The 280,701-nt window shown below is 42.8% G+C and overlaps 4 protein-coding genes across 4 annotated transcripts; 2 read left to right on the top strand and 2 right to left on the bottom strand.

Moving 5' to 3' along the window:
- The first annotated feature begins 3,084 nt into the window (after positions 1–3,084).
- CROT (carnitine O-octanoyltransferase) lies at positions 3,085–30,135 on the top strand. Its single transcript, XM_040964809.1, has 17 exons — positions 3,085–3,194; positions 4,918–5,053; positions 8,262–8,386; positions 9,615–9,796; positions 9,954–10,078; positions 13,201–13,309; positions 17,836–17,929; positions 18,043–18,168; positions 20,181–20,282; positions 21,166–21,249; positions 21,328–21,435; positions 21,604–21,734; positions 25,826–25,949; positions 26,809–26,887; positions 26,968–27,061; positions 27,162–27,281; positions 29,610–30,135. The coding sequence occupies exons 2-17, from the start codon at positions 4,939–4,941 to the stop codon at positions 29,728–29,730; spliced, it is 1,839 nt and encodes a 612-aa protein (XP_040820743.1). The 5' UTR covers positions 3,085–3,194; positions 4,918–4,938; the 3' UTR covers positions 29,731–30,135.
- A 1,738-nt stretch (positions 30,136–31,873) lies between these two features.
- ABCB4 (ATP binding cassette subfamily B member 4) lies at positions 31,874–79,074 on the bottom strand. The gene is made up of 28 exons (XM_040964823.1): positions 79,008–79,074; positions 78,754–78,839; positions 76,423–76,477; positions 74,152–74,302; positions 69,224–69,281; positions 67,985–68,176; positions 66,456–66,627; positions 65,277–65,401; positions 62,606–62,777; positions 60,804–60,917; positions 59,652–59,762; positions 59,341–59,466; positions 56,914–57,117; positions 56,457–56,627; positions 53,680–53,841; positions 50,340–50,510; positions 49,293–49,439; positions 48,372–48,476; positions 46,550–46,627; positions 45,439–45,522; positions 44,903–45,106; positions 41,573–41,673; positions 39,400–39,540; positions 37,555–37,711; positions 36,323–36,520; positions 34,796–35,038; positions 32,567–32,713; positions 31,874–32,126 (listed from the first exon to the last, which is right to left on the bottom strand). Exons 2-28 carry the CDS (start codon positions 78,831–78,833, stop codon positions 31,923–31,925), a joined length of 3,873 nt encoding a protein of 1,290 aa, XP_040820757.1. The 5' UTR covers positions 78,834–78,839; positions 79,008–79,074; the 3' UTR covers positions 31,874–31,922.
- Positions 79,075–88,683: 9,609 nt separating this feature from the next.
- On the bottom strand, positions 88,684–158,186 carry ABCB1 (ATP binding cassette subfamily B member 1). The gene is made up of 28 exons (XM_040964862.1): positions 158,100–158,186; positions 157,582–157,655; positions 153,992–154,040; positions 147,420–147,579; positions 140,313–140,364; positions 137,652–137,843; positions 137,003–137,174; positions 131,285–131,409; positions 125,189–125,360; positions 122,459–122,572; positions 122,208–122,318; positions 121,917–122,042; positions 121,619–121,822; positions 121,195–121,365; positions 118,483–118,644; positions 117,676–117,855; positions 117,009–117,155; positions 114,945–115,052; positions 111,413–111,490; positions 108,509–108,592; positions 106,666–106,869; positions 103,033–103,133; positions 101,604–101,744; positions 99,769–99,925; positions 99,160–99,357; positions 92,195–92,401; positions 90,284–90,430; positions 88,684–89,274 (listed from the first exon to the last, which is right to left on the bottom strand). The coding sequence occupies exons 2-28, from the start codon at positions 157,647–157,649 to the stop codon at positions 89,068–89,070; spliced, it is 3,837 nt and encodes a 1,278-aa protein (XP_040820796.1). The 5' UTR covers positions 157,650–157,655; positions 158,100–158,186; the 3' UTR covers positions 88,684–89,067.
- A 32,748-nt stretch (positions 158,187–190,934) lies between these two features.
- Positions 190,935–279,122, top strand: RUNDC3B (RUN domain containing 3B). The gene is made up of 12 exons (XM_040964987.1): positions 190,935–191,044; positions 203,727–203,842; positions 222,630–222,763; positions 230,544–230,629; positions 238,732–238,821; positions 240,610–240,690; positions 249,723–249,891; positions 255,445–255,602; positions 262,394–262,540; positions 270,227–270,345; positions 276,790–276,944; positions 278,809–279,122. The coding sequence occupies exons 1-11, from the start codon at positions 190,935–190,937 to the stop codon at positions 276,933–276,935; spliced, it is 1,356 nt and encodes a 451-aa protein (XP_040820921.1). The 3' UTR covers positions 276,936–276,944; positions 278,809–279,122.
- Positions 279,123–280,701: the final 1,579 nt, after the last annotated feature.

The raw sequence follows: 280,701 nt of genomic DNA on the forward strand, positions 1-280,701 counted from the left end.
AGGCCAGCATCAGTCTTCACACCTGCTTTCACTTGACGTAACCAATACCTGACAACAGAGTCTGGCTTGTGCCTTGCTGATAGATTTTGAATATTCATTGAGATATTAAATGTCCTTCAAAGACATTCTTCTGAAAGGGCTGGTTAAGGTTTTGGGAGGAAGGCTTTAGATACACAACTGCTGCTGGTCTTAATGTGTCCTGGGGCGAGATGGTGCGGAACCCCTTCCACCTATTCCCATCTGAATACAAACTGGACCCTGGGCACTTAGCTCTTCCCTGTGATGCCCACCTAGCCTGTCAGGTGACTACTCTCGCTACCTTGCTTGCCACTCTCCATCATGTCTGAATGCTTTCCTGCTCAAGGACAAGAATCTCCAATTAGCTGATTCCTTTAACAGAAACACCAACATATCTTTAATAATCTTAATGATTCAAGACTAGTTTTTATTGATCTGAAAGTCACTTGACACTTTGTTATAAAAACTTCATAAAGACGCAATGCTTAGGTTACCACTTGGGATGCCGGCATCCATATGGAGTGCTTGATTTGAGGGCCAGCTGCTCAGCTTCCGAGCCAGCCTACCACTCAATCAGGCAGCAAGGGCCAAACCAAGTACGTGGGTCCCGGTCATGCAAGTGGAAGACCCAAATTGAATTCTAGGCTCCTAGCTTCATTGCTTAGGAACAGCTAAGAGAATAAAGAGAACTGGGGAAACAAGCCTGGCTCTGTAACTTAGCACTTTTAATCAGGGATTAAGTATAGGGTTTAGTTTCCCTGGCCTGAAAGTCATGAGCATCGAACCCCCCCCCCCAAGCCTGGTGTATTAGTCAGCGCGCCATTACTACAGCCAAACACCTGAGAGAGCTAACATTATAAAGAGCAAATTTGTTTAGCATCGGCTTTGTAGGAGAGGGAGGGTCCAAGCCCCAGGTTGAGTAGTCCCACTGGTGAGGCATCTGGAAGGGGTGGTGGATGGCAACGGCCATGCAGAAGCTCGTGCAGAGTGACCATGGTGACCCGGGAAGCAGAGAGCGAGCAGCTGGGTTCACCCAGCCTTTTATAAGCAGCACCCTCAATGACCTAGCAACTTCCCAGCAGGCCTCTACTCAGCAGAGCCCTGCGAGAACCAGCCCTTTCAAAAGAATGTCTTTGAAGGACACTTACTTTCTCAATGAATATTCAAAATCTATCAGCAAGGCACAAGCCAGACTCTGTTGTCAGGTATTGGTTACGTCAAGTGAAAGCAGGTGTGAAGACTGATGCTGGCCTTTGCACCAGCTGTGGGTGCGAGAACCGCTCCAACCCCGAGGGGCTGGAAGAACAAGCTGTGATGGGACCACATTCCTCTAGTGGGCCCATTCAGACGAGGATTTCTGGGAGACTGTTTTCCTGGGCCACAAGCAGGGAGCTGGATGGGAAGCAGGCTGCTGGGATTAGAACTGTTGCCCATATGGGATCCTAGTGTCTGCAAGGCAAGGACTTTAGCTGCCAGGCTACCACACTGGGTGCCACATGTTCATTTGAAACAGAACTTTCTAGAGAGTATTTGCTACTTAGTTCTAATCCCAGCAGCCTGCTTCCCATCTTCCCATCCAGTCCTTGACTGAGGCCTGGGAAAGCAGTCCAGAGGGACGGCCCAAAGCCATGGGACCCTGCACTCGCGTGGGAGACCCGGGGGGAAGAGACTCCTGGCTCCAGGCTTCGGATGGGCTGAGCTCAGGCCGTTTCGGCTGCTTGGGGAGTGACTGTCTCTCCAGCTCTCTGTATATCTGACTTTCCAATAAAAAAAATATATTTAAATTCAGGGTAAACTTCGTTTTTTCTCCCCTTCCACGGGCTAAAAAAAAAAAAAAAAAAGCAACAGAGTATTTAAAGACTGAAACTTAGTAATTTTATTCCAAGAAGTAAATACAAACCACACTAACCTGTGAAAATAAGGGAAGTAAATGATTGGTCTCTGGCAATTGCCTAACATGCCGTGAGCCAACAGGCTCCGGGGAGTGCAGTGCAAAGTCTGGGACTCAGCGAACTCGGTCGACACCCACAAAGTAGACATCCGGGTGGCAGAGCAGAGCTGCACTGAGCCATATAGGCTGAGGACCCAATTCGATCAAAGTTTTCTATGAACAGAAATCAATCCATCCGGCTGTTTCTTTAATCCCACCAGCCCAAGCCGGGCCCCTGAGGGAACGCAGGCCCCGCGGTGGGCAGACAGGGCGGCTCCTCCACCAGGCGCAGCCGCGCGGGTAGGCACGCCTGGGCAGCCCTGGGCCCCGCGCGCCGCGCCCCGCAGGAGCCGCACCCTTCCGCGCCCCGCTCCCGCGGCCGCCCGCACGCGTCTCACCTCAGACGGCCCGAGTCCCGCGCCCCGCCGGCCCAGGACGCCCGCGGGAGGCGGGGTCGCATCCTGTGGCAGCTCAGGCCCCGGCGAATCCCCCCGTGGGCGTCAAGCACGGGGCGGGACCCTGGAGGATCTGTGTCCAATCCCGTTCGCTGACGGGCGCGGGGCGGGACCCTCGCGGCCGGCTGTCCAATCGTATTGCCCCGGCCCGGCGCGGGGCGGGACTCTCGCGGCCTTCACCTTGGCGGCCCTGAGGGACCGGGCCGGTGCGGCTGTGCGCGGCGAGCGGTGAGGACCGACGGGTTCGCGAAGGCTGCGCTCGGGACCCTCGGGGAAAGCGAGTCCTGTGGGGCTGAGCCGAGCCGCGCGGGACCGCGGAGGGGCCCGCATTTGGCGCGTCGCCCGTGGGGTGCCCTGAGGTTGGGCCTCCGGGCCAGGCTGGCTGTGGTGGTCTTGTTGGGGGTTTTTGTTTTGTTTTGTTTTTCTTCTCTGCGGTGTCGGCCTGTGGAGTGTGCAGAGCCGCGCTGGGGCTGGCGGGGAGGGCTCGGGCTTCCCCGGACGGTGGCCACGGGTGCCCGGGCACTCCGCGGGTGGGTCCTGGGCCAGAGCCCTGGATCTAGCTGAATCCCGTCCCCCGGCAGTCTTTGTGCGTGTGTTTGCAGTCAGGCTGCGTCTGGTACCATTTTCCAGTTCCTAGAGTTTCTGCCTTCCACCATCTTTCACCGGCTTTTGTTCTTTTCCTTTCTTTCTTTTTTTCTTCCAGTCTCCGGTCTAGTTCACATCCCTGCTATCTCAGAATTGCCCTGACAGCTTTCCGGCAGCCCCACGCAGTCAGTCCTCCGCGTGTACTGGTAGGTGGTCATCTGTTCCTTTTCTTACTGTCCCTGCTTCCCGTGGGAGTTGGCCCCTCTGTGCAAGTGCAGGCATCACTCTCGGCGCTTTGGGAGTTGTGTCGTTTCATCTCTGCGGGTGAAGAATTTCTGACGGCTCTTGTGCGGCGTGCGTCGGTGTAACTCATCCTCTCCCCGGTGCCTGCCGTTGAGTTCAGCTGCAGCGGGTTTCAGATGCCTCCTGTGGTCGCTGGAGTCTGATCAGCACCGGGAGTTCAGTAGGAAGCAGCTTATTTCCGCAGCAAGTGCTTTGCTGCCGCTGGCCAGAAGTCGGCAGCTTAGCTGATGCACCGCTGTCGGATTGGACCGGCCCTCGGCTCCCTGGTCCGCAGGGGGCGCGCAGAAGCCAGTTTCCGCAAGTCTGGTTTCTTTGGGTGCTCCTGTGGTGCTCCCTGAGGAATGAATTCTGGCCCCCTGCTCTCTGACAGACTGGCTCTCAGTTCCTTCCGGGGCGCTGGCATTTGGAGTGGCGGTTCGAGTCCTCATCTTGCTTTAAATCTGCGGCCGTCCTCCGCTGCAGTTCTGGGTTAATCACAGTAGGTTCCCCTAGGTGATGGCCACATTTGAGGTCAGGTATCCTTGTGGATAACCCAGTTGGAACGCAGGAGTCATTTATTCCCAAGTTTGAGGATTCAAATAGCAACCAAGAAGTTAAAACTAGTAAGTACTGGTGAAGGCTTCCGAATGCTTTGTAAAAGAACACGATGAAGCAAGAACATGCCACTCACTGGAGGTTACAGAATCCAGTCCTAGCAAAAGGAAGACGTGACAGGAGCTATTTCATGCCGGTGCAGTCCCCTTGCGGAGCAGAATGGTTGTTTCCGCAGGGCCCACAGCAGGGAACACGGTCAGAAGTGGCTCCAGCTGGCACCAGTATACCACATATGCACAACAGTGGCATCGATTCTCAGATTTTAAAAAAATATCTGTAAAAGCACCTCATAAAGGCAAAATAACCAAACAAAATACGGTGAACAGGATTTTTGAAGTGGCTTTATACATATTTGGATTAGTTTGATTCCTCTGAAAATAAATGCAGAAACAGGATTGTGGTAGGATGCTGGAAATCACTTCGTGTCGATTGCATCAGCTGTCTGCACAATTAAATTACAGGAGCTTGTTGTGTGACTGACGTATTCTGTAATATTGCATAATTAGACAAGTCCTGCATTTCTTTTCCTGTGGCCTTTGAAGTGCTGTCTTAGCCCATCATCTTTTTGTCCGATGGGATCCTGCAATCTGTCAAGATATCCTGCAGGCTATTTCACCTCTCTCCTGGAGTCTAGATTTAGGGGAAAGGTTATGTTCTGAACAAATCTGGGTATAGCTTTAACCAATCACTTGACCTTTTTGAGGTTGGTTTTATTCATATAGAAAAGGACAACAGGACTTTCCAGAGGTTCTAGGAAGATCAGGGAGGTGACGTGTGTGTAACACATATTGTACATAGCATATTATAGCTGTTCAGTAAACATCCATGAGCATCTAGCATAGAGTCTATACTGTTTATTTCTTCTTTTTTTTCCCACTGACAAATTTATAAATTCCATGAGAACTGGGACCACATTCTGGATGTCCTGTGGCCCCTAAATGCTTAACTGTAATGTTAGTGAATGGGACCTTGCATATATAAAAATATGTGTGAAATTCAAGTTGTTAGTTGTGGTCTTCTTTTATTCTTTAGCTTTCATATTTGGATTCTGTCATGGAAAATCAATTGGCAAAATCAGTCGAAGAAAGAACATTTCAGTATCAGGATTCTCTTCCATCACTCCCCGTCCCTTCACTTGAAGAATCACTTAAAAAATACCTGGAGTCAGGTACGATTATGGTATTTTAGTACATGCTGGTACTCAGATGCTTACAGGTGCGATGATGCTTGGAGCTGGTGAAGGCCTAGCTGTGGCCTTTTTCTATGATCCCATACCGTTCTTTGTCTCATATGTGGATTTACCTGCAGTTTGGAAAACCAGAAAGTATCAGTGGGCTTAGGATGAAAGTAATCGTCTGCCTGTCTCCCTAAGCATCTCTGCTTGCAAATGCAATTTCCCAGCTGGGGTTTTCAAATCTTTTACATATTCTTCAGAACCTGTGATAAATGGATATTGCTTTATTACTTTTTACTGAGTATTTTAGTTGTCCTGGAAAGATGTAGACTGAGCTCTCTTACATCCGTCGTCTCTCCCTGTTCCCCTGATTTCTGCAATCCAACATCAACAATATCCTCCTGCTCTCAAAACACAGTCAGCCAGCTGCCGAGGAGCTATCACCTGACAGAACTCCCCTGACGACCAGCGGTGCTGGTCATGCTGTCCTGCCTTGGACTTTGATTTCCTCTCACTGCAGCATTTTGGGTTTCCTCCTTTTCCATTTGTTTTGTATTCAGGAATTTGCATTAGACATTTGGGTGCAGTGACAGTCCCTTAATACAGTTACGTGCAGTAGCTGTTGGATTGCTTTCCTTGCTGCCTAGAGACACTCCCGGAAGCCCCGCACCCCTGTTCTCATCACAGTTGACATGTCTTGAGCTTACTGGGATGCTGCCTTCTCTGACTCCCTGCGACATTATTGTGTGTGTGTGTGTGTGTATTTTCAAAAAATATATACATTTGATTATTTTTTTTAGAGGATATATTTGTTTAACTTGAAAAGTCAGAGTTGCAGAGAGATCTTTCATTCACTGGTTCACTTTCCAAATGCCTGCAATGGCCAGAGCTGAGATGATCCAAAGCTGGGAGCCAGGAGCTTCATCTGCATTTCCCATGTGGGTGCAGGGGCCCAGGGAATTGAGGTATCCTCTGCTTCTTTTCCAAGCCATAAGCAGGCAGCTGGATAGGAAGAGGAGAAGCCAAGACCCGAACCGATGCCAACTGGGATGCCAGAACTGCCAGAGGATTAGTGTGCTAAGCCACTGTTCCAGCCTTGCTTTTTTCTTTTTTGAAGATTTATTTATTGGAAAGGCAGAGTTAGAGACGGAGAGAAAGATGTCTGATACTGTGGTTCATTTCCCAAATGGCTGCAATGGCCGGGTGTTAGTGAGATTGAAGTCCGAAGCGCAGAGTTCTTTCTGGTACTTCGGTAATCTGTTACTGCTTTCCTGGGCCCTTTAGTAAGAAGCTGGATCAGAAGTGAAGCATCTGAGAACCGAATCATTGCCTGTGTGGGAGGGTGCCAGTGTCGGCGGCAGCTTCACCCGCTACACCAAAAGGCGGTCCCTAGAATCCTTTACTTGTAGCTTTCTCAGACGTGCCTCTTGATGTGTATGGTTTTTTTTTTTTTGTCATTTCTCTGGGAACTCAGTGAGTTCTTTTAAATTGCTACATTCTTCAGTTCCAGAGAATTAAAAAATATTTCTCTGAAAATGATGGCTTTCTTTCTTTTTTTAAAAAATAGCTTTCTTTGAACATAGTCATACTCATTCACTTAGTATTTATGTACTTATTAGGCTGCTTTCATGTGGCAGAGACTGTTGAATAATTGCCACAGAATTCATATGACCCACAAAGCTAAAAATATTTACTATTAGATCCAATTCAGAAAATGTTTACCGATCTTTTTTTTCATCTTCTGTATCACACCTGTATTTGACCATAAGTTTGTTTGTTTTTTTTTTAATTTCGTTTCATCTTATGACACAATTTCATAGGCTCTGGGATTCCCCCAACCTCTCCCCATGTCCTCTCCCCATGGTGGATTCCTCCACCTTGTTGCAGTATTACAGTTCAAATCCAGTCATGATTCCTTCATTGCAAGCATGTACCATGCATAGAGTCCAGCATCTTATTGTCCAGATAAATTCAACAGTTTCTTGGGGGGACCATCTCTGGTCTGAAAGCAGAGCTGGCAGAATATCAAAAATGATGGCTTTCTTCTCCTTTCTTTGTTCATCCTTTTGGGATTGAGTACTTTTGGATGAAGTTTTTTGTTTGTTTTTTAATTGGAGTCGGGGTTTGGGAGAGAGGAGCGAGAGGCAGCATGTGCTCCTGTCTCGTGGTTCCCTCCCCTGCTGCCTGCAACTTGTGCAACTGGGCTGGGTCCAAGTGTGGGATGCATTCTGGGTGTCTTACATGGGTGTCAGGGACCCAGCCATTTGAGCCGCTGAAGCTCTGCCTCTTGGGGTGAGCGTTGGCAGGAAGTCTGCTGTGTGTCTCAGCACCTGACCCTGTGGCGGCCTTAGAGAGGAGCCATAAGTCAGGTGTCTGAGAGGAGTTTCCCAGGGATGGTCTTAAACTGAGACGAGTTCCCCTTTCCTGTTGCTGCCTTTCCCTGTTGGGTCTGCTTACTGCTGGCTGTCGCTGTCCTTGTGTCTGTTTTGATCCTTGTCAAGAGCAGCTCTCCTCAGATCCTGAGTGTGAGACGGACCCCATGAGGCTAACTGGGAGCTCTGTGTCCATGCTGCGTCATGACGACCGTGGACATGATTATTGGGTAGAGCTGGTGAGGCATCGGGACAGAAGAGTAGGACTCTGCCCCCTGTCATCCGGTTCCCCTTGGCTTCTGACTGACAATGGCTTAATTTTCAGAGCAGTCGATGTTCATGGAATAGGGATCTGTGTCCTTTTTTTGGGACAAAAATCATTTTTGACCATGAAGTACCCTCAGTTTCTCTGGTTAGGATCTGCCATTACATTGGCATTCATGTTACATTTACGTGAATAATAATCAAGGCTCTTATTTTATCATTAATGAGATGATGTTTTATTTATCCTATTTATGTCCATTGGATTGACTTTCTATTTATTTTTGGATTTACTTTCTTTTTGAACTAATACTTACAGCTAAACAGTAGTCTTGCTTCATAAGTTTATCATTTATAATGATTCTAAAATAATTTCTCTGAAAATTGTTATCAGGTATATAATATTCACTATTTTAGTGTATTATGTATTGTTCTTCATCCATTTTCATATTGTAAACTGTCATAATACTAGGAAACTTAATAATGTGCCTTAAGACTTGTGGAATAATAGTTGAGGTAACTTGGTGGTGCTTTGTGTCTAAGTATTTTAATACACTTTTCCCTTACAGTAAAGCCTTTTGCAAATGAAGAAGAATATAAGAAAACTGAAGAAATAGTTAGAATATTTCAAAATGGAATTGGAGCAAAACTGCACCAGAAATTACTTGAAAGGGCAAAAGGAAAAAGAAACTGGGTATTTATATTTATATTATATTTAAAGTTGAATCAATTGATGGTATATAAGTAATGAGAAATTTTTAAAATGTATATAGCTTTAATTTTTAAGTTACTGCTGTAAAAATCCTTGAGTCACTGTTTCCATGCTAATCCTCGGAGTGAATCAATCACTAAAACACAACCATGAAGTTTCAAGTGTTGCAGATGGGCCCCTTGGCTGCCTGGGCAGTGCGTGACTCAGTGTGTCTGACACGGGGGCGGTGTGGCTCTGATACAGGTCATCTGTAGACCGTGTCTGGGGACAACTGAGGAAAGCAGGAGCACCGTAATGGAAATACTTAGGTAGTCTACAGGAGGAAAAGCCCATCACTGAACTGCAGTGTGCGCAGCATGCTGCAGTTAGATAAGCTGGAGGAGTTGGCACCGCCATCCCGAGGGGCCTGATGGTTTTCCACAGGGAATCTTGGGCTTCCTCAGTTCAGCCTCTGCTATGGCCTGTGACAGAGGGAGTCTCCATAATTACAAAACATTACCTTGTTTTACAAGTGATGATTGCAACTATGCCTTCATTTAAAACTGAAAAGTAAGCTTATCTTTTTATGAGTCATTGAAATTTATGATGGAGTAATACGATTTTACACCTCTACTTTCCTTTGTTCTTTGTTTTGAACCTTGAGTGATCTTAATTAAAGTGGGGTAAAGGTAAGAAGTGGTTGTTCTGCCTTTACCTATTTTGCTTATGCCACTTTCCTTAATTACTAATTATGTTTTATGACATCCATTTCATTCAAAATAACTCCAGGAAATTTGATAAGATCTGCTTACTTATGCATGAGATTCAATTGCATACTATGAAGGAGGGACGCATAGAAAGTAGAATTTAAACTCATTTAAAACCTACTAAATTTGAGTTTTTAGAATTTGAGTTTTTGTTTGGAAAAAGAAAATGGTAAATACCTTAGTAACTATTACCATGAAGTGAGAATTTACTGGGGATCTGCTACACTGCAGGGACTCTGATACTTTCCCTACTTCAGTGTGAAGGTTGGCAATATTTAGAAATCTGCAGTTCTCTGCTCCCCCAATTCTCATAAAAGCATCTCGATATCTAGTGATTTCAAGCAAGAGAACGTGTTTGTGTTAAAGGACAGTAAAGAACAAATATTGCTTGATTCCCCCCACTTTGCCCCAACAGTTACACGTCCACATATGTGAGGTAAGCTGATGCTGTCCATTTCTTCTAGCTCGAAGAGTGGTGGCTGAATGTTGCCTACCTGGATGTTCGTATTCCATCACAGCTGAATGTCAACTTTGCCGGTCCTTCCCCCCATTTTGAACACTTCTGGCCTCCAGAGGAAGGCACTCATTTAGAAAGAGGAAGTCTCATTCTTTGGCATAACTTGAACTACTGGCAGCTTTTAAGAAAGTAAGGATACCTAAGTGAATTCTGAAACAGATTTGCCTGACGTCTCAGACGGCAGAATGTTGAGAAGCTCCATTTATTTGGGATGAATACTGTATTTGTGACTGGTTGGTGTATAAGTCTAATAATGACTTCTTGCTCAAAAAACTGTTTTTAATAGAGAAAAAGTGCCTGTTCATAAAGTTGGAAACACTCCTCTAGATATGAATCAATTCCGAATGCTGTTTTCAACCTGCAAGGTTCCAGGAGTCACTAGAGATTCAATTGTGAATTATTTTAGGACTGGTAAGTAAAAACGTGCAAATGCCTTGGGGTTTGGGTAGTTGGCTATACCTTTTTCTGTGATATTGTGGACTGTGGTTTTGAAGAATGCTGTTTGTTTTCCTTTGACAAATGCAAGGCTTTCTGGGAACCATCTGAGTTGTTCTGGTTTGTTTAGATGTCTTGTGTGGGACTAGGCATTCCGCATTGTGCCTTAGCATGGCTCCGCACAAACTTGCAGCTTATGTGGTGTCTTCTGAGATACAGTGTAGCTGGAGTAGAGCTCTGAGTCAGAATCTTGAAGAGAAGCTGCAGGTATGTCCAGGACACTTTCCTTCTGCTGTCTTCTCTGCAGCGTGTCTGATCAGGTATTCGCTCCGCCGTGCCTGCCACCCCTGTTTCTCTTTGTGAATATGCTTGATTTTCCTTGTAAAAGCTGAGAGCCACACTCTGCCTGAAAGCAGATGGGTTCACATTTTGTCTATTGGCTGTCAACTTAATAGCAATTTTTCTTGGTATCTTCTTCAAATGGAAAAAAAGTCTGTATAAGTGCTATTTTTCAGTTACTTTATGAATGTTTTTGTTTTGCAAAATCAATGATGGTTTTCAGTTGCTGAAGAGTGTAATTACGAATGCAAAACAGAAGGTTTTTATGAGCCAGTTCAGCTCAGGTGAGAGGTATGGATTGCCTGACTTAGAGAACTCCACTTCTCTTGGTAAGCCCCTGCAGCTGCTGAGGGTGTTGGCTGTCCACCGACCCCGTGCTTTACTTTGATATTGCAAGCAAAAGAATTAAAGAAAGGACTGGGGAAACTGGACTGTTCATGTCGTAAAATCCAGTGTCCAAATGTAAGTGGAAATGTTAGACTGGCAATAACAAAGAGAGGACACTTGAAAATAAGAGTGATAAATCTGGTTTTGTCACTTGCCAAAGTCCTTATAAAGTAACTGAGTTATGGAGTTCATTAATAAACAGATTCATTAATAATGCTTCTTTTTTTATAGCCATTTAGACTGTTCTATACTTGGACTTAGAGCTATGCCAAGAAGTAGATGCAGATACAGTTGAGGTAATAAGTAAATGAGAGAAAAATATTGGAGGGAAATTTTATGGGAAAAATATTAGTGGGAAATTTTATGGCGCTATGACTTAATTGGTTAATCCTTTCTTTGCAAGTGCTGGGACTTGATATGAGTGCCAGTTTGTGTCCTGGGTGTTTCACTTCCCGTGCAGCTCCCTGCTTATGGCCTGGGAAAGCAGCGGAGGATTGTCCAAATTCTTGGGCCTTGCACCCACTTGGGAGACCTAGAGACACCTCCCAGCTCCACTCCGTTCTTCCTTTGGTTTGCCAGTGTACCACTCCCTGGCAGATAAATGCATGTCTCTGCCTGCCTGCCCCACCCCTGCCACATTAATCCTGCAGAACCTTTACCCTATTTAAAATTCACTCCTATCAGAGACACCTCACCTAGTAAATTTACTGGGCTAAGGAAAACCAGAAAGCCTCACTTCTTTCATTTCTGCTGTGTTATCTGTTTGTCTCTTTACTAGATGTTCCAATCTGTACTATCTCCCCTCATTTGTTTGTGTTTTTTTTGGAGGGGGAGTAAGATTTATTTGAAAAAGTGACAGTGACGAGCAGACAGAGCCCTTGAGTGTGCCTCCACCTGATCCATTTCTCGGTGGTTGCTTTCCTCCTGAGGCTGCACAGACCTCCTTGTCCTTTAAACAAAGCAGTTCGTGGTTGTCCTGGTGTCTTCGCACTTGCTGCTCTTGTGAGGTTGCTGTGGCTCACTTCATTTGGTTCCGGGCTCACACATCTCCTCTGAGGCTCATCCTGAGTCAAGAGTGCCTCTTGTCACCCCTACCCCACCTCATTTCCAACTGTTTATTGATGAATTTGGTAGCTGATATATTTTCCTTATTTTCCAGCCCTAAATGTTGGAAAGGATGTGGTCAGTAGATGTTAGCAGTAAAACATCATGGTGGCAAAGGCTCTGGTGGTGAAAGGATCTGAACGGCTGTGAAGGAGAAAGGAGACAGAAGGGTTTGGAAGTAGCCGTAAGGGGTGAGGGAGCTCGGCCTCTCGGCTCCCAGATCTTGAGAAAGTGGGGTGTCCGTGAGTCTTCCGAGATGGTGAGTAGATGTGAGGAGCTGCCTTGGGTGAAGCGCTCAGCAGCCCTCAGAGTGGCACACTGCTTCAGAGAGTTCTTGGGAAAATGGATGAAAGGAGAAATGTTATTTCGGTGCAAACTTTTTTCTTTAAAACTTAATTCATTTTCTTTTTATTTGAATGATAGACTGAGCTTTCAGTTGCTGGGTCACTCCCCAGATGCTCTCAACAGTTAAGCTGGTTCTGGCTGAAACCAGGAGTCAACCAGGTCTCCTAATTGGATGGCGGGTACCAAGTGCTTGACTCTCAGGGTGTGCACCAGCAGGAGAGTGGTGATGCAGGGACTGGGCCTTGAACCAGGCTTTCATGATATGGAATGCCTGTTCTAAGTGGCAGCTTACCTGCCAGAAGCCCACCCCGGCGCAGAAAGTCTTTGCAATCCATGCCTTGTACCGTATCTTCATGAGCTTTCTGAAGGCCTCATACGTGGCTACCTTTCTTTTCACATTGTCAAAGGAAGTAGTATCAAAAAAATGTGCTAAGTGAGCACTGTCCGGAGTTTAGAGTGAACAGTTCTTGGGGGAATTAAGGGATGCCAAAGAAATTACAGAATTCAGTAGTGATTTTTACAAAATGTTACCAGAGCCTTAATTAAAAGGACAAATTGGAACAAAGTTTTTCCCTTTCTCACTCAGGTTTATGATTTTGTTTTCTACTGAAAACTTATTTTTTAAAGAAATCAGAGCTAGTCAAATTGTCTGACAGTAAATCCCAAAAAGGATCTTATGAGTTCAGATGGTTCTCTTCCTGTGTTAAATTTGGACATTTCTATATGATTCTCAGGCTATATAAATATTTGATAGTCTCATAGATTTGTAATTACCAGCTACGGATACATTTAAAGCGTATGTATTTATATCATAGTAACTGAAATTATTTTCACATTATATAGTTGATGAGTATATGACTTTTAAAAATCACTTTGCTCCTTTTTAGTTTTGGGAACTGTGAGTGTTCTGTTTGTTTTTCTAGAGAGCGAAGGGCATTGCCCGAGCCACCTTGCGGTGCTGTGTCGCGGCCGCGTTTTCGTCTTTGACGTCATGCGTGAAGGAGGTGTGCTCACGGCTCCGGAGATTCTCAGGTTTCCTGCTACTTTGTCTCATTAGCTCTTACACTTCAGCTTGAGTTAAACAAAAATGTGTAAAGATACATTTCTGTAAGGTGGTGGTAGAATGAAAAACAATAATTTCACACCTGCTGATTTCTAAAGATTTTTATCATATTTTTCCTGAGACGCAAGGAGTAGACTAGAAAATAATTTAATTTTGTTATATGCACTTACTGTTACACTTAGAGAAAAGGAAAATATTATAGATATTACCAGTTGCTTTCTCTGTCTCCATTTTTTAAAATAATAAACTCATTTTATTTTTGATAATGTTTGTATAGTTAAGAGGGATGCACGCCCATGTGAACCTCTGAGGGTGGGCGTGCTGAGGAGTCGGGTAAGTGGATGAGACAACTGCCTCCAATGGAGAGAGAAGGGGAGAGGACCACTGCCAGCAACCCAACCACATCAGTACCCAGGATGGGAGGATGGCCACCCAGTGTCATCCCCGCGTCCCCAGTGTGGAGCATGCTCCAAGGGCACGGCTTAAGTGGTCCTGACAGTTCGGAGATGTCGTCAGTTTCTTTGCTCCAGGGCTGAGGAAAGCCGTCCAAGGTCCGCTGGCTGACACAGCCACCTCAGCTTCAGTTCATGCAGGTGCTTTTCTGGGAGAGCTGTCAGATTTGCTCTGCCCTCCATGGTACTAGATGCATTTGCTCAGGCCTCTGAACTGGTTGCCATATCCTCCATGAGCATCTGGGCATGCTGTCTGCTGCACAGGCCTCAGCAGCTGGGCAGACCTAGTTCTGACACATGCACTCTACGGTCAGACCACAGACCCTATGGTTTTCACCGTAGTTGTGTTTTTTTTTTTTTTAAGATTTATTTATTTTTATTGGAAAGTCAGATAACAGAGAGGAGGAGAGACAGAGGGGAAGATCTGTCTGCTGATTCACTCCCCAAGTGACCGCATCAGCTGGAGTTGAGCCAATCCAAAGCCAGGAGCCAAGAGCTTCTTCCGGTCTCCCATGCAGGTACAGGGTCCCAGGGCTGTCCTCAACTGCTTTCCCAGGCCACAAGCAGGGTGCCGGATGGGAAGTGGAGTAGCCCGGATTAGAACTGGTGCTCATATGGAATCCCGGCATGTGCAAGGCCAGGACTTTAACTGCTATGCTACTGCACCAGGCCCTTTACTTTAATTTTTCTACCCAGTGTTTTATTGATTACCAACAGGTATTGTTATGATATGGACATTAGTCCTTTATTGATCATGCACATTATAAATTTTTATTCTACTTAAAAAATTTAAAAATTATGCATAATTAATAATTAATGTAGGCAAATTTATGTTTTAGGTCTTCTGCTTTTTTTCAAGATTGAATGCATGTGATCTGTCAGTTTAAATTGTGATCTGCTTTTCTTGGGTAACAGAAAGTTTGATTAATTGTTTAGCAATCAGGAGACTTCACATACTAACATGGGTTTGTGATTTTTTTTTTAAAGTGGTGACAAGTTCTAACAGCTCCAGCCTGCGTTCCGGCCTGGCAGCAGCGAGCTGGAGCTGGGCCGTCTGGAGAGCGCCCGTCGCAGGCTGTGTGCTCTATTCTGGCTTCCTGCTGCCCCGGCATGCCTCGCACCCGGGCCAAGTGTTCCCCCCGCTGCCCTTTCACTTACACTGGCCTGTTTTCTTACTGCTTACTGTTGTTCTTACTGCTTAATTTTTAAAAAAAGATTTCATTTGTTTCTGTTTGGAAGGAAGAGCTACAGAGAGAGGAGATTCTTCCATTCACTGGTTCACTCCCCAAGTGGCCGCACTGGCTGGAGTTGGATCAGTGTACAAGCTGGAGCCTGGAGCCTCCTCCAGGTCTCCCATGTGAGTGCAGGAGCCTAAGGCCCTGAGCCATCTTCTGCTGCTTTCCCAGGCTCTAAACAAGGAGCTGGATTGGAAGCAGAGCAGCGGAGACTCCTACCTGCATCCATAAGAGAGGCGTTAGCACCGCAGGTAGATGCTTCGAGTGGTACACCACCATGACAGCCCCATTATGGCTTAGCTGTAACAGTACATAGTTTTTTGTTCCAATATCAGCTAGAAACAGTAGGTCTTCCTGCAGGAGTGTAGTATTGGCAGGCCTAACTGGCGTTTGTCTCACACTCCTTGCATGCCTGTCTTCCTCAGTGGCCCAATCCCATCCAATCACCTGAATCAGAACTGCTGACCTGACCTTCACCGGCTCGCTCTCGTCCTAGAGTAAGCAGAGCAAAGGCCTGCTTATTTGCTTTGGATGGGTTTCTTGAATTCTTTCCATCTTTCCTTCTGCTTTGCTTTTGTCTCGGGTCTCATGGCATCTCTGCTGTTCATTATCTCAGTTTCTGGGTTTTCTTTTTTCCACATAGTCTCCAAGTCTAGTAGCTTTAAAAATCAGTTGTGATTTGATTTCAATGTTGGCTTAAAATTATTTCTTAAAGATTTATTTTATTTATTTTTTATTGGTGAGATTTACAGAGAAGCAGAGACAGAGAGAAAGATCTTCTGCCCGCTGGTTCACTTCCCAAGTGGCCACAACACTGGAGCTGAGCTGATCCAAAGCTGGGAGCCTGGAGCCTCTCCTGGGTCTCCCACGTGGGTGCAGGGTTCCAAGGTTTTGGGCCGTCCTCAACTGCTTTCCCAGGCCACAGGCAGGGAGCTGGATGGGAAGCGGGGGGGCAGTTTGGCCATGAACCAGCACCCCTATGAGATCCTGGTTTATGCAAGGCGAGGACTTCAGCCACCAGGCTATCTTGCCCTGCTTAGCATTCTTAAACAGTTACTGGTGGCTTAGGGTACGGCCCCAGTTCCCCAGCAGAGGCCTGGGTTCACCTGAGGCCAGCCTCTAGTCCATGTCCTGTCCTTCCTCTCAGGGCTCATATTTGCATCCTGCTGCTCTACTCGCAGCCCTTGGGACACAGCAGACCGTCTCTGGTTTTTGGATACGCTCATGTTTTCGTTGTGGAATGCCCTCTCTGGCCTTGTCCACTTGGCAAATTCTCAAGTTTATGTTTCTGTTCACATGTCACCAGGATGTTTCCTCATTTCCTTTTTTTGTTCCTTTCTTCAAACTCTGAAGAGTTAACTTCTATAAGCTCTGGTGTAACTTAATATTTACTCCTGAATTTAATGTGGAATTGAAACTCTGGAGCTCTAGGAGGATTAGTAAGGAGGCCAGGGTTTTGTTTTGTTTTTGTTTTCTTGTTGGTTAATACAATGCTTAGCACAAATTAGGATTTCATTTTGTGTGTGTGTTGTGTGTCTGTTTAAAAAACACAGGTTTGTCTCTATCAACTGAATGAGCAGGCCAGACCTCTGCCTTTAGGAAATGTTGCCTAAAAACTTAAGACATAATTAAAAGTGTAAACCAGATTGGTCAGACCCTAAGATGGGTGTTTTAGGTAGCATGTGGAGAAAAACAAGGAGGTTGAAATTTCCTGCCATAGCTTTCAGAATTTATGTTGGCTCCTGCCAGGACTCTCCAAGGGATCACCAAATGCAGAAGCTCAGTCTTCAACTGGAGCAAAGTCAGGAGTCAGTTCAGACAGGTGAGCAGGAAGAGAGGCAAGAAAGTGGCCCCATCTCCAACAGAGATGCCTACTGTGGACCAAAGATGCTTTACCTGCCCCAGGGGCACCGGTAGTGTCAAATAAAAGAGTAAGGAGGAGTTTGGCAGGAAGTAAATCAGTTATCAATGTCATAAGGAAAATTATTAGAGGAAATCATGATGATCAATAGCTAATTTTTTTTTTCAAATTTTGAACGCTGAAGCCACAGATGAGGAGTGTCTAAGTGGAGATTTTGGAAGTGCCTTACATTGTGTTGGGCACCTTCAGTAAGAATCCTTGGAAGCTTTGAGTGAGGAAATGCGTTAGCATGTGCCGTAGGGAAGTAGGGATTTAACTGATGAAGATTTATCTCTTTACAGCAAAGTGTTATGATTGACCTGTTGTCAGTTTGAAGGAAATTCATGAGAATGGGGGCATAGAGTCCTGGGGAGATTAGTTTATCCTGTAAGAGAAGCTTGAAATCATAATGATTAAAGTAAGAAAATGGTGTATATGAAAACATTCAAAATGGTATGTTTTTGGTACCTCATGTTTTTTTAGGTAAGACACAAGTATTAGTTGGATATATAGTAGTTATTATGATTTTTACATGTAAATAGACATGCTTAATAATTCCATCACAATAGGAAGTATGTGATATTTGTAAGATTGATTAGCTGAATATTTTCAAGGTCTCCATTGTAAAGGACATTCACTTAAGCCTTGGAAGTGCACCACAGCACAAATCACGTCAGCCAAACTGAATTTTCTTTATAGAAATTGTTGTCTAATACACTCTTGGTATCAATGGAACACACAATCCCCTTTTTTAAAAACCGGTGTGGGAAATGATCGCTGTTGACATCAAAAGTCTGTTTGGATCATGTATTGAAACATTCAAATATTGACCAACTCTATGAGCTGTTGGCAGCCAGAGCAGCTCCCATTCCTTGTCCTCCGCTGAGTGCTCCTTCATCTTCCGTCAGGCAGCTGACACACATCCACAACAGGTGCCACAGTGAGCCCGAGGGACCTGGGGTAGCAGCGCTGACCAGCGAGGAGAGGACTCGCTGGGCCAAGGTAGTGATGGCTTCTCGTCCTTGAGGACCTTTCCTCTAGCGAGCTGTGTGGGGATTTTCTGGCTTTATCGTAGATGAGTTCTAACTGGTAATCATCCTTTCTTGACCCTTTAGGCTCGAGAATATTTGATTGGTCTTGATCCAAAGAACTTGACTTTGTTAGAAAAAATTCAGAGCAGCTTGTTCGTATATTCCATAGAGGATAGCAGGCCACATGTAACATCAGAAGATTTTTCCCAGGTAATTGTGTTAACTGCTATTCTCACATTTTCTTTCTTCTTTTGTTGCTGCTGTTGTTTTTAAGACATCTCTATTTATTTGAAAGGAAGTTACAGAAAGAGATATTCCCCCATCTGCTGGTTCTCTCCCAACATGTCTGTAATGGCCAGGGCTGGGTCAGCTTGAAGCCAAGGACCTGGAACCTCATGTAGGTCCTCTGCACAGAATGACAGAGGCCCAAGTGACTTAGCCATCGTCTGCTGCTTTCCCAGTCACATCAATAGGGAACTGGATAGGAAGTGGAGCAACCTGGTCTTGAACCAGCACACATAGAAGATGGTGATGTCACAAGAGTGGCTTTACCCACTATGCTGCAATGCTGGCCCTCCTTTCCTTCTTCCCCCAGATCTGTTGGAGGACTCTTAATGTGTGAGGAATATGATATTTTCTTTTCTTTTTTAATATTTAGGATTCTTAAACTCTTTGTAAAGATGTGAACTGTGCATGTGCCAAATTGAAGCTTATGTAGCAAAAGCGCTTTGCCAAGTCTCGCTACATTGTTCAGGTCTGTTCAGGTGTGCTTTGTGCTTCCTTTGAGGAGTATGCTTGTTGGGGCCAACTTCAGCTCATTGCTGCCTGCCCTTTTTGTTCATTGTGCCTGTGGAATGTTACACTGGAGCAAACGAACTTTTCTTGACACATGTGACAGGAAGGCTTACCTGCCCCTCACCCCAGTATGCCCCGATACCTTGTTTGGGAGAGTCTGTCCTCCAGGGAGCATCACTTCCTGTAAGAAGCAGCTCTGTCATTTGGAATGAAGTGATATTAAGGGTGAATGGAGCCTTGCTTTGTTTCTTTCCCCTGCCCTCCTTAAGCAATGCTTTTGTTTCTTGGGAAAGAAAAGATACGAAAGCATATCAGTGGAAGCATCATAACCTTTTGAAAATACTTAAATTATTTCATAATACATGCAAGAATGTTTATTAATAGAAGAAAATAATCCAGGATTGAAAAAAAAAACTTACAGGTAGAAAAGAAGTTTTCTTTAGCTGCTTTTTTGTTTTGAGAAGAAGGTTGAAACTGATTGTGAATACATTGTAAAATATTGCTGTGCTCCTGTGTTATGAAATGTGTGACATGTGTTTGCTTTGTATCATTTTTTTTAAAGTAAAGCAAAACAGTGTCCGAGGTTATACCTCCGGTGTAAGGTGTAACCGCTGAGTGACTGCTTCCTGAGTCACTGCTTGCGGCACTTGCACTCAAGTTGTCTCCGGCTCCAGGGAGCCTCTTGCTGGTGACCGCCCTGGGAGGCAGCAGACTCCGGCTCCAGGACCCGAGACCCTGTTGCCCATTTGGGAAACCTGAACGGAGTTCTCGGCTCCCGGCTGGATGGGCATTTGGGAAGTGAGCCAGGAGATGACAAATCTCTCACCATCTGTCTTTCAAGAATGAAAATAGGCAAGCGACTTGGAAAACATATATCGCAGTGTTGCTCAAACATTTTGAACTTGGTACTTAGAAACTAGATTGCTTGTGTGTGCATGTACCCACAGAGATAAAGTGGTTTTATAAAACTTGGAATTTGTACTGTCTGATAGAATATGATATTTCTGTTGTATTTTGCTGTATTTCGCTTGCAAAAGGGTTCACTGTGATGAGGTAAGATGACGTCATGATGCATTAATAGGTCAAGAAAGCTGCAGTGTAGAGCACAGCTTCAGTGGAACATGAGTTCTGACTAAACTTGAATGATAACCCAAGGCCACGTGCTCTTCAGGTTGCAGAAGCCTTGTCTGTGTTCCAGTGTTTTCTGGAAACATCCGTGAATGTTGTCTCATCATCCTGCTACTATAGTTTTTTTTTTCAACTTGAGATTTGGGAAATAGCTCAACTTGGGCTATAATAATCTCTGAGGTTTAACTGTTAATAAATCTAATTGAACTGAAGAGGCAAAGAGATGATATCAGTTTTCAAGATGAAAATACAAGCCAATGTTAACATTATTTTAACTTGGAAAATAATCTTTGTTTTAGATCTTTACAATACTCTTTAGCGGAGATCCTGCAGTACGCTGGGGTGACAAGTCCTATAATTTGATTTCCTTTTCTAATGGAGTATTTGGCTGTAATTGTGACGTAAGTAAACTGTTCCAGTTTTCCCCTCACTTTTAATCTCTTGGTTAATTTTATGCCAGTGACCTGTGATGCGCTGCAGTGTATCAGAAGTTAGCACCTTTTGATATTACGGCATTATGATTCCCAGGGACAGCAGAATATGGGACAAATGGTCTACTGTAGAAAGGCCAATACTTTGGGGTATAGCTGCAGAACAGAATTTGCATGCTATTTGCATGAAGTGGCAGCTCACAAAGCCACCGTTAACTACCTGCTGGGAATGACAGCCTGCTTTACAACAAGGTGTTACTTACATGTATGTCCTGTGCGTAAGAAGCTGAATGTGACTGTATTTCTAGGTTCCAAGACTTACCAGGTAATTCATGACTTTTCTAAAATGACACATCATCTTCTCTGCTCTGTGAATATTAAAATTCCTGGAAAATGCTACCATTATTGATTTTCATAAAAATATTTACTAGCTGTATCTTGTAGCTGTCATTCAGAAGGTTTATAGACCAAGACAGTTTGAAGAAACCTACAACAGAAGTCTGATGATTGATTCAGTGTGTGTCGAGTGATAAAAACCTAAAACAGGCTGGCATTAAGAAATACCAGGCCACTCCTAAGTGTGGGTAATGCCAACAATATTCATATGCTTTCACTAAAAGTGTCTTCCACTTTCCTGGCACAACTTTGGCTTCCTTGCTAAGTACACTGCCCAAAGTTATGGTCACACCTTTGACTTCAGTAGAAATAGCTAGGTTTTTTTCCTAATAATTGCAGCCTTAGTGTTGGAATCGTTCTGCTTAGTTGTGATTGGCCTGGGTGGATCAGGTTGGGATCCGCATGACCATCCTAGTCTGGCAGAAGACATTGAGCGGCTTCTGTCCTCTCGTTATAGCATGCTCCTTACGATGCAATGGTAATGGTGAACATCGCCCACTATGTTGACGAGAAAATTCTAGAGAATGAAGGAAGGTGGAAGGTATGTCAGCTCCCGTGTGCATTCTTTCCCTCCAGTATCTGTATAGAGAAAATGTTTTTAAGTCTTCTTTATTTTCAGGGCTCAGAAAAAGTACGGGAGTTACCGCTTCCCGAGGAGCTCGTCTTCACAGTGGATGAGAAGGTGTTAAGTGACATCAGCCAAGCTAAAGCCCAGTATCTCAAAGAGGCAGGTGTTTGCCTTTCTCTAAAAATTGAAATACCTTTTTTTAAAAAAAAAAATAAATGTGGCTGTCCTCTGAGCATGTCATCATAACACATTTAAATGTTATAAGCTCAATATGTTTAATTCGGGTTCATGAAAATGCCACCGTTTGTCTTGAACTCTTTTTGCTAGGCATCTGATCTGCAGATTGTATCGCGTGCCTTCACGTCATTTGGCAAAAAGCTGACCAAGAAGAAGACACTTCATCCCGACACGTTTGTTCAGCTTGCACTCCAGCTGGCCTATTACAGGCTACACGGACGGTGAGGCCTGCTGGTGTTCTGTTTTAAGATCCTTTTTTTCTCCTCAAAGACACATGTATTTTTGTTTATTTATTTATTTATTTATTTATTTATTTATTTATTTATTTGAAAGAGTTAGAGAGAAGGAGAAAGAGCAAGAAATCCTGGATCCACTGGGAACTCCTCAAATGACTGGAGCTGGGCCAGACCAAAGCAGAGGCTTAGAGCTTCATCTGGGTCTCCTACATGGGAGCTCCTTTCTCAGGGAGCAAGGCCTGAAGCAGAGCAGCCAGGACACAAACCTGTGCTCATCCAGGATGTCAGAGGTGGAAGGTGGGGCTGTAACCTGCGGAGTCCTGGTGCTGGTCCCCATTATCACAATAGCGAGGTCCCACGTGTATCATTTCCCCTCTGAGCTTTCTCTTTTTCCAGTTGTCACCCTATTTTACTTTGTACTTCCATCCAGTTTGTGGTTGTCAGTTTTAATTTGCTGCTTTACCTCTGTGTTCACTGGGTGCTTTTCAAGTGTCTCCTGCCTTCAGCAGGGACCTCGCCATTATTGGGCATTTTCTTGTAAACTCAGTTTTCTGATTGGTTCAATAAAACTTAGCATTTTAATAGATTATCCAGCATTTACTCATTTTGGGGATAGCAGAAATAGTAGCCCCTGGCACCTGCTTTCTTATCCAGTCTGAGTCTATCTGTTTTTAAATGTGATCTTATCGGTAATTTTCTTCTTAGGATCAGTTACTGAACTTGATTATTTCTCTTGGTGGTGTCATGGCTTGCTAACTTTTCACAGTCCTTAGAACCTTGCATCGTTGCCCATGCATTTGAAGAACAGTCATTTCCATTCTTTAAAGGGTGGATTTGGTAGGTAAATACTTGCCAGCTCCTTGTGTGCGCTGGACTGTCTCTGGGACCATGGTAAAGCCATGAGGCTGTTTCTGGGTCCCGAGTCAGGGCTAATGACAGCAGGTGTATTCCAGAGGGGTGAGCAGATGCGGCTCCCCCGTGGTCCCTGGGTGGGAGAGACTGCCCAGGTCAGGGCTGGAGCTGGGTCCTGGGGCTGCTGAGATGACAGCCTGCATTCCAGAGCTCCCCCAGGGCACTGTCCCACGGGCTGTTGGTGGAGGAAGGCTCAGAACGTTCTGTCCAGCATCTTGCTGATCTTACCCCAGGGGCTCATGTCCAAGCCTTCTCCCTTATGTTTGTCCAGTCTTGAGCATGTTGTTATTTTGGACAGGAAGCTGGATACTGTTTCATTCTAACCGTGCAGCAGTGCTGCCTAATAAGAGGAGAATACAGGCCAGATGTAGTATTGTAAACTTCTGTTAGTCATTTTTTAAAAAGAAGTGAAATTACTCTAATAGCATACTTAACTCATGTCAAAATATTTTAACATATAAACAATGTAAACACTATTACTGAAATATGTTTGCATTAACTCTTCAAGATCTGATGTCTCATTTGGCCCAGTACACTTTATTTTGAAGCAGCCACACTCTGTGCTCCGACATGTGGTTGACCGTTTCCTTCAGCTCTGCCGCGGTAGTTGTCTTCCGGAGACCTGATCTCCCCCAGTTGAGACGTGGCTGCTTCTTGAGGTGTTATTGATTGTTACGTTGAAGAGAAAGTGCTTGGGGACCCGAGAGGCCGACAGGTAGCTTACAGTGTATAGGACAGTCTCCCACATGACAAATATTGCCTAGTCTAACATGTCATTAGCACTCACATGGGGAGACCTGACTGTAAATAAGGGTATTTTGTTTGGAACGAGGGTTTCTTTACTTTCTGATCGGCAGTTAAAGAGGAAGATCCAGTTGGCAATGGCATCATTTTTTAAACAGATTTATTTGGTACAATGACAGACAAATTGATGTGCTTGTCTGCTCCCCAGATGGTTGCCAACACAAGGGCTGAGTCAGGCCTAAGCCACAAACCAAAAACTACATCCTGGTCTCCCATGTGGGTGGCAGGAACCTAGGAAGATCCTCGAGCTGACCATCAGCTGCTTTCTAGTCCCATTCCCAAGAAGCTGGATCGGAAGGCGAGCAGTTGGGACTTACTTGGACCAGTGTTCTGAAATTGGATGCTGGCATCACAAGCAATGTTTCAACCCACTGTGCCAGTTAGACCTGCCTGCCCAGTTAGACACAAAGAGATGGCCTTGCCATATCTCTGCAGGCAATCCTGTGTTACCATATGGGGGTCACTGGATTCAGACTAGCAATTCATAATTCTTGAGGAGAATTTGAATGTTTGTTTCAGCTGTAACGTTACTCCTGACCAGGCTTCCTGCAGTAGTGGACAGCTTGGCACGAGTGTCGGCGCTGCTTCATTATGGCACAGCAGGTGCACCAGACACTTTTCTATTGATCTGCTTCAACGCAGTAACAGAACTAACAATGCAGATCAGACACTGACATTATGATGAAGTGTGCTGTTAGTACCCCTATTTGTAGCTGTCTGTGCTTTTAACACAATATGACATTAAAAACATCCATATTCTCACTTCGTTTAAGACTGATGATAGGGATCTGTGGCTTGAACCACTCTGCATTCCTGTGCGTCTGTAGTCACACATTCCTCAGGGGCTCTGTTATCCACAACAGCGGCAGTGGACAAGATGTCTGAAACCCAGGAGATGTACTCTTTTGAAAGATGAATGCATTTTAAAGTCAGAGGTACGTAGAGAGGGAGGGACACAGAGGCCTTCCGTCTGCTGGTTCAGTCTCCAGTGGTTGCAGTGATCACATCTGGACTGGTCTGAAGCCAGGAGCTACTTGTGGGGCTCGTATGTGGCTGCAGGGGTCCAAGGACTTGAGCCATCCTCTGCTGTTTTCCCAGGCCTTTAGCAGAGAGCTAGATCTGAGGGGCAGCAACTAGAACTGAAATTGGCACCCAAATGGGACTCTGGCACTGCAGGCAAGGGGTTAGGCGGCTATGCCACCACCTGCCCCCTAAGAGACTTATTTCGAGCTATGTGCCATACTACTTTCTCACTTGTTATTGGTAACTTTCCCTAACACATTCCTGATTGGCATATACGCTGAATCCACAAACGTACTTGCTGCCACCTTGCTCACGGCCCCTGCAGCTCTCCCATTATTTCATTGTGTTTTTAGGATCAACCAGATTCTGGGCTCCAAGTAATGAGTCACTCCTAACTAACTCAAGAAAATGCCTTGTAATTCGTAGTATTTTTTTTTTTTTTTGCCAGTTTTCTTATCTCCTACAGTACCGTTCCCATAAGCCTGTCCCAAATAACTACGTCTAAAACTGTCAGCTCTCCCCATAACCATCTTTAGGAATCGCACTAGCAGCAGAACTTTAACATATCTTCTAAAAACCAAATTTTCCTAGTAATGCATTCAGATTCTCTTAACTTCCTGGGAGTCAACCCTTGCAGTTGTATACCGCCTATCATCGTATTTCAATCTGTTAGAAGCTAATGAACAAATAGATAGAAAAACAGCCCCAAGACTCCCACTTCAAAATAATAGCATCAGTAATTTCAAATCAGAAAAGCTTGGTCATACTTTATTTCTTCTCTTAGCTAATTTCACTTTGTTAGTCAAGTTGCTAGACATCTGATTTCCCTGGGGAATTTACTAAGATTAGTTAACAGTGACTAACCAGAGCCGTTGTTGCTATATAATGTAGCAGCATGTGTAGAATCCTCACAAAGACCAGTCAGCCCCCTTATCGTCAGAAATCACTCAGTCCTCAACATTTGCAAGACCAGTAACAAGCTCCCCCTCCTGACAGCTCTCTGACCTGGTCTCAGATGTGGTAACCCGTTCCTTTTGCTGCCTTTTGCCTTATGAACCACAGTGGCAAGTCTGCGCCTGAAGTGCGTGTTCACGCTGCAGTGTAGGTGGCAGGAGGCAAGGACTGCTGGGAGCTAGAAGCAGCTGAACCATGAAGCTGCTCGGGTGATTGGAGCAGACTTTGGCTGTGCAGTGTGTGAAGGCATGGTTGAAATGTTCCACCCTGTGTTGCAGGGCTTAGTCATGGAGTAAGTCAGCTTCATTAGGCAACTGTATCATCGTGATATTAGGACATGTGCTTTCTTACAGTACACTGGTTTGGTTTTGTTTTTCCTGTAGCCCTGGTTGCTGTTATGAAACAGCAATGACAAGGTACTTTTATCATGGCCGTACAGAGACTATGCGACCGTGCACTGTGGAAGCAGTCAGATGGTGCCAGTCCATGCAGGATCCTTCTGCCAGCGTGAGTATTCCAGGGACTGTACCACATTCAGTGTTCGAAGGAGCAGGGCCATGGAATAACCAGCTTGTGTGCTTTCCATCCCTAAGAGCATGAGATTTGTTGAGGTGTTTGGTACCAGATTTTCAAAGACATTTGCTCATTTGCCCATTTGCCAGTGAGTGTGTATCTATCAAGACTAACAGGAAAGACCTGGAACAAAGTACATTTGTATCATTTTCTTCACTACGTGAGCTCTCGGTTGTGCGGAGCGGACGCACTGCTGGAACATGCCAATGGGGTGCATGGCTCTCACGCAGGGTCCCGAGGACATGCCAGTGGGGTGCACGGCTCTCACGCAGGGTCCCGAGGACATGCCAGTGGGGTGCATGGCTCTCACGCAGGGTCCCAAGGACATGCCAGTGGGGTGCACGGCTCTCACGTAGGGTCCCGGGAAGGCAGCCTCGCCTGTTGCTGGAGGGTGTGTCCGACTTCTCCAGAACCAGACCAGTGGGGACTGTTTGCCCTCGGCAGCTGCTGAGGCATTCAGACAGCACTCCCGCTGTTCCCTGGGTATCTTGCGCCTTTGGATACGATTGTGTGTAAGTTCGTGTATTTTCACAGAGGTGTAAGCTGTCATTGTGGGTTTGTGTCCCTTCTGTGCTGCCCACAACCTCCCGTTTCCTGTGCGGGGAGAGAAGAGCCAAGAAGCAGGGCATCTGGGGGCGGGGAGTGCAGCAGCTAGGCAATGTCACACGTCAGCCCAGACATCTTTTTCTCTCCCAAATCACCCAAGCCATAGTTACAACGAGCTTAGGTTTTTATTTGTATAGTTAACTTTTATACAGTGTGTTATAGAAGCATCTCTTGATTTTTAACACAGCTTCCTGAACGGCAGCAAAAGATGTTGCAGGCATTTGCAAAGCACAATAAAATGATGAAAGAATGCTCTGCTGGAAAAGGTACCAAGCTGGGAACGAGTCTTTAAAAAGTCGCTCACGTGGGAAACTCATGCCGACCTCACCCTGGGCTTCTGTTACAGGATTTGACCGTCACCTGTTGGGACTTTTACTCACAGCCAAAGAGGAAGGTCTTCCGACTCCAGATCTCTACACAGACCCACTTTTTTCCCGAAGGTAACTGGTGCAGTGTCCCACCGTGTCCTCAGTCAGCTGCTCTTCAGGAACACTGCATTCATCTGTAGGCCATTTACAATGTCTTGTCCTTGTGCCACAGTGGAGGCGGTGGAAATTTTATCCTCTCGACCAGTCTGGTTGGCTATTTACGAATCCAGGGAGTGGTGGTGCCCATGGTTCACAATGGGTACGGCTTCTTCTACCACATCCGAGACGACAGGTGAGGCTGCTTCCCCTGCCCTGCGTCAGCTGTCCTCACCCGAATGTCTTTCCTGCCCCGAGTCTGTTCTGTGGTCATGTCTGTACTGTAAGTAACTGGCCACCTGTCCATTTCATGTGCATTCTTACCTCTCTGAGATGCTTTTGAGCCACTTGTCACATGAGCCCTTTAGGTGTTTTCATGCAGGCCACACTTAGGTTGACTCTGTGGTAGCGTCACCCACAAAGTCAGCGCACACTGGCCTGTAAATCTAGATGGCATTTGTGGATGGAGTTGGTGCCACATCCATGCTGTGCATCCACCGTTTGAGGAAGGCGGGCAGCGTGGCACTGCAGCAGGAGTTGCAAGCCTGGCTGTCAGTTCCGCTTGTCCCCGCCCAAGCTCACACTAACATTTAGTGTCCAAACTAACAGCGGGGAGGTGCTGGGACCTTAGGAGGTAAGGTCAGGTCAACAAATGTTAGTGTGAGCTTGGCCGGAGACGAATGCCCTTCATGCACGAGGAAAGGATGATGAAGATTTGCCTAAGGCTGTTAGGAATGGCAGGAGAGAGAAGTAGAGGAGTGGGGATGCATTTTGGAGTTACAGCCCATAGGACTTGCTGATAGTGGCATTGGCTGGAGTGAATTAGGAGAAACTTGTTGAAGGTGTGTTAGGTGGCATCCAAAGTTTTTTTTTTCTGTACTCACTGGTTTTCACGATTTTGCTGCTGTAGGGATCCCCCACCGTGATGGGTCTCTGATGGAGGGATCCGTTACCATGATGGGAGGGTCTCTGGCAGGAGTCAGTGGGTACATGAGCTCGGAGCTCACAGGTTTAGCAGCTTACATTTGGGTTTTTACTACAAATAAACTCAAAATAGTTTTTAAATGGTATATGTAGAAATTAGAAGGACCTTTTTCATTCATTAAATTTGTAAATTGTGTGAACGGACCCATTTTAAAGTAGAATTTTATTTAATAGATACTAAATACACATTTGTAAAGAAAAAGTTAGGAGTGAACTACATTTCTATTCAAAACCAGTGTATCACATGCTGATATGTGGTATGTATGTGTGTGTATAAATCTACATGTGTTAATATATTCTTGTTCTTTTTGTGAATGTCATTCTTAATGTTATTTCAGGAAGTTCCCAAAGCCATTAAATGTGCTTTGCGTGTTATAATTGAATGCTTTCCACTCGTAGTGGCTTCCTGATGAGGAAACTTGAAGTTCATGGCAAAGCAGAATTTAAATTAAGAGTCTATTTTGGTGTAAAAATTGAAATCCACATGTAGATTCCTTATAATTTTCCATGTGCTAAATTATTTTTACCATAATTTAGTTGTTTTCCATGAATTTGTTCAAAGTATCCTTATAGTGTGTTCTTTCATCATTACAAACAATATATAATACAAATAAACCCTATTTTCTTAATACAAATTGTAGGTTTTATAAAACATTTTTGATAGACAAATATAGCTTGAATTTTTTTATGATTTACTGGTATCTTAGTAATTGTGTGTGTTTGTGTAGGAAAGGTTATTTATATAATTTGGACAACTGAAATTGTTCATCTGTGGAAAGCAGCATAGTAGATGTAGGAAGAGATTTGGGAATTGCATTCACAGCTCTGGGAAATCAGTGGTCATGAAGTAAAAACAGGGCAGGATTTCTCAAGCTTTCAGGGCGTCATTGAGCAAATACAGTACCCTGAAACACTGGTGACCAGCATGGGGCTTCAGCTTGGTCTTCACTGCCCAGCCTGGAGCACCATTCCAGTGGCATGAAGAGTGCCCACCCACCCAGGAGCTTCCTGCTGCACGGCCTGATCTAGACCGCTGCGGAGCTCCTAGAGAGCTTAGAGCTAGGGGAAGCCCAGTTAGAGCCAGGACTCTGCTGAACACATCCTGGGGAATCCATCATCAGAGAGGCCTAATGGATGGCGTTGAGTAGTTCCCTGGAAAATTTCTCTCTAGTTCTTGTGGAAGCAGCTTTTCCCACTTTTCTTGTTTAGAGTCCCTTCAAGTGTACACTCTCCTCAAGAAGTTGAGATTCCACCGCATTCAGTGGTGCTTGAGGAGGGCCTCCGTGTTGTGCAGTAAACTCAAACCTTGAGGCGGGACACTGCAGCTCTTGTTGGTCCCCTCACGTCCTTAGGTCCTGGGCTCCTGGCGTTCTCCGTGATTGGGTTTGATCTGCTGCTTTGGCAACTTGCGTTTACCTGATGGAAGCAGCCAGATTTTATGCAGGAGTAGCCAAATGGAATAAAGGTCCTGGCACTGTGCCACCTTGTGATCAGCAGCGCTCTGTGTGGTCATTAATCATTTGTTATTTGGATTTCACAGATTTATCGTGGCCTGTTCTGCATGGAAATCGTGCCCAGAGACAGATGCAGAAAAACTGGTTGAGCTGACTTTTGATGCATTCCATGATATAAATCAACTGACGAACACTGCTAATCTGTAGGACGAGCACTTGTCAGATGCCTTCAGTGCAGGTGTTCAGGGTAGGTTGGTGATGTGAGATGGGAAGGATATTGGCTTGATAAAGGAAACATGTGAAATATAGAAATAAATGAAATCATGTTAAATGTATTCTGCCATAGAAGGTAGAAATATTTTTATCTTCCTGTGATGCAGCAGCAATGCAAATTATGGTAGAATAGTGATTATAAAACTATGCAATGTTGCAGAAAAGCCACAACAATGCAAATCTACAGATGTTAACAATGTAAGTCTAACTTTGATTTTTAAATACTTCTGTTGGTACTTATAAGTGCTCTGTCACTGTAGTGTCTATATTTCAAGCACTTTAACATTGTCTAATTGCCAAAGTGTATGAAATACATGACTGGACAGCAAATCCTCTGAATCAGTGTCTTCCCTCTTCAGAGATGTGCGCCCCACAGGTCGGATGGGAGAGACCACTCTGATTTAAAATAATTTGTTCAGCAGAAAGGTAAATTTGCACTAACATACAGTAAAAAAAAAATTCTAAAAACTTTAAGGAAATTCACTGATACGTTGCTGTAATTTTAGCAGTATAGCAATTTAAAATTGTTCTAGTTGGTGACTTCTAAAGAATTCAGTGTTGAATCAATTCTCAGGATTTTGTAGTTTCTATTCTCAGAAAATAAAACATTCAAAATCACACGTGTGCATGAATATGATTTTTTGGCAGCCTTATACTTTCTAGTCTGTTCTGGATTGCTCTATGAACAGCTACCCAAAACTGTCATGAGAGTACTTAGCAAGTATTTGTGGAAAATGGAGTTAAAAAGTAAATTAATTTTGGTGCACAATTTTCCATTGAAACTTCAAACCAAAATAAACATGTTTAAGTAGAAAAATTACAGTATACTTAATGTACTGATGGGATACATCTTCTCCTTTTAACATTTTCATATGTTCTGAAATTAATAAGACTAGTGGCTCACCATTTTGTGTCATTAAATAGTCGACACTTAAACCCTTTGCAGTGGGGCAGGTTCTAACCCAGAAGCACCGGAACCATCACTCTGACAACACCCAGAGTTGGGGTCATTGGATCCGTCCTTCACATTTTCTGTCGGAGGTGAATTCTGAGCAAAGGAGCATTTCCCTCACTAACAACCTCATAGATCTGCTAGCAAGCCTGGAAAGACATTTGGTTGGCTTTACGGAATGTCAGGGAGTTGGGAATAATAGGAAGTTGTGTCACTTTGTGCAGGAAACCATTTGTCTGGAGTACTTTCTAAAAACAGTGTTGTGTGTCCCAGCCATGAAGAGCAGGGTTTACAGGAGCGTGTGCACAGCGTCCTCTCGCGTGGGGGAACAGGCTGAAGACTGCAGAGTCGAGTCGCTGCAGTGACGCACTCGGCCCCACACTCTAGTCTTGGCTACACTCAGACTGTTTGTTCATAAAGAGTCTCATTGGGAAAGTTCTTTGGTACCTGGTTCATTACCTACAAAGGAACTTGTTTTTAATACTTTACTGACAAACACTCAAAACCCATAACAGCTGATATTGCTGCATCAAACTATGGAAGAATAAACAAACACCATTTCAGGATTGTGAGCTCCCCAGGGTCGCCAGCATTTCTTTTTGCTTTCTGTGTGCCTTTCCCGGTAAGAAAAGCAGGAAGCTTGTAAAAGAGGCAGTGCGGTTGCTATAGAAACTCAGCATTGTGCCAGTGTTACTTTCAGTATTCAAATGATAAGAGAAGGCGTATGTTTTAAGATATTTAAGAACATAGTCACTAATGTGGCTCTTGTTTTATGAAATACTTACTTACAAAGTTGCCTAGATTAAGGGCAATTTAATTTTCTTCAACTTGGATATCTAGGAATTTAGTCACCTTAAAAATTCCTCAATTCAAAATCAGAACACCTTACACACTTGGAATCTTGTTCTCTACCCTGTTATCTCCCCAGCTATTCAGGACTGTAGGAATTTGATTATTTTAATAACCAAGGGAGGCCTAGATACCATTTTTCTACTTCATTAAGACACATCACTTCTAAAACTCACATTTCAAATGCCGTACTACCAAAACATCAAACTGGGTGTTCTAAATGAATATAGAATAAGATACTACTATGTGTTAGGATGATTGAAGCTATAAGCAGAATAAGTTGTGGAATCATTTATTCACAAAGGGACACTGTAAAAAGAGTTCATCAGATCTGTGCTCCAGCCTGGACGCTGACCATGGTGTAATAGATGCCCCTCTGCGCCAGCAGCTGGTGGTGCGTGCCGCACTCCTTGACTCGGCCATTCTGGAAGACCACGATCATGTCGGCACTCTGGATGGTGGACAGGCGGTGAGCAATCACGATGCAGGTGCGGCCTTCCCGCGCCTTGTCCAGGGCCTCTTGGACCACCTGTTGACAAGTCGCACATAAAGCTCATCCTAAAGTGATAGAAACTGGTCTTCACAGCAAAGGAATTTTTTCTAGCAGCCTGGTAAAGCAGAAGTTTTCATCGCTATGGCTTTTGGGCCTTATGTGTTTGCATTTTACCAAGTTGATATTACAATCTATATAAGGTTATTATAAGTAATTTTTAGTTTTTAAGCTTTCCAGCTTAATAGTTTATCACTTACTTAACTAGTTCCCTGGAGTATTTTCTAGTTTTCCTTATTATAGTTAATATGCCAAAAATATGTAGCTTCCTTTTCATACTGGTTCTCTTTCAGCAAAATTGGAAGAAACATTCTATTAAGGCAGCACAGTGTGAATTTTGTGCTTACGTTTTTCCACCTGTGTTCATAAACAATGATCTGAGTCATCAATGCAACAGGATGTCAGGTAGGAGGCCACACCTTCTCACTTTGAGTGTCCAGAGCTGAAGTGGCTTCATCCAGCAGCAGGATGGGCGGCTGTCTGAGCAGCGCCCGGGCGATGGCGATCCTCTGCTTCTGCCCTCCTGAAAGCTGGGTCCCCTTGTCTCCGACTCGGGTTTCGTATTTCTGCAAGTCAGCCATTCATACTTTAACAAATTAAGGTCTCGTCTGAATTATCGCCAGTGGCATACTTAACGTTACACAACTCTCATCACAAGAAAAATCTCATTTTAAAATTTCCATGAAAAAGGATCACTGTCCATTTAATATTTTCTCGACAGAACATTCTATTTTCAAACTTAAAATGCCCTTACTATTCAATGGTGTTCTCCAAGAGAAATCTGGGCAATACGTTCTTGCATCTTTACCATTCCTATAATACCATCTGACAGTTCCTGGAGTCCTAAGAAGTTTGTTTAAATGCTAATATTTTGAAGACATTTTTAAAACTTGTAATACTCCAGTGGACCACATAAAGACTTTGTTTTTCCCTTTTAAAATCATTCATTTAAATATTGACTGAAATCTATGTGTAGAACTGTGAGAAAGTTGAAAAATGAATTCAGCTTTGTTTCTTCCCTGAAGGAATTCATAGAGGGAAAAGGGGAAATACAAGACTCCAGATAAGGTCAAGTAAGCACACAGATTTCTAAGAAAGAAGAGGATGGGCCTGGGCCCAGCGTGGTAACCTAGTGGCTAAAGTCCTCTCCTTGCATGCATCAGGATCTCATGTGGGCACTGGTTCTAATCCCAGCAGCCCTGCTTCCCATCCAGCTCCCTGCCTGGGAAGGCAGTCAAGGACAGCCCAAGGTCTTGGGACCCTGTACCCACGTAGGAGAACTGAACAGACTCCTGCCTTCAGGTCGGCTCAGCTCCAGCTGTTGTGGGAACTTGGGGAGTGAATCAGCAGGATGGAGGATTTGCCTTTCTTGTCTGTCTTTCTCTCTGTATATCTGACTCTCCAATATAAATAAATAAATCTTAAAACTAGCTTTGATCCCATAGTTTTGTTCCCAATAATAGCTTTGTTCCCAATTAGAAGATAAAAACCCAGGCTAAATGGGGTAAAATAAAAACAAGGCCCACTGCCATGCTTCCTACAAAATCCTGCAGCAGTAATGACAGCCTGGAAGTGAAGGGATGGAAGAAGACATTCCGTGTCAGTAAAACCCAAAATCAAACAGAAGTAGAAATATCAGATAAAACAGACTTTAAGGCAAAATTTTAAAAACAGACAAGATCATTGTATATTGTAACTATATGTACCAAATACTAGATACTGATTTTAACAGAGGAAGAGGAGATAAATCTCAATCCACTGGGTCACTCCCCAGGTAACCGTAAAAGCCAGGACTGGGCCAGGCTAAAGGCACATGGTCACCAACACGGGCTCATCTTGCACTATCTCCCCAAGCGTGTCAGCAGGAAGGTGGACCAGAAGCAGCGCATGGTGAACGGGAACCAGCACTTCCACACGGGATGCTGGCAGTGCCAAGTGCTGGCCTGGTTTGCTGTGCCACAATCCCAGCCCTAGCACACTCTAGAATATACCAGGCCACAAAGCAAATATCAACCAAACAAAAATAACAAATTGGGCTACCATTGTGCCAGTTCAGGTCCCAGCTGCTCCATTGTCAACCCAGCTCCCTGTTAATGAATGGCGTGGGAAAGGCAGTGGAAAATGGTCCAAGAATGGATGAGTTTTCTCTAGGTCTCCCACACCGATGCAGGGTCCCAAGGCTTTGGGCCGTCTTTGACTGCTTCCCAGGCCACAAGCAGGGAGCTGGATGAGAAATGGGGCTGCCGGGATACAAACCAGCACTCATATGGGATCCCGGCGTGTGCAAGGCAAGAACTTTAGCCACTAGGCTACCACTCCAGGCCCAAACAACGCTTTGATTTTTAAGAAGGCCCAGAAAGACTAAAGCAACCATGATGCAGTCTCAATACAGCCTCCAGCCAGACACAGGGTGCTCTGGACTCCACCCCATCCCTGCTGCTTGCCACATTCGCAGGAAGTAGACATGCTGTTATCTATTACCAACAAGGACACTGGGAATGCTGAGGTCAGCTATCGAGTCCAACAACATTAGTAAATCCACATTTATATTACAACACTGTGTTGGTGCAACTTGGTGAGCTTCTGTGAGACTACAAGCTGTTTGCAGTCTGCAGTGATGTCAGCTAAGGGGTGACCAGGGAACATACCTGGGGGAGCATCTCTATGAAAGGGTGGATGTTGGCAGCCTTGGCCGCACTCACAATCTCCTCCTGGGACACCGCCCGGCTGTTGTCCCCGTAGGCAATGTTCTCACCGATGCTGCAGTCAAACAGGATGGGCTCCTGGGACACGATGCCAAGTTGGGCTCGCAGCCACTGGACATTGAGTTTCTTTGCTTCTTGACCATCCAGGAGCTGAAAACCCAAGTCCACAGACTGACTATAAGAAGGCTTTTAAAAGGAAAAGAAAGCAAAAACCAAACAATGCGATACAGTAAAGCTGTCCTTCTGAAGGCCTGTTAAATTAGGCATCCACAGTTAAAAGACCAAGCAGCGGGCCCCTGCCGCTTACTTAACCAAAGAGATGACTCAGTGCCCAGACTCTCCATGCTGGTCTGAACTGCAGAGCTGTGGCATGTTCAGCCTATCGCTCCCCACTCCTCCATCCTTCCCTGCCTTCCTGCAGGCATCTGTGCCCCTGCGAACGTCAGGGAGCTGTCCTTAGGCCATGCTAGACCCTAACCCTTCATTCCAGCCTCATCCCCTCCCCCTCAAGTCACCCCAGCTTCGGAAAGTTGACTGGGTTCAGTCCCACGCCTTCCTGACTGTTCCCAAAGAATGCCAGCCTCAAGTTAGCTCCACCTCTCCCTTCTCATGGCCCAAGGGACAAGAGTTTTAGGAAAAGTATAAAGCCAGAAACAGAAGTCTTTGGCAGCACTGTTTCAATTGGCTGTGGTCTCAAGGGGTTTTCACGGTGCTCCTGGGGGAGCCTCGTGAGCGGCTGCCTATGAGCCAGAGCACCTGGTGGAGGAAAGCACACCCCGCTAGGGTGGACCTCAGACAGAGAGCATGGCACCTGCAGCATGCTGCTGAGCTGGCCCGTCTGTATTTACATCTGCACAGTAATGACGACAGTCACACTTGAGACTTCCCAGAAACTGCCCAACAAGCTTTAACTCTCCAGTGCCCGTCCAAGTGTGGGACTCACAGGGCTAGGTCCACGGCACTATCAGCTGTGCCTAGGGGGTGAGACACCACAGGAAAATCGGTGACAGAAGCCAAGGAGGATACGACTGGAGGGTCAAGATCAAAGCCAGAAAGCATACAGTTCAAGCTTAGAGAGCTAAGCCCAAGCAGAGTGCTCTGGGCAGAGAACAAGCAAGCCCCAGCACACCCTGTGGATCTGCTCCGAGCTCTGGCCCAAGTTTGTGTCTATCTTTATCATGAGCCAGCAAGCAGGGCCCGGGGAGCCAGGCAGCTCAGAAGGCCTGGCAGTGTGGAGGCTGACTTCACACTCCCTGCTTCCTGAGCCACAGTGGATCCAGATGTCTGGCTGTGTTGTCCACATATCCTGATGTTGGCCTGGTGGGACCCCCTCCCCGCAGCTGGGCCTCATGGAGTGTAGCCATGGTGGCAGATGGGTGTACAGGTCTGCATGGTCTGTGTTTTTCCATTTGCAATGAATGGTTTTACCAATCAGGGCCTTGAATGTAGCTGCTAGGGAAAGGTGCTCACCACTGTCCCGGCCATGGGGTCGTAGAAGCGCTCAAGCAGCTGCACCACAGTGCTCTTCCCACAGCCACTGGGGCCCACCAGGGCCAGCGTCTGGCCCTTCTTCACCTCCAGGCTCAGCCCCTGTAGCACTGGCACGTTGGGCCGCATGGGGTAGTTGAACACAACTTCATTGAATGTCACGTTTCCTTCAAATGCACCCTAGAAAAAGCTTCAGGTGTTGCTACTGGTCCAACGATTATTGGAAGCAGCAGTATTAGTTGAGGGAAAATTTACTGAACACCCCAAAAAAGAGACAGATGAAGTGTATGTTCAGTGCCTATATTAACAGAAGTTGTACAAAAAAATGGGAGATGGGACATGAAGAAATGGTTTAGATTAGATTAGGTGAGAGAGCTGTTAACTCAGTTTCTAGTTCACTTTTTCAGGCAACACTGAATTTTCCCAACTGCTAGGCTGAGGCTGAGGCTGGAGGCAAGCCAGGGGCAGAAGGCCCAAGGGCTTTGGGAACTCAGCCACAAGTGTTGGCCTCCAGTCTCACTGGACAGCCTCCCATCCAAGCCTGGCAGCCTCTTTATCTCACTCCCTGGGCACAACAACCACGTCAGAACATGAAATGCCTGGCACAGAGCAAGCACCTAAGTCCTGCTGTCTCTCCACCCACGCCTCTTCCTGCACGCTGAAGGGCACAGCTGTGTCATGTGGAACACAGGCCGACTTCAGAAAGGGCAGGACCATCCCCGTCGCTCTACGGGGCCTCCCGCCTAACAAGAACTCAGTCATCATAGGGCGCGGACAGAACCAAGCGGCTCATCACATGAACCTAGCAGAATTGCTGGGTAACTTCACATAGAAATGATCCCATTCATGCGGGAATGACTCAATTCTAGCACATCTGAGTTCCTTTATCATTTTTTGGATGTGCTGAATTTCAGAATCTTTGATATCTCCTAGGAAATTTCAAAATGTCAGCAAAGTGAGCCAAATATCAGTCATACAAGTATCATAAACTAGATATGAGAGCACCTCAAAAGTTTGCAGGAATATGAAATCAAAAGCCAAGTCACTGTGTTGTCAGAAACCATGAAGTCCACGCATGTGTTTTTGTACTCCTCATTTCACAAACTTCCTAAATGCCCCTCACACATGTCAGCATCATTTACTGTAACACAACAGACACGACACCTGCAGAGGGAGGCACCGAGCAGACCTTCAGCAGGCAGTGGAGAACTCACCGGCCTCAGCCCCTCCTCGCTGTAGCTGTCGATCAGAGGCTGCCTTTCAAACAGCATGAACAGGTGGGCTGCAGACAGCTTGGCCTTGGCATAGTCCGGAGCGAACGAACTTGCATGTCCAAGAGCCACCGCGCCGAACACAATGGCCGAGAACACTCTGGAGGTAAGTGGAGGGGGTTGCCCATCAGCTAAAGGAGTGGGCAGCTTCTTACCAATTTTTACCTGCCTACTCCCTTTGTCACCCCCTCACCAGGTCCATGGAATTCCAGTTCCAGAAGTAAAGCAGGGAGCAAGAGAGCGCTCCCTCCCACCCCCAAGCCCACTCCCCTTCTAGTTCCCCACGGGAGCGTTTTCCCCTGCTGCTGAGGCGGTCCACAAGCTGTCCCTTTCAGGAAGTGGCTTATAACTGAATCTGATAATGGATGTCACGTCTGTTGGCAATTCAGCCTTTATTTTTTTCTCTCTTTAAAAAATATTTAATATTTATTTTAAACTTTTAAAAATTTCTGATGATGTTTACACAGTTGCTTAGGGTGGGAAGGGTCGGGGACTAGCGGAAAGTGGGTGAGACCATTGTTTCCAATTCAGCCTTTCTTCAGAGTAAAGGAGTGCAGAAGGAGATACAGCGGTTCTGAACCAGGACTGGTACTTCCTGTTCCACGGGGGCCCTGACATCTGGTTTGTAATTTCTTCAACGACCACAAAATGATATTGACCCCGTGGCTATTTCTGCTACAAAAAATACGCCCTTGCCAGGGAACAGTAGCACCAGCTAACATCCTGAGCAGCTCAGAAGTTTTTCTTGTTACTCCTCCACCCCTATGCCAGGAGACACCCCCAAGAGGTGCCAGGAGAGCTCCCTGCCGTCCGGTTCAGAGGGGCGGGCCCATGCGGACACCGGCAGGGAGGCGGGTACTCCTTTCTGTACACCCTGTTTTGCTGGGCTGCTCGTGTTGTTTCCGTTCAGCAGGGGGCATAGAGTGCCTGGACCCCGAGTTCTGACCATCTTTCCCTTCTGCCCTTCAGGTTTGCTGGTAACAAGAAGAACCCCCATGGAGTCCAGGGTCCCTCCCTGCTCTTTCACTTCCCACACCTTTGTCCAACACCCTGAAGCCGACTCCTGTGTTCTGGCTCCCTGCCAGGCTCCTGACCGACATATTTTCACCATTTTAATTTTGGACAGAAACCAAGGAAGAGCTCCGGCCCCTCTCCGCTTCTCTAGATCCCATGTCAAAACAAGACCATGCACCGGCACTTGGAAATCACCCTTCCAGAGCAGAAACGTCTTTTCCCTCCTCCTAACCTAACCCCACATCCTCTGTGTGTTCTGGAACAATCCAGTAATCACAAACACCATGCAAGGCCTGGAGGCTGAGGAACAGAGAGGCTGCGAGGCCTGGGCCCATCACTCCTGGACGGTGGGGACAGCGGCCGTCAGACCTCAGTCAAGCCTTCACCACCTGCTGCAGGCCACATCTCAGCTGTGGCCCTGATTTCAAAAGTCCGTAGTCACCAATACCTTTCTCACCATGATTTATTTCTAGCCATGTTCTACATGAGAAAATCCACTATCTCCTGACTGGGGTTATGCATGCAACTAAAATGATGCTGGATGACAGTTTAAAACCTTGGGACCCTGCACCCACGTGAGAGACCCAAAAGGGGTTCCTGCTTCCTGGCTTCAGGTAAGCTCAGCTCTGACAGTTGTGGCCACTTGGAGAGTGAACCAGAAGATGGAAGATCTTTCTCTCCTTCTCCCTGTATATCTGCCATTCCAATAAAAATAAATAATCTTAAAAAAAAAATACACCCTGGTAGAAGCCTAGTACTCAGACAGCTACTTACAGAATGACATCTCGGAAGCGCATGTGTCCATTCACGATGAGGTAGGCACCAAATCGGAAACAACCAGCATAGGAAAAATACATGAATGCTTGGGAGATACTGAAGGTAATCCCGTAGATGTGTGCCTTCCGCACCGAGTTCCTGGAAGGCAGATGGGCACGTGTTGGTGGATTCACACAGTGGAAAGAGCTCCACTCCCAAGTGTGGTCAGCCTGGGTCTACAGTCACATTTGTCTGGGTGACCGATTCAACATCAGCATCAGTTTCTCCTCTGTGCAACAGAGACAACCACTATAATGCAGAACTGAGAACTAAAGTCACTGCAAAGACATTTTGAGAAACACAGTAAAACCATACAAATACCTAACATGATGCCACATGCCTGGCTACTGGTAGATGCTTCAATGACAGCTGCTATTACTATTGATCACTGTTGATATTACAAATTAACGTCACACATTCCTACCTGACCACTCAGAGTTCAAACTCACAGATGTAACATGGTCGTGTCAAACACATCCAGGGGGCAGGGGGATGGCACAGTGGCTAACGCAGGGTTTACAATGTCCATTCTCTACATCAGAATACTCAGCCCCAGTCCCAGGTTCTCCACTTTCATTTCATTTTACCTGAGAGGCCTAAGGTGCCTCTCTAATGAAATCCCTGCCATCCACGTGGTCTGGATGGAGTCCCAGGCTCCTGGCCGCGGCCTGACCCAGCCCTGGCTTTTGCAGTTATTTAAGTGAGTCAGAGGATAGACAATCTCTATGATTTTTAAATAAGATGATAACAAAATTTAAGGAATTTAAAAGTCTTTTTTTTTGGGACTTTAAAAAATACCTAGGATGACAACATTAGAACTAAAGCTCAAGTGATCTGAAAGTGATTTCTGCAATACTCTCATTTTTATCTCCTATAACTAGTCGTCTCATGTCATAAAAGATTTCAGAGTCATGGATGTTGGGTCATTCAAGTGTACAGATATGGACCAGAAGTCTGAATTAGATCTTGCTAACACCACAGTTTGTTTTGCACTGTTTCTAATGATACTTCATGCTAAATCTTGCTAGGCTATTACACCATCCCAAAGAAACATAACTTACGCTCTCAAATTAAGAAGTTCCAAGCATTGCTGCTGTTGATGCTTCAACGTGCTGTGATGACAGCATTAAAAAACCTCATGGAACAACTCAGTGTTACAGAACTTTAAATAATGATCCAATTAATTATTACCATTAGCTTTCTATTCTTTCTTAATTCTGATATCTAAAACGCACAACAACGGGGGGTGGGGGTTCCACATCCCGCACGGGAGCCCCTGGCTGACCACAGCTTCCGGAAGATGCACTCCCTGGGAGAGGCATCAGGGAACATCTCAAACAGCTGGGTTCCTCCCAAGGGAGCCAAGGTGAGTTCGTTCCTGGCTCCTGGGGTGAGCTCCTGCTCGCTCCTGCAAGCATTTGGAAGAGTGAACCGGAGGACGAGAAGTCCTCCAGGCCCTCTGTCTCTGCCTCTGCCTCTCAAGTAAACTTTTTAAAATTCTCATAAGGTCATGGGTATTATTGGTCCGTATATATTGTGATAAACAGAAAAAGACCACATGCTCTTTATATCAAATGAAGTGCAACTGAAGAGACAGAATAATTGGAGAACTTCAGGGATCCCTGCTCCAATAGGCCAGTTCTCAGGGCCAGTGTTCAGGTCTGCAAGTGTGTGATGGACGTTTTAGGATGCAGAGAGTTCCTAGAAGCTTCAGGAAGCATTCATAGAAGTGACGGAATGAGCCATGTGTCTCTGTCTTCACATACTCAGGGAACAAAGGGAACACTCTTCTAGAATGTGCTACAGAACACATCTCCCCTTTTGTTCAGCCTCCACTCTCAGAGAGAATAAAAGTGCAAGTAGTTCATTCACTCAGATTGTTTATGCGGGCTGCACAGCAACCAGACACACCGCACCAATCCTCTGTACCTTTTGCTTCTTAGAGACTTATTGTTTTTATGAAGATCAAAACTTGTGGTTCAGATACAGCAAGAAACCATTTATTATCAGTAAATTAATTACTGACAAATGCCACCCTTATGGTCATCTCTTTCAACTGATCTTTTAATTTTTTCTCTTTTGGGGGCATTCTAAGGAACCAGGTTCTTTGTATCATTCAGATGTTCATTACCTGTAAGGCCCACGTAATTTTTCAACATACATGGATTCAAATTTTCTTTCCTGGGTCAAGGACACAACTGTCCTAATATTTTCTATCACCTCCGTTGCAATCTGTAACATCAAACAGGGCTTTCATTAGATGTGGGTGCTTGACTTCCACGATAAAAAGCCTTACAACTCTCAGCTAGCGTCTCCTGAAGGTTACGTTGACTTGTTTTATATTCCTTCACCAACAAATGAAAGGCAGAGCATATTCAAGACCAGGTAGCAAAACAGGTAACTCTGGGTGTGCTAAGTGTGGTTGACAAGTCTCCACATGCCTGGGGAGCTGAGGGGCGGCAGGCACAGGGCATCCAGAGTCTGGCACTGCTCCCAGGCCTGCCTCTGCCCTGCCCACACAGTCGTAAGCCCTGCTATCTCCCTAGGTTGGAGTCTGTAGGCAGGGCTGAGCTGTGGGTTTGGAGGGAGAATGACAGTCATTCTCCTCCTCAGAAAAATCATCCACCCACAGTGGGATGAAGGTGCTGCCTGCTTTACATCCTTGATTGAATCAGCAATGACATATGGCAGGGCTGCAGCCTTCGCATTCGGTCTGCGCGACCTGGAGGCCAGAGCTGAACTGCGCAGCCCCGAGGAATCATAGGCTGATGCCATCACGTGGTGAGCCACACAGGTGGTTGTGGGTGGCTGACAGTCCTGCATGGAATAAAGAGCTGAACAGGTGTGCTGCATGGCTCAGGCATGCCACAGCCTGGGTTGCTAAGAGATGGTACACAAACTACATTTCTTGGGATTTCCTGTGACCTGGTGTCAAGCCCCTTTCACACAAATCAGGCAGCGCTGACTGCTGATTCTTACAGGCACACGGCTTGACTGTTGCTCACTGTCAGGGACTTGGCTGTTTTGTCCATACCATAGTTCTGCACTTGAGTCATTCAAACCGTTAGCACTGGGTACATAAAACCTTGATTTGGGATTTCTGTTTTATTGGCTTTAAGACTTATGTCAGTTTCTGCGACCAGATAAAAACAAGGTGTTAAATGTCTTAGACCCAACAGCTCTTTCCTTATGAGAAACTCAACAACATCAGTAACTAGAATAGAAACCACCTTGACTGACCTGGTCTAGTTGGCCTCATGACCATCCTCTGAGCTGAATATTCCTTCGTTGGCTTCCACCCTGGGCTTAGCTCTTGGCTTTCTAGCTGTGGGTCAGCTCCTGGTGCTCCAGCCTGGTGCTCCAGGCTCCTAACCTCAGCAAACAGGGAGAGCCTGAGTCTAGATGCTTTTGAAAACCTTGGGTTATTTTTTTTTGCTAAGCTGGTTTTAGAGAAACAAGCTGACAAATAACCAGCAGGCTGAGCATACTGGTATTAACTGGATGGCACAACTGAAGCTCACCAGTTGTAACTTGTGTAACTATGAACTACAACTGGAACTGGATCCTACTCCAAATTTTCACAACAGCCCCCTCCATTCCTGCTTCACTGTCCAGCAGCCAACGCTTCACCACCAAGCCGTTTTGGTTTTTGACAATCAGAATGGCAATGTCTCAAATTTGAATGCACTTTAACCATAATCCGCACCCAGGTGAACGACAGCATTTCTTTCAGAACATTTATTGGCGGGTGGTTTCTAGAACTTTCTAACCTTCACTTTTTTGTTAAAAGTTGGCCAAGGAAACAAAAATGAATCTATGTCTGAACAGCTGCTAAGTATCTAAGTTTTCAACCTAATACATGGTGCAGCAAGTCAAGCTGTAGCCTGTGATGTCAGAATTCCATATGAGCACTGATTTGTATTCCAGCTGCTCCAATTACAATCCAGCTTCCAGCTAATACACCAGGGACAGCAGCAGAAGGCCCAAGTGCCTGTGTCCCTAATACCCCACGGCTAAGGCCTGGAAGAAATCTCCGGCTCCTGGCTTTGGTTATTCGAAGAGCAAACCAGCAGGCAGAGATCTGCCTGTCTGTGTCACTTTCAGATAAAGAAATACATTTATATTTAAATGTATAAAAGGTAAAATTTAGTTCAGTCAGCCTGCTGTTGATTTCTGATCCCTAAAAAAGCACATGCCTGATGCAATTTCCCTTTTCACAAAGATGGAAAACAAGGGCCAAGCAAGCTGGGATCTTTGCCAACATCACACCGTCTAGGTGGCAGGGTTACCTACAGCTTGAACCATTGCTCAATTCTGCCAGCCTGCTCCTGCCAAGTTCTGACAATTGTCCATGTAAATCACTTTTGAGACAACCAAACTTATTGTCTTAACTAGGCTCAATATGTTTTCATCCAGGAAAGTTGTCTAGAAGAAAGTAATTTCTCATTGTGCCAATTTTCCCTTCCAAAATGTGGAGATCAGCAAGGCAAAAAAACTCACGGTTTTGCAGCAGCTGGCCTTGACACCCAGAAATCAGAACGATGCTGTTAAGCAGCCTCCGCAAGGAGCCAGAGGATTCGCAAGAACTGAGGGAACACCCAGGGAACCCCACGCAGTCCAGGGACCCGAAACCCAGTGAGGAGAGCGGGGGAGGACCTGGGGGTGGGGTGGAACCTGCCAGCCTGGAATGCTCGGTTTACCCTCAAGGGCCACCCCTCCGGAGCTGCTCAGTACCTGAGGCTCTCTTCCCGGGGAGATCCGGCCTTCCCCCATTGCTCTTAACTGTGGGAAACGACAGGTGCATGATGCTTGCTGAAGCGTTTTATAAAATGTGGTGCCCAGGAAGCTACATGTCAAATATCTACAAATCTAGTTCCCGCTTCACTTCCGATGTTTCATTAAAGAAGAAAATGTGTTCACAGCCAAAATTTACACTCAAACATTTAAAAGCTTATAAAGAAACAGCTGGTGTATACCCGCAGCCAAATTAAACACAAAAAGGCTGTGGAGACCAAGCTCTGAAAAACTAGATCCGGTCGCAAAGCCTAGTCACACCGTCCACTGGCGTCTGCGTCTCAGGCCGTGGATGGGCAAAGCCAGTGTCTGCCCCGCCAGGCGGGAGGAGCGCCTGCCAAGCAGCCAGGAGCCTCACAGGGCCACGTTCACGGTCGCCGTCCGCCCAGGGCCACAAGCCGAGGCGCCACTGCCCCCTTCTGGCCGCCGCGCTGAGTTCTAGAACTCAGCCACTGACGGCCGCCTCAGTGCCTCAGCTGTGGAACCGTGGTCAGGCCTCAGGAAGGGAAAGACACAGGATGGCTGGCAAACCCCGAGCTTCTCCAAGAAAACCACTTGGGCAAGTGCCTGGAAGGCGGCGAAATGCTTCCCACAATGCTGAGAACTGAAACACATGCCGCGGGACAACCATGTTCACACCTATCGAAACGCGCGCGGCTTGACCCACCTTTCCCGCGGCTTCTAGCTCCTTCTTATCTCTCCTGGCATTGCCAGCCAGCATCTTCATCTCTACAATTCCTGACACGGCAATGATCGGAACCACCGACAGCAGCAAAAGGGTCAGCTGCCAGCCATACAGGAAGGAGATGATGATGCCCGTGCCGAGGTTGGCCGTGTTCTGAGCGATAAGTGCCAACCTGGTGCCGGTGGCCTGGAGGAGGAGAGCAGAGAGGGTGCCTGGCTCGAGTCCACACCCGGTGAAGCGGGCCAGCCCCCTCTCTTCTGGGCCCACGAGTCCACCTCCCGGTGGTCAGTCACACCCCTGTGGCTTGTGGCCCTTCTGATCACCGATAGTGGCCATCTTGTGGCCAAGGGTTGCCACCCGGGGCTACCCAGTGGAGGAGGTGGCACTGAGGTGGCAGCAGTCAGTCGACTCTGAACTGACTGAGCCTCCCGCGGACTGTGCAGCCAGCGTGGGTCTGGCTTCCTGCTCCTGAGCAGCCAAGCCTGTGTTTCCAACACCGTCAGCCGCAGGCTACGTACTCCTTGCACTTGGGCAGCATCCGTGGCAAGTCTTGTGGAAAGTGCACCAGTACTGTTTTTAGGATCATCAAACCAGCTCATGTCCTGTGGCATAAAACACACCTGGCTGTTAAAGGCAGTACTAGACACATGGGAAGAGTCCGCCAATGCTTTCACCTGGGTACTGAAATCTGAGAGAGACCTCACCCATACTGGAAGGTCCGGCATCCTGCCCTGGGCACTCCCCTATCCCCAGTCTGCCAGGACCTGGGTCCCAGGCCACTCTGCAGTGATGGATACCTGTCACATGTGGGAGGTGCAGTGTTTGGGTAGCCCTGCCTCTCTGCCAGCTACACCCAGCATTGAGCCCATGTGGGCATCCTGTCAATCCCAGCACCCAGGCATGCTGTCACCCACGGGTGGTGGGTGAGTCAAGGAAGACACACTCTGGAAAGTTCTAGGCAGGAGATGCATAGTCCTGACTTCTCACCATGACCTTGACTTGCTTTTTAAAGGAGATTCATATCTGAGTTGCAATCCAAGCTACTCATCCATAGCATTGTCTACTTTCAGATGAAGCAACTTTCCTCGCAAGTGTTTAAAAGCTATAGGGAAAAAGTGGTAAACCTGCTGTGTGCCCTTTTCTGAACAGGAATCAGATGCTGTTACCCAGGCAGGGTAAGCTTCTCGTCTTCTCTCAGCCTCTTCCAGGAAAGCAGGGAAGTTGTGCTTGCACACTCCCACACATCCTGAAGGAGGCCGTGAACTTCCCAAGAGGATGGATTTCTGGCATTCCAGAAACCTGGCACGCAGCCAGCAATGTCTGAGCACACTCCCCAGTGAATTCACACGAAAACACAGCCCAATAAACAAACAAAAGTCTATAGCAGAGAATAGGAGAGCCTACACCGAGTATGACTGTGGTACATGAACTCGAATAGCAGCATGCAGTTCTCTTTAAAGGCCTCTGGGGGGGGCACTTTGGATCTAGAAGGACCAGAGCAACTGGCAGGTGTGTGATGCCTGCATGAACACACACACACACACACACGCGTGCATGTGCGCACACACACACACACGTTGAGAGCAGGATGAGCTCAGCTCGAGCAAGGGAGATCTGGCACACACCTACCTGCCTCAGCATTGCTCGGAAAGCCATCGACCGCAGCCTGGTGGTGAGGATCTCGCCAGCTTTCCCAAACATGAAGCCCTGTGGGAAACAAAGGCCACGTCCCTTTGGATCATCGCTAGCATTCCGACAGGGGCATGTGTGAACCGTTCATTCAGACTACGAAAATCTGAGGCCTAAGGTTAGCTCAGAGTTTCCACATAGAACACCTGCTCTGACTCTCCTCATCAGTGCATATTTGAATCAAAAGCCCAGAAGCCTCACCAATATTCATCTCTGGCTTCCATTCAAGGTAGATTTAGTCTTCAAACCCTCCAAGGACAACAAGAGGTACTGTGTTTTATTCCAGATTGCAGACTGTTCTTAATACTCTCAGTGAAGCCATTGAAAGCACAAATAACAAAATCCAGAATCTCTTTCAGTTCATGCAGTGCCAGGAAGTACATGCTTAATCTACTTTTTAAAAGATTTAGTTGTTGGCTGAAGGGAGTTCCAGGCTCCTGGCTTCAGCCTGGCCTAGTCCTGCACATTGCAGCACTTGAAGAGTGAACCAGAGGATGCTTCATCTCTTTCTGTTTCTACCTTAGATTTATTATACTTTATTTGAACACCGACCTGAGTTACATACAGAGAGGCAAAGCAAACAAGAGAAAACATGCACTCTTTTTTTTTTTTAAGTTCCAAGTTCCAGTAATGGCCAGCAACAGATCAGACTAAAGTCAGGAACCTACAACTCCAGCCAGGACTCCCACATGCACCTACCATAGCACAACACACATCCCCTAGGGGCCTTCTAGTGTCACACCCTGGGAGAATGGATAGTTCCCTTCCATGGCTTCCTCTGCCCTCAGACTGGGGAACAGCCAGGCTGCTCTTTCTCTCCAAGCTCCTTGCCACATTTTTCTTCTTTCTAATGGTCACTTGCAAAATGGAGAACAGCTCAGTTGCTTGCTACTGGGGTCCTTAGGGAAGGGGCCTCAAGCTACATAGGCTGCAGGGAGAACCACTCTAGCAAGCCAATAGGATGGGTACCCTATGCAGGGGTGAGTCTGCCCCAGGTGTGTCTTATCCGGTGTCCTTCCTTCCCTTTGCCAGCAGTGTGGCTGCGCTGCCATGGGCTCTCCAATTCATGCACCAGGCCACAACCCATGCAGCTCCTGCAGTGCATTTAAGTCACATACACAGGGACTGGGGCAGGGTCAAGGCACTCGGGTACCACTGGCCAGGCAATGACCTCTAACCACAAAGCCAGCCTTAACTCTTACCACAGATTCAACTATACTAAGAGAGCAACCTGACCATGCCCAGGAAATTTGATTTTCTGACTTCATGGATCATGTGTGACTCTCAACAGGATGAAGAGATCAAAGTATTCTGGGGGAAACCTAACTATGAAGACGAGCACAGTGAGATCAAGTCTGGAGGTTCATGCTGGTCGGGTCTACCACACTGGACTGCATACACCATGCTCTTTCCAATAGTTCGTCAGTCATGTAGGAAAAAGTTCAGCAAAGGTACTGGGCATCATGCAAAGAACAACAAAGAAGAGACTGTGGGCTGCATTTTTCCAGTGTGCAACTTGGGAAGCCCAAGGGGTTCTCACACTCTCTGGCGAAGGTAAGCCTTGTCTTTTTCAGCGAGTGTTTGCTGAAGGACACTTGTGGTGACCTAAAAGGCCACAGAGCTCATAAAGTGCTCCCAGTCCTCCCTCTGTGAGTGTGTGTGTCCTCCAGAGCTGCCTCTGGCCAGCTGTGCACCACTCCCCAAGGCTCTGGATACTCCACTGAGTCAGATTAGACGAGGAAGGGGAACCCTGGGTACCCACCTGAAGGAAGAACGTGAAAAAGGAGAGAATCCCCAGCCCTAAGAACAGCAACGAGAACATGTTGCACTTCTGCTGCTTCACAGCATCATCTCCTGGGCCGAAAATCTGCATGGCAACAAATGACACGTTCTCTCGGGCTGCACAGATAGGCCCATTTATTCCTCCCAGGAGTCATGGCCCAGATGCCACATTTTAAAAACTGTTTCTGATACATGGGCCATTACAGTTTGTGATAAGAATGCAGAACTCACTATTTGCCACTTTAAGTACTTCCCAGCATGTGGTGCAACCCTTACACCTTCCATCTAGAATTTCCTCAACTTCCCAGACATGAGCCACAACCAAGGACCCCCCCAACGCCCGCCCCTGAGACTCGGGGATCCTCAGTTCTCCTTTCTCACTCTAGGGGTTTGAGGGCTACCTGACTATCAGTGTGAATTAAAACACTGTGCATGGACTCCAAGTACTTGCACATCTATGGCTGATCCCTCCTCTTGTGTCTTCCCTGCTTCCACCTGTTCCACACTGCTCTGCTCCTTGACCACCCCTGACCGTGCCATGTGAAGCAGCACCAGTCCTGCCTTCAAAACTGTCCCTTAGCACACTGCCTGCTTGTGTCTGCTCAGGAGCTGTGTGTCTGCTGCAGTGTGAAGTGTGCTGTTGGAGGCACCTTGCGTCTCCAGGGCCAATGACAGCACTCAGCACACGAGGAAGGCCTGAGAGAAGATGCAGGCCACAGCTCTGAGCTACAGAGCTTTATCCCAAAAGTTGAAAGATTTGAGGTCCAGATCTATTTTATTGTTATTCTACTTCAGGAGCGATTCAGATGCTTTTGGTTCTCTCAAAGCACCCATCACACAGGATTTGCAGACACTAGCCCAGTTTAATTTGAGTCTGTACCTGTGCTGGTCTCAAACCTACCGCGATCATCTCAGAGAATATGACGGAGAAGGCCGGCTGGAGTGCCCCGTTGGTGACGGCACACACGGTTCCTACCACAAAGTAGGGCCACTCGGTCTTGTTCAGCTTTAAGATCTTCAGAAAAGACACGGGTGGTACACCAGCATCCTAGAAGACAGAAAGATCAAGACAGAGTCACACCTCAGCAGGGCCCAGAGACAGCAAGAGTGCTGAGCCGCTGGAGGTCAGCTCCCAGGGAGCAGGCAGGGCATACAACACAGCAGTGGTATCCACAGGTGACATGGCAAGTCCATCCAGAGGAAGTCCCTGAGGTGTGCCAAGTCCATCTCAGCCTTGGCAAGGTGAGAGGTCCCAGGAAGTGGCACAAAATATCTGCTGTGCACTCACCCAGCTGCGCCACGGTGCCAGGCAGGGCAGGTCCCATGGGGCCCTCAGTGGCCACTCTCTTACCTATGAGGGTGCAGCCTTGCCCCCCTAAAAGGGGTGCTATCAGATCAGACAAAACAGTTCACATAAGCAGATGGGTAAATGCCCACAGATTCAGGACACTGTTAGTGACCTCAGATAAACACTGTGCCCACTGCTGCCTTTTCCACAACACAATCTCCTGGAAAAACCAACTGACTGCACGTCTGCATCACTGTTCCCCAGGCACCTTCCATTTTTCAGAGCACAGCTTGTTTTATGTCTCTTCTGTTTTCCAGTGTCACTTTTTCTAGAGGTGTAGACTATGTCTTTATATTCCTGGAAATTAGCGCAATTCCTGGCACATACCAGATTTTTAGCAAATGTTGAGCCTTCCAACTGCTGGTTCCCTTCCCAAATGCCCAAAATGGCCAGATCTAGGCTAAAGCCATAGGCAGTAGCCAGGAACTCAATTCAGACCTCTGACACGTGTGGCTGGGACCCGGCTAAGCACCTGCTGACTCCGAGGGTTTGTGGGGAGTTGGAAGCAGTGCTTGGGAACTGAATCCAGACACTCCCTGTGGGAAGCAAGCTGTGAGGCCAAATGCCTTCAAGACCCAGTTCAAATGGAAAACAACTTACACTTTCATCGGTTTCTGTATCAAGGCCATTCTGTTGCATTTGTGCATTTCTGATGCTTTTATGGGTGGAATTCCTAAAGATGCTGGATTTCCAGCCATTTGGGGCCATACGAGTAACAGCCTCTTCACCACTTAGTTCAAGCTCTTCTGGCTGATTCTGCTTTCTAGATGTCTAAAAGGAAAGACAAACATGAAAGTGTGTGTGTGTGTGTGTGTGTGTGTGTGTGTGTGTGTGTGTGTGTGCTGGAGGGCAGGTTCCAGATAGGCGTAACTTCCCAAGTTCAGAACCGTAATGTATTTTTGAACATTATCTGCATTAAGGTGTTTATAACCCATAACAGCTTTTCAGCCTTTTACCTGGAAAACTATAAAGAAGCTTATCAGTTCCTAGAAGTAAAAAGGTTAACAACCACAGGAGGGTTAGGTTTAATTTGGAAAATAAGATAACTGAAATATACAGAGAATTTTCTAAAAGTTGACACAGGCTTTATTTAGCAGGTGTGCAGAAATCTCTGTCAGATGGTCACAGGTTGTGACCGTCACGGGAAGGAAAGGAGGGAAGAACAGTGAACAGCCACACTACCAAGGGCTCCGTTAAAGCCACAGTCAAGGGGCCCGGCACGGTGGCCTAGCGGATAAAGTCCTTGCCTTGTTGAACATGCCAGGATCCCATATGGGTGCCAGTCCTAATTCCGGCAACCCCACTTCCCATTCAGCTCCCTGACTGGGGCCTGGGAAGGCAGTCGAGGACAGCTCAAAGCTTTGGGACCTTGTATCCGTTTGGGAGACCTGGAAGAAGTTCCTGGTTCCTGGCTTTAGATCAGCATGGTACTGGCTGTTGAAATCACTTGGAGAGTGAATCATCGGAGGGAAGATCTTCCTCTCTGTCTCTGCTCCTCTCTGTATATCTGACTTTCCAATAAAAATAAATAAATCTTTAAAAAAAAAAGCCACAAACAAGAGGAACCTAACGCAGGCCTGCTCACTGCCAGGTAATACTGCCCTCCTCTCGGCTCAGTGCAGTTGCTGTGTCCTTCCCAGCAGTGCTGCGCTGATTCAGGCCACCCCAGAGGGGACCCAAGCTTATGCCCAGCTTCACTGCCTGTTGGAGGGCCATTCCCTCCTAGGGGGGTGGGGGTGGCACTCCAAGGGTTTCTAGCTCTAAGCTGTTGAGGAAACACCAGGTCGTGTGGCAACTAAACCAGCAGATGAGAGCCCCCTCACTCCATGTTTCTCTGCCTCCTGCACAAATGCTTAGAAGTTGAAGACAAAGTAAATGGAACTGGTCTTCCAGGTTGGAGGACGATGCAGCTGCCTGAGCCTGTGCACCTTGTGCACCCTCAGGTTTCTCCACATCTCCACGTCAGCAGCACAGGAGGAGGAGAGCAATGTCCAAATCAGATGTGGGAAAGGTGGGGATTCCCAGGCAGAGATGTTCAAGGGTCCTCAGTGGGCACAGCAGATGAACCACTGCTCAGGATGCACATGGCTCACCTCTGCCTCTGATCCAGCTCCAGCTAATGAGCACCCTGGGAGGCAGCAGGTGATGGCTTAAGTACTTGGCTATAGCTCAAGTATTGTTACCAATGCGGGAGACCTAGACAGAGTTCCAAGTCTGGCAACTTGGAAGTGAACCAACAGAGAGAGGATATTTTCTCTCTTTCTCTCTCACAAATAAATTAACATATTTTGATCATAAATTTGTATATATTTATATATACACACATAGATATACACAATATAGTATATATATAGAGAGAGAGCATATATATGTATGTGTATATATAAACAACCAAGAGCCTAAGCTTTATGAATGCCACAGCCATTAGAGTTCATGGGATGCAAGCCTCTGCCCATTTCCCAAGTGAGGACAGCAAACCTAATTTGGTTGAATGCCTTCCTAAGGTTCCTGCCTCACTGGTAACAGGCCTTTTCCATCACATGAGGCCACAGTGGAGTCTTCAAACACACAACTTTTCCTAGGAAATTCAGCTCATGGAGGATGTGTTTGAAAGGTCAGCACTGCCCACATCTGTTTGTTCACAGGGCACTGAGCAACAGGGCTGCCGGGGAGAGAGCTTGCCTCCTGTGGGGGTCCGACATGTCATCACTGGCCAAGCCACGGCCCTGGCAGCCTTCCATGACCGCGACGCTGACAGGGACTTCGAGGAGCTCTGTATATTAGCCAGCTAACTGGTGAAGGCCTCTCCGGCGACTAGACCAGAGGGAAACCACTGGCCAAGACAGCAGCGATTCCCTCTTGCTGGAAAATATGCGCTGGCAGGAGCAAGCTGGAGTTCCAGAGCTTCTCGTATCTCGTTCAACATTCTCTTCGTGGGGATCTGCACGTGTTAGTAACCTCTGTTCATCACACACTTATTTCATGATAAATCCCTTTTTAGAAAATAACCGTTTCATGGATCAATAATCAATCTATAATACTATCCAACCCTTTTACATAGTTCAGTGCCTTTTTAATATATTTTGGTGTCTGGTCCTTAAACCTCGGCTCTCCTACTATGTGTAGTATTGCAAATTTGGAAACTGTGAAGTTCAGTCACTTCTTAAAAGACAAGGCAAGTTTCCAACTATTTCTGACTACACGCACAGCAGAGCAATATTTAGAATTAATGCTAGAAACAAACCAAGTATCCAACTTCAAAGAAGTAACGGCCACAACATATTACTGTGAAAAACTGCTAGGTACCCACTAAAATGACAGCATCTTTATGTTATCAGAAACATTAATAAAAAGAATGCAGGTACAAACAAATCAAGCAAATATACTTTTACTGATGTAAGAATCTTGATCACAGAGTATAGTATTCAGCCACTTATTGTATAAAAGACAATGTCTTATTAATATGACTAATTTTTACCAATAAAATTTGTTCTAGGGACTGAAGTAGAAGGAATGATCTGTGTTTTTAAGACAACCCAATGACTCACTTCCTTGAGCCATCAATCTTGCTGTTGACCTGGCCAGGATTCTCAGGCAGCAAGTCTAACTGTCATGAGACTTCCCCGATCCGTAGGCACCGGAGCACCATGCCCCGAATCCTACCGTGCCAACTGCTTCTAACCCCAGGCTGGAAAAGACTGACAAACATTCCTGCGGCAACTACAAAGCTCCAGATCCAAGGAATGTATTCGTGATGTTTTTGACACTTCAATTTCTGTCCCCACCCTCTTCCATAGATTCTGAATTTCAGTCTTAGGGTTTGGGCTTTCAGGCAGCTCCCTGATCTGTGTTTATTTGTCAGCCTAGCACTGGCTGCCTCATATATTCACCATATAAAGAACGCTGCCTTCAGGGGAAAGCAGTGCCAGGAAGTGGGTACCTGCGTGGTCACCAGCTTGCAGTACACTCCTCCCTTCTCCATCAGTTCACGGTGGCTTCCTTGCTCCACGACGACTCCGTCCTCAAGCCCAGCGATGACGTCCGCATTTCGGATTGTGGACAGCCGGTGTGCTATCACAATGGTGGTCCGGCCTTCTCTGGCCTAGGGCAGAAAAGGACAGGCCCAGCGGGCCTCGGGGTCACAGTACTGACACACGCAAGCACAGTTAAACGGGTGGGTGCATGGTGTTGGCAACTATGTATACTCTAGATCTGAATGGGCCAGAGCCAAGGCACTGCTCTCCTCAAACAGATGAGAGGCAGCACGGGTTCTGAGCCCAACAGGGAGCTTTCCCCATTCACGTGAGGATGGATTATTCTGGAAAGGATGTTGACATGAAGAAAAACCAAGGTGTAATTACTACTAAGGCTTCAGTAGTGGCGACTCTTTCTGATATTCCCTAACCCTACCAGGTCCAAAGCTCACAGTGTAGTAGTATTGGTGTTTACTCAACCAAAACAAGCAAAGGGTCATTCCTTTTCACAGGGCTGCACACTTGTCTGAGGAGCCTAGTTCTTTCTCTGTAACTGATTTTCAAATAAACATATCTTTTCTTTGAAGCCAGACTACCGAGCGAATGATAGGTATGCAGAGAAATAAGATATGCTTTTGACTTTAAAAATTAGCAACTGTCACCCATGGCTGTGCAAACCTAGTCAAAACAAGGCTTTGACACAAACAGGGCTCTCAGATTCCCCAGAGATGACAAGATATTGGCAAGCAAACACCCTAAGTTCAAGGACAGCAACTGTTAAGAACCTTCTACTTGTTTTCAACACACAGGGATAAAAGCTAGGTCTAAACAAAGGAGTATGAATCCATACGAGTCTTTCTAGAACTTTGGTGAGACAGCAGAAAAACGAAACCTTTGGAGCCTTTTTGTGTAAATAATCATGTAAGCCATCCTGTGGGGCTTTTTTTTTTTTTGGTATTTTAAGATTTTTTTTAAAGGTGGGGAGACAGAGGCAAACACAGAGGAAGAGAATGCATTCTACACACTCCTCAAATGCCCTCAACAGCCTGGTCTAGGCCAGGCAGACATCGCGAGGGAGAACTCCAGTGAGGACTCCCACTCAGACTCCAGGAACCCAACCACTGGGGTTGTTATCTGCTGCCTTCCCCAGTGCATTGGTGGGAGGCTGAATCAGAAGTGGATGTGTCAGGATTTGAATCAGCACTCTGATACAGGATGCAGGTGTCCCAAGCCATGGGTTAACCCACTAAGAATCAGGGTCTACGTCCTGGGTCGTCTTCTCCCTGTAGAAGAGGCAAAAGCTAGTTAAGCAGTCCCAGCTACAACAATGGCATCTTGGGACAGCTTCATCAGTAGCCCAAAGTAGAGAGAGGCCTGGCTTGAAAAATACAACTCAGGAAGCATTAGAGGATCCAGAAGCAAATGGAGTCTGCAAGGGAGTCTCTCAGCTTCAACTAACGGGACTGGAAATATTCCAGACAAAAAGGGCCCTGCGTTGTTCCTGCACACACCATGCCGAGCAAAGCACTCAGCTGTAACAGGGCCAAGTCTTAGAGAAAGGAAAGCCCTCCAAGGAAGATACAAGCCCAGAGAGGGGAGGCTTGACTAAGGAGAACAAAAACACCAACTGACTATCCATCCTTCCATAAACACTTATCTTACCTGATTTAACCCAAGAAGTCTAAAATGAGGACCAGATGTTTGACCCAGTGGTTGAGCTTCCAGTTAGGATGTTTAACCCCCTATCAGGGTGCGGGATTTGTACCCTAGGTGCACACCAGATTCCAGCTTCCTGCTAGTCTACACCCTCGAAGGCAGCAGGTCTTTCATCAGGGTTAGGGTTAGCGTTAACCCTCAAGGTAGACTAAGCTAGGTTCCTCCCATGAAGCTGTGGCTTGGTAGTGATACTAAGATTCTGGAACTATCTGGGGCAGACACATGAACTCAGGGTTCTTTAAATGTGCTGCTGAGCGAGCATGTAGCCTAGTGCTCAGCACGCCTGTGCCCAACACTGGGTCATCAGCAGTGTGTTCCTAGCTCCGAGTCCTCACTTCAGCTTCCCGCCAGTGCATGTCCAGACAGAGGAAGGGGAAGGCTCACGCAGTGGGGAGTCTGCAGCCCCCCGGGAACACCTGCAGCATTTCCAGCTCCTGACTCTGGCCCTTGCCCTGATGCTGTGAACTCTTGGGGAGAGAACAAGTAGATGGGGGAGCTAACACATTAATATTCTCTCCCAGCTTCTTTTCTGTCTCTGACTTTACTTCTTAAACTAAAAAGCAGAAATGAAGCATCCATGTGTGTGCTTCAACAAACATAGAAGTTGAACCTCATTTTCCAAACAGCATCCATTTTGTGAAAAAACATGATGCCACTCCCAACAAAATATTTTCAACTGCTTTGTAGCTCGGCCGAGGTAACCACGGTTTTTTTCTGAATATTTTATTTTACTTTTGCATCATTCTTGGCATATTTTAACACAACCACTTTTGTTCAACACAACAGCCCACATCCAAGAAAAGAACACAGCTAAGGGGTTCACAGGCTCAGTGCACGTCGCCACAGCCAGCCAGACTGTTTCTGCAGCTCTGCAGACAATGCAGCCTGACAACCAGGAGCAAGCAGCAGACCTAGCTCACTAGACAGCTTCATGCACCCCTTACTGGGACATTTCTCAATGCAAACTCCTGAAGCATAGGCTAGCGATTTCAGGGACATTTCCTTCAGGCGTCAGGGGTGTACAGACCTTATCCAGAGCAGCCTGTACTTCCGCTTCACTTTCCGAATCCAAGGCTGACGTGGCCTCATCCAGCAGGAGGATCTTTGGGTTGCGGACCAGGGCACGGGCAATGGCAATTCTCTGTTTCTGGCCACCGCTCAGCTGGGCCCCTCTCTCTCCAACCAGCGTGTCAAATTTCTGCCACAGACAACCCAGAGGAGCAATGGAGGACTCCAAGTGGACACGAGTGGGGAGCTTGCAGAAGCGAGTGAAGACTAGGCATTTCATTTTGACTACTGGCTCAGAAGTTGAAATAGAATGAGCACACGATCAGGAAGAACTACTAGCGCATGCTCTCCATGCAGCGGGCTGTCAGCCATGGATGTAGGGATGACAGCCCGCTGTGTGAATAACTAACTCTGAAGAAAGAATTCTGTCTCTGGGGAAGCAATTCCCGAGGGCTGCGCGCCAGCAGAGGCCATACCTGTGGCAATTTCATGATGAACTCGTATGCGTTGGCTTCTTTCACGGCTTGCTTGATCTCCTCCATGGTGACATTCCCGCGGCCGTAGCGGATGTTCTCTGCGATCGTGGTAGAAAACAGCACGGGCTCCTGACTCACCACGCCGATCATCTCCCTCAGGTACCTCACGTTTAAGGTCCGGATATCCTGCCCATCGATGCTAATCTGAAAGGAGTATTTCCTATTAGATATTCTATGCCTTCTTATACCTCAAGCATCAAAACGTCACAAAATGCCTCAGCTCATTTTTGACATTTCATTATTTCCTTGGATAACAATCGGAAATAAACAGCAACATGCAAGAGTAGCAACAGAAAGTCTGTATTTTCTTTTCACATTTATTTTCCTAGGTACAGTTTTCTCATGGATGGATTTCTCTCTAAAAGCTATTTGTATTTTACAATGATACTTCAAAAAATTCGTGGAAAAGGAAAAAGCCAAGTCCACTTTAGTGCATAAATGTTCAGATCCATGCAGTATTTTCACAGTGTAAATTTGCCATAAACTTTCTGAACCCCTCTCAGTTTTTGAGGATCCCTCAAATGAATGGATCTTAAACATTTCTGCACCAAAATAAACATCTTTAACTCCATTTTTCATAAACTTTTAACACATCATTATCTTTAATTACTGCTATTAAATTTGAATAAAAATGGATACTTAATTTCTTAGGCCATCATTTTGATGGCCTCATTGTATTTAGTAGACTACTACCCCACTTTAGCATTTCCCACCTGTTAGATGCTTGGCTTACTTCACAGTCATTGTAGAGAATTACCAAGCCGAAGTACACAATTTATTCCAACTCCTTCAGTAATAATTCCTTACCTGTATAATGACTGGTGCTTGCTGGACCTTTATGGCTTGTTGACAAAAGGATGAATAAACCACTTCTTAAAATTTTTTTAGAAATTGGGGGCTGTGTGTTGTGTTCACTGGGTTAAGCTGCCACCCTACAATGCTGGCATCCCATATGAGCCAGTTCAAGCCCCAGCTGTTTCACGTCTAATCCAGCTCCCTGACACAATGTAGAGAAGCAGTGGAGTGGGCCCATGTGCTTGGGCCACTGTCACCTGCGCGGGGGACATGGATGAAGTTCCAGGCTCCCAGCTTCAGCCTGGCATACTCCCAGCTACTGTGGTCATTTGGGGAGTCAATCAGTGGACTGACAGTTGACCGCTCTCTCTGTTTCTCCATCTATTTCATTCTTTCAGATAAATAAATCTTAAAAATATTTTTTTTAGCAATTACAATCTTGTCAAGTATGTATACATTTGTCTGATTCATAGGACTTTACCAGTATCACATGTAATAATTTTAACATTTCAACCATTATTGCCCATCTGCAGCAAGTGTGAAGTGACAGCTTTTATCTGCGTGTATCAATAAGTGAAGCCATTTCTTGAAATCTTTCACAAAGCTCCAGCTTCCCCATTCTCTGGTCTGAGCTGTTGATAGCTTGGGTTTTGGAACTCATTTCTGACACTGAGAACACAGAGGACCCAACTTTGGAGTTCCCCAAAAGCAGGGTAACAAAAGCAACACCAGGTTTTTCCAAGATTACTTATCAATCTTATTAGATAAATTGATCCTTTAATTTATCCTATGACACTTTGTATTCATTGCTGCAATATCCACTTTATCCCAGGGCCTTTTTATGTTTTGGGGTTTCCTTGCCTTACGATCTGCTGTTTTCACAATTACTGGATCACAGTGCATTTTCACACCAGGGTAATTCAATATCCTGATGTTGGACAACGGAGGAAATTCTGAAAACAGGCTGCTGGACTTTCTCAGGAGACACATGCTGGGATCAAGGTGTCTAGATGTCCGGGAAGCATGGTGATAAAGCCAGGGATCAAAAATCTCAACAACAAATCTGAGGAACAATAAATGTACTTTCCCTGGCAGCAATTCTCCGGGAGCTGGTAACAAAATTTTTAAAAGCCAAGAACCAGAGAAAGACTTTTCTCCACGTCCAGAGAAGTCTTACAGACGATCCCACTTTGTCTCTGACAGATTTAATTGTTGCCCTAAGGTATCTAATGACACTGGTTATCACAACACCAGGCACGGCTACATGGAATGTTTGCCCAAACCCAGTAACCCCAGGGATGTAACCCCGCTGTGGGACAAATGCTTGTTACTCAGTTCAGTGGGTTCTGAAAGAGCTCAGCTGGGAGTGGAAGACAGTACTGTCTAGCTCCTGGGGCTTTTAGGAAGTAGGTGAAGCCAGCCCAGGGGAGCATGTGTCCCTGGGAGGCATGGCAATTTTGTAGCTCCTGTGACAAGCCTGGATTCACTTGAGCATCCACCCCAAGAAGCCCGTTTCCAAGAACCAATCTCTACCTGCTTCTCACTCTGCAGCCTTCAGTTCCTCCCACTTACCACGCCCTCCGTGGGGTCATAGAGCCTCTGCATCAGCTGCACTGCCGTGCTCTTCCCGCAGCCGCTGCTCCCCACCAGGGCCACCGTCTGCCCGCTCTGCACCTTCAGGCTGAGGCCCTTCAAGATCTGAAGGGGAGGGAAAGGCAGCTCTACATAACCACGCCTTAAACACAGCACCATTCAGCCCAGGTTGGAGTTTGTAAAAATCCATCAGATAGAGGATATAATCACATCAAGATCACAGTAATAGCAACTTCATTAAGGCGGTTCTCAGTGAGCTGGAATTGGGAATTCCTATAACCTGACAGTACCTTCACATTTGTTCGAGACGGGTAAGAAAAATGAACATCGTTGAACTCCAGATCCCCTTTGATGCTCTCAGGCTTGTGTCCTCTCTCTGAAAAACTGTCAATTTTAGGATTCTAAATAAAACAAAATTCAATGACTATTTCATCATAGGGCAAAACAACTGCATTTTAAAGGAATACGATTCAGCAAATTCCCAAATCAAGATCTGGGATGCGACACCTCTCTCACACATGAGACTGAACCCAACGAGAAGACTGTGTGTGTGTGTGTGTGTGTGTGATTGCAGGAAACATTCCCTTTCAGAAAGTCTTTTCTGAAAAGTATACAGGAAATATTCATTTCACTTCATAAAATATTTCCTTGTAAGATCATTAAAACTATCAGATTCATTTATTTATACAAATGCAATAATTATAGAAATATTCTGTTATTTATATCATCAGATATTTTAGCATTTATTAAAGCCAGATTATTTCTAAACAATAGACTAAAGGAACTGGGTTGAGAAGACTGAATGATAACAGAAAAAGTATTTATGAACATGTGACCTTTTTGCATATTGGAAGCTGAGCAATTTTCTCATGACATGGTCAAACAGGAACATTGTATTATCAAATTATCTGAAAACTATCTGGTTATCTACTATGTAAACACAGGAAAATGCTTTTCTGCTGTAGCTATTTCAATCTATCCAATACAGTTGATTCAAAATCACATCAAATATAGTGATTACTTTGGGAGGTGACGACCCACAGCAAGCAGTGGCCATTTTCATCTACCTCCTATGCATCCCAATAGAAACCCTAATATTCTCAGTCTGGCTACACGAAAGAGAAAACCTAGGAACAGAAATCTCTTTGCCCTGGAAAGTGGATAATAGTAATACACTAGAATAATACAAATACACTAGAGCAGGCATCCTCCTACAAAATAAGATCCGTGGCATCATATCACCTGAAGATAAACTTTCAGAAAATCAAGAGGGATGATGTTCCACTCATTACTGAGAGGTCAGTTATTTTATAAAGCTAAATTTCATGATATTCAACACAACGAACTCAATAGGGTTGACCCAAAAAATACATAACCCACAAGCAGATTTAACTATCCAAAGCTCAAAGACTTCTCCAGCATGAAAACCGGCAGTGACTTACGCTGTCGATAATATTAAAGATCACATACGCAGCTCCCCTCGCGTTGGCAAAGGCGTCCACACACGGGGCAGCCTGACCGACACTAAAAGCCCCAATGAGGATTGAAAAAAAGACCTGAGCAAAAGAACAGGAGCAAAAGTTACTTTCTGGCATTCACTGCTACATGAAACATGGCTTGTCTGAAACACACGCACAGACACAAAGGCTTATCCCATTTTCAAAAGCAATTAACAAATAAAAATTTACAAAGTTAATACAACACATTGCATTGCATGAATGAGTTTTTCAAACTCAGAAATATGTTTTGTCTTCTTTTCTAACTATCTGTTGTCTTCTCCTGAACACGGAGATGGAAGATTTCGCAGATTGCTGGGTTGACCCTGAAGCTAATGCTGCCAGAAAGAAGCACGCCCATAGTGTTACAGTCATTCCTATAGGGCTTATTCTACCAACGCATGGAACCGTACACAAAGTTCATTGTGGATTATGCACAGTATTCAATGGGCTCTATAGAACTTGCTTTAACACAGCTGCATTTTACACATTCACACACACACATCATTTTACAGCTTAATAGTAAAGTAACATAATCGAGAAAAACACAAAGAAAGAGAAGCTACTCTTTTATCTCTGAGGTAAAATCTCTTGACCGTAAAGCCACCCGTTTAGAACCCAAACACTGGTCAAATACTGTTAAATGAAATCACAGATAAGGCTCAGTGAGAGAAGAATGTCTCCATAGAATTCCCTGCTCTCCACAGCAGGCTCACTTCACGACCGGCACCACTCTGGGCCTATGGGGTAAATGTTACTGTCCGTGCTAAAACTGAGAGGACAAACTCAACACGAGAGGCCACTGGCAAAGTCTGGACTCAATCTGCTCGCCTCACACATTTCAGGAGGAAGTGGAGACAGGTGACACACTCGCACGCTCTCAGTCAGCGAGCAGATGGAAGTGAGGACACACAGACCCAGCTTTTAGGATGGCGAGGCCAAACAACCTGTGGCCCTCAGTGGCATCTGAAACTATCATGTGTAAAGCACCTTGAACATGCTACCATCCAGGGTAACCCCGTGTCAACATCAAAGAGCCACATCAGGCCCAGGATCCTCTACTTGGAAGACAGGGCAGTGATAGTTTCAAAAGATTTCATGTTCTGATTGTCTAATGTGCAGAACAATGGTTACAAAATATATGCTAGTTTAGAAAAAAGATTTTAAAAAGGTATATTATTTTGATACTAATTTTGCAAGAAAACAAGTCTGTGAATAGAGGAAGGTATCTAGACTAAAAGTTTACCAAGTATATATGGGTTATTAGACATAATCTTAATGTCTAAAATTCTACATTTTATTTTTAGTATATATTGTTTAATAACATTAAAGGAGTATTCTTATAATGAAAAATGAACAAAACTCACTAGTCAAGATAGTTGAAACTTTTGTATTAAGTAAACTTAATGACTTCCTATACAATGACCTATGTAGCTTCCTCTTTTATAACAGAACATCCCATGAGAATGGTTCCAATCATTATTTGTATAGTGGCAAGTCTTTCCCATTTCTTGTTATATGCCATTTCTCAAATGGCCTAGCCACATGATATTATCCTTTTCCAATCCTGATTATGGCTTCCACAACCCACAAATCCAACTAGGCCAGCCGGATAGCAAAGATTCAACAATAGACAAAAATCCATATTCAAGACCTGACCTCTGAAACGGACGGTTAAAAAAGAACATAAAAGTAGACAGAGAAACGGTATTTTCAAATTCTTCATAAGCAGTATGGAAGGTGCTCACCGTCATTGCATTCCCAATGGTGTATTCTTTGGATATAACCAGAGTGGACCCATACCAGAAGGCCAGTGCATACGAGGCATAGATCAACAGGAAGGCAATGCCCATGGAGATGTTTGCTGAAATGGCTTTCTTAATTCCAATCTTTTTGGCATTTTCTAAATGTTTCTGATACCTATCAGAAAAGAAAAGGGGAATGTGATGAAGAACAACAATGCTTCATTGAGCCGCAGTCACCCTCATCGAGGTGACAATCTGTTGTTGGTGAGATCCCTCTTCCTGGGAACTGAACTAACTCGGGATCAGCTAGATAAGAACAGATCCAGGCCTTCTCTTTCTTGGCCTGAACCCATTCCCCTTAGTCCTGTGATGGTTCCAGAACTGAAGTCTCACCACTGGTATATTAAAGAACTTTTCCACCACCAGCCTGGCTGGCATCACAAGTCAGGTGGAAGCAGAGAAGCTAGATCAAATGTAAACACTGCTCCAGACTTCTGAAGAGATTCTCATGGAAACTGCATCCTCCCTCTGTAGCCCCATTAGTCAAGGGACATAAATGTTACAAGTTCTGGTAACAAACCTGAACTTCTGTCTTTGATGTGTGCGTGTGTATGTAAATTAGCATGACCTCCCATCTTGAAGGTAGGTACAAGGTTATAGAGTATAGGACTATATAGGACACAGGTTCCTATTCAATTTTTCTAGATTTTGTTTTGCCCATACTAGGCCTGGCATAGTGGCTTAATGGGCTTATCCTCCACCCACAGTGCTGGCATCCCTTATGGGTGCCAGTTCATGTCTGCTCCATGTTTCAATCCAGCTCTCCGCTTATGGTCTGGGAAACAGACAATGACCCAAGTCCTTGGGCCTGTGCACCCAGGTGGGAGACTTGAAGGAAGCTCTTGGCTTTGGATTAGCTCAGCCATTTGGGGAGTCAATCAGCATATGGAAAATCTCTCTCCTTTGTAATTTTGCCTTTCAAATAAAAATGAGACAAATCTTAAAAAAAAAAAAAATAAAAGAAAATCCCACACTGTAAGATTACTGTGAGGTACATAAGAATTTACATGGTTGGCAAACCTGAATTTTCCCATTCTTCTTATTATAATTGTACCCAGATTTCATCTTTTCCTGAATTTTGTTCATTTTATTGCTATTATAATTTAATACTAATTCAAATTCGTATTACTAGCCTCTAGAATTTTATATCAAGATACAAATGCCTAGAACAGTTCTTAAACTTACAGAATTTTACATCAAATTGAACTAAGCCTACTTTTCCTTTCTAGGGCCAGTTCATTTTGGCTCCTGGAATCCAGGGGGGAAATACTCCACTGGATATACAATTAAGTACTGAAGGAAATTCCATAAATTAGAGTGTTTCTCTTAATAACGACAAAAATTCATTTTTTAAAATTTGGTTCAACCAGATGAGCGAATTATTAACTTTTAAAAAATGTATGCTGCCACCGGAAATGTTCATCTTCCAAATTGCTTACAGCACTGAGCACCCCCGGACTTTCCTGCCTGCTGTACTCTGCTGGGGGCTATGACTGGGCAGGTGGCCTGGAAGGACATGCTCGGTGCAGTGTCCCCTGGCGCAGGCAGGAAGGCTCCTGTCTGCCTCCCAGTGTGACCCAGGCTGCGGGAACAGCAGTAATTACCTTCTCTCAGGCGAGACTCAGCACACTGACATCCTGGGGTGCGACTGAGGGTTAGTGGGCCCCACGGGGACTACTGTGTACAGGAAGCAGTGGTGAGAGACACAAAAGGAAGAGGTTAGAGAAGCAGACACACATTGCCTTTGAAGGAGGATTAAAGAAGAGCAAGAAAAAATGAAACAAAGCGATTAGAGAGACTGCTTTTAACACCGGTTTTTATTCCAAAGAACTATGGGTATCAGGTGTGCCACAGAAGGGCAGAAGAAAACACATGGGGTCGTCCTTCAGCTAGTTTGGGGAATCGTGTTACTTACAAAAAAAAGTTAAATGGTTATTTACATTCAGGTAAAGCAGAATAGAGGTATGTATACTGTGTCCCCAACTCTTTGAGATGGTCTCCCTGAACACAGACAGCTTCGTAGATATCAGTCATGCACAGCAATGTGTTTGCTTGCTTTTTAAAGAGACCACTCAGGCCCTCCAGCCCAGGGACATCCCAAAGAGCTGGCTCATCACTGCGGGAGCCAGCAGGTGTGGTAGCCCAGACTTGACTGTGATTTAAAAGCCAGGGCCGGAGCAGGAAGCTCTACCTGGACTAAAGAAACCCTACCCAGGCCTATGGTGGACTCTGGCCTGCACCTGGGAGGCCCCAGTTCTTCAGGTTTGCCTCTTCCCCTGTAAAGTCACACAGAAGTGAAAGCAGCAATAAAGTAAGAATATTTTGAGAGTTGCATCTCCATATAATTGTTTTCCTGTAACTCCAAGTTTTATCTTGTGCATTTACAAGCAGTCCTCTCAGAAGGGCACTCTTGGGCCTCACCAGCCTGCTAAGAAAGCCCCTGGAATGTGAAGAACCCTGTGGAATAGCCTCAAGGCAACCTGTAGCCATCCAACTGCAAGAGGTGCCGAGCGCTGGTAGAGGAGTTAGTGTAACAGCGAGCAAGGTACAAGGCAGATGCCACAGAAGAATGAGTCACAAGACATAGCAGCTGTGGACAAAGGATCCTCCTGACCTTTCCAGCTCCTTGTTCTGGCCCCCGAACGCTATCACAGTCCGGATGGCCCCCAGTGCCTCCTCTGCCACGGCACCTGCTTTTGCATATGCAGCAAGTTCTTTGTCACTGAAGGTCGACAGTATCTGCACAGGAGAGAAACAGTCTTGATGCCTGTGTAGGCAAAAATTCAAACAACATTCTGCTCCATTCCTTAACCTCTCTTTTTCTCCCTAAAGTCTATCCTTTACCTAAACATCAACGTCACACAGCAAATGACATTCAGAACCTGATCCACAGGCTGCCCACGTGCTATAAGAGTTAGACCTGGTCCACCTACTCAGAGGCCCCTCAGAGGGTTCAGCAAGAAGAAATCCATACATAAGCCTCAGGCTGAGGTTTGGGGGAAGAGTGTCAAATTTCATTCCTATGTTTTTCTTGTTCATTTTGGGATAAAACAAAATCTTACTGCTTCAACAGATTTCACCATCTTGCTCTTTACTGTGTCATAATTTACAACGACCCAGCAATATTCCCAGATTTATTTACGGGCATTCAATGAGAAATAGGAAGGCTAAACAAGCTGTTTCAGGAGAATGATGAAAGAATAATCAAAACAAAAAATCAGTAAGTACATTGTGAAGTAAATGATCAGCTCCAGAAGGAGCAAAAAAGTTAGTGAAATTTCTCAACTCAAGTGTTGATTCAATAGCAGACTGTGTGCATGTGATTGCAAGGCAAAGCTAGCAGATTGCCCCTTAGCAGGTGACAGTCCAAAGTAACTAAAACACAGCCAGAACTCCCCTTAAGGGGTAACAGATGAAAGTAACTAAAACACATCCAAACTGTATCGAAAAGTTTTATACACTTGTAATTTGGAGCGATGTTCTGTTTTAAAACCGTTTCCCTAAATAAGCACATATCGTGTAAGTATAAGACCCTTACACTAATATGTCTCAAGATTTACTCAAATAAATCATATAATGCAACAAATCTGTAACTGAAGTTAGAAATGCGATTTTTTGAACCACATAAAATTAAACTTTTTATTAAAATACTATTATAACAACTACTTCTGGACACAATTCCAACAGACATTTAACACAGATCCACAGCATGCAAGTACCTGAATGCCAGCTACTAAGGATAACTCTGAGTGTGGGGGTTAGCGCACACTGACAGTTCCCACTATTTACACACCTTTGCCCAGACAGCTGCAGACAGCCCCAGGACAGGGCTGATGGCCATGATCACAAGCGTAAGTTTCCATCCTCTGATGAACCCTACTATGAATCCTGCAAAAAACGTGGCTACTGCTTGAAAGAACATTCCAACCTTGTCACCAATTCCTTCACTGATTTTGGAGATGTCACTAAAAAAGATCACATCTAGGTGGTTACAGGCGGGAGGTCTTCGGTTAGGAGGGCGACGCAGACAATTCACAAACACGCGGGTCAGACAGGGTCACACTACTGCAAGCCTCCCTCAGACTCTTAGCCTCTTGAATGAGTGTCCCCTTCTGAATACTGTACAAAGGAAGAAATTCAGGATTAGCTCAGGCGTCTAAGACGTTAATAATGTTAAAACTGATGCTATTCAATGAAGGAATCCTATTGGAGAAGCAGTCACCTTTTGCACAGAAGCGTGTGTTTACAAGCAGGAAGGGTGTTCAACAGTATGAGGGAAGAGCTACGGGGAACTATCATCTATTAGAGCAACAGCATCCCTAATCTGAAAAATCCAAATTCTGAAGGACTCTGAAACCTGAAACTTTTAGAGTGTGGGTTTGAGGCTTGGAAAGTTTACGATGTTCAGAAAGTTTCAGAATTCAGAGTATTTTGGATTTTAGACTCAGGGTTTAAAACCAGTAAAATCTATGAAAATATTTAAGATCCAAAAACTTCTGAAATCTGAAACCCTTCTAGGCTCAGCATTTCCAATAAGGGATATTCAATGAGCTTAAGGTGCTTGCTTCCACCCTTACCCCAACTATCTGAAAAGAGAAATCTGACCACAGTGTCTTCAGCCCAAACCCTCCCAATGGCTGCTGCTTTGGCAGGGGGTGAAAGCTGGCACTCTTACTGAGGTCTCCAAGACCCTAAAAATGCCTTGATCTTTCCTCCTCTTTGGGCCTTCTGTGCTCACTGAGCTCTGGCTAGCACTGCTGTCATGAAAAGTTTACCTTCAACCTCCCCCTCCTAGAACAACAGCACCGAAAGGACAATGACCTCCACTTTGTTCATGGGGACATCACAAATACCCAACACTGTGTTCAGCATCCCACAGGGATGCAGGGATTTGTTGAATGAGTGCAGAGTCAATATTTAGTAAAGCAAGACTCTCTGGAAAATGGATTCGATCGTTTATTCATTCATTCAGTTGCTTTTGCTGAGGGAGGGCCTAGCGCCTGTGGGGCCCTGTAGAAAGCTCCTTAGAAGTAACAAGACCTGCGCTCTGTCCTAACACACACCGATTCTTCCATGGGGGAGGGAGGCACTAAACGGCATGCAACCCACTTTTTAAATGTTTTTATTTTTCGTAATGCAGTCCCATAGGCTCAGGGATTTCCCCTTCCACCTGTGAAACCTACATTTATGAGCAAGAAATGGATGTCAGATTGGTCCTTTCCCAGGACGCAAATGCTCACCAAGTCATATTTTATTGCTGATAATCTTTCATAGTCAGTGGATAATTTCTTTACAAAAATGTGACATCAGTAATTCACTTACTCTGTTAGCCGTGTATTGAGTTCAGCGGTGTTGTTGATGTCAAACCAGCCTACTTCCTGCCTTAGAATAGCATGAAAAAATTTCTGCCGAATTTTCTTAATCTGTCGACCAGCTGCCAAAGTCCAAAACGAAACTTGTATATAGGCAGCTATGAGAACTCCAGCACCTAATCCTGAGTAGTAGTACGCATACCTGGAGAGTAATTAGAAAGGCTCTTTTAAATATTTTTTGTCTTTCAGGAGAGACTGTGAGGGACATCCTAATGAATACACAGTGAAGTTTTGACACTTTTTTCAAATTGCAAGATGATGATGATCTCTGTAGGCAAGTCTACTTCCTTGAACTATCAAAGAAAAACAGATACATCTTTATGCTTACTGTAAAAACAATGTCCATGATTCACTTTTAAGTGATAATGACGATTTGTAGAGAAAATTTAGCTTCTCTTTCCTAACTGTGCTTTCCTATATACTATGCTTAAATATTTTGTTGTACTAAAAAGTTCACTTCTACATACATATTGCAAACTTAGGAATAAAGAGAGTGCACCTATGAAATGACTCGGTACGTTTATATTGTTTATTTGAAGAATCAAAAATATCTGTTTGATAGAATTTGAAAATATCTTAAATAATAAAATGTCATGAATTCTAACAAATTTGCAGGGAAAATGTAGCTCAATTAGTAGGGAGTTTTTTAAAATGAGACATACAGTTTCTACATTTTCAAATACATTTTTAATCTAATTTCACAAACTATTTCTAGGCAGATGCCTCCAGCATACAGACTGGCAAGCATACAGACTGTTGTTCAGTGAACAACATTAATTGATATGCACCATGCAAACATTTTGATTTTGCTGGGGATTTCTGTTGGGAAGACTAAAGAGAACAGCATAAACAACACAACTGGATCAATTAACAAAATTGGAATTGAGACAATACAGTAGGTAAAGGTCTCATTTCAATATTAAATGAATTGAAATGATTGACTGCTCCGTGGATATGTAAGAAAGCACCCTAGTTCTTTGGAACTCTGCTGAAGTATAGCACACACAAGACATAGGACAAGACACAGGACAGTATACACAGACGCAGATAGGACAGAAGCAGCAGCAACAGGTGAGCACCTGGGCACAGAGCAAAGGTGGTGTTCTGGTATTTTTACAACTCCACAGTTTGAAATTATTTTATAATGAAACGTTAGAAAATGTACAGCACATATGCATATCAAAATTACCTAGTCATTTCTTCTTCCAGAATTCGGCCTGGATTTAGCAGCGTCAATGAAAAATTCACTAAATAAAAATAAACAGAAAGCATTTCTAAGAGTGTATTGTTGGTAGGCACTGTCAGGTGCAGGGAATCTATCAAAGAGTCAAATGTGTGAAATCTACAGAAAGGCACAAATCTGACCTGGTGGTTAAGATGCCTGAATCAGAGTTCTGGCTCTAATCCTACTGACACCACTTGGGATCCAGCTCCCTGGAAAAGCAGTGGTTGATGACCCAAGTTCTTGGGCACCTGTCTTCTGCAAGGCGACTCTGGAGCAGCTATCCCTTGGCTCCAGCTAGGCAGGCATTTGGGGCAGTGAGCAGTAGATGGAAGATACTTTTCCCCATTGTGTAATTGTTCCTTTCAATACACACACAATCACATATGTAAATATACATATTTTTATGCCTGAACTCCATATCAGAGTGTCTGGTTATTCCTGGCTCTGGCTCTCTGCTTATGCACACTTTGGGAGGCAATCATGACAGCTCAGGGGACTGGGTTCTGGCCACACACACAAGACCTGGATTTCCAGAGCTGGTTTCAGTGTGAGTTGTTAGCACTTTAGGACTAAGCTGGTAGACTAAGCTACGGTGCCATCTGTCCATGTGTATCTCCATCTCTCAAGAAAATAAATGAAATGTAAAAATTAAAATAAACAATAAATCATACCTATCAAAGGTGCTATAGTTAAGGTAACAAAAATGAATCTCCATACTCTAGGGAACTCTTCTCTCGACTCAGGTAAAGAACTCTGGGGCTTACGCCCAGGACCCTGCAGCTCCTGTGAGGCAGATGAGTCTGTCCAGCCTCCTTGCCCATCTCGCAGTCTTGGAACCTTCCATGGAGCAGGCTTCAAAGGCTGCACAGGTTGGCAGGGATAGATCCAGGCCACAAAGCACACAGGAGGCAGGAGGAGAGGTTAGGATGGAAAATGTGGGGCTTCCAAGTGATGAGACCACTCTGCAGATACTTCTTCTGTGGACTGTTTTCTGCATCTGTTTTTCTGACTTGCACATGCCCTAAGCAAGAGCAAGACTGAACCACATTCACCACGAAGGAAGGGAAACCAAAGATCTGGAGGGGAAGTCAGCCAACACTGGCAATTAAGTCCCTGCATCCATATCCTACTGACTGGTGTTCTCAAGATGGTAGTAACAGGAAGGCAAGACTTTGTCCCACAACTTAGTACATGCCAGGCACTGAGTAATTGATGTGTAAAATCATTTACTTTTCATAGCAACATGAGGCAGGATTATTTTTTTTTCAGAAGACTTTTTTAAAGGTTAAAAAAAAAAAAAGAAAAAGGAAGGAGTCTGAGCTTCATCCAAGTCTCCTACACAGGTGACAGATCCCTAGTACGTGAACCAACACTTGCTGCCACCACGGATACACATTAGCAGGAAACTGGACCAGAAATGGACTAGCCAGAACATGAGCCAGGCACTCCAATGTGGGATGTGACTACTTCAGCCACCTCCCCAAATACGGCATCAGAACTTCTCATACACTCCCCATTACAAGAAGGGAAACTGAGGCAGAGTCTCACAGCTAGCAAATGGTAGGGTAAGTCAGCCCCAGATGGCTTGGCCTGTGGGCCTAACAACGTAGTATATAGATTGATTCACTGAAAACTATCTCGTTTAACTGATCAAAAAAACAAAGGGCGGCAACATAAGAAGTAAATCACCTGTACCTGCCACAGCCACAAAATCAGCATAAAACAGCAGCACAGCCTTGCTGGGAACACTGAGCCAGAGCCTGGCAGTTCCCACTTCCCATGAAGCCCATCTCTTTGTTCTTTTATCATGTGTCAACAGCCCAGAGGTCATGTTTTCTAGACCTTGTGTATCCTCCTTATCTTTTCCCAAAGAGAGATAAGGTTCAAATTCATTTAAAACAAACTACTGTCTGAGGCAATGACAAAACAGTGACTTAATTGGGCTCTCAAGATTTTAACCCCTACAAGTTCAAGGTGATAGTTAGGAACCCAGCTGGTCCTCAGCTCAGTGACCCTGAAGGGATTACACCTGTTCCTCCTCTTGCTAATTCAGCCCCTGTAAGTTCACTTTCTTCTTTCCCAGGGAGCAGACGCTCTGTCAATCACAGAGGAAAGCCCAGGTCCAACACAATGGTGCCCAGACAGGTGCAGGGAGTCCCAGAAACCTGCGTTTGGAACTCAGGATAGACGGCGATTTTAACCCTGTGCTATTTGGAGGAAACCCTGTGGATTCTTTCTGCCTCTCAACTTAGAAATCCTTTTCTTCTCCTTGAACAAGTTCCCCAGTGAGAAGCCATAACTCGAAGTGTCTCGATCTCTTCCCAGAAACAGCTTCCCAGATTTGACCTGTCCCCTTCTCATGGTCCCAGGCCAAAAAAGACCACCAAATTCTGAGTTAGTAATCCAACAAGACCCAAAGCCCTTTGGAGGAGGCCCCAAATCGCTGTGGTTTGGAGACCATGGGGAGGTCAATGTGGCTAGTGTTCCCCCAGCACACCCTTGCAGGGGCCCAGTGGTTTGGCCCTGTCCAGCACAGGTAGTTTTCATGCTGATTGGCCTGTCACAACCACATAGGGTCCTTAAGGAAACACGGATGTCCAAGCTGCCCCGAGCCCAACTGGTCAGAATCTTTGGCTGAATATCTGATTTTCAGAAAAACACTTCAGTACCTTCTAATGTATCAAGAGAGAGAATCCCCTCTGCAGGTCCCCAAATACTTCCTACATGGGAAGGCCTTGAAGCTATTTGTCCATTTCTAAGAACTCCCATAGAACTCAACTACTTTACACATGAAGACACAGGATTGTGGAGGGGTGGATTCATTTTAAAGTCCTCACACCTAGTTTTCCCTAATAATTACTGATGACTATATTCTAGACACTTGGTGTAAATGATCTCATTTAATTCTATCAATAAGTCTATGGTTATCCATCAAGCATGGGAAGAGTAAGGAATGTAGGGGTTAATTCTCTGCCAATGGCCACTCATTGGGTGGGGGACCTGAATAATAATAAAATAGTAACAGAAATGTATACATGGAGGATAGGGTCGGGGAGAAGCAGTTCTCCTGGTCACTTCAGCGACTCAAATTAGTATCTATCTTCCGTCATTCTCCTGGGTACTCCTTTCACCACACAGAAATATTTACCATGATGGAGAGCTGCAGATTGGCCTTGCAGTTCAGGCAGTATGGGCAGTCAGCTGCACTTGCTCAGGGTACAAAAGTGCATTTCCACCTCAACTCCAAGGAGACACAAAGATGCGTAGGGTGAGGCCGTTTCCTGCACATATTTTCCTAGATGATACTAGTGACAAAGAATCATTATCAAAGATCTCAAGTGCTTGATCTCCCGCAGAAGAATGGTTTTCAAGACCTTTGTCCTTAAGGTTTTGGATGTGAAATGCTCTGTGCATACTTTCTTCATAGAGGAATCTTTGTGAGGGAGTCACCCTGTCAGGGAGCAGCTTTGTTCTGTTGACAAGGATGGGCTCTGTTCACCGTCAGTCTCTGCTAGATCTTCCTGTAATTTAGACCTCTTATCCTTCTAGGGTTCCCTTTTCCTTTGGCTCCCGTTAAATCTAGCTGTCCAAAACCTCAACGATTCTAAAGAACTGACTCTAAACAAGCAACATCTCTGAGATGAGCAAGAGATTCTGGTAAATGCTCTAACCCCTCCTAACTCTCATAGTTTGACGAAACTTTATAACCAGTGGACACCCTCAGTAACCTTTGAAAACTTCCTTTTCTCCAAAGGTATGAGAACATTATTTTTACAAACTACCAAAACACAGGAAATGGAGAGTCATAAGATCTGAAGAATTTTCTCTTCCAAATTATCCCCAACAGCCAATAATGTTCAACATGGCTCTGAAGGGTCAGGGTCATAAAAAGTAGGGTTGACAACCTGGAGACTACACTAAGGCAGAGTTGGCAACTCTTGTAAGCTTATCATTTTGGCAATTACAGACCTCTGAATTGCTTGTGCTATTCCCCAAGGAGATATTGAATTTGACCCTGGACACAGGACATAGCAACTGTCTGGCACATCCACCTGTCAAAGCCACTCAGCTGTATAATTAGTAACAGCGGGGGAAGGGAAGCAAGCAAGCATTGCAAATAGGAACAGTGTAGAATTATTCCATCTGTTTAGCTGCAAAGCTTTACTCACCCTTCTCCACCCTGGTACCCCTTGGAGGACTACAGCCTTCATGCTTGGTAACAAGCCTAGAAATCTTCCTTACAAGTGGACTCTGCTTAGTAAGCTACCATACACCTGGGAGCCCCACCCCATGCTGTGGCCAGGGACTCTCTCACAGATAACAGTAACTCACAGGCCTCCTTTGGCCTGGCTTTTGAGTGAGTTCTACCACACAACTTTTTCACACGGAAGCCATTCACACTTTAGGAAAGTACTATATTCAGTTTTGTTTGACTGCTTCCTACCCCCAACAGCACCCACCAAGTAGACACACAAACTGGGCATAACTTTTAAACAGGGAAGTAGGAGAGAAAAAGTAAAACCCTGAAACAGAGCTATAAGCTGAGCATAACCACAAGTACCATGATGCTCTCCAGTACATTCGGAAATCTGTTGGTTATCTCTGGTGGGACGCCACCTAGACAGACTCTGTTGTGGCTGCACGGTGTTTAAGTGGAGGCCCTTGTCTGCTTCAGTCAGACACAAAGCTTCCTATTCCCTTAGCCTGGTTTGAAGGACAATCACCATACTTTTGTTTCTTGATCCTAAAATTAGTATCTGAGAAATTTTCTGAGAATTTCACAGCTCCATCTATGCTAGCTGCAAAGACTCAGAGACCCAAGTCATTGCACTTCCATTTCCACCCCGTGAACAAAATACTATAGGCTGAAGATAAAGCTGAAACACACTTACCTGGAAAGGAGAAGTTTTCTGCAGTGTTAACAAATTTATCAGTCATTTCTCCAAAGACAATCATCATGAGAGGGAGACCTGACCCATGAGCTACAGCCATGATGGTGCCCAGCAGCATAAACAGCCTGTCCTGCCAATCAGAGTACCGAAACTGCAGAGGAAAAGAGGAAATGCAACAACACTCAGCGTGTGTCATGGAATTTGCTCTTGGAGAATCCTGAATGAGCAGGACAGTCAGCTGGGGCGGAACAGAGGAAGTCGAAAATGTGGAGGTTTAGCATAGCAATGGCGCTCAGCAACCTGGGAGAAGCTTCCTGAAGGCCACACTGTTGAGGGTGGGAGACGGTGTTAGAGATGGGTAGAGAGAGCCAGGCAGCATGCACCAACCACCTCAGAACCACGTACCAAGAGGAGGGATTCTACAAGGTATTAACGAAGTGCACAACAGCCAGGGACTAGCCTGCAGAGAAGCCTGGAATGGCAGCTGGCTCTGCACTCTGCCTCCCTCCTTCTACCCATTTCTGACCCACCTGTCCTTAGCTTGCTCTTTTTTCTTCCTTCTTCAGATGCCTTGCAGATAACTTCTTCCTTCTCTTAACATCTCTTCATAGGATCTCCTCTGTCTCCTCTCTTTAAACTTTCCATTGCCCTACCACACCACCCTCTTGTGGGGTCAGGAAACAGTTCCATGAAGAGTGACTGATGACTCAGTAGTGTGCAGCTGGAGCACACAGTGGGAACAGGTGGGAAGGGTGGTGGTGATGGTGTGTGTGTCTGTGTGTCTGTACAAATCATTCTCAGAGAGTTCCACAAGTTCAGCTGCAGTACCAGTGTGGGGATAGGGCAAACTGCATCTTCAAACACAACAGGAAAGAAAGCCTACATCAAGGAGACAAGGGTTCGAGGCCAAGCAGAGTCTGGAGTAAAATGGGAGAGTCAAGAAAGGCAGCAACACCTGGGGAGAGGCCTGAAACAGCACAAAGGGGACCCACATAGCCAGTACTCATTTCCTCAGGCCCTGGGAAGGGAGAGGGAGCATTTAGGATGTGTAGTCACCATCAAAAGCACGGGCTGAGACTCATAAAGCATTCCCTTCAGCATGCTGAGATGTTTACGGACATCGAGGAACCTTTTCATGCTAACCATGCTAAGCAAATAACATTTTATAGTTTCCAAGCTTAAATTTAGAATTTGGAGATTTTAACAGAAATAGCCCAAGCAAATATAAACTTGTTTTCAGTGATTTTCAACAAGTACACAAAAACCTTTGCTTCTAATTCCAGTTAGAGTAAACCTGTGCCCTGACCTCTTTAAAAACATTCAAATAAAATCTAGTCATCAGAGGCAGAATAAAAGTAAAACTATAAAGTTGAAATGAAATTTTCTGCTTTACAATAAATAAGGTTGTATCTTATAGGGGGACAATTAAGTAAAACTAGATATAATTTTAGAATCTATTCTTCAAATCAATAATTTGACACTGAAAAAGCTGAGTTTTTTTTTTTTAATGAATAAACAGAAGAAGGACAGAGAATGAACGGGGGCTTGTGGTGAGTGAGAGCCATGCAGGCAGAGCTGATGGGATGGATGCCTTCCCATCCAGTTATTTACCAAGCTGTAGAATTCAGCTGACACACTTAACTTGAACTGCTTTGCTGTTAGTACTGGTTGCCAGAGTTTGAAACGCATCATATTTACCAAGAACAGGCACATAGATTTTGAGTTGACTTTTTGAAACATGCCAAAAATGAAAAGCAAACTAAACTTCTACCAAAAATATGCCGGTTTCCCTTGTACCTACAGAAAAGTACTGCCAACTCTCTTGAGTATAATCAGAATTCCCACTACCTGCCCCAGACTGAACTAATTTCCCTGCAAGTTGAAGGAGAACATAGACTCGTTAATTGCTTTCAAATGTCCATGGTTAATGAAAACCTTCTTCACTTGCTGGCTTTTAAAAGCTGAAGTAGGGGACTTTGGTCCTTGTAAAAGCAGGGACACACGTTTCTGGAATTGGTGGGCAAAGGACCATGACACATTTCCTGTTTACGATTTTCCTGTGTACCAGTTATCTCTGCCCTGTGTCATGGCCACCCTGTCCCTACATCTTATATCACATGGAGGATGTGGACCCTGGACTACACTGAGCCAACACAGGACTGCACGAGAAAAACAGACAACCTGCTGTGTGCAGACGATCTCAGGGTAGTTGCTCTGTAACTCTTGATTCAAGATCCCAAGTGTGAATGACGGGCAGCAATAACATCTTACCAGTGTTAATGGTCCAATCAAATTTACTTTCTTCATTTTTTTCCTGTCTTGGTTGCTGTAAAAACAAAACAAAACTGCACTTTAAACTGTTACAAAATGTTTCCACAGTCATTGAACACATCTGAGATGTTCAATCGTCTGACATATTCAAATACAAAAGAGTGGCATCCATATATTGTTCATCTTTTTCTGCCTTAGCCCTGCAAGGAGCTACTGCAAACAAAGTAACTGTCCAAGGTGCTGCAAGCACAAGAGAAATGGCTACATGCCCTGCACAGGACACACAGCAGAGCAAAGCGTGAGCAATTTAGTTCTTCTTGTGCTCCTGTTCGCATAGGCCACTCTTCCGACTGTGGGGAGTCGTGTCAGGAAACCCTGTTCGAGCCACACTCACAACACAGCTGGATTTCAACCTTCAGTCACACTGATTTTGCTAGTCTCTCCTTCCTGGCCCTTCTACTTGCACCAACCCACATTCCAGTTCACCCTCAACCAGCAGAGCAATGGTTCAAAACACAAAGTCATGCTGTGGTACTTCTCAGCTCACACACCTGCAATGGCTCCCATTTTTCTAATAAAAGACAAAAACCCTTATGTCAGCCATCCTAAAGCACCCTGGCACCTGCTTCCTCTGCTCTAGCCAGTCTGGCCATGGTGCTATGACAACAGAAAATTCCTTCTCTGCCTAGGCCTATGGCATGGCTACTCACCCCCTACTCAGATCTCCATAGAGACCATGCCTCCCATCACTCAAACATTGCTTCCTGAACCAAAGCTACCCTCACCATTCTACTCAGTGTGGTGGATTCCCTCCATCTGATGAATGCTTTCCATGGCAGACTTTACTGTCTGATGTTAAGCTGCAGCTGGCTTCTTTAGGATGTGCATTACTGACGTCTGTCTCCCACACAACAACTCCATAAAAACAGAGATTTCTCTTTTCGTACCTAAGGTAGGCAATCCTCTCTTACCCCCAGGACTTGATCGTTACCACTAATTTATTAAAATCACTTGTGTTCATGAGAGGTGTCCCAGACCAGTGTAGCAAGACCAGAACATGCATGCAACTGACTCAATATGCTCTGGAAGACAGAGGTAGGTATGACTGCCTTGGCACGGACAATCTTTGGGCTGTAATGATGAAAGTCTTCTAGTGCTTAATGTCGCCGTCCCATGGTCACAGACTGTGTGAGCCTCACCTCAGTGGACTACTGTGGATGAGGCCACTACACCTTTTGCTGGAACGGCCCCTTGGAACACTCATCAGATGTCTAGCCAGGGCAACCTGCAAGCAGCAGTCTTTGGGAAAATGACAACTGTGTCAAGGCTGCCAGTCAATCCCAACCCAGCCTACCAGCTAATGAAAGCCCAGTTTTTCCTTCAAAAATGAAACCGTCAGGTCTCCAATCCTGCATGGCAAGACTGCAGTTTCTCTGAATTCATACCCTAGTTCTCAGAAGCAATGGCGCTGTGGAAGCCAGTTAGCATACAGCATCAACACTACTGCCTAGGGAACAGATAGGCGAGTTTTCAGTTAGCTAATCGGGCCCCTTGCAGCTTGAGGACAAACTTCAGAGCCTGATAAAGTGTCCCTCTGGGGATCGCTGGGTGACACATGTCCTCCAGTTCCCAGTGGCCTAGGGTGAACTCCCAGACCCTAACAGCCTCATAAATTAGTCTAGGCTAAAGGCAAAAATGATTCACTATTTACACAGTGCGAGAGCAACAGAGCAGGTTGGCCAGATACATCTACCCCTGTCCCAGAGTCCCAGGAACCTGAGCTGGGAGAGGGGCCTGAGCCCAGGAAATGCCTAGGCTGTCCCCCTTCCCCGTGAACAAAAAGTGGTTTGGAAGTGTAGGGTAGAAGAACAAGACTTCCTGAGGCTCCCTTCCCCAGGCTCCCCAGAGGAAAATGGGGAACCAGGAAGGTTATGGGGGTGGGACAGGAGGAGGACAGAACAGGAAAGTGAGTTTGGCTTCACTGTCCTAGTCCAGGACACCTGTTGCCTCCTTTAAGCTGGGGGAGAGGAGGAAGCTGGGCACAAAGGCCCCTGGTATGGAGCCATTTACCAGAGCCAGTTTTACCAACACCAGTGGTCTCCCCTGCACTCGGGGAAGGGACACAGGGAGGGCAGCATCCTCCGCACCCCGGGGTGCTCCTCCCAGGGGAGACTCCAAAGCTGCTCGCCTTTTTCCAGCCTTTTTCTAGACCCTCCAAACCAAATTAACCCAAAGGCTGTCATTGCTTGTCCCAGCTTCTGGGGGCGGGGGCTACACTTGACATGCGGATTAGCAATTAGGGGAAAGGAGGAAGGGTTCCAGGCGATGTACCTGCTACCGCCCAGTCCGAGGTCGCCCTGGGCTTCCCCGGGGCACCAGGCGCTGCCGTTCCTCAAAGCCTCCAGCTCCATGTCAGCCTGGGGAGAGACCATGCCTCAGGTCCCAGAGCCCCCGGCCCGGCTCCAGGCCCTCTGGGAGAGCCAAGCCAAACTCCCGCAAGCTCCTGGGAGAGTAGATCCTGCTGCGCTCGCCCCACGCCCGGTATCCCCGCGGGCTCCCGCTGCCGCCGTCTCAGCCTCCCTCACCTGGACCTCGCGGGTCACTGCAAAGTCACCCTGGCGCGCAGATGCCGCGGCCGCGGGGTCTGGACTTTGCCCGCCGCGGCTCCGTCCCCGCCTCCCCCGGCACGCGTCCCGCTGGTGCGGGGGTGAGGGCCCCGGGCCGCAGGAGCAGCGCCCGCCGGCTGCGCCGCGCCGCACAGGCCACCTGCGCGCCAGGGGCCCGGCTCCCGCGCTCGCCGCCCACCCGGGCGAGCTGCCAGCCCAGGCCCGGCCGCGCCAGCTGCGGCCGATAAGCCCACGACCAGCACGCGGCCGCCAGGGCCGAACCTCGCCCGCGCTCCAGACTGGCTTCCCTCTTCTGCCGGCACCAGAACACCACGGCCAGGAAGGCCAGCGTCCCTGGATCGGGCTCCTTTGCGAGGCCAGCCCGCTGCCCGGACGCCCTGCTCAGATCCAAGATGTCGTCCTTGGCACTTCTTTTACGTCTGGGTCCTTGGTTGATTAGCCTAGGCCCCAGTTCCCTCACACGTGAAATGCGGATGAAAGTAACTCCCTTACCAGGTGATTGTGAGGCCTAAACGACCTGGAGCCTTGGAGTCAGTCAATCAATCACAGATTTAAATTGTTTTTTAAGGGGATAACTGTCCCGAATATGTGTGTTTCCCCTTTGCATTTTATCAACACACCTCAGCAATGTGTCCTAGGTATTAGGTATTATAAATAATCTAGGGGATGCTGTGTAAATGTCATTTCAGTTCATGTGTGGGATTTGGACACCCACAGATCGTGCTATGATGAGTGTGTGTGTGTGTGTGTGTTTGTAACCCACTGTGCTATGGACATGAGTGTGTGTGTGTGTGTGTGTGTGTGTGTGTGTGTGTGTCCTGTCCCTCTGGAGTGACATGGGTGCAGGGCCCCAAGCACTTGGGCCATTCTCCACTACTGTCCCAGGCACATTAGCAGGGAGTTGGGTTGGAAAAGCAGTAGCCAATTTTCAAACCAGTGCCTATTTGGTATGCAGGTGAGTTTTATGTGCTAGGCCACAATGCCCCCCCACACGCATATTCATTCTTTAGTGCAACACTCAAGCCACTAATTACTGTTCCTCACCACGCACCACCTCATGCCCTCTTGACCTTCATAGCCCAGCCTGGGAACCACCGCCACGACTCTTTGTCAGACTTACCTTGTAAAACCATTGCCCTGGCTCATGGCAGTTCCCCAACCACTGCATGCTCACACTGTGTGGCAGATCATGTTTGATAAAAATCACAAACCACCTGACCAAAGCTCACCACGGACTTGGTGGCTTTTAATTGTATGCTGCGTGTACTAAAGAGCCTGAGTTGACTATTCTTCTCTACAGCATACAGAAGGACACAGACGCTCTGCTGAATCCATTGCAGGCCCTCAACATGATAATATCTCTTCCCCTTGCACTGTCCTGGGTAACTACTGCATGTATTCTGTCACCTTGAACTTCGGTCACTCTCATGGTATCTTTACTTTCTGCCAAGTTGCCGTGCTTCTCATCTCACCGATACAATCATGTGTTCAGAAGGGAGATGCCTGGTTTGTAGCTTCCGTGCCAACACTCTGCCTCCCACTTATGTTTGTGCTGATCTCCTCTCTGCCCTGCATCATCAACTTCCCCATCCCTGCTGAAGCCACACAGCCGCACTGTCATTCTTTTCTTCTCCCACCTCCCCTGCCAGATCCAGTCTCATTTCTTCCCTTTGCTGCTAAACTTCAAAGAAACTACATGTCTTTGTCCATTTCCTATCCTCCTGCTCTCTCAACCAAACAGGAATTTGACCCTTTCACACAGTGAAACTGCTCTGACAATCTCAACATTGCTACATCGAAAGGTCAATTCTTTGTCTCCCTTGAGATCCATCACTCTCTTCCTGAATATGCCCACAGCATTGGATTCCAGGAAAGCACGAATTCTTTACTTTCCTGATCACTCCTCTGATGGCCTCCTTTTTTTGTCAGCTTCTTACAGGACACCTGATGCTCTAAAGCCTCACTCTTTACACTTCTCCCTCTCTTCTCACTCCCTCAATCACCCCAACCAGATGCACAGTTTAAAGGACCGCCTGTACCCAGCAATTTTTGCACTTCTATTTCCAACTTAAATCTCCTTCTCGTATTCTTCTGGTACACAACAGAATCTCTGATGAGCCAGTGGATGTTCAATGGCTGTCTCAAGCTCTATATGCCAGATCTTCACTCCTGATTTTCCCCCTGTGCTGGCCTCTCCAGCTCAGATGACAGCTCTAGCCTCCATTCATCAAGAACATGGTGCCCCCTGCATTCCTCCTTCTGTAACCCACACTTCGTGTCTGCCGGGAAATGCTGTTAACTTTGCTTCTAGAACACACCCAGCACCTGAATATTGCTCTGTACCTGTGCCTCTACGATGGTCAAGGAAGACAGTGTCACCTCTCACCTCCAGAGTGCTAACAGCTCACTTCCAGAGTGCCAACAGCTCCTTTTTTTTTTTTTAAAGATTTGAAAAAAAATTTTTTTACTGGAAAGTCAGATATAGATTAGATAGTCTATATCTATCTATAGATCTATCTATCTATCTATCTATCTATCTATCTATCTATCTATCTATCTAGAGGAGGAGAAACAGAGTGAAAATCTTCAATCCAATGTTTCACTCCCCAAGTGGCTGCAACAGCTGGAGCTAAGTCAGTCCAAAGCCATGAGTGAAGAGTTTTTTCTGGGTCTCCCACACAGGTGCATGGTCCTAAGACTTTGGGTCATCCTCAACTGCTTTCCCAGGCCACAAGCAGGGAGCAGGATGGGAAGTGGGCCTGCTGGTTAAGAACCAGCACCCATATGGGATCCCAGAATGTACAAGGTGAGGAGTTAAGCCGCTAGTCTACCATGCTGGGCCCCAACAGCTTCTTTTTAAATGCTTGTTATTTGTTTGAAAGGCATATGGAAGACTTGGAAGAAGCTCCTAGCTGTCAGCTTCAGACCAATCCAGCTCTGGCCACTGCACATCTGGGGAGTGAATTAGCAGATGGAAGATGTCTCTCTCGCTATCTGTTGCTGTAATTCTGACTTTCCAAGTAAATTAAATACATGTTAAAAAGAAAAACCAAAAAACCAGTGTCTATCCTTGCATCGTGTTTGATAAAAAATAGTGACCATAAAAGAGTACTTCAAATTATTCATGGAAAAAAAATCAAATTTGAAGTTACATTTATTTCAATGTAGAAAATTGAATGAAAATTCATACATAGCTTCTTCATAATTTGCATTTTCCATGAACATTTTAAAGTTGCCTCATAAATGTTTATCACATTAGATTGTCAAAACAAGAAGCGTATAACAAAAGAATCTCTGGTAAGTCAGGATCAATGGAGATGAATTACCTGCATCTACCAAAGCATTTTAAAGTTGTGTTTAAAATGGATAAATTAGTAATAGTTATCTCTAGAGAGTGCGTGGGAGACTCTTGTCTGTGCAGTCGAGTTACAGCAACATGGAAATAACTGCTTTGTGGCCTTTGCTCCTGTCATATCACATGGGTGGCTATCTAGCAAGTTTCTGTCTTTCTGTGTTGGAAGACAGACAGTTGGATGCTATCTTTGCAGATGCTTTTTGCGCTTGGTCGCACTTAACTGTACCCTAATTGTTTCCAGACAATTGCACAATCATGTGTGTTAACTGCTGCCGAAACCCTCTTCCCACCTCAGCATTTATAGATCTCAATTTCTGCTGTTAACCAGGTCCAGAGTTCCTGCCAACTACTGGCTGCTTTTCTCCCAGCAGTGTTAACACTTGCCTATGTACGAGGCAACCTAGTCTGCTGCCTGCAGCTGGGGGTATATATAGCAAGTCTTTAAATAAGATGCAGACAGTCAGAACACATTTAAATTTAAATTGACTACCATTTATCATCCTAAGAACCAGGAAGATCTCACACTAAATTTTCAAAAGGCAATTGTTAGATAAATGAAAAAGAAACTAGAAATATCTGACAGTTTTTGAAAAGAAGCCATTGTGAGAACGTCTCAAGAAATTAGGAACATGTTCGAAACAAATGGAAAACACTGAAAGTTTGAATAAGTAAACAGAAATCATAATAAAAGGACTAAGTTAAAATTTGAGGCGAAATATAAAATGACTGATATAAAACTCAATGTTTTGTCTTCAGCCGCCAGCACTTTTCACTGCCCTTCTAAGCATTCTAGCGGAAAACCTCAAAATCATTTTCCCACTATAACCGGACTATTTCCATTTTGACATCTTTTCCTCTCATCTGGGACCACACGCACGTTACAGACCCGGGCAAGAAAAGATGCAGCTTCTTTTTTAGTCTAACGTGGTACAATACTGTGGTCACAGGTTTGTTTTTCTCCCAGGTTATTCAGGTAATCTCACCCATAGTTTGGCTGAAATGGGCATTTTCTCAAAACAACAACGGAAAGCCACGGATAATCTGTTTCAGCTCTAAAGAGTGGGAGTAATGGGCCACTGCCTGTGCTATAGACATTTTGCATACGTTGAAGTTGAACAATGGCCTCTTTTCATAACAGAAAAAAAAAAGGTGTCTTCAAATTCTGACAGAATAAGGAGGCCTTAGTAGAAAACTGGAAATTAAATAAATGGAACGTAGAACCTTGATAATGCTATTTAATATTCTCTATCTCTGGACTAAAATCAGAGGACAGTGATGGTAGGGGATGCCCTTTCAGTCTCTTTGCCTTCCTCTCTCCTCCCCAGATGGAGCACACTGCTTCCTGTAAGGCACAGGAGGAGCCCGGCCTCCCTCATGCCGGGGTTGAAGTTCCACAGTGGTCATAGATCGCCTGAAAGCTACACCGTGCTCACGAGTGGCAGACGGGGACTCACCTTTGTACTTTAGCTGTAGGATTTGCAAATTTCAAAAAGTAAGATGTGATCTGTTTTATAAAATCTCACCACACAGGAATGTTTGCAGGATGAAGTCTTAACATCTTATTTCAAATGGGTCACAGCAAAAACAAAGAAGGAAATGGCTAGCATAGTGGCATGGAGAATTAAGCCACTGCTGTGACATCTGGGTGCCAGTTTGTGTCTCTGTTGTTCCATGTCTGATTCAGCTCCCTGCTGGTGGCCCGGGCAAAGCAGCAGAAGATGGTCCAAATGCTTTGGCCCCTGCACCCACATGGGAGACCCTGAAGAAGCCTCAACCTGACCCAACCCAGCCATTGTGGTCATTTGGGAAGTGAACCAATGGACAAACTTTCTTTTTGTCTCTTCCTCTAATTCTGCTTTTCTAACAAGTAATTTCTAAATGAATGAATAAATAAATAAATAAATAAAAATAAGCAAACACACTAAAATCCCTCCTACTGGTATACCAAACCCTACAGGTGAAAATGCTGCCTGGCCCAGTTCACCCCTGTGGTAACTACCATTCACCCACTTTCCATGCCTACTCACCAATCCCTGCCACTGCCAGTCACTTCCAGTCCTGGCCTTCCAATGTGTTGCACACTGCCTCTCCTGTCCACACTCCTTCCCTGCCGTGCACCTCATGTGAGACCATTACATTCATTTTCCAGGACTCTTGGTTTAAGCAATTTTAGGTTCACAGTAAAACTGAGAGGAAACCACAGAAATCGCCCACTGACCCCTGACTCCCCCATAGATGTAGGCCTCCCCTTATTAAAATCCCCTACCAGAGTAGACACTTGTTAAATGGATGGGTCTATATCAACACATCATCACCCCCAAGGCCCAGAGTTCACTGATATATAACTGGGATCCACTTGGTCTGCAGCACTCTGCGAGTCTGGAGCAATGTGCAACAACCAGTGTTCACCATGGTGATACCTAACAGTAGTGGCACTGCCCTGAACAACCCTCTCTGTTCTATTTTGAAAAGTTGTTTATTTTCATTTTGTTCAATGTGCTTTGCCTACTCATCCCTCCTTCCATTAACCCTGGAAACTCCAGACATTTGTACTGTCTCCTCTGTCTGGCTTTTCCAGACTATCATGAACTTGGAACGCTTTCTGGAACGCCTTCTTTCCCTTGGTGAGAAGTGTTTACTCTCCTCCACATCTTTCCACGGCTCATTTCTTTTTCAGTGCAGAGTGATATTCCAGTGTCTGCATGCCTCACAGTGTTTTCATCCACTCATCTTCCTGGGGCTACCCAGGCTATTTAAGAAGCTTCTTACTTTCCAAAGTACTCCCTGGTGAAGAGGTTGCTCTCATCCTGGTCCACACCGCCCCCACTCCCACCACAGCAGGCTTGCCTCTTGGTACCAATATCCATCCCTAAGCTTGTTTCTTGTCTCCTAGACAAAGGGTTCTCTGTCACCTCACTGTTCCCTGTCACCAATATTAAGTAGTCCAGGTAGGGTCTCACAGCCATTGCTGAATACATGTATATAGAAGACAACACTTGATGCAAGGGAGCTAGCAGTTTCAAAGAGCAACATAAAGAGAAGGGAGGTAGCTAAGGCAACCAACACTTGTCTATACGGTGAGGCTGCCTTAGAAATCGCTGAACTGTCTGTTAGGAAACAGGTTTTGAGAAAGGAAGTGGCAGCTCAACAGAAAACCGGACCAGCCTAGTGCTTCTCTGTGCATGGAGCAGCAATCAATGCAGGAAAACATTCCAAAGTAGCTGCCCAGGGGAGAGAATGAAAAGTCAAAGGTTGCTTTTCCTGCTGGCCCAAGCTGGCTCTTGGGAAACTTCTCGCTGGCTCCTGGCTTGCTGCTGAGCAGCCGCATTTGACTGTACCCAAGAGAAAGAAATAGGCTTTTGGCCTGACATGGGGCTTCTGCTGCCAGGAGGGCTCCAGGAAAAGCTCATTTCCCCGCAAAGAGCAATCAGGTTGGTTTTCTCACCCAATGAACAAATATTCTTGCTAAGGGACTACCAAGTGCTGGGTGTGGGAGCACAGTGGACACGAGGTGTCCCTGCCAGAACATGGCGGTCCTGGGCACTCCTGTAGATCTACAGCGATGGCCATGGTAAGGCCTTGACGGGCTCAGTCCTAGCTGCGGCTGTTACAGACTGTTTGGGATCTCTTAGACTTGGGGAGCCTCATTGGGCTGAGGGGAAGGCTGACCTGGCCAGCCTAGGCAGCTGTCATTTAAAAAAAATTGTTTTAATTAGCTTTTAACAGATTCAACACGGTTTATATTTCTAGGAATGTAATGATGCTCGCAGAGTGTTAGATCCTCGGCTCCCAGGCCCCCACCCTACATGCTGCCAGAGAGGACTTCCAAAAGGAACCAGGGCCCTGCCAGCCTGGCAGTGTTCCTGCTTTGTTGAGCTGTTGCCAGCCGACGGCCTTGGCCTTGTACTGCCAGTGTTTCCTTGCACAGGCAGTTTCCTCTCCTGGGACTCTCCCCCTCCCCGTGAGCTCTCGCCTCTAACCACTCCCCTCCCTGCCCAGCTCCTGGGCACTTTGAAGAATTCAACACCAACTATTAAAAGAAGTAAATTGTTAACCAATGACAACATGTAGTCAGGGACTCAAAATTAAACCTGGGACATTGACAGGGGGTCAACACTGTTATTAGAAGTGTTGTTCAACACTTCTCTAATGCTTACAAAATTCACGTAAGGTTTTCTCCCTTTTTAATTTGGGTAAGGCTGGGTCACAGGAAATGATATGGCCTTAGATAAAATCTTCTTAATATATCTAATATGAACAAAGGACTTTTTTTTTGTTAATTTGTGCTAAAACCAAACTGGCACAGAGGAAAGTACATACCAGATCAGAAACTTGGCAAAAGAACAGACATGGATTGGACCGCCACATACGCCATTGCTGCACACAGCACACAGTGAAGTGGGGTGTCCTCACCACACTGGGTTCTCAAACAGCAGTGGGAGGAACCAGAAACTGAGCAGTGAGGCAAAACAAAGACATTATGGAGCCCTGGGGACAAGTGGCTACTCCACAAAGCAGCAAACAGATGGGTGCACACATAGGCCCAAAGCTGGACACTGACCTTGTTGAATCAGACGCAAGGATCAACAGTGTGTTGAGCTGGGTATCACTGGACAACCTGGGGGCGGAAGAAGGGAAATAAAGAGACCCGGGCCAGGGGCCCGACAAGGTAGCCTAGTGGCAACATTCCTCACCTTGCACGCGCTGGGATCCCATAAGGACACTGGTTCTACTCCCTGTGGCCCTGCTTCCCATCCAGCTCCCTGCATGTGGCCTGGGAAAGCAGTCTAGGATGGCCCAAAGCCTTGGGACTTTGTACCCACATGGGTGACCTGGAAGAGGCTCCAGGCTCCTGGGTTCAGATCACTTCATCTGTGGCCATTGTGGCTGCTTGGGAAGTGAATCAATAGAAAGATCTTTGTCTCTCTTCCTGACCAACCAAACCCCGGATACACTTAAACAGCAGAATGAAGGACTTAGGACTGTTTATGAAGGAATATAGCACTGTAATAATATAGGGGAAATCAATGGAGGGAGGGCAATTGGGGAGGGGAGAAAAGAAATCCCAGGGCCTATGGAACTGTATCATAAAATAATAAATCCATACACACAAAGATATGTATCTCTAAAATTTGTCACCTACATTATCATGTCAAGTGATGATCAAAGAAGTTTGTATCGATGACCAAGTAAATTAATAAGAAGTGCTCAAGGTTTTCCTTCACTGTCAAGTCACTATCAAAACAGGGTACTAGGTTTTCATCTTCACTAACACTTTTTTGTTCCTTTTTATTTATTTGAGGGAGAGTGCATGCTCTTATTCACTGGATCACTCCTCAGACACCTGCAAAAGCAGGGCTGGACCTAAGCCAGGAGCTAGAAGCTCAATCCAGGGCCCCATGCGAGTGGCCGGCACCCAGGTACTGCCACCATGCTGCTTCCCAGGGCTGGCATTGGGAGCAGAGCCAGCAGCTGAATCCATGTGCTTCAATATAAGACACGGGCCTCTTGGGAAATGCCCACCTCAGCGTTCATGTCTGCCTACATTTTCTCAGGCAATCCTCAGGGAACTATCTGGTCATGCTGTCACTGATTTTCTTCTTGGAGCTGAAGCTTCTTTCTTACAATTCCCACTTGCTTTGATAGAGGCACCAATAGTTTGTAATAAGTTTGACACATAAGACCTCCAGCTTGTGACTTTTGATCTTGTTTATACAAGAGCACATGTCTTATGATATTTTCTTTCATTTCATCAGGTTTAACAGGATGCATTCAAAGTTGTGGAACTTCTCCAAGTTTGAAAGTCATGAGGATCAACTCTGGGGAAGATGATTTACTGGGGAAAGCAGTTTATGATTAAGACAGAATAGTCAGTAGATTTGTATAAATGAGGGGTGGGGGGTGTGGAGTGAATCCTTGAAGAGCCCTCTGTAAGTGCAAAATATTGAATGCACACCCAAGCCAGTGCCACTGATAGGCACACCCAGGCAGGTGCAGGTCTCTGTCAAGATCCAGGAAGTCCTCACTCCACTTCCCAAACACGTGGTGTGCTGAGCCGTGATAGGCTCTGCAGCCAGTGTCATGCGCAAGTGCAGGAATCAGTGGGATGAAACCAGGTGGTTCTGTGAGACCCAGCTCCAAGAGACACACAGAACAGGAATGAATGAAGCTGGTCAAGCTTTCCCAGGAAATGAAGGGGTGTTTTAGAATCACCTACAGGATTCCAAAGGGGAGAAGATGCTGTATATTGACAGGCAATCTGGACACAATGACACAAGCAACAGAAAGATATAGTTTTATTAAAGGCACTTTATGCAAACAATTCGATATGTTTTGCTACTTCCATCATCTTTGACAGTTGATTACAGTTCAAATGAGAAAATATAAACAAAACTACATACTTTATTGAAAAAAAAAAAACCCTACTCTGAATTCTTTTATAATCTTTACAGTGCAATTAGGGTCGGTAATTCCCTAGTGCACAATAATTCTCCATCTGTCCCCGGGACCTCGAAGTCTCTGAGGACTCCGGCATGCTCATCTTTGCTCATGGTAGGAAACACTAGATAGGTAACTCTATGTAATTTGGTAGGTACTGGCTTTTGAACTCTCATTAAATGCCCCATTTAAACACAAATATGAGCGAATGCCCAGGGCCACAGTTCATGAGCGCTTTGCTCCAGCCTGGACGCTGACCATGGTGTAATAGATGCCCCTCTGCGCCAGCAGCTGGTGGTGCGTGCCGCACTCCTTGACTCGGCCATTCTGGAAGACCACGATCATGTCGGCACTCTGGATGGTGGACAGGCGGTGAGCAATCACGATGCAGGTGCGGCCTTCCCGCGCCTTGTCCAGGGCCTCTTGGACCACCTGTCTCAAGGATCACAGAAACGAGTCCTGAGAACTAGGGTCCTGCTCTCTTGCTCCTCTGGAACAAGCCCTACAATTTCTGCAGCATCTCACAGGTTCGTTCACAGTGAGGTCAGTGGGATGTGACACCGACAGTAGACAGCTAAGGGTCTGTCACAGTGGAAGGCCACTACGGGATAGCTGGTCAATACGATGTAGTGGGCAAAGCTGCCTTCTGTGATGCCAGCATCCCACATGGGTACTGGTTTGGGTCCACTTCCTAGTCAGCTCCTTGCCAATGGCTGGTTCAAGCTCAACATGGCCCAGATGTTTGGGCCTCCGCCACCAACAAGGGACAGCTGGGTGTAGCTCTTGGCTTCTGGCTTTGGTTTGGCCCAGCCCTGGCTGTTGTAACATCTGGGGAATGAACCAGGAGATGAAAGATCTCCCTCTGCAACTCTCACTTGCAAATAAATAAAACTCTTTTAAAAAGTGACTGTACTTCAGCTTGGACTGGTTCTAAATTCATAGTTATCTATATGTAAAGTTACAGCATTCAATGCAATCCACATCACACATTTACCTGTGTGCCCTTGTACAAAACATCTGGGAGAGCAGCTCTTCAGCCCAGTTTTACAGCATACCCAGGCATCCCAGCCCAGCTGCTCTGAAGTTGGTATTTTAAACACAGGCAACGTCTAGTGAGGTTGTCCTTCAGAGAGCTGGGCCCTTCACCCGTTCTCCAACTGCAGCGGAGTGCTCATGTATGCCACAAGGCGGCAGCTGTATGTGACCCTCTCCGGTTCCTCCATCTTTCACCCGGCTGCTAGGGAGTGCTGCCAATAGAGGGCCGACACCCTGCCAAGGGGGAGGGCAGCTTCTCTGGTTAGCACCACAGGGCACAGTGCTGCCCTCAGTAACAGCCAAGGCAGTGGCCATGGCAATCGGCATCCCTGGATGAATGACCAAAAGGTGCCAATCTTTGAAAGGTGACTGACCCACGGCTGAGGGAACCCACTTAATCTCTGACCTTCTCACTTTCCGTATCCAACGCGGATGTGGCTTCATCCAGAAGCAGGATGTGAGGCTGTCGCACGAGGGCGCGCGCGATGGCGATGCGCTGCTTCTGGCCGCCGGAGAGCTGCGTCCCTTTGTCTCCCACGCGGGTGTTGTATTTCTGTGGGCAGGGTTGGAGGTTGTGAGTGTGGAGCCGGCCACCAAGTCCTCACAGTTTGCTTACAGAAGACTCCATAGCCACTTACACACACACACACACACACACACACACACACACACACACACACACAAAGAGAGAGATATTCAACAGATATTCAGGCTCAGAAACTTGAGAAATGGAGTCCTAGGAGCCTTAACTGCAAACTAGCTTTAACAGGCAAGTTGCACATCTGCATTCTAAACAGGTGTTTGGGCTTTAAAATGATATGGGTTAGTATAGCCAGTGTAGCACTTTATGAGCGAGAATACTGCTGAAAGGCCAGTGGTTTCCATCCTTTGGTTTTATTACATTTGGGACAAATATTGGTAGGAGAAAAGCCATTAGATTTGGACAGGCGCGACAGAAGTTATGCCCAGCAGGTGGCGCAAGCATGCTGCATTAATTGTACCCAGAACACTCGTGCCAGGCTGCTGCCTGGGGCCTCTGATAGTACTAACTGCTTAATGCTCAGACTAGGAATTCCACTTCAAAAATGCTGATTCCCATTAAATTATCTTTTTAGAATTCTTCCAAAGTTCAAGCGATAACTGTCACTAACCACTCAATATGATGACAGTGACAGGAGTTCAAGGGTGGAAAAGGCAGGGTAGAAAAGGGACATGGTGGCAGGTGTAACTGAGAATTAGGGCTGGTTAGGACTGCCAAGCTCCTGCCAGGTTGGAATTGTGACCGTGGTCCACACTGGCACGCTGGTCTGATCTGTGGTTATCTGGTGGGCCTGGTTCTACGATGCCCAGACTGAGGTCTTTCCCATGCATAGGTCAGAAAGATTCCAGATGATTCCATCCAGAGCGATGGCTGCCTTAGCAGGCAGGGACATTGGAGTGTGTGGATGTGGGAGAGGTGGCCAGGTTTCCCTGAGGGACATGGACCCTGGGGTGGGTGGCTGGCAGAGGCAGTTGGCTGCAGGTGGGGTCAGTCCTAGGGGAGGTGGAGCCTCTACCCTGTAACAGGTTCAGCATGTGGGGGAAGTGAAGCCTGTCTCCTGTCTGCTTCCAAGAGCCCAGAAGGCAGGGGCCCATGCTGGTAAATGCAAAGGGACAGCATGCACTCGGCAAGTGTGCAGTGGTCCTCCCACTGCAGCCCGTGGCAGCCTCACCAGTGCCATCAGCAGGAAGGCTCTTCCCTGAGGCAGGGCTTGGAGACACCTGACACCTGCACTGGGGAGAAGCGCCCAGGTGATGGTGCTCCAGGACTACAACCTGAGGCCCCACCGTGTTCCCTTCAAGAATGGTGGCTGGGGACTTCCTGTTCTCGGCCCTGCGAAGGGTCAGCTTTCCACATGAGAGAAGGCAGTGATGTCTCCCTGCTGGGGCATGCAGGAGAGCCCACAGACAAGGGAGCATGGAGTTTGGCTCTGCAGAGCAAGGTTTACAGAAGTGTGTCATGCCACAGCCTGGGCATGAAGTAGCGTGTCCACAGGAGACACTGAACTGCTGCCCCTTCTGGCTTTATGCCGGGATCTGGATGTCCCTCTTGGCTTGATGGACAGGGTCTCAAGCCTAGATGCCTTGGGCCTGGGAAGTACTTCTTTTCTGAATGTGAATGGGTCTTATGCTTCTAGCACAAGGAAAGTCACATGACCAGACATCACATGGCCTGCACACGGACAGGGGTGTGCTTTGGGAGCTCTTTCCTCTTCCCCTTAAAAATCAAACCACAGGCCAGGGACTGCACCACACGCTGGCTAGGAGAGAAACTTACGTCAGGCAGGGAGTCAATGAAGGCATGGATGTTGGCTTCCTTGGCCGCCTTCACAATCTCCTCCTGGGACACCACCCGGCTGTTGTCCCCGTAGGCAATGTTCTCACCGATGCTGCAGTCAAACAGGATGGGCTCCTGGGACACGATGCCCAGGTGTGCTCGCAGCCACTGGACATTTAGCTCTTTTATTTGTTTGCCATCCAACAGCTGCAAGCAAGAGTTCACAGGTCAGCCTCAGGACCAGCACACATTCTGCTGCACACTGAAACTGCCCAGTCACTGTGAACTGCAGGGACAGGCTGACAGTCCAGCTGAATCCAGCAAGGTCATGACGGACACTTGGAGGTCCTGCCATGCTTTCTGCTGGAGCACTGGCATAGGGTCAATTGGCAGGCCGATTTATGTCCCTTTACCCCCAAGGTATCTGTACCCTCGTCCCTGGAGACTTCAAATACATTACCAAGTGAGATAAACTTCATGTTCTCATTAGATAACTTGGTTTATTATTATTTCTAAAATTTATGTTTTCTTTGAAAGGCAGAGAAACAGACACACAGACCGATCTCTCATTGATTGGTTTACTCGAGTTACCTACAGGAGCTGGGCTTGGGTCAGGCTGAACCTGGGAGGCTAAAATTCCATTTACGTCTGTCGTGTGGCCCAACCAACCACTTGGGCCACTGCAGCTGCTCCTCAGGGTGCACACTACCTCAAGGCTGGAGTCAGAGGCAGGCTGGCACTTAAACTGGACTCCATTGTGGAATTGTTATCCAACGTGCAGTTCTACCACTATGCCAAACACCTGTCTCCCTGCCCCAGGGGACTTAAAAAAAAAGATGATCCTGGTGTGGTCTACGAGAACTTTCACCCGTGGGGAAGCATCAGACCAGTGATGGGTGGGGGAATGGGGCCATGAGCTAGGAATAGCTAGAAGACAGATGGTGGCCTGGAGCCTCCCGAGGGAACACTGTTCTGCTGACCAGGATTACAACCTGCTGGTGCTTATGTTGGTCCCTGGTTGCCAAAACACTAAGGTAAGGCATGGACAATGTTTTCAGTCATTAATTTTGAGGTAACTGGCTATAGCAACCTCAGGAAGTGCAGAGCCTCATACTTCTGGGATGAACCCTGCATTCTTTCTACATCTCCATTTCTCACAGAAAAAGCAGTGAGAAAATGACAAATAGGATCATGTCATGTGTCTGTAGGTGAGATCTCTGAGCTTGAGGAATCAGATGCAGGGACTCCATGGAAGAGCAGTGAAGGTGGGGCAAGTGGCTGGCATTGTTCATCTGGGGAACGTCTCTGGCTTAGTGCCCTTGCAGATACAGTGGGAATGATATCAGTTCCTAAACTCACAGGAAACTAAGACTCCACTAAGCACAGACATCAGAGTAAGGGCTGCCACTATTTCTGTGTACTGTGTCCTGGAACCACGGGGATGGACAGATGGACACACTCATCAAGGGATGAATGGCCACTGACACCGAGCCAGGAGAAGAGCACGGGAGGGGCTTCCCTTGCTCCAGTGGTGTGGCTCCTCAGACAATCCTTGTTAGCAGGTGGGGGAAGAAGGGCTTGTCCTCCCTCTCCGCCCAGCACATCTACATGGCAAAAGAATTTTTTGGCATCTAAGTGCAAAAGCCATGCACCCCTCAGAAGCAAAGACCAGTGACGCAGCTGTGAACTTTTCTAATGGTGGCAATGAATGTGTGCTGAATCCTGTGGGCCTGGTGAAGGGCCTCTGGGAGTCCACCGAGCTAGGGGTGGGTGAGACCCCAGGTGTGGGGATGGCAAGCATAACCATAACCTTATTAGTACAGGTCCTGTTGCCATGGAGAATCTTCACGCCTCTGTGCTCCAGGCTTTCTCCCAGTGTTATAAATGGCAAGGTGGAGAGAGGAGGTGAACACTTGACAAGGACATGGCTCAAGCCAGACCTTGTTAGATGGAACATTCTACTGAAGAAACAGCAAACTGAGGGAAGAATGGGGCCAAGGTGCTTCCTGTTATTTAGCTTTAGTTTTTCAAATTTGCAGGTTCATACCCTTGGGAGGAAACCAGACAGTGCCTAACACCAACCCAGGTAAATCTGTATGACCCCAGCAAGCTTTAATGAGTATCTTCACAACCCTGAATGTGGCTACCTGAGGCCACCTCCTCCCCACACAATGTATGAGAAATGCAAATTGTTTAAAACGTGTGCTAGATGAAGACTCCTCTCAGAGACCCAGGGTGCATGGCAGAGGTCTGAAAGCAGGCCAAGGAACTTAGTGGGTCCTGGGAAAATACTCCAAAGACCCTGTCTCCATAACAACTCAGCCAGGAAGGCAGAGGGAAGGGGCAGCATCAGGCCAAGTAAAATGACTGCCTGTAGCAGGTGCACACTGCCAAGCTACCATTTGCTTTTATTAGCACAAAGAAGCTAATGTTACACATGTAACTCTGCATGCATATGCACACTAAAAGCAAAGAACAAAAAACATGCAGCACTGACGACACCAAGGTTTTCCATGAGCCTGCCTCATTCTGCTCCCTTGCTCATACTCAGCACCCTGGGGAGGCAGCAGGCTCTCCATGGCTGCTTCTCAGATAAGAAAATGAGCCCAGTTAAATGTCTTGGTCAAGGCTACACAGCTGGAAACTGGGGCAACCAGGTCTGGATCTACACACTACAGACTTGGCTTTTTGTGTCTCCTTCCCCAACTCAAGGGAGCGTTCCTCACCTTGGTCCAGGTACCTGCTGGGTTACAGTCAGGTGCTGTCAAGAGGCTCCCCCTTTCTAAAAGAGGATGGGGCTCTGATGGTAGCTGGTGGGGCAGGCTGGGAGCAGAGAAGCCAGGGGAACTCAAGCCAGAGGCTACTCAACAGTGAGGCTCACCAGCAGGAAGCTTCGGAAGCTGCACTGCTATCCTGGATGATACCCTCTGGCTTCATGGGGCGCTCCCTTGAGAGCACTCACAGCAAACAGCCTTGGAAGGAATGGGATCAGAGTACCTCCAGGTTCTAGGACTACATGATGGCATTTTGTTATCCAAAGTCAAGATTCACTTTTGCAGCTGGTTTTACATTCAACACATGACAACAGAATCTCATCCTCCCTTCACATCTATCAGGTTAATGGTTGCCATGCTGGGGCTGAAATCTGAATTGCCTGAAGGAAATTATTATACTGACAGGCCAGTGCTCACCTGCTGCCGGATGGCTGTCTTTAACTAGCTCTCTAGATATTCCACTACACAGTCAAGTTTGAGACCTGTCACTGCGGGACAGTGCTTCACACACGATGAATCAAGCCCCCCTGGGGGTCCTAGGAACTTCCTGACTTCAAGGTGGGCACTGGGAACAAATCTTCCTAGGTTATTATTGGGTTTCTAATTGATAATCATAAATAAATAAGAGTTGCACATTTGCTGGAGTTTATAGTGGACAGGTTTCACTGCATTATCAGTGCTGTCCCAGGACAATCACTGTCCTGTGCACCCAGCATTCACTTCTATATTCTGTGCCAGTCCTTGCATCTACAAAGGGACTCAAAGGCTACTAGCAAGCTGGCTCTGTCACTGAGGAGTCCTGTGTAAAATCTGGGAGGCAGAGCCAACTTTCCCTTAGCACTCAGCAGGTGGGATGTCTGCCACAGCCAGACTCTTGTGTCTAAGTTGGGAACAGCTGTGACACTGACATTCTTCAGCTTCCTGGTCACCATATCACAGCTGCGGTGCTATGTCGTAGAAGTCCAAGGCCTCTTGCAGGTCTTCCAAAGACCGTGCAAGCACCTTCACTATTTAACCTACTAGAAATATTTAAGAGTTTCCTAAACTAAACTGTAAACTCTCTATGTGTTTCAATTTAGGTGCTTGTACAATCATCATTAATTACCTTCTTCTTGTGTAATTATACTATTTACTGTTTTTAATGCAATATTTTGGCATTATCAAGTGAGTTTTCCATCAGAAGGTGAGAAGAGTGCATTTAGGGTCTGTGAGATTTTTCAGTTTTTCCTACATGAGTTGTAATTGGAAACTTCTGGGGAACCACCAACCTAAATTTCACATTTCAGCCAAGCTAGCCTCATTGCAGTACTGGCAACAAATCACACACCAAGCACAACTCATAGTGCTCCAGAGTCCATTGCCACTCCATCACTTATTTATATGCAAATCCTACCTGTGCTAGGCCTACCACCTCTTACTCATCAAAGTCAATCACAACAGTGCACAGCTGAGGTCTCTTGGGGAAGATTCACGGCCCTTGTTACGGCACGAAGTTCAGTATGGTGGAGAACCACGTCTGCTGAAGACGAGCATCGGTGCCTGTCCTCTCCACTTTGTTAGCAAGGATTTCCAGCATTCAAACTTCAACAAAAGTAGCACAAAGTCTGAGTTCACAGAAAATATAAGACAAGAATCTAAGGAACAAAGCTTACCCATCTACCAAAGAGGAAAACCGGAAAGAGGAATAACGACCCTTGGGTACAGGTGGTATGTGAGTCATGGGAAGCAAAAGGAACTCGCGACTACAGGTGGAAAATTCTCTTTCTTTCATTAAGATTTTGATTTACATTTCCTTTTTGGCTAGTGATAGTGAGCACCCATTAGCTGTTTGTATGTCTTCAGACATGTCTTGCTCACCTTCTGAACAATGTCTTGTGTTTGTTGCTCTTTTTAAAACTGCAGTATTGACCTGTACACTACTGAGTTGTCTGATTTCCTTACATGGTCAGCCTATTCATGCCTGATTAAGATGCAAAGATTGCAAAATATTTTCCCTCACTTTGTAGATCTTCTCTTCAGTTTGCTGATTATTTTGCTGTGCACAAATGCTTTAGTTTGATGCAATCCCATTGTCTATTTTTGCTTTTGTTTCCTGTGTTTTTGGGGTCTGATAAAAAAAAAACTACCAATGCAAATGTCCTGAAGCATCTCTGTTTCTTCTGCTGCTTTCAGAGTCTTTTCTTTAAAAAAAAAATCTATTTAATATTTATTAATTGAAAGAGTTACAGAGAGAGGGGAACAAAGTGGGGGGAAGGGAGGCAGGAAGGAAGGAAGAGAGAGAGAAACCTATCCTCTGGTTCACTTTTCAAATGCAAGGGCCAGCACTAGGCCCAGCCATGAACTCCACCCAGATTTCTCACAGGACTGGCAGGCACCCAAGCAGCTGGGGTACTTTCCACTGTTCTCCAAGTAGTAGCAAGCTGGGTTGGAACCCAAACAGCCAGGACTTGAGCCAGTGCTCCTATGGGATATTGGTCTTATATTTAGGTCTTGGATCTGTCTTGAGTTTTTTTTTTTTTTTTTTTTTTTTTGCATGACGAGAGATAGGGATCTAGTTTAATTCTTCCACGCGCAGGTACACAGCTTCCCAGCGTCAAGCACAGAAGACCCTGTGCTGTCCCTGATATACTCGGTTATGGATACGCTGATTTAGTTCCAGGCTCCTAGGCCTGTGTCATTGGTATATTTGTCTCTTTTATGCAGATTCTAGGCTTTCTGATTATGTTTTGTGGTGTATTTTGAAGGCAGACAATGCAATGGCTCTAGTTTTATTCATTTTGCTAAAGATTTCTTCAGCTATTAAGGTTTTTGAGTGATCCTATACAGATTTGGGGATTTGTTTTGTAAACAATGTCACTGGTATTTTGATAGAGTTCAGTCTGCATACCACTTTGGATAGTACAGATTATTGCAATCCATGGACATGGATGGCTTCCCATTTCTTTGTGCTTTCTTCAATGTCCCTCATCATTCTTTTCTAGTTTTCATCACAGATTCCATGGCTTAATTTATCCCTAGGGTTTTTAAAATTTATAGCTGTTGCAAATTATATTACTTCCTTTATTTCTCTTTCAGATAACATATTATTGGCATACAAAAATACTAATGGGGCCAATGCTGTGTGATGGTCTAAGCTTCCATCTGCTATGTCAGCATCTCGTATAGGCGACAGTTCAAACCCTGACTGTAACACTTCCAATTCAGCTCCCTGCTAATATGTCTGAAATAGCAGCAAAAGATAGTTTGAGATTTTGAACTTCTGCAACCATGTGGCACAACCAAATGAAGTGCCAGGCTCCCAGCCATTTGGGGAATGGGCTAGCAGAAGGAAAACAGCTCTATTTTCCCCCTCTTTAGCTCTGCCTTTCAAATAAATAAACAAACTTAAAAGAAACATTACTGATTTTGCATGGTGATTCTGTATCCTGAAAGTTTGCAAAATTCATTTATTAGTCTTATTGATTTCTTGGTGAAGCCTTTGGGGTTCTTCATCTAAAAGATCATGTGACCTCTAAACTGTGATAAATGGATTTCCTCTTTCTGAGTGCTCTCACCAGGACTTTCCTCTTCTTGGGAACATGCACCTCTTATTTTTCTGGCTCTCTTCACCGAAGCTGAAGCCTAACTACAGCAAGGGAGATGGGTGGTGAGGAGGCTGCTCACGAATAATAGAGGGGCCGTGCTGGGAAAGAGGCTGCAAATGCCAGCTGGGGTAAATGATGTGGGGTGTACTGTGGAGACTACTCGTAGGCTTTCAGAATTTATCTAAGTGGGGATTTTGTCTCAAAGTTTGAAAATCCACATCTGGGGCCAGCGTTGTGGCATGGTGGGTTAAGTTGCATTCTAAACGGGTGGTGTTTTGAGTCCTGGCTGCTCCACTTCTCATCCAGCTTCCTGCTGGAGGACTGGGAAAGCAGAAGAGGATGGCCCAAAGCATTTGGGAGACCTTGAGGAAGCCTGTGGCTCTTGGCTTCAAACTAGCCCAGCCCCAGCTTTTGAAGACATTTGGTGGTGGTGGTGGGAGGGAAGATCTTTCTCTCTCTGTAACTCTTTCAGATAAATAAAATTAAAAATTGTTACAAGAAAAAAACAAACACAAAAATAAAGTTCAGGCTTAGTTCAGCATTAATACATTTAAGCATTAAGATCACAGAAAATCTGGCACAAATTAAATGGGCAAAGTGTGCTCACCACAGTCCCGGCCATGGGGTCGTAGAAGCGCTCAATGAGCTGCACCACAGTGCTCTTCCCACAGCCACTGGGGCCCACCAGGGCCAGCGTCTGGCCCTTCTTCACATCCAGGTTCAGCCCCTGTAGCACTGGAATGTCAGGTCGGGTGGGGTAGTTGAACTTTACTTCCCTGAATGTCATATTTCCTTCCAGCGTGTTCTGAAGTGAAAACAGTATCATTAAGTGTGAGGTCTGCAATGCTGAAAACAGGTATAACCTCTACCACCAGGTGTCTGAAACCAGGGAGCTGACATCCCAAGCATGTCGCACTTTAAAGTGCTGGGGTTTAATACAGATCTCAGAGAGGTACTGCTTTTGCAGCTTGAATCAGTAATATAATCCAAAGGCACAAGGTGTTGCCAACAAAGTAACCTATAAACAACAAAGCCTGATTAGTTGAACTTTCCTGTGAGATAGGGAGGATCCCTAGGTCCACAGGTATTAGTAACACTTATAAGAATGAACTCATGATATAGAAAATCTAATTTGATCACCAACATGTCCAAAAAGCACATGCTTTGTCAGACTTCCCCTTTCAGGAGCAGATGACTTGGCTGACAGAAGACTCACCGGCTTTAGGCCCTCTGTGCTGTAGCTGTCAATCAAAGGGATTTTCTCCAGGATCCCAATGATGTGGGATGCCGATATCTTGGCTTTGGCATAGTCAGGAGCAAACGAGCTGACCTGCCCGACGGCCATGGCACCGAAGACGACTGCGGAAAAGACCCTGGGGAAGGCCAAGACAGAGACTCAGAAAAGCAACGTCGATGCTTCCACAGCTAGCAAGCGCTGCCTCAAACAACACAGATGTAAAGAAGAAAAAAAAAAAAAACTACATAAAACTCCTTTTAAGTGCAGGCCTGTGTGACAGATTGGTCACAAAACGACCTATTTTTTCCCACCTCTCTCTGCATCCTTACCTTACTGGAAAGTGACCTTCGTTGCACTTCCGTTCAAGACTGAAGTTTGTTTTCCTACCCTTTGAATCTGAGTTGTCCTGGCAACTCTCTTTGGCCAACAGGATGTGGTGGAAGTTATTGTTGCCAGTTGGAAGCCTGAGACTCCGAAGATCTTGTCCCCCACCCTTTCTTTCTGAACTCTGCCACTACTTCTAGGCCAGGTTAGCCCACTAGTGGATGAGACATACATGAAAAGTTGCGTGGCTTCCAGGCCATTGCCCTGCAACCCCTGCAAACACAGGGATGAACCCCTTGAGGCACAAAATGCCTAACCCAGTACAGCATTCCCACATGGTTGACACTGGTGGGAAAAACAGGTGTTCACCTTGCATGCCACTAAGGTGGGGCAGCTGCCTGTTATACAAGATCACTTTGGCAACTGACAGGGTACACTCAAGGATGCCACAACCTCCTCAGATTCTGAGACAACCTGAACTGTGCTACCCCGCCATGTACACACTCGGACACTATGCTGTGCTGGATGGATATGTGCCTGCACGTTCAGAGTATGACCTGAACACACCGCAGCCGAGAGCTGGACCCCACAGGGTTCAAGTCGGCTCTGAATGCTTGTGCCTGGACACCTCCCTCACGTTGGCTTCCACCTAGTTTTAGGAAGTAGCATGTTTGATAAGCCTATTGTTAACAAGTTCTTTTACAAACTTAAGGAAAATCCACTTCCTTTTACATAAGACAGCCCTCAAACTCTGGGAATATTGTTAAAAAATGTTCTTTGTGTCTTTGATAATTTTTTTCTCTGCCTGCCTTTTATCAGTGTACTTTCCTTTTTTTTTTTTTTAACTAGTGGGGTTAGAACACTCAATACTTGAGAACTCCCCTAGATCTCTGGGAGTCTGTCACCTCCTTCCCTCTGTTGTCCCTGTCTATGTTAAAGCAGCACACAGTGCCATTGCTATTGACTAGCCTTGAGTAACACACCCAGGTAATACTGCACATTTTATAGCTAAGCCTGAAGGATCTTTCCCAGGCACACTGCGTACACTCCCTTTTACTGCCTTAGCAGATGGACTATGCAAACCTAAATGCATGAGTGTCCACGACTTCCATCCATTCAAGTCATTTTTCCAGGTCCCACTTTTCAGCTATGCTGTCCAGGAGAAGTCAATTTACCCTGGAGGCCCCCACGGCTTGTACATGTTTGTACAGCACTACTGTCTTTAAAATGTGCTGTCAGAGAGCCCCTTCCAGGGTGCCCTATTACATTCTTTGTTTTGAGTAAACAAGGCCTTCTGGAAACCTCTGAACTGAATCACTGCCTAGCCTTCCCTACAGAACAAATCTGGAAAGGTCAGACTGTGAACCAGTCCTGGGGAAAGTGTTCCTGACTTTCCACACGAGACAGGTTTTTCTATCAAGACATAAAACATGCTCATCCCATTTACCTTTTAGAGTTTAACTTAAGAAAAAAATTAGCCCATTACTTACAGAAGGACATTTTCGAAGGTCATCATCTCACGTGCTACCAAGAAGGCACCAAATCGAAAACAGGCAGCATAGGAAAAAAACATCATGGCCTGGGTGAAGGAAAAGGTGATTCCAAAGATGTGTGCTTTTTTCAAGGAGTTTCTGCAAAGAAGGCATTGGGAAAACTCAGACTTTCATTCTCCACTCCCCAAAATGCGCTTTTTCATAGAACATGAGGCATATAGGTGTAGCAGCCAAATAGCAGGTTTGGTTTCCAAAGAGCCAGGTTTGACCTCACCCTGACAATTAACCAGTTGTGTGAATTTAGGAATTGCTTTATCTCTGAACCACAGCATCTTTATTGTTACTGGATGATTAGCTACAGTTTAAAGATTAAGGTAAAGAAAAAAAATTAGCTTATGAGTCCAAGCAGCCTGTTAGGATAAATAACCGAAAGTGCTCTGTTTTCTTCCCAGTGGGACATATGCGGCTTCTTCAAACAGCTCGTGGAAAAATGGCATTAAAAGCTACGTTTCCATTAGTGTAAGAAAAGTTTGAAATCCATGCCCAGATTTTTCATAAGATGCACTTTCCAGGACCTTCTGAAAACCCCTAGGACAACACACACATGTTCTACAGTAAGCTCTTTTCTACACACATTCACTGAACCTAAATAAGCTATGGCAACCATTCCTGGGACAAAGAGGAAGCAGGTGTATTCTTCTTCTTAGCTGAGCTGAGTTGGATCATTACCATGTGATGGAGGCACATTATGAACTACGTACTATGGGAAAAAAGAAGCACTCGATCATCTGGGGAAGAGGAAATGGTTTAGGATTTTGTGAGCAAGCTACATGGTACTCAATCACACAGAGGGAGAGAAGGAGGGTTATTGTGCTCTGGGCTTTCCACCTCTGCTTCCACCAGCTCAAGTCAGCTTAGGATATCAGGGTTTCAGATGAAAACTTTTAAAGGGCCTGATTACTGTTTAGAAAGAACATAAGCTCAGAACTCTTCTCAATAGAGAAGAGATTGAGACAGAACGAGGCTGGATGCCTCATGCTCATGTCCCTTGCTAATGTACTCGGTGGGATGACTCACAGGCTGTAAGGTCTCCATTGGACAAAAGGCTCCTTAAGGAGCATCATGCCTCAGTGTCCACAGATACTCCACACTCTACCAAGAAGCCATAGCAACAGGAGCACAGGACAGGGTCATGTGTCCGCACTCTGGCCACCAGAGAGTTGTCCTCATGTCTTCATTGTCTTCACTCACACATGTTCCCTGCTCACATGTCCCAACTGAGAGGTACCAAGTATTGGCACTCCTCTCTTGGGTAATTACAGGAGCTTCCCAATTACTCCCCTTCTCATGGTTTCTCCACTTGCTCTCCACCTTCTGATCAGAGCAGAAGCTCCCCGTCTGCTTTCTCACTCCTCTGGGTTCTTACCTGTAGGGCACCTGCAAGCTGTTTGCATACATGTTTTCAAACTTCTGCTCCCGAGTCAGGGATACAACTGTTCGGAAATTCTCTATTGCTTCTGTGGCAATCTGGAATAGACAGCAGCCCGGTGGTAAATGGTGGCAATTAGTTTGGATGCCATCAAGCAGGCTGATGAAGCTGAGTAAATTACACTTTATTTGCTAGCACCTACAAATGTCTTCTCCAACATTATGACACATGTTCCACAGCTGGCACTGTGAATGGCTTCTCCATGCAGAAAGATACTAAGGCACTGATCATACTGAGTTTTACTTAGATCTGGAAGGAAAGCTGACTAATTTATTCTCCTCTTAAAAAATATTTATTTGAGAAACAGAGTTAGGGAGAGGCTGAGAGGGACAGACAGAGGAGAGGAATCTTCCATTTACTGTTTCACTCCCCAAATGGATGCAATAGCCAGGACTGGACCAGGCAGAAACCAGAAGCCAGGAGCCAGAAGCCAGAAGCCAGAAACTTCACCCACTGCAGGGGCCCAAACACTTGGACAATCTTCTGCTGTTTTTCCAGGCAAGTTAGGCAGTTGGATTGGAAGCAGAGCAGCTGAGACTTGGCCTGGTCACAGACACCAGCTTAACCCACTCCAATTTACAAAAGGATTAGCTAGGACCAGTGCTATGGCACAATAGGTTAAGCTACTGTTTGTGACACTGGCATTCTTTAACAGCACTGGTTCATATACTTGCTGCTCCACTTCTGATCCAGCTTCCTGCTAATATGCATGGGAAAGCAGCAGAGAGGCCCTTGTGCTTGGGCCCTTGAACCCACAGGGAGACTCAGATAAAGCTGCTAACTTTGCCTTAATGCAGCCCTGGCTACTGCCTACATTTGGAGAATGAACCTGCAAATGGTGATCTCTCTCCAACTCTGCCTTTCAGATAAACAAATAAATCTTAAAAAAAAAATACAGGCTAAGGCTTAAACAGACAAAGGTGTTCACTGCAACACACAGAGATTTACAAAAATTAACCTAAGTATTTAGTATTTTATTTTTTCCTTTTACTTCTATGATGGTTTATATCTTAAGCCTATAGTTATTTTACATATATTTATTTTCAAACATATTCATATATTCCTCTTTATGACTGCCATTCACGACAATTGAAGATTATGTGGAAAATCCCGAGATAACGAAGAAGTTAATGAAAACTACAAATTGGTATGTTTTTACATGGTGTTTTTTCCTAAGCACGTACATATTTAATAAAACTCAGATAAAATTCTGCGTTCTACCATTTTGTTTACTTTAATACATATTGAAAGCATTTCCCAAGATTATTAAATATACATTAATAATAGGATTTTAATAGTCATCTAACATTCTCAACTTGTTTGACATTCCTTTATGGCTGAATAAGGTTTTAAACTCTTATTGAAAATATTATAGTAATGAACATCTTTGTATCTGAACTTTTTGTCCATATTGAATGATCTCATAAATTCCTACAAGTGAAATTATTGTAGATTAGTTTGTTTCCTAAAAGATCCCCTCATGGACATCACCTCCAAAAAGGCTGTGTGGATACTCTCCTGATCACCCGTGGAGTCTGGGGACAAGGACCTGGAAAGTGTGAAGGTCACTGGGGGACACAGCAAGAGCTCCGTCCTGCCTGGGACTGGCATCACTCCTCCCTCTTGATGTTTTCCTCAGCGTCAAGTCCCCTCTCATTCTAGCAGTGGGGTTTCTCAGAGAAGTCAGTATTATTGCCTAAAATGTTCAGCTTGCTGACCCTGACACTACTCAGGACTGTGTCTAATGAAGACACTTCCATTAATTTAAACTCATTCACAGGAAACCTCATTATGCTTCTCTGAATTCTTCACAGAAAACCTAACCTCACAATCCATTTTAAAGGCTAATGCAAAAACCTATTAGAAAAAAAAACCCCACAGATTCTTCTCTCTCTCTCTCTCTCTCACACACACACACACACACACACACACACACACACACACACACGTGCTCAAAAGGTAAAACTAAAAACACTGTCTGGTGCAAACAGGCTAAGATGACCATGTTTATCATTCTTCGTGGGAAGTCAGAAAAATGTCCAGATTCAGCTCATGTTAAAATACATAAACTTTAAAAATGATATATGCATTCATCCTAGAAAATCCTAAAAGTTTTGATGGCAAGAAGTTAGGGGAAATTTTTCACTTTCAAATTTCCTTAACACAATCCTTGTTTGAGACATTTGTAATTATAAAGATTCAAACATAGACATTTTCTAAATTAGTATGGAAAGTCAATAGGGTCTGTTGAGAAGCAGACTTTATTACACACTTCCATGGACTGGTTGTGAGATATTTTCTGTGCATCATATTCTAAGGCAGGCGTGTATTGCTTGTGACTGGCTTGTGAACACACTGCTGCTTTTCAGCACACATACACATCAACCCCTTTGCTACTTCTCCTTCTATAAACTGAAGCTTGAAGTTTCACTTAGGAAAGAAAAGGGGAACACATCCGCTACAGAGAAACACACTGCAGTCTCACACCATGTTATGGAAAACAACAGCACAGACAGGGCAGAGGTGTAGAGGGGCTCCAGTGTCCTACTGATGTGCTCAGGAATACTTGTCTGCCCCGTGCCTCGAAGGGCAAACCATCCCAATGGCTGGGCTGCTGGAGGACTCAGCTTTTTGTAGGGAAAATGCACCATCAAACAATGAACACCAGAAGCAGGAAATAACCTCCCAAAAATGAGAAGGGTCATGGCTCAGTTTCACCATTCAGGATGTCTCTAGGAGGAGGTGTTTACTCTGAGATGTAAATAATGTGAAGCAGCCAGGCATAGGAAAGTCAGAGGGGGCCAGACTGGACCATTCCAAAAACTGCAAGAAGGTCCATGGGGCCAGGGCAGGTGGACCAGAGAGTCACGCAAGACAAGGTCACAGCAGCTGTCTGGGATTAGCACACATAGTTTCAGAACCAGGACAGTGTCATTGGGAGACAGGGGTTAGTGTGGTCTCACCTGTACTTAGGAGACATCAGAGAGTCTCCTGGGAGAGGGGCAGAGGAGATGGTGAGAACAATGGAGGAGAAGCAGAAGGGTCATGAGGATGCTTGACTGTCCTGCACTGCAGGGTGGCTGGGAGCACGAACAGTATGATGCTTAGTGCTTGACCATACTCCCCAAGTGGGAAACTGAGTGTTGAGATGGGGTAGGAGGCTGATTTTCCCCGTCATACAGGGATTGGTTGATGCAGCCACCCCTGAACCACAGTGGTTCCCATACCCCAGGCCTCCACTCAATCAGCCTGCCATGGTCACACAGCTGGCACTCTTCTCTCTTGCCTCTTCTGGTAAGACCCCAGGAGTCATAAACCCTGATGTACCAGGACACAAGTGTGGATGAGTCTTCCATGAGCAGGTGTAGCCTGTAAACCACCTGAGACTCTTGAGCCCACGGATGTGTTGGCTTCCTTTTGCCTCTAATCTACTCAGTAAGCCTCAGACACAAAAGCCTTGAGGGATGGTTATTAAAAAATTCTCAGAGCATAATGCATAACAAGCAGTAAAAAAATAATATTGATGAGAGTACTTTACTTGGGTAAGCAGTCATGTTTAGTTTGACTTACCTTTCCAGAACCTTCCAGTTCTTTCTTGTCTTTTAGTGCGTGTCCAGACAACATTTTCATTTCAATAACTCCAGCTATTGCAATAATGGGTACAATTACTAGGAGCAGAAGTGTTAACTGCCAACCATAGATAAGGGATATAATAATTCCTGTCCCAAGATTTGCTATGTTCTGGGCAATTACAGCAAGCCTGGAACCAGTAGCCTGGAAAACAGACAAAACAAATTAGAGACACATTTTTATATTATTCTTAAACTCTATAGTGACATTTTCTTAAAGATTATAAAAATTTTCCTCAGGAATATATGTTACTTATCGTACTGATTATAATGAAACACAAAGCTCACTTGTAAGTTTCTGGGGTTGTTATAATATCTTCTATTATTGAAAGTAGAACAATAACCCAGAGTTCAAATAAACACAAGATGTTTTCAAAAAGTCCAAGTAAACACATATTACACAAAACTTACACAAGGATTTAAAATTTTTTCTGCATCAAATTAAACATGTTTTTGAATTTCACTTTCCATAATATTTTAGAAATGCCATCATGGTTCTTTTTCTCCCAAATTTTTATTGTCAAGAAGGCCCTCATTAGTCAAAGAAGGACTGCTAAGGTAAAGTCTGTCAATTAGCAAGACAGAACAGTCTGACAAAGGCATCTGAGAATAGTGGGATATTTCCAGCATTAGGTATAGAACTACTTATTTAAGACTAATACTTGTCATTACAAGCACTTCAAAAACATCTCGACCTATTCCAGACATCCATTGTGTTTAATTTAAACAGCATCTGACTTGGGAAAACAGAGCTGCAAGCTATGGAATTCAAACCCAGGCGCTGGAGCAGCTGAGGAACGCTCCAGAGCCAAGGCCTGTGCCTAGAGCACTGCTGGCCAGCCAAACACAGACGACACTCACTCGTCCTTCACTCAGGCCTCTGCTGCTGTTACCCTAACAGTATCACACGGACCATCTTCCCGACAACCAGCAAGCCTCTTCCCCACATCCTGCGTCTACGTTCCCCACAACATTTAGGAGCATCAGACAGAGCAGAGAAAATCATATACCTGAACCACTACCTGACTGTGAAAGATCAAAGATATTTCAAGCAGTGCACACTTCACTCTCTTGGGTTCTATGCAACTAAATCCAACATTCAATTTCTCTTGATTTGTTGACTTTAAGCAAAGATATTTGCATTAGTACAATTCCTAAGATTTACACTGTAATGCCTCAGCCCTTTGCGCTTGCACATTCATAAGCTAAAATATTCTTACACCTATTAGACAGATGTCAACACAGACCTCTCTTACCAAGAGATTGAAAGAGAGACACAGGGAAGTGTCAAGGGCAGGGAGGAAGACATACAGCAGAAATTACATGGTTTTCACAGTATCATGCAGACACTTGCCATAAAAGTTATGGAAAAACCGTTATTTCAACCAAAAACACAATCCTGTCACTTCTACAGCTTCTGGTCACATTTAAGAGATTCAAATAGCAACAGAATTTTAAGCTTTATGGTCTACTTGATTTGGTTTTAAAATTTTTTACGTCTTTCATATTTCTGAAAACATTTTCTTCCTTCCCACGTGAACTGCCCCTGAGCTTTCTTATAGCATAGCATGATTGACACAGAGATAATAAAAGAAAGTTTGTAACGATAAAGTTTACAGTGTTTAAATGGATAATGTGTCTGCTACAATGCATTTGACCCTATTGTAGGTTAGAGGGTCAACACTTCCTTAGTAATGTTGCCTTGCACCTGTAACTAGAAACCTGTTTCACACTGGGATTCAAGACGGGCACTAGGACAAGCATTGGCACAGAGCAGAGCATACCCCTTTGACTTGAGCAGCATCATTGGCGAGCCTGGTGGTCAGTGCTCCAGTCGTATTTTTAGGGTTATCGAACCAGCTCACATCCTGCACAAGAGAACATGTTTTTTACTATCTTGAGACTCTACAAATGAGATTCTTAACTCCTGAGAGGGTTGTGACACAATCAGCCTTCTTCATCATTTATATTCCCTGCACCCTCATCTAACGCATGGACAAGAAAGGAACTTGATATTCAGACACATGAAGAGACAGACCATTTCACTTGTCAAAAAACATTTTGAGTGCCTACTTTGCCCCAAGCAAGAGATCTAAGGAGTTGGGTCTCCACAGTGGTGAAAACACTGAGATTTCAGAAAGCCTAGATTTTAGAGACAGAATGTACTAAGAAATAAATGAGAAGCCTTCTAAAAGGTTATAGAAAAGGTGTGTTATGTGTTAATTCTTTTTCTCTGAATATTTTAAATTACTGCCACAGATAACATGTCACATTGAAAGCCTAGAAAGAAAATGCAAGCAGGATCAGAGGGGGCAAATGGTGAGGAGAGGTGCTATGTTAAAAAATGGGGAGAGGATAGAAACGGCCTCTCACGGTGATACTTGAACAGAGAATTGAACACAAGAAAGAAATGAGAATATCCAAGAGATGGAGGACTGAATGTAACGGCCCTGGACAAAGGCACAAGTGCTTTGTAGCAGGAATGCCACTCAGTGGCCAGTGCCCTCAGTCTTTGCACATGTGCAATAGCTGCTTCTGTGCACAGGAAGTGAGCTGCTGTGTAGGCAGCAGCAGACTCCCTGGGGAAGAGTGGAGCTGTGGGACTGAGACAGCGGGGTGCACAGCATGAAGAGCAGTCAGGCATGAGAGGCAACTGCAATTCTAAACTCCACCCCGAGACATACAGGGCACTTTCATAAGCATTGCAAAGGGAAATGGGATGTAACTTCTAATTTAGCACCATGGCTCTGGCTGTTAGGTGGTTAAATGAGTCGGTTGGGATAAAGATGGAGGCATGGAGACTTAGGAAGAGGCTACTTTACTGTAAGCACAAGGAGAGAAGTCGTGCAGGCTGCCAGGCTTTTAGCACAAAGTTAGTAAAACCCTTCTGAGAGAGAAGCAGCAGGCATGCTGGGTTAAGGAGTGGCCACAGTCCACTTTTGGAAGCACGAAACTATGAAATGTTTCTCAGATGTCCAAACACAGAAGCTGAATAGGTAGTTGGGTACTGCAGTCAGGCGCAAAATAAACGAACCACACTACACTCAAATTAACAAACGCAATCTAGATCAAAATATAACATCCAACAAAAAAAGACAGCCATGTATTTTCAAAAACACAGATCCTAAAAAGGCTGTGAGTCTCAAGCATGAATTTCTGTTTGTCACAAATAATTACGGCCCTTTGAGGGCCCGGTGCGATTGCACAGTGGTTAAAGTCCTCACCTTGAACACGCCGGGATCCCACATAGGTGCCGGGTCTAATCCCAGTGGCCCTGCTTCCCATCCAACTCCCTGCTTGTGGCCTGGGAAAGCAGCAGAGAATGACCTAAAGTCTTGGGACCCTGCACCCGCATGGGAGACTTGGAAGAAGCTCCTTGCTTCTGGCTTTGGATTGGTTCAGCTCAAGCCATTGTGGCCGCCTAGGGAGTGAACCACTGGATGGAAGATTTTCTCTGCCTCTCCTCCTCTCTGTATATCTGCCTTTCCAACAAAAATAAATACATCTTTTTAAAAAAAGAAGCCATTTGAACTGGTGGCTTGCATTAAAGCCATATTAATGACTTATCCCCAGAACATTTTAAAAATCCTGAGGTGCTGTAATTCATCACAGCACGATTAACATCACAGCACGATTAGCTCCTTGGTATTCTTTAGTGCTTCTGTGTTCACCTGCCGAAGTGTCACTCCCTTGAAGGCAGGGAACATCTTAAAACTCACAGTACTCCACCTGTGAGCAGGAGACATTTACAATGCGACTGTCCTGCTGAATGATGGACGGGGAGGGGAGCACTACAGGAATTGCCACTCCACTTCTGCAGTATGAATGGGCTGGAAAGCTGACTGGGAGGCTGGCGGGATGCGGGACACTTGGTCTGCCCCAGGGGAAGTGCCAAGAAACCAAGGGGTCACAGGACACTTTCTCACTCTCCAGACTCAGCCTTGGTTCTGTCAGTCGCCAGCTAGCAATGCCCATGGACACACCTCGTGACATGGTGGTGGCAGGAGTGGGGAATGAATGAGGTACCAAAGATGGTGAAGAAAATACAAATGTGTTCTAGGAATCCTAACTCAATGCTTCTCTTCTGGCTAAGGAACCTTGGCCAGGTCAATACAGAAGCATTAAGTGGCTCACACACTTCTTGTGGTTACTGAAATGCTCCCACTTGAACTGAGTTGCACTGGTTAATACTCACGCACTACTCTCCTTTCTCAAGGAAAGCATCACATCTGTCTGCCATAGGAGCTGCAAAAATGCAATACACAAGAGGCTCCAGTGTTTCCAACATTGCCGCCCCAGCAAAGAAACTGGGCAGCAGGGAACTAGCCAGCGGGGCTGGATTTTGCTTTGTGGAAAGGAAGAGCACAGGGGCCACCTCTTGGTGGGAAGAAACATGACAAGTACCTTAGATTTCCCAGGAGAAGGAGGAAAGAGAGAGAAAAGGGAAAAGAATGAAGGGCCCTGAAGTTCATATCCTCCTTCACCGCCCATAATTGTTGCCACAAGGCTGGGCATGTGGTGGTCTTGAAGCAGCCACTTCTTCAAGCTTACCTGCAGCCAACAAGGCAGGTTCCCCTTGCCTCATCTTGGAGATGAGCCAAAGGGATGGCCCATGCAGGAGCAGAGTGTGCCACACAGAAGGCGCTAGTGGAGAGTCTCACCTCCCTGTTTAACCCCAGCCCACCTACCTGTCTCAGCATGGCCTTGAACACCAAGTAGCGCAGGCGCTTGGTAAGGATTTCTCCAGCTTTGCCAAAGGTGAAGCCCTGTGCAGGACAAGAGCAGAACACATCAGACTTGCCAGCAGCATCCATGCAGGGGATTCAGGGTCACTGTTGAAGCAGGAGAGCAGGCTGTACTGGTGCTGAGAGCCTGCTGTTCCTGGGCTGTGTACTATGGCGCACAGCCATACTCTGGTACACAGTTGCACTATAGTCTGGCCATTCCTGCATTGCTGCTGCCCCCCTGTCGGTAGGAAGGCCATCAGGGGTTTGAGAGAAAATGGGTCTCTGTGTCTCTGATTCCCAGAGCTACAGCTCAACAGAAGGCAGGGATCAACCACTGGGAAGTGGTGCTGCTCCAAAAGCAGAACCCTTTTGGTTAGTTGATCATGCATCAGCTAGAAGTGGTACCATTAGTCATGGGAGATCTGGGAAGATAAAAATCTCGTGACCCCAGGCATAACAGATGCAGATAACAGGGTAGGCATTTATACTAGTGGTTAAGATACCCACAGTCCACAGGAGAGTACCTGGCTTCAATTTCTAGCTCTAGTTCCTAACTCCAGTTTCCTGCTAACACTGATTCCAGGAGGTAATGGCGATGGCTCAAGTAACTGGGTTCCCATCACCTACATGGGACACCAGAATAACACGCAGAGTTCCTGGCCCAGCTTGGGGTCACTGCGGCGTCAAGGAGGTGAATCAGCAAATGGGAACTCTGTCTCTCTGCCTCAAAAACAATTAAAATTTACTTAGAAATTGAAATCCAGCATAATTTCATAAAAGACATCTTCCATAAACTTTTCAAGACCCTTCTTGTGCATGGATTTAAACTGTTTTGGCACCACAACAAAGTCTTCATTCTATATTTTCAGAATGCCTTCATGTAGATATTAATGTAGAAAAATAAGGGGGAAAAAATCCCTATTTAAACTTAAAAGTATTGAAACTCCTAAGTATACTTTGAAATAATCACTCTAAGGTTTCTGCCATGGGGCTGAATGGAATGTGGGATATCATGCCCATATCAGGAAAGTGAATACTTTGGAAGGTCCCAGCAGTGTCAAGACTGCCTGTACCTCAGTGTACCAGCCAACAGGTTCACCTTCCCCAGCCCCATCATGCTAGAAAGGCCTTAGCTTCACCAACCCACGCAACTGAGATACAAGGACCGTGCTAGAAACCTCGCTCTCACTCATCAGCACCACACACAGCAATCTCCATCTCCTCCAGACAGCTGCAGAGCTAACCAGTTAGCCAGGCCAACTTCTCCATGGCTGAGCTGGCACACTTATTCCAGGGAGGTCAAACGTCCCCATGACACCGTGAGTGCTCAGGGAAGAGCAAGTTGAGTTTTCTTCAGTACTTGCTATAATACCTAGAACAGGGCACAGTCTACTGAAATAACACATGCTCACCACACGTGAAATAAAGAAGCCTACTCAGAGTTTTATCTAAAATAATCACATGGGGCTGATTATTCATTAACTCACTGTTTCCCAATGCTTCACAAAGGCCTGGGCACCCTGTCACATGATCTCTTTTAACCATCAAGATTAGGCAGGTTATTATTACCCCTGCTTTACAGGGAACTTGATTCCTCTGTAGTTTCATTTCAGCCAAATATCTTACAAGCTGTAAAATCTGTTTCTTCACTAATGTTTCATACAGAGTGAATTTAAGGACTTAAAATGGCTTTTTATGATAAAGTCTTCAAATATCTCTTAAATTAGCACTGGAGTTTTTTCCTTTTGTTATTGCTCTCTTCCAACAAAAGGCAGACATATCCTTGAGTGCTTACAGTACACCAGGGTGCCCCTAAACCCCATTTCTGCATCCCCATCTTCCATTTCCAATCATGAGGTCAGATAAAGCATGCTCCTGTCTCAGATTTCATTAATATTTCCACTTGAGGAAACCAGGAGTGGTAAGGAAAAAATGAACAAGGGAGCTGGAGGAGGAAAATACATCTTCATTTCAGGTATTTTTTTTTAAAGATTTATTTTTATTATTATTTTTTTATTGGATAGGCAGATATACAGAGAGGAGAGACAGAGAGAGGAAGATCTTCCGTCCATTGATTCACTCCCCAAGTGAGCACAACGGCCAATGCTATGCCGGTCCGGAGCCAGGAGCCTCTTCTGGGTCTCCCACGTGGGTGCAGGGTCCCAAAGCCTCGGGCTGTCTTCTACTGCTTTCCCGGGCCACAGGCAGGGAGCTGGAAGGGAAGCGGGGCTGCCGGGATGGAACCGGTGCCCATATGGGATCCCGAGAGTTCAAGGCGAGGACCTTAACCACTTGCGCCACCACGCTGGGCCCCAGGTATTTTTTTAAAACTTGGTTTGGGGGTCTAGTGTGTTGGCTTAGTGGCCAAGTCCTAGCCTTATATGGGTTGGGATTCCATATGGACAACTGGTTCATGTGCTGGTTGCTCTACTTCCCATTCAGCTCCATGCTCTGGCCTGGGAAAGTAATAGAGGATGGCCTTGGGACCCTGCACCCGCATGGGAGACCGAGAAGAAGTTCCCCTGGTTCAACCCTGTATATCAATTCCTGGCTTTGGATCAGCTCAGCTCTGACCACTTGAGAAGTGAACCAGCAGATAGAAGATCTTTCTTTCTGGCTCTCTTCACTGTATATCTGCCTTTGCAATAAAAATAAATAAATCTTAAAAAAAATTGGTATGGGATATGAGCATTTGGCCTAACCATTTAAGACATCAGATACAGGGCTAATGTTGTAGTGTAGTGAATAATGCTGCCATCTGATATTCTGGTATCCCATACTGGCATAGATTAAAATCCCAGTTGCTCCACTTCCAACTCAGAGCTTCCAATTAATGCAGTGGAAGATGGATAAAGTGCCTGCTTGAACCCCAGTACTCAAATTGGAGAGATTTATAGGAAGCTCCTGGCTCCTGCTTGGCCCAGTCTTAGACGCTGCAGCCATTTGGACAGTGAACCAATGGATAGAAGATTTCTGCCTCTGTTTCTGCCTCTCTCTATGTACCCTTGCCTTTCAAATTTTTTGTTTAAGAAGCCACTTTGACATCTGTATCTCCAAGTCAGAGTGCCTGGGTTTAATTCCCAACACCGGCTCCAGATTCTGCTTTCCTGCCAATGCCAGGAGGCAGCAGTTGACAGCTTATGTAGTTGGGTCTCTGCCACCCACATGGAAAATCTGGACTGAGTTTCAGTCCCAACCTCAGCCCTGGCCATTGTCGGTACTTGGAGAATAAATCAGTAGATGAGAATAAATCAATAGATAAGACCTCTCTCTTCCTCTCTCCCCCTTTCTATCACTTGAACAAGTAAACTTAATAAACTAATTAACTGAGTAAAAAAAACCCAAGTTGTACAACCATTTAATGCTTATTTTAAAATTTGGTTAATAATCAAATTAACAGAGAAACAATCCTGCTAAATGGAGATGTTTATAAACCCCAGTTGAATAACATAGCATCTGACAAAACGAACAAGGAGAAAATGTAGACACTTACCTGAAGGAAAAATGTAATAAAAGAAATAATCCCGAGAATGAGAAATAACAGGGAAAACAGGTCACTGTTCCGCCGTTTTGTTTCGTTATCATCATCTCTTGTGAAAATCTGTGAGAGAATGTTTCTTATTAAGCAATGTTTCAGTTTCATCTGTGCAAAATCTGCTGTGGTCTGACTCATTCCTCATGTTAAGCCGTGGTCGGCCACACCAGCATCCCTTATCAGAGTGCCTGTTCCGCTCCTGGCTACTCTGCTTCATTCACTTCCTGCTGATACACCTTGAATGAAAGTGAATATGACTCAGGTGGAGTTTCTGACTCCTGGCTTTAGCTTGGGTTGGCTGTGACTTGCAGCCACTTGAAGTAGGGGATGAACTACGAAATGGAAGATTTTTGAATCTTCTCTCTATTGCTCTCTTTTCAGATAAATAATAAACAAATGTGTGAGAAAAGTATGTTCTTTGTCACCTTCTTGGGAGCTTAGAATGAGTCTATTCAGAAACTGACCCATAATTTTTCTGCTCAGGTGCCCTCTTGAGCAATGAGTGCCACCCCGACTACATAAAGCAGAAGTTGGAATGAATACATTCATGTGTATGCAACGGCACTCAGTTAACTGTGGGTACCAGAGAGGGCCATAGGCCCTTGACAGCAGAGTTCATAGGTGCCTGTCACCTCGTAACACCACAGCCCTGATGATGCTTTGGCACACATGACACAAACACCTGCAGTCACATAGCAGAAAATGTTTCTTGACATACTCTTTTGTGCTTGATTTAACTTTCTGTTGTTTTGCTATTTGTGATCCTTAAGCACACACACAAAAAAGTCTACATGTCCAGTGCCCACATGGTGTTCAGGCCTATAGCAGCATGCTGTGCAGGCTGCAGCCTGGCTGTGTACAAGGCCATCCTTAGGTTTCTGTTGGCAAACTGGGGAGCAATCACAAGCATGCCATCACCTAGAAATGCATTTCTCAGTGGACCTTCAATCACTAAGCAGTGCGTGGCTGTATTCCTCTTCCTTTCCTGGGGAACTACACCCTATGCCAGGTCATTATCTTTCACTAGTCAGGAGTTTTAAATTGTCCCAGAGCTCCTGGAGAACACTGGCAGGTGTGGTTTGGTAAACCGGAGAGAAGTAGTCATTCATTCACTCAGCACAGGCTTTTCAAAAAGTAAGAGAACACTTGAGCCAGCCTCCTTTGTAGGATGGCCAGTTGGGAACGCCTCAATCTCAAGGAGGAACACAATAAAAAAAACCATTCCACAGGAGCAGTTGGCATATACCTCCCTCCACATTGGGTCCCAAATAGTCTTGTAAGATGACCACATGCCTAATCCAATCTGACTTGAAAAAAGTGAACTATGTTGAACATGAATGTCAACCTGAAGCTAGCCAGCCACGCAGGGGCAGACCTGAATAGCTGGGTGTTTGCTAAATTCAAGCTCATGTTTGACATGTGCTTTTTTTTATGACAAGGGGATCCTCGGCTTAACGTTTGTATCTCTGCACTGACCAAGAACAGTCCTGGCCAGTTTGTAATCAGCTACAGCAAATGCCACCATTGCAATCAGGCAGCATCAGCATATGTCACGGCCAATCTTTCAGCAAGGTGTTGCTTTTTTGTCTTCACCATGGCAACTGAGATGCCAATTACATCTTACAGATGGAGCGTGCGAGGCCTACTCATGCCCTGGTGAGTGTGTATGCTGGAGAACAGCTCATTCTCAAGGCAGCCTGACAAGTACATAGAAGAAGCTGTACGTTGGAATGCAGCAGCTAATGAGGTTTGCACATACCCAGTGTTGGTGGGGATGGGAAAGTCATCTCACTGCTCTTACTGGCTGTTCCAGGCACCTGATGCCCAGGGTTTTCAATAGACACTGATTGCCATGATGATGGAAGGCTCACAAAGCAGTGTCCCCATCACAAACCAGACTTTCAGTTATATCACTAGGTCAGCAGGAGACACGGGGGTGAGGGCACTTGGGGGTACATATATTGTCCATTCATGTTTAAGCCAGGACTTAAGTTTTCTTAAAAAATGGATAGGAACACTTACTCCTACAATCTTGGAAAATATTACTGCAAATGCTGGTTGTAGGCCTCCATTTATAATGGCACACAACACACCCACCACAAAATAAGGCCACTCAGTTATATTCAGCTTCATAATCCTCCAAAAGGAAACCGGAGGGACATTTTCATTCTGGAAAACATAAGATATTACCAGATTATTTACAAAGAAAAGAACTGATAACCGATTTTGTGATACACAGTTCCTCCACATGCATGAACTCCTAAATGAATAGACCTTATTTTTACTCTCTGTCAATTAGTAGGTTTTTAGCTTAAAGAAAATGTGTTGACTAAAATGTTACAGTGCTCCTGTATCTTTTAAGAAACGAACAATGTTTCCACAAACATTTCACTTTCATCCTGCATCCAGAACAATAATGATGACAAGGGATAGACATGACAGAAATTTCTATATTTGAAGAATTGCTACAATCTGTTTACATTCCAAATTCCAGTTATAAATATCTTGACCTATAAATGGTCATTCTTCAATTTTACACCGATTCTAAAATGTTCACATTTTGGTCATGGAATGGGCTAGGGGAATAGATCAGAGGATTACAGATAACTATTCCTCATTGTCACTCCCACCTGGGCCTTGCTTCTTAATCAGAGAAACCCTGGTGGGCAGGGCTGCACCTCCTCCTTACCTGGGCCTCGTCAGTCGCAAGCTTGCTGTCTTGGCCTTGTGCTCCACGAGTGCTCCCGCGAGTGGACCTCTTTCTTATCAGACTGGATCCTGACTCTTTGGAACTCATTTCTACCAAATCCATTTTATCACTTTTGGATTCACTAGCTGCATTTCCTAACTCAACCTCATTTCCTCCTGTCTGAAGTAAACAGAGAACATGAATACGCTGGTGAGGCTCAGTTAATCCATGAAAAGCAACTGGTAAATACCAAATATTAAGAAAAATGATAATTTAAGTAATTACAGGAAAATTATTGACATATTTTTAAGGTATTTATTTCAATTTTGTTAATCTGAAAAGCAGAGAGATAGAAAAACACAGAGTAACAGAGAAAGAGACCTTCCAACTGCTGGTTCACTTCCCAATTGCCCACAATAGCCAGAGCTGGGCCAGGCTGAAGCCAAGAGTCAAAAGCTCCAACTTGCCTCCCACATAGGTGGCAGGGACCCAAGGAGACTCCAGCCATCACCTGTCATCTTCCAGGGCACCAACATTTCAGCTTAGACTAACCATCATCTGATGCTCAGCAGTGACATGACACCACTGTTGAGAAAAGCTCATCATAAACCTTTTAAAACTCTTTTCTAATTATCCTTTATTTCCTCTTCTTTCAAAAGAGAAGAGTTATCTAGATCAATGACTGATCCAGAATTTTTCAAGTATTCTCCTACTTTTCAAGATAAACCTAATAATATTTCTAGCGTTAAACAGAGTCAAATCATCTTCTCCATTAGGTAGCTTAGGAAGACTCGAGTTAAACCATACCTGCATGGTGACAAGTTTGAAGTAAACACCCTTTTCTTTCATGAGTTCATCATGATTTCCTTTCTCCACAATGACTCCATTATCAAAACCAGCAATGACATCAGCATTCCGAACTGTAGACAAACGGTGAGCTATCACAATGGTGGTCCGGCCTTCTCTAGCCTACAGAGAGAAAAATTCCGAGTTTTTAAAAAACAGATTTGAGTTTATAAAAAACTTAACAGTTACACATGAAATTTCCTTAATTCAACTTATGTTAACTGAACACTAATATTCTGGACATTACTAATCCTCAAAACCATGTAAGACAGTCTCTGACTTTAATAAACGTGCTGTCAATGAAAAATGGTTTAAAATGATGTTTTACTATAATAAATGCAAACAAGTACAATATTAATGTACTGATAATATGCATACTTCTAAATGCTTTCAAAAGATACACTTCTTTTTTTTTTTAAAAAATGCAGAGTGAAAGAGAAAAAGAAACACAGGAAAACAGAGACAGAGCAACCTTTCACTCCCCAAATTACAGTCCTAGCTGGGGTTGGGCTGGTCAAAATCTGGGAACTATGAATTCCATGTGGGTCAGCCACATGAGCCATGGGCCTTAGGCAACCTTCTGTTGCCTTCCAGGTACTTTAGCAGGTGCTGGATCAGAAGTGGAGGAGCACAGACTCAACCCCAGAAACTCTGACATGGAATATGGGTATCCTGAGCAAAAGCTTAACCTACTGCACAACACCCATCCCCTTGTACACCCATCAGTATTTCACTTAACCTTTGTCAGTCTATGCTTGCAGTAATGATCAGAGGCTTATCTAAAATGACAAAATCCTGTAGTCCAGGCACTGTCCAATCTAAACCAAACCAAACCAAACACAGGGCCAGTGTGTTGTGCCGGTACATAGCAGCTGACATTCAGACTTGTGAACTGTGATGGCTTACCCTGGATGATCAAGTCAAACAACAAACCTAAGTCAGCAAAGCTCCAACTTCAGAGTCTTAGTGACTTGAACACCAGTCTTGGTTCCACCACTTATGCATTCCAGGATTTTACCCACATCTTTTCAGCTGTGAGGTTGAATGCATTCACATGCAAAGTGAAGATAGTAATAGTACTGACTTCTTAGGACAGCTGTGATGACTACACAAAACAATGTGAAAAGCCCTGACACTATATGACTTACAGTGAGCTACAACTTCTTATGTAATGCTCTTTCCTGGGTAGGGGCATTAGGGACACAACAAAGTAGTGTGACAATGCTACTCCATGCCCAGTCTCACTTCAAGTTTAGTATGAAATAGAGCCAATAATCAGAACTAGTCCGAGAGGTCTTCATTCTTCTTAACTTTGTCAATGCTTATGATTTCTGTAACTTCAGCTTTCTGTCTGGTAACTAACAAGGAAGTTCTCAGAAAACACACACAAAGATATTAGAATTAACATGAAAAACAGAGGTGAAGAAAAAAGAGCACATATGAGAAAAAGTAGGGTGCAACAACCAGAAGGCAGAGAAGATACTATATCAATTCTTTAGATGCTTTTAGGAAGCTTCCCTTATAAGCAGAATTCTGAAGGAAAATAATAGTTTGAAAGATAGAGTCATAGCGATTGGAAGAGACAGAGAAGTCTTCCACCTGCTAGTTCAATCCCTAGTGAGTGCAATGGCCAGAACTGGGCCAGGCTGAAGCCAGGAGCCAGGAACTTCATCTGGGTCCTCCATGTGGATGCTTCTCCAGCACATCAAGAGGAAGCTGGTTTGGAAGTGAAGCAGCCGGGAGTCGGATCAACACCTGTACTGGATCCCAGTGTCACAGGGGGAAGCTTTACCAGCTTGCACCACAATGCCAGCCCCTGGAAAATTATTTTTAAATACAAATTCTTTAAATTGTTTTTTTTAACCTATGATTTAATATGTAGTTTTATTGTAGAATAAATAAAATACAGATGTGAAATACAGGCAGAGGGAAGCAGCCACAATTCCATCTGCCTCTGTTTGGGTTCACACAGTGTTTGGCGAGTTGCTTTTTCCTTCCTCAACCATCTACTGAGCACACAGACAGGATGTTGAGAGGAACATGCAGTGTTGTTTTATCAGACAGGGAGAGAGCTGGAATAACACAGGTTCATCTTGGAGCTCTGCTAAGACATTGTGATTTACAGCACTTGTGATCAGAAGAGTCACCCTCTGATCTCATGGAGCTGGCCTGGTGCAGCAGGTACCCAGCTTAGCGAAAGAATCACAGGACATGAGAACGGCCATGAGACTGAGTAACCAAAGACCTCACAGCTTAGGCAGCTTTCCCAAGTCATTGGCTCTTTGTCCTCCTGGGGTTGGGAGGTTTTTTGTCCCACACTCTTAAAGTGGCATTTACTACCTTAGAAATGCCTCCATATTGATAACATCAGAAGCTGTCAAAACCTACAGTCACATTCATGATGGAGACTATTTGTCATCTGTGTATTTTTTGTTGTTTAAAGGAACTTCAAGAGTTTTTAGATAATAATTTACTAATCATCACTTTAAAAATTGGAGATACAATCAGGAATTGAGTAGGAAGATGGAGAGGGTCTTCAAAGAAGCCTAATGCTAGCTAAAAAAAATTATTTAAAAGCTGCCACAAATTTCCTCTCCTGAGACCCACAGTAGGAAAGATTAACAGTGGAGGGTTTCGGTGCCCTTTCATCAGGCTGAACTGCAGCTCACACACCTTATCCAGAGCCACCTGAACGACAGCTTCACTCTCTGTATCCAAGGCTGACGTGGCCTCATCCAGCAGGAGGATCTTTGGGTTGCGGACCAGGGCACGGGCAATGGCGATTCTCTGTTTCTGGCCACCGCTCAGCTGTGCCCCTCTCTCTCCAACCAGCGTGTCGAATTTCTGCCACAGACAATGTGAGAGGATTCAGCAAAAGAACATGCCGCCTCAGGTTCCACTGTAAAGTGGTACATAATCCCATGAACAGCATAAGGGTCCCATATATTTAAAACTCAGGGACAACCAACCTCAGCTTTGAAACATAATATCCCCTAAATCAAGGTATACTGAGTCTTCCTTCTGGAAGCAGTCGCTAGCCTCCTACCCCTGGGCTAGTTCTTTGCTCCTGGCACCTGAGACAGAAGGGAGGACTCACATGAGGCAGTTTCATGATGAAGTCGTAGGCATTGGCTTCCTTGACAGCTCTTTCAATGTCCTCCATGGTGACATTCTCACGGCCGTAGCGGATGTTTTCTGCTATGGTGGTGGCAAACAGCACAGGCTCCTGACTCACCACGCCCGTGATTTCCCGCAGGTATCGGACGTTCATGGTTCTGATGTCCTGTCCATCGATGCTGACCTGAAATGAGGAGGCAGAGGGACGGTCACTCCCGGGAGGTGGGAACAGCATCAGAACCATCTGCGACAGTGACTGCCCTGTCTGGTCATCTCACCACGCCCTCCGTGGGGTCATAGAGTCTCTGCATTAGCTGGATGGTGGTGCTCTTCCCGCAGCCGCTGTTGCCCACCAGGGCCACTGTCTGTCCACTCTGCACCTTCAGGTTAAGGCCCTTTAAGATCTACAAGGACAATGAGAAAGATGGGTCTGAAGGTGATTAACTCACATGGGTCTATGAACTAACAGTTCAAATTGATTATTAGATTTAAACACAGTTTTTAAAAAATTTTCCAACCTCTCTCTTCAATAGACTGTGTCGTCACTGACTGAGCAGAGATCACTATACCTTGACTTCTTTCCGAGAAGGGTAGCTGAAGTGAACATTTCTAAATTCCAAATTTCCCTTAATATTATCTGGCTTATGTCCATTCTCTGAATAGCTGTCAATGCTTGGCTCCTGAACAAAATAAAGGGGTAATGAAGTTGTAATACTTATTTTAGTGACATGTCATAAAGACCTGAATAAAATGATAAAGAAACTGACTCTTGATTGAAAAAAATTTTAGATGCACAGATCAACAGCCTTCCCTGACTTACATTATCGATGATCTTGAAGACTTCATAAGCTGCTCCTCTTGCATTTGCAAATGCTTCAATATTTGGAGATGCCTGGCCAATACTAAAAGCTCCAATTAATACTGAAAAGAAGACCTGAGGCATACAAAGGAAAAAAAATCAAGTTACTTAGTGCATAATACAACCTTTTTCGTACTTCATTTTTCTTTCAATGACTTCTAATTCAGTTTCTAAATGGCAAGACAGCATATGAACACTTTGTGTAAGAGACATTTTAAAAGCTAATAACCAAGAAAGTAATCAAATAACGTCATTGTTATAAATGTCAAGGAAGTGAAGTGGCAGATTTATGAATTAACTTCACTGAATCATTTTATATACATAGAAAAACATCACAAGATTTAATACAACTTATCAATTAAAAATAATACAGATTTTAAAGTAAGCCTAAAATATATTTAAAAGTTCAAACACTTTCATGGACTTTCAGAAATGATAAATCAGTTTCTGTTACTCAGAGAAACAATAGAGTAAGTTCTACACAGTCAAATATTGTAACGGATTATTTTTATGTTTCTCCAATGGCTAAGAATTTATTGAGACACTAAGAGCAGTAAGACAGAAACAAACTCTAGAGGGAAGATCAATGACCCAGGTCTGACTCCTAGATTAGGATCTACAACTGCTACATAATCTTAACATACTCTGGGCTTCAATTCCTTCATTTGCAAAAACAGACAAGATTCTGCTTTCCCTATATAGTACATCAGATGAAGTCACCTATGAAAAACTACTATAAATTATAAAGCACATGTATCCGTCTGGCATGACTCTCCATTAGGTTGCCCTCCCACCCCTCACCATATCCCATGTTCTGTGAAGACTGAGAAACAGCAAATGCAATTCAGTTTCTTAACTGTAAACAGTACTGTTTCTCTTTGGGGTTGAAGGAAATCCATCTCACTGCTTGCTTTTTCATACATCACAAGGAATTAAACCACCTGCTGCCTCCACAGAGGGAGCTCTGTGGAGTGATTTCACAACCATCATCTCAGTCAGGCCTTGCAACAATGCTGAAAGTGAAGGCACATGATCACTTGCACGTGTCTTTGGAGCAAATGGAGGCTTGCAGTGTAAAGAGCTACTGCAAATCACAGTGGCCATCAGGTGGCACAGCTAGAGTTTGAATCTACTGGGACTGTTATCAAACCCCACACTTAATAGCCTAGATGCTTCCAGTTCGTGAGGTAGATGTGGAATTTAGTGTTTGGGGATTTGAATTACTTACATAGAATATATGTCAGCCATAGCATCACCATATTAGAAAAAACCTTTTGGGTAGAAGTCATTCCTAACAAAACTGCCACATGAACATTGATGACATATAGTTTGAAAAAACAAGAGGGGCTGACATTGCGGGCTCATGGGAAAATTCCATCGCCTCCAATGCCAGCATCCCATATGGGCACTAGTTTGTGCCTCAGTAGTTCCACCTTCAGTTCAGTCACTGCTAATGGCCTAGAGAAAGCAACAGAGGATGGCCCAAGCATTCAGGTCTCTGCTGCCCATATATGAGACTCAAGATGAGGCTCCTTGGTCCAGACTCGCAGCTTTGTCCTGGCCCAGCTGTGGTCATTTCAACCATCTGGATGGTAGATCGGCAAATGGGAAAATCTGTCTTTCCCTGTTCTCTTGTAACTCTTTTAAATAAATAAACCTTGAAGAAGGAAGGAAAGAGAGAGCACGGAGAAGGAAGGGATGGAGGGAGAAAAGGAAGGAAAGAAAGAGTCCATTTTAATATGCATATTATAAACCTGGTTCTGACAAATGGAATCATTTTTAAGGATTCAACAAAATAAAGTCTTTTACTGACTCAATTCATGTATACTTGCTTATGACGAAAAAATGAGTCACTTCTAATAGCATGTACTTTGTTATCTAAATTTAGATAGAACTTGGATTACAGATTGCTTCATCATCTTTAAATACAACAAGATAGTCAACCAGCATGCTTCCATGCTTGTTCAAAGGTCTACTGTACAAGGCTGGGCATCGGTCTGCTGGTAAAGACGCCCATATCCCACACTGAACTGACCGCACTGGAGTCCCAGTTCTGTCTCAGTTTCAGGTCCGTGCTAATGCAGACCCTGGAGGCTGAAGCAATGGCTCCAGCAGTTATGTCCCTGCCACCCAGAGGGGACATCTAGGCCCAGCTCCAGCCTCAGCCCAGCCATGACATGGAGCGAATCTTGAAGTAAGCCAGTAGACAGGTGCTGTCTTTGCCTCTGTCTCCAAATAATTTCTTAAAGGCCTAAAATGTAAGAAATTTCCAAACAGTATTCTTTAATAAGAGTAACGATTTATACTACCATGAATCTGAGATGGATTATCTGTCATTCCAAAGATGTTAAAAGTGTGAGAAAAAGCTAAAATGTGATTTTTGTCATTTGTGGTTGTGAACAGTAAATCGAAAAGTAAAAGTGAAATGCTTAACACCAAGTGTGGCAAAACCTTAACAAACAAATGAACACTCATGCCTTGGGGAGACTGGTAAGGTTATTATTTGTGCTACCAGAGTAAAAGATTTGCTGAAACCACCACAAAATGGGTTGTTAGAGGCATCTCATTGCTTCTTACTTTTCCAATACAGCAGTACATGCAAAAACTGTTCAAAATATATTCTTGTAAAGTAAGCCAAAAATCAATTGATTTGACTTCCTAGTTATTATTTTTCCTTAATACATCACTTACAGTGAGTACTTGTCCAATAGTATATTCTCCTGAGATGACTAGAGTGGTCCCATACCAGAAGGCCAGAGCATATGATGCATAGATCAGCAGGAAAGCAGCACCTATAGATATGTTGGCTGTAATAGCTTTCTTTATCCCAATTCTTTTAGCTTCTTCTAAATTTTTATTGTACCTGGAAGAAAGAATAAAAGCTATCACATATAAAGCTGAGAAAATATGCCAGCACAACATAACCGTTTCTGAGCCCTGCAGTATGGATGTCTTTTCTCTGACTGCTCCTACATCAATCCCATAATGTTGGTACAATCTTGGCCCTTTTTTTGTGAAACAGAAACCTGAGGCTCACAGAGATGATGTTATGTGTAGGGGAAGGATGGTCTTGCAAAGTTCCTTCTCTAGTCTTATTGTCAGTAAAAATAGCTAAACAAAGGCTTAGCAAATTCCCATAACGTGTGTTGTTTTATACATAAGATAAAAAAGAAACCATGGAAAAATTGTCTTCCCTTTAAAATCTGCATGCATGTTTAATTAATTAATAAAATGAAGACACAATACTAGGAAGTATGCAACACCAGGGATCATTGAAACCTCTGAAGCTGAAGAAAGCTTTGGGAACACTTTGTTCCCTTCTGGGCTTCCCTATGGGATTGTGACAAGGACCAACTGTGCTGTTTCAAGTGTTGAGAACATTTTAATAGTACCGAATCACTATGTAACACTTAAAAAATTTCAACAATCTGCACAACTATTTCTTTGTAGGTTTATTTAAACAATTATGGACTTAACTAAAATTATTCTGGTAAAAAACACATAATAATCCCTCAAGTCTTCCCCTCCTTTATGCTTTCTACATAATGCCTACAAATGCTTTCCTTCATCAATACTTCTCAGATTCACAGACTCACACTGTAGTCTTACACTGTTTTGGAGGAGAGTCCATCAGCATGTACAAGCCCTGCCACACACAGGCATGTATTCTTCCTTAACACCATGACTGCTACTTGAGCAGTCACAAAGTAAACCAAATGAAATGCATATCCCACCCATGTGCACTAAAAGCCAAAGTTAAACAGAATATCATGGTGATAAAACATTAGTACATTATTACAGTTTCGGGCTTCCCAATGTAAATCCCCAACTTGCCAGTTTATGATCTTTGAACAAGGGACCATGGTTCAATGGTTGACATTTATATACAAACAGTACAAAACATATATATATATATATATATATAACCATCAGTTGATCTGAGGTTAAAGGTATAACTAGACATAAATCATACAAGGTTACACTTAATGAACTTTGATGTTTATGACTCATATTTTCTCCTGAAGTTCAGTTCTTGCTTACCGAGGCTATGCAGAAATCATTTCACTGATAGGAAGTTGTGCTAGGCAGCCAGGGGACACAATTGCACAGGAAGAAGCAATATAAGGAAGAAATGATTCAGATACCAGAAAATATAAAGGAAGAAAAGAGGTAAGAAGGAAGGAGACATAAACAATATTCCTTTTCCAATGGCTTTTTGATTATAACTAGACTTTTAAATAAAATGTTACACATGTAAGATCAGATATTAAAAATTATCCATTTTTTAAAAACTTTGATATGTAAATGATAGTTAAAGTAGGAGTTTCTAAAATGTATTAAAGTCACATTACAAAATCAATGGTATTTATAGAATATTACAAAATATTATAAAAGTATCAGTGATGCAAGTAGCCACAAATAAGAGAGCAAGTAACAATTTTGATTAAGCTAGTAGAAATCAAAATCAACACTAATACAACCTTTGCAAGATATACATATGAGAGAAAAACATTTTTAAATTAAGGAAAACAAAAACTCTTCTCTACTACAGAATTAAATTCACTTTAACTTCCAGTTACATATCCTTTCAAGAGAGCTGGCTTCTCTCTACATGCACTAATTTGAAGACAAAGTCGAAGATTTTCATTACTTTTTTAAAAATAAGATTTTTATTACTTGTCCATGGCAAGCACAGCATAATGGAAGGAAAAGAGCTGGAAAGAAAACTAAAGGCTTTATGATTGTCCTAAGAATAGCCTTGTCAATTCCATGTCCAAATTCCAGCCCTAGTCCAGGCACCTGTCACCTTCCCCCCAGCTCCAGTCAATCCACCACCATCCGATTGGCTGGTACTATCATACCAGCTGTCCACCTGGTCTTACCAGCTCCCATGCACTCACCAGACCTTCCATAACAGGTTATGCGATGGCCTGCACCCGCTTCCCTGTGCTTGTGGACTAAAGCTGTAACTTGTCCACAGCTCACATCAATATTATACTATGTATCTGCCTGTCCCAACCTTCCCTTGTTCACTTAAACTTCGTGGTATTTCCTATAACAGACCAAAATCCCGCCACCTCTGGAGAGCTGGAGGCTTCCCCACCTATTGCAGCCCTGCCCTCACCCTGGCAGGCTTCAAAGGGCCTTCCCTGAACAGATGCATTTTGTCTTCTTCACTCATCAACATGCCAAATCTTTAACAGGACTCTAAAATTCTACATTTAATTCATTTCATTGATGACTCCTTCCATGTATTTCTTCTTTGCTTTTTCCCTTCCCTCTCACCCATTTGCTGTTTTGGCTGAGGATTTTAGATTTCCAATTCATTTTTGAGAATTCAGAGCAAGACACAGTGCCTAGCATCTTGGTAGGTGCTAGATAAATCTGCTGAATGAATGAACTTTTTTGGTCAATGGGGCTGGTGCTTGGTATGCTAGGGAACATTGACATCTAAGAACTTAAAGTCCCAGCAGCTTCATTTCTGACTTACTCCCTGCTAATGTACTTTGGAAAACAGTGGAAGAGATTCAAGTACTTGGGCCCCTGCCACCCGCGTGGAAGAACTTTGGTTGTGGAGATCTAAGGAACGAATCACCAGACAGATCTCTGCTTCCCCTTCTATTTACCTTTCCTCCTTCTCTGCCCCCAAAATCTGTGTTTCAAACAAGTAACCCCTCCCCCCTTTTTTCATGGTAAAGCTGGGTAGAACATTAGGCCATCAGGGTTTAGGTTTGTGAATACTCATTTTCCAAGGCAACAATTTAATGCTCCAGGCCAGAAATGCCCTTTTAAATATTAATTCAAGTTAATTTCCATCTTCTGGAGAAATTATTCCATATATAAAAGAGAGGAGGATGACCCAGAGCCTTAGGATCCTGTGTGGGAGACACAGAAGAAGCTCTTGGCCCTGGGCTTTGGATCGGCTCAGCTCCTGACTATTATAGCCACTTGAGGATAAATATGCCTAATAAAAATAGCCACTAATAAATATAGCCACTTCTGTGTAAATATGCCTAATAAAAATAAATAAAATAAATAAAATAAATAAATAAAAAATAAATAAAAAATAAATAAAGAATAAAATAAAAATAAAATAAAATCTTAATAAAAAAAGGATAGCACTTCGACAGAACACTACATATGGAGCTAGGACCCACAGGGTCCTTCTCTCCCACCAAGAGAAAGGATAGCCCAGCTGTCTGAATCATGGCACCAAGTGAGGGAGGAAGAGTGACTGCTCCTGAGGACTTGAACCACAACTCAGGGTCCAGGCAGAGAGGAGGTGTGCAGCCACACCAGCCTTAGTAGACAACGGAATTGAAGGAGCTTTCTAGTTAACAGAGTTTGAGCTACACAGCAGAAGCACACTTCAACCCAGGACCCTGGGGAGATGACAGATGGCATGTGTTGTTGGCTTTATTCCTACATCAGAAATGATGAGTTATGGGGGGTAAACTATGAATCCCTGAGTTGGTGACATACAAAAACTAACAATTTGTGGATCACTCATCATTAGTCTATAGGAAGGCCACTTATTCTGAATACTGATCAAGTCCTGGAGAGCTCACTGCACTTTGCTACTTTCAAGAGTCTGCTGCAATTTCCCTGTAATCATGTGAAAACCATGATAGGCTTGCTCACATCCTATTTATTTTTTATTTCACTATTATCTTGTCTTATCACTTTGACCTTATCATTAATATTATTACAAATCTAGGCAGAAATGATGTTAGCAAAATATTGGTTTCATCCTTTATTTGCTTTTGGGATTTCCAAAAGTTATTCTATTTTATGTGAAATGCTAGCATGTTTTTCACGTTTCACTATTAAGTATATCTCTTATGGGTCTCTAGTTAGATCTCTTATTAGGTTAAGGCAATATATCCTATTCCTAGTTTTCTGATTTTTGTCATGAATTACAGGTAATTAATGCTTTGTTTTATTAAGACAAAATGTTTAATCTGTTATTATGATTAATTATATTAATAGATTTCTTAATGCTAAACAATCATTACATTCATAAGAAAAAATATATAAACAGCTTTTCTTTTAACCTGGTTTATCACACATAGACTTGCTTAGTAAATGATTTTTTTTTACTTAAAATTTCTATACTTACCTATTTAGTTGAAATTATCATTTAATTTTTCCTTTATCATATTAATCCTGCTTGTCCTATTACAATAATTTCATAAAATGCACTCACAACTTTCTCTTTTATTCTGTTTTTTTTTCTAGGATATATGTATATCATCAATTTGTTAATTGTTGGGACAGAGTCCAGTGTGATGGTTCAATTGGATAATTCTTGCCTTGCAAGCACCAGGATCCCATATGGGCACTGGTCCATGCCCAGGCTGGTCTACTTCCCATCCAGTCCCTGTTATGGCCTGGAAAAACAGTGCAGGACAGTTGAAAGCCTTGGGACCCTGCACCCACATGGGAGACCTAGAAGAAGATCCAGGCTCCTGGTTTAGTTCTGCCCGTTGTGGCCACTTAGGGAGTGAACCAGTGGATGAAAAATCTTTCCCTTTGTATCTCCATCTTTCTGTAAATCTGCCTTTCCAGTAAAAATTAAAGAAAAAAAGTTGAGATAAAGCTATATTTTTTTAAAATAGAAAATTATTTTCTTCAATTAATTCACAGATTTTCCAATCCTTTTTTTTTTTTTTACATTTCATTTAATTTTTCCCCTTTTATTTTCATGCTCTTTTAAAGGCAGAGACAAAGATCTTTCAGCCACTGCTCCCCAAACGCCTCCAATAGTTGGGGAAATAGCAGCCTGGAACTCAATTCATTTCTCCCAGGTGGGTGGCAGAGACTCAAGTATTTGAGCCAACCTCTTCTACCTCACAGTGTGCATATTAACAGGAAGCTAGAACCACAAGTGGAGTAGGACTTGATGACAGAAGACACATGCTTCCCAATATCTCAAACACAGCACCAACTGCCCATTCTCACACCACTTGTTTTCATTAACTTTTGCCTCTCTATGGATATATAGATATAGATATATAGATATGCATAATTTTTATATATGTACAAAGTAGGTCTTTTTTCTAACTCCTCAGTTTTAATATGTAGGTCAGTAATTATCAGTTTTCAGCTCTTCTTCTAGATGTTCTGGTTTCAATGGACCAGAACTCATTTTTAATGGAAAATGCGCCAGTTTGCTCAGCAATCAATAGATTTAATGCATGGTATAAATTTCAATAAATTACAACCTACACTCTCAGAAATCCAAATACAAGGGGAGAGATACAAGAATAATTTTAAACACACACAATAAAAAAATCTGCACATTTGTATAATTGTGCTTTTTGGTCTTATTATTATCCTCCAAATCACTAAACATATCTCAAAGAAATAGGAGTACAAGATAAAAAATGAGCCACAGGTGATAATGTTCCCCAGAGATCTCACACAAAATACACAATCAATCTTAGAGAATCAACACATAATTTAACATGTGCATACGTGTGCATACACATGCACATAGGGTCGGAGATGGTACATGATTCAGACTTAGGGCATTACTTTTATATTATTGTCCATGCAGAAAATTCCAGAAAATCCTTAGAATTAAGAGATACAGACAAAGAATTCAAGTCGAACTTCAACTTCTCCAGGATATTGGTTATGGAATATAATTAATTCATAACCACTGAAGTATTTAAGGAAACAAATGTATTGAGAAACCCCTAATAATTAACATTGTCAAGGCAAAGGGCATACAAGGCAACATGGAAGTTAACATTTCCATCAAGTTAATAAAGAAACTCAAACCTTTCAAGTTCTTTTTCTTGTCCTCCAAATGCAATTACAGTTCTAATTGCTGCTAAGACTTCTTCAGCCACGGCTCCTGCTTTTGCATATGCTAAGAGTTCTTTATCAGTAAATGAAGACAGTATCTGTTTAAAAATGCAATTTCAGACACAAGTATTTTTAATGTTAATTTTATCCTCTATAAAGGAAACCTAAGTATATACACAAATGTTCCCTGTACATTAATGCATTTATAGAACAAAGTCTCTTATTTGTCTTTGGTCATCATGTTCTATGTTTTAGTAGCATTATACATATTTCAAAAAATTTTTGCCTAAAAATAAACATTTCATTTCCATTTTCTGTAAACTTTTTTGAAGTATTCTCATACATTAATGTTGTAAGTCATCCCAAACTCCACATTGAAATTAAGTATAAATTTTATTTTCCTACTGAAAGATTGCAGGGAGCCTTCCAAACAAATATAATTCAGCTAACTTCTGGAAGATGTGAAATTTTAGGGAAAAAAAGGTGTATGCTACACTATAGTCATAAGCTCACACAGAAAACAGGCATCTTAGCAAAAAAAATATATATATATATATGATATGCACTCAACCGAGTAAGTGCTAATGATGCTTAAAGTGGGAGATAAGAAGAATGTGGGGGACTCAGCACTATGTGGTGATAGGACTTAAAGGTCCCAACACCAGGGATAGCAAAGAGCTTCCCCTACAGGTGCACCTGGGTGAAATCCCACTCTCAGGTCCCAGAGAGGGACCTCTTGTGGATGCCCTTTGATTCTTTGTTTCCTGCCAGAGATCAGGTTCACGCTCCTCAACAGCACTTGAAGTGGTTATCACTTCCCCTGTTTTACAGTTGAAGAAATGGAAGCAAGAGGAGGCTCGGTATTAAGTAGACTTCTAGGAGTCAAGACTGAGTCCCTGTAGCTTCAGAGCCTGACCTGACAGTCAAAGGGGTGAAATTTCCTAAACCCAGCCACTGAAAAGTGCACTGGACTTTAAGCTGGATCAACTGGGATGGGACAAGAGAACCTGAGCTGGGAAACTAAGAAAAAATTACATACATCTGGCCTAGACTGGCAGTCTGAGTAAACAATATTGCATGCAATAAGTAATTTGCAGGCATTATGGACTCATCTATATGCAATTCAGTCCATTTCTTCTTGGCATAACAAACTCAGCTGTTTTTATCTGTTGCCTGAATATCAAAGATAAATAAGGAATTGTGATGGATACAAGAATAGGTGCATGAAGGGAAATAAACACTTAATAACTCTGCCTCCTTTTTTCTTGCTATCCTCAAAATCACAAGCAGAACATGCAGATTCTTCATCAAGTGTTTTTATTTTTCAAGATTATCATGCCTGTTACAGAAGAAAACTCTCGAATCTAATCTCAAAGCCAAGAAAAGCCAACTTCCAAAGTTCTTCCAGTATAAAACAGAATGACACTTCCATTGTTACAATTATCCACATAAACTACATGAAATGTCAATGACCCATGCTTTCCAAATGCTGATGGTTTTGCAATAAAGCTAACCCATGTCTGAGTCAACAAAATGTACTGTTTCTATATGCTAGAAGCTACCTCACAGAGGCAAGTTTGTTTTAATCAAAGTAATCTACTCATAAGTAATACTTTAGGTCATCATGTTTATCCCATTTCTCGACATAGGTTTATTATTTTGTTATTAATTAATAAACGCTTTATCTATTGAACTTAAAAGCATTGTCTTTTATACAACCATATAAATTAAAACACAACCTCCTACATTCCTTATCCAATGCCTCCCAACAGCTATATCTTAAAAACTACTGAACAAGAGCCTCATGAGGAATTTAAGCCTGTTGTAACTCATCATGTCACTCAAATTTCTCAGATCCCCATGCACTGATGTATGCTTAGCAACAATATCACCTGTGTAGATTCACAAGGCCATTGCCATAATTAGGAGGCAGAACAGCCAGCAGCTCTGTGCAGGGGCCCTCGGTCCACGTCTCAGATTCAACAGCCACCTGAGTGTCTCCATCACCTGTTTTCAATCTGCTGCTGTGAATTGCTTCGTCCTCGGAATGTGTGCAGTCACTGGAATAAGGCCTTTCAGTATTCGACTTTTCCTCACAGGGTAACTCTGAAACTCCTCCATGCTGTGGCACCTTTCAGCAGCTCCTTTTCTCTGATTGGCAAGCATTTGTGGCCCACATGTGATGTGATCTGTTCCCACTAATCTGTCAAAGGTGATCTGGACTGTCTCCATCAGAGGGCTGCTATGAATCAGGCTGCTGTTAAATTCTCCCACGCAGGCTAAGTCAACATAATTTTCTTTCTTCCTAGATACTCGGCCATGAGCGCCGTTGCTTGGTTATACAGTGATTGCATGTTGAGTTTTCTAACTCCCTCCAGAGTGGCATAGTCACTTTACGTTCCCTCCAGCCATCTACAAGTAATTCAGTTTCCTGCACTGTGTCCAGCATGTGTTGTCTCATGATTTTTAAGCTTAGCCATCCTGACAGATGTGTAGTGACAAACACTGCGTGTTCACTTGCATTTCACTGACAGCTAGCCATGCTGAGCAAAATTCACATGCTTACTTGCCATCTGTAGGTCTTCCACAAATGTCTATGACGTCTGCCTATCCTCCATGGATTGCATGTTTCTTCACTGCTGTGCTTTGAAAGGTCTTTATATGCTCTAGATAGAAATTCCTTGCCAGATACATGCTTTGCTATTGTTTATTCCTAGTTTTTCCCCTTTCATAATTGATTTTCACAAAGCGAAAGTTTCATTTATGCTGACTATCTTACCATATCAATATATCCTTTGGTTGTTTTTTTTTAAGTATATCAGGCCAACATTCTGAGGCAGAGGTTATGGCATCGCATGCACTGTTGCAGCCCATATCAGAGCACTTGCAGCTCTGGCTATTTCACTTCTAATCCAGCTCCCTGGTGATGCATCTGAGATGGTCCAAGTGCTTGGGCTCCTGCCACCCACATCGGAGACCCAGGCCCCTTTAGCCTGGACCAAGACAAACACTGCAGCCCTTTGGACAATGAACTAGCAGATGAACGATTTTCTCTTTCAGTGTTGCAAATAAAAATGAACTTCAAAAAAATTACCTAATGTCTTTATGAATGTGTGTTCATAGTTTGCCCTTTTTTTTTTAAAAAAAAAAGTCAAGTTGTAAACTTTTAAAACAAATTAAAAATGAAGTTCTCAAAAATCTCAACTTGATCAGATATTAAAAAATTTTTTAAAGCTTTAATGGTATATGGAGAAAAATAATGCCTTTTTAAAAAGCTTGTTTGTCACTACCAAAATGCTTGTTTTTAACCAAATAAACTAAAACCCCATTCTGTATAAATAACTCAGGTAGTTCTAGTCACATGTTCAACAGGGGTCTTCATTAAGAGTTTTTTCATGCTGTGTTGCTAAAGTTTCACACTCATATCTCCTTCTTGTATCACTAAAGCTCTGCCTTGCTTGGCCTCGGGAGCAGGTGAGCCCTCTGCTGCTGCCATCTCATAGCAAGGGTCTCCTGAGCATCTGCAGAGTACCTGGAGTGGCAGCAGGACCAGCCCTGAGGATGCTGCTAACCTGGGGTCTCATCTTTATTGCTTGTCTTTCCTATTCTGTTCACAGCTGTCTCCCCAGGAAGCCTCTTGAAGAACTGTTGTCTTTAACCCCATGTGTATCTGCCTCCTGCTTCATCTTTGTTCCCTCTGGTTGCCAGTGCTCTGCACTGCTTTCAGACACAAAAGGGTTTGGAACACTGAGGCTGGCTCCCCACAGGGTGTACACACGTAGTAACTTGGGAAGCTCCACCTGCAGCATGGCCTGCCCTTCTGGAGCACTCTCAGATTCCTGCCAAGTGCCCCCATTCCCACTACTCTGGCAACCCCATAATGGACACGGACTGTACATTTCCTGCCTTCAGCACCAGGGCCTGTAATGGGTCCTGTCCCCCTGTGCCCTTTCTCCTTGAGCAACATCAACCCCCCGTCTCTCTACACTGTGAAGTGACTTTGAGGACAACTAGCATATATGCCATCCTAGCAGTCATGTACACAAATACATCTTCCATGATGTCAATCAGTCCTGTGGATTAAGTCACATTTTTTCCTATACTGAATCATTGCACTGTTCCCAAACCCTTTTTGTGACAACTTTCTGTCTCCATAGGCAGGCACTGCCCAAATGGGGCTGCTTCCCACACTGTCTGTAGGTCTTGACCTCATTGTTCACATCTCAGGGATGACGATGGGGCAGGCTGTGAGGCTATGGCTCCTGCCAGACTACAACAGTAAGGAAGCTGTTGACAGCCGAGGCACTACCCAGGGCTATGTCGGTGTCTTCCTTCTGTTCCTACTGCCCATCAAACACAGCTTTCCTTTTAAGACGCTTCCCAAAACCAGCCCACGTTTCTATTCTAACATGGTTGACAATCACAGAATTTGAGATTTCTCAACATCAACATTATAGCAGTGTAGGGATTAAAACTTAGGTCTCCAGCAATTAGGAATCCCTTTCACTAAATAAGTAGTATCTGAAGCAACCTATAATTAATTATTTAAAGACTTGATTATGGTCCAATTTCCTAAGTTTGCTAGCACGGACACTGATATGCTTGATAGTTTTTCCACCAACACCGATGTGAAGAGCTCACACCTAACTTGCTTAATATACTAGTACACAGAAAAATCAATTAACAGCTCAAAGCTTTTGCTAAATATTTAAGCTATCCGATAACCATCAGGAACTTCATTTCAATTTTGTGTGACTCCAAGGAACAAATTAACAGAGTCACTGGAACTTCAGTTTGCTCCTCTGTGATATGAGATCATACTTCTGCTTCAGGATCCCAATCCTATATATCTGCCTGACAGCAGACATTCAATATTTTGTTTGCAAAAACAAAATAATATCTATCTTCCAGGGTAACATCTCTAAAACTTTTGAACACTAACACCTTAACTTACTCAATGTTAGGCTTGGTCTTTGCTGGTTTTCCATCTTTTTTGCTACACAAACCTGCAGCAGCTTCTCCAAACGATGCTGATCTCAACAAAACCTATTTATGGGGCCAATCTCTCCACCAGTCCTACTCTCACACCAAATCTCCTGGACCATCTTGAAGGGAAAGTCAGCTACATGAAATCACTTCAAGTGTGTGTATTGAGTGGGAAAGACCATCCAACTACCCCACCTTTCTTACTGAGATGGACAACTGGAGGCTAAGTATTTACATACATAAGGAACCAGAAAGAATGTATTATCTTAAAATGGTTTTACAACAATGGACTTAAATCTAAGTAACATAGAGCCATTAACAATGCGGACAAAACTGTAAAATCAATTTGTAAATTAAGAAAAAAAATCCGCTAATATCAAACCTGTTCACTGCAAGACCTACATGTGCCTTTCATGGGACTTAAATCTCTTCTTGCTAAGTGAAAAGGCAATGAGTTCAGCATGCATTTTATGAAGGCAGAGAATGAGATGTTAAAACTAATCCTTTCTTTCTCATCATTTCCTGGATAATCAGATGGCCAAGAAAAGCTTCGAGTCCTGGCAATGGCTGCACTCAATATGCCTAGCTCTGTTTTGCCCTGGTGATCTTGAACAAAACATTTGAATCTAGGTTATTTAGCAAGTGATAATATCATCCTTCCATTGGGGGTCGAGGGAAGACAATTTAATCACCAGTTTCACTTACCTTTGCCCAGATAGCAGCTGACAGTCCAAGAACAGGACTGATGGCCAAAATCACCAGCGTTAGCTTCCAACCACGTGTAAATCCTACTATGAAACCGATTAAAAACGTTGCCACAGACTGAAAGAATATTCCGATTTTGTCACCAATCCCTTCATTGATTTTGGAAACATCACTGAAAGATCAGAGGGTGGAGTTAGAAACGCATTTCAGAATTGTGAATCTTTCTCCTGATTCTAGTTTTGGTTGGGGTATGCAGCACACTAGTTGGTAAGTAGGCTTTCTGTCTTATCTGGCAGGTTATAAGTTCCTAGTAGGGTATCTGTTATTCACAACAGGATTCTGATCTACACAGCTCCAGCAACTTGACACAGCATGCTAAGAAAGCATTCCACTCAGAAATTCCAAATTGCTTATACCTGACTGCAAACATTCGGAGGATTTCTAGATTCTGCAGGTCCAACCTTCATTCAGTGCTAGCCATACAGGTCCCCTCATGCCTCACCAGGGCAGCAGCAACAAGATAGCTCAGAAGGAATTTAGCACCACAACAATTTCTGAGTGACATTACACTAATTTTTCCTAATTATGTGGTGACACAGATTTCATTTTTAAAGAAATAAGACCATTAAATGTAAAATGAAGCACTTACTCTGTGAGCCTGGTGTTCAACTCTCCAACATCATGCACGTCGAACCAACCTATCTCCTGTCGCATGATAGCATGAAAAAACTGCTTTCTGATTTTATTTATTTGTCTTCCAGCTGCCAGTCCCCAAAATGAAATCTGAATGTAAGCAGCAATAAGCACACCAGCTCCAATCCCAGTGTAGTAGTAGGCGTATCTAAAAGACAATAGCAGCACTGCATACATTCCAGCTTCTGGTCCAGGCACACTTCCCAAACAGACCACTCATTCTCAATTTTTCAGTCATCTGTATATATCACCATCCTTAAGATATCACAGGGTAGGTGATAAGCAGCGGAATGGGTAAGAATCATTTCTGCTTCAGCTCAAACTCCATCTCTTCACTCAATTGTCTTGTGATTGTAGTCAAGCTGCCTCCCCTTTCTGAGCATCATTTTCTATGGCAAAATGAAGAAAAGAATACTAAGGAGTAATAATGAAATACACCCAGGCCAGGATCTGGCACAGAGTCAGCTCTAGGTGGGGTACTGTGGCATCCTGCCACCAGGGGAGGTCTACGACTGCCTTCCCACCTACCTTGGTTGCATCCACACCAGCTGTAAAGCACTGTGGGATGGTTTCTGTTCACCAGTAATTGGGAACAGTCTGTTAGTAAGCAGAATCCAAAAAGGAAATAGTCTACTGGCCTTGTGAGTTGTCAACAGAGTTTCTATGTTAGACAACTAAAAGAGCAATTTTTATATCATCTGCGAAAGTGGCCATCATGAGCTGCCATAAAATGTTAGACCTTCCAGTGTAAATTCCTGTAACAATAAAGGACAAATGCAACTCCTAAAATCAAACCTGTCAGCACCTAAAAATGTTGAGTTCATGCTTTCTAGCTGAATTCCCATATTAAAAAAGCAAGAACTTTAAGAAATATTTATTCATGTAAAAAGCAGACTTAAGAGAGAGAGGGGATGAGACACACAGAGACAGAGGCAGAGAGAGATCCTCCATCCACTGATTAACTCCCCAGCTGACTGCAACAGCCAGGCGGGGGCAGGCAGAAGTCAGGAGGAGGAGCTTCCCCATGGTCTCCCAGGTGAATGCAGGGGTCCAAGCAGTTGGGTCATCCTTTGCTGCTTTTTTAGCAGTGAGCTGGGTCAGAAGGGGAGTAGCAGAGACACAAACAGGTGCACTTGTGGGATCCTGGCTGCACAGATATAGCTTCACCCACCACACCACAATGCCATCCCTGAAAACAAGAGCTCCTATGCTTTCCTAGACAATTTTTAAATTAAAGGTAAACCTTTTAAAATAAAATACAGGATTCTAGCATTTTCAAAGTTCCACTACTTGCTATTTTCAAAGGAAAATGTGTGCATGAACTGGGCAGAAACTATAACATAGCTAAGTAATAAGCAGTGTCTCTGATGCTACAGTTATCTGGTGCTCCACACATCAGGAATCTTGATAAACAGGGCTTTTCCCAAGCCACACTTTGTAATATGCAGCATATTTATCTTAAGAGATGTAATTGGAAAACTAAGCTTTGGATAATAGGTAACTCACTAAGTATCACCCAAATGTTACAGATAGAGGAAGACATAGTTAAAAGGGAACCCCACTTAACATGTGTAATTTGTGCTCTGAGAACCAGTAATTCCCAACCATCAGTGTGTGCTGACTCGAAGTACATCTACATAGGCGCACTTATATGATGATTACAAGCCTTTTCTTCCATTCTCTAAAACATTTTTTAAAAATGCCTTTTCACAGGTATATCTCAAAGTATCTTCTCTTCCAAGTGCCTCCGTTTTCTTCAACTCTGTCAGACCAGGTATGGGACAGTGCAGGGCCATTATGCTCTCACTCACCAACTCCTACCTTTCAGCACTAGTTACATGTTGTTGTGGGGAGAGCTACAATACACGTACATCATTAACAAAAGCTCCCAATGGGGGTTAAATTAAAATGACTATATTTATTTTCGATGTTTTATTTCATTGTTCAAAATTAGGTACTGGGGAGGGCATTTGGCAGTGATGAACACATACCCTGGGATGCCTGCCACTTATCAGCGAGCCTACAATCAGGTCCCAGCTCAGCTCCTGACGCAGCCTGCTGCCAGGGCATACTCTGGGAGGTAGCAGCAATGGTTCAGGTCCCTGCCATCTGTGTGGGAGACCCGGATTAAGTTCCCAGCTCCCACTGCATTCTGACTCCAGCCCCTGGCTGTTGCAGGTATTTGGGAAGTGAATGAACAGATGGAAGATCTTTGTGTCTTTTTCCCTGCCTTGCAAACACAATGAAAATAAATTAAAAATGTAAAAGAAAGCTGATCTTGCTTTCATGTCTGAAAATATCTAAGAAACAAGCTAATAATTACAAAGCCATGGAAAAGTACCTGTAATTCAATGACATTTTCCCATTCACTACAAACTCCTCCACTTCCTCCACTTTGGGTGCTGTGTATTTGCCAAGCATACTTAAGATTTAGGCTTACCCTTGACTTCAGCCCATTGTATACAGTGAATTTTTTCCTTAAAAAAGTCCTATAATGTATCCTTCTGAAAGACAAACTAGCTAAGTTCTACAATACTTATGCATAATTTTATACACTGTTGTACTAGACTGTTAGAGAAAAGCTTAGCCAAGATAAGTTAAAAAAAAGTTTAATTACCTGGTCATGTTTTTCTCCAGCTCTGCATAGATTTCAGACATGCTGATGTTGGCTAGAATGAACACACACCATTTATACCTCTCAGAGACAAATTCATAACAAAGAATTTCATTCATGCTCAGTATAAGACAGCTCCAACTAACTTAACTTTGATTTTGTGTATGCAGCTTGGCATCCATTCCAACATCTGCTTGCATACACAATGAACTTAAGGAAGCTAGATGTAAGAGGAAACCCACACTTAGTAAACACCAATCTGTTAGAGGGTTACTTGTGTCCTCATTGGAATTATGTCACAGGATATTGCTCTTCTGGCATCCCTGTCCCGATGTATATAAACAAACAAAAATATAAACATGTATGAATGTATATATATATATACACACACACATATACAGAAACTATAAAGCAAGCTCTCTGAATATACGTATATATGTATGTGTGCATATATATTTATTTATATATATTTGTGCATACTTGACACTAATACCTGTTTAAAATCTTACCTGGATCCCATAAAATCCATTTTCAATTTATTAAAGTATCAATTACAATGAGCTACATAATAAACCCCAGTAAACTCATCCTGATTATCAGAAAAGTAACATTATTGGACAAAATACATTATAAAAGTCCTTCAAAAATTACCCTTCCATATACAAATAACAACTGCTCAATATTTTCTTTGTGTGTGTTTTCAGACTTTCTTTTATGTATGCATAGATATATACAAGTGTATATATCTATATACTTATTTTTTAATCACAATCTCTACACAGTGGTTAATTTTCCATGTTAGTATTAGCACATTTGTTTGAGTGCAACTATTTTTTCAGTGTTACATATCTTACAGTTATTTCTAATATCTTATTATTAGCATTAAACCTAATCACACACATAAAGAGTGCTTCAAAAAGCAAATGGAGGTGAGAGTGTGTTCGTGATAGTTCAATACTGCTTGGGACACCTGTACTGAACACTACAACGTCTGCTTTGAATCCTGGCTTCTCTGCTTTCAGTCCAGCTTCCTGTGAATACACACCTTGACAGCAGCAGCAGATGGCTCAAACAACGGGGTCCCTAACAACCACATGGGAGATCTAAATTGAGTTCCATGTTCAGGGCTTCAGCCGGGCTCAAAATTGGCTGTTGTGAACATCTGAGAAATACCCAGCAGATGAAATTTGGGGGCATGTGTGTATATATGTATGCTCCCTTTTCATTTTTTGATAAGTTTTTTTTAAAGATTTATTTTTATTACAAAATCAGATATATAGAGAGGAGGAGAGAGAAGATCTTCCGTGCGATGATTCACTCCCCAACTGAGCGCATTGACCGGTACTTTGCCAATCCAGAGCCAGGAGCCAGGAACCAGGAACTTTCTCCAGATCTCCCACACGGGTGCAGGGCCCCAAGACTTTGGGCCATCCTCGACTGCTTTCCCAGGCCACAAGAAGGGAGCTGAATGGGAAGTGGGGCTGCCGGGATTAGAACCGGTGCCCATATGGGATCCCAGTATGTTCAAGGCGAGGACCTTGCCGGGCCCAGGCTTGCTTTTCAAATACTGAAAACAAGCGAAGCTCAAAAAAAACTCAAAATGTTTTTAAATTTATGACAAATGTAACTTTTAAATGCTTGTTTTGATTTAAAAATAGCATAGCTTTTTAATAAGTCATTTTCCACAAATGTTTGTGAAGAGCCCTCCTGTGTCAGATATGCATGTATACTAACTATTTTACAAGGTGAATGATCACAGGTCTGTGGGATCAATAGGGAGGCACACTGTATTTCAGTGTGCAGTCATGTTTCAATATAAGAGGGCTGGGCTCCATAAATCTAACCTTGACAGGTATGGAAAAGGAGAACAAATGTGCCTTTCACAACAGTGAACAATATAGGGCCTGGCAAGGTAGCCTAGTGGCTACATTCCTCACCTTGCACGCGCTGGGATCCCATATGGGCACCGGCTCTAATCCCAGCAGTCCCGCTTCCCATCTAGCTCTCTGCTTGTGGCCTGGGAAAGCAGTCAAGGAAGGCCCAAGGCCTTGGAACCCTGCACCCATGTGGGAGACCTAGAAGAGGTTCCAGGCTCCTGGTTTCAGATCGGCGTAGCTTCAGCTGTTGTGGCTTCTTGGGGGAATGAATCACCAGATAGGAGATCTTTCCTGTTTGTCTCTCCTTCTCTCTGTATATCTGACTTTCCAATAAAAATAAAATAAATCTTTAAGAACAGTGAACAATATGGACAAAAGTCTATGGTAGGATTGGCATGATTATGGATGTGGAGATGAACAGATGGCAAGAAGGGCAGTCTGGGTCCTGCAAATACGGGGTATGAAAACCAACTGGTTTTCAGCAAGGATATAAATAACTGTATGGTCTGGGAAGATTTAACCATCAGCAATGTATACAATTAACTGGATTAGGGTAAGGCTATAGACCTGAGCTGCTGCAAATCCACAGGGATGAGGGTCTACGTGAGAAGAAAAAAGAAGAAACCAAGTCATAAGGTTCATAGAGGGAAGTTACAGGACTTAGCAACCGAGGTGATAAAGGACATAAAAAGCAGTCAAGAACTCAGGCCCAAGTATGTGAAGAATGGTGGCATCATGGTGGGAAGTAAGAAGTCAGCCCAGGGAGCTGGTCTGGTCAGATTACAGGAGATTATTAGTGCATAATAATAAAGTTCAGTTTGTAGTGCCTGCGGCAATTCATTGAAGATGCCCAGCAAGTTTGGGGACTATGGCTGTCCAGTTCTGCGGAGAATTCCCCCTTAAAGACCGAGGAGTCACTCCCTAGAAATCACAGCTAAACTGGAGGACTGGAGGGACAGGCAGGTGTGCCAGAAAGGAGAAAACAGAATACTTGAAGCACATTGAGAAACAAAGCAGAAAGCAAGAAAGACATGCAGTCACAGCAAAGCAGTTAAGGATTCCTCCCGCTATACACACACACACACACACACACACATACACACACATACACACACACACACACACACACACACACACACACACACACACACACACACACGGATACTGACTTACCTGGTAAAGGAACTGTTTTTTTCCAAACCAGTTTTAGAAAACTCTCTCAATATGGATTTCTTCCCTATCTAGCCTAAAATTCCACCTGCACTCCCAGAATGGCCTCAGCCTGCTGCTTCAACAGCCTCAGTGACTCTCAAATCTGTATCTAGAGCCATTCAAATGCTCTCCTGCCTCATGGTGAGGGCTTAGCTTCAGGAGCCTATTATCTCCTGCCTCTGGTACAACAAGGATATCCTCACTGGCCTTTCACCTACAATCAGGTATTCATACTGTCCCAGATTTTATCTTTGCAATCCTAGTGCTTCCATTTATGATCCTCAATGACCAAGCACCGCACAAAGGGAGAAGTCCAAGATTCACCCATGTCACACACGAGGCCCTTTGCAATTCTGCCACCATGCAAGTGACAGGACATTTTTGAAATAGTAACCAATTGTTCACCAGATAACCTTCCTCATTCCCATATCATTCTCCTCATTCCAGCAGTCAGTGCACTATGCAATCTCCCTGCTACCATATGGGGAGGGGGGCTTGTTTTTGTGTTCCTTAAGCTGATGCCCGCAGGTGCTGGAAAAGGAACTGAGTTTGATAAAATACTCTCGACTTTCAGGAGAGTCAGTTCCACCCTTTAGGACTAACAAATACCTTCTGTATGCTGAGAAAAAGGGGTATGGGTGAGGAGTCGGCACAATGGCTCAACTGGCTAATCCTCAACCTGCAAATGTTGACATCCCATATGAGTGCTGATTTGTGTCCCAGGCTGCTCCACTTCCAATCCAGTGCTCTGCATATGGCCTGGAAACGCTGCAGACAGTCCACAGCTTTGGGACCCTGCACCCACATGGGAGACCTGAAGGAAGTTCTTGACTCCAGGCTTTGGACTGGTGCAACTCCAGCTGTTGCAGCCATTTGGGAAGTAAGCTAGAGGACAGCAGATCTTTCTGTCTCCTCTTTTCTCTATAAATCTGCCTTTCAAATAAAAATGGATAAATCTTAAAGAAAAAAAGGCATGGGTGAGAATGGATAGCAGCATGGGCTGTCTTTTCCTATTGGAGTAGAATGGTTGAAGAGAAATGACTAAAGACTACACAGTGAGTTTAGGGGTGACCGCAAGACAGCTTCCCAGAGAAACAGAAGAGCAGAATTGTCCCAAAGCTTCTTAAAGAAGGGAATGAGAACACTCTACAGATGCAGGCATGAAAGGGGATGCTGACCCACACTTGGCAGCCACAGTAGTCTGGGAATGTGTTAGCCTCCCAGACACATCCATGGAAAGGAAAGGGTAAGCCTGAAATAAGTGGGATGCAGCTTCTGCCACACTAGCTGAAGAGGAACTCAGAAATGAAATGACACCGTTCTATAAGACAAAAACAATGTCTCTGCACACTGAAGTCTGTGTAGCTTTCCAGTGTTGCTCATGCACTCCTGCAACTCATCTCTCCAGGGGCCCCATCTGCATGGATTCCTGACTCTAAGCACATGGAGGCCTCTTTGCTATTTCTAAGTATTCTACTGGCTTTCTTTCTGTAAGACTTTACCCATTCTGATTTACCTGGAAAGACCTATAGAGAATTTTTCCCCCAGAAAGTCCTCCTCCATGAGTGAACTTGTGTTTTACTCTGTTTCCAGCATCTGTGACTCACCTGGTTCCAGGCTTCACTGGGAAATGCACCTGATCCAATCACCCAAGTCCAGGCTAGAGCAGGAAGCCTGACTGCTGTAGCTGTCTCCTCCTCCTACCCCCACCACAGTGAGCTCCAGCAAAGCGGGAGTATGTCTTGTTGATCTTTGTGTCCCCAGTGTCAGTTCACCTGCTGGAAGCCAGACTGTCCCACAGATTTGCTGGGAGTTCCACAGAACCACTACCCAGGCCAAACCATTTATTAAACATTCTATCCAATTATTCCCCTGTTTTGCCTGTAAGTTCTCACAAATGATGAAATTAAAACCGACAGAGTAGAGTGTTCTGCCTGGTAAGGACAGCCTTTTCTACAGCCAGCAAGACTTCAAAGAGGCATGTTACTAATGCTTGAGCACCCACAGCATGTGGGGCCCCAGCACGGTACATTTTTATCAGACCCACAAACCTAAGAAGACTTAGTAATTTTACCCACTTAGCATTTGGGAAAGGTATGAATTAAAAACAAGTGGCATGGACACACTGGTGATTTCATAACAGATTATGTTGAAACGATGTCTCTAGACCATCTTCTATGGAACCTTAATCCCAGGCACTGCAGACACAAGCTACAGCAGGACCCACCCCAGGGTTTCAGTTCAAGCAGGAAATCCTCTCACTTTCAGGCCCTAGACCTCAGGTGGGTACATAACACTGCAGACATACCTAGCACAATTCTTTCCAAAAATCCAGCCGCCCCCTGCCTTTTTTTCCTTACATCTATGTCAATTCTCCATTTAAGAACCTATAATAAATAAGCAAATCCATAAATCAATAAGGCAGCTTTAGAGTAATAATTCTTGGTAAGTAAATAAAGCTGTAGTGCCATGGTGACTTAGGGATGGCTTGGGGACAAAAGGTCGTTGTGAGAGTGAACTGAATGATAAGCAACGACTGTCGCTGAGTGTGAGGGCAGAGTCCAAATAAACCCAAGCCTGGAGGAAAGGAGAGAGTTGGAGAGAGTGGAGAGAAGGGAGAGAGGGAGAGAGAAAGAGAGGGGAGAGAAGGGAGAGAGGAGAGTTGGGAGAAAGTAGGGAGAAAGACAGGGAAGAGGGGGAAGGAGGGAGAAGGAGAGAGAAGGGAGAGAGAAGCGGGGGAAGAGGGAGAGGAAGGGAGAAGGAGACAGAGGAGAGAGTGGAGAGAGGGAGAGGAAGGGAGAGGAAGAGGGGAAAGGAGAGAGAGGGGGGAGAGAGAAGGAGCAAGGGAGGGGAGAGAGAGAGAGAAAGAACTCTCAAAATATTTCATCCACTTTTCCAATCTTGTACCAGGCAGTTTTACATGTCCGTTGTAATTTTCCCAGTCTTAACTGCCACCTCACTGAGGAAACTCAAGCCCAGCAATACCCCATTTCCACAGTTTTGCTTTCTGCAGTCATCCAATGTCAATCATAGCACTGCATCACTGCACATCATAGCAGGTGGTGGATTAACTCAACTAGGCTGAGATAGTACAGTAGAGTATTCTACCAGTCATTAATATGAATTTACTACAGGATATTGCTATAGTCATTATATTTTATCTTTATATATTGTTTTCACTGTCTTACCACATACTTTATAAGTTAAAGTTTACCATAAGCATGTATAGGAAAAAACACATTGGTATTCCCTATCCACAGATTCAGGCACCCACTGTGGTGGTGTCTTAGGACAAATCTCATGTAGATGCAAGAGGCTGCTGCCATCAGAAGCTAACATTGACAGTCTCCTCCTCTTACCTTTGGGTTGGGATACTCAAACACTCTCTATTCTCACCTGTTACCGCAGACAAACTGCTTGTTCTTCACTAAGCAAACCTTTCCTGCTGAGTGTCAATTCCAACCCTGAGTGCCAATTCCAAGGACACTCTACTGACCTCTTCCTCTGTAATGCTTCCTCATTTTTGGATTACCTCCAGTACTGCACACTATATTGTCCATCCTAAAACACACACACACGTACATTCTCTTGGCCCTGGTCCTCCATTCCTGTATTTGTTTTCTTAGAGACCACCAAAGACTATGTCAAAAATGAGATTCTTGTCATGTACTTCCCTGTTCTCCTTCACCTTTCTCATCTTCCCAAGGTCTCAGGCATCCAACCTTCCAGAAAATCTCATACCTGATTCACAGTTACCATCCAAAGTCCCAATTGGGTTTATCTATTTCTTCCCAAACTCTTTTAGAATATGTACAACTTCACAGCATTCTCTTTCCCTGTATTCTCTGTCAAGACTTCTTTCTGCATCCTACTGACCACTATCTTCTCAAATTCCTGACAAACATAACCCTTACCTCAGCATCTCATAGCACTGGTGCATACTTGGCAAGGGTCTCACCAATATCTGTTGTCTGGTTTTCTTGCAAGTTTCTGATGTAACCAATGCAGGTATAATACTTACGAAAACTGCCGTTTCCGGGAATTGCGCTTCCTGCATTTGAAAAGCTATCCGTCATTTCTCCAAACACCAGCATCATAAGGGGCAGTGCAGCTCCATGGACGATAGCAGCCAGGGTCCCTAACACCATGTACAACTTGTCAAGCCAATTTGAATAGCGAAACTGAAACAGGAGAAGAAAGCAGAATTCAGAAACAGCTGGCATGGCTTCGTGGTTGGTTTACTCCATCTTTAAAATATACAAAAAGCCCAACCATTATTCAGACTACCACTACACTATCCTAGTCTAAACCTCCCTCTGCCTCTACTAAACTACTGTGATGACCTCATCAGAACACAAATTTGGGGGGTCGCTGCTGTGATATAAAGAGTTAAGCCACCACCTGCACATCAGTATCCCTTGTGCATGCCAGTTCAAGTCCCTGCCACTCCACTTTAGATCCAGCGCTCTGCTGATGCATGTAGGAAAGCAGTGGAGGGTGGCTCGAGTGCTTGGGCCCCCATACTCATGAGCAAGACCTGGAAGGAGCTGCAGTCTCCCAACTTCAGCCTGGCCCATCCTCAGCGATTATGGCTTTTTGGGGTACAAGCCAGGGGATTGGAAGCTTGCTTTCTCATTCTTTCTCTCTTCCTCTCTCCCCCCTTCCTTCTCCCCTTTTCTTTCTTCAAATCTGCCTTTCAAGTAAATAAATTTTAAAAAATACATATTTGGTTCTTCTATTGAGTTCTGTCTTTTCTTATATGAGATCTGACAAAAACTGTAAAAATCTTTAAATGTACTATAATAGAAATGTATTATTTGTTGCTAGGATTTCTTAGAAATAGAAGCCATTTTTAGCCCCATGAGAAGAAACTAATGCCAAACAGCTCCTGAGGTAGCACCAAGAAATACATTTTGCTTGAAGAAAGCGCACTGGGTTAAAGATCTGCTACATTAAGTTAGCATGAATGGAAAATAATTTTAAAATAATTATGCCTGAGAGACTTTCCTGTCTTGGAGCCCTCTTGTCGCTATGGCAGATCTCTCCCTTTCTCTCTTAAATTTCCTGGGGTCTTCCCTCCTTTGGAGTACCTCCTGCCACTATGGTAGGAGATTACTCTTGTAGATTTCCTGGCATCTTTTCTCACTTGGAGACCCCTCCTGTCAGTATAGAAGCAGCCCCCTTTCTCCTTTTCATGAATAAATTGTGCTTTGCAAACTAAAAAAAAAAAATTATGCCTGAGTAATGTGGAAGAGGAAAAAGATGAGTAGAGCATGTGGTTGTCAAGGATCATTTCTTCTGGGAGGCTAGAACATGAAGGAGACAGCAGGAGGAATGGGCTCAGAGCCTTCCTGGGAAGAACACCTCTCCTGTACAACTCCAGGAACCAGGCTCCTACCAAAGAACGTCAACAAACGAAACAAAAGTGAAACCAGGACTAAGCCTGCTGTGGGGGTCTGTGGGTAAGCCCCAAGGCAGGGGCCATCTGCTGGGAGCAAAACTGCAATCCAGCAAGGCAACTGGGTAGGAAGTCTTAAGCCAAGGCAGGCCATGTAAGCCCAAACTGAGGTCGAACAGCACAAACAGAGGTCGCACAGCACGAATGACACAGCAGCAGAAAGCAAGACACAGAGCTGATCCATGTATCACCAATTGTCTAACAATGCAGGCACTCCAGCCAAAAACAATGGGCAGAGGCAAGATGATGATGTTCTCAGAGGAGTTGGGGTGGGGGGTTCTGTCACACCCAGGATAAGAAATGTGGAAGAAGCAGGAAAGATCATGACCAACAGACCCTTCCCTCCCTGAGCCAGAGCAAAGGGGAAGAGGCAAGGACTTGAGGGCAATTAGGGCAGAGAAATCTCATCCACTCCAATTTGGATATTCATCCAGGAAGGCATATCCTGGAAGTACTGAAACAATTTGAAGTTTGAGGGAGTTTTCCAACTCTATTATGTGGCGCAGACATCACAGGTGTAGGTACAATCATTCCAGAGGCCAGGCTGAAGCTAGAAGCCAGGAACTCTATTCATATCCTCACATGGGTGTCAGGAAGTACAGAACCCCAAAACTACCAACTCCAAAGGTGCTCATTAACAGAAAGCTAGATTGCAAGTGGGGGCAGCATTTAATCCCAAGCACTCCACTGGTTGGGATACTGTCATTCCAAACTGCAGTTTAGCCCAGTGTATCGTAAGGCCCACCCACAGTGGACGTTTGTCAATGCTGTGTTGGACTGTGAGTAGCACCTGGCACTGTCAGGTTCTTTCTTTTGTAATGTCACTCTGTTGATTCTTACTTCCAGATCTTCCGCTGCCACATGAGCTCCCTGTGCCTTATCCCTGAATCAGCAGTGATGTTCTTTCCATGCAACTATTTTCAAATGATTGTTTTCATTCTCATGCAAAAGCTCACTCCTGACGGAGTTTCACTCTGTATGCTTATGCTGCTTCTGTTCACTCTTGGTGCGGTATTTATTCTTCACCAATTTCTAATTGCTTTTCCTTGAGGGGTCTGAGGCTTGTTTGCTTCGGTTTCACCCACCTGCACACCCACTGCTCATCAGGGTATTTTTGGTTACCTTAAAAACAAGCCAGACACTTAACATTCTTTGGCTGCTTTGATTTCAAAATCTCTACCCCTACCGTGTCTTCAGAAATTACCCTTTTGGGTGAGGACCTGGGCTTAGCCTCTGGGAGGGCTTTTATCTGAGAACTTATGAACTCTCAAAGGCATCAGTCTTTGGCCACAACTTCTGATTCCTTCCAGCTGTGACCTTCCTCTTTACTATTCCTCATTCACCCTGCTCTAGCTGATGCTACAGCAAAATAGCACTACCTTAGTGGCTTCAAAGAATGCAAGACTAGTATCTGGAGTCTGAGTTTTCACTGGATGACATCAAGGTGTCCCCAGGACCTTTCCTCCTTCCTTCAGGTTCTAGAGAGTACTTGCTTTCCAGGTCTCATGGCCCCTTCCTTGCATCACTCCAGCATCATTTCTTCAGCCATCAAATCTGTTCTTGTCTCTGAGACCCCTGCCTCCCTCCTTTAAGCACCTGTATGATCACACTCGGTTCCAGTGTGAAAGAGAATACTCTCCCTGTGTCAAGATCCTTCATGGGGCCAGCACTGAGGAGTAACGGATAAAGTTGCAACCTGTGATGCTGGCATCAGAAATGAGCACTGGTTCAAGTCCTGGTACTGCATTTCTGATACATCTCCCTAATGATGGGCCTGGGAAAGCAACAAAAGATGGCTCAGGGCCTTGAGCTCCTGTACCCACATGGGAAACCTAGAAGTTTATGGCTCTTGATTTTAGTCTGGACCAGCCATGGCCACTGTAAACATTTGGGGAGTGAACCATTGGAGAGAGGACCTCTTTCCCTCTTACTCCCTTCTCTGTAACTCTTTTCAAATAAATAAAATGAGTCTTTAAAAAAAAGTTCTATGAGAGATGTTCCTTGATCATCAGTGTGGACCATTTCTCTGCACAACCCTTCTTGTTGCCCACCTCTGTCTGACTGCTTGTTTACGCTCTGTCTTCTCTCTGAATGCAAGCCCCGTTAGGCTGGAGTGATGGTGTATTTTGATCACTGCTACACTCCAAGTGTCCAGAACTGTGCCTGGAGCTTTGACACATACTGAGATGTTGAATGAATATTGACTACATCTTTGCCTCTCTCTACCTGAACTGGAGAATAAGCCTTAGGAAAATAGGTAGCTTGTCTCATTCACCACTGGTGCCAGTGCCTGACACCAAACCTGACCTTTACTAGGCCCTCAGTAAATACCTCTTCCATGTCAAAAGAAGGCACTGACATCCCCCTCCAACCCACGGACAACAGTAAGGTACCAAAGTAAGTACCCACCTAGCCTGCTGGGTGGTGCCCAAACTACTCTCATGCCAGCTTTCTCTACTTCTCTGTCCTTGGCTTTGTCAGCACTGGTTAGCCTCTGTCTCCTCTGTTGGCCTCTAACTAACTATACCATCTTTCCTTCTTCTTCTAAAGGTCCCCCAATTACAATTTTCTTCAATTTCATGTGATCTGTTGCAGTCTTTGTTTCCTGTCCCACACTTCTTGACTCCAAGAACCCAAGAGGTCCTACTAAGGATCACATTTGCAAAAACAGTAACAACTGCTCATGTTGTATATTTTGTAGTATCTGCTTCATAGCAGATGAAGCAGGACACCCTTCAGGAGTTCTACTGCAAATCCCTGGACCCTGGTTGTTGAAATGATTACATCATTTATTGTCCAGGGGGTTACTTCATCTCACTTCACTTCCTGCATTTTCACCATTTGTCTTTTTGAGTGATTTATTATAAAATGAGAATGCATTAAATAGTCCTCCTTTGGCATTGCAACCCTCTGTAGGGATCTTTTTTCCTTTTCTTTGGCTCTACGATCCTCAAGAGGGCAGGCAACTCACTCTGTTACCACATCCCCCAATGCATTCTAAGTCCCACATGTCCCTTCCCTCCTGCAACAGGCATTTGAAGAAAGAGTCAGTGGGTGGGAGATGTTTCTTTTTGTTCCACTCTGCATCTCAAATACAAATAATTTTTTGATGGGTCCATTCAATTTATTAGAAGATGAAACCAACAATGAAAACAAAGGCAACTCCTATGTGTGACAGGAAGCTAAGGGGAAATGGCTCAAAAAGGGTGATACGACAAAGAACCTGCCATGTCCTTGAAAGTGGAACACACCCAGTTCAGAAAGTGACCAAAACACCAAAGAGAGAGAGTAATAACCATGCCAGGTCCTTGAGCAGACAGAGGAGATGTCAGCCAAAGTTGTCAGGAGTGAATGGTTTTCAGAATTGCATGTTTTCTCCATTGTAACAGAGGAGCAGGCAACAGAGGCAGACACATATTAAGATGACAGCAGCTGTGGAAGTCAAGGAGGAGTTATTTACATAAACACAAAAGTTACTCAGGCTGGCAGGAGCCCCAGAAATAGAAAGGGTCACAGTTAACTTAGTGGTAATGACTTCAGTGCCCAGGTGAACAGATGATGATAGCATCAGAGAAGGACTCCCTAGTCCAAGGCATCCACAATTGAACCAACCACAGACTCAGAGTTCAACAATTACTAAAGGCAACTAGGTCTATCTTGGTGAGATCCAGGCCAGCCGACCCAGCACTAAACTGCACTGCTGAACTGCTAATGGGCTTCTTCATTTGGAATCTAAGGATAACCCAAGTTCCTGTGGCACAGTGCTACTTGGAGGAGTAAGTCAAACAGTACAAGAGCACTTTGAAGACAGTGGAAAAGGAATTAAAAGATAAATATATTTTTGCTGCACAAAAAATTCAAACTCATACATAAAATGGATCTTTAAAAAGAGTTGCTGAAAAGTACCATACACATAGTTTTAAACCATATACATAGTTTTAAAAGACCACACCAAAACAAACTTATCTTTCAATTCTGATTTTTCACAAACTTTCTGACATATCTAGGTGAATGTTGGGCTGCTGCACAAATTCCAGATTCAGTGGAATCATTTATCTTTTTAGCTATTCACCTATGTAGGCAAAAGTGGAAGACTTGCTCTCTGCCTCCCAGAGTTTCTAAAAAGATCTTAAAAGAACCACTGAGTCACTGGTGGTAAAAGCCATATGATTACTCTTCAACTTAGAGCTATTTTTAAATTCCATTTACCAAGATCCATTTTACAACCTTCTTACTATTTAACAAACGCCAAGTGTGTTATAAGTTCTAAACTCTGGAACAGTTCATTCAACAGTTCACCTGAGTTCATCTGGGTTTATAATCTTTCCCTGCTAAAGTGCCTGGGAAAACAGGCACTTGAGCCCCTGCCACCCACGTGGAAGACCCAGAGAGAGTTCTGGAATGCTGGCTTTAGCCTGGCCCAGCCCTGGGTGTAGTGGTTACCTGAGGAGTAAACCAGCAGATGGAAGTTGTCTTTCTCTGTCTCTCCCCCTCCTTCTGTGTCACTCAGTCTTTCAAATAAATAAAATGTGTTCTTTAAAAAAGAAAAGGAGCAGGGGAGGTAGCAAGGGTGTAGATGGACAGGTCATCAACCAGTCAAACTACAAGAATCCCTTGCCTTATTCCAAGTGTAACTAAAGCAAAGCTTCTAAACGACCACCCTGCACAGCCAGTCAAGGGAGTAACAAGCTATGCTGACTTCTCTTACAGAGGACAAGTGGCACAGCCAAGCCCAGGTAACCATAACCTGCTGCTACCTTCTGTTCCTAAGGGTGATGGGGACTTTGACCTGCCAGGATTTCACAGCCATTAAAGTGAGCACTTCCTCTACACAGACAACAAAGGCTGTCACCAGGACAAGATGTCAGTTTTGCTCATGTACATTTTCTTTTACTTGTGCAGGTAGTAGATAACTGTTGATGCCACATTCATTGATGACAATACTGAAATCCAGGCCCAGAAGGGTGGGTGCTGAGGTACAACAAGGTCAGCTTTCCCAGGAAAACAAACAAACTCAAACCTATTCATTCCCCTCTTGCACAGACATACTCTAACACTGTACCTGACGAGACAACTAATCTGAGTTAGGAGACGATTGCAAACAAATTTCAATAATGAACAAATTCAAAACTCACCATTGTAAATATGCTGACAGTTGGTCTCTTTTCCGCCTTCTCTTTTTTACTAAAAAACAGCAATGGAATGACAAAAACTTTAAATATTTCACCAAGTTTTCTTGTTTAAGTAACAAGACCACTTGTTCTATAGGAATACAGACAAGCATCATACAGAGTAATTGAATCACAGCATGTCAATTTTTCCCATGAACATTTTCTTGTACTCAAATATTTAAAATTACCAATTTATAAATCATATTTAATTGCAATGGGACAAAGAAAATGTATTTTCCCTAAAAAATTCATAGTGTTATATAAAGCAAGAAGGTTAAACAGAAATGTCTCAGAAATCCACATATCACCAGGTGACACCTTCTGCCTTTGGTATTTCCTAATTTCTCTATGACAGATAGTCATACCGACACATTTTTGATCAGGAAAAATAGCTACAAAATACGTCTTTGATTTTATTCTAATTAGAAAATCACTCGTGCTCTCTGAAATCAATCTTAAACACCACCTAGTGAGTCTAGCAGCAGATATTCTATCACTTAGATATCATTCATCGGCATCCCCTTTACTAACAGCTGTGCCCATCAGATGCTGTATGTAACTAGCCTATAATGCAGTGCAGGAGAATGGGGGAGAAGAAGGGAAGCATGGCATTGCTCCCTGAGCAAATCTAATTCTGAAAGGATGTCTAGAGCCCTAAATGGAGCATTATGAAAATAAATGCATTCTAGAAACCAGAGCCAAAAACATTCCGTGAACTGTCAAGAGCTGTCCTCAGGCATAATAACATCAGCTACTATTTTGAGCCCAGATTCAAGTGACTCTAATTCTGCTTATTTATTTTCCACTGAATGTAACTGCCACCCAAGGCATAAAGGCCAACTAGCCATGACAAGCCAGCCTTATCCATACTCAGAATTTTTTTTTTCACGCTTAAAGACAACCAACTACACAGAAAAGTAACAATGTTTTTTGAACATTTTAAGTTCAAAAATTCATCTTTGTTTTTGCTTTCTACCTTGAGGTCAAAGGAAGTGAATGGACTTCTAGAGGAAAAATTTGGAGTTCACTCATATTTGGCACTGGAATGATGTTAGATGGACATAAAAACACACCAAGGTTGAGTCCCACCCCATCCCCAGTACAGGCGTGGTTTGAGTTTCCCTGGAACCAGGGTGAGAGATAAACAGCCACCGGCTGATGAGCTCTGAGTTGTGTGTTTATTTTGTTATAGTCTCAACATGGTTGTCGCCCCAGAGCACTCATGATGTTCCAGGCACAGACAAAACATTTCGCATGCACTGCTTGCAAATGATTCCATGAGAAAAGCACTGTTTCAGCCTTTTACTGGGAGATGAGAAAACTGTAAAAGAGGGAGAGGTTGGCTCAACTTGTCCAAGGTCTGTCCCCCGGCACAAAGCCAAGACTTAAACTGCATGGTCGGCTAACGACCACCAGGATGCAAGATGAGCCTTCACCCTCAATAGCAGCTTGCACAGTTACCCACTGCCACATCAACTCCCAGCCCTGCTGGATTCCTCAGCTGAATGGAGCCCATGAATCCAGCCCTGCTAGATTCTTCAGCTGAATGGAACTCATCCCATATCGTTTTAACAAACCATCTGCTCAAATACAGATTTTAGATAGTACCAATATCCCAGCATCCCTCACACGCTTCTTTAAAAGCCTTGTCAAGTTATACAGTTTTGCTTACAAAACAGCTTATAGGCAAAAAAAAAAAAAACTTATAATCAATGGTGATGCAATTAACAAGAATTACTTAACTATTCAAAACTCCTGCTTTGAAGAAAAGTCTGCAGGCTATGATAGAATCAATAATAAGTCAAAGATATGCAGAGGACGGAAGATGTGCTTTGCTGTTTCCCTCCTCACACCCTCAGCCCTTCCTACTAAACAACAGTGCCTGCGGCATCTGGAGCTAGTTCTTAACGGTTCTATAGAGTCTAGGATTCCTTCCTCCAACTCCCATCCCCCCGGCTGATTTTCCCCATATGTCACAACAGTCCAGTCCTTCATAAGGAGTTACGATTCCATCAGTTTGCTATTTAAGTGTGCCCCAACATTGCTGGTACAGACAGTGTCAGACAGTTCATCATCCCATTGTCTAGATATGTCCAACATTTTCACTGGGAATCCATCTTTGATTTGGAAATAGGGATGCATGTAACATTGTGTCTTCACACATGGATATGGTAGTCTCCATTACTCCATCACTACACATTCCAATTTGCATGATGGTTTCTTCATATTAGCGAGAACACATGGCATTTGTCTTTTTGGGATTGGCTGATTTCACTGAGCATAATGGTCGCTACTTAACTAGTTCTTTAAACTACTAAGCAAATAATAATAAAGTGAAAAGTGGAATATCTTGCCTCTATTCCAGAGAGTCCTTTTCTCTTTGTATTTGAACATTTTAAGGACACTAGAAAGATGTAACCCACCCACATGCAATCATTATTATTACATTAGACTTCACTTCCTTGTTCTCTGGCACCCCAAATACCAGGCCTGGCTGTCATGTGTCATTTTCCTATGGAGTGCTTACTCCTTTTAGTGAGAAAAGGTTTTTAGAAACCAAGATCTGGCGTACAGAATGCTCACTGCTGCTTGTTGTTTGCTGCTTTCCATAGAGTGGAAAATAAACTTACAACTTCACCAGTTCATACTAAAATTTCCAACTAAAATTTAAGAGTTCTGCTTAAAAACGTATTTGAGTCCCATGTTTTGCAGTTTATTCTTGTACTACAAAGCTTGATTTCTAACAAGTCATGTTTTTTTACCAAGTAGCTGCAGCATAAAATTCATATTACATTTACTACTCAGAAGGAAACTACTTGCATGAAATTCAGGGGCTGCTGTTGAGTGCAGGAGGTCACGACACCACTAGGGGTGCCAGCAGCCCCTCTGCAAAGCCTGGGTCTGAATCAAGGCTGCCCTAACACCCCGCCCCCCCCCCCCCCCCCCCCCCCCCGCCTTCCAGCTCCTTAACTGTTCTCTGGGAGGCAGCAGGTGATGGCTCTAGCACTCCATCACCACCACCCAGATCAGGGACCAGCACTGCGCCCCCCCCCCCCCAGCTCTAGCCCAGCTCTGGTCTTGGCCCCAGCATCTCTGCCCACCACTCCAATAAATAGCAACCCCGAAGTAAAAGTGGGCAGTTCAGCGTCCTGTGCTGAAACCTTCTTTCGAAGAGAGCTAAGACAAAATCTTCCTTCCTGTGAGAACTAAGACAAAACTGAAAGGCCTCAGTGTCCCAGGTGCCTGGCCACAAACACGCAAGGTCTGCGTCGCTGTGCAGTCAGCAGCAGCCTGGACCACTGTACCGACCGCAAGCAGAGAGTGGAGCTCAGCTCCGCAGAAAGGATGTGAGCCCTGACCCCGCCAGGGCCTCACCACGGCCGCCTGACAGACGCTGCTTTGGGCGTGGGAGGGCGGAAGTCCTCCCCATCACCACCACCACCATCACCACCACCACCACCGTTTCCTTCCAAGCTGGGAACTCAAAACAGACCACCCCAATCCTCCAAGCCACCCAAGAGAGACCCCACCACCACCACACCGCCAAGGGTTACCTTTTCTTATCCAGCTTGTACATGTTCTTCCCTCCGAGTCTTCCATTGCGTTCCCCTTCGAAGTCCATCGTGACCTGAGGGTGACACAGAAGCCCATTAAACCAAAACACAAAAAGCGCTAGTGCGCTCGCGGGAGCCGCCGGAGGCTGAGGGCATCAGCCCGCCAAGGTTTCGGCAGTTCTGTAGCGCTCCAGATGGGTGCCGATTCTCAGCAGTCCCTCTCTCGCCTGCGTACGGAAGACCACACTCCCTCCATCACACCCGTCCTGTCCCGCGGGGGCTCCGACACCAGGTCACGCTCACCACGGCGCACTGTGGGACGCACAGTTCGCACCCCAAACTCCCGAATCCGGAGCGGTCTCCTCCCACCCAGTCCCCAAGGACCTCCCAGGGGTTGTATGTTGGGGGCGCGGAAGTGGGGTACAACCCACATCTTTCATCGGCCCTCAGGAAGCCCTTTTCTCAGCGGCGTGAGAGACCTCGCTAGGACACCCTTCCTGAAAGCTGCCCCTCGCTACCTTAGCCTTTTCCAGGGAACGTCCCCCAGGACGTCCCGCTTTCGGCAAAAGGAGACTCGGTCTTCAAGCTCCAAGACCCTGTGGAGAGAGACTCGGAGCTCTCCCTGCCGCTCCTAGACTGTGCTCAGCGACCTGGGACTAGAGGATGGGCGAAGCGGGCGTGCGCTCCCCGCCCGGCGCCGGCCGCCCAGCCAATCAGGAGGCTGTGCCCGCCGGCCACAGGCTGATTGCTTGCCCGGGTGTTGAGCAACAGGCCAGCTTCCAGGAGGAATGTCCGGGCTACCACCGCCCTGCGAAGAGAGGGAAGCGTCTGTCAGCTGAGTCATCGGGGACACGCACCCGGGGAGACCCGGTGGCACACAGGAGTCTCCAGAGACCCCGAGTCTGCGTGGTTTGTGGCAGGGGCGGCTTCTGCGACGGAGCCTGGTGTGCGGGAAACTGGCAACCTGTTTCAGCAAAAGTCTATACTCTGGTAACTTCGGTGAGGCATTTAAAAAGCAAGGCTTTGGGATTTGTAAATAAGGAAAGAGGCATATTTAAAGGAATGCCACGGTTTAAAAACATACTCAAGTGCCCGTGTTGTTCCCAGGGCATTTCAAAATTTCTTTATTTTCATTCGGACTGTGAAGTAGACACGGCCCGCTGGTTTCTTTCCATATGTGTTACTGACACGCTGTATTTTTTTTTCTTAACCATTATTTTCTTCAACAAAATGAAAGCTAAGTGTGATTTCTACAGTTCAAAAGGATACAACACTGTTAGAGGGGAGCTGTTCCCTATAAAACTGGCGAGGGGTGGGGAACTGGGAGGAGAAGCCGGCTCTCTGTAACCGCAGGTGGCTTATGACCTGCCTCACTGCCCTGGCTTGGGAGAGAACCCCCTACACTTGGAACCCTGGCGGTTTTCTTGACATAAAACTCTTCCATGCCATCGCTTTCTTTGCATCCTTTCTTCCAGATTGTCCGTGCCTGAATTTCTTTCGGATTTGTTAATTATATTTTCCAGGAGGCCTCTCCTTCTCTGTGTTTTAATTCCACAGGCTAGCTCATCAATTCACTCCAACCCTACTGTTTCCCTGAGGAAAATGTATACACTTTTCTCTTTATCTGCATTTCTGATCTTGGTCATGCTTCTGCTCTCTCTTTCCCCCTTTGTTTTGCTTGGTTTCTTCAGCCCACGTTTAGTTATGGGATCTTGTTACATTTTATGTGACCTTAGCCAATGACCTTGAATCCTCTCTTAAGCAATGCAGGGCATTTTTTGAAGTGTTATATTATGCTGATGATACTGTTTTACAAAACGGAGCTTCAAGTGAAAGATCCCTATCAAGGACATGTAGGTTAAAGATCAGAGGAGTCCAGAACTTATTTTTAAATGTAAATTTAAAATTATAAATATATACATATATTTATATATATATAAAGGCTTTGCTTGTTTTGACTTATTTGCGATGCAAAGTGATTGAGTTGGGAGGTTTTGCTTGATGGAGAACTCCCCAAATGCCCACACAGCCAAGGCTGGGCCAAGATGAAGCCAGAAGCTGGGAGCTCGGTCCAGGTCCCCCACATGGGTGGCATCTCCAGCTATCTCCCAGCATGCCTTTCAGCAGGAAGCTGGAAGAGAAGCAGAGCAGGAACTCGGACACTCCAAGATGAACCACATGGGGCTTCTTAAGTAGTGTCTTCACCACTACACCACAACACCTGCCTTCAGACTTTAAAAAAAAATAACGGCCCTGCAGTCTATTGTAGTCTATTGCGTTTCTTTGCTCCATGACAAGGAAGTAAGGACCTAAAATGTGATGGACCTGAAACAAAGGCTGGTCCCAGCTAGTATCACAGATTCCGTGTTACCATTTCTTACAGGGCACCTGTCATGTTTACTCCTAACTAACCACTGCTCCCACACTGGCCTGCCTGCTTTCTCCTAGCACTTCTTCAGTTTATAATGAATTCTTTTCAGCCTCATTCCAAGGTGTCCCTTGCACAGCTTCCTCGGAGCAGCTATGTCTACTCTTGGAAGTGTGCTGCCCTTGCAACCTGCACCTTTCTGTCCTCCCCTCCTTGTGTAAGTGTCTCACCAACCTGCCTGGTGAGATACATCCTGTGCTAAGATGTCTATCTCTGCTATTCACGGTTCTGTGCATACCTGTTGGGATCACGGTAGCAGCAGCAGCCAAGTCTGCACATTATAGTAAGCCTCTCAAACACTTCAAAGAGGTGAATCAATCCTCAGAAGGACCCCGTGGGGTCGATAACTGCCAAGCTTGTCACCCCTCCTTTCCAGTGGGAAAAAAATCCCCTGAAGTTCATACTACATCCCCAGGTCACCAAGCTGATGGGCAGCTGATCCCAGATACACTCTCAACCATTCTCACAGTGCACACCCCACCCTGCCTTTGCAAGACCCATGAAATGTTGTCCACCTAATGACTGCCTTAGAAAAACTTCAAGGGTCCCTTGCCCCATGGGATCTCAGAGTTTCCATTTAGCATCTAAGGATCATTACACACTACTCTTTAGCAGCATTTATTCCCTCAGCTCTTTTTTGTTATAATTAATATTTGTTTGAGAGGAAGAGACAAAGAATGCTTTGTTCTGCTGGTTCATTCCTCCAAAGCCCATAATGGCAAGAGCTGGGTCAGGCTAGATCTAGGGAGCCAGGAACTCAACCCAGGTCTCCCTCAATGGTGGCAGGGACTCAATAACTTGAGCCATCACTGATCTGGCAGGAAACTCAAGTTTGCAGTCAGGGCCAGGATTTAAGCTCAGGCATTCCCAGGTGTAAGATGAGGGTCTCTTCAGTGGCATCTCAGCTGCCAGGCCAAATGCCTGCTCCTCCTCCTCTGAATATTGTCTCCCTCACTCCCCACACAAGCATGTCTATTCCACTTCAGCCAAACTCACTGTGCCACTCACATGATCTGTGTTTTTCTACTGACGTTGTGTATTTCCACCTGCAAATCTTGAAATCGCTTTACAAAGATGTCCTTGCTCAGTACCTGGCTCCACCAAGCCAGCTGGACTCCAGCTCCATCTCTGCTATTCTGGCTATGTACATGTGAACAGGTTACTTAACTCTTCTCTCAGTTTTCTCTTTAGTTAAAAAAAAGGATAATAATGATGCCTTATATTTTTATTGTAGCATTAAGTGGTATGTTTAAAACACTTGTGCAAGGACCTACCCTGTGGCATAACTGGTAAGGTCACTGCTTTCAGGAGTGGCATCTCATATGGGCATCTGTTTGAGACCAGCTGCTCCACTTCCAACCCAGCTCCCTGCTGATGTGCCTGGGAAAGCAGCAGAGAATGGCCCTAGTGCTTGGATGCTTGTATCTATGTGGAAGGTCTGGAAGCTCCTAAGTCCTGGCTTCATCATGGCCCAACCATGGCTGTTGTGGCCATTTGGAATGTGAAGCACAGGATGGAAGATAACTCTCTCTCCTTTGCTATGACTCCACATTTCAAATAAATAATAAATCTTTTTAAACACTTGTTTAAAAAGACAAGAGTTTGTATCCCCATTTATTTATTTATCCATAAATGTTTGACCACTTATTTTGAGCTGTGCTCTAAGATACAGAATGATTTCCATAAGTTCAATACCACGTAAAAAAGCTAAGAATATAGATTGTAAGGAAAATAAACATAAAACCACTTGTCATCTCTTTAACCATAATGCCACTTGTCCAATGTCTGTCACCATGACTATTACCACCACTATATTACAGATCTATGCTTCTGCCGTTACCACTCTCTAACTGTTCCCCTGCCCACTCCTGGCCAGGATCTTCTTTGGAATAAATCAAGGAAACTATGACATTGACCTATAACTTCTTTCAGAGCAAAACCCATGCTTTCTGAGCCCTTCCTGACCTCCTCTCCTTTTACTCTTTCCCTCATTAACTCTGCTGCAGCACTCACCTTTGTTCTGCTTGTGGAGCCTCCAAGTGAGCTCCCACCCCATGCCTTTTGCACTTGTTGCCTCAGCCTGAGACACTCTTCCTTCAGTTAATTTCCTGTGGTGACTCATTACCTCATTTCTTCCCGGTCTTTATTCAAATACCATGCCGTTCTGTTTATAACATTTAGAAACAGGGTTTGCTACATAGTGAATGCCTAATAAATATGTGTGCAGTAAATGAACAAAAAATGTTAATGAGTAAATTGATGAAATAAAGTGTGAACTAAGTACAAAGTTATGCAAAAATATTATCTATAGTGCGAAAAATATTTTAAATTATTTTAAGTAGGCTATTGGATTTTTTTCATAAACCTAGGGTTTAGTTTCATCAATATTATTGCACACTGTTACTGAATGTTTCCTATATGCTGAACATCATGCTGCCTTATGGAGATTTAAACAGTAGATCTTGACGTCAGGGTGTGAAGTAGCCATTTGACAAAGCAGGCTGAGGTACCACCTGCGATGCCCACATCCCACGCTGGAGTAAGAGTCCTGGCTCTGCTCCTAATTCTGAATTCCTGCTAATGGGCACACTGATTGAAACCCCACTACTGAAATGGGAGGGCTGGATTGAGCATCCAGCTTCTGCCTTCACCCTCTGCCCAGCTCCAGCTATTGCAGACATTTGGGAAGTGAATCAATGTACAAGAGCTCTTTTGATACATAAATATACTTAGGTAGGCAGATGTAGACACAAATACATTCTCCTTCCTTCCAAATTTTAAGATTTTTTTTAAAATCTCCTGCCTTTAAGAGATTGCAGATTATACCATTTATAGAACTTGTCCAAGACAGACTCCAAGTAATTGTGGCTGACTATGTTTTGTCTTTACACTCTACAGCGGTTGGTGAAGTGCCTTTCCAATGGTAGGGATTCCACTGGTTGGCTTATTTTCTTCTTGAATTGTTAGTCATACAAAATAACAATTCCATTGAAAAACCTCCTTTATCACACTTCACATAAAACTAATAAGCACAGATCTACAAAGAAACTCAGTCTTAAATATAGAAGCACATTTTCCAGATCAATTCTACAAATAGTAAATATTTCCTTGTGCACTAAAGGATAGCTATTAGAGATAGAAGGTCAGCCACATTTTTGAGTTCTTTAACTTACAGCCTCTGAATCAGTGCAGCAAATGAATCTTGATTCCAGTTCATCATTTTCTAATTTCTGTGCATTTATTGTCAGTGTTTATAATTTGCCAATGTTGAGTATTTGTAACTTTAAAATTGCCATCATTAGAAAAGTCAGCAACCCTGGACCACTGCGCTAAAAATATAGGGCTCTTGGGCCTGGCATAGTGGCCTAGTGGCTAAAGTCCTCGCCTTGAACGTGCTGGGATTCCATATTGGTACCGGTTCTAATCCCAGCAGCTCCACTTCCCATCCAGCTCCCTGCTTGCGGCCTGGGAAAGTAGTTAAGGACGGCCCAAACCCTTGGGACCCTGCACCTGTGTGGGAGACCTGGAGGAAGTTCCTGGTCCCTGGCTCCTGGCTCTGGATCGGCACAGCACCGGCTGTTGCGCTCACTTGGGGAGTGAATCATTGGATGGAAGATATTCCTCTCTGTCTCTCCTCCTCTCTGTATATCCGACTTCGTAATAAAAACAAATAAATCTTAAAAAAATAAAATAAAAAATAAAAATATAGGGCTCTCTTTTTATAAAATCAGATAAACACTCATGCTTATCCTCTCAATCCTTTACTATAAGCATCACTTACTTTGCTTATTGTCTACTTTTCAGTACTTCCTATGACCCCCTCATTATAAATCTTTCACATTTCTTGGTCCAGAGACAGACACATATATATCCTCCTCCTTCCTTCCAAATTTTAAGACATGTTTTTAAATGCCCTGTCTTTAAGGATTTGCAGACTATATCATTTATTGAATTTCCAACTTCCAAGAAATTCCAATAATCCCTAATTTCTCCAAGCTCTTGCATTTAAGCCATCTGAGCCCAAAATGAAGATTGATTACCCTGAGAAAAGGCACGCAAACTGACCTTGTTGAACTTCACTGACCTATGCCACAGACAGAGTATCCCTGGTGGTGAGTGCAAAGAATGAGCCAAGTGACTCAGCATGGGACAAAGAACAAGACAAGGGACAACAATAAAGAATCCACACTATCTCCACCCATCTGTGTAACTGATTTTTATCTGTGAAGGACACATGACTCTTAATTCCTTGGACTACTGAATGACTCGGACAAATGTTGGATTACATCAGAAAGCTTCCCGGGACACATTTATTTTTAAAAAATATTTATTTAGTTTTATAGAAAAGTTGGATATACAGAGAGAAAGATCCGTCCATTGATTCACTCCCCAGGTGGCCGCAATGGCTGGAGCTGAGCTGATCTGAAGCCAGAAGTCTAGAACCTCGTCCAGGTCTCCACAGGTTGCCAAGGCTTTGGGCCATCCTCGACTGCTTTCCCAGGACACAAGCAGAGAGCTGGATGGGAAGTGGGGCTGCTGGGATTACAACTGGTGACCATATAGGATCCTTGTGCACTCAAGGCAAGGATTTTACCCACTAGGCTACTGTGCCCATCCTGACAACTTTATTTTTTTATGAAATTATGATTCATAAGATGATCTTTTCTCAAGAGCTTGATTACTTTGCCATCATTAAGAGGAACTGTAGCAGCCACTACTTGGTAGGAAGAGTTATCAAACGACTTAAAATTAAGCAACTTAGGGATTTAGCCATATGACAAAGGCAATGGTAAGAAGTGACCCAAAGCTTACTCCTCTGTGACCCTTTCCTAGCCTGCTCTCATCAGTGTCTTCCACCCCGGTCAACACAGTTCACCACTGTCTGTGCCTCTGCTTTGGTATTTATTAGTGGTATTTGATATGTTTATGATTTTCTCTTTATAGAAATCATACAGTAACTTATACAAAACAAAGATTCTTGAAATGCTTGCTCAGAGAGGATGGCACTAGTGACTGTTGGTTGAAGTTAAACTAGCAGGCTAACTGCCCAAGTTAGTGTCAGGGTGCTTTGGGAATTCTCTTTCCACAGATCACCTCCTCCATCACCTCGATCAGTCCCTAGCCACTCCATCAGTGACCAGTGTTGTGGTGTGGCAGGTTAAGCCACCACCTCTGACACTGACATCCCGTACACGTGCTTATATGAGTCCTGGCTAATCCACTTCCAATCCAACTTGGGAAAAACAGGGCTCTGAGATTGGGATGAAGCTGCTGGCTCCTGGCTTTGGTCTGGCCTAGCCATTGCATTGCAGCTGTCTGGGCAGTGAACCAGAGGATGTAAGATCTCCCTATCTCTCTGTCCTCCCCCCACTCTCTGCAACTCTCTCTTTGAAATAAATCATTACATCTTTAAAAACAAAACAAAACAAAAAAGCAAAAAAAAACTAACAGAACAAGAAAACTCCATCACAGAAGTAGGCACAGACCCAAAGCAGGCCCTGGGAGTCAGTGAGGATGGCTCCAGTGACTGGCTTCTGGCATCCATGTGGGAGCCCTGCATTGGATTCTTTGTCCCCAGCTTCAGCCCTGGCTGAATCCTAGCCATTAGGTGCATTTGGGATGAAATTCCTATAAGACAGAATTCTGTCACAGGATTATTCCTCTCAGTGAGCCACTGCCCTCTTTTAAGATGAATGCCATAATAACAAAAGACATTTAAAAAGAATGATAGAATTGAGGAGAGAAAAAAAAGGAGAAAGCAAGGGAAGGACAAGAACGAAGTGCATGTGAGGGGGTGTTGAAGTTAATCACTTATCAGCTTTGCACAAGTAACTCAGTCTCTCAAAAACCTTGACCTCTGCATAATTAGGATAGAAGCAATAATGGAAGCTACCTACCATTTTCGTAAAAGGGAAATAAATTAAGACATGTAAAGTGTTTGGCATGAAGTACCTACTGTTATCCAGATTTCCTACAATAGATGATCACTGGGATGTCAAGACATGAATAGGGGCCAATGCTGTTGCATAGTAGGCTAATCCTGTGCCTGAAGTGCCAGTATCCCATATGGGTACCACTTCATGTCCTTACTCTTACACTTACCATTCAGCTGCCTGCTTATAACTTGGGAAAGCAGCAGACAATGGCCCAACTGCTTGGGTCCTTGCATCTGCACGGGAGAACAAGAAGATCTTGGCTGCTAGCTTTGGACTGGCCTAGCTCTGGACATTGTGGTCATTTGGGGAGTAAACCAGCAGATAGAAGAGCACTTGTTCTCTCTCTTTAACTCTGACTTTCAAGTAAAATAAATAAATCTTTTAAAAATGAATAGAAATCAAGAATTTTCAAAAGAAAGTATGATTAATGGGAGGGGCTGAGGAGGGACGCTGGAAGTAATTCATGACATAAAAAAATTAGAAGGCATTATTTTAAATAAAGCTATCAAAACAAACATAAAGATTAGATAAACTCAATTTTAAAAATTTACCTACTTATTTGAAAGCAGAGCTATAGAGCATGACAAAAGTCAGAGACCTGCCATCTTCTGGTTTACTCCCAGATGGCTGTAACAGTATGAGCTGGGCCAGGCTGAAGCTGGAAACCTGGAAATCCACCTGGGTGTCCCCCTAGGTGCAGGGGCCCAAGCACATGGACCACCTTTCACTGTTTCCTCAGGCTGAGCACTAGGCAACTGGATTGAAAGTGGAGCAGCCAGGACTCAAACTGACAAACATGTGATGCTAGTGATGCAGCTGGGCTTAATTTACTGTACCACACCCCCAAAAGGAATTATGTTTCAGGGCATCAACAAATCAAATAGTTATTTATTGCAAATTTCACAAAGGGGCCATAGTCTTCAAATATAAGGAGTTCATATATGTGGCTAAGAAAAAAATGAAAGATTAAAACAGACCTGCATAAGTCACAAGCAAACAATTCACAGGAAAAGGAAACAGTGCTCTGGTAAACAATGATGTACTAACAGCACACATACTAACCACAAAGACATACAAACTGAAACAGCATTGTGAGAAATGGGGCAATCCAGTCTCATGGATGGGTTTATACCACGGAAGCTAGAAAGTATTCAAATGAGTATAGAAACAATGTAGCCACATAGACATTAATACTTATATGGCCATTTAAGTGGCCAAGTAAATTATGATGCATGCTCTTAAAGTAGTAATGTAAGACTTGCTCACAAAGAATTTGTTGTATTAGTGAAAATTCCCATGTTGCTGTGCAATATAAAAGGGCAGGAGAAAACTGTAGTAGTATACTAGCAATCATGTAAGCCAAATTAATGACTATATCATAAGAAATAACAGAATATAAACGGTGATTTCCTTTTAGTGATTAAAGTTATCAGTAAGCTTTTCACTTTGAACTGTTCTGTATTTTACATGCACTACATTGAAAGTGCATTATCAGGCCCAACGAGGTAGCGAAGCAGCTAACGCCCTTGCCTTGCACACTCCGGGATCCTATATAGGCACCAGTTCTAATCCCAGCAGCCCCTCTTCCCATTCAGCTCCCTGCTTATGGCCTGGGAAAGCAGTCAAGGACGGCCCAAATGAATCCTCAGACGGAAGATCTTTCCTCTGTTTGTCTCCTTCTCTCTGTATATCTGACATTCCAATAAAAATAAAATAAATCTTATTTTTAAAGTGAATTATTCTTTTGAATAAAAGAAAGGAATTGTTTTATCCATAAAGCATGGAGATGAGGATATGGAATAGGGTGAAGGATCCTGGTCGTTTCTGTCCACATCTCTGTGACACTGGTAATTAAGGAGCAAAATAATCACATTTTAGTGTAGGCCCAAACTAATGGTTAGATCAAATAACACTGACAATTGCAATGTTCTGCATTTCTTCAAGCATTTCCCACTTTTCTCACAGATGCAGTTCTGTGAGAGTCTGAACATTCTCTCTTTTAGGCCACTTACAAATACAGAGGAGATGCTATGTGCTCAATTTCTTATCTGCTGGAAAAGCAGAGAAATTCACCACTAGCAGCCTTTTTGACATTTTTTTCTTCAAATTTTAATTAGCATTTAACAGTAAGTGTGACCTTTAGCTATAATTCCAAGAATACAATGATATTCCCTCTTTCCTTTGCTTTTTTTTTTTTTTTTGACATTTTAAGACATCACCAAACAAGATGGACTTAAGCCAGTGGAATTCCTTCTTTATTATCTTCTCTATTATTATTATTTCAGAGGATTGTGGGGTTCAATTCCTAGCTTGAACCGTAACTGCTACTTCCTAGAGTCTAGTTCTGAAGACTAGAACCAGGAGCTTAAGTTGGGAACTGAACCCAACAAGTCTGATATGGCCCATGGGCATTTAACCAGGCTAACTGTCAGCTCCTACTTATTTTTGAGTCCTGTGTGCCAGCCACTTGGCTAGATACTGCCAATAGCAACATGAACAGACACAGAGTCCTTCATGTAGTTTGTGTATGTTTAGAAAGAAAATTATTTAGAGAATTTTTAGCATACAGGTGAATGCTTTTATTTTTACAAACAAAACTAAACTTACATCTAAAATGTCCACAATCCTTCCTTTTCCAAGTAATTGTCCAAAGAAAATACATGTCCATTTCAATATGTCTGCCAAGAAATAAAGAAATTAGAACTTGTGGGATTTGTACTGAGTCTACAAAAATATGCTTCAATTATATTTAAGAATACTAAATTTTACCTTTCGCTGATACATATAAATTCCCAAAATGAGACAAGCTGATATTACAATTAACAATGTGGGCTTTAGCATCAAATAGATCACGTTTAAGTTTTGGTCTTCTGACATTATTTATTTACACTACAGCAAAATTCCTTATCTGTTAAGGCAAACAGTGAATGTAATTAACTCAGTTCTGGAATGTCTAAATTCACTCACATTCACTTGCATTGTTCTTCTTGTTGTTAACAAACCAGCAAGTCTCCATTAAAAATGAGGTACAGGTAGGGCAAATGTGGTACAGTTAAGTCACCACTTGCAATGCCAGTGTCCCACAGCTGAGTGCTGGTTTGAGTCCTGGCTATACATTTATGATCCAGTTTCCTGCTCATGTGCCTAGGAAGCAGGGATGATGGCTCGGGTACTTAAGTCTCTGAAAAAAAAGTATAGCTATTAATAATGAACCAAATTGTCCTGTATGTTTAGTAAATTTGTTCTGAAGATTATTCTGACAGAGAAATTCCTTTGTTGTTCTGTGAGTATCTGGCAGAGGTCAGTACATATCTATTTAATCATTCTCTTACTTTATGGCCAATCCTTTTGCCCTCAGACATCAGACCTAAGGAATTCCTGACATAAATACAACAATATTACCTTAGAGTGTTTTTGAATTTGCCCAGTTTATAAAAAACATAATTTCCTGTTTAGTTTTTTTTTTTAATTGCTTTATGATTCATAGACTTTGAACTTGCCTAACCTCAAGTGAACTCTCTCTCAGGAGCAAGGTTAAGTCAGTTCAATGAGCAAATATTCACTAAGCTGGGTTTTTTTTGTTTCATTTTCAAAGGTTTGTATTATTTATTTATGTATTTATTAACTATTTATTTGTTTTATTGGAAAGTCAGATTTACAGAGAGGAGAGACAGAGAGATCTTCTGTCCACTGGTTCACTCCCCAAGTGGCTGCAATGACTGGAGCTGAATTAATCTGAAGTCAGGGACCAGGAGCTTCTTACAGGTCTCCTATATGGGAGCAGGGTCCCAAGGCTTTGAGCTATCCTCTACTACTTTCCCAGGCTACAAGCAGAAAGCTGGGTGGGAAATGGAGCAGCCTGGACATGAACTGGTACCCAAATGAGATCCCACTCCGTGCAAGGTGAGGATTCAGGCACTAGGCTATTGCGCCAAGTCCAGATTGGTGTTGTTTTAAAGACAATTTTATTTAAAATCTATTTGCAAATGTCAGAAATATTGTATTTGTGTATCAGTGTACAACTGGTTAGACATTAACTGTAAAATTATAACTTGAGGTAGGAAATGTTTAATTTAAAAGTTATATTAGGAGGCTAGGCATTTGGCACAGCAATTAGGACTCCAGCTGAGTAGCTACATTCCATATTGAATTGCCTAGGTTTCAGCCCCATGTTGGCTCCTGATTCCAGCTTCCTGCTAGCAGATAGACTGACCGTCAGATGGTTGAAGCTCAAATGTTTGAGTCTGATTGGCTCTCAGGATCCTGACTGACCTAGCCCAGGTCTGACACTTGTGGGCATTTAGGGAGTGAACAGCAAGTTGGAAGTTCTCTCTTATATCTCTATTTCTCTGCCTTAAAAATAAATAAAACGTTTAAAAGATTTTTCATGGGGACTCATTAGTTAGGCACTTGGCATATGGCACATACCATTCTAGGTGCTTGGGGCATATCCATGAACAAAAACTAAATCCTTCCCCAAGAGGAACTTACTTAGTGGTGAGGTAGGCAGATATTCAAACGCATGGGAAATAAGTGGTTTCACGTGACGAAATATGTGGACAGCCCAATGGGGAAAATAGGGCAGGGAAAGAACAGTAGTGCTATGCAAGGAAAAATTACAGTTTTAAAAATATGTCAGGGCAGACCTCATTGAGAAAGTAATGTTGGAGCTAAGATAGCAAAGAGCTGAGTGGTACACTTAACAACTTGGAAAATTTTAAATATTAATGTTTTGAAATTTATTTCTTTAAAAGTGTTTCTAATGTTCAAAAATTCTAATGTTGTGGTATTTCTAGATTCATGTAAGAGATTCAGAGTGCATGTAAGAGAATTCAGAGTGCATCATCCACAATTCCTTTGCTGCACTGAACATCCAAAATGCTACTGAATTTGACAAAAGCTACAGTTGGAAACAGTGCCAACATGTTTTCTGACGTTAACTTGTGTTTTTTTTTTAATAATTTGAGAGGATTTTAACAGAGAGAACTTCAGACTGACCAGCATGGGATCTCTGTGGGCAGTGCAGGTAGGGACAGTTGTAATCTCCAGCTTTCTTACTTGCACAGTTTCCCTCATCCTGACTGATTTTCTTCCTTGCCAAAGCATCCCATTTGAATGCCTCCTCTTCAGGATCAAGGAAAAGGGCTGGAAATTGCAGAGTAAAATGTCTTTGCCTTAGTCATGCCTGCAGTCCAACTACCTAGGTTTCTAAAGCTGACCGAAAGAAGTAAAGGAACTATTGTTTGTGGGAAGGGGTTTGCTACAGGGGATATGCTTCCATTTGGGATATATACTTGCACCCATATTGAGGTCAGTGATGGGGTTGTGGCTTTGTTCCAGATTTCAATTTCCTATTGATATGCACCGTGGGAGGCAGCAGGTGATGGTTCAGGTGGTTGAATGCCAGTTAGCCATGTAGAAAACCTGGGTTGAGTTCCCAGCTCCTGGTTTTGGCCTGGCCCAATCCCAGCCATTATGCGCATTTGCAGAGTGAACCAGGGATCCAGGGATGACCTCTCTATGTACATGTCTATCTGTTTTTTTTTTTAAGGCTATATATTTATTTGGTATCTATATCAAACATCAAGTGAGAGACAGAGTTTCCTTCTACTGGTCCACTTCTCAAGTACCTGCAAGAGTAAGGGCTAGGCCAGGCAAGAACAAAACAAAACAAAAAAGCCCAGGACACCAGCTAAGTCTCCTATGTGGGTGGCAGGGGCTCATACACTTGAGCTATCGTCTGTCGTCTGTCAGGATGCACTATCAGGAAGCTGGATCAACAGCAGAACAGCCAAGACTCAAGCTGACACTGATAGGGAAGGGAGGCTTCCTGAGTGGCAGCTTAACCTCCTGCATCGCAACACCTTTCACATCAAAACAAATAAAATCTTTTAAAAAGAAGATACATACGCCATGTCTAAAATATCAACACATGAAGATGAGAGGATGGCAACAACCACAGTAACGTAGATCAAATTGTGAAACTTTTCATTTATGGCAGGACATTTTTGAGAACCTGGTAAGCTTTGACTCTTTTCACTGGTTTTCCTTATGATAGTCCTATCATTCCACTGTGTATCACATCGTGTGTCTGTACTGCTCGTGAGCCTACAGCATAACCTTGTAGTTACTGTGCTGCTTCTAAATGCCGAGTCATACTGCAGTGTTCCCATTTAGTTTGCAACTGACATTCTACCATCATTTCTAGGCTTACTCCTTTTATTTTACTTGTTTAATGTGCATTACAAAGAAGTAGTGCTGACCAAGATTAAATACGTTATTCTTACTAACCAAGATTTCCCCATTCTATCATATTTTTTATGTTTTAGGACAAACTGCATTGAACGATGTGGGTGGCTCAATGTAACTCACATTGAACACTGCCCAGAGAGAACTCCTGATTCTGCCCTCAGGTTCCTTCAACATGTGCATCCTTGTACGAACCATCCCCATTTGCTTTGCAGCAAAACTTGGGACCTTGGCACCCCTCTGTCGCTTACTCTGAACAATAATCATGTCCTCACCACCATAACTGATATCCTTTCTTACTTGGACTACTCAGAGTTTTATAACTAGTTTCTCCACACCTTTCTAGTCTTCATGCAATTCACCCTTTGCCCAGAGTCAAAGTCATTTGTAAAATGCACAGAAGACTGTCTCATGCCCTTGGGTAAGACTTGGATCAGTTTCTCAGGTTCAGTATCAAACTCCCTCCGCAATTCAGTGTTCACTGCTAGCCTCAGCTCATTTTTTACCCTCACTCTTTTGATTCCTTGGAGCTCGGCTGTGCAGTGTCCCTGTTCTCCTAACATCATCGTTGTCACCTGTCATCCCTCTTGCTCAACACACGCACACATATGTGCACACACAAGCACATGCATGTGTCTCATACAGTTTCACTCTTGGAGCTTAGCTTAAAAAGTCACTTGCTCAGGGAAACAGATCTGTTTTCTGATAACGCTTGTTCCTCCTTGATAGTAGTTTACAAAGTGGCTCAGACTCTTCCCCCTTTCTATACATACCAACAGTTTCTGCTCATTATAAAATGATCTTTCAGAATGAGTTATAGGTCTTGTAAGAACTTTACTTCTGTTTCCAAGCACCTGAAGAGGAGTAGACACCCTGCACATGTTCACTGCATCAATGTCCTTGTTCATCCACTCATATTTTTCTGTCATCAGACTGGCACTCTTCTTTTCCAATTTCCATTCTGCCATTTAAAATAATATTGCAAGCCTTTGCTGGTCAACATTACTGTCTTCAATAGACTATTCCACAGAGTTCTGTCTTCAGAGGCCATAGAGGAAACAGAATATTAATATAGAAATACATATTTTAAGTTCCTATGAGTAAATATTTGGCCAAGCATTTAAGACACTTGATCCCATACGGGAGCAGCTGGGTAGAGACCCAGCTGTAACTCCAGGCTTCAGCTTCCTTTAAACTAATACCTGGGGAGCAGCAGGTAACGGTTTGAGTAGCTGAGTGTCTGTTACTCATGTCGGAGAATTTGAGTTCCTGGCTCCCAGTTTTGGTCTTGGGCCATATAATATGCATTTGGGAGAATAAAACAGTAAATGCACAATTTTTCTGTTTCTCTCTAAAGATGAATCAATAAATAAGCTTTCTAAATCATTAGAGTAGGTTTGAAGTTTTTAATCTGCAAAGATATACTTTTTAACTTTTTATAAGTTGCAAACAGAACAATTAGGGCATCGAGGGTCCTGAAGAATAATTTATATGTATATAAAAATAAATTATATATAAATTATATATAAATATAATATTTATTTACATATAAATTATATAATTTCCTTCATTGAAGAGAAAAATCCTGTGTAATTTGGGGATTTCTTGGAGGCTTTGGCATGATCAGGATTTACAAGCAGAATCTGGAAGTGTTCCCTGATCTTTGCTGCCATCTGTGCTTCCCTGGCAATCTGATGGCAAATGTGATACATTATTTTCACTTTTCTTCAGAGAATGCTGCAGATGGTTCCCTTGCCTCAGATCTGAGAAGCTTATAGCAACATTTAATAAATATTTAAGGATCAATTGCACTGAGCATGCTGGATTTAAAGAAACAGCAGTGAGTTCTTGCTCTCAAAGGAGCCTCTACTTCATTTGATGAAAGGAAATGACTAAAAAGGAAATCAGTAGTGAGTAGTTTTTATTGAGTTCAAAGTCTGATGTGTTCATTAACTTTCTTAGTCCTAGATTATCTTCAATTTTGAGAAGATTAAATTATTTTTGTTGGAAAAGTAGATTTACAGAAAGGAGGAGAGACAAAGAGAGATATCTTCTGTCCGCTGGTTCACTCCCTATGTGGAGATGGCTGCTGCAGCTGAGCTGATCCAAAGCCAGGACTCAGGAACCAGGAGTCAGGAACCAGGACTCAGGAGCTTCTTCTGGGTCTTCCATATGGGTGCAGGGCGCTAAGCTTTGGATCCTCCTCTAATGCTGTCCAAGGTCAAAAGCAGGAAAGTGGATGGGAAGCAGAGCAGCTGGGACATGAGTGCCCATGTGGGATCTCAGCAAGTGCAATGCGAGGATTTAGCCACTGAGCCTTTGTGCCAGGCCTGATCATCTTCATTTTTAAAAGGGCTGGTGCTTGTAGACTAGCAAGTAAAGCCTCTGCCTGCAAGGTTGAATCCTGTGTGCACCAGCTTGAGTTCTGCTGTCCTACTTCCAATTCAGCTCCCTGCTAATGTTCCTGGGTAAAGCAGCTGAAGATGGCCCAATTCCTTGGGCCCCTGCATCAACATGGGAGACCCAGAGGAATCACCTGGCTTCTGGCTTCAGATCAACCCAGCTCAGGTCATTTGGGGAGAGAACTGGCAGATGAAACCTCTCCCTCTGTCCTCTCTTTTTCCCTTTCTCTCTCTCTCTTTTCTTTTCTCTCTCTGTAGCTCTGCCTTTCAAGTATATAAATAAATCTTTTAACAAAAAAAAAAAAAGAGGAAACTGACACTAAGTGAAGTTAAAAACGGAGTGGCAGGACAGAAATTGAAATCCAGGGTTCCCTAAAGAACTGTGGGACTCCACATCTTTAACCACTTCTCTCTGCTTCCTAGGGTTCAGAATCTATTACATGTCTGAAAAGTAGAACTGAGATTTTTCAGATAACTAGGGTATTACTTTTGAGAGCCAGTATTTCCACTTTTGATATTCTTCCTTACATAAATCACATAAAATATTTTAAATAGCTAAATGCATCCATGTGGGATTTTGAGAGAATGAGTGTTTCAAGTGCATTACATTGCTATTGAAAGATCTTAAAGTGATCTCCGTCAGTGTGTCGAGCAAAACATCAGGACTTTAAGCCATCTAGTACCTGCAGTGAAAGTAGGCCAGGGACAACTGAGGAGCAGGGTTCCAGGATCCTGTGACATAGCACTCAACACCACCATGGGACATGACAAGATTAGCCACTGAGTCTGGAACTGGAAAGCGTATGTTTGGGAGGAGTGTTGTAACAGCTATCAGCCTGAGAGTGATGAATGGAAACTCAGTGCCGATGTCTCAGTTGCACAATTCCATTTAGACCTTGATGGTTTCTTGCCTACTGAATCCACAACAAGGAAGAGGAACTTTTTTTTTTTTATAACTTTAGTGGGCTTGTAATGAAATTCTATAGAGTTTAGAGTGGAAAGACAGTTAAAAAATAGGATAAAACAAGATTCTGGAGGGTGAATCTCGATGCCAGTTTGTAGAAAGTTTCCTTCTTATAGTGCCTCAGTCATCACAATAAGGTTAATAAGAAAGACACAATAGGTTCTTAGCAAGTGGGAAAATGAGAAAATTCCATAATCTCAGCCTTATAATTGATCTTTGTAAAAATTTATCTGATCTTTTATAAAACAATCTAAATCAGAATACAAAGGAATTTGAATTTTAAAATTTAAAAAAACTTTAAGCATCCAGAAGGTGACAGGATTTATGTAGCCATTTCCTTTGTGGCAGGGGGAGTTGGAACTGGAAGTGCTAGAGGAAATAGAAATAATTGGGGAAATGAGGAAAGACAAAGTATGAAGGATGAAGGCATGTACTGAGATTTTTCTCCTTTCCCTTCACTTTCTGACATTTCTTAAAGCCCATAATTTTCACTGGTGAGGCAATGAGAGACAAGGTTTTCACATTATAAAGTATGCAGTGATGCATGGACCTTTTTTCAGAGTAGATAACAATTACGTTTTTAAATGGAAACCAATGACAGAGTACTATACATTTGGTGAAAGATCAAGTCCCTCTAGTTGAATTTCTGCAATGAGATTGTCCATTGATGTCTTCCAGCTTTTATAGGAATTATGGAAGAACTAAAGCTATCTGCTTTAACCAGGCACCAAAAACACACTACTCAGGCACCATACCAGATCTGTGAAATGTGTTTATCTTTTGGGACATTACTTAATAATAACAAATATAGTCAGACTATTTGGTTTCCACCCACAAAGTTTACAGACTGCTTCAAAACCCAAAGGAAGAAAATGTTCAAAGCAATGAGAAAACATTAAGGAGGGGGTAGCATTTGCTATACAATTAAGGCAATAGGACACTGGCACCAAAATAGATAATTACATCCAGGGAACAGAACAGATAATGAGAAATAAACTGTTGCACATTAGAAAACAACTTATTATAAGAGGAACATCATAACAAACATAAGAAAAGAACTTTTGAATGAATCGTGTGTATGCAAGTGGTTACTTATGTGAGAATAACTGCATTTAGACTTTTATTCCATATTTTACCAATATCATTCTGAGCATGGACGTAAAAGTAAATAAAAAGATAACACAGACAAATTAGAAGGGAAAATTAGATATACATTTAGCCATTTAGCCCCTAAAATAAATTTCTGAGTTTACAAGTAGAATAGCAGAGGGGCCTGGCATGGTATATAGTATGTTAAGCCATGACCTGACTGGCAATCCATATGGACACTAATTTGAGTCCTGAGTGCGCCACTTCCCATCCAGCTTCCTGCTAATGTGCCTGAGAAAGCAATGGAAGATGGCCCAAGTGCTTTGGCCTCTGCATCTACCTGAGACCTGAAGCTCCCAACTACTGGCTTCAGCCTGGCGCAAGACTGGTCACTGTGACTATCTGGGGAATAGAACAGTGAATGGAAGATCTCTCTCCTCCCCTCACCCCTGTAACTCTGCCTTTCAAATAAATAAATCTTTTAAAGCAAAAGTACAGTAGTAGAAGAAAAAAAAAGGACAGATCTGACAATAAACTTTCTGTTGGTAAAAACAATTAAAAGGCAAATGAGAGAATGCTTAAAATAGACTGAGAATCAAATGAAATAAGGTATTTTAAAGGACCTAACAAAGACCAAGCAATCAAAAATCTGTTCTTATTGTAGAAATATAAAATGCAAAGAAAAAACAGTGTATAACATAATCCTTAAATACTAATAGCAATATTTAGATATACAGTATGTTGCTCTCAGCCTAATAATACAACTAGAAAATTTTCAAAACAGAACTATTTAGCCCATGTACAATATAATAACTGGTACTTACAGCTAATGGGTTGATATTTTTTCCTCTAGTCCATTCTCTAAGAAAAGATTTTTTAAAATAAATATGTAATTGGCAACATGTGGTGAAACCTGCATTGTCACTAGACTTGAAACTGCATTCCAATCCTTAGAAAGCCATTTGGCAATATGGTAAAAGCTTTAAAAGTTATTAAGCTCATTTTAGGAGAATAATACCAAACACAAAAAAAAAAGCTTTATGATACAACTGTTCTTACAGTTTTGTTTGAAGGAAAGGTAACTTACTGGAACATAATTAATTACAAAAGGTGAAAAATTACAATAGATATCTGCAGATATCTAAATAATCAAGAGTATTCTATGATAACCCACCAAGAATTTATCAGACCAATAAATTTAAACATGGAATATACTATTATTTTTACCATGTGAACATACTATATAATGATACCTGCCCTTAGGAAAAGATGCCTTAAAGGTTGGGAGAATTCTAGTGGTTGTTTTCCAAAATTAAAAATAAATATTATTATTGTGTGATAAGTATGATTATTTATGCAAGTATGACACTTCTGAAATACAACTTTATTGGTGGCTGGTGCAGTGATGTAACAGGCTAACTCTGCCTGTGATGCTGGTCTGTGCTTCAGCTGCTCCACTTCTGATCCAGTTCCCTGCTTATGGCCTGGGGAAGCAGCAGAAGATGATTCAAGTCCTTGGGGCCCTGCATTCACGTAGGAGCACCAGAAAGAAGCTCTAGGCTCCAGGCTTTGGATTGGTTCAGCTACAGCATTGCAGCCATTTGGGGAATGAACCAGAGGATGGAAGATCCCGTTATATTTTCTCCTGGTCTTTGTAAATTTGATTTTCAAATAAAAATAAATAAACCTTAAAAACCAAAACTACTAGTTGTAAAACTTAGCATTTTAGTTACTGATTTTATAAATTTGATCAGGAAACACTATTTTCATTTAGAGTAGAGAATTTACATATTTTCTTAAATCCTGTCAGTGTTATTTTATCCCATGTAAATATTTGATTTTACATTGTATATTAGGCATTGGGCTCTGGGGAATGAGTTCTGTGAGATGACAAATAACTGGATTCCTTGATGGCTTTGAGAAATGCAACTAGTATTATGAATAGGGTTGGTTGCACAGTAACCTCTATTTTCCATAGTTAATTTTAATACAGATGCACATATTTTGGAGGAGACATGTATCCCTTAAAACATTTTTTTCTGAGTTACTGAAGCATATGCTAAATTTGGCAGCAGTGTAATGAATGTGCTTTCCATATAAAGACATTATACCCAATCTTGAGACATGTGTAAATTATTACAACTATGTTTGGTGGAAATTCAAAAACGCCACATCTAGGCACAATATAGAGAATCCCCTGTCCCCAGAGGAAGACAAGCAGCAAGCTGAGGGTACAGCTCACGCACACGAGATTCCACGGGGCAGGGCCAACACTCAGAACACAAGCTGGCTTTCATGACTGATCAGTCTATTTAATTATTTTTATCTTAGAATAATGAATAATTGCACATCTCTAGAGTCTGTATCTTGCTTTTCTGGCAGCCTATATTGTAAGGCATGCTGGTATATTTCTATTCTGATTTATGACCTGTAGTTTTGAAATGGCAGTCTTAGAGAGTGATCTGACTTCCAGGGTCAGTGTGCAAACTTCATGACAATCCTCAGAAAGAAAATACTTGTATATTTTCTTGTTGTAAGTATAACTTTCAACAAGTTGTAAGTATAACTTTCCCCAGTTATTATTTTTTCTTCCCTTGTTAAAAATCTTTTTGTAATTTATTTCCTAGAGATAGATGAGCTATAACTTTATTTTTAAAAAAATTTCATTATTCCCTCAGACACAAAGTCTGAGCTTCATTAATCAGAAATGGGATCTAAAAAATGAAATTACCAGATTTGGAAGCTTTAGTCATATTTACCAGCCTATATTAAAATTTCCTTTGAGTTTATGATATATCACATCCTCTTTTTGCTTGCTCATTTTTTTTTAATTTTTAAATTTTTTATTTAGTTGATGGTGGTTACAGGGTTGACCAGGTAGGAAGGATCGAGGATCAGGGAAAAGTGGGTGAAATCATTGCCTCCTAATTCTCCATTTTTTTTCTTGTCTCTGATGGAAGTGGGGACACAAAGGCGAAGCCAAACCTCGCCTCCCAAATGCCCCAGCACCCAGGGATGTAAACTGTCACCTGATAATCAACCCAGGGTCCCACTAGAGTGCATGTTCCAAGGGTTCTGAATAAATGGTTTGGATAGATCTGCAAAGCTATCAATTTTGCCAATCCAAAGGTGTTGCTGTCCTCCAAATGCTGATGTAGTTGACCTCTGGTCTTGCTCATTTTTGATCAGAGAATTCTAAATATCTCAACATTTTGGGGGGGACTTTATAAACACAGTTATCTATCCTAGGCCAAAACAAAAATTATAGGGACCAAAGTTGAGACCAAGCAGGTAAAGCCTTCACATACGATGCTGACCTCCCATCTGGCTTCTGGTTTGTATCCCACCTGCCTCAGTTCCAATCCAACTCCCTGCTAGGGACCAGGGAAAAGCAGACAATGGCTTGAGTGTTTGGGTCCCTGTTACCCATGAGTTCCTAATAGAACTCCTGGTGCCTGGCTCAGCCCTGGCATTTCAGCCATCTAGGGATTGAACCAACGGATGAAAGATCTGTGTGTGTGTGTGTCTAAGTCTGACTTTCAAATAAATGAGTACTTAAAAGCAAAAACAAAAATTATAGTATAGTGAAAGGAAAATAGTTACTGATATCTATGTCCCATAGATTACAGCATGCATAATTTATGGCATTTCAAAGTTCCTGCGTGACTTAACATCAGACAGTATTAGATGCAATAAAGATAATATTCCTCCAGGGGAATGTTAGCTCTGAGTAAGAAGAATGTCGCAGTCTAAAACAGAACAAACTAAGATGTGTTCCTAACGTAATAATTATCATTGTGTTTGCCTTCTACTTTTAGTATGCTATTTCCTGTTTCTCTTGCTATATATAAATTTGTTAGGGCAAGATTTCTGTCCATCTTGTGTATAATTTCCCCCGAGGGGTAGAAAATTCATCAATATTGGTTAAATTAGTTACTCAGTAAGGTTGAGTTGTGTCTGGAGTTCTGGGAACAAATTAACAAGAGGCCTAAGAATGAAGAAAGTAAACATGGAGAGTTATCCTAGAATAATCTACCTGCTTGGCTCCTTACCTTTGATTTCAACCCCCTCTCATTCAAATTCATGCAAACTTTGGCAGCCACTTAGTGAATGGAAGATCTCTTTCTCTTTCTTGCTCTTTCAATTAAATAAGTGCAAATTAAACACTAAAAAAATTCATTGAAAAAATTACAAAGATAGAATATTCATCAGAAGACTATGAACAGGAAAAGTCTGGTGGGAGTTCTGTTTAATCTGGAATAGAGATGATTCAAAAATTGTTGCACAGACATTTGGCATGGCCGTTAAGATACTTCTATTTTTTTAACGATTTTTTTTTTCTTGAAAAGGCAGATTTATGGAGAAAAGGAGAGACAGAGAGAAAGATCTTCCATCTACTGGTTTGCAGCCCAAATGGTCGGGACCGAGCCGATCCAAAGTCAAGGGTTTCTTCTGGGTCTCGCTCAGGGGTGCAAGGTGCCAAAGCTTTGGGCCCTCCTCTACTGCTTTCCCAGGTTACAAGCAGGGAACTGGATGGGAAGTGGAGCAGCTGGGACACAAACAGGCTCCCATATGAGATCCTGGTTTTTACTGAGGGGAGAGTTAGTCAATTGAGCCATCATGCTGCCCCCCCCCCCCCCCCCAGTTAAGATACTTTGTAGGACGCCTGTGTCTGGTTTTGGAGGGCCTGGATTCTGCTCCTAATTCCAGCTTCCTACTAACATACATACTGGGAGGCAGTACTTGATGGCTTCTTACTCATGGGGCACACCAGGATTGTTTCCAGCTCCTGGCTTCAGCCCAGTCTAATCATTGCGCTTTCAGGCTTTTGGAAGAAAGAACTGGAAGGAGGAATAATTCTGTTTTTCAAATTAATTAAACAGAAATTTAAAATAGGTAATGTTATAGAGAAATTCATGAAGCTCTTGTCAAATCATAGAACAGAATTTTAGAGATATTGAGCCAGACTCAATGTTCTGGTGCCTCATCCAGATAAAAACACTTGAGCAGTACTTGCTCTACCACAGCCCTGTTTAAGAGTTTCATTTTTACTCATTTCATCTTCCTCTGAATCATACTATCATCATCCCAACCTTGGAGATCATGAAACTGAAGGCCATAGAAATTATATCATTTTTCCAAAGTCAGTAAGAGCTATTACATAACCTGGTGACAAGAGCAGAATTTGTCTGAAGAGCTCAGGAGACCTATATTTACTGCCTCCTTCACCTCAGAGCTAACAGGCAAATTGGGATGGGTTGGTAATCAGGTCTAGACAGGGAACAGGGAGCGGTGTGTGGAAAGGGAGGCCTTGACCTTATGGCAGTGGGATTAGAGCTGCTTTGGATGAATTGTTCTATTTTCGCAATTCCATGAATTGGAGTTCTACCTGTCTACATGCTTGGAATCACAAAATTAGTAAAATAAGATTACCTAGGTATTCATACTTAGGATATTTTTAAAAGATGTATCTATTTTTATTGGAAAGCCAGATTTATAAAGAAAAAGAAAAAGATTCTCCATCTGCTTGTTCACTCCCCAAGTGGCTTCCATTGATGGTCGGAACTGAGTCAATCTGAAGCCAGAAGCCAGGAGCCTCTTCTCATTCCCCCACACAAGTACACAGTCCCAAGGCTTTGGACCATGCTCTCCTACTTTCCCAGGCCACAAACAGAGAGTTTAATGGGAAATGGAGCAGCTGGGACATGAACCAGTGCCCACTTGGGATACTGTGTAGCCACTAGGCTACTGTGCCAGGCCTGACTTAGGATACTCTTAAATGGTTCACGATATTGATCTATTTCCTAAATTTCACTGAAGTGGGAGAGAGAGCCCACGCATAAGCCAGAACAATCTTGTACTCAAGCATTGCTTTCAAATCTAATTATCAATTTCCCATGAATTCCTGCCTTTTCTCCAGTTTATCTTTTTATGAAACACATAATGATCCAGAAAATCAAAACTTGACGAGCAGTGAGTCAAGTCGGGATTCTCATACATGATAAAGGGGGTGGTTCAAGCAACCTTCCTGCAGTGTAGGTTAGAAAACACTACCAAATGAGCAGGCAGCACTGTCTACGTGTTTTCCCCCATTCTCCACACTGCAACTACAGGGATCATTTCAAAACTCAAATCTAGTCTTAAAGCCTCTTGTATCAGTTGTTCCAAGGACTTCTCAGTGATTCCAGGATAAAGATGAAAATGCTTAATGTCATCAGCAAGCTTCTATGTGCAGCAAATCCTGTTGTCCTCTGGCCTGTGTCTAATCAAACCCTCTTAACTCCCCTCTGTGTTAAACTCTAGACACATTACTCTGAGACACAGGGTATTTCTTCCAGTCACAGGCATTAGGCATATGCTCTTCCCTCTGCCTGGCCACTTTATGCCACAACATGCCTTCCAGCTACTTAACTCCTATTCTTCCTGCATATCACAGCTCAATCGCTGCTTCTCTCCCTGACACCCATGGAGAGCAGTTTGGTAATGCTGTTGACAAGGCTTTCTGGAGTCCTGTTTCCAACTTGCCATTTTATATGCTCTCCTTTCTTTTGGATCACGCCTCATCCTTTGAATTTCTGTGTTTATCTTGGGTTGGGAAACTTTCACTTGAGGACCACAAAATCATTTAGTCTGGCACTGCAAAGGCAACCACAGGTGGGACTCAGAATTCAATAAATCTTTAACAGGTGGCTAAAGTATGGTAGTGGCTGAGGTCCTCGCCTTGCACGCACTGGGAACTTATATGGGTGATGGTTCATGTCCCAGCTGCTCCACTTTCCATCCAGTTCCCTGCTTGTGGCCTGGGAAGGCAGTTGAGGATGGCCCAGAACCTTGGAACCCTGCGCCTATATGGGAGACCCAGAGGAGACTCCTGGCTCCTGACCTCATGTCGGCTAGCTCCGGCCATTGCGACCACTTGGGGAGTGAAACAGTGGATAAAGGATCTTTCTCTTTATTTCTCCTTCTCTCTATAGATCTGCCTTTCCAATAAAAATAAGCCAATCTTTAAAAAGAAAAAGTTAGGAACTTCTGTTCACCATTGCAACCCCATAATCTGACAGAGCCATATAATAGGCAATTCAAAGTATTTATCAAAAGAGCAAAAATTGAAATGTTGTTCCCCTGGGCCCTGAAGATCACCAGTAGACTGATGGTGTGCAGTGAGCTGCAGCAAAATTACTGGAAGTGCATCAATCAAAGAAGTTTGGATTGGAGGAAGACAGTGCCACAGCAGGAAATGCTGTGCCCAGGCAGTCTCCTAGGGAGTGCATTGCTTCTGTCTCTTCTGGGGTTAGGAAGAATTCCCAGAGGGTCATCAAGATCTCCACTGCCTGGTAGTGAGTCTGTGATGGCAAGAAGCCTTTTGGAGATGCACTTAAAAGTTTCTCATTACAGTCTTGGGCTGCATAATGGCACTTCTACCATGGGAGTCCTGTAAGATATAATGGAGTTAAACTGTTCCACAACTTTGAAATGTAAGGCACTATTCACATTTATGTAGTGCTGCTAGCATAAATAAACCTGTACTGTCAGTTGTGTGAAAATACTGCACAACATTCCGTGACACTTGGTAGTGGTACTAAACAGCTATGTAATTAGTTTATATTTATTACACTTTTCATCATTACTTTATAACCCTGGAGTCAAATTCCTTCCAGAGAACACAGTGTCACTGACACCCAGACTTCACCCTCCTGGGATCCTGGGCAGAAGGATCAGCTGCATTGTGCTAGGCTTTTGACCCATGGAACTGTCAGCTCATAAATGAATGTCTTAAGGCAAGTAAGCTGGTACAGTTGTTCTACAGCAATAGAAAGCTAATAACAACCATTAAACAGTGGTTTGCAAACTCTGTCAAGAAGCATCTCACGGGATACTGAACTCATTATCAAGGTCAGTCATGTTCAGACAGTAATGAGTTAGACATCAGCCTGATAAGATGTGGATGAAGCACACAGTGTCCCTCTTGTCCTGTTCCTTGGTCCACCAAGGTGACTATATTTGGTCAAATTTGTGAGTAGAAGGATGCAGCTTCATAACTTTGCTTCTAAATGTGTCTATCTAAGTGGATAAATTAATACTAAGATTTCAAAGGGGTAATTATCAATATAATTGTAATTTTGACATATTGTAAGATTGCATTATAAGCAAATTTTGGCTGTGGATACAGTACATTGGAAAATACATCACAGTAAATGTATATTGTTTATTTTTACTATAGATCTTTAAGGGAGAATTTCCTTAAAAACATATTTTAAGTGAAAAAAAAGGTCTCATCCCGTTTGTAGGAATAACTGAAGTAATGTGGTTTTGACATCATGGTTGGTAATCCTATGTAGGAATTTGTGAGTAACTCATTTCTCACTGATATTTATTCTGTAACAAAATAATACTAAGATGATTTCTTAAATAATATTTGTGCTTGAATTAGATGCATAATACATTTTAAAATCTCTAAATAAAATAATTATCTCAATTACATAAACAAAACAGTAGAAAAAAATTTTTCTATACAAACAGACCAATACATTAACATAGCACTATGAGGAAGAATTATATATATATATATATATATATATATATATATATTTATATATATATATAAAGTATGTTATATAAATATTACACACACATATATATATTTTTTAATGTGCACAAAAGAAATAAATAGGCAAAACCCAAAAGATACAAGTGACTAGTTAGCACAGGAAATAAGTGGGCCACTTTGCTGCTAATAGAATGCAAGGCAAAATTTGAGCAAGATATTGCTCTTTGCTTATTAATATAGAGAAACATCAAAGAGAACAATACTAGTATCCAGAGTGAGCAAAGGAATAAGAAAGCTTACACCTTAATGCTGGTAGGGATGTACATTGCTAAAACCTCTGCAGGAAAAAGTTCAGTTTGGACTCACTGAAATATTGTATGTACGACCAGCACTGGGCTACAGAAAGCTAAGTTGCCACTTGGGAAGTCAGCACTGTATCACAGAGTACCAGGTGGAGACCAGCTGCTCCACTTCTGATCCAGCTTTTTGCTAATGAGCCTGGGAAAGAGCAGATGATGGTCCATGTGGGTTTCTGCACCCACATGGGAGACTTGATGCAACTCTGAGCTCCTAAATTCTGCCTGACTCAGCCCCAGCTGCTGCAGCCATGTGGGGAATGAACAAGCAATGGATAAAAGAAATCTCCTACCTTGCCTTTCAGATAATTAAAACTTTTTAAAGATAGAAATTGTATCATTCTCTCAACTTCTGGATCAAAAAGTGTATGAAACCATGTTCCTTTAATGTAGTAATTATGGACATGCAGATATTGCAAAGCTAGTAGTGTCTGTATCCTCACAGAAAAAGTTCAAAAGTTCAATGCAAAAGTTCAATAACATGGGGCTGAGAAGTATGATATAACTGCACCGTGAGATACCTTTCTGTCACTGTGGTGTTTCAGAAAAGTATCCCTTATTATCAAGGTGACAGAGAACTGTATGAGGTAGAAACACAGAAGAGGAAGAATGGGTAGGTAAAGGATATACAGAGAATGTTGAAGACAATCATCTTTGCTAAAAGGCTGGTACCACATGAGGCTGAGGATCCAGCGCAGTGAGAAGGGTAGAAGGAAGTACAGAGGAAGGAACTGCCACCCTGCGCTGCTCCACAATGCTGGTCAGATGATGGGCTTGCTGAAACTCACTTCTTGGCTCCTTCAAAGCTCTTGAACACTAGTGCTCTCTTTTTTCTGACCCCACACTATATAAGTGGTACACTTGGCCAGTGTGCAAAGTCCTTTCAATTCTTAAGCATTGTGTGCGTGTGCAGTGCAGGAGTTTTGTAGTTAAGTGTAACCTGGAGCTACTCTCTCGGAAAGGCAGTTCTGAAACATGTCAAAACAAAACATGGATGTTGCACCTATCAGATTCAGCTCTATCACTTATTACGTGATTTTCCACATGCTACTTCTGTGGTTGTAAATGAGAGACTAATAAAAATCTGATCCAGGGACTGAGCTGAAGATTAATGTAATTCATGCAATGCCTGCAGAGGGTAGTTTCTGGTAGGTTAATACCTTCTCCATGACAAAAAAAGAAAAAGAAAAAAGAAGAAGAAGAAGAAAGGAGGCAAAAGGAAAGAACCTGTGAGATCACACTGCCTTGCTTTGATCAGCCTTTATCAAAAGAACAACTTGTGAGAGCCATCAGTGGCCTCTTCTATATGTACCTGCTGTAGGCTGCAGTGCCAGTGCTCGGCTCGCCATCCATACTGCCCTGAGCCTGCACACATACATTTCCTTGCCCTTGACCCTATCACAACCTTCCACAGTGCCCGTGGTACTCCTGCTTGTCTTCCGATGCTGCCTTGAGTGGTCTTTTTACCTCCTTTTCTCAAATGAGACCAATAACTCATCTGAGGGTTCAGCTTCCCTTGCCAATCCTTCACATTATTTTAATCCCTTTCATACTTTCGTATAGTAAGAGCAGTGTCTTCCCTGGTTTCAACGGCCACTTCTAGGCCACTGCAACTTCTTTTAAAAAGCAGCAAATCTAGGTCTGGCACAATAGCCAATAGCCTAGTGGCTAAATCCTTGTCTTGATGCCACTGGGATCCCATATGGGCACATGTTTGTGTCCCAGCTGTTCCTGTTTCACTTCCCATTTAGCTCCCAGTTTGTAGTCTGGGAAAGCAGTGGAAGATGGCCCAAAGCCTTGGTACCCTGCACTCCCGTGGGAGTTCTGGAAGAAGCTCCCGGCTCCTGGCTTTGGACTGGCTCAGCTCTGGCCTTTGGGACCACATGGGGAGTGACCCAGTGGATGGAAGATTTTTCTCTCTGTCTCTCCTCTCTGTAAATCTTTCCAATAAAAAGTAAATAAATCTTTTTTTAAAGCAACCAAATCTGTAAAGTTTATTCCTAATTCCTTGAGGCACATATAACTTGACAGTCCTGATGAATTTCCCATATCTCTAACCTGAAGAAGAGAACACAGCAGCAACTGTACATTTCCAAATGCTGTATCATGCTGGAGCTCAGGGGTGCCAGGAGGGTATTCACTGCTGAATTTCAGAAGTTTTGTACTTCTGACATCACCAAACCTTCCCCTCCTTAAACTTCCACCACACTTGCACGGTCAGACCTTGGAGTTTTACACTCATAATTCCAAGATCACTAACTTAAGCACAGCACTGTCTAACCACAACCTCCTCCCCTTCCATCCTGCTTTACTATATTGGTTATGATTATCTTTTGAGCTCAACAGATTATCCAGCTTTCTGGTCATTGTGTTACCCCCATTCATCCCTTTTATTTCTTCCTTTCCCTCCAGCTCCAGTGTCAAGTACATTAGAATCACACTCTTAGGAACATCCCAAACTTTGTAGCCTTTCTGTCTTCCCTTTCATCTGCTCAGAAAATCTCAGTTCTGGATGTAGCCAACATTTTCCTTATTGGCGCACCTCAGCACTCTAAGTGTGATGGGCAGAACGTCTATGTTTGCCTCCATTCATGTTGAAGCCCTGGTCCCAGTGTGATGGTACTGGAGATGGGATTTCTGTGAAGTAACTGGGATTAGATGAGGGTGGGCCCCTCTGACAGGATTAGTGCCCTTTAAAAAGGAGACCAGCCTCTTTCCTCATGCATGCCGTAAGGCAAGACCATGTGATGGCACAGTGAGAAGGGGGCCAGCTGAGCTGTAACTCGGGTCAAGAATCATCAACAGGAGTTAAACTCTCCAAAACTTGGACACAACCCCCAGAACCATCAGATATAAATATCTGAGGTGTAAGCCTTCTCAGGCTCTGGGATGTTCCATGGCAGCACAAGCTGTGCAAGTGATCATCCTAGAGAACTCACAAAGCAGAGTGGAGGTGTGATCCCAACCAAGATGGGTTAGACAAGTCATTCTCTAAGAAGCACTGTGTCATCCTCAGCAGGTGATAATCAGCAGAGCCAGAGGGAGAAGTCTTTTAATCTCTGGTTCATTCACCAAATGGCCCCCAGTGGTCAGAGCTGAGCTAATCTGGAGCCAGGAGTCAGGAACCTCCTCCAAGTTTCCCACACTCGGGGCAGAGGCCCAAGGACTTGAGCAATCCTTGCTGCTTCTCAGTCTATAAGTAGGGACCTGAATCAGGAACCTGGGGACTAGAACCAGTATCCAAATAGGATGCTGGCATCACAGGCTGATGATTGGCCTGTTGAGCTACCATGTGAGCTCTTTACAGAATTCTTACAAGGTTTCATAATTTTAATTGTGGGTTTTTTTAATATCTGAATAAATTGTGTGCAAATGCTTGTTAACTAAAGAAATAGGTACCTAGCAAAATCTAAAATGAGTGTGAAAACTCACAAAGGCCTCTAGTAGTAGCATACACTATTCGGGACATAATTAGTAATTTCCTGATTGATCATCTAGAGAAAGCCTGCACGATGTACCACTCAAGATAAGTGAGAAAAAGTATAATCACATAAGGCCCCCATGTGGCAGCTTCATGGCACACGTTAAAAAAAAAACTGTCTGGTGGCAGATTCTTATAGAGCACCAACCTGTCAGCTCAACCCTCCTGAAGGTAACATCTGAGAGGCGACAGCCGATCACGGCAGACGCAATCTCACCATATCTAAGGTTTCACAGAATCAGGGCAGCAGGATGTACTGAAGGCCAGGCAGCCACTTCTGAGTGTGGGGGTGGGGTGGGCGGTGGGGAAGGTCCAGAGCTTTCTCTCCCTTGGGACACTAACCCTGGATACCTGGAATTTTCTTCCCCATGAATGACTTTCCACAAGTTCTACAGGAACTTTTATCCTTTGATTAGACAGTGGCTGTCTGAAAGGAATGGGTTCTCATACAGATAATTTTTAATATTTGCAGTTTATCCTAAACTGTAAGTAAGAAACCCTCACACAGTAGGTTGCCAGTACCTCCTGTACCCAAGATGCATGAAGTAAGTACAGAGATACTCACGCTAAGCGCTTATGTCCTATGACATTCTCAGACAGAAACTCCAGAGCCAGAGGTGGAAGTTAAACGGATCCTGGAGCCAGTACACCTGTGAAATGTCAGCAAACAGGGCAAAGGTGACCTCAGGTAAAATACAAACCTGTCCTGTGCACTGCTCCAGGCCACGTGCACGGGGACAGAAACCACAGACTTCACTGTAAAATCTGGCGTTTGGGGGGCCAAGGAGATGGGAGCCTCCCAAAGTGAGACCAAAGAGCAGGTGGAGAAGCTGGGGAAGGCCTGGGTGGCAGACCAGGGAGCAAGCAGGCCATTGTCGCAGCAGGCGTCCACCACAGCCTGAGGTGAGAGACAGGCAGTGTCCACGCCGGGGAAACCCCAATCCCTGGGCGCCCGGGGCAGGCTAGCCTTCGGGCAGCGTTCCTCCTCGGGTCTCTGTGTCGCTAGGAGGCAGGAGGACAGCTTAGGGACAAAGGTCTCCCCTGCTTCTCTCTTGGGTTTTCAAGCCCCTGCCAGGTCAAAGCCGCTGCATTCTACGCCTGAATCTCGCCAGGTCGACAGACCAGAGGTCGCTAAGCCAAACCGGGCTCCGGGCCAGGCCCGGGGCACTCACATCCTACGGGAGCTTCGCGCACAGCGCCTCAGCGCCTCAGCGCCTCAGCACCTCAGCGTACCCGGCGGCTGCGGCACGCGGGTGGCGAGCGCGAGCCCGAGCGCGGCGTCCTGACAGCTGCTCACGCGTCGGGGCGGGGCTGCAGCGCCGCCCCTTAAAGGTCCGCTCGGCCCGCCCCGCCCCCCGCGCGCCCCGATTGGCTCCCGCTGGCGCAGCGCTGATCCCATAGGCGCCTGCAAGGCGGAGTGGCGCGCGCGAGGCCCGGCGGGGCGGGGAGGGGAGGGAGGGTCTCGCCGCAGCGGCCCGGCTGGGGCGCGAGGGGCGCCGCGTGAGGGTGTGGGTGGGTTTGCGGGGCGGACGGATACCGTAGCTGGCCACCCGGGACCCTCGCGCAATAGCCGAGCGCCCGAAGCCCTCCCGCACGCGTCTCCCGGCGGCGCGCGTGAGGGCGGAGGTGGGGTGTGCGGGTGTGCGCGGGTCTGTGGCGTTCGGGGGGCCGGGAGCGAGCGTCGCCAGTCCCCGGGTACGAGTGCCCCGCCGTCTTGCACACCTTCCATCCTCCCCTCCGCTTCCTTCTTCACCTCCCTCCATCCCGCACCGCTGCGGTCGGGTACCGATCGAGGGCCTGGGGGAGCAGGTGCGGGGTAGGGTGTGTGTGTGTGTGTGTGGCGCGCAGCGAGGTCCGTGCGGGATTGCGCGAGACAAAGCGGACGCGGGGTCAGCCCGCCATGGCCTCCCGGAGCTTGGGGGGCCTGAGTGGGAGCCGCGGCGGAGGCAAGAAGAGCCTCAGCGCCCGCAACGCTGCGGTGGAGCGCAGGAACCTCATCACCGTGTGCAGGTACGGCGGCCCCGGGGCAGGGAAGGGACCCGGCGGGGTCGCGGGGGCCGCAGGCGGCGAGGGCAGGGCTCGGCGCGGGGCCGCGGAGGGCTGGTGTGGCGCGTGGGAGCCGGGGTCGGAGCCCAGGAGGAGGAGGGCGTGGGGCGGGAGCCCGCGGCAGCCGCCCAGGTGCGAGTGCGCGTCGTGGGCTCGGCTTGTTTACGTTCGCGCGCGCTCGCTCCCTCGCCGGGCTGTCCACGCAGCGGGGCGGGCGCGGCCCTCCGCCCCAGGTGTCTTCCCATTGTACCCGTGGCGAGCAAGGGCGCGCCCCACGCCGAGCATCCGCGTGGTTAATCCGAGAATTAACCAACCTGCTGAGTGTTCTTCAGTATTGATCGTTATTGTTATTTTTAATTTAAATCCTCGACCTGCCTTAGGAAGTTCTGTGAATCCCTAAGTAAGTTGGTTTCTGATGAACCTGGCTCCAGCAAAGCCCTGATCCACAGCTGTAACGGTGGGAAAATGATGAAACATTTTCCTCTGTTGTAATTATTTTTTCATATTTTCTTTAGGTGAACGCTTGTGTAGGGTGGCTGCAGGTGTGTATACTTAGGGGTTTTGTCGAGTAACCTCGAGTGATTTTTTAACTGGATGTAGCCCAAGGGTGTGTGTCGAGGACAAGACCTGCCTGGCTGGTGGTGGGACACTTGGGCTCTCCGTGGTAAATTGGAGTCTGTTTGAAAAGCAGTTCAGTACATATGAAGTGATTACGTTCACCGTAGGTACTGGTCCTTTTTCTTCTCCACTTTTGTCCTGGATCTTTTAAACTTAGTATTCATTTGTGCCCTCTTCATAAGCAGTTGAAGAGTAGAAGGGGGTATTTCTTTCAGCTGCTGAAAATTTGATTCTAAGTTAATGTTTTAGAGATTTCAGTAACATCCAGCTTTGTGTGGATGGCTGTGGCCCAGCTATAGTTTCACAATCTTACTTGTGTAATTATTTTCTCCTGTGAAACGATGTGAATGCTGACGTAAATGGTAGTTTACACATAAATTCAGTATGGTAACTAAAATAAATTTCAATTTCTGGCTTAGAGTTCAATTACTATAGTTATTTATGTGGCTAATCCTGATAGTTCTTCATGTCCAATCCGTTGATTGCATATAAAATTATTGTTTATCTCTACTTGTGTGGTCTATTTGATAGGCTTTGTCTAGCTGTGAATAAAGTACTTGTAGATCACATACATATTTTAGTAAGACAGTATTTAGGCAGGGGTGCGTGGCCACATGTACGCGTTTATGCTGCTTTACTTTCTGAGTTAGCTGGCAGCTGGCTTTCTCACCTGAGTTGCCTAATTTAGAGATGGTTAGGTATTTGGGAGAAGGTGCTCAGTGCAGACACAGCTGGATTCTAGGTTAACTTTTGTTAATCACCAGGTTGCCTTTTAACAAGCCACGTGACCTTCCCATTTCCCAGTGTTGTCTTCTGTAAACCAGTGTTGGACATGGGCCCTGGTAGCCCTCAGTGAGAGCCCTAAAATTGATCATAGCCTTCCAGAAAAATGCTTCCCGTTGGGTTTTACATATTACCTGGGCGGGGAAACCATGCCACTAGGATTTATACCTCCCTGCTAGGCAAGGCAGGTGAATTTCTCTCTGTAAACAAAAGCATTTTGGACTGTGCCTTCGTTTTATGAGACTGATGCTGTACAGATGCCTAATGGTTTCTGACCCCAAACAAAACTTCATCACCATGGAACAAATAGAACAGTCACATGTGTCCTCCTGCACTTGGACATAAGCCTTTTCCCCTAAAGCAGTTAGGCGGTTTCTCAGCGAGACCTGTTGTGTTGTCTATGCTGGTCTTTAGATTTCAGGTCTTGGTCCAGTACAATATTGTGAGAGTTTGAACTTTGGGAGAGGACTGTTGGTTAGGTAGGATGCATGGGAAGGGAGCTGAGTTGCATTTTGGTTCATTGTGACTGAATGTGTGTGGGATTACGCATAAGGTTTTGTGTGTGTGAATGTTTACATCCTGCAGACAGCAGCCATTTGTCTCGTGCTTAGCACTATGTGCATCATATTTTCCGCAGATTGTAGGGGAAATAGGTCATTTGAGGACTGTAAGTCTTCACGCTCAACTTCGGCATGTGTGCTGTGGCTCTGCACACAAGTCCGTTGCACATTCTCTCAATTTCTTTTGGGAAAAAATGAAATTGTTGTGATCTTTCACAGATTTTTTATCGTTTGGCTTTTTCATGCGTAGAAAACCATGTGTTAGATGCTTCTTCTTTAATTTTAGTTCTGGCCAAGAGGATTAAAAATCTAAATTGCCTTTCTGTGGCTCACTAAATTTTTTGAGCAAATTAGTAAATGTGTGTACTATGCTTTCTATTTAAATCAGTGTTTTAGCAGGGCAAGTTTCTACTGACTGGCCTGGGCTGGGTGCACCGGGACTTCTGGGCTACACTGCAGTGTGTTCCATGCCATGGAGACAAATGGTAATTTCACAATTAGGCACGTACTACATACATACAGCCACTCTTGGGTTCCTGTATTATGTCAGAACTTGATTTCCTCCAGATTATGTTGCTACTACTTTGGCTTCCCTCCACTACCCCCTCCCCAAACCCCCGGGTGATTAGAGAATACAGAGTCCCATTTTTCCCTGTAACTAATGTCTCAGAGAAGCTCAGAATTCTCCCATCATCCGTACAGCTCCAAACAGTGTTGACGGTGGAGTACAATCACCTGTACAACTGAAGCTTGTCATTTAAGTGCTCAGATTCAAACAGTGGGGATGAGTTGCATTTTAATAACGGATTGATAAGGTGTTGTACTTTCTTTGAGAAGTGTCCATAGCAGACTGCAGTTGGTAGTGCTGGCCTTACGGGGCGTGCGTTTGTGACTGGGTCCGCAGTGCGCGGCTGCCCTGGGAGACACTCCAGACCCTGGGAGCTTTTGATGAAGTGATCCCGGAGGGCTGGCTGTGTGTACCTGCCTATTTTTGTTTGCTGTCTGCTCTTTCTTACTGCTTCTGATGACTTTTGTTTCTGGCAACTCCTTCTCTCATCTTGCCATCCTGCCTTACTGCTTAACACTGGTTGTAAAATAAATGGAAAAGCAGATACGTAAACTTAAATGTTCTTTGATTTTTGTTTTAAGCACTCAGACCTGAATTAAGGGAGCATGCTCTAGAAGTCAGGTTTTCTTAATGTTCTGGCTGCTTAAGAATCAGGATAAACCACTATTTCTGCGATTGAATAGGGTAGCAAAAGTTTGACAGTACTATTGGCAGTAGAATCTTTAAACTCAGTGACTCACTTTCTTGTTGGTATTTGTGTAAGTATGCCCCATGAGACAGTCATGTCTTAGCTGCAGTGATGACAGGAATTTGGGCTAAAGCGCTTTTTACTCATGCTGCACTTGGTACTTTGGGTTGGCACTTTGTTCCATGTTGGTTGTATTACTTTTGTAGCCACATTAGTATCCTTCCTAAGAATTATTAATGCCCCATTAGTAACTAGCTCAGCTCTTGTCAACATTCACAAAACATTATCTCTTCTGACTCAACTAGATTCATAGACTGATAGCAGGTGAGAGCTGTCCCAGGGCCAGCATGAGTAGCTGACCACCTGTGACACTGGCTTCCCATATTGAAGTAGTTTGGGGCTGGTTTGGCTTCAAGTGCATCTTCCTCTTACAGGCTTGGGAAAGCAGCACGAGGTTCCTAAGGACTTGGGCTGGTGGTGCCCTCTTGTGAGCCCCAGGTTCCTGGGTTCTGCTTAGCCCAGCCCTGCCCATTGCAACCATTTGGGTAGTGAACAAGAATGGAAGGTCTTTCTGTCTCTCTGCTATCTCTATTGCTTAATAAGTAAGTGAACCTTAAAAAAAAGACCATAAGGTATTTGATAAGGAGTATTTTATGTATTTGACAAATATAAAAAATTTGCTTAAGAGACAAGGATATTCAAGGGGAATGTTTGAAGCTTCCCCCCTCCCCACTTCACTCTCATAGGTGTGTATAGTACACACCCAGGGCATCCCCACCATGTGAGAGTGACAGTTGGTGAAATTTTTTATAGTTTGTTTTGACCAGAGTTGTTAGTTGAGAAGCAGTCCAGGCATTTCCTTAATGGCTAACACTGCATGTGCTTGAGAAGTCGGCCTGCTTTGGAGTAGTGAAAACCCACAGTTTTCTACAATTTTATTGTGTTATCATTTACATTCAGATGAACAGTGCTCTTACACTTGTTTATTTTGTTTATCATGTGAAATGTAGAGAACGAAATAAAAGATTTTCCTTAAGAAAAATCAATTGGCCTAGAATGGGTTGAGTATCCCTAATCTGAATATCTGAAATCCAGAATGCTCCAACGTTGGAAACTAAACAGCGACGTTAACAGTATAAGTGGAAAACTCCACCCGACCCCATGTGACAGATCACGCTCCTGTTTGCAGCCTCCAGTGTAGGAAGCCCTGTCGGGCAACAGATGATGACTCAGCAGATGGGTCCCTACTACTCTGCTAAGAAGTTTGGAATGAGTGTCCAGCTGTTTTGCAGGAATTTTAGTGGTAAACCAACTGATGGCAGACATGTTTTTCTGGTTCTCTTAATTTTTTTAAAAATTATTTTTGTTACGCTTACACTGATTCTGCAAATCAGTTTCTGGAAAATTGACATCTTTGTAATAATCAGACTTACAGTCTAAATATAATGTAGTCTTGATATTTTTAAATATTTTAGAATTTTTCTCAAAAATGTTGTATAGTTCTGGGCATGTGACTGTGCATATCTTGTTGGACCAACTCTTGCATATTTTGTATAATTTTATTTTGTAATTGAAATCAGTAAAACTTGTTTTGCATTTTTTGAGTAATGAGTTCACACAGTTAACTTTTTAAAATACTGGTATTTCGTATTAGTAGAGCCAAGGAACCCATCAGGAAGCCACTGGCCTCATTTGCAGGAAATGTGGGCAGGAGAGCAGCTGTACAGGTCATTCTGTGTGCCGCTATTAGTTCCATCATCCCCTTGGTTAAGGGCATCTACAACCACTTAACTGAGTTCTGTGAGTGAATTGCCCTTTAAAAGGGATGAAACTTCCTCTAATTGAAGTTCAATGAAAAATGAGAAAACATCATCTCTTCTAGTTTGAATATAAAAAAGATCAGGAGTAAAATTAAACAAAAGTTTCCAAGAGTAAATTAATTGTCTATTTTAAAAAAACACCATTTCACAAAATAGGTAAAAATGTAAAAATCATACTGTTTTGGAAATATTTGACTTAGAAATGTAAACGAACATATTTTGTTCTTTTAGCTAAGGTGATTTTTTTTGTCCCTTTTTCTCTAATGATGATGATCATTGGTAGAAGAGGGTAGTGAAGCAGTATCCCCTAGAATTCAAGTTTAACATTTACCTTGGAGGTTTTTAAATCATTATAAAACCAAATCCTTTGTCCTATGTTAAGATATATAAATATTGACATATATAAAATGTCTATATTCAACTTTGAAAGAAAAATATTTCTTCTATATCATGCATGGCAAATGCAGTTTTTGGAGGAAAAGTATTATGTTCAGCCTGTTTGACTACTGGAAATCCTGACAATTTTTGCTTAAATCATTTTTATTTTAGGTAAGGTTGACTGGCTGAAGTTAAACCCAGATGTACCTGGTTTCAAAACCAATGCCTTTGTTGCTTTTATACTTATACTGCCTTCATTGTTTATGTCAGAAGTCTTTGGGGAGAGAGAGAAAGGGAGGGAGAGAGAGAAAGGGAGGGAGAGAGAGGGGGAGAGGTGTGCATCAAAGAGCCAGAAGCTAGGAGCTTTCATTTTCTTAGTATTTATATTTCTATTTACCACGATCATTGCATGTTATTAGCAGCCATGCCCTTAGAATTCCTTTCTCTCCTTCCTGTGCATCAGTGTCATTAGGTGGAATTAGGATACTCTGCTCTGAAAAGGGGCCACTGTATGTTGGTGTTTGATAGCCTCAGTGTAGCTAGCACTGGCTGCAGGTGCCATCTGCTGTTCACAGTAATTAGGTGGTTGGTCAAAGATGAAGCACTTGTCGGATAAGGACTGGGTGGTGGCAGAGCCAGCTGTGCATCCAAGCGCCTGTGGTTTCAGAGCCCCAGTCATTCTGTTGCTCTACTTTGAATAGCTGGTCCATTAGATAGTATTTTATTGAAAAATGCCTAAATTTTACTTATATATTTTCATTTGCTATTGGGGCGGGGGGGAAACAACTGGAATCCCAGAGTTTATGAAATTGAAGTATATAATTATAGTGTGCATTGTCAAAATACATTAGTTGTGAGTTGTTTTGTATGAGATTAAACTAGATAAGATGGGAGCTTTTCTTTCTTAGATGTTTCCAGTTGTGAAGAAGTTATTTTGTGAAGACTGTGTTTTTTCCTGCATATTTTCAGATCATATACCTAGTGTTATTTTTTATGGTGAGCCATCTGCTATCATCAGTCTGCTTATGTAGCAATACAAGTTGTTAATAACGCAGCATTTCATTCTTAAGGTGCCCAGATTAGTAATTTTATCTTTTTAAAGAAATGTTGACAGCATGGGTAGACAAAACACATAAAAATATGTTTCTTTCTCTGTTTTTGCTTTCACATATCATATCAGGTAAAATTTTTAAAACTGATAAATAGTGAAAGAGATTTGCATTTCTAGATCCAAATTCCAGGGATTATGCTTGAGACTTTTATTTTGTGTTCCAGGAACAGGAACAGGCAACTAGCCGGATTTAGCTTACGGAAAATAGTGTATAGGCCCTTTCTAAAATGATTTGTGAGAATTATTTTTCTCATTATAAAGCCTTTTAAATAGATTACACTTGCAGAAAACAAGAATAAACAAAATATATATGGTGGTTGGATGTTACTTGAGAAAAGAAGGCAAATTGTTTTTCTTTCCTACCATAAAAATATATGGAAGATAATACCTTCTAGTGAAGAATTATCCTTGCTGCTGTGCATTTATTCATCTCCAGCTATTTTTTTTGTTGTATTTGGTATGGATTGCATCATATTTCATGGCATGGTGCTCCTTGTTGATTATAGTGATGGCCATTGTTTCAGTGGTGGAGACAGAAGGCCAAGTTTTGGTTAAGGCTGCTAGCACCAATGCCATGGTATCAGTTTTCTCATAATGCATATTCTCCATTAACTTTTTCAGGGCATTCATTTGAATGGGTCTTAAAATCTTTTGAATTGAAATGGACTTATATGTTGATTTATTTTTCTGTATATTTTTTAAAGTTCCTTCCTGTATGTCTATATTACTACTGCGGGGCCTTAACTATTTCAGGTAAATTTTTATTTTTTAAGAAGCTTATAATAAAAACTACAAACATTTAACAAGAAAATAACTTTGTTTTCAGTTTTATTTTCGATTTTGCTTTTTGGTTGATTTATGACTGGAGGCATATAGTCTTGGTAAGTGTTGTTTTTTGGATGTCAAGGGAAAGCAGTAGTTCAGACTCTCTTTGAGGTTTTTTAGTCTTTCTTAGTTACTTGTAAACTAATAAAGATTACCTTTGGAAACTAGAGGTTGGAAAGAGTCTTTTTAATGAAGACATTCAAAAACGGCATTTCAAAAGCTTATTTAAGTCATTTTTATGTAAATGATGTTTCAATTCTGATATGAAAGTTGGTAGTTAGACTTGATGCATATTTTTAGACATTCATCAAATTGTCATTTTGTTATTTAAAAATCAGTCCCCTTCTGGATGAGTAATATTAATGTCATCGTTATCAGGAATAGCTCAGCATCTGTGTGGCATTTTTAGATGTATGAAATTCTTTTTACAGTTTGGTTTAAAGCAGGTCTTGGCTAGTTACGGTTAGGGAGGGCAGAGTCTCAGCTCTCTGGTAAGTGGAGCACCATGTAGTCTTAGAGAAGTGAGAATGGAGAATAGTTGGGCAAGTTGATATAAAACAAGGACTCTAAGAACCTGATTTATCAAAGGAAATTTTAGTTTGTGTTGACAGGAGACGAGTAAGATAGAAATGATGAAACAGGACTAGATAATGTTAGTTTTCTTCATTATTAACCTTGATATGGTAGAAATTGCTCAATATACTTTCTCAGCCCTGCATATCTTTATGCTTAAAAGTGACAGAAAGTATACCTAATACCAGGCTTTTGGGTGGGGGTTTTTGGACTTTATTTGTATTTACTTCGTAGTAAGATATTGAACCGGAAGTAAATTAGTCCTAAGATTCATCATGTTAGATTTTTGCACCAAAGTTGCTAAGCAAATGATAGCTTCTCAGAAAACATGATCTGATAACAAAAATTTGTATATTTTGTTCATTATCTATTGATCTGTACATCTGATTTGTTTATATATGTGTATATGTATATGTGTATATATATATATATTTTTTTTTTGAGAAACATAGAAACAGGGACAGAGCTGTCATCTGTTGATCACTCCACAGAGGCCCACAATGCACACTTGCCCAGGTGGATGCAGGAGGCCCTGACCTCACTGCAGGGCTGCTGTAAGGATGGCAGGAGCCCAGTGACTCGAGACATCATCCCAGGCATCCAGTTAAGGTAGATGATTTATTAGGTAATATTGTATTATTCCCATAGGACCTTACCAGGCTGTTGAAAGTGGAAATTGAGTTCAAACTTAGCCGCCTTAAAACAGTGAAATAAATACTTATTATTGTTTTAAAACTTAGTTTCTAGTTTATGAGTATGCAATACTATCTTTTAAAAAATATTTATTTTTATTGGAAAGTTATATATAAAGAGAGGGAGATAGACAGAGAGGAAGATCTTCCATCTGTTGATTTACTCCCCAAGCGGCTGCAATGGCCAAGGCTGAGCCGATCTGAAGCCAGAGCCAGGGAGTTTCCTTGGGATCTCCCATGTGGGTACAGGAGCCCAAGGGCTCGGGCCGTTCTTGAGTGCTTTCCCAAGCCACAAGCAGGGCGCTGGACGGGAAGTGGGGCTGCCAGGACAGGAACCACATACAAGGCTAGGACTTTAACCACTACGCTACTGACTCGGCCCACAATACTAACATGCTATATAGAATTGAGGAATATGACTGTGGTCAACTTTCTTATTCTACTTTTCCTAATAATGATTAAAGAGAAATGTTCATCGATTTGCTTCTGCTTAGACCCTGTAGAAATTGTGTGGTTTTGTGTAATCCTTCCAGGAACACATCCCATTTCACTATCTTACTGAATAAAAACATTACACTTATTACATACAAATGGTGCTGTAGAGTAGTGGTTCTTGATGTGTGCACCTGTGTCCAGACCCTGTGAGTGATCGAAGTGATCAAAACTATTAACAGTTCCAAGGTATAATATTTAGTATTTTAAGCTTAAATTTATGAGTTTATTTTCATTTATGTAGAAGACAAAGAGGCAAAGTGAAGGGTTCCATCCAATCTTCCAATGGCCATGTTTGTACCAAGCAAAAGTGAGGACTTAACCTGGGTTTCCAGCATGGGGAACAGGGACACAAATTCTTGAGCCATTAAGAGCTGCCTCCTAGGGCGCACATCCCAGGAAGCGGATCAGAAGCAGAGGGGCTGGGATTTGAACCCAGGACTCAAGCATAGGGTCTCAGCTACCAAAACTGTGATTTGCCTCTTTTATTCTCATCCTGTAACAGATGTGTCGTGGAGTTTTCTAGAAGCTACCTAATGTATAAAATTAGAGAAGACTGAATACAGAAGGATAAATGAAAATCTACTTATCTTCTACTAAACACAGTATTAAAGATTTAAACATTAATAATGCTATTATTGCTAAATTTCTATTTTAGAAAATAGGGTTTTCATAAAAATATTTGTGCTGATGTGATATGCCATTCTGCTTGTCATCAGTGGAGAGAAGTAGTTTCCAGTTGTGTGGTTCCAGTATTTAAATTACCACATTTGAATAAAGCGGATCATTTCTGTGTGTAAAACACGTGCTTTGCGTGCGTGTTTTAAGTCCCCAGAGCACTGCCTATATAATCAAAACACATTCGTTGTCATTAGTGACCAGTCTGCATGAGATTGGTCATTATGCATCTGTTTCTCAGCTCTGGCATGGAAGGGAAAGCCTTCTTGAGTCCTAGTGATAAACCCATGCAATGTTTTACAAAAATAGTTAAAAGAGGGAATTGGCTAACTTTTGAAGATGAGAGTACAGAAAAGAACAAGTGCCAATGCCTAAAGTTAAAATTGTAGGCAACATGAATGGAATTACAGTTGATGGTAGGAGTTTTGACTGTTTTCCAAAGCGACCTGGAACTGCAGCCTGGTGCTCAGCAGCAGTGCCCTTAGCGATCGAATGGGCTGCTCGTGGCAGTGGGCAGCGATGCCAGCACAGCCATGTGCAGTAAGGGTCTCTCTCAGGTGTTTTACAGCACAGAAGGGGTGAAGGATTAATTGTGGGAGGTGATCTGGAGTTAGAGAAGAATGTGATAGTTTACCAAGGTAGAGAAAAGATGCTTGCTCTGTTAACAATAAGGCAGGTGCTCTTCAGAATTTGTAACTTGTTTTTTGTTGTTTTTTTTTTTTTTTTACAATGACAAAATCTTTGAATTCTCACTGTTGCAAATTACGGTGTACTACATGAATCTGTTTTAGCATTTTCCAGATTTCTCTGTAATAACTAGCTGTAAGGGAGTTATTATGTGCTTTGACAGCCATTTGTAAAACAATGGTTATAATATTTTTCATTGTTGGTTAAGGTTATTTTTATATGCTTCAGCTGCATAGTCACTCTTAAGGTCCTGTACCATTGCTGAGTGAGGTCTGCTTGTGTTTTAAACATTTCCCAGTTTAACTTTTGATATGGTAAGTAACAGATGCAGGGGCAGGTGCCTTGAATACCCTTCCTGACTCTGGCTTCTTATTCCAGCTTCCTAATGTGCACATCAGGAAGGAGACAGGGCTCAAGTCACTGGGCTGTTGCCGCACAGTGTGGGATGCCCGGATGTGAGTTTGAGTTCAGGCATCTTCCTAGCTCAGGGCCTAGCAGTTGGGGGCATTTGGGCAGAGAGCCAGTGGGTGAAAGCCCTGTCTCTGACTCTCTCTCAAATGAAAAATAACAATAAGTGAATAACAGATATAACTAATATTAGAAAAAAAACTGCTTTTTCCCCTCTTGTAGTTTCTGTTGGGATAAATTGCATGATCATTAAGTGAGAAGCAATGTGTGTATCTTTGTGTCCTTTGGAGATTTCATTTCTGTGTGTTGAACAGCTCTCATTGCATTGTTTGTATATTCATTTATCATCTGTTTGAGGGTACAACTATTAAGGGATGGCTTGTGAGAATTGTCCCTATCCACTAACTCACCTGTGTCCTGATCTTTATGATGGTCATTTGAATCTGTACATGTTAAACATCCTAAATTTTTGGTTTTGGTCTTGCTGTGGTTTTAACACTCACATGTTTCCTTGCTAATCTTGCAGAATTGAGCGTCTAAGAACATCAGCAGGTCCTGACTGAGGCCAGGGTTCGGAGGTTGTGTTAGGTGCTGAAGGAGCTCCACCAGGCAGAGGGCACATTTCTACCCTCATAAGAGAGGACACAGTGACGGCAGCCAGATAGATTGTAATTGGCACTTAAGGGAGATACGCACAAAATGCCTGCTTGTTCAAAACTATGTTGGTTTTTGGCAGTTAGAAGTGAGAAAAAAGGATGTTCTGATAAGAAGGAAAAGTACGGGTTCGTGAGTTTTCCTGTTGGTAGCTCATGGAAACAGGCTGATATTTTCTGTGTTGTTATTGTTTGTGCTCAGAAGCTCTTCGAAAAGCATTTATATGAGTCCGAAACTCAAATTTTTCACAAGTAGTGATGGTATTTACCTGGCAGTGGAGCTATGTAAGTTGTAAACCTGAGTTGTAAGTGGCCTAGCCTCACCTAACTTAACAATGCTCAGCACAATTACGTTAGCCTACAGTTGGGCAAAACCATCTGACACACACTTGTTTAATTATAGCAAAGTGATGAGTACAATTTACTGAATACTGTAGTAAGAGTGCAAAACAGTGGTTGTATGGTATACTTCTTCACCATCATAAAGTCAGAAAAATTCAAGTTAAAGACTACACTTCAGGGATCATTTGCATCACCAAAGCTTTTCAACATTTTATAGTTAGTGAAGTACAAAATATCTGGGTTGCCTGATGTAAAGGCTATGGGGACAATGGGCAGTTCCTACTTCTTTGGTCATTTGTGCCTTATTTCTTTCAAATCACTGTAACAGAATGTCTTAGGAAAATCTGTAAGCAGCACTGGAGGCTGGATGCTCTGAAACCCAGGTGGCAGGTTCTAGGAGTGGGAAGGGCCCCTTCCTCCTACCTTGGATGGGAAGAGGTCACGCTTGCTTCCTCTGGCCTCCTGAGGGCTCTGCCCACACAGCCTGGTCACCTCCCAAAGGCCCACCATCTCCTGGTGCTGCTGCACTAGGAGCTGGGTATCAGTGTGTGGATGTGACAGGACTTTAATATTCAGATGCCGTGGATAGTAAATATCTGATTGACAAACCCAATACTCTAAAATTCTCTATTTACAGAGTGAGTTTGAGTGAAGTTGTCTGAATACAATGTTTTTGTAATTCTTCCCCAAGTGACTTTCCTTTCAGCCTTAAAAATATATTTTGGTGAACGAATGAAATCTGCCTAAAAACAATACTCCTCTTTGCACAGGTTTTCTGTGAAGACCTTGATTGATCGGTCTTGCTTTGAGACGATCGATGATTCTTCTCCGGAGTTTAACAACTTTGCAGCTATCCTGGAGCAGATTCTAAGTCACCGGCTAAAAGGTAACGGTGCTGACGGGTTGGGTCTCTTTCCAACAGCTGTCTTTACAGTAAGCCTGGTGTTTGAGAAGCCGCACAGGCTGGTGTGATTTAGCAAGCAGGCTCAGTACATCTTGAAAACCGTGAAAGCGATTTGAGAGTGCCTACACTTTGGGGCACATGCCTCTAGAATAGAATCTGCTTTCAGAGTTATGCCTATTGCTTGGATGCAATAAAAATTTCAGCATACTAATTATCATATATATAAGGAACAAAGTTACTTTCCTTAAATAAAATATTAAAGGTAACCCACACCAAAGGTTATTACCTAATGGGTTTTTTTAAAAGGTATATTTATTACTTTTATTGGAAAGTCAGATCTGCAGAGAGGAGAGACAGAGAAATTGTCCATCTGCTGGTTCACTCCCAAGTTTGTTCAGCATCTACTTCCTTAAATTGAAGAATCTTGAAAATTCATTAGTAAAAGGTAAATTAAAAAAGAGATAAGTGAGAGAGATTCTTGGCTTTGGTTTTCTTGAATGAAAAAGTATTTGATTCAGAAATATACATAAGTTAAAATATGGGAGCAGTGTGCACTCTGTTGTAATACTTTAAAATTGAAAATAAGCGCATAGTTCAATCAGTGCAGATCCTGAAGAGGGTGGGCATGTGGTCTGGTGGTTAAGATGCCACGTGGGCTGCTGAGTCTGACATTGAAGAGCTTCGATCCCAGTGCTCACGCAGACCCTGGGAAGCAGCAGGTTCGGTGTCTGTGTGGGAAGACCCAGGCTGAGTTCCTCACTGCCTGCTTTGCCTTGACCCAGCCCTGTCCATTTCTTAAAAATAGACACACAAGAAGTATTACACAGTATAGAGCTTATAACAATGAGTAATGTCTTTGTCATATTAATTCCATTATCTAATTGTACTAAAGGAAACTTGGTTATCAGATATTTTCATTTAAACATGGAAACATATGTCTCCCTTTAAGTATCATCAGTATATTTTCGTTATCTTTACAATCTTAATGCTATGTTATGGCCTCAAATCAGTACCAGTAAACAGTTTTGTTAACATTGTTTATGAGAATCTCAAGTTTTCTGATAAATACATTCAAATTTACTAGAAATGTTTAGATCGAATGAACAGTTTGGACCCAAAGGGTTAAGATCTTGTGGGAGGGGAAAAAACAAATCCCATTGGCCTTTTGCTGGTTAAAATAAAATTCGTAAAGTCACTGATGTTGTTGGCTAGTTAGTCAAGTAGTATTTTAAAAGGATTAATTTTTCCATTTTTGGTCCTCTGTGATTCCTCAATTTTCTGCTACTACTTTTCTAAGAAGTGTTTTTTATGAAACCAAAGACATGGTGAGATGTTTTTGAAAGATTATCAGGATTACTCTGTTGCTTGATCCTATTTTGTTTTTAAGATTCATTTTTTATTTTTATTAGAAAGTCAGATACACAGAGAGAAGGAGAGATGCATCCAGTGATGCACTCTCCAAGCGTCTGTGACAGCCAGAACTGTGCTGATCCAAAGCCAGGAGCCGGAGCCTCTTCTGGGTCTCCCAGGCGGGTACAGGGTCCCAAGTCTTTGGGCCATCCTTGACTGCATTTCCAGGCCAAAAGCAGGGAGCTGGATGGAAAGTGGGGTCACCAGGATTAGAACTGGTGCCCAAACAGGATCCCAGCGTGTACAAAGCAAGGACTTCAGCTACCAGGCAACCATGCTGGGCCTGCATGATCCTATTTTTTATTTTATACATTTGTGATTAATACCAGACTAAAAAAAAAAAAACATATGGGATACAGTAGACCCAGGTGCACTTTCATGTTTGCAAGAGTTTTATATTCAGACCTCAAGTACATGTATTTGGTGTAGGACTTAGCATATGATGGTTTCATAGACTGTGTGAAAGTGAATGGGAACAGTGGTCCCAATTGTGGTCCCCAGGCTAGGTGGTTGGGAGGACTCAGGGGACTGTTAGTCAGGGTGCTGTAGCACAGTGTAGACCATAAGCTTTTAGAAGAACTCCTGAGCAATCGGTATATTGATGTTGGCTCTGAGAAACACTATAGTGAAAATGGAACTTTAGTGTACTTAAGATAAGAATTCATCTCATGTGCTTGACTAATGTAAGAAAGCTGGTAGAGTAAGATTTGTGTTCATTTTTTTTTTAAAGCTAGATAAGATCAGAAAATCCGAACGTAGTTTACAACTTTCTGTCAGGGGCCTGTAGTGGCCTCTGTGCTTGGTGTGGACATGAATCATGCGCTGCTCGGTAGCTTTTGAGATAAGGTGTTCTGAAGATGTGAGAGCCTAGATCTTACATGTGTCATTTTCTGTACCTTTAGTATGCTTGTATATATCAGATTTCCTTTTTTGAGAAGTCATTTTGATAGTACTTTGCATTTGCCTACGACTTCAAATTTGGCTATATAGTAACTATTTTTTTTCATGTTTTTCTCTGTTAAGATGTATAACATCATAGATATATAAGGCTTACTTTGATCCAAATACTGCCTTTTTTGAAGTAGAACCATTTAGTTTTAAGATTAGTTTTTTCTGGATAATGAGAAAGTCTGCGTCAGATGTGACGTAGACTGTGCTGGCCCAAGTGAAATGAAGAGCTAGGACAGTCTTCTGCTTAATTCCCCGAAAAGTCCCATTTTTGAATAAAGAGAGGCTTTTAAATATGATCATACTTGTTATTCACAGTAATCTCTTAATGAGATTATGGGGTTACTCTCTGAAATACAGCTTACAAGTAGTTTTAGTCCAGAGTATTAGAATTGAAGAAATAGTAATACATGCTCTTTTGTTGTTTTTTAGCTTTTATTTATTTGCTTTAAACATAATGCTTCTCTCCACCTCACCCCTACCTCCCTTGAATCCCAGAAAAGCTACTTCAGTGACTGAACACACACACACACACACACACACACACACACACACACACACACACACACACACATTTTGCTGAGTCTAGGGATGTGAAATTAGTCATTTTGCCCCTTCAGTGAAATTGCTTCCACCCTGTCATTCCACAGCACCCCTTTAAGGCAGGACTAAGGATCACAGGTTAAGAGGCATGACTTTATTTTGTGTTGTACTAAATCCACTTGCAGCACTTCTATCTGGTCAGCGTATAATCTTGCTTTACAACTTCTGACCTCTAGGAACTAAGGAAAGCGGTCCATCACATTTTGCAGCAGTTCAGATTATTGAAAAATTCTTCCATATCTGAGGCCAGCCTATCTGGTTGTGCTGTGATCTTTCTGCTACTGTTTGCAAGTGTTAGCATAATAAATATTAAATTATTATTTTCACATAGTTCTTCTGTGTTCTCTCCTGGTAAGAAACTGCTAGCTTACTACTTGTCTAGAGCCTTCCAGTCTCAGTAACTCTTGTCAGTTATAGCTGGTTAGTGTTAGTCTTAAAAATCTGGTACTCAAAGCAGAGTAAAGTGCTCCAGACAGGCTTAATTCTCTAACAGAACCCAAAATTATGCTATATTGATTCCTGCATCACACTTCTGACTCATATTGAAATCGAGCCCAAGAAAAATACCAAGGCTTTTTAAAAATTGAACTGTTGTTCGTCATATTGGTTTCCTGTATATTGCTTGGAGCTGAAGTTTGATAGAAACAAATACAGTTTTGGTTGCTCTGTCATCTGATTTCAGAAATGGATGAACTAACTATAAACGCATAGATATAGTCATGTATGGCTGAACAGGACAGTATTTTGAGAAATGCATATTTGTATGATTCTTCATTGTATCATATCATAGAACATAGTAACATACACTAAGAGTGCTATGACATCACTGCAGTTTATCCTAAGAGGCCTCTGTTGTACATGTGCTGTGTCATTGACTGAAAAGTCATCATGTAGTGCATTACAGCTGACAGAAAGGCAGCCCGCACTCAAGGGATGAATATTGCTGAAAGTGTCCATAATGCCCAAAGTGATCTAAAAAGTCACTACCCCCTATATCAAAACTCTGATGACATTTTTTATTAGAAATAGGAAAAAAGTCCTACAATGTTATATGAAGCCACTAAAATAGTGAGAGCATACTTGTGCAGAAAGAGTGACGTGGGTTAAACGACATGAATTGACAAGGCACTTCAAAGGTGTAGTAACCAAAATAGAATGGCAATGGTATAAAGATAATCCAGTTGACGGAAGGGAATAGAAAGCCAAGAAATAAGGAATCTGTAGTTTGTTGATCTTCATTAAACATGATAGGGAAAGGACAGTGGGACCAGTAGATAGTGTTGGCACAACAGGTCTGCATATGCAGAAGAATGAAACTGGGCAAAATGGATTATAGCCATAATATCTGAAAGCATACAGATCTTTCACCTCCTAGATCATATTCTCTTCACTCCCAGGTATTTTAATATTTTCATGCTATTATAAGTGGGAATTCTTGTAATTTCTTTTTCAGATAGTTTGCCTTTAGTGTAAACAAATGCAACTGATATTTAGTGTCGAGTTTGTATCCTTAAACTTGATAGGATTATTACTGCTGTTAAATTATTACTATTCCAGTAGGATTTTTTGTGTGAGTGATGTCGTTGGAGTTTTGTACCTATAAGATCATATAATCTGTGAACAGGGATGATTTTATTTCTGCCTTTCAAAGTGGACCCTCTTTATTTCTTCTTCTGGCCTAATTGTTTTGGTTAGGATTTCCAGTATTTGCTGAATAAAAATGGCAGCAGGGACATCCTTGACTTGTTCTCAGTCATAAAAGGGACAGATTTCATTGTTCACCACTGGGTATATTAGCTGTGGGTTTGTCATATATTACTTTATTATGTTGAAGCATATTTCTTTTGCCTTAATTGTTAGGGATTTTTATCATGAAAGAATGCTTTATCAAATGTTTTGCTGATATTCTTGAATGTTCTAAGTTTATGTCTTCCCCGAAACCCAGGAATACTTAGCTATCTTCTCAAATGTATTTTCTGCAGCAATCTCTTGTTATTCTCCTTAAGAGAGGCCAAAAATACAGACATTATCTTTTTTTTTTTTTTCTATTCTCCACTGAGTCTCTGTCATGGCTTGTTTTTGAGTTTTCTCTTTCTGTTGTTCTAGCAAATTCACATAGATAGCCCTGTGGTCTCTGTTGTACCAAAGCCCTTTTGAAGTGAATATTGTGTGTTAGGTGTTTTCTATGTTAAATTATGAAATTCCCATGGTTCTTTTTGAAGTTTTTATTTCTCTATTCAGACTTCTCTGTTCATTTCATGATTATTTGTGTTAATATTGGAGCATCATTATGAGTGCTTTTGCATCTATAACTAATAATTTTAATATCCAGGTTATCACGGAATAGCAATTTTGATTGTTTTTTTCCCTTAAGAATTTGATTATATTTGATTTTTTTTCCTTTGAGAATTGATTGCATTTAGTGGTTCCTTGTGTGTAATTAGGGTTTTACCTTGGATATTTCTAGTATTGTAAGCCCTTTTATAATCTTCCAAATTATGTGGATCTTTTGTTCTATTTTAGTAGGCAAATGACCCTGTGAAATTCAGATAAGAAATTCTTTTTTGTTTATATGGGCAGAGGTTTGAGTGGGATTTCAGTTTGGTATTCTTTACTGTACTTCTTTCAGTCATCTCTTTTTATCTGATTTATTTGGCTAGCAACAACTAGAATAGACAAAAGAAACAACAATGTTGGAAACTCAAACCATCTTGTATCAGACCTTTGTTAAACAATATAGTAATCAAATATAGGCCCTGTCTCTGGGTAGGTTGTAAAACCACTGCTTGGGAAGCCACATCCCTTAATAAAGTGCATGAATTGAGTCCCCCTGCTCAGTTTCTGATCCGCTTCTCAGATAACACACTTGAGAGGCAGCCGATGATGGCCTCAGCACCTGAGTCCCTGTCACCTGTAGGGGAAGTCCAGATGGAATTCCTGTCTTCAGCCAGCCTGTTGCTGGCTCTTGTGGAAAGATTTCTCTCCCTCCCACTTCTCACCATCACTTCGCCTTGTGAATAAATCACTAAATAAATCTTTTAAAAGCTAAAGTAGTCAGTGTGTTGAGTTTATATTGCCAATCAATAGTATGGAATAAAGAGTTCAGAAATAGATTCATAAAAACATATTGACTTTGCTTTGACATAGATTCAAAGGCAATCAAATAGTACTGGAACAGTTGGATAACTTGGCAAAACATAAACCTGTACGTGTACACAACACTAAGAAACTCTTATAGGTAAACGTAGAACATCAGTTACTTTAATTAAGCAAATGGATTTTAAATATAACAGCAAAAGAACAATACTTGAGACAGAAAATCGTAATTAGAAGTCATCACAACCACTTTTCCCCTAAAAGATACTTTCAGAGAACAGTAAGGCAAGACATAGACCATAAGAAATTGTTTGCATATAACATATTTGACAAAAGGATGATATGTAGAATATGCCAAGAAATTTATGTAGAAATGTGTGTTAGTATGGCAGCTACCAACCCAGTTTAAAAGTGTTTGAAATATTTGAACTGATGGTTTTCTGGGACCAGCATTGCAGCATAGCAAAGCCTTTGCCTGTGATTTCAGCATCTCATATGGGCGCTAAATCAAGTCCCAGCTATTCAACTTCTTCTTTTTAAAGATTTATTTATTTTTTATTGAAATGACAGGACAGATTTACAGAGGGAAGGAGAGACAGAAAGATCTTCCACCCCCCACTTGTTCACTCTCTAAATGGCTGCAATGGCCGGAGGTAAGCCAAACCAAAACCAGGAGCCAGAAACTTATTCCAGGTCTCTCAAGTGGGTGTAGCATCCCAAGGTTTTGGACCATCTTCCACTGCTTTCCCTTGTGGTTACATGACTCTGTGAGGTTTCCAAGGCTTATAGAACAATATGAGAACAACAGTGAATTTATTTTAAGCCTAGAAGCAAGCTTAAAATTGCACCAAATTTACTGCTTTCCATTTTGATGCTTTAACGTAGGAATGGTCCTCATTTGTCATCATGTTGCGGGAAATTCCATCTTCTTGATCTCTATTACTTTGGACAACTGGGTAGTGTGTCATAGAACCTAGTACCAAAAGGTCTCATAGAACATCCTTTTCACTATAACCTCCATTTTTCACAGTTTAACGTGACCCATACTTCGCTTCTGCTTTGGTTATGAGTAATAACTTACTGGGAGGGGTTGTTTATTTTTTTATAGACAGCACCTTAAGATTATTCGGTTTTCTGCCTCTTCTTACTTTTGCACAAAAATCTGTGCTATTATTTCTATCCCAATCACCCTGTGCTGGAGATTTAAGATACAAAGGTGAATATGCCTTTATTTTTCTATGAGGTTCAATCCTGAAGGGCAGACAGAGGCTACATTAACAAATGATAGTGTCATCATGTCGTCATAGAGTCCCAGTGAGTGTGATATAGTATAGAGGAATGAATAATCTGTTCTGCTTAGCTGGGTCAAGGCAGGCTTCCCACAGGAAAGAAATGTATGGGGTTCTCAATTGTGATTTAATTCTTGACAGTATCATCTCTGACTGCCTGTTTATAAGCTAATGGAGCAGATAGTTTAAGAAAAACACAGCAGTTAAAGTGTTCATAGGCAGCGTCATAGAGTACAGTTATTTGGTGTGGAGATGGGTTAAACGCAAAATAGCCAATTAAAAATAATGAAAGGGCCCAGCGCGGTGGCGCAGTGGTTAAGGTTCTTGCCTTGCATGCCTGGGATCCCATATGGGCGCCAGTTCTAATCCTGGCAGCCCCGCTTCCTATCCAGCTCCCTGCCTGTGGCCCGGGAAAGCAGCAGAGGACAGCCCAAAGCTTTGGGACCCTGGACCCATGTGGGAGACCCGGAAAAGGTTCCTGGCTTCGGATTGGCATAGCATCGGCCGTTGCGCTCACTTGGGGAGTGAATCATTGGGCGGAAGATCTTCCTCTCTGTCTCTCCTCTCTGTATATCCGCCTTTCCAATAAAAATAAAATAAATCTTTAAAAAAAATAGTGAAAATCTTCAGGTGTTGTGGAGAATTACATGCTTTCAATAATATTCCAGTTTGATTTAAGAAAAATATATTTTAAGGTTGGGTTACAGAGAGAGCTTCCATCCACTGGATCACTCCTCAAAAGGTTGTTGATGGTTGGAGCTGAGCTAGGTCGGAGCCAAGGGCTGGGAACTCCATCCTTGTCTGTGTTGTGGGTACCAGTGACCCAAGCACCCAGGACATCAGTCACTGCTTTCCCAGACTCATTAGCAGGCAGCCAGGTTGGAAGTGAAAATTGCCAGTGCTTGAGATTGTACTCACAAGGGATGCTCGTGTTGCATGCAGAGGCAAACCCAGCAGAGCCAAAATCCCTTACTAAAGGAAGGTGAGTTAAATGTAATGGGGTACTGTATCAAACTCCTTATGAATTAATATGCCAATTACACTTACTAACATTGGGCTTGCTGACTTAGATTCAATTTAGATTTTGTCTTGACTGAATATTTTTTTTCCAGTTAGACTTGTATACAGCTAATCTTTTTATTCGTTCTTCATTAAGTTACTGTATTCTGTGCTCATCAATCTTTTGCTTTTCCTTGTCTGTAACAGGCATATTCTGGCCTAGTCCACCATTCTACTGTCTGTGTAGTAGACATGCTGCTTCTAATTTCTATGTTGTTTGTTCTCCCATTTGTTTGGAAACTGCTCAGTGAGGCCTGACCCTGTGTCCTTCTTGCCGCCTTCTTGCCGCTGAGATCCAGGTTTTGAACCTTTGGCCCAGGGGTTAGGATACCAGTCATACCCAGGGGTGCCTGGGTTCAGTTCTACTTCTGGTTCTTGGCTCCTACTTGTCACTTCTGTGGACTCTGAGAGGCTTCGGTAATGGCTCAAGTAGATGGGTCCCTGCTGCCCTCAGGAGAGCCCTGCGTTGAGTGCCCAGCTCCTAAGCTGCTGCAGGCATTTGGGGATTAAAGTGGCAGATGAGAGCTCTCTCAAATAAGTGGATTTTTAAAAATTAAAACTTAGAAATTTCGCCACGGCAGAGGTATTCATTTATCTGTTGTGTTTATTCGTGCTTCTCTAATCTTTAGAACAGTACTCCAGAAATGATTGCCACTCGTTATTTATTGAAGAATCAAATTTTTGATGCTGAAGTAATTTCTGTCCTTTTTCTTAGTAGCAGTTGTATTCAGAATTTCTGTAACTCAACATTTTAGAACCTTTCTAACCCAGCTGAACTGTTATGGTACCTGGGCGTTGCTGTGGACCCTGGCTTGGACCTCAAAGTGCTTCCTTGCTCAGATGAGAAGCAAGCAGCTTCCCATGAGACCGTCTTTGAAGTTCAGTGTAAACACCTTTAGAAACAATGGGTGAAGATAAACCTGTCCACTTGGCTTTGCTGTTTTCTTTGTTCATTTTGAAGCATTTCCAACTTTTGATTTTTGGTCTGCACACAAAACGAGACTGAAATTGTTTCTGTAGCAACATATGAGCACAACTCATCCAATAAAAATTGTATACTCAGGCCAAAGTGCGATCCCAGAGATAAGCATGTGGCCACGCAGCTTGCTGGAGTTCCATGGTTAGACTGTGGGCAAGGTCGCTCGGAGCAACACTATTTCAAGTTATGTGCTTAGAAATTTGGGAATGCTTTGGCAGATTTTTTTATATCCTGTAAAAATTATGCTGTTGAAGTAATTCTTGAACTATCTTGATGATAAATTGGGCTTGTGGTCTTAAGTTACAGAGAAAATAAAATAAACCTCTTTTTAAATTTTAGAGTAAATTGAATATTCAGAGAGAATAGATCACTATGTAGATATTAAAAGCAAAACTTTAGCCTCTAAAGCAATTATACTGAAAATAGGAAACAGAAATTGTGTTAGGAAAATTTCCATACTTTTCACATGCCTGTTAACAATGAAAATCAAACTCCTGCACTTTATTTCCTCCTGAGCTCCTTGCCCTTGTCATTTCTTGTTTTTCTGATATCTTTTGAGAATTATCTTTCCTTGAAATTTTATTATCTAACTGCCCCATATATATTTGGCCTCTTAATTGACTAGTACACTAAAAAAAAAGAAAAGAAAAGAAAAGAAAAAAGGCAGGGAAAAATTCTGCCATGATTGCTTCACTTAAGCTGTTTGTGTATGTGAACTTTTTTTCTTGTTGGGCTGCTAGTCACATTTTGCCCTTCCTCTTAAAAGTGATGAGAATTAAAACACAAAGCAGCAGAAGGTGTCAGTGAACTTCCAGAAGTTTTGGGTATAACTCTGTTGGTAACTGTGTGTGTCTGTCAGAATATGTATAGTATGTATGTGTGTGCATTTGAGTATACTGGAGGGTTCTTCAAAATATTCGTGGAAATGGAGTTAAAATATCTTGATGCAAAAAATGATTTCCAATTTTATTTCAAAATTTCCTTTTCATAAATATGCTATCATGTCACTGAACATTTGTTAACATAGTTTCCAAAATTCCTTTAGAATAGTTTCCCAATTACTTCACTAGCTAGTGAGTTGTTATAGTTACTGAAATCACAGGGTGTATACATCTTAAATCTAGTGCTAATTGTTAAATAACATTTTTAAAATGCTGTACCAAAATAATGTATAGATTATTATTTTTCTGATTATGTTTTTCTAAATTTGGTGTGGGTAAATCACCCCTTGTGACTTGTGTAATTAATTTAATACTGGAGATGGCGCTGTGGTAGAGCAGGCAGAGGTACTGCCTGCAGGCGACGGTATCCCACGTGGACACTCGTTCAAGTCCAGGTGCTCATTTCCCATCCAACTTCCTTCTAAGGGCCTGGGAAGATGGCCCGTGTCATCGGGCCCATGCAACTGCTTGAGGACCCAAAACTTGCTCCTGGCTTCTGCCCAGTCCAACATCAGTTGTTGTGGCCATTTGAGGAGTGACTCAGTGGGTGAAAGATGGATCCCTCTCTCTCCCACTGTCTCCCCTTTCTGTAATCCTGTCTTTCAAAAAGTAAATAAATGTTTAAAAATAAAAATAAAACATAGGGAGTTAAAATCTGGTCGCAGATAATTTGTAATTTTGTATATTGTTGCTTGGTGTAGATACTTCTAGCTTTTAACTAGGCTAAATGAGGTAATAAATTATGATTAGAACCATTAAATTTTGTGAATATATTAAAGGTTTTACTTTTTAAACATTTTCCCATGGTCTTTTATAGCCAAGATGAAAATAATATGTGTAACCAGGGCATAAAGGCTGGCATACTAAAAGCTTTCAATACATTTGGGTTTATAATAGACTAATCAGTTTATATGAAAGATTAAGCAATGACACTGATTGTATTACATAGTTTATGTACTTCTTAAATTCCCTTAAGTAGAATTTCCATGGAATTTGCTTGACTTGATAATATTTTGGATCTGTAAATCATAATTAAGATGGAGAGCCTTATTTCAGGACCAATACAGTAAACAAGGTTTACGCATTAAGAATTTATTTATAGTGGAAAAGCATTCTGTTCTGATTTGCATTCTAACACTAAGAACTTTTTTTTGTAGTGTAAAGGACATTATGTTCTAATATGAATTTCAACTAGGGTACCAATTATTTTTTTAATCTCTATTTCCAAATCACTGTTAAAAGTTACATATGGAGGCAAGAGGATAGGGGTTGAGTGGTGGAGCCATAGATGGGAACAGACGTGCACATCCTCTTCTTTTCTTGTGTTACATGGCTGTCACTTATGTGTATTTTAAGTGGTTTTATAAAGGGTCTGAGTGGGAAAATGTGTAGCTGTGATCTAGTAGATATTTCCTTCTTTGCTTTTAAGAGAAGGAAATGACACTTTGGGAAACTTGACATCAGAAATTTGGCTTGGGAGTTTCCCCTATCATTATCTTAGATGCTTTCAGGTAGCACAGTAAAGGTGTGTGGTATCTTTCTAGATGGTTGTTATTAAACAGTCATTGAAAGCTGTGCACATGGAGCAGCAGCATGAAGTGCATTCAGCATGCAAAGCAACAAAATACACAGAATTATTTAGGCAATGTCACTGAATCTGCTGAGCCTTGGATGGACTCTAAGTGCTCTTCTCATCAGGCTGTGGGAGAAAACCCAGAAAGTGGAACTGGCCTTGAAAAATGCATTTGTTTATAATTTTTAGACAGTCTTAGATGTGTGTTTTAAAAGTAAAACATCTTCTGATCCGAATTCAAGACAGTAGTTTTTCTAACCAGCATTAACAACATCTGAGGTAGAAAGCCAGTCGTAGCAGCCTGGCAGCTGCCCAGTGTGAAATCTGCTGTCATCACAGCTTTGGTGGATGTAAAAGTAGACAGGGAGTGGTTCCTCTATGACTTCTGGAAACCCTCGCTTCTCCAACAGGACAGACAACAGGAGAACAGCTGGAGTGACTTCATTGTGCAACTCAACTCAGTTGTGTTTCTTTGTTTCTTGGGAGAAAGTGGTGTGTAACACCTCTAGACCGTTTGGTTTGTTCAGTTTGGAATTGTAAACTTGCTGACAGGTTTGCTAAGTATCTGTCTGGTGCTGATGTTTATTTTTTTAAGGAGATTTCCCAAGGTTACTAAGGGCTGGCTCATCATCAAGTACCTCTTCAAGGTACTCTATGCTGGTGATGCCCCGTGGCACTGAGCAGGAGGAAAAGGCTGTGTCCCTTAAATGAGCTTCTGCAGTACACTCCATGGATTCTGCAGTTTGCCAATTAAAAAAAAAAAATCCAAAGGGCCTACATATGCTTAAGCTAACTTAAGAATTGAAATCCCTGGGCCCAGCGGTGTGACCTAGTGGCTAAAGTCCTCACCTTGAATGCGCCAGGATCCCATATGGGCGCCAGTTCTAATCCCAGCAGCTCCACTTCCCATCCAACTCCCTGCTTGTGGCCTGGGAAAGCAGTCGATGATGACCCAAAGCTTTGGGACCCTGCACCCATGTGGGAGACCCGGAAATAGCTCCTGGCTCCTGGCTTGGGATTGGCATAGCATCGGTCGTTGCGCTCACTTGGGGAGTGAATCATCGGATGGAAGATCTTCCTCTCTGTCTCTCCTCCTCTCTGTATATCTGACTTTCCAATAAATAAATAAATCTTTTAAAAAAAAGAATTAAAATTCCTTTGTTAAAACCACACACGATAATCCATTTATTCTTTTTCCTCTCCGCGTGACCCTACACATCTCTAAGTTCTATGGCTTTAATTACTGTCATCACTTACGCAAATCAGTATAGATTGAATTTTATTGTAGCTCTTAAAGAGTCTAGGTTTATTCGTGATTTCCTTAATTCGGTAAGTGCTATGTAATGGCACTTGTGCTCCGTGTCCATTGGGAGCCCTGGAGAGCCGTCTGAGCTTTTCAGTTGTTCACTAGTAACTGTTTTGGGAGTATGTTTGATAGTTCCCTTTCTCCTACTTGGATGCATGTGTTTACTTACTAAGAACTTTCTAAATTGAGTTCATGCCATGTACAGGACCCTGCTGTGCCTCTGTGCTTAAGAATCAGCTTTTTTTTTTTTATTACATTTGCTAGTTATGGAAAAAATACATATTCATTGTTTTGAAACACAGAAACTTGACAGTAGGACAAAGGATTTAAAAAGTCTTTATTTCTTTAATCCTAATTTCCATCAATGATCTTTTAAAGTGATTTCCTGTGTTGTTACTTCTGTAACAGTGCACAGTTCTATGAGACTATTTACTATGTGTAGCTCTCTGTATGTCCTCCAGCCTTTGGCTTCTGTTTCAGTCTGCCAGTATTTGTGTTGCTGCCGGTAGATGGAAAAATAACAACAACAATTAAAAAGCCAGCCTTTGTGCTGTATTTATATAATTGGAAAAATTACTGTGTAAAAAAATGAGAGGAAGTCAATTCAATTTCTGGTGGGCCTGGTTGTCTTCACTTAGGAACAGACTGACTTTCATGGTGTGCGGTGTCACTCTGTGCTGATGTGTGTTTGTGCTCTCCTGCTTTCTGGTGAACTCAGTGTTAGCAGCTCAGTAACGGGACGAGTGATGCACGTCCAGGACGGATGACTGATTGCTGGGGCCAAGTGAAGTTGCCAAGGGGAGGAACTCTGCTGGAGCCTGACTTCAGAGTCTATAGAAACCGCTACCAAAATTATTTTCAAGTGTTCACTTTTTTAAAAAAGTAGAATAAGATCTTTTGGTTAGGAAATTCATCATTTTCAGCATTTAACCTTCAAAGTTGGATGGTCCTGCCAATGTAAACCTCATTTAGGAACAACAGTACTTTATTTTGTAAAGGAAAAGATTGAGCTCTCTTACAGAAATGGACATCATTGCTGTTCAATGAATAAGAAGATAGTAAGTAGAGAAGAGTAAAGTGGTTTCTCTAAATTAGCAGTAACAAATTTTGGTGTTGTTGCTACAACATTGCAAGTGAGAAATTGGAAGGTAAATATCTTAATGTTAATTCAGAGGCAAGCTAAGTCTCTAAGGAACCACTCCCCTTTAAGTGTCTGAATATTTTTGCAGTGATACCAACTTACTAACCTTTGGTGGGATCAGCTTGGTGTTTGCTGATTATCTTGATGAAAAGTAGCTCCTAGGCAGTAATCCTTGGTATTGTAGAAAATTATCTGCCCCTAAAAATGTAGAAATCTGTGCCTGTGGAGTCATTGAAAAATACATCTTGTGAACAAACTTTGAGCAGATTTTTGTAGCACTAAAGAGCTTCAGTTGATGAGAACAGCTTTGCAGTTATGGTTCAAGTGGCTAAGCACTATTTCAAATGGTGGAGAAAGGAAGTCACTGAACACATTCATTTATATTTCATAGTACATTATGAAAAGATGATAAGTCATTAGCCGCTGCACAGTAGACAGCCACTTTAGAGATGTTGTTTCCTGTTCTTTGAAGGTTTCTTTCTGGCCATCAGATTAGAAGCAAAACGCAAATGTATTGTGAAATGTAAATAGTGGCTTCACTGGTGGAATGTGAGAGAGGAGTTTGAGAGTCTCTTCAGACCCTGAAGATAACAGGCTATTTTTAAATGGCAAAAATGGGCAAGAGACCACAAGGCTGGTTGGTAGTGGATTTTTGGTCTGATAAACTTTTTACTACTTCCTTCAGTGTGCCTGCAGTGAGTTGAGGTTATAGTGTTGGGTAAAAAATATGTTTTGTAAAGCTTGTTTAACTTTGGCATTGATAAAAGTCAACATCTAAGAACACTTAAAATTGTAAGAGTATTATATGCTTGTATTCATTAAGACCTTTAAAAAGAGATTTGTGACAGCTTATCTCTTTGGAGTAAACTTTCTCCAAGATATAATCAATTTTTTACTATTAATTTTCTTTTATACCTTCTTGTAAAGAAACTGAAGATGTCTTTTGAATAATTATCACTTCAGTATTTCTAAGGTACATATAATGAGCATGTGCTTTGTATCTTCCTTTTGAATGCTGGTTGTAGACTTACTAGTGGTTACTCTGTTTAATCAGAAGTGATAGATAGTATCTCAGCTAATCAGTTTAATACTTGAAGTACATTTTTTGTAGGTGCAGAAATTATGTAAATAAAATTTTGGGATAATAGTTCACCTGAGAACCTGGTGAATTCCACTTGTGCTAATGCAGATGCTTCTGAATGAGAAGGTGGAGGATGGCCCAGACTCTTGGGACCCTGCACCCACATGGGAAACCTGGAGGAAACTTAGATCCTGGCTTCAAATCAGTTCAGCTCTGGCCATTGTAGCCATGTAGGGAGTGAACCAGCAGATGGAAGATCTTTGTCTCTCTCTGTAAATCTGCCTTTCCAATGAAAATGAGTAAGTAAAATTTTTAAAAAGGGGTACTTGGTTCCCTTAAAGGATTGTGTGATAACAATAATAACAGCTGCATTAATTGACTTTTGTGTCGTTCCTGATGTGCACTAAAGCTGTGCTCTTTGCAACATGTCTGCTGTCAGGTAGTGCTTCAGATACACTCATTGTACAGGAGAAGCTTACACTTACAAAGTGATTTTAAACCATTTTCTCAAATCAAATAGCTGGAAGTTTACCTAATTCATGTCCTCAGTTCCTGGTCTCAAAAACTGTTTTCTTAGGGCAAGCACGGTAACATAGTCAACTGATCATCTGCCTGCATCGTTGGTGTCCCATGTGGGTGTCAACTCATGTCCTGGCTGCGTGGCCTCTGATCCGTTTCTCTGGAAAAGCAGCAAAGGAAGAATCAATTCCTTTTGCTCCTGACCCACATGGTAGACATGGTGGGTCAGGAGATCCTGGTTGGGTCCTAGATCCTGGCTTGAGATTGGCTTGGCCATCTGGGCAGTGAACTAGCACATGGAAGATTCTCCCTCTCTTGGTGTCCCTTTCTTTGTGACTCTGCCTTTGAAATGAAATAATTGAAATAAATCTTTAAAAATTCCCTTGTTCTTGCTGCTAAGCATTTTGCTCCCTCCTCCAAATGAACAACAAATTATTGACACAAGAAGTATGTTAAAGAGAAAGTGTGTAGAAGTCTTGTAGCAAGAGCTGTTTTTAGTACTGTTTTGGGGGCAGGGGCGATGTGAAGAACTTCTAGTTCCCACGCACTTGTTCATATTCCCCATGCTTTCAATGGCTGAGACTGAGCTAGGTTGAAAGCAGGAGCTGGGAACAAAGCTAGGAGCAGGTTAAGCAATCATCACTGCCTTTCAGGGTCTGCTGGAGTAGGGCCTGAGGAAGCTGCAGCTGTGACACCAGGAGCCTGTGGGACAGGAGTGTTTTAAGCAGAGTCTCAGCCACCATGCCAAGCACCCATTTCCCCTGGAACTTTTTTGCAAGCAAGATGGGTAGAAAGTGATGAGGAGAGACTCAAAGAAAGAAGGGAGATTATCAGTATTCTTACAGATTTCAATTGTGGGTAGTAAGATTTTATTTTGACAGAGGTATTGGGTTATACGATTATTTGAATAAGGATTTGTAGGTGTTCTTACGTTGGACATATTTGTCTGAAGTATTTGCTTGTTATCTAGTATGCAGAATACCATCATTCCATACAATGATCAAAATTGGTATTATAAATGCATACTAATTGGAGGTTTGAAAAATTCACATTTTTCGTACGTTGCAATTAAAAAATTTTATGCTGCTTTTCCAACTCATTTGTTCAACAACTGTGTGTTGATTGATCACGTTCAGCCAAACAGCATATCAAGTGTGGGGGATTCATCTAACAACAGATGAGATAGTGCTAGTAGATGAGGCAGTCCAGAAAACAAGCAAAGCAAGCAACTATGAGGACGAGTCGTGCATGTGAGCTGGTGTGCTGACAGTTGGGACTGTCAAGTCATGTGTGTCTACCAGGTGAGAAGGCCGTTCAGACCTCTGGGAGCTGATCAGCTGGTGTCCGCCATGAGTTGCCAGGTTGCAAAATGAGGAATAATTTTGATGAGAATACCAGTGTCTGGACTTGCCCTTGGGATTTTAATGCTTCAGTTTTGGGGGCGTCCAGGAATGAACATCTTAAAAAGCAGTAGCATTATTCTAATATGCTGCCGTGCGTGGGAACCACATTCATTCTCAGTCATTACTGTCAAAGTGGTGCTTACTGACAAGCATTCTTCTGTTGTTGGATAGAAGTTGTTTGGGGGGAAAGAAAGATCTGAGATAAATGAATAATTACTTAGATTGGATAAGTGTCTATTTAAAAATAAAAAGGGAAATTTTTCTTTATTAAGATTAAACAGTTCACTTAAATAAAAGTGATAATTCCAGACAACTGAGGATGGTATTGAGATAACACCGGTATCCCATTAAGAAATGCTAAATGGTGGTGGAGTGGGTGTTGTGGTGCCATAGCTTAAGCTGGGATGCCCACATCCCAGGTTAGGGTACCTGGCATTGAGTCCCACTTGTGCTTGCCATCTAATGCTCTGCTAATTCATCTGGCAGGAGGTGAGTGATGACTCAAATAGTTGGGTTCCTGCCACCCTTGTGGGAAACCGGATGGAGTTCCTGGCTCTTTGCTTTGGTCTGGCCCAGCCCCAGCTCTTGTGGGCATTTGAGGAATGAAACGTGTAAGATGTGTGTACTTTTTGCCTGTCTCTCCTGGATTCTTTCTTTCTTCTTTCTGTCTCCCCTCTGTTGTCACTTTCACATGATTAAATCTCAGAAATAAACTTAGTATTCAAAATATATTAACCATTCAAAATGGTTATCATGAAACTAATACTCAGAGTCCTGCATAGAAATATTAGTTCTAATACAAGTATATAATAGAGCATCTGGTCATGAACAGATAGCTAGGTAACCACATATCAGAAATCCCAATAGTAAATGCTTGTAGAGTTGCCACGGGGCGGTGACTAGAAGACAGCAGATGAGTGACTGTGGTGGAGTACTTTACAAATGAGAATGGTTAGGTGGAATGACCAACGGCCACAGGATGCAGAATGCTGCTTTCCTCGTTCTAATGACCATACATTATTTGACTTCCTTGGCATATCCCTATGAAGAGGATGAAAAGAGTGATATCACTTTCCCCTGTTGCAGTGGAAGGAGTTTATATTTAACTGCAACATTTAAGTTACTGCTTGCCTAGAACCAGGAGGACAGTTTTCTATGCACTGTCTACAAGACTTAGATAACAGAGTGTTAAACTCCAAGGGAGCTGTAGTGTCTAGTCCCCTTTTTACTCTATTCAGTTTAGTTTTCTTGTTGAGAAAACCAGGATTGAAGAGGATGAAGTTTAAGATGTCACCATCAGTGCTCTTTCCATGGCAGCATATTGCTCTTGTTCTTGTGATTTTATTTTTCTTAAACTTTGAATTGGTTCTTCTTTTTTTTTTTTTTTGCTTTATTTTATCCTGCTGCAATTTTTTTTGAAGGTCAAGTCACTTGGTTTGGCTATGAAAGTCCTCGGAGCTTCTGGGACTATATCAGAGTGGCTTGCCGCAAAGTCTCACAGAACTGCATCTGCAGCATTGAGAACATGGAAAATGTCAGTTCATCTAGAGCTAAGGTAAGATGTAAAAGAATCAGCGTGATGTTCTCATTCCAGGTGGTTTTGATTCAATTTGAACCCTCTGTATGTGTTTGTTTTCTGTGTTGAGATTATGTACCTAACCTAGTTTGACATCTCAGAGATTTGTTAACATTTTTTATTTCCATTGCAGGTCATTGCTTTAGTTATTTAGAATGTGCTTGAGTCTTCACTCTTGTATTTCAAATAGCAGGAGGGTGTGAACTACTTATTTAGTTTGCTTTTGACCAAGCCCAACTAAATATTTCTTGTTCTGTGATGTTTCTACATTTCCTGAGTTATGTAAGCTCAGGAGCTTACACTCAGTAGCTCAGTGTTTGGCTAAACTCTAGGAATGTCCAAGAGCTTTCTCTCCTTTTTAAAGAATTGTTTTATTTTTAGTTGGAATTCAGATATATAGAAAGGATAGAGAGAGAGGAAGGAAGATCTTCCATCCATTTATTCACTTCCCAAGCAGACACAATGGCCAGAGCTGCGCTGATCCGAAGCCAGAAGCTCAGAGCCTCTTCCAGGTCTCCCACGTGGGTACAGGATCCCAAAGCCATCCTCGATTGGTTTCCCAGGCCACAAGCAGGAAGCTGGAGGGGAGTGGGGTTGCCAGGATTTGAACCGGTGCCCAAGTAGGATCCTGGTGTGTGCAGGGTGAGGACTTTAGCCACGAGGCTACTACACCAGGCTCCAAGTGCTTTTTAGGTGTCTGCAGTGCTGAAACTATTTTCGTATGATGCATACACCTTATTTTTTTCCCATTGTGCTGATATTTACATTTCTGAAGCAGAAGCAATGGTGGTAGAACTGCTGGTTTCTTAGCACCAGTTATTGCATTGTCATTAAACTTATGGACGCTAATTTCACTCGAAGAATGACTTTACTGATGTGGTTCTGAGTACATGTCTCTCAACTGTCTTAGGTGGCAAATGAAAAATGTATATTCAGCATTTCTGTGGCCTGCTGAAGGAAGTTGTTACCTCAGGAAAGACACTGTGCAGTTGTGTGACTTACGAGCTGAAGCAGACAGTTTTTTTGTAATATTATCTTGCTGGAAAGCAAAAGCATCTTTTTAAGAGTAATCAATTGACAGACATTTTCATAAAAATAAAATGAAAAGTAATCCTATTATTTCAAGGAGAAATCTTCCAGTGTTTGTTGCCATTGGTAAAATTAAGGTCTTAAATAAAAGCCAGAATTTTTGCAAGACTTGAATTCACTACTTGAAGCTTGAGTTTCCAATACATAAAGGCTTTTCTGATTACTTTAATGTTTATATTAATCCATATGGTATGCTGGCACAACAGGTGGAAAATTAGCTGACCATGGTGCTGATCCCCAATTTTTTTTTAAGCTTTACAACTTGAACTTCCTTTTATATGAATTTTCATCAGATTCCTTATGGTTTAAGAATAACATCTTGGTTTTTCTTTAGGCTTAGATTGAAGGAACAGCTGTAATTTGAATCAAATCTATAAAAATAAAGGTATCCTAGATGGCACCTGGACATTCTTTGCTCATGTTCAGGTTAGGAGTAGGAGACAGACCATGACAGGTGTTTCTTAAGCCCTTCAATAGAGGAGAGCATGTATTTTTAGAACAGATGTATTCCAAGGTACATGATGTAGTTGAGAAGTTAAACATTTGAAGTGTAGCATCTAGACCAGCGTGGATGAAAGAAACCCTGCCCAGGGCTGCTGCAGGCTGGACCAGCTCTCCTGTGGAAGATCTTGGAACTGCATCACAAAATATTGCCCAGCAGAGAGTTAATATTTATTTTGTTTTTTAAAAAAATCAATATTGTTAATCAAAACACGGCAGAATAGGTGTGCTCCAGTTGTTGCATTTCTGCCTTGTTCCTGTTGAGGCCTTTGATCAACTCCAGGTAGTAGGGAAATAGACATCTATGATTTGCCGAGTTGTGCTATGTAAAGGCTTTCAGCAAGAATTAATTCTGTTCTTAATCATGAACAAGTACTCAATCTGCTCAATAATGCACACTTGCCTGGTGTCAGGGTTGAAGGAATGAATTGCATGCCTCAGATGCCAGGGTCGTTGGATCTTGAGTGAGGGCCAGCATGGTTATCCAGTCTTGACACACTCAACTGACAAACAGCCCATAACTCACTGCAGTTTGGCCAAAACCATTCTATTGTTAATTCTATAAAAAAGACAGTGGATCTGCTGTTTGTGCAGTTTTAGAGTTCTGGAGATGGCTGTTTAAGCAAAAGAAGACATAGCTAGCTAGCTACACAGTGGGATAAAAACTAATTTGATATAGAAAATTTTAAACTGATTTGGTAGAATCAGAATTATCAGTGTCTGATGCTACAGTATCACCTACATTCATGATGTAGAAACTTGGCTACTATGAGAGACCTTATACTTCTCTCTCCATGTTAAAATCTATGAAATACAGACATTTCTCTTGCTTAGTCTGGGACTAGCTGAGCTTATGCTGGAAGACCTGAGTAGCTGGACAGTGGAATAGGGTATTTAAATCCAAGATCCCATGACTTTTTTTCTTTCTGACTGTAGGGCGTTTAAAGTATTCTTTTCGCCACCTGCAAGAATTCAGAAACACTGTTTCTAATCATAAATTTTGGGTTTCAGACTAGAATCAGCTCTCAGAACCATTCTTTGCCAGCTACCCATGAGCTGATTGCTTATAAGTGTAGTCTGTTATTTCTGACATGAGCCACCTCTAACTGAATCCTTAGTTATTACTACTGACATGTAAGTACTTCCAGTGGATTGTTGTTGTTGTTTTTATATTCCTCCTGGTTTCAAGTTGTAGAAATCCAATTTTTCCCTTCCTTTTTCATTTTCTTGACTGCAAAATATGAGCTTTTTATTGTTGAATTATTTCTACTTTCCTGTATATTTTATATGGACCTTACCCAACCCCCTCTTATTTTTTTCTTAAAAACCATGCTCAATTTTATCTAGGTTGGGTTGGCTTTCCTTATTTGTGGTTGTGTATGTTGTAGATTCAGTTTAATATTGAGTCAGTTTCTGAATTTATAAGTCCCATCAACCATTCGTATACCCATGTAACTTCCTGTCTAATCAGTCATGTCAGAACTATGCATATGGCCTTAATGCATTCTCAGGACATACATCCTCATTCCTCCCTTGCCCTCTTGATTTTATCAGCTTGCTTTCCACTTTGTTGAACAGTAATTGGCCTTTTTTAAAAAAAATTCCAAACCTGGAAGAATGTCAGAAAGAGTTGGGAAACTTTAAAAATAAATTTGAAGATTCCTAGGCAGAAACTAAAGATATTTTGTGTCTGCCTCTTTGTTTTCTATACCATGCATTGCAAACAGTAGGTTCAGATGAATCTTCCTGAAATCCTGTTTATATTATTGCATTCTTTAAGCTTTTCTCTGGTGATTCTGCTGTTAGTAGCTCTGATCAAGTCTTTCATGTTCTTCAGTTTTATCCAGTTATTCAACAAGTAATATTCAGTGCCTGCTATATGCCAGAAACTGTTACAAATATTGGGGCAAATGGTGAAAATATGTCAAAGGGGAAATTTTATGTTTATTACATTTTAGTAATATAGTAAACAAATTTTCACTAGGGTACTTTAGAAAGTTCCTGGAAAATAATGTTAAAAGGTGTTTATCTTTGTGCAAAAACTTTTGAAATTCATAGTTTTAAGTAATATGCATCCCTTGAAGTTTAGGAAGACTTCTCACGTTCATAATGTTTTGCATAAAATTAACTTTTGATTGTATTTCCACCAACTTTTGAAACACCCTTGTGTGTGTATCTGGGTCTGTGTGTGTATATGTGTGTGTCTGTGTCTGTATGTGTGTGTATTGTGTGTGAATGTGTGTGCGTCTGTGTGTGTCTACAATAGAGAGAATGAATGAGGGAATGAGATAATAAAGGAACGAATACAGGTAGGAGCTACCTGTGTATTACATTGTAGGAAGTAGAATGCTATAATCTGAATTACATAATTAGTGTTGTATGGAGAATTGTAGAAGGGAGGAATGAAAAAGAGATCCTAGTGAGTAGGTTATATGGGTTATAAGTGAAGTCATCAAGCAGGTGATCTGGGAGTTTAAAAAAATCCAGTTCCAATTCTAACACCGACAGAATAGGTTAAGTTTAGAGGACTCCTCTGCTGAGGACAGCTATAAAGGCTGAATAAAAGAAACAAAGGTGTTTAGCCTGGCGCTGAGGGTGCTGCTTAAGACACCCACATCGCTTACCATACTGCCTGAATTCAGTGCACAGCTCCAGCTCCTGACTTCAGAGTCTTGCTATGGCAGTCTGTATAGTGCAGGAATGATGCAAGGAACGGTCCCTGCCATTCATATTGAGTCCTGCATTCATTTTCCAGTTCCCAGTCCTTGGTCTCAGTCTTACCCAGTCCCAGCCAGCACTTGCATTTTCTCTCAAAATATTTCATTTTAAAAATACAGATAGCAAATAGAAGGTTTCAGAGAAAACCACAAAAGTAGACACAAAGAAATACTCTTTAAAAAATCTGAAATTTAGTGATTTGAGACAAATGTACACTCAGGAAATTAGCAAGCCATCAGTTGTTTTTAAAAACATTAATGTAGTTAATAAGCTTCTAACAAGACTAAAAAAAAATTCAGCTGTCAATATTAGGAGCAAAGAAGCCAACCTCCACATACGTTAAAATTTTCTAGGGGGCCAGTACAGTGGTCCCAGCTCTTTCACTTCTGTTTTCCTCATCCTTGAAGTGGCATCTCAAACTATTGAAACCACATGAGTGGAACCCTGAGAAAATGTTTCACAATGGGATGACATCAGGTGGCAGTTCCCCATCCCCCGGGTAATGCAGTGGTTAGGTTTCTTCTCTTGTATCCCCCTCTTCTCCATATACAGGGAGAAGACAAAGAGAATGTATAAACAATGGTCTCACCCACTGTCCCCTGATCTGTGACCCTTCCCACCCTGGTCACCTATGTAACTATCATCAAAGATAAAATTTTAAAAATACATGTTTTTCTAGGTGACTAATACAGTGGTACCAGCTGTTCCACTTCTAATTGGGCTTCCTGCTTATAGCCTGGAAAAGCAGTGGAAGATGGCCTTTGGCTCTGCACCCCTGTGGGAAACTAGGAAGATGCTCCTGACTCCTGACTTCAGGTCAGGCCGTCTCTGGCTGTTGTAACCATTTGGAGAGTGAACCAGAGAATAAAGATCTGAAATTATGCTATCTGTTGAAAGATTGGACCTGTTGTTAAAAATCTTCCTCTTTTAGATTTGTTTTTAAGTAGAATCGTGTTTTTTTCCCTTACAGTTTTAAGAATTCTTTTGTGCATTATTGATGAAAATGTTTTGCTTTTTACCCTCTTAAATGATGATGTTTCATCTGCAGAAATAGGAAGAAAGGTAGAATATGTGGGTGTCCATGCCGTTGGGTTGGGCAGTATACTTTGCTGATGGAGGATGAGTTTCTTCTCTTAATTGTGTCTAATTTTTGTTTCTGTCTGGTAAAGTAAAGGTAATATTCACAGGATTGCCTGTCAGGGCCTAGCACATTCGCTGTGTTTGTTTTTGCAAGAATCATCAGTGGTTCACCATTATCAGTATGTATAGTCCTTAACCTAGTGTTCAGCTTTCCCACTTCTTGTCCCTAATAACCTTTATAAGCCTGTGTTTTGTTTTAGTAAAAGTTCTTTTGTTGAAAAGAAACTGCCAAAATTAGCATAGTTTATTATCACACTATAACAGAAATGTCCACACACATCCAAGGACAGGAAAGTACAAGTAAGTGCAGCTTGGTTTTGTGTAGATGGAAATTAATAAATCAGGAAGCAAGACTTTCCCCAGATTTCTTATCTAGCAGCACAGTCTCCTGTGCCTGATTTCCTCTGGAGAGCAGCCATCCTTGCTTCTGTAATGGTCAAGTTGTAGCCTTTGACTGGAGACATCACTGTTAGATTTTGTCTTTTAGATGACATTTTAAGAGAGAATCTTGAGGCTACTGGTGAGTCCGTGTCAGGCACTGGTGCCTCTCCATTTCTCCGTTGCAGGAAGCCAGTTGCAGTTCCTGAGGATTACTCACAAAGGAGAGGGGCTGAGCACAGGACAAGCTTAGCGGGGCTGGTGTGCTTGCTTGGCAGATGCACCGCATGCCAACTGCTGTGTGTCCTTCACTCTCCTCGCAGCAGCAGCCTCTGCCCTTACAAAACTTTACTGCTGACTGACTTGAAGCATTTGAGCTGTGCTGTATGAGCTTAGTGAATTCACAAGCCCACATTCCTGGAGGGTATGTTTCTTTTCCTTTAGTCATTGACCATCATGTATACTGCTCAATGCCACCTTTGTTAACAACTGCCTCACAATGTTTTCAACTTTCTCTATTCAATCTTCATGATTTTTTCTAGATATTTGTATAACAGTTGAATGAAAATTAATTATAGGATCCTCAAAATAAGTGTGATCTTGTATATTTTTAAAAAATAGTGTCTTCAAGAAATGACTTAGAGTATTAAAAGATATTAGTTACTTCCAGTGATTGAATAGTTTTACTTAGAGGATTAGGACCAGGACAGCAGTCAGGCTGGGCTGGGACAGGCTGCAGCACCCACCAGCAGGAGCTACAACAGGAGGCAAACTAGACTAGGCCAGGACGGGGGATCTGACAGGGCTCAGGTAGCTTGATCAGGTCCTGGGGCCTACCCGTGTGTGAGTGAGGGCGAGAGGGTTGGGTTCTTGAGACCTGGGGATGGGAGAATTGGTGGGGGTATGGCAGGGCTTGGGTCACCTGGCCTAGGTCCTGTGGCCTACCTGCGAGAAGGGTGCCAGATTTGGGAGCCCAAGGGGTGGGGGACTCTACAGACTTCAGTCGCCTAGCTTTAGTCTTGGGGCTTGCCTACTAAGTGGGTGCAGTGGGTACTGGGTTTGTGAGCCCCAGAGGAGGAGGATCAGGTGATGCTTGGGACGCCTGGCTCGGGTACTTGGAATCACCTGCAAGAACATGTCTTATTTAATGAAAAAGGTGAAGCAGGATCCCTGAACAGTAGCCTGGCGGCTAGCGTCTTCACCTTGAAAGCTCCAGGATCCCATATGGGCGCTGGTTCCAATTCTGGCGGCCCTGCTTCACATCCAGCTCCCTGTTTGTGGCCTGGAAAAGCAGTTGAGGATGGCCCAAAGCCTTGGGACCCTGCATCCACGCGGGAGACCTGGAAGAGGATCCAGGGCTCCTGGCTTTGGATCAGCGCAGCACCAGCCGTTGTAGCCACTTGGGGAGTCAATCAGCAGATGAAGATCTTTCTGTCTCTCCACCTTTCTATATATCTGACTTTCCAATAAAAATAAATAAATCTTTAAAGAAAAAGAATTCTCTGTGAGGCCTTGGGTTCCTGATAAGCCAGGAAACTGAGCTAGCTGTTAGTTGTAGGAAACTCTGTGGAAAGATTGGGAAATTTTCTTTTTTCCTAATGTTTTATAGGAGGATTCTAATCTGTGTATGACCTGGGTTTTAATGTTAATGATTTTATTATAGAATTGAAAAGAAGTCTAACTCAGGTAACAGTGCTAATGTGCTGTCTGTTTAGAAGGTATTAAATGTACTTGTACCTTTTGTCTTCCAAGAAACCAACCCTGCAGTCTAGATAGCAACATTTACCCATTTTATTTAATTAAGATAGTTTTCTTAGTTTTGTCAAATATGTATTTTGGATGAGTCTTTTGCACATTAAAATGCTTGTGTTCTTGATGACACATTGAATTAAAATATAATTTTTTATATCTAATTATTTTTTCTTCCTTTTAGGGTAGAGCCTGGATCAGAGTAGCCCTCATGGAAAAGCATTTATCTGAGTACATCTCTACAGCTCTGAGGGACTTCAAGACAACCAGGTTTCAAAGTCTTTTGCATTTTTTAATTATTTGAAAGTTATTAAAAGATTTAGAAATCAAAATATGAGAATCTATAGCCCTTGTCTGTTTTATTTTTTCCCTTTCTTACTCAGATAAAATCCACTGTCTTCTCAGGAAAACACAGTTTGGCAATCCAACATGCATCTACATTGGTTTATGTAGAAAGATACAGATTATTCCTGTAATATCATTTTTCTGTTTGTCACACTTGGAGCACTTGAAGCTCCATTCTGCCTATAGACTTTTCCATGACCAATTTGGAAATCAAAGTACAAAATTGCTGTAACATCTTCCTCTTTTTATACCACCAAGGTTACTTATAGAAAATTCTCATGAATCATTGAATCATGCAGTGCTTGTATTCATGTGTGATTAATCATTGCTTAATTGTCTTTGCAAGGAGGTCCATAATAATGTTGTTTTCTTAGATGAAATACTGTACCTTGTGAAAGAAAGGACTTTGTTGATTCCTTCTGATGTTAGAAAAAAAAAGGTTCATGTTACTGTAGTAGTCATTCCTACTTCTGTCTGTGCATCTATAGTTGTCACTGAATGAGCCAGTCTTTTCTATATCTACAGTATTTGTGAATTGAAATCTTTTATAATTTCATTATCTCAAGCACACACTGTCCACTGCCACTAGTGACATGCCACTATGTGAATAAAATTAGTTAGAATTGCACAAAGTTCTGTTTAGCTCCCAAGTTGATACATTACAGTTTAGGTGTTCAAGAATCATGCAAAATTTATGGCCAGCAAACTGGAAAGCATGTACATGAAACATTTTCCTCACTGAAGAAAATTCGGTGGCGCTGCACTCTTAAATACTTCTAAATTACCGTACTTTGCTGTTCTTCTATTTTGGAAAAAGAAGAACATGGTAAAAACTAAAGCAGTTCTCTGTAGAGAAATCATTATCTGGAATCTAAACTTCTGTGCCGTGGATCTTAAGAAAAGTTGGGTGTCTGTAAGAAACATTCTTTGAGTAAACTAGCTGGTACCAATTACAGTGTCTTTACTTAGATGCCACCATCTTTGTAGGGTACATGATACTAAGCATGTAATTTGGGAGAGGCAGAAAATCATGATTGACTATAAATCTAGTCAGGATAGAAAGACCTGTAACTAAAACATTTGCGTAAAATATGACAGATACATACACTGAATTCTTTTCAAGCAACATGATACTCTAGGGCTGTTTTCTAAAGACAAAAGGTGACAGTGAGCTTACATCTTTGGAGTGAACCTTTTAAGAGGATGTATTTGCTTGTGATTACTAATAAATAAATTTAATTATGAAAGATAATAGGCATGGACAACACCACATCTTTGAAAATAAAAATAGAGCTTAGTGTTATAATCTAGTGACTCAAACCTAGAAATCTTACTAAATCCAAAGCAAAGCTTACACAATAATCAGCTCTTATATTATCACAATATTACAGCAAAGTTATGATTGTGTTTTCTTAACTTGAATTAAGACATGAATAATCTCTCTAAGTGGTTAGTCTTGTTTTTTGGTTTCAGTTAATGGGTGGAGTAGAAATCATTCCTGAATTGGTTGTTTTAGAAGAAGTTGTTTACAAAGGGAAATATTTTATGCCTTGTACTTAATTTTAGCCATGTTTTTTGATAAAAAGGAACTGGATTCAACTCTACAAAAGTAATGAAATAAAAATATTTTCGTAAAATGGAAAGCAGAATTTAATCATATTATTAAATGAACCTAATTGTTAATAATAATGTTTAAATTTATAATTCCCAAGAAAAAAATAGACTTATGACCTGGCTCCTCTGCTCCCTGCCCTGGTTCGCAGATCTGCCGGTGGTGTTAAGTGCTGGCCCCGACTGGTCTGTCCCCAGACCTGATCCACATGTAACCTGGCATTGTCTGGGCTGCTCCTTGCCTTGCTTCTTGCGCTCACCTGCAGGGACTGCGTGTTATTTCAGCAAAAAATAATAGTGTAAATAGCAAACACACACACACAACCTTGTTTTTCCGTAACTTATTATCTTTTGCTGAAATAACATCAAAGAAACTTCATAAATACAAATAAAATGCAGATACATTGCTGGGTTCTAGGAAACGAAACATATTTTAAAGATGTAATTATTTGAAATCGAGTTTGTATCTTACCTTGTATCTGAATGCTTCCTGAGGTAACCCTTGTTCAGGGATCAGAGGTAATCCCTAGTCCTGCAGGAATCTTGACAGTATCCGATTCTGGTAGATTTCTGCTGTTCTCTTTGCTTTCAAGAGTAACAATACCCTAAGGGTGACACATGTGTTCGTTCCCCCAGTGCAGGAGGAGGAGCTCCATGAACTAAGGCAGGCACACTGGAAAGCATTAATATGTAGGTCTGACCATCAGCTGGAGGAATGCATGACTATGGCTCCACATAATCAGAAATATTCACGTCAATTTTTTTTTTACTAGCTTTATGAGCAATGAAGGAAGAAGTCCTGTATAGAGTTTCATGGTTTAAACATTGTAGTGTCATTGCAAGTAGCCAGCACTGGGAAGCTGAGAGAGTGAAAACAAGTTGCTGTGGTAGGTTGTAAGGAAAGACCCAGAAGTAACTGATGAGTGAAGTAAAAGCTGAATCGCTTCACTGAAAGTGCTATCCATTGACTGAAAGACAGAAAAGTTAAGTAGGTTGTAATCTTTGAAGCAGAACTGAAAATATTCCAGCAAGAATTGAAAATATTAAGTATGGACAAATATAAAGTTATAGAAATATAAGGTGTAATGATAAAATTATTTTAAAAAATATTTGAAAGGTGGAATTAGAAAGTAAGAAAGAACCCTTTCATTGGTTAGTTCGCTCTCTAAATGGCACAACTTCAGCAGCTGTCCTAGGATAAAGCCAGGATCCTGGAGCTTCCTCCCAGTATGTATTTTGTAATGTTAAAATTATGCTCTGAAGAAATGTTAATTTTGTCAATATTTACATATAAATAGGAGAAGAAGTAAAGTATAAAATTTCATAAGATACTATCATGCTTCAAAAAGTATGTATGATTTGCTGAACACTTCCTGAATCTTAGAAAAAGTAGTTAGAATGGTAATACTTGGCTGGATTATGGCAGGAATCTAAGAGTTTTATAATCTCAGTACGCTTAGAAGTTATACTTTCCAATGCCCCTACCCACCCACCCCTCTCCGGCCTGTGGGATGGCTTTCTACAGCTTCAGTTACCTGCAGACAATTTTATTCCAAAAATATTAAAAGGAAAATAAAGGAATAGGTAATTTGTTATTATGAAAATATGTTGCTATCATTGTTCTGTTAATCTCTTTGTCTGATTTATAAATTAAATATCAAAGGTACCTGTTGTGTAGAGAAGAGCACAGTGTATAAACATGCTCCTCAAGTCGGGGTGAGTTAGATCCTGATAAATCCGTGGTCAGTTGAAAATATCTAAAATTGAAGATGCATCTAGGATGTCCAACCTACTAATTCTCCTAATCTAGATTATTTAAAACTGCTCAGAACACTGACATTAGCCACCAGCTGGGTGGAATCATCCTGACCGGAAGTATGGTAACCGTGGGATCTGCGCAGACCGCCGCTTGTCGCTGCTCCCACCCCACTCTGTACTTCACACCTCCAGGCCAGGGGAAGAGCAGATTCAGAAACAGAGTGCAGTTCCTACTGAATATGTGTGGGGTTTTTTACCATCATAAAGTTGAGCAATCTTGGCTGATCCTTCATAAATCAGGGACCAGGTACTTGTGGAATGCTACGCATGCCAATCTTTGTTTGAATTAGATAGTTTCCTAGATCTAATACCAGTATTGTGTTACTCTCTTAGAAAAGAAAATATTGGGACAAAAGAGAGAGCAGATAAGCTGGGCAGAAACTTAGTTTGCAATGTTTTACTTCTAAAATGCCATCAAAAAGTGAAAATCCAATTTTCAGAATGGGAGATGCATTTATAATTCATGTGGCTGAGAAAGTTCTGCCTGTCTTGAGGGCAGAATTTCTTTATGCACCCCCCCCCGTAGTCTCTTGAATATACATTAGATTGGATAAAAGAACAAAAATGTTGATAATGAATTTTGTTTTGTTAGATTAGCATTATCTTATTTTTATGTTGTACTTTAAGTTTGTGAAGCAATTGTGAACTCCCATAAAAGAAAAATTCAAAACTTATTATGTAACATCAGCATAACTTATATCTTAATCTACATCTTGGATTCCATCCCAAAGGTGTTCGTTGTTGAACCACCTGAAAAGTCTTAAAATAGAATGAGCTATGATAGCATTATGGAGACAGACTTCAGTTAGAGTTAAATTATGTGTGATCATAGAAACAGTATGTTGTAAGAGTTATTTTTAATTTCTAGTGTTTTCCTGAACAACATGCAAATTGTTGGAAAGAATAGCTAATAAAAATGAAGATTTTTTTCCCTCTAGATCACAATAATATCAGATGGCTGCTTTGGTTCTGCAATGCAAAACTGAAGATGTAGTCTAAAATGTGAATGCTAAAAGAAAATTTCTTTCATATTTTTCACCTTGGTATGCTAAATATTTATGATGTGTTCTTAGATTTCAGTTTGTGTTTTTGGTTAGATTTTTTTTCATAAAAATATTTTCTTAGGAACAAAAAATATTTTAAGACAAGAAATAAATTTTTACTATTATTGGATTAGTTATCTTGGCTTTTGTTCTTGACCTATTGAGTGTATAACCATAGTTAAAACAGCAAACATCATTTAATATTTTAGTTTTCTCTGAGATGAAATGGTAGAAATTTTGAAGTTTCAGAATGTGCTAATACACAGAATCAAAATTTCAGTCAAACTTTGTTATATCAGTTTGGTTAAGGGAAGAAGAAAATAATTTTTTAACTGTCTCCTTCTTTAATTCGTATGAGTAATTAAAGTATTTGATTGAGTCATAAAGCATCTTTTCAGATATGTTCAACCCAGTGTTCTTTCAGATCCTTTTTAAATACTTAGGAATATTTTTTTTTTCTGAAAAAGATATATTTTCCCTATAACTAAATCTAATGACAAGAAGATTTCATGTGTAACATACAGTTTATTTGTTTTGTCCTCCCTGTAACTATAATGTTGTGCAGATTGAGGCTGTACTACACTTGAGATAGGGTTTTATTTGAGTGGAATTACTAATTTCATGTATAGCAAGCATCTAATTTTCTCTTAAAAAGTAGCTTTAAAACTTTACTTGCTTATGGATAAAACTGAAGTCTCCTTATTCCCTAACACTCACTAAAGCAATAATTGATACATTTAAAAAAAAAATAAAAGCATATGGAAGACCTTTAAGACTTTGAAAGAAATCTCTCAATCCAGTTCAGGCTTTGTTTATTTTTGGTAATTCCTCAACAGTGTTGAATGCGATGTTCACATCAGGAAGTAATGAAGAATCATTTTATTCTGATTCCTAGAATAGAATTTTAAACTATAGTAGGATCCAGGTAGGGAGTGGGGCCTTTTCGTGTATAGGGGATGCTAGGAATAATAGGTGACTCACAGCACTCACATCCAGAGTTCCTTTCTAGAACAGGTAACCCCATAGATTCTGTGGACCTATAAGCACATTTGCCAGAAGTCAGTACTGGCTTCTGACAGCAGCCTACTTGGCCGTATATATGGTGGTAAAAATCTCGGGAAAATGAGGCATCTTGATAGAATCCATTGAAAATGTGTTTCATGAAGAAAGCATTTGTAGATTTAGTTTTTGCACCAACTTTCCATTTGACATACATATAATATCTAGAATATCTAATGAAAACTAAAAGTCAACAGCAATATAGTTAAAAAAGGTCGAAGGATCTAAAAGATGTTTATCAAAAGGAAAAATACAAATGGCTGACAACTATTTTAAAAGGGGCTCAGTAATATTAGCTACCAGAAATACAAATCAGAATGACAGTGACATATTATCTCGCTCATTACAATAAATGTTATAAAAAATACAAAAAAAAAATAATTAGCAAGGCTGTGGAGAAAAGGGAACCCTTACACAGTCTTGGGAGGAATGCCAATGAAGACAGCCACTGGACAGTAGAGTGGATGTTCTTCAGAAAACCACAAGTGGATCTTAACCATAGGACCCCACAGCAGTGTGTTTGTGTCTGAAGGAAGGAACTCAGCCTGTCAGGTGGGGAGCTGCAGTCTCATAGTCACATCCATAGCAGACAAGACAGGGAGTCAGTGTAGGTATCCTTTGATGGATGAAAAAACATGATGGAGAGCCGAATATTACATAGCCACAAAAAATGACATCCTGATATTTGCAGCTACATAGGAGGAACTGGAAATGACCATACCAAGTGAAATAATCCAGACACTGACAGGCAAATAATACATTTTTTTTTTCTTTCATGTGGGTTAGTAACTAGCAAGTGAATATTGATCTGAACAGCGATTAGTAGAGACTGGGGCCAGGAGAGGGAGGTTAGCTGACAGATACAGAAACACAGACATAAAGACTTCCTGTGTTGTGCAGCACCACAGCTTCGCAGTAGCTCACAGCGGTCTGTTGTGTAGTGTTAATGTAAGTCATATACTATTATATATGAGAGGAACTGGAAGAGAAGCACTCACAGGCTTCTAGCATCAAGAAAAGATAAGGAAATAAAAAATGCAAAAGTGCCTGATCGCAGAAGTCTTAAAACATTTCTGAACCAAAATAAATGTTAGAATTCCATGAACTTTTTAAAGTACTGGTATATGTATTTGTCTAGATACCTTTAACTTTCTTTGAAACGTGAGAATTTAATCCTCACATTTGTTTTACAAATCTTTGTTAGGCTAGAAGGTTTTGGCTCCCTGCCCCCGCCTGCTTTTATATAATTCAGTGAAAGCAATTCCCTTATGTCTGAGGAAGCCGACCTTGACTCCAAGCTCCATTTCCCTCCGGTGTTTGTGTGCTGGCTTTCACCGTTCCAAGACAAATAATCATCTCTTATTTGCCTCCTTATATTATTTTTTTCTTTATTTAAAATTCCTCCTAAAGTATTACACTGGTTAAATTGTCTTTAAATATTTTTGTTTCACCACAAATATGATTTAATAGAATATACATAGAACTTCAAGACTATTTTTGACTTCATGAGTAATGTATCTGTATAAGCTTGGGCAAACTATAAAGTTAAGTCCCGTGCAAATGGCTACTTGAAACTAAGGACAGCTCCTCTGTGTTGATTATTTCTTGGGCTTTTTTGTAAGTATTAAATAGAAGTACTTGGTAAACTGTGAAGAGTTATTCAAAAGTAATGGTATGTTCATGACATATTACAGCCTTATAGCCTTTACAAATTCATGAAAACAAAACTAAAATTTGCCAGAATGTCTTTGTTTTAGTTAATAGGGGAGTAGAGAGATACCTCATGATGGTACAGAAGCTTGCTTTGGTAGAGTACTGTACTTTAATAAACTGGTACAATGATCTTACATTCTTTTGTGGAAAAATTACCTTAGGTACATGAGAGTTTTATGGTATTTTTTCAGAAGTGTGTTATAATATTATTACTCAAACAGCAGGCTTTCCTGGAATGAGCAAAGGTCGATTCACAGTCACGCTCGTGTCTAGGTGACAGTGAGTGGGTCATTTTTGTGTGTGACTGTCCTGATAGCTCGTCTGTTGTAGTAACGATGCAGGATTGAGATAAGCACAGATCACAGTGTCAAGCATCTGGGGTCTTAGCATTGTCAGTAAACCTCGGAATTAAGAGGAACACGTTCTTTTTGTTGTATATGTAGAACTAGTCCCTATGCTTTTGGAAGGACAGTGTAAATCCATGAATTGGCCACCTTTACCTTTACATTTAGAGTGCTTCCCTGTGAGGGAAAGTTCTTGCATAGCGTGTGCTCAGTGAGTCCCTGTGGAGATTCTTTTTAAAAGACATAGAAACACTTAAACTGCTTATGCTTAGGAAGACAGGTGTGCTTTTCATTAGCTTAACTATGTGCAAGATTTGAGGATCAAATTTGTTAAGTAAAATGTAACTTTTGTTGTGTGATTATGAGCTAATGGTGATCTCTCCAAAGCAAACTTCGGTCTGTTCTTAATATTTATGTATTCATGCTTTTCACATTTTAGGAGATTTTATGAAGATGGAGCGATTGTCTTGGGTGAGGAAGCAAATATGCTGGCTGGCATGCTACTAGGACTCAATGCGATTGATTTCAGGTACTTAGCTAAGTGGTTCCATTTTTAAATTCTCTCTTATGGTAGTTTCTCCTTGCTTTCTTTTCCCCCTTTCAGTTGCATGTTGGGGTTTGATTTGTGGGTTGTGTTTCAGAAAGGAGTCGATCTGAAACCCAAACGACTGAGCAGCTTGCTCTCTGGGGTAGGAGGAAAGCTTGGGCACAGCGTGCTGCGGTCCCTGGTCATTTCTGTTAGTGCCTTTTGACTTCAGCTTTCAAGTAGATGCACTCCTAGAAAAACTTCATTTCTAGGATCACATTGAGATGAAGACTCTGATGCAATATCATACTTTGGTTTCTGTGTTATGAATCTAAAATATCAAATAGTAGTGTAAGTATTTACTTTTTTTTCCAACAAGGTGAACTGGTTCTAGATGAAAATAACAAGTGGTAAACATGTATGTTGTGGCTTCTTTATAAATTTATGGAACCATCATTTTGCATTTCATTAACTGATCCCAGACTTTGTTATATTAAAAGATACGTCTATAAGAAAAATTAAACACAGGAATGAAACATGTTTCATTAAAATACAGAGCTTTAAAATTCGAGAGTATTCACCAAATAAATATGAAACTTAAAAAAAATCTACTTTCAGATCTTGAAATTTAAAACTAATTCTTCATGTTTTTATGGAATTTATCTTTTAACAGTAAATCGCTGGCTTTTCAGAATGTTTGTCCTTTTAAAATCTAACATAAGGTTTAGCAAACTAGAATAAAGTTAACCACTTGAAATATTGGGATGAATGTGATGAATAGAGTATGAGGTTAATCTTTCTCTTAATATTGCATATTGTTGGCTTTGTCTAAATCCTATTAAGTCTTTTTTTATTTACAAAAAAATAGTAAAAACCTGAGATAGCTGTTGGTTTATTATATACCATTATCCTGTGTGCTGACCCAAAGTGAATTCTCAAAGATCTGTTAGTAACATTTCTGTAAGTGACGGAAAGGCTGCATACAGCGCTGCTCCTGTGATTTCCTCCGTACATCTGGAAAAGTGCATGTGTATCCTTGATATTAGAATGTCAGGACAAACTTCTGAAAGAAACCAGAGAGGGAGAATTTGTATATGAATGTCTTTCCTACTAAGTATCAACCCATATTTTATAAATAGCCCTATATTATCTTTCCAGAGTGTTTCCTTTTTCTTTTTGTAATGGTCATCCTAAAACCAAGCACCTTTCTCTCCTACCCATGGTCTTTTTGTGCATTCTGTCAAACAGAATGAAGGATTACTGATTTGGGGTACAACACTCACCATATGACTTTGGAAAATCCAATCTTTCTTTGTTCCCATGGTCTCAGACAGTGGAGGTTAGAGGATTTTTAGCATCAGCGAGTCTAAGATCCAGGTCTTTTAATCGGAGTTTTAAAGACCCTTATTTTCTATTAAGATATTTGTAGGAAATACCTATTGTCATCTTAGAAATTTTTTTACTATGTACAAAGAGTAAATCATCCTTTGAAAAATCTCTAGTGAGATTTCAAGATAGTGTCAAATGAAGAGATAAAATTCGAATAGACTTTGGTGTATCTTACTTTGCTCAGTACCTGTGTATAACACTTGTTAAGTGTTTTGTCATTGTTTTTGGTTCAGAATATTTTATTAAGGTGTTTATTTGTTAAAAGTAATGGTCAAATGGCAAGTAAAAATGTCACTTAGAATTTAATGGAAAAAAAAAGTCTCCTTAAGAGATTGTGTGTAACATTTGCCTTTGATCTGAGTTTTTTACATTAATGCTAGCATTTCTTCTCTCTTGTTTTAGTTTCTGCCTAAAGGGAGAAGGATTGGATGGCAGCTTCCCTGCTGTGATAGACTATACGCCATATTTGAAGTTTACCCAGAGGTATTTGCCATTTTGTAATGTGTTACTGACTTTTTAATTAAATGTCTTTTGTGGTGCAATATTTTCTTGATTAAAAATTGCTTATACAAATATGTATTTCAGTATTAGAAATCATTCAGAAATTGCCGCTGCCACCCAGCAGCAGCGACACTAAAAACAACGAAGCACACTCTTGAGGGCCTGGGAAAACCTGGATCTGCAACCAGACCCCTTATTGCCAAAAGCAGCTGCGTTTCTCCACTGCTCCTGTCCTCATTGGTCTAAGCTTTCCTCTGCCGCTTCTCTAGCCCTAATTTCCGCCACCCTTCTTCCCATATTTATTCTTCTTGTACTTTCCCCGTCTCCTTTCTGCTACCCTTCTTCCCGCCCCCCCAGTCTTTCTCATCCGTCTGTTGTCAGTCTTCTGTCCGTCCGCCCTAGTCCGGCATCATCCATCTGTCTAGCTTTTACTGGCTACTTTTGTATAGTTCTCCACCAATCACTTCTCCCCGTGGGTCTACTTGGCACTGATAGGCCAGTAGCAATGATATAATCACAGTGGGGGCATTCGCCTATTCCTGAGACTTCTTGTTTACCTGCTGGTGAGACCAACCCTGCCTCCTGGCCCTGGGCCAGCTGCCATCTTGGGACGGCCCCTCCTAATCCCAGGAATGGCTTTAGCCCCTGCTCCCCACAAGAAATATAAACTCTATAATGTTTTGAATATTTATGTAAATAATATTTTTTATGTAATTGTAACTGCAGCATGTATTTTTAGGTAACAATGACATGTATTTATATTGTAGTGTTTTTCATAATAGAGTAATACCAGTAACACCTCTGAAAGAGCCCATTGAGGTATGAAAACTGTAATTCATAATTTCCATTTATCTGCATTATAAAGAGAATGATGAACATTCTTGTACAAATAATTTTTGTTTCTCTTGCAGATGCTTTGTTATTAAGGTAAATTCAATAACAAAATTTAGCACTCTTATTAAAGTATTTCTTATAAAAAATATATATTAAATTTTCTACTGCCAGTATTCTATGAGAGTTCTGTATTTCTCATAGTTTCATCTACACTGAAGATTAATCAAATGAAATGCTGGTATATGGCTCAGCAGGCTGATCCTTTGCCTGTGGCACCAGCATCCAATATGGACACCAGTTTGAGTTCTGGCTCCTCGGTCCCAGCTCCCTGCTTATAGCTTGGGAAAGCAATGGAGAATGGCATAAGTCCTTGAGCGCTGCCACCCATGTGGGAGACCTGGAGGAAGCTCCTGGCTTCAGATCAGCTCAGCTGTGGCTATTGCAACCATTTGGGGAGTGGAGTAGCAGATACAAGACTTCTCCCTGTCTGTAGAAATCCACCTTTCAACTAAATAATAAACCTTTAATGAACAACAACTGAAAAAAAGCCCAAACAAACTAGTCATTTGAGACCTGTAGGTGAAGTTAAAAATCTGCATGAAATTTCCTGAGTATGATGAAGGTCTTACACACACACACACACACACACATTCATTCATTCATTTATTTGTTTGTTTATTTACATACTTGCAGAGATATTTATATATGTATATTTAAGATTTAGTTATTTTACTTGAATGTCAGAGAGAAAAGAGAGAGAGAGAGCCTCCATCTACTACTTTACTCCGCAAATCACCGCAGCAACCAGAGTTGAGCTGGTGTGAAGCTCAGAACCAGAAACTTCTTCAAGGTCTCCCATGTAGGTGCAGGGGTCCAAGACCTAGTCGTGCTGCTTTCCCAGGCCATTAGCAGAAAGTTGGGTTGGAAATAGAATGGCCCAGATTAGAACGAGCATCCATATGGGGTACTGCTGTCACAGGTGGAAGAGTGGCATGCTACACCAGAATGCCAGCAGTAATGTTTCTAGAATGTTGTAATCAGAATGGAGCTGTAAGGTATTGCATGTATAAAAAGTTTATGTAGATAATATACGGACATGTGTGTTCCAGATGCATTTATTGAGTGCTTAATATAGGAAAGAAATTTTCTGTAACACCAGTTAATAAATGTAATGAACATGAGAACTTCAGGAAATATTGACAATGACACAATCTTTACTTCTTGAATAATGTTCTCTAGTGAGAGAAATCGTTAACACTTTAGAGCTCAATGTGTGAAGGTGTTTGGATGGTGAGGAGGAGAGGCTTAGAGGACCTAGATTTGTAATGTAAGTGAGTTTCTTGGGAAAATGAATGATTCTAGTATAGTAAGTGTGAAAAGGAAGTACAGTGGATGATGATATTAGGAAGCATGAATTAGGCAGTTTTGTGATATGTTGGATTGTTGTGTGTTTTGTGGAGAGGACTGTTAGTTCAAAATAACCCTTACTGAATGCTCATTTGGTTTCAGGCATTTTTTTAAAGTGCTTTCCTTTTGTCAGTTCATTTCATTCTCAAAAGCCAGAGACATTCGCCGTTCTGTCTGTATTTTACAAATGAGAAAAGTGAAACACAAAGAGAAAAAATATTGGCAAAAGGCAAGACTGGAATTAAAGATTAAGATGGCATGTGGGGAAACAAACTTGATCATTATAGATGGAAAAGCTAATTTCAGTGATTTAGGAAATGACTGTAATTGAAAGATGAAGATAAATTGGATATAAATACCAGTTTTCCCCTATGACCTGCATGTAAGATGCTGCAGTAATGTTTTTGAAAAATTAAATAATGGCAGCTTCTCAATTTCTGCTCTAACAATGGTTTTTTACAACATTTATTTATTTATTTATTTAAGCTGTGGAGTTAGGGAAAGAGGGCGAAAGAGATCTTCTATCTACTGGTTTCCTCACAAATCACTGCCATAGCCAGGGCAGGGCTGAACCAAAGCCCAGAGCCTGGAGCTGACCCACATATCCATGTGTGTGGCTGGAACCAAAGCCCAGAGCCTGGAGCTGACCCACATATCCATGTGTGTGGCTGGGACCAAAGCCCAGAGTCTGGAGCTGACCCATCTCTCCCACGTGTGTGGCTGGGACCAAAGCCCAGAGCCTGGAGCTGACCCACCTCTCCCACGTGTGTGAGTGTGCGTCCGTGTATGTGTATGTCTCTGTAACTCTTTCAAAATGAAGAAAGGCAAGGCAGGAAGGAGGGGATAGAGTGGGAAGGAGGGAGTAAGGAAAGTAATATTATGTTCTTAAAATTAAGTCTGCAGAGCACATTGAGCCCATTAAAACTAATCAAAATTGAAACTTAAAAATTTTAAAAAGATAGTTAAATCTACATATTCCCGAGTTTCCATTGATTATTTGTGTACTACTAGATATATATCCAAAATAAATGAAATTAGTATGTCAGGGAGAAAGTGCCATGTTTATTGCAGCACTATTCACAGTTGGCAAAATATGCATTCAAACAAGGTATCCTTCATTGTGACTGTTGAAGGACTATACCATTGAAATAATATAGAGGAAACCAGAGGGGGGAAGGAGAAATGGGGAGGGTGGAAGGGGAAATCCCTGTGGGGCTGTATCATGAAAATTAAAACCAAAAACCAAAAAGTAAGGTGTCCATCAGAAGGTGAATAGATGAAGAAAAATGATGAGCGTGGCACTGTGGTGTTGAGGATAAAGCCACCGCCTGTGGTGCCAGTATCCCATATGGTTTCTGGTTTCAGTCCCTCCTGCTTTACTTCCAATCCAGCTCTGCTAATGTGCACCCTAGGATGGCCCAAGAGAGGATGGCCAGGAGAGATGGCTCAAGAGTTCTTGAGCCCCTGTACCCATGTGGAATACCTAGAAGCTCCTGGCTTCAGACGCCACAGCCCCAGCTGCTGCGATCATCTGCAGAGCAAACCAGCAGATAGGCTGTCTCTGCCTGACTGTCCCTCTCTCTTTGTAACTCTGCCTTCCAAATAAATAAATCTGGAAAAAAGAAAATGTTCTGTCTATCTTCCTACTTACCTACCTACCTGCCTACCTATCTATACACACACGCAATGAAATATTACTGAGTTGTAAGAATGAAATCTATTCAGCAAAATTGATAAAAGTAAGGGACATAAAAAAGTAAGTAACGTTGTCAGAGAAGGAGAAGTGTTGGCAGTGCACGTTGTTTGTGTGTATTGGAATGTCACTCTGTGCTCTACACAGTACAGTTGTTATTTAAAAATTCTTCCTGCTGTCTTAATATTTTTATGGCATTAAAATTTTTCAAAAATATTTTGTTTCTTAAAATATTGAGATGCCTCACATTCTTTTTTAAGATTCACTTATTTTCTATTGGAAAATCAGATATACAGAGAGGAGTAAAGTCAGAGAGGAAGATCTTCCTTCCATTGAATCACTCCCCAAGTGACCACAATGGCCATAGCTGAGCTAACTTGAAGCCAGGAGCCAAGAGCACCTTCCAGATCTCCCACATGACTGCAGGCTCCCAAGGCCCTGGGCCATCCTTGACTGATTTCCCAAGCCACAAGCAGGGGAGCAGAGCTGCCAGGATTAGAACCAGTGCCCATATTGAATCCCAGCACATGCAAGGCAAAGACTTTAGCCACTACCGCACTGGGCCCAGATGCCTTGAATTCTTAAGCATCACATTTCTACCAAAAATGGTTGTGAGATATCTGTGTTTGAGGATAAACGACAACTAGTTGTTAAGAGTAGTAGCCTTTCATTCTTTAGGGCAGTTACCTCGCATCTGCTTGCGAAAATTGCCTATCATTTCCTGCTCTTAATTTTCTTACAGTATTGAATGCACATGTATCAAATCAGTACATTAAATAATAGAGCAACACTTCTTTAAAAATTTTTTTAAAATTTTGTTTAGAAAGGCAGATTTACAGAGAGAAGGAGAGACAGAGCAAGGTCTTCCGTCTGCTCATTCATTCCCCTAAATGTCCACAGTGGCCAGAGCTGAGCTGATCTGAAGTCAGGAGTCAGGAGCTTGTTCCAGGTCTCCCGTGTGGGTGTAGGCCGCTGTGCCGGTCCCAATAGAACATCACTTCTTAGGGTTATGAGGACTGCTTTAGAAAGCAGATTTTGAGCTGACTGGGAGTCTATGACTACTGCTGTTCCCACGTGGGGCTGACAAGGAGTGTGTGGGGTGGGTTTGGTAGCATTGGCTTGTGGGGGCCTGGGGCATATTGCCAGTGGGGCAAATGGGGACTGGGAGCTCACCTCTAGGCAGCTGGCACAAACCTGGGAATTTCTCCCATGTGCTTGGTCCTGGGTGAGGTAAGCAGGGGGAGGGAAGAACCCCAGGTTAGCATGCTGGTGCATTATGCTGGTGGACCAGCCCTGGAGAACTTCAGTTGACTTGGATCCTGGGTGTTTGGGAGGGGTAAGGTACAGGCCAGCAAATGTGCCAGGAGCTTGGGACTCTAGTGGGCAGGCAGAGCTCTGAACCAGCATACCACCCACTGGGCTTCCAAAGACTGGGCTGGAGAATCCATGCACTCCTGGACACAAGGATTGTGAATTGATTAGGGAAAGAGGCAGGGGATTTGAGGGGAGGGAGCACCATTGTGGGAGTATCTTGCAGATGAGGAATGGCTCCTGAGGAACTCCCAACAACAAGGCTACTGTACCTGAAGGTAAGCAAGGGGACTGAGCCCTGTCAGTTTGGGGGGGAGAGGCCGGAGGAACTTTATGGGTCAGACCAATGCACTAGTCCACATGGAAGACCTGAACTGGGTTAGTTTGCATGGAACTGGGTTAGTTAGCATAGCCCACACAAAAGCTAGGCCTGGGGGCCTTCCTGACAGGGCTAGATCATAGTACCCTCCATTGAGTGTCAGAATAGGGGGTGGGTAACGTTAGGATGGGCAATGATACTAACCAGCATGCAAGAGAACCAGGTTTAGGAGTAGATTCTGTGGGGGATATGTGGGTTTAACCCTGTTGAACTGCAACTCCCACTGGTTAGCTTAAGAATTGGGTTTAGTGATGGGCCGAGCTAGGCATGACCATGGAACCTACTGACATTCATAGATGTTGGGCCTGGGAACAGGCTGGACAGGTCCTGGCTGCAGTATCCACAAGTCTACCCAAGAATAAAGTGTGGGATGGGCTGGCCTGCATCATCCACCTGCTCATACAAAGGCTAGAATGGAGGAGGCAGGATATTCCAGGTAAGGGCCTAGCACCCACTGGCAAGTGTGAGATAAGGGCATGGGCTGGGCCAGACCAGGCTACAGCACCCATTGGCAAATGCTGAGGTGAACCAGGCTATGCCAGACTGGGCTACAGCACCCAACCAGCACACACAAGACCTCTAAAAGGGGGATGTGAGCCGAGTAGGGGGAGCCACAGGGGCTCCCCTGTTGAGCTACTGTTCCCACTGGTGAGTGTGAAAGCTGGGCTCAGGGGCAGACCAGACCAGGAAGGGCTGTAACATCTGTTGGCCTACATGTGAGCTGGGTTAGGGGGAAAACCAGGCTGGGCTGATTGCACCACTGGTACATGAATAAGGCAGAGTGGGTGCAGGTTGGTTGGGCTTTCCTGCAGCATCAGCTGGCAAGTGCTGGGAATGGGGACAAATCCTGTCAAGCCAAACTGCAGAACTACCTGGAGAGTACAAGATCTGGAGTGGGAGCCTCTCTCTTTGATTGCTGCTCCTGCTGGTGTGCATGAGAACCAGGACTGGGGGCAGGCAGTGGCACCCACCAGTGTGTTAGCTGAATAGTGGAGCTGGTTAGGTTGATCTATGCTTCAGTGCCCATTGACACGTATGAGAGCTGAATGTGATGTGGGACAGAGTGGACCAGTCTGCTGTATGTACTGGCAAGCACGGTTATTGTTGATTGCTCCGGCTAGGATGCAGCTCTTGCTGGTGTACATGAAGGCCGAGTGTGGTGGGCAGGGTCAGGATAGGCTGCAACACCCATTGGTTTGCATAGGAGACAAAGCTGGAGCCAGAAATGACCCTGCAATTGCAACCACTGGTGTGCATGTAGAATGATTGGGGTGACGTACTGTGTTGGAACCTATACTGGCAAGCACATACAGGAATCAGGTTTGGGATCACCTCAGATGAGGTTTTTCTGGGAACTCAGAACTCCAACCATGGAGAGAATCGCAGGTTCCATGGTCTGACCGTGGAGTGCATGTGTCAGAGCTGGATTTCCTCAGTGGCTTAGATGGAGCAGTAGATGGCATATCCAGATGCACACGGAGATATGGGTGTCCATTATAGCCTATAGAGGACACCTGGAAACATAGGAGAGGAAGGAGGGCAGAACAAATCGATCAACTATCCCAGCCGTGCGTTAGCAGTGAATATCTGGGCATATGAACACTAAGGTGGACCATGTCAGCTAGTGAGCAAGATCGATAATTCAGAACCACTGAATTGTCAAAACCACTTGAGCAGGACCATTGGAGCATGTCCCACTTTGGGGACCCAGGGATGACATGAGGAGGCTGCTCCATATCCCAGGGTACAGAGGCAGTTGGGAGGCTGGGTGTAGCTTCTTCTCATATCTCCTCCCTTTTTCCAGCTGCATGAAGACAAGAAAAGAATGTGGAAACAATGGTCTCACCCCGTTTCTTCTAACCCTTGACTCTTCCCACCCTCATCAACTATGTAAACATCATTTTTTTAAAAAAAAGAAAGCAGTTTCTGCAAAGTGGGATTTGTTCAAGATCACGCTTGTAGCTGCTGAAATTATGCTAAATAACTACCCAGAGCTACAGAAACAAGGAGAATGTAGAAGTAGTCGCTGACTGGGGATATGTTCGGATAATATTTATTGAATGCTTACTGTGTCCTAAGTACTATATTACAGATAACTGAAGAAAAAATGATGAGCACTACAGATGAAAATAAAAGATGCATTTACTCAAAAGGCAGGGGTATGGAGAGAAGTGGGGAGACCTAAAGCAAGAGAGTGTCCATTTGCTGCTGCCCAGGTGGCGACAATAGCCAGGATTCAGCAGGGTCCACACCAGGTGCTTCATCTGGGAATCCACATGGGTGGTAGGGACCCAAACTCTTGGTCTGTCTTCCACTGTTTTGCCAGTCTGAGTCAGAAGTGGAGCAGTCAGAACAAGAACTGGCACCTGTAGGTGATGCTCGTGGCATAAACAGGCTTTATTGCTATACCATGTTGACCTCATCACCTTTTAACACTTTTGACAATTAATGATATGCCATAGTTGTTTTGATTTCTTAGAGGTTCATAAAAATAAGGTTGTATCTTTTATTCAGTATTTTCCCAGGACTGATGAAATACAAATATGGTTTTGGGGACATGTGGTTTCAGGAAACATGACAGCTGTGTAATGCCTCTTACCTCCCCTAACCCTTACAAAGCATGTGTTTTGTCACAAATTTTAACCATATTTGTCTCCCTCCCCTGCCATCAGATGTTTATCTGTTACAATGATTTTTCAGATTTTTTTAAATGTATATTTCCTATTTCTTTTTAAATGTTTAAACGCTGATTATTTTTGTCTGATCTGGAAAGTGATCTTAGCACACTTCGATTTGTTCCTTTTCTCCTCTTTTATTTATTTATTTATTTATTTTTTGTATATTCTGTACTCCTCTGTTCTGATGGCATAGGGAATATTTTAATGTGAATTGCGGTGGGTGCTTTCTCTGCTGTACCTCCATCTCTCCATCTCATCACAAGTGGGAAGTACATAGGAATGACTGGGTTCCTTGGAACCTCTTGTCTTCTTGTTGGCTGTCCTTGAGCATTCCTCCCTCTGGCATTGTTGGGAAGTGCGGCTCTCCACATTGCCTTGCCATGGAGCTTGTACAGGCTGTCCACTGGGAGGCGCTGAGGAGCCTCGCTGAATTGCTCTTGCCACGCCTCTGAAGTTCCTTAGAAATCTATTCTCTGTCCTCTGGACAGTGTCCTGCTTGTTATTGACTCCTTGGATTTGTAAACTTCACTTGTGTAGCATTTCCAGGCTTGAGTTTGTGACAAGTCAGCAGCCTTGGTATCTTGCAATCTGTTTAGGAAGCTGACTTCTTTGTAATAGTGTTATTATCATAATTGTGTGTTTAGTTCTGAATCTAGATGTAAATAATGAAATTGGAACAAAATACTAATCTGTGTAATGTTGGTCTTCTCAGCTCTGACAGTATCAGCAGTGACGAGGAGGAGCTGAGGACGTTAGGCAGCAGCGGCAGTGAAAGCAGCACTCCAGAGAACGTGGGGCCTCCTTTCATTACAGATGACAACAGTTGGTTCAACAAATGTAAGAGAGTTAAACAGAAGTACCAGCTCACCCTAGAACAGAAGGTATTCATCAGTTGTCCAAAATCACTTAATTTGAATCTTACTGCCTTTGAACTGTTAACTACAAATAGATTTTTTTTCGTAAAGATTTATTTATTTTGGGGCCTGTTGCAATGGCCCAATGACTAAATTTTCATCCTGCATTGCGCCAGGGTCCCGTATCGGTGCCGGTTCATGTGCCAGCTCTTCCACTTTGCATCCAGCTCCTTACTTGTGGCCTGGGAAAGTAGCAGAGGATGGCCCAAGGCCTTGGGACCCTGCACCCACATGGGAGACCTAGGAAAAGCTCCTGGCTCCTGGCTTCAGATCAGCTCAGCTCTAGTCATTGTGGCCACTTCAAGGGTGAACCAGCAGATGGAGGGTCTTTCTCTCTTGCTGTCTCTGTGAGTCTTCTGTTCCACGAAAAAGAAATAGCTCTTTTAAAATGATTTATTGCTTTTACTTGAAAAGGTCGGGGGGTAGAGTGGAGAGAGAGATAATTGGGAGATATCATCCACCTGCTAGTTCACTTCTCAGATGTCAGCAATGATGGGAACTGGCTGCTCTGAAGCCAGAACATTTTCTGGATCTCCCATTGTGCGTGTAAGAATCCAAGGACTTCAGCCATCCTTCATTGCTTTCCTAGGCACAGCAGCAGAAAGATGGATTGGAAGTGGAGCAGCCAGGACTGGAACAGGTACCCAAATTGGATGTTGGTGATGCAGGCAGAGGCTTAATATACTAAGCTATGCCCTGAGTCCCGCAAAGAGATACTTTAACTAAACAAAATTATTACCCCATTGCTACTGCCCTTTTTTTCCTATTAATTAAAAATCAGGTAATGTTTTAAGGAAGGCTATTTTTTGTTAAACTTCTCCTAATTTTAACTTTTAAAACAAAATAAGACAATTGTTTTCCTTTCGTGAAAAGTTTATTTCATACATTCAAGATGCATGGAGAAAAAGGTTGTGCTTTTACCTATATGAATGGATTTGCTATATATAGACACATGCTGCTTTGACTGTAAAAGAAAAAAGATCCCTAAAGATATAACCTAAAGAACCTTCTAGAAACAGCAGTATATCAGATGCAGTCATTTGAAATGACCAGTGGAATATAATTTTTAGAATGTTTCTTGGGGACCTGCCTCCTAAAGAAAACGTTCCCTTCAGGGATTGAAAACGGAAGGACCTGGAAACGAGAGGAACAAGTATGTGAGCTGAAGTCACTGCAGGCCCCGGGATGCAGGCAGAGCCACTTTAGCTAGGTGCTTGTGCCTCTTCAGTACACACAGGAGCAGCAGGTGAAGGTCCACAGTAATTCCAAATAGAAACTCAACCTAGGAAGCAGGAGTGACTTGCAAAAGACTAAAGAAATGCATTGAATAAACTTTGACTAAGTGAAACAGGAAAAAAAAGGCAGTGCTGAGTCACAGTGGTGTGTGGAGGGAGGAGCCCTGATCTGCAGAATGGAGTCAGTTTCTGTGGGTGGATATTCTCATTATGGCCACACAGTAAACATACTGCTGTGATATTACTGAAGACAAAATTGGGGAAATTGTGCTAGAACGCCATTCATTGTGTAATGTTTCTTTTAAAAAGAAGGATTTTAAAATTTTAATTTGAAAGTTAAATTTATAGAAAGAAGGAAAGAGGGTTCACACAGATGGCTACAACGGCTTGAGCTGAGCCAGTCTATCTAAACCAGAAACCAGGAACAACTTCTGAGTCTGCCACGTGTGTGCAGGCTCCAAGGACCTGAGCAGTCCTTCTCTATGGGAAGTGAAGCGGCCAGGACACGAATTGGCACTCATGGGATGCTGGTGCTGCAGACAGGATTATCTTGCTGCACCACCATGCTGGTCCTTACGCAGTGTTTCTGCTAGAGAATGGAAATATAAACGACTGCAAAAACATGGGCAGTTGTAAAATATCAATTAGGAAATGCTAAATTTCCTTGGAAAACGAAAGAAAACTAGAATTAAAACATTGACTAACAATATCAGTATCAAAAAGTGTAACAGAAGATGACTGAAGCAAAGCCTTTAAAACCCCCTGTGTTATATAATAAAAAGGGGATAGAGACATTTTCTTAATGTGCATGTGTGCTTCCAAAATTAACATTTGGAGTTGCAATGAAAAGAATAGAAACTGAGTGTTTAGATTTTAAACTAGTAATAGGGAAAAGAAATGACAAAACTTGGTCAGTGTAAGAGAAGGAGTAAATAAGAAAAAATGGGTCTAGTAAAAAGAGAACGCAGAGTGGCAGAAATAAATCTAAATACAATCAAGAGAGGCAGCCTTACCAAAAAATGGTATATAAACTTGCCAGTAAAGACACATTCTTGATTTATTAAATAATAGTTGTAAACATTTTCCAGCATCTTTATAAAAGAGATGTATTTTTAAATGATAGAACAGTAGGAACTAGGGAAAAAAATCATAGTAGGTAAATATTAACCAAAGCAAGTCTATTTGGCATCATTTAAAAAATAATGTATTTTATAAGATGCATTTATTTTTTGTTTATTTTTATTGGAAAGTCAAATATACAGAGAAGAGGAGAGACAAAGATCCTCCATCTGTTGATTCACTCCCCAAGCGGCTGCAGTGGCTAGAGCTGAGCTGATCTGAAGGCAGGAGCCCAGAGCCTCCTCCAGGTCTCCCACACAGGTGCAAGGTCCCAAAGCTCTGGGCCATCTTCTACTGTTTTACTGGGTCACAAGCAGGGAGCTGTATGGGAAGTGGGACCACCAGGGTATGAACCAGTGCCCTTATGGGATCCAAGCATATGTGAGGCGAGGACTTTAGCCACTAGGCCACCATGCTGGGTCCATGTATGTATTTGTTTTTATTGGAAAGACAGATTTACAGAGGAGAAGAGAAACAGCAGAGTAAGACCCTCCATCCACTGGTTCACCTGCAAAATGGTCACAATGACTGGAACTCAGCTGAAGCTGGGACCCAGGAGCTTTCGCTAGGTCTCCCACATGGGTGCAGGGTCCCAAGGCTTTGGGCGGTCCTCTACTACTTACTTTCCCAGGCCACAAGCAGGGACATGAGGCAGCAGCCACATGGGAACTCAGCTCATGCAAGACTAAGATTTAGCCACTGAGCCGTCTTGCTGGGGCCCTAGTGTCAACATTTTTAAGACTAAAGAGATGGATTGCTTGCTAAAAATAATTCAATAAGAATGTGTAACAGTGCCTTCTTATGTTTACTTAGCTTACAGCTATAAAAATATGAAACCCAAGGCTATGTCTAGGAGATATTGATAAATCTAAAACTGTATTAGACACTCTTTTTACCATCTTTGAGAGTAGTTTCTTAGCTAACAGAAAAATTAGAATGCAATGAATGTGAAAAACACAATTAGTTTGTTCTAAAATACATGTAATGTACATATTTTCTAGTACACATAGAATAGCTGCCAACATTTTTTGAAATTTATTTATTCATTTGAAGCCAGAATGTGTAGAGACAAAGTGAAAAAAAAAGGACAGAAAAAAAGAGAGGCCATATTCTTATACTGGCTGGCGGAAATTTAATTATGATGAATGCAGCAGCCAGGATAGTTTGTGTGTCTGGTCGACAGGAAGATAAGCATGGCCCGTGTCCCAGGATGGCTGCTAGGAGCTCCTGGCTGTGTGTCCCGGGAGACATGTGGCTCCCCAGCAGCACAGTTGGTGTCTGAGACCAGCACAGCCCACATGATGATCCTCAGGAGAGTAGCACTCACACAGCGGAAATGAGAGCAAAGACATTTCCCAAGAATGTAGGCAACACACAGCAAAACTAAAACACGGTTTGTTGAAAAGATCATGCTTTTGGGTCAAACTGGAAGGAAAGGCTAGGGGGTCGCACAGGTCGCAGGATTTGTCCTTGGAAAGGAGGCAGGCATTCTGTTGACCATGAAAGTGATTCATCAAGGTGCAGAATATGTGAATGTTTACCTACATTGAGAAGTATCCATAGATAGTTTCTATGAAGCTTTATATGTTGATGCAGCATATAAAATAGCTCATTTGTAAGAAATAACTTCAATTGTTAAGATCTTATTATGGAAAAACAAAAAATACGTTTTAAAAACTTGATTGAAAGGCAGCGAAAGTGGCAGCTCCTAGGTCCAGCACGATGGCTCAGTGGCTGAATCCTCACCTTGCAGGCACTAGGATTCCACATGGACCTGTGTCCTGGATGTTGCACATCCCGTCCAGCTCCCTGCTTATGAAAAAGCAGTAGAGGACTGCACAAAGTCTTGGGACTCTACCACTCTTGTGGGAGACAGGAAGGAGCTCCAGGCTCCTTTGGATTCAGATCAGCTCATCTCTGGCTGTTTTGGCCATTTGAGGAATGAACCAACAGGAAGAAGATGTTTCTATCTCTCCTTTTCTCTGTAAATATGATCTGCCTTTCTAATAATTTTTTTAAAAATAGAAGAAGAGACAACTTCCGTTGGCCAGTTTACTTCCTAACGCCCCTGCAGCCTGAGCTGAACCAGACCAAAAGCAGGTTTCCCTGTCCCATGCATGGGTGGCAGAGACTGAATTACTAGAGCCATCGTAGGGTGAGTGTTACCAAGATGCTGGCCTCAGGGTTGGGCAGGGACTGGAATGGGACCCTCAAGACGCTCCGCTATGAGGCACAGTGTTTCATGCCATGTCTTTATCACTGTGCCAAATGCCTGTCCCACCAAAACAACATTTGAGAATTGTCAGGAGTAACAACAAATTCCCACACCAAATAGTGCATTAGCTACTATTAAAGTATATTATAAAAGTGTAACAGCTGAAATGGTGTTCATGACACATGAATACAATAACATGTAATGGTATAGTCAAGAGTACTTCAAGAAAAAAATTCTAACATTCTCAAAAGATATTTGAAAGCACGTTGCAACTATAAAGAATAAGCTACCATTGGAAGGAAACAAGCACAGAACAGGAGCTACTAAAAATTCATACCATGCTTTTCTAAATTCATTAATTCAGTATCAGGGTCTAGAGAATAAATTGAGGGTGTTCCAGAAAGAAGAGCAGAAGACATAGAGCAGATGAGTGAAAGGATGCAAGGCTGGCTCAAGTCCCGAGGTGTCCACAGAGTCAGTGAATGCTCCCCGTCGGGTGCTCTTACTGTTCTGACCTGTTAGATGATGAGACATTTGACAGGTGCAGTCAGCTGCCCCAGCCTGCAGGTCTGCTGAAAACATCATCCTGCCTCCCCAAATAGGCGATCAGCAGATTCCTGATTGGTGATTCTGTAATAAGGTCTGTGGTTTGAGGCAGATAGGCATACATTTATCACTGTTGTTGGGGAGCTTAGAAATTGCTGTATTTTAAGTTTTGCCTTAAGTTTCAAGCAAATTTTCTTAATTTAAGGAAGAAATTCAAATTAAGGAGATTAAATGTGAAGTTTTTATGTTTAGCTAACAGTTTTTAAACTAACTTATTACTAACTCTTTGAAAGGATCACATATCAAAATATATTGAAAAGCTTATTAAGCTACTCAGTGTTTGTCTTCAAGGTGTAGCTGTTAGAACTTTGCATTTGTTATATCTTGGTGATGCTCTATTTCCAGGGTTATCTTGAAGAACTTTTAAGACTTCGGGAGAACCAGCTGTCTGAATCTGTCTCGCAGAATAAAATACTGCTTCAGCGGATTGAAGATTCTGATCTGGCCCATAAATTAGAAAAAGAACAGTTAGAATATATAATTGTGGAACTTCAAGATCAGCTGTAAGTGAGAATCTTTTAGAAAATTTTTGACAGTATGTAAACATTGAGACAAAGTGTTGTATTTTAACATAATCAACATCTAAGAAATTTGACGCATGCTGTTGAATTTTATTTTGGTTACATTTTTAAGTTTGCTTTTATTTTTGTTATTATGTAAGTAGTTTGTGTTCATTGCAGAAGCACTAGAATGTGTAAGAAGAAGACAAAAATCACCTTCAGTTGTGCTACCCAGAGTTAATGCTTAGAACTTGGTGAAAATTCTTCCAAATACATATACCTAATTTTTATAGTATTGATTTGTTCAGCTACTAATTGATTACAAAAAGATGGTACATTAAAACAGTGGTACTCAAAATACCATGCTTGTGTGTAACCTACCCAGAATGTGCACAGCTGAGTGTAGCTGGCTTTTTTCTGTAGCATGGTTTTAATGGATTAAGATATCTGTAGTATGTTGAGCCGCCTTTTGGTACAAGCTGCTGGGACTGTCTCTATTCAAAGCGTTTGTACTTCTCATATCATTATGTCAGACTTGCTTTTATCAACTGATTGTTTATAGTGAAAATCTTCACATGTCGAAATTTGGTTAGTTATAAGGGTGAGTTTTGATTGTTTTTGAAATAGTCTCAAGCGTTTGGTTAAGTTCCAGGGATAGTACAGAGTATTTCGTGTGTGGCTTGCCTGTATTGACCAGTGTTCGGTGCTGTGCTGTTTAGCTCTCTCCCTTCACTCTTACACACACGTTTGATCGTCAGCCTGAAAAGTGGCAAACACCAAGCCTCTTCATGCCTTCATGCCTCAGTGTAGTTTTCACAGTTCAATGATCAAATCAGTGCGGTTCTTCAGTCTTCACTGCTTTTCCAAATGTTACAGCATCCTACAACCTTTGTTTCTTTGTCTGTAAACTGAATCCTGTTGTAATGAGTCATGACAAGTCATGATGAGTATTGGGTATTATAAGGAAAGTTTAATTGGGGGAAAGAAGGAGTTCAAAGAGCCTTGTGTTGGTTTACTGAAGCCTAAAATTACCTCAGGAAATTCACTCAGAAAAGTAGAAAATTAAATCTTTTTTACCCTATTTCAAAGTGTTGAAATCCATACCTGATATATTTTCTCTAAAGTTTTTTAAAAAATTACTTTTCTTCTGGGAAGTGGAGAGACCCAGAGGGCTGCTGCAGCTTTTTCTCCACATGCCTCCCAGGGCCAGGGCGGCGTTAGGCTGAAGGAGGCAACCGGAAACTTGGTCCAGTGTTCCCGTGTGGGTGGCAGGGGCTCAGTCCTGGGGGCCATCACCTTCGCCTGCCCAGGGTACACGTTAGCAGGAAAATGGTTTTAAGTTCCAGGTCCATTCCCTGGCTTGAACCATGAGGGAGTGTGGCCTAGTGCATTGGGTTAGTCAGGGCTTACAAAATAGTCATTTCCTGTTGTTACTGCTGAAAATTAAAAATATGAACTTTCCATCATTTGGTTAGTAAGAGTTTCTGGAGATGGCCTTGAAATAATTCTTATGCAATATTATCAGTTTTTAAAGTGGAATACTGATGCACAACTTCTTAATGGTTATCAATGAGATAAAGATTTTTGTCTTTCATTTTCCGTATCTTCCTTTGGAGAATAATTACAGACTTGTCATATGTGTTCTCTCCTACAGTATGAGTTAGCGTATATAAAATTCATAAATTCAGGGATGGTTCTCCCCCACTCTCTACCCCCCCAGGGTACTGAATCTTAGTTTAACACAAGATACTACTAGCCACCAGTAGAAGGCAGTCTCTCTCCCACTGTGCATGAAACTCCTGTGCTGGATTCCCTAGGTTCTGGTCAGCTTAGTCTTGGAAGTGATCCTTCCCTTTAAGACAAGCCTCAGACCTTGTATCCTTAGACCTTCCTGGCCCTCTTCTATCAAAGCCTCTTGCTTTATAATTGTTAAGAGTCTGCATTTAGTGTAGAATTTCTTTACTATAGAAGCACTTAAAGCATCTTTATTATTAGGATCATTATTGCTTTTGTTGATGTGTGGTTAAAAAGTTGAAAAGATTTTGAGCTGTGAGCTGCTAACCCTAGTGTGCTAGTGAGGCTGGCTATCGGCTGTGTGATCGTGTGTTCCTTGCTGCTGCATTTCAGCGTAAGCGCCTTCGTTGCTGCTGCTGCCGTCACCCACGTTTGCTTCTCTTTGGATGCTCGCACTGTCCCATTTTCTCATGCTGGTTTCCCTGTCCTTCTGACATGACCTGTTGATCTTTGGTAACATCCTTGATTGCCAGCAAAAGATACACTAAGCTCATGCTGTGTGTTTTCCTGTGGCATCAGTTACTGCTCTGAGGAGCTAGGCTTAAATATTCCATTTAAATTGGGATATGCATGAGGGGGCTTGTATCACGGTTTGGCTAAGCTTCCACCTGCTGACATCCCATATAGGCACCAGTTTGTGTCCCGGCTGTCCGTTATGATCTGGGAGAACAATCGAGGTTGGTCCAGGTCCTTGGGCCCCTGAACCCACAGGAGAAACCCAAAAACAGTTCCTGGCTCTGGCTTCAGATAAGCTCAGCTCTGGCTGTCACAGCCATTTGGGGATGGAAGATTCCTTGGTTTCCTCTTTTCTCTGTAACTCTGATTTTGAAAATAGAGTAGGTAGAATTTTGCAGAGTACCAACAGTTAAGGATTGAGTGGAAGAAAAAGATCCAACCAAAGAGGAAAACAAGAGACAGCTGGGGTTGTGTTGTTGTTGTTGTTTTCTTTTTGAAGATTTATTTTATGGTTATTGGAAAGGCAGATTTACAGAGAAGGAGAGACCGAGAGAAAGATCTTCTATCCACTGGTTCACTTCCCAAGTGGCCACAATGTCCAGAGCTGAGCTGACCTGAAGCCAGGAGCCTCTTCCAGGTCTCCCGCGTGGGTGCAGGATTCCAAGGCTTTGACTGTCCTCGACTGCTTTCCCAGGCCACAAGTAGGAAACTGGATGGGAAGTGGAGTTGCCAGGACCCAAACTGGCACTGATATTGGATCCTGATGTGTGCAAGGCGAGAATTTAGCCATTGCACTGTTGTGCTGAGCCCTTGGAATTGTGTTATTAAACAAAACAAAAATTTGTGCATATTTATATTCATGTAAGGAGTATAAAAAAGTAACTGGTCAGGTTCTACCAACATGACAGGTTGTATCATTGATCTTTATTGAGACTTGAATTCTGATGTGTTTTAAATATTTCCCTGTTACTCTGATGTGCAGTGTGTGTACATCTGCTGCACTGCAAGTTTGCTTGTTGTGACTTCTTGCAGATTTAATTTTTTCTTGCTCTTTTGGGTAAAAATGATGCATTTCCAGTATTTGAAATAGAAATGTGTTTTTTCCTTGCATATTTATTGTTATTTTAAAGATTTATTTATTTTCATTGGAAAGGTAGATTTGTAGAGAGAAAAGGACACACGGAGAGAAAGATCCTCCATCTACTGTTTTACTCCCCAGGCCACAATGGCTGGAGCTGAGCTCCTCCGAAGCCAGGAGCCAGAAGCCTTCTCTGGGTCTCCCGCATGGGTGCAGGCTCCCAAGAGAACTAGGCCATAAGCAGGGAGCTGGATCTATAGTGAAGCATCCAGAAAGCAAATGGGCCCATATGGGATGCTGACACGGCAGGTGGAGGATTAGCGTATTATTCTGCCTTTATTCCTTATATATTTATTAGATTTATTATGTATTATCTTAAAATGTATTAATGAGGTGCCAGTGTAGTGGCGTGGGGGCTAATCATGCTTGCAGTGCCAGCATCCTCCACTTCTGAGCTAATTCTCTGCTTTTGTCCTGGGAAATCAGTGGAGCATGGCCTGTGTCCTTGGACCCTGCCCCCTTTTGGGAGAGCTAGAGGAAGTAGCTGGCTGGCTCCTGGTTTCAGGTGGGCCCCACTCCAGCCATTGTGTCCATTTGGGAAGTGAACCAGTATATGGAAGATGTCTCTCTCTCTCTCTCTCCTTCTTTCTCTGTAACTTTACCTTTCAAATAAAAATAAGTAAATCTTTTTTTTTTTTTAAATCCTAAAATTCCCACAGAATGCTCCACATTACTAGAGAGGGTTAAATAGTTTTCCTTTGATGTATCTTCTGGAGTCTCATGCCTTAATTAGATAATACTAAGTTGACTAAATCACAGAAAACTGACTAGTAGACTTTATTTTATCTAGAACATCTTTTACTTGACTGATTTCAGCTTAAGTCTTTATCTGTGTTAGTTTTACTAAAGCTAATTTCATATTGTAACTTTGCCACTAATGTTGCACAATTGAGCAATGTCAGTTACCGCGTAAGGTAGTTTTACTTTAAACCTTGGCCAAATGAGAAAAAGACTGTCATTTTTCGTATTGATGCCCATTAAATCATCTTCTCATGGGTCTTGATATGACTGTGGGATATTTTGCTTGTTCTAAGGTAAATAATATGATTCTTTTGTCATAAGCAAACACAGCCAACTCTCTAGCACATGGAGAATTCATTAGAAAGACAGAAAGCGACTCACAGAATGGCTAGAAAGAGCAGAGGAGTGAGCCTGGGGAGCTCATGGAGCTGCTCCAGGGCTGGGGACCAGACGTTGCAGGAAGATCTCTTTGCTGATCCATTCTGGTCAGCTAGTCAATGACGTTGCTTATGTGCTGCTTGAAGTAGATTCCAGTCAAGATTCAGAATACAGGAAGTAATTCTTTAATCTTTTTAAAAATATTGTTTACATAGTTGAGAGGGATGCATGCCCATGAGAGTCATGGGTGGGATTAGGTAGGAGAGTGGAAGTATGGAGCAAGGTGGGTGAGGACAAATGTTTTCATTTTTTAGCTCCTGTGTCCTCAGTGGCTGGTAGTAGAGGGACCACAGCTTGCTTATCAAACTGCTTCAGCACCTGAAGATGGAGGCAGTCATCCGATGATGCCTTAAAGAGCACGATATGGGGGAAGGATGTTCCGGGGTGTACTGGGGAGGTTTTGGTAGTTCTGAAACATTGCACCAGAGTTGAGAAAATCTTCCTGAGGTCTATTGGCTAGCCAAGTCCACCTCAATGCATCTACAGGCCCAGGAACAGGTTGCAAAGCTTGGCCAGAAGAATGGTCCAACCTATTCTGTTTTCCATCCTCTGACAGGCACTCAGTGTCCTCTGCTGGCCTAGATGAGCTGGCTGCCATGTCCCCTGTATGCATCTGGGCATGCTGTCTACAGGGAAGATTTTTAACCTAGCCCAGTCCACTGGCCTAACCCCCTAGAATACAGGAATGGAGATGGAAGGTACCCCACACAGATTCCCGAGAGACTTGTTCTTCCTAGGGATAGAGCAAATTCAGGATTTTATTGTCTTCACATCCCTCACAAAAGATGGAAAAAGATGTGTGTGAGTGAAATCTGTGTCTAGGTTTAGAAGGCCAGGGCGCTGCCTACAGAAGACAACTGTGTTTAAAATTTGTAAGCATAAACATCTAAAGACACTGCCTCTAATTTCTGGTTCTATTTTACATGATTTCTCCTTCAATATAAAACCATTTTCTAGTCACTTTAACAAAAAATGTATTTTTGCATTTAAAACTATGTTAAAGTACTTTAGAAATTTCATTTGTTTTCCAGTGAAATGGAACTAAGGCTGTCAACAACAACAAATACATGTAGAGAGATAGAGTATAATGCAATACCTTTTCAGCTTGCATCTAGCATACTGGTCTGAGAAAAGTCAGATAATGTTTCTTTGTGGTCATAGTGGATAGTTTATATGGACGTGGGTAACCTGTTATATAAGGTATTCATGTGTAGCCTGTAGGATCCTGTCAGCATGGTTTTCCATTAGATTCGTGGCCAATGATGAGAGGTGGTGTGCAGGCTAACTTTCTTTAGTGCAGGATTATGCTGCCAACACCTCACTTACTCATCTCTCTTGCCACCCACAACAGGACTATTGTCTGTGGAAGTTAGTGGTGGGCACACTTTACTTCCTTGATACACTAAAGTCATGGACTGCTGTCTGAAGATGCAGGGTGCTTAGATGATTATTAAAGCCTAATAGAGGTAAAGCTTTTGCTTTTAAATGATCTTTAACCATCAGTGTAAATGTTGATTTGTCTTGTGACAATGATTATTTTGGTTTGTGAATTTGAAAGTATGGCAAAGCTAATTGCTTGGCAAGCTGTTATTAACAAGTCACAAATCTACAAAATAGTTCACAAATGTGAGTTGCTATAGTGGTTTCATTATTCCAGTTGAAACATTTCCAGTGGATGATATCCAATGCAGTTATCATTGAGTTATTGTTCACTTTCATGAAGACTTAGTAGTAGTCACTTTTGTCAGAGACACTTCGGGGAAGCTCACGGAGTTTAAAATTTTTATTCTCATGCCTCTGCTTTATTTGCTTTTTGTTTATTGAGTTCATTACTTTATAAAAGTATTTATAAAAGATTGTTTCTAAGTTTTGAAGCTAGAAAATCACACATATGGGATCTTTACATTTTCACTGACATCTGATAACCTGTATCTTTATGATATTGCTGCTGTTTTGTAGTTACATGTAATGTGCTGCATGGGTCTTTCCTTAGTAACCTCTATGGGAAAGATGGAGAGTCGTGATTTATTGTAGCTATAGAGAAAGCATGGCCAGCACATGCGGAGGGGACGAAACAGCCCTGGTCGCAGCCAGCCCTGTTGTGTTCACAGTCGGTTGACATTCCGTTTTCAGAGGTGCATTGTCGGGGCGTGAAATGATGCCGTTAGGTTCCTCTGCCATTGGAGAGCAGTGAAGACGGAAGCACTCACCATCTTAATGTTCACAGGACTGTGCTAAAGAATAATGATTTAAGATCAAGACGAGAGTTAACTGCCCACCTCACCAACCAGTGGCCTTCCCCAGGAGCTCTGGATGCCAGTGCTGTTGCCTTGGATACGTTGCTTTACCGAAAACACAATAAACAGTGGTATGAGTAAGTGTAATACTTTCTTTTTTTCCAACTAATTACAGACGTAGTTGTACCAAAAACAGATGGCTGTCCATCTTGGTTTCTCATTTCTTTTTTTCTGAATTTATCATTAGTTTAGATCAAACATAGTAGGATTTAGAAATGTTTTGGTGTAAGGTTAGACTAGGGATGCAGATGTGTTAATATTTTGAAGCCAAGGCATCCTGGGGAAGTAAAATTTCTGAGAAATTCTTATCAAATATTGTACAGTTATCTACTCCTGAAGTTAAATCTTCAGCCAGTCCTTCAGTTTAAAAACTGAGATTTTTAAAAATGTACCATTTATTTACTTAGATTTGAAAGGCATGGAGAGAAGGGTTGGGAGGAAAGAGAAGAGAGACCTGCCATCTGCTGGTTTATTCTGCAAAACCCATAACTGCCAGGGCTGGACTAGTCAGAGTAGGACCCTGGAGCCTGGAGCTGGGAGCCAGGAGCTCAGTACAGGTCTCCCAGATGGTCAGACACTTGAGAGTCACCTGCTGCCCCCCAGTGGTGGTGTATGGTGGAGGCAGGACTGAACTTGAATCCAGTCCTAGCATCTTAACCACTTGGCTGAACACCCACCAGTACGTTTGAATTCTAGCCATGGTGGTGTATTTGCCTCAGAATTAATTTTATATCTTGTCAGAAAACATAAAATTCCATCTCTTGAAATAATAAATAATAATAACATTTACCAGGGGGATATGAGATAGTTTGTTCAGTTTTAGTAAATTAATTTTTTGTAGCTACAGAAAATGTAGTCTCTCCACATTAGCCACAAGTTCCTTTTCCTGTCCCTTTGTCCACGTATTCAGGGCTTGCTCAAAGAGCCATTCAGGCCATTGCTTAATCTTAACTGCTAGTGCTTACGTTTGCATTTGTACCAGTGGCTTTTTATTAATATTATTATTGCAAAGTTGAGGGAGCTATAAAAATTCTCTTTTCTTTAATAGAATCTTATTTTCAAAATTTAGTATTTGACCTTCTTTTGAATCTTAGCCACTTTTCTGTCTTAATTTTCCCACCATCTTTATTCTTTTGTCCTTGACTAGTTTTTCCCTGGTGTCCCAACATCCTGTTCTTTTCTTGTCACTTCCTTTCTTTTATCTCTCTTCTTTTTCCCTGCCCTTCATCCTTGTCTTTCTCTGTTCTTTTTTTCCTTTTAGAATCCTGAGTTTTAATTTCAGTGTGGAGCCACACATTGCTGTGTTCTTCCAATGGTGCACAAATGAGTGGCCAAGCATTTCGATCTTACTCTTATTTTTGTTGTTTAAAAAGACAAAATTCAAAAGAAATTTGACCTTTTATTACTGAAATAGCACTAGGGACTTTAATGTTACCTCTTTCTTTGTTAACAATAAGAAGCAAAATGTTTGCAGAATAAAAGCTCTCCTCAGTGTTCTGGTTACATACTGTTGGATAACTTGGCTACATTGCCACCTGCTCGTGGAAAGGTTTTTTCTTATAGTGGGAAATTTTAATTTATTCACATTGATTTTGTTATTTGTGTTATTTAAACATATGATTTCCAGTTTCTTGACTATTTAGACCAGCCAGATTAGCTATGTTGTAATTTGTATCTTTCTTTCAAAGATCAGGATAATCTGTTTTAAAAGATACAGTATTACAGTAACCAAATAGTAAGTTCCTTAACCAGCTAAGTAACCACATAGCATAATTGTTTAGTTTTGTGTGTTCAATAAATTCTGTGTTGGTACTTTTGTATGTAATGTCTAGATTATCTGCCATAATGTATTGGATTATTGCCTGGTCATTCCAACCCACAGGACCAGACTCATTTGATCATTTTCATATTTTCATTGCCTTTTTAGTGTTTGCAGTTTATCACTGTTTTCCAGTTTTGCCTTCGTTTAGACTGGGATTATTGAGATTCATTAGCTTTTCCATGTCCTTCATGATCTATTGAAGCTTTTAATTCTACTAATGAGTTTTGCTTCAGAAGTGTTAGGAGTTCTTTCTATGTGCCTTTTAAATGTATTTGGAAGTACATCCCTGAAGTACCAAAACTGCAAAAATCTTCTAGGGCTCGTGAACCAGACAATGACCTGATTTATATATGAGGGAATTTCACAGTATTTATGAGCAAAAGAGAATAAAAATGTTCATTTGGGTATAAAATTGTTTGAAGCTCATGTGTAGTTTTGTTGTAATACACAATCTCATTAACTTTTTGAATACCTCTTATAGATTATTCTCCATTAGGCCTTACTTGTATCCCTCTCTTAATCTTGGTATAGAAAGCATGTATTCTGACAAAGAAAATGATTATTTTGTTTCATATTTCTACGAAAACAGACAAACCAAGAATAAAAAAGAACAGTACATTTTTGCGTGCATTCACCACCTCTGTGTATAAAATAGGAACATATTTGTTTTAATTTCCTGTATGTAAATAATGTGTGTTTCCTTGCATGAATCACTCTGTCACCCAATGACTGCCAGACCATGTAAATTATTATTGACTTCAGCACATCTATTAGAAAATAAATAACGCAGTTTCCCTTTCATGACAGTTTTGATCAATGAAATGTTTAACAAGTGGATTTGCTTTTTAAAATTACTTACTTTTTTGTGAGATGGAGAGAGATCAAGATCCTCTATCTATTGGTTCACTCCCCGTATGTCTAATCTGCTGGATCTGGTCCATGACAATTAGAGCTTGAAACTTTCTCCTTGAGTTTCATGAGGCAGAGCTGCAAACCCTTGGGCCGTTGTCTGCCGTCTCCCAAGCAGAGCAGCTGGGACTGCAGGATGTGAGGCGGGCGTCCGAAGCAGACATGTACACCACCATGCCCAATGCCATCCTTTGAATTTTTTTCCAGTCCAATGCCATCCTTTGAATTTTTTTTCAGTTGTAATCAATCTTATATAAAAAGTCATATTTGAGTAGTTTACAAAAGTTTAACTAGTTAGATGTTTAATGTGTATTTTTAAATCTCAAACATCCATGAAATTTCTAGTTATTTAAATTGTATTTAATATCTAATGATGTAGATTCAACTGTAAATTTTTGGGTAGGCAGAATGCATGACTCTTGCTGTCATGGGTTATTTTGTTTCAGTAAGACACTGATGTTTTAAAGTCTGTTCTAGACCTCTGAAGTCTACCCTTGACTTTACCCTTGACCTTTGGCCTTTGGTTAGGTAAAGTCTATAAATGCAAGGATGTCTTGACTAGCTGTGACACATAAGGGGGTTGGAAGGTTCCAACCGTGAGACTCTCAAGGACGTTGAAGGGGTGCCTGGAAAACCTCTTTCCTGCTGTCAGGGGCTGCTGTATGGGTAGACCTTCTCCCTCTGCTAGTAGTCTTTGAGGTTATCGCAAATCCATAGAATTCTAAATTAAAATACAGCCTTTTAATGAACAACTCTTAGAGATGGGTAGCTTACAGCATGACCAAAAGGTGCTTGTCAGATGAAGCTGTGGTCATCCTGGAAAACAGGCAAGGAAGTGGATATGAAATTCATTCTTTGTCATTAGGGAATTAAAAAAAAACTAATTTTCTCACACATGGTGGGTTTTTAGTCATTTTCATGCAAGAAAGATACTGTAAGATACTGTTCTTAATATCTTAGGAATAAGGCACTACATTTTTTATTGAAATTTTCATTATTGCTTCAGAATTCCATTGTCTACAAATTCTGTGCTGTAAGCACTAGGTTTTGTTAGGTAGAGTCTGTAAACACTAAGCAGTTGGGAGTTTCCCATTGTGTGACTCTAGAAAGACGTGTGAAAGGTCACGGAGGGAGTTTCCTGTTGTTGCTGTCCAGGCTGCAAGGACAGGTCTTTCTCCCTCCCGTGATGTGGGCCTTTAGAGCACAGGTGAATGTGTACAGCGAAACTTTCAGTCTTTTTGTATGGCACTCAAATTAATTTTATGTCTTTTTGCTTCTGGGTGTTTTATTGTTCATAAATATTTAGTATATTTTATTTTTGTTAAATATCAGCAAGCTTGCTATGATGAGAAACTATTGTCAGAAACTCATTTTAAGCTATTAGTTTAAAAAACAATATACAAGGCCAGCATTGTGACATGGCAGGTTAAGCCATTGCATCCCCCTTCAGTGTTGGCTCCAGTCCTGACTGTTCCACTGATGTTCCAGTGGGGGGCAGCAGTGATGGCCCCTGCCACCTGTGTGGGAGACCATGCTAGAGGCCTGCTTCCTGGCCTCACCTGGCCGGAGCCTGGCAGTCACAGGCATTCGGGGAGTAAACCAGTGGGTGGAAGTTCTCCTGTTGTTTCTTTCCTCACTCTTTCTAGCTCTTTCTTTTCAATAAATATTAAATAAATCTTTTTTTAAAGATTTATTTTATTTTATTTTATTTTATTATTATTATTTTTTTTATTGGAAAGGCGGATATACAGAGAGGAGAGACAGAGAGGAACATCTTCCGTCCGATTATTCACTCCCCAAGTGAGCGCAACGGGCCGATACTATGCCGATCCGAAGCCAGGAGTCTCTTCCGGGTCTCCCACGCGGGTGCAGGTTCCCAAAGCCTTGGGCCGTCCTCGACTGCTTTCCCAGGCCACAGGCAGGGAGCTGGAAGGGAAGCGGGGCTGCCGGGATTAGAACCGGTGCCCATATGGGATCCCGGGCGTGCAAGGCGAGGACCTTTAACCACTTGCGCCACCGTGCCGGGCCCTAAATAAATCTTTTTTAAAAAAGCTATATTGGGCACAGAATAATAATTTTGAGAAGAAACTTATTTCTGTTAATTAAATTTCTGTGTTCCTGTTTCTCTCCAAAGCTAAAGATGAAATATTGTAAATAAAACTCAAGTGAAATTTCCTGTAATATGCCTCAGTACAGTGTGGTTTATCGCACGAGACAAACTTTTGTCTGGGAAGGATTTTTAATTGAAAGACAGAACTTTTCTTTCTACATGGAACAGTATCCAACATGTAGTAGTAAAACCTAAATACTGGGTATCATTTTAAAATAAATATTTTGTAGCTTATGTACATATTATTTATTATAATTATCAGAAGTTTTCTGCAAAGGAATTTCCTATGAACTAAAAAGAATGATGGCCTTTGTACCTTTGGCATTTGCAGTTGTCAAATTATAGAGTGAAACACGGTATTGTAAGCTAAAAACATTATTTCATTTCTTCAAGAGAAAAATACTCATTGTGCTATATGCATGGATTTAAAATTGCCTTTGCACAAAAATAAACTTCTCTTTTAATTCCATTTCGCAAACTTTAAAAAATTTTTTTTAGATTTATTTAGAAGAGTGATGATGGAGAAAGGGAGAAAATTTTCAAGGTGAGAACTTTAGCCACTAGGCTACCACACTGGGTCCACATTTATTTAATTTTAGAGGCAGACACCAAACTAGGAAAAGAGCTCCTGGCTGTTGTCTCCCTCCCCAGACACCTGCAGCAGCCTTTGCCTGGGACTGGAGCCCCGAGCTGTGAGCGGGAAGCTTAGTCCTGGTCTCTCATTTGAGCGGTGGGAAGCCAATCACCTCAGTCATCATCACTGTTTCCCAGGGACTACATCAGCAGGAGACTGGAGTAGGGACGGAATCCTGTGTACTGAATCCAGGAAATCCACATGATGATGGGATGTGGTATCTTTTCTTTTTTTAAGGTTTATTTTCTTTTTACTTGAAAGGCAGATTTTTACATAGAAGGAGAGACTGGGTGGGAGATCTTCCATTTGCTGGTTCATTCCCCAACTGGCTAGAACAGCTAGAGCTGAGCTGATCCAAAGTCAGCAGTCAGGAACTTGTTTGGGGTCTCCCACGTGGGTATAGGACCCAAACACTTACCACTTACATGATCCTCTGCTGCTTTCCAAGACGGGAAAACAGAGAGTTGAATCCGAGGTGAAGCAGCCGGGCTCAGTGCAGTGTCTTCACCTTAGCAGCTAAAGTCCTCACCTTGAACGTGCCAGGATCCCATAAAGACACCGGTTCTAATCCTGGCTACCCTGCTTCCCATCCAGCTCCCTGCTTGTGGCCTGGGAAAGCAGTGGAGGATGGCCCAAAGCCTTGGGACTCTGCACCCGCATGGAAGACCTGGCAGAAGCTCCTGGTTCCTGGCTTAGAATTGGCACAGCACCAGCTGGTATGGCCCCTTGGGAAGTGAATCAGCGGACAGAATATCTTCCTCTCTGTCTCTCCTTCTCTTTGTATATCTTACTTTCTAATAAAAGTAAATGAATCTTTAAAAAAAAGAAGAAGAAGAAGAAGAATGAAGCAGTCAGGACTCAAACTGGAGCCCATATGGGATGCTGATGCTTGCAGCAGAAGATGTGCCTGCTGTGCCAGCTCTCTGATGCTGGGATGTAGGTGTGTTAAACTGTGTGCTAGGCCAGATGCCTAGGCCAGATGCCCACCCGTGCCCTGCTTTAATAAAGAGGCAAGTTAGTTTTGTTAAAATAATTTTCCCTTGTCTTTCTCTTTACAGGTGGGATCCTGATTTACATAGCATTGGGGTGGAAGTATTTAGACTGTATTTAATTTATAATGTCATTGATAATGTGTACATTTACTCTTGAGTGTATAAATATCAAGAGCTAGAAAATACCTCATTTAAAGTTCAATGTTATTCCCTGCAATTATTATGTTAAATATGTTCTAGATCATTAGGTGTACCTTGACTATATTGTGAAGTAGATGTTGAGCTAAAAAGCATATTCCTTTTTCCTAGGTTGTTTGTATTTGGAAATAATGAATTCTCATTTCTTTTTTATTAACACTAAGCCACAAATCTTTTGAGTTGGTTTTACCCTGAAGAAGCAAATATGAAGAAAGGTTACTTGGTGTTCTCAAATAGAAATAGATGAGTAAAGAAAGTAAATTATTTTGAGGATATATTCATACAAGCAAATATTTAATTTCCAAACATTTTTGGAGTTCTCAGATATAAGAATTTGTAAAAATAATTTTTATTATATAATAACTATCTGTAGTATCGAGCATTGAAGAATTTGGATGTGCTAAATCATTTGGTGTTAGAGCACCCTCAGATTGTGCCAGCTTGGTTTCATTGAGAGTAATCTGCAGATTTTTTTCCTGTTTTGAAAATTGGCAGTAACGAGAAGTTTCCAATTCTTAATAATAAGAAATTTGCATGAGGATTTTAATTTATTTAACATTATTTTTCTTTTCTATATTTCAATGGGATGTAGAAACATTGAAAGAAGGTAGAGAGAAAAAGATAATGGAGATGATTTTGAAGTCTTGATAAAGGCAAAATTTAGAGGAAGTATTGAGTGAGAGTAATCAGAAATTAAATAAATTAAAAAGTTTTTAGGATATATTTTTATTTGAAAGACAAAGATACAACAGAAATAAAAGAAGACAGAGAGATCTTCCATCCATTGGTTATTCCCCAAGTAGCTGCAAAGGCCAGAGCTGGGCTGCTCCAAAGTCTAGAGCCAGGAACTTCTTCTGGATCTCCAAAAATGTGGGTCATCCTCCACTACTTCCCTGACTACAGTAGCAGGTAGCTGGACCCAAAGTAGGACAGCCAGGGATGTGAACCGGCACGCATATGGAATGCCAGTATTGCAGGCTGAGTCCTACTCTACTGCTTTACAGCACTCATGTACTAAATGTGAAACCTTTAAAGAATGTTTCTAAGAATTATGCTTGTTAGAGTAAATGCACATAGTGTTTCATCTTTGTTTTACAGGAAAAGCTACCAGAGTCTAGACCAGTTATCAGCAGAAGTTAGCCTTTCTCAAAGTTCCCTTGGCCCAGGCCAGTCACAAGAAGATGGAAAACAAGATACAATAAACTTAATCAATGAAGGTAAGCAAAAAAATTGTTGGAAGTTACTTTTTTCTATGCTGTCTATATTTTGACTGCAGGAATTGCCAGAGTGAGAGATTGCTGTGAAGCTTGTTAGAAATTAAGTGCAATTATGATTAAAACGGATAGCCCTCTTTTTTTTTATGTGTTTGTGGTTAACTTTCTCAATGGACTTAGTTAACTTGCTTGTGTCTTTCCTAGTATATAAAAACAACTTGTATCGAGGCAGGCCATCACTGTCATATCACTAATGTTAACTCCTTTTGTGTTTGTCCTGTTATACTTCTGCGGAATTGGTGAAGGATGGCTCAAGTCCTTAGGCCCCTGTAACCTACATGGGGAGACCCAAAGAAAGTTCGCATCAGATTGGCTCAGTTCTGGCCGTTGTGGCCATTTAGGGAGTGAACCAACAGTTGGAAGACCTTCCTCTTTGTCTCTGCTTCTCTCTGTAACTCTGCCGTTCCAGTAAAAATAATGTTTTAAAAATATAAACATGGGGCCGGCATGTAGCATAGCAGCTTAAGCTATCGCCTGTGACGTTGGCATCCTGCATGGTATGGTTTCATGTTCTGACTGTTCCCCTTCTGATCCAGCTTCCTGATGGACCTGGGAAAGCAGCAGAGCATGGCCCAGTGCTTGGGCCAGTGGACCCACACGCGTGCTTCTGGCTCCAGGTTCAGCCTCGCCCAGCCTTGGCTAGTGCAGCCATCTGGGGAGGGAAACAGTGGATGGAAGACCTCTCTGTCTCTCCTCCTCTCTCTGTTAACTCTGCCTTTCAGATACATAAATAAACCTTTTAAAAAGAAATACAGAAAATAGCAAAGAAAACACAGCAAATAACTATTACATCCAATTGTAACAATACTATGTATTATATAGAATGGCTAGATATAAAAGCATAGACAAACTTATGCTGGGACAATACCAGCATAAAAAAAGGAGAATATAAAATCTAATATCACACAGGTAGAATTTAGGAGAATTTAGGGCAGTATGATGGACAAGGATTTTTGGCAAAATGGTTAAGGCAGTGGTTAAGTGGGGACACTGCTTCCCATATGAGAGCAGCTGGGTTTGAGTCCCTACTCTGTGTCCTGTCCAGCTTTCTGCTCTTATGCACCCTATGAGGTAACAGGTGATGGCTGAAAAACTTCGGTACCTGCCACCCATGGTGAAGCAGCTTAGGTCCCAGGCTCCTGATTTCAGCTTGGTCCAGCCTAGGCATTTAGTAGTAAACTGGTGGATGAAAGATCTCTCTCTTTCCCTATCTCCCTTCCTCTCCCCTCTCCCTCTCTCTCTGTCACTCTGCCTTTCAAATATATTTTTAAAGATCTTTAAATATTTTTTAAAATATTTATTCATTTTTATTGGAAAGTCAGATACACATAGAGGAGGAGAGACAGAGAGGAAGATCTTCCGTCTGATGATTCACTCCCCAAGTGGCCCCAGTGGCCAGAACTGCGCTGATCCTAAGCCAGGAGCCTCTTCCAGGTCTCCCATGTAGGTGCAGGGTCCCAAGGCTTTGGGCCATCCTCCACTGCTTTCTCAGGCCACAGGCAGGGAGCTGGATGGGAAATGGGGCTGTCAGGATTAGAACCGACACCGATATGGAATCCTGATGTGTGCAGGGCGAGGACTTTAGCTGCTAGGCTATTGTGTTGGGCTGTAAATTTTTTTTTTAAATCTCTCTCCCCCCTCCTCTCTCCTTTCTCTTCCCCTCCCTCTGTTACCCTGCTTTTCAAATATTCTTTTTAAGATTTCAAAAATATTAATTTTAATTGAAATGAAGATTTACAGTGAGAGAATGTGCGTGCGAGAGATGAATCTTTCATCTGCTGGTTCACTCTCCGAATGGATGCAAAGACCAGAACTGTCCTGGTATGAAGTCAGGAGCCTGGAGCTTTCTCTGGGTCTCCCATGTGGCTGCAGGTGCCCAAGGACTCGGCCCATTCTTTACTGACTTGGCAGAGCAGAAGCAGCAAGTTGGATCTTAAGTAGAGCATCCAGGACACAAGCGGGCGCCCATACGGGACTCCCCTGGGAGAACTCTCTACCTTCTCTTGTAAGACAGGTCTGGCACAGATACATGTTCCAGGCTCTTGTTTGGAAGTGTCTTTCCCTGTCCCTTATATCTAAGGTAGCTTTACTGGGTATCTTATTGTTGACTGGCAGTGTTTTCCTTCTGGAATGTCTCATCCTGCTTCCTCCTGGCCTGAGTTTTGCTCAGAAGTCTGATGTCAAGCAATTGGGAATCTTGTATGTATTATTCATTTTTCACTTAGAGCCTTGAGCATCCTTTCTTCAAGCTTGCAGAGTTTTATTGTGATGTGTTGGGAAGAATCAAGATGAATTTGGCTTGTAACTTTGGCATTTCTGTATGCAGACAGTTCTTTCTCTAGGTTCTAGATCTTTTCTTTCACTGTCTCTTTGAATAAGCTTTCTGCCCCACTGGCATTCTCATCACTCCTGACATTGGTCATTGAGGTTCTACCCAATGCATGCCATTCAGAGTTCCTGTGAGACATCCCCATTCTCTGGCTCTTTTTCTTCTGTTTTTCAAATGTCTTGTCTTCAAGCTACCTGACACTTTCTTCCATTTAATCTTTTTCTGCTATGGATGGCCTCTGTCTTGTTTTTAATTTTGCTTAGAGAATCTTTCAGCTGAAGGATTTCTGCTTGACTTTTTAGACTGCTTCCCTCTGTCAAGTGTCTCTGAGAACATCAGATCATTTCTCTGTGTTAAGTTCCTTCAGTTTCTTAAAACAGGTGTTTTAAAGTCCTTATCTGAGCATTTGAAAGCATGTATTCCTTTGGTGAAGTCATGCCTCTCTGAACATTCTAGATACTTCTGGCATGCAGTATCATCTTTGCATACACGGTTTTGCTGCCGTGATTTGGCTGTGTTAAGAGCCATCCTTCCACAAGTACTGAAGAGCCTGCTTGTTCTCTCTGCATCTGCTGACCTTCTGCTGCGTGAGGGCTGGATGGTGTCCTAGGCTGAGTTGCTGTAGGTCGTCCTTTGCTGGGTTGCCATTGATTCAGTCCTGAAATAACCCCCTGCCCCAAAAAAAGCTCAGGATTGTTCAAAGCCTGCTGTTGATATGTTATTCAAAAAGAACTAGAAAGATGTCTAAAAAGATACCTGACCTCTCACAGGACAAGACATTTCATCCTGTGTCTACTGAGGTTACAGTGTTGGATCACACACCGAGACTGAGACCTGCACAGCTTTCAGATAGAACTAGTGACTTTCTTCCTGTAGTGTCTCCACTGCTGGTGTCACTCCTGTGGCAACATGGGTGGTTCTGGCTGTTCTGTGACTGATCAGCTGGGACTACAGCACTCCACTTGGCACCACAGCATGTTCTGGAGCTCTTTCCCAGACAGTAATCCCTGGGAGCAAGCTGCTCAGTGTTTGATTTTTCAAGCATGATAAAAGACTCAAGGCACAGTTCTGTGGTTCTTTGCTCTCTGCCCAAAATTGAAGCAAAGGAGACAAGCCAGTCCCACAGCCACCCAGGAAGGCACCAATACCTGGGTCTTAGTTCCCAGGCCCTACACAGTCTCGGCTGCATGCCAGGCCTCTGTAAAGCTTGTAGTGGAAAGTACATATTCCCAAGGCCCAGGTCTCTGTGCCTGTTGTCAGGGCAGATAGAGGCTCCAGTCATGGACTGGACTGAGGAGTGTCGAGATCTCCCCAGTATTAGGTTTCACCAGCCTGGTACTGGCATGGTTCAGTCCTGTGGTTCCTTGCTGCCTGCCCAAGGTTGATGGGGGCGTGGCAAAGACAGCTTTTCACCTCCTATAAACTGGGTCATGCCTCACTCTCACTGTAATTATACCATGCCAGGCAGAAATTTGGAAATGACACTTGCCAAAAGATACTCATCTTACTGGAGCACAGGTTTCTGCTTCATGGCAAGGCAACTGTAGCAGTCCCCTCTCTGTGAGCCCTGGTCTAAGGCCTTCGGGCTTGATCAGGTGCTGTGTGTCACATTGGTAGACTCGGGCCAATATCCTGTGCCCCCCCACCCCCGTCCTGCTCTGCCACTACCAAAGGTTGGGGAAAGCAGAGGATACGAAAGTGGTTCCTTGGTGCCCTGGCTGGGAAAGGTCCAAAGATTTCGTCTGCAGGAGAGAGCTTATGGAGCTGTCTGGCTCTGGTTTTCTTTTCTTTCTTTCTTTTTTAATCATAAGTATGCTTGGATCTGGGATTGTGTTCCAAGGTCTGGACATGAATTTCCTCTTTGTCCAAGTGGGAGGTGCAAGGTATCTTTTTCCTTTCTGCATTATTTGGAAATGGCACAGGGGGTATGTGGGGAACCTCTCTCCTCCTGCATGTTTGAGTGCAGCTTCTTACTGTTTATACTAAAATCAGTTCCCCGTGAGCTGTGACCTGCGGCTCTTGGGAGGATGACATGGTGTGTAATTAGCTGACCAAATAGATGTCTTTGTGAGATGATTGCCTGATATCTTATTCAGCCATTGTCTTGCTCTAACTCTACCTACTTCAGTGCAGTTGGAACAGTCACATAAAGATGATCATATGTTGGCCCTAAAAATAATAAATTCATAAAGTAAAACATTACAAAGGTTCCAGGAAATGGATTTTGTTGCCAAGAGCCCCACCAGCTGGAAGTAAGCCTTCTGTTAGGCAACTCTGGGCAGCATTAAATAAACTTAACTTATAAATTCCTAAAAGATAATGACAGTATATTTTATTAGATTTACTTAAATAATCACAAAATTTCCTAATTTTTATATAATTATATCAGTAAAAATGAAAAACAATGAATTGTATCTCAGCTCAAAAAGTTGGAAAAATAAGTAACCCAAACCACAAGGAAGAAAATAATTTGAAGACCAAATCACAAATAAATGGAGAACAGAGGGAAAAAGATCTAATTAATTAGGAAACTTTTCAAAAAACGAAACAAACTAAAGTCAAGGTAATCTGATCACAAAAGAAAGCACAAGAAAAACAGGGACAAGAGGAAAAGAAAACTGGAAAAAGGAAAGACATTTACACATCACAGATGCTTTGCAGACCATGCAGCCTCAGGTCAAGTGTGTGTGTGGACTTCTTTCCAGACGTGTTTCCTTTCCCCTGCTCTGAGCGTCTGTTCTACCACACCCGCCTCACGTCAGCACCACGTTGTCCAGATGTAGTAATACAGTGAAGTTTTGAAATCAGGATGTTTGAATGCTGTAACTTTTTTCTGTTTCAAGACTGTTTGGGTTATTTGGGGTCCTTTACATTTCCATGTGAATTTTAGAACAAACTTGTCATTTCTGAAAATAAGACAGTTGAAATTTTGATGGGAAGTACACCAAATCTACAAATGCAGTTGGGCATTGCCATATTTAAAACTCTTTATTTAGTTGAAAGCCAGAGTTAGAGAGGTAGACACAAAGAAATCTTCCGTCTTTTCATCCATGCCTATAAAGGCTGCAATAACCACAGCTGGGCCAGTCTAATACCAGGAGCTAGGAATGCCATCCCATTCTCCTATATAGATGGCAAGATCTTGTATTAGCAGAGAACTGGATTGGAAGCAGAGTCACTAGATTCAAATGACGCTTAAAGGGAAGCTAATGTCACAGCCAGTGGTGTAGCTTGCTGAGCCACACCAGTAACCTCCATTCTTACTGTCTTCACAGTATTATTTTCCAATCCACAGAAAGATTGGATGTTTTCCCCAATCATGGTTTCAGTATACAACTATGCTTTTGCTTATACTAATTCTTAAGTATGATAGTTTTTAAAGATGCCAAAAGACAAAATGTAGTAACATATAAGCTTTAAAGGCTCCTCTTACTGTTTATCTGAGAGAGAGTCTACCATCCTGACTTCACTCGCCATAGTCCTTTAGCAGGCTGGGTCTACCACAGGAGGCAGGAACCCAGTTACTGGGGCTGCCACTTGCTGCCTTTGGAGGTCAGCACTGAGAGCAAGCTGGAGTCAGGAGCCAGGCGTGAACCCCAGGGCACTCGGATGTGGGATTGAGATTTTCCCAAATGCGAGGCTACACAAGTGATGGAGGTACTGCTCTTTAACATCATAGGGAGATAGGGCCCTCGCCTTGCACGCCCGGGATCCCATATGGTTGCCGGTTCTAATCCCAGTGGCCCCGCTTCCCATCCAGCTCCCCGCCTGTGGCCTGGGAAAGCAGCAGAGGATGGCCCAAAGCTTTGGGACCCTGCACCCACGTGGGAGACCTGGAAGAGGCTCCTGGCTTTGGATCGGCATAGCGCTCACTTGGGGAGAGAATCATCGGACAGAAGATCTTCCTCTCTGTCTCTCCTCTCTGTATATCTGCCTTTCCAATGAAAATAAAATAAATCTTTAAAGAAAAATCATAGGGAGATAAACATACAGGGTCTTATGATATTACTGTTATGGATGGTGAGGGGCAGTTAACTTATTTTAATCCTGATTTTCAGGTAAAGAAGATACTCCTTCATTGCTTGGTCTCTGTGGGTCCCTAACATCGGTAGCAAGTTACAAGTCTCTAACAAGTCTAAAATCTAACGATTACCTTGCAAGTCCTACGACGGAGACGACAAGTCCTGGCTTGACTCCATCCTGAAAACTGAATGTAAAGCCAAAGGTTTTTATGTTGTAAATGTTCAGTTTACATAAGTTTAACTACTGGGGAGACCTTTGAAATTTTATATTGTTCTGGTACATGTTGGGAAATCTCTTGTTTAATCCAGTACAAGTACACTTGGATGAAAAATACAATGATCCTGCCGCTTGTAATTTTAAAAGTATATTTGTCATGGAGGAAGCTTAAAAATGAGAAGGCTTTTAAAAATTTTCAAAGTTCCTGCAAACAAATTTCCATGGAAACTGTATATATTTGCTATTTAGCTGATTATATTTAAGTATATCTTAGTGACAAGAGAATGATTTTTTTTATTCCAGACACTTAAAATATTTTCTGCCCTTCATTTTTCAGTAACTACAATTTCAAAGACATAATTTATTAACTTGGGTTTTATCGTTATTCTCTCCCTACGTCCTGATGCTTCGGCATCTTGTTTTCAGTGTCGGGAAGGCGGTCGAGCTGCGGGTGCACAGTGGCTGAACACACTTTTTTTTTAGCAATTATTGTTTAGCACCAGCTTAACATTTCACTTGATATTTTATAAATTTTGTAGGAATGTGCCTTTTTAGGCAGTTAATTAATTTATGTTACTAGGATCATGGGGAGAATATTTTATATTGAGTGTGGGTAAAATTATATAAACGTTTTTGTTTTCCCGAGAATCTCTTAAAAGATTATCAACTATAAAATATGATCAAGTATATCTCAAGTTAGAAACATTTAAAATTAGAAAATGCTTAAAAAGTATATCGGGAAAAATTTCAAGTTTCATTGAGGATTTGAGACTTTTCAACAAAGATCAATGAGCAATCACTGTACTTAACAGGAAATATACATATGATATGCAGTGTCTTTCTTTTATGCAGGAATGGCGTCATGTGTGTTTCACAGCTTCTGTCATTAATCACGCCATATACCCACTTAAAAACTGATTTTTAAAATCCACACATTTCTACAGATGTTAATTTTCATAAAAATATGATCTGCATTTTAAATATTTTTGCAGTTACTGAAACAGCTACATTTGTCCCTTAAGATTGCACCACACTGAAAGTGTATGAAGTATATTTTCTATAGTGAATAATATGAGAAAAACATGATTAGTTGTGCCAAAGAAGTTTTATACATTTTTTTCATGAAGAGGTCACGGTTCTGATTGGGAATATCAGTCCTTCATAAGGTATTTTTGTTTATGAATAGAACTCCCAGGCTTAGTAGTTTTGACATACAAAATAATATTCCTCCTAAAACAGTGTATTTTACCGAGAAGCAGCATGAGAACTGAGAATACCACAATCTTTGCATTAGAAATGTAGGAGAGTGGTAGTTCTCCACAATATTTAGAGCAGAGTCTCATTTTTGGCCTTTACCATAAAAACAGTGCTAAAGCCAGTCATCTAGAAATCAGTCGGGACAGCGTGCTCCCAAGGAGGCCCCCGCCCCCGGGTGTAAGTTGTCTGAGATGTGTCAGCACCGACTCGGCTTCATTTCCGTAGCTTAGGGCGTTCGCACTTGTGGAAATGCAGATTTGTTCTCAATCTGGACGCCTTGGTCAGGGAGTTACCCGGAGCGGCTTCTAACCAGCCTGGGAGATGGAAGGAAGGAATTCTCACCAAACAGTGGAAACTCTGGGAAGAGGAAGTGAGGACGTGAATAAGGAGAACTTGGAAAGTTCCAGGCTGGCTTTGAGCACTACCGCTGCTTCCTGTGGATGATCACAATTCCTCGCTGCTTTATCATCCGTGGCCCGCGCAACCTGACATTATGATCCTTTAGTAACTTAAAACTGTTCACTTTTTCCATGCATTTTTATAATATAGAAGGAAATTCAACATTGATATAATATTTTCAGATTTGTCTAACATACACAGTGACTTCTGCATCTTAACATGCTGAGAAGTAAAGATTTAAACATGACATCTGAAGGTTACAACTCTTCTGCTACTGTGAAATTCAGGTTTCTACACAACGCATTTCACATTAGATAGTTCGTTAATGTCTGCATGAGGAAACAGTGTGTATCTTGTTCTTCAGTTTTAGCTGGTAAAGTTTATTTTTCACAACCCTCATCCCTAAAGAATGCTGAATTACATGTTACTATTCTGTGTTATTTTTTGCCTTGATGTACTATACTTGTTGCATGTATATTAAACATTTTGTACTATGCATTTCTGGTCTCATTTTTCCCTTGGAAAAGTAACGTGATTCAAACAGTACACTGAACCTTTGTTTCAACAAATGTGGTCAATGAGTATTATTCCACAGTTAAAATAATAACATGGAAATCACTTTGATTTCTATTTTACAAGAAAATTTTGAGAAAAATCTTAACATGTTATTCCACACACTAATTTTACCTGGGTACTCTATCAGTTCAAAAGTTGGATTATGGGGCTGGCATTGTGCCATGGATAATTAAGTTACTGCGTGCATACCATTATCCCATATCAGAGGACTACTCTGAGTTCCAGCTGTTCCACTTCCAGTCATCTGCGAATGTGCCTGGGAAAGCAGCTGAAAGACCCTAGTATTTGGATCTCTGCCATCCACATGAAGAGCCAGTTGGGATTCTGGGCCCCTGGCTCTGACTTGGTCCTGCTCTGGCCATTGAGACCATGTGGAGAGAGCCAGAGGAAGGAAGATGGATTTCTCCCCCTGCGCCCCTCTACCTTTCAGATGAAGAGATGTGGGTCAGCTCTGTGGCATAGCAAATTAAACTGCTGTCTATAGTCCCAGCTTCCCATATAGGCAGTGGTTTGAGTCCCAGCTGTTTCACTTCTGATACAGCTCCCTGCCAATGTGCCTGGGAGAGCAGTATAAGCTGGCTCAAGTCCTTGAACCCCTGCACCGTGAGGGAGACCAACCTGGGGCTTCTGGCCCTGCTAGCCCTGGCTGTTGGTCAAACGGTTGTGGAACCAGTGGATGGATGATAATCTCTCTCTCCCCCTGTCTTTCTAACTTTTAAATAATCTTTGTTTTAAAATAAAGGAATAACTTTTAATTAGAGATTACTAAGACAAAATGCTGAGATAATTTCTAGCAAATCTTTTTTTGGTAGCTAATATATTTTAAACCTTATTAACTGAGAAGACTGCTATCATCTGTCTCTTCATTCAGATGCATTGCGTGTAGTCATGTATTAGAAAAACTAACAGACTACAGAGTGGTTTATTTCATTCATAGGTTCGACTTTTCCTTAAGTACAGCATTGTGAGTGGAAAGATGTAAATCTTTCTTGTATTTATAGATGATAATTGTCTGAAAAGTATGTGACTGTTTTTTGAGAAGCTAAGTAGGAAAGTTCCCCTCCCCAAATTTTTTATACTAGTCAGATAGAAAAAGGAAGATAATAACACCAAAATAAATTTAAACTTTAAAATGGTAAATAGCAGTTTTAAAAGTTAACTTTCATATAAATATATATAAATTTTGACAATAAATTTATTAAATTACACTGTGTTTTCATGTAAATGTATGTGTCTAGAAGCAGAGTACTTTTTAGGTAAGCAAAGTACAAGAAAATCAAGAGTAGTTTTATGAATTTATATATTGCAAATTTTAGATAAATTAATACAGGATAACATAAAATTCTGCTGAAATATGTGAACACTTTTCTACTGTATTACAAAATGTATTAATCCCCATAGTGACAACAGAGAATGCTGTCACTGTAATTATTTTGTTTTGGGGGGACAAATGCTTCACATTTGCTTAAAATACAGACTGCAAAGCAGAGCTTTTTCTT

Source organism: Ochotona curzoniae, unplaced genomic scaffold, assembly GCF_017591425.1.
Source record: "Ochotona curzoniae isolate NIBS_2020 unplaced genomic scaffold, NIBS_Ocur_1.0 scaffold_3835, whole genome shotgun sequence".
Classification (NCBI taxonomy): Eukaryota; Metazoa; Chordata; class Mammalia; order Lagomorpha; family Ochotonidae; genus Ochotona; species Ochotona curzoniae.

Coding starts and splice junctions, on each gene's coding strand:
- CROT (XM_040964809.1), top strand. CDS start 4,939: ATGGAAAATCAATTGGCAAAATCAGTCGAAGAAAGAACATTTCAGTAT. Junction 9,797..9,953: donor TACTGGCAGCTTTTAAGAAA/GTAAGGATACCT, acceptor TGTTTTTAATAG/AGAAAAAGTGCCTGTTCATA. Junction 26,888..26,967: donor AGAATGCTCTGCTGGAAAAG/GTACCAAGCTGG, acceptor CTTCTGTTACAG/GATTTGACCGTCACCTGTTG.
- ABCB4 (XM_040964823.1), bottom strand. CDS start 78,833: ATGGAGCTGGAGGCTTTGAGGAACGGCAGCGCCTGGTGCCCCGGGGAA. Junction 74,303..76,422: donor TGATTGGACCATTAACACTG/GTAAGATGTTAT, acceptor TTTCCTCTGCAG/TTTCGGTACTCTGATTGGCA. Junction 62,778..65,276: donor CAGAACAAGGAGCTGGAAAG/GTCAGGAGGATC, acceptor CTTTTCTGATAG/GTATCAGAAACATTTAGAAA.
- ABCB1 (XM_040964862.1), bottom strand. CDS start 157,649: ATGGACTTCGAAGGGGAACGCAATGGAAGACTCGGAGGGAAGAACATG. Junction 117,156..117,675: donor TTGCGACTGACGAGGCCCAG/GTAAGGAGGAGG, acceptor TATGTTTTCCAG/AATGAAAATGTCCCTCCGGT. Junction 108,593..111,412: donor TCAAGGCCATGCTGAGACAG/GTAGGTGGGCTG, acceptor TCTCTTGTGCAG/GATGTGAGCTGGTTCGATAA.
- RUNDC3B (XM_040964987.1), top strand. CDS start 190,935: ATGGCCTCCCGGAGCTTGGGGGGCCTGAGTGGGAGCCGCGGCGGAGGC. Junction 238,822..240,609: donor CTCAATGCGATTGATTTCAG/GTACTTAGCTAA, acceptor CTCTTGTTTTAG/TTTCTGCCTAAAGGGAGAAG. Junction 240,691..249,722: donor TATTTGAAGTTTACCCAGAG/GTATTTGCCATT, acceptor TGGTCTTCTCAG/CTCTGACAGTATCAGCAGTG.